Raw genomic sequence first — 288,358 nt, 5'->3', positions numbered from 1 at the left:
ATAGAGGGTTCCAATGCTTCTTCTGTTGCAGCACTTCGTTCCTTCTCTCTCTGTCTCCACCACTTTGTTCTCTCTCTCTCTTCCGCTCTCTCTCTCTTTCACTTTGTCTTAGCAAACCTCCCGCACGTGTAACAGTTAGTTTCATTAAAGCATTTGCAATAAAAAAATTTAGGTTAAAATACCTTTTTGGTCCCAATTTTCGTCAAGGATTTCCAAATAAGTCCTAATTTTGGTTTTGTGTTCAAATAGGTCCCAATTTTCGTAAATTTTGTTCAATTGGGTCCTTTCTGGCTAACATCGTTTAAATCATTAACGGCCATGAACAGTGACTGCCACGTGTCACTTCGTGGTTTTTTTTGATTTTTTATTTTTTTAAAAATTTTTTAAATGTACACGTGTCAACCCAAGAGCGTGCCACGTGTCACTTCGTGGTTTTTTTGAATTTTTTTTGAATTTTTTTTAAATTTTTTTAAAATGTCTACATGTCAACCCAGTAGTGTGTTACGTGTCAAAGTAAATGTTCTAAATTCAGTTTGGTCCCTATATTTGCTATTTTTGTTCGATTAGGTTCCAATTTTTGTTAACATTAATCAATTTGGTCCCTCTCCAAATTAAAATCAAATTTAATTTTTATATTAAAATTCACATTTTTTATTAAATATTTTTATATAATATATTAAAATTCACATCATTATAACTTTGATATAAAAATTAAATTTGGTCACATCTTTTATAGGGACCAAATTGGTTAATGTTAAAAAACATTGGGACCTAATTGAACAAAAATAACAAATATAGGGACCAAATTGAATATAGAACATTGACTTTAACACGTGGCACACTACTGGGTTGACACGTGGATATTTAAAAAAAATTCAAAAAATTCAACAAAAAATTAAATAAAAAATTCAAAAAAACCACAAAGTGACACGTGGCACGCTCCTGGGTTGACACGTGTACATTTAAAAAAAATTAAAAAAAATAATAAAAATTCAAAAAAACCACGAAGTGACATGTGGCAGTCACTATTCATGGCCGTTAATGATTTAAACGGTGTTAGGAAAAAAGGAGCCAATTGAACAAAATTGACGAAAATTGGGACCTATTTGAACACAAAATCAAAATTAGGACTTATTTGAAAAAATTTGACGAAAATTGGGATCAAAAAGGTATTTTAACCAAAAATTTAAAACTCCCTTACCACGTCAGTATTGTCAAAAACGAGTCAAAAAAATTTGTTGAAATATCATTTTCGTATTCAATATGCCGCAAGTTTTCAACACTTCAAAGCAATGCGGGTATCTCGCCCAGAAGAGATATCATGAAAGACCAGAGTGGGCCAAATTGTCATTGGACCGGACAGCTACAGGTTATCTTTTAAGATCGATTGATCTTTGTTTGTTAAATATGCTTAATTAAGGACTTGAATATCTTTCGATTTGACAATTAACATTGTTTGTTTTTTTTTAAGATATTTATCAACCTATAACTCTTTGGAAACTGCTGACATTTTTTGTTCATGTAACTTTTCTATTTGGTCAATCACCTCAGATGAGTGTTATAATTTGGTGAATATATTGAGTAATCTTCCTATTGATAGAAAGTATATTTAAAAGTTCATTATATTTTATAAACTTTAAATAAAATAATAAATTATTTATAATATAATATGAGTATTTTTTTACTTCATGTACACATTGTTTTCCTTAAAGTTATCTTTAACTATAACTATTGATTTGATATATTATATAACTTTCTTCTAATTACTCCATGTAATTCTTATTTTTTTCATATCTCTTACATAAAAACAATTAATATATATATATATATATATATATATATATATATATATATATATATATATATATATATATATATATATATGTATATGTGTGTGTGTGTGATTTTTTAACTACAATATTTAATAATGATTCAAATTATTTTTAATACTTTTTAAAAAATCGAACACAGTTTTCCCTTGTTCAAAATAACATTGTTTAGGTTACTAATGTTGGGAAAAATCACATTATTGTATTATTATCAATTTTATTTACATTTAAATTTAAATATATTATAATTTAATATTAATATTCTTAAATATAATTTTTTAATTAAAAAAATTGAGATCTATATTCACATGAAGTAAAAGAAAAAATCATTTGAGAATTTAGTTAATGAGAAAAATAACTCAAGCATGACAAAAAAATGTACAAGATATACTAATCCCACAAATGATGTTTTTATATGAATTTTAACTTTAGTAATAAAAATATTCAAATTTCATTAATTTAATTAATATAATTATCATTTTTAAACTTGGACACAAAAATATAATCAATATTAAAATTTAATTAATATATATATAGTAATAGATTTTAACATTAATACCATATTGTTTTTTTATCTTGGATCATATTTTACAATATTTTTATATCTTTTATTCTAATAACATCTTTCAATATTTCTCTGTATTTTAAGCGAGGTGCATGTGTTTTTATTTAGAAAATTTAAGATTAACTTCATTTATTTTATATATAATTATTCCTATTTCACAGCATATCTACATTTTCATTTTATTTTTATTTTTTACATACAATTTTTTTTATTCACTACATAATTATATTTTAATTACTTTCACTTCTTCGTTTTTTTATTTATCCTTACATCTTATTTTAATACCAAGTGTAGCATAAAGAAATACGACTCTTATTATTGTTATTTTGTATTATCTTTTTATTACTATTATCAGTTATTATTATTTGTATGATTTATTAATATTATTAGTATTGATATTTTTAGTTGTATTTTCTATAATCCATTACTTTAAAATAAAAAATCAATATTAAAATAATATTATTTATTTTATTATTAGTATTATTTATTGTCATTATTATAATTCATTAATATTATTAGTATCAATATTATTAGATGTATTTTCTATAATCCATTAATTTATATAAAAACAATATTGAAATATTATTATTTTTGAATTAATTTGTTTATACAAAATTACTCATGATTAATTATTTAACTTTCCTAAATTATCAAACTCCGTATTTAAGTATTATAATTTTAACTAGACATAATAATAATACTTAAATATAAATTTTTAAATAAATTATTTATTTTAAAATAATAATGTTATATGAATTTTTTTAATATATATAAAAATTATTACTATCGTTAATAGTACAATTATTATTAACATTAAAATCAATATATATTATAATAATACGCATGTAATTTGTTTTCACTAGTCTCTACTATAATATGTTGATCCATGTTTTAACAGCTCATAAGATTTAATGATATTTATAATTTCTTTGAAAATGTAAATTTTTGTATCCATTATCACCATGCGTCAGTCTCGTAGATACTTATTTTACTTTTATCTTTTACACTGTTTACTGGCATGCAGAAATAAATAATTAATTGAACTAGTTTCAGAGAGAAAATAGGTGAAAAGTAATTTAAAGAAAAAAATTAAAATGAATAAAATATTTATTACTATTGGTAACTAATTTAATTGAATTAATAAATTTGGTAGTTTATCTTCTAATATAGTGTCAAAATTGTTCTCAAGCGTAACTTTTAAAATCTAAGCATGATTTGGATTTAAAAAAGGCAAAGAAAGAAAATTAAATAATTATTTATTAAAAAGTATTATTGATTTAAAATTACTATTTATTAAAATACAATTATAATTATTAAAGAAATATGCATGCAAATATTGCTATAGAAGATGAAGTAATATTTATTTTATAATAGCAATAACCCTACTTTCAATTTCTTTTTCAAAACTTATTCCATAAATCAGCAAAACCACAGACAATCATCACAAGCATATCAAACCATTCCTCATAAATAGCCAGTCACTCCTAACAAACACAAACAAATTGTTCTAGAGGGCTACAATCTACACTCCATTAGTTTCTTTCTATATTCCAGAATGTAAAAATCCCACTCTAAAATTAGATCTAGATAAGGCATTTGGGAAGGTACAGAAAATTCTTAGTTGGTGTTGAAAGAATTTATTGAGATTGTAAGAAGCATTGCCAAGTTTAAAACTACATTAAGCTTTGAAGTTCATGGGAGTCTAAGTTATATATTTTATTTTTTTTGCACAGTAATACATAACAATTCATATATTTTTGGCCATATATCTCTAATCTCTCTTTTGAGTTTACCATTGATATAACACATACATTGGAAAAATCAACAAACAAGAGAGGAAACAACAAACTCTGCTAAATGATTAACTTCAATTGCTCTCTTTTGTGGCAACCAATTATAAGCATTTTTAAGATAAACCCTTCGCCCACCAACACACTACAGGTGCATCAAAGGTGAGAGTTAAAATATAATAATGACTACTGACATGCATGCAGCAAAGGGGAGCACAGGAAACTATAGCAATTCCCATTCAGAGCAAGGAAACAACCAGTCCTATTTGACGGATTATTTAATGATAACTTACCATGCCTAGGCATGTAAAAGCATCAATCCTAACAATACTATTCCTCACAATCCCCAATGATTCTCCAGTCAACAAGTCAACTTTACAGGTTGAAGCTCCCTCTCTCTTAAGTCAAGACAGACACAAAGACTACTTTGATGTTTAGCAGTCACAAGTAATAGCAATTGAGGCATCTAATTTTTCTCTACACTTCATCAAGAAGCAGAAACCTTACCTCGCAGACAGGAATACATGCTTCCACTAGAGACAATACCACTCACTACTTTCATAAGTCACATTCTCTCTCTTTTCTTTTTTTTTTTTATTTTCTTCTTTTTTCATTTCCTTTTTTACATAGAACAGATAAGAAAACTTAGGATTTGATCACAGTTGATCAAAAGGTGCACTTAGTTAGCAGCCCATTCAAAGTAATGGCAGCGAGCACCTCTAGTTGCAGTCCAATTTCCACATCCAAAGAAAAGGCTCCCCTGCTTGGGACCTGGCTTCCTCACCATGCCCCTGCTGCTTTTCACCCCACAGTAGCAGAAAGGACCATACTGACCCATGGGGGAGGAGACATCCTTTGCTTTGTAGGGGCAATGGGGGAAAATGATTGGTTGTTCTGGAGACTGTTTCCACACCAGTGACAGATCAGAAGGTCCCTGCCACATTATGGTATTGGTAATGGAAAATTTAAAACCACGGTGCATGAGCAATGCCAACAGGCGAGCAGTATTTTTGGCATCATCAAGGCCACAATGTTGACGGCCCTGCCAGACCAGGCCCGCTATCTCAACAGCTTCCTTTAGATTGCACCTCACCGCACCAAATACCTCACGGAAAGGAACCCTTAAGTTGATCCAGCTAACAAGCAGATAAACAAAAGTCAGATGAAATGAAATTCTGGTAAACATGTCATCATTTCTATGCTTCAGCATTTACCGGTTAAAGTAAGGAGGCTTCCGTATTTTTTTATATCGGCACTCAGATTCAAGCATCACCCTACAATCCCAGTTAGACCATGTAACCACAGCAAAGTTGGAATTCTTTATTCCCTTCTTCTCAAGCCATTTGTCATGCCTAAGTAGAGCCTCACTCAATGAAACACCCCTGTCCACCTGAACCAAATGGTAATAAATCCAATTAACAATCATTTGCAGCAATATTGAATGGGTGAATGCAAGAGTTGAGGAGCAACAGAAGTGTTACAAGGTATAAAAATTTTATAAAGCAATGGAATATACCATTCCAGTCAGTTTGGAACGCAACTTTTGTGTCTAGAAAAGTAACTTTAGGATATAAAAATCAAGTGGGCTCATCCCAAATAGAGCTGGGTCAACCTTAAAACGGATATTACTTATTGTCCAAACAGACAGGATAGACAAGCACACATGCACACAGATGAGATGCTAAATATGAACAGATGCAAAATTGTGTGAGAAGCCATAAAAGCACTGCACATCCGTACTCAAAGAAAACCTAGTGAATAAAAGGGAGGGGATCAAGAGCATCAAATAAAGACATCCTTCATAACTTTTTCCCGCATCCTTGTTCTTTTAAATCATACTTGCAAAGCACATCATAATTTAGTTCTATACTGCATAGCATATATCGTCCCTACCATAGAGGAATTCAAATTGTTAATATCAAAGTTATGTTTAAGCACATGTACTATGAATGCAATTTGCTATCATTAACTCTTAGGTCATCGGAGCTGGTTAGCTCATTAGGAAATGACTCCTATTGTAACTTACACAATACAGAATAATTACTTTAGAATAAAATACGCACGTGAACAAAGAGTAACATTACTAAGCCACTAACTCACATGCAATTCCTAATCAGTGATGATTGGCTCTAATCTAAATAATGATGCCTATGCAATTACTACTGCACATACTATAAATAGTTCTCTGCATTAACTGATTGGAGACACAGTTTTACCTCAAGCCTTCTCATTCTAGCCACTATGCAGTGTTGTCTAAATGTCATATATAGATCATGGTGGTAACATGGTGCGATTGCATAGTGGAGTTGAGCAATATGCCATTTTATGTCAATGGCGTTGCAGGTTTAGAATTTTTTTCAAGTGATGGCCATTTTTGCAAATGCTTCTGCCAGATTAAGTGGCACTTAAATATTGTCTTTAAAAAAACCTGAAGAATTCTGATTGCTTGGTGACCATTTGATGTACTTCAGAAAGGTACCAGGAATATTATAACGAATTTTAGAGAGTACATTCCACTCTCTTAGAATTTCATATTTATAATAACTTGGATAAGTCAAGATAAATAAGAGACAATATTTAAGAGTAATTGAGAGAGCTTGTATTCCTATCTTATATTTACAGTAGTTTGAGATACAACGCATGCAATGAATGCAAGAGAAAAGAAGAGAGTTCTAGAAGATGCTCCTAGAAACAAGGTATAGCACAAATCATGCTGCTAGGAACTAGGTCCAGCACAAAGCACACAACACCTAACAATAAATCCTATTAAAGATTATTTATTCTACACTTTCGCCTCCAACTGGACTAGAGCATACAATTCTATGTACCAAATTCGGAACAAATGAATTCAATCCGTGACCTCTCAAGAATTTTGTTAATACATCTACAAGTTGATCACTTGACCCAACAAGTTTTATTTCGATAACAACTTTTCTTAGATAAAGTGACAATCTATTTCAATGCGTTTAGTTCTCTCATGGAACATTGGATTAGAAGCAATGTTTGGGGCAGTTTAATTACCATCCTCATCAACTGAACGTCACAAAAACCTAAATCTTGTAGGAATTATTTTACCCATATAAGTTTACATGTGAGAGATGTTACTACTTTATACTTGGCCTCAAATGATCCTGCAACAATATTTTTCTTTTTTCTTTTCCATGAGACAATATTTCCTCAAAGTAGAACACAATATCCCGTGGTAAAGCATCTATCCGTAGAAGAACCAGCCCAATCAGCGTCACAATATCCAAAAACTTGGGTATTTCCTTTATCTTCATAAAGGTGGTCCTTGTCCTAGAGCTTTGTCAATATAAGGGTTTTCCATGAATTGACTCATAACACCAACTACAAAGGAAAGGTCTAGTAATAGTAAGATAAATAAGTTTTCCAACCAATCTGATTAATATAGATTTTTAAATATTAATTAATATATTATTCAATTTATATATTATGTCAATATAATTATTTAAAATTTCTGATTAATATAATTATTTAAATATTAATTAATATATTATTTATATTTATATATTATATAAATATAGTTATTTAAATATTAATTAATATATTATTTATATTTATATACTATTTAAATATAGTTATTTATATTTTTATTAATATAGTCATTTAAATATAGACTTTCTCTTTATAAATGTTTCTCTTGATTTTTTGTAGATTGTAAGTATAATTAGTACACTTTAATATATATATATATATATATATATATATATATATATATATATATATATATATATATATATATATATATATATATATATATATATATATATCGACGTGTCATGTTTACATTTCAACTTAACTTGGGCAAATTGACTTGGAAGCAGACTTGCTTTTGGAGCAAACTCGATAGATTCGTCGTGAACTCGGTTGAAATCATGAGTCTGCAACCGAGTTGACAAGTCAAGAGGGTTTCCTCTTTAAATCCAAAACGACCTTGTTTGTACTTGTGCTAGGGTTCGTGTTTGTGTTCTTCGTGCTTGCATGAGAGTAACATCGATACCCTTTTTGACCCAAGAAAACACTTGACAGCACAAGCAAAAAGTTTATCTAATCCTGGAGACAAATCATGAACAAAACATATATAACCAAACACACGAGGAGGAACATGAAAGAGAGGATCATTTGGAAAAAGAATGGAAAAAGGAACCCTATTACCAAGATAAGAGGATGACATCCTATTTATAAGAAAACATACAAGTAGGATGACATCCTATTTATAAGTAAATATACAGTTAGGATGACATCCTATTTATAAGAAAACATACAGTTAGGATGACATCCTATTTATAAGAAAACATACGGTTAGATGGCATCCCCCAATGATGGCCACAATATTAGTACCAAGAAGTAAGGTATGAGTTGTCTCAACCAAGAGTTTATTTTTCCTCTCTGCGATACCATTTTGTTGTGGTGTATGAGGACAAGTGCACTGATGTAATATGCCATATGAACTTAATACTGCAGAAAAATTAGAGAAGTACTTTTTGACCTTGTCACTTCTTAAAATTTTAATTGTATGTCCGAATTGATTCTTGATTTCATTTAAAAACGATGTAAAGATGGGCAATAGTTTAGATCGATCTTTCCTAAGATAAATCCAAGTACATCTAGAATATTCATAAAGGAGCGTGACAAAATATCTGAAACCAAAGAATGAGACATGACTTGGTCCTTATATATCTGAATGGATAATAGAAAAACTAGAATTACACCTTGACTCATAGCATTTAGGAAAGGCAAATCTAACATGTTTACTTAGTTGACAGGAGTCACATTCTAAATTGTGGAGACTATTATGCTCAGGAACAATTTTTTTTCCGATTTAGAGAAGTGGGGATGGCCAAACCGATCATGTAAAAGTTTGGGACTGGGAGATGCAAAACAGGACACATGCAAACTAGATCCAAAATGGTATAAACCTCCAGATTCATATACTTCTCCAATACTTCTCCAATTCGTCTCCCCGAACCACGCTACTGGTTCTGTTCTGTCAACTCAAACATTGTTAGCTTATATATTTACTAAATCTCTTAAGCTAGCAGCTCAGATTGACTTAATTTGTTGAACAGTTGGGCCATATGAGATATATGTTTCAGCTTAGAGGTAGAATGCTAAAATTAAGCCTATGTATAAGTGTGAGTTTTGCTGACATTACTATTGGGTAATTATTTATTGTTGGTTAGCTCTAATCTAACAAACCATTCTTCCTGTAATTAATAAGTAATATTACATACTGTATAGACAGTTTCCAGTGTGGGTTGATTAGACATAAGTTTAGCCTCAAGCGTTTCTCTAATTCAATACAAATAGTGAATAAATTTCTACTCCAAAAAATCTTGCTGTTTTACTACCACTCTCCAGCAGACATTACTGGTTAACAAGAGTACTATGGGCAGCTATATTGTGTCAAGGGAGTCACCATTTATGAATACCTCAGAAATCAAGACATTTGACAATCACAGAGCAATATAATTGTTAGCTACATAAGGACAAATGAAGAGGTAAAAATCACAAAAAAAAAAAAAGCTTATAATGGCTTGTAAGATTTTCCTTAACACACCTGAATTTGCTGGATACCCGTCAAATCCTTGCAGAAGTCACTCAGAAGATGATTGCAGGTAGGCCTCACATATGTTTGAAAACAAGCTTCCAGTTGGCCAGTGATGCTACTCACTATAACAGATGGAAACTCAATTATTTCTTGAGGGTGGGGATTTTTTTCCTTGTCACAGGTAGCCTCAAAGTCTATCACCACAAAATACTGGAATTCTTGATATTGCTCACGTGGATAACCTTGAGCAACCATGTTAATTGGAACATACTGAAGCTGGTTCTCAACAGGATAAGGATAAAAATGGCCATCAAAACCATTCATTTGGCATTGCTGCACCTTGTGAGCACTAAAATGGCAGGGCGTCCAGGTGCTGTAGTTTTGATGATAAGTTGGTTTGCTGTGAAATTCATTGGAAGGCTCAAGAAACTCACTGCCTAAATGGCAGTTAGGCTCGGTAACATCCCCTGCTGGGTGAGTACCAGGCTCATTTTTAAGCTCTGTAAAACCTTCCATAGAACTTCCATTACTCTGAAAATTGCAAGGAAATACCTTGCCCGGGAGGCATTTTAAAGATGCCTCACAGTTTATTTGCATATTTTCTGCACAAAAGAAAGAAAAAGGATCATGATAGGCCTAAGCATGAACATGGAAAATTTTGACAAAATTTGACATCTAAAAGACCATAGCTAAAAAGAATCTATTTGCACATATAACACTAAGATATTCAGTTTTCCCCAAAGGATTGGATAATAAACAAAACTGAAACTATGAATCTATTTCCAATGAAAGATGACAACTGACAATTTTCATTTAATTTTCAACAACCACTTAAGATGCACAACAAATAATCAAAAGATCTCTCACCACGAAAAAAATCTTATTCACACTCTGCTATCAGATGCCCATTAACCAATATGGGTCTGCTGACCAAGTATAGTCAAATAAATTGCTATCGAGAAGATTTATATATTTTATCTAATGAACTATGTTCCAAATTTGCTCCCCATGTCAGAATTCTTACACTATTCATTCTGGCATATACGCCTTTGACACTAAAGTCTAAACTGTTCGCGCATCCCTCCAACTCAAACCAGCAGACACTCTCATACTAGGTACCCACTTCCCATCCTCACTCTAACACGTCTAACAATCATAATTCTAAACACCTCAGTTGCATAAATGCAAAATCCACCTTCCTGCAGTTCAAGAAGCAAATTCAAACCCTAAAGAACTAAAAACCGCCCAATCCAAACCCAATTCACACATGCATTACTCCCAGTCGCACCAAAACACCGAACAAACCAAAATTGAACCACCACGAAGCAAGCAGCCAATGACACAGTACTCCCCACAGAAAAAAAGAATCCATAATCAAGCACTACAGACGCAAAAGAAACGCACCCGCACCATACCATAAAACCAGAAACCGAAAATTAAACCAATAGAGAATATTTACCTCGATAAAAACCAAAAAACCAAATTAAAATAAATTTTCAGAACAAAAATTAGCAATTAGAGCAATTAAAAGACGAACCTGAATTTTCAAGGGCCATCATGATCGTGAATATAGTTGAGATCCACGAGCGAGTACATCAGATCCTCCTATAAACAAAACCTCCGCTGCATCGAAAACACAAACCATCAACATCGGTAGCCAAAACCACCAAAAGGCACATCAAACGTGAAATAACGGGCTAGAAAAGGCGAGAAAACATGGAACAGCAAGAAAAATCAGAGAGAAGTTTTTAGAGAGAAGAGAACCTGATTGTAGAGAGAGAGAGGGGTTTGAGTAAAATTACCTATTGAATTTTATATACACAAAAACTCTCTTCTTTCTCTTCTCTTTCATAGGAGAGTGAGTTAAGCATTACAGGAAGAATAGTGGGACCATGACAGTAAAATAATATTTAGATTTATCTATATTGTAAATTAGATAATTATGTAATGGATATTTTCAGTTTATTACACTTCTTTTCTTGTTGTAATTAATAAGAAAAGGCTATCCATTATCTTTTACTGCTATTTTTTTTGTAATTTAAATATTTGATTATCGTAATGATTTACTTTTTACATGTCCTATTTTATTTTCAAAAGTAAATTTTAATATTTTTTTTAAAATGATGTTTAATGGGTATAATATAAAACAAAATTCATCCTCAAACAATCTAATACTATATTTGATTTTATTTGAAGTATAACATTAAACAATTTAGTGTTGTTAATATATATATATATATATATATATATATATATATATATATATATATATATTAACCATGTATACAACATGCATACTATTCAATCACAAACGTATATAAGATAGATTTATTTATTAACTTTTATAACGCTACATTAATATCACATTAATTCATTAATTGACATCATGAAAGTTTTAAGTTTTTCATTAAAAATATATTAATTAACAACGAGTATTTTAGAAGTAAAAGGGTCAATATTTGCAAAATCTACATAAAATAAAATTAATCCCTTAAATTGTAATAAATATTTTTTAAATATATAAATTATAGTTTATATTTATGATAAATAATTTATATTTAAAGTAAATTATTTAAAATAAAGATAGAGGTTAAAGAGATGATTACTTAAAAAATATCTAAATAACTCAACCGAAAGAATTACATGATCCTTTAATGTAATTATTCTGAATAACGTTACAAATAAAATTATCTTTTATTACATATTAATTAAATTTGAAATTTATTATTTATTATTATACAGTTAAAAAAAAAAAAAACTGTTTAGGTAAAAAATAACACTGAGATAGGATGAGACATATGTAAGTGAGATTGTGGGAAGCGAAAGAGATAACTTTAGTAAGATATTTTGTTTTGTGTGTGACCACCGCTTAACGGTTGTAAATGAATCTTCACCGTTCAATTTCCTGTTATAAAGATTCATCATGAACATCTCTGCATCTTGACCGTCAATTTTTGGACCAAACATTAAATTAATCTTCACCGTTGAATTTTCTGTTACAAAGATTCATCATGAACATCTCTACATCTTGACCGTCAATTTTTGGACCAAACGTTTTGGTGGATCCAGGTTGACGTTGGTGTAAATAAAACTTCTCTTATATTTTTTCTTTCTTTTCACTGTGATCAAGTGGTTGAGGTCATGCCTTATACCATCTATTTTGAATTATTCATAATTTATAATTAATGTTATTTTATAGTTTTTTTTATTACTTAGCTTTAATTATTTTTTTTAATACATAATAAATTTAGGAATTTTTAATTAAGTTTTTATTAAATTTTTATGATTTATTAATTGTTCAATAAATTAATTTAAACTTTTTAATTAAATTTCTATTAACTTTGTTCGTGTGATTATTAATAAGTTGATTATTATTTTGTTATATTATATTATATTACTTATAATACATATATTTTATTATTTTAAAAATTTATGAATTATAATTTGTAATTTATGATATTAAAATTTTAAAATTTTATGATTTTGTAAAATATTACTTATGTATGTGCGCATACAAAATTTAACCGTATAAATTTAATTATAAAATATTTAATTCAGATTTAATTTGTATAAATATATATTACGAATTGGATAAAATTAGATAATACTGATTATTAATTAATATTCTATAAAAATTTATATACATTTTTAATATCATTCTAACAACGTTATATATATATATATATATATATATATATATATATATATATATAAAATTATCTTATCTAAATGTTTTTAATACAATTTAAAAAGTATGTTTATACTTATATTAACAAATGAGAAATCATTCTTTTTAGTTCAATCTTCTAAATTACTTTCTTTTACATAAATTCTCATCTATATACTCTTTTTAGTTTTGTAATTACTTTTTTTAACTTTTTTAACTCAACTAATTGTACAATAGAAATCATTAACAATAAAATTTTAATAATTATATTTTTATAATATTTTTTATGAGATGGTTTATAATTTAACAATAATTTTTATTTCAATAAATATTATAATGTAATTTTTCTTTTACTTTTTTATGTCATAAGAAGAATGCAGAGACATGTGTTTATAAATTAATATTTTTGATATGTAAATCATATATCTTGAATTTATTTATACTTTATTCTATATCTGGTATTCACATACGTATTTTAAATTTACTTTTTAAATACAAGTTTTTTTAAAATAAAATAATTATTTTATCAATTTTATAGTTTTTCTAGAATTGATTTTTTTAATTTGACATTTTTTAAATTTAACCCATTTTCTAATTGTAAATTACTTATAAAATAAATAAAAATTACTTACAATAAAATTATAAAAATTATTTATATTTAATTTCATAGTCTTATATTTCAGTACTATTATTCAAAAAAAAAATCATCTTTTCGGTTTTATATATATTTTTTATTTTACTCTTCAAGTTATATTTTTTTAATATTAGTCTTTGCTTTAAATTTAACCATTTTTTGTTTAAACTTTTTTATTTTAAGTTTAGCCATCTATCAAAATTAAATAAATAGAAAATATCTATAAAATAAATAAATATTATTCATAACTAAATTGTAAATATTTTATTTTTATATATATTAAATATAATTTTATTATTTTCTTTTTATAAAAAAGGTAAACATATACGTGGACATGTGTTTTTTGATAATACAAAATGATTCGTATTTAAATTTGATTTTTATAATAAAATCATATATAATGCATGTATTTCCACTACTTACAGATAATTGATATTTAAATATATTTTTTAAAATAAAATTTTATGATGGTTATCGTGTCATATTATAAGGATTAAAAGGGTTAAATATATTTTTGATTTGTTAACTAAAATGGAAATTAGTTCATTTTTAGAACTTTGGACTAATTTAATTTTCATTATTTGGATTTAGTCTTTTTAACATAATTTTGTTAGGTTTATTCGATATTTCAAATGTTTTTCTAAGCTAACATTGAAGTGAGAATGAGTCAAACATATAAACAACTCCAATACTATCACAAAACATACTTGAAACGTCAAATAAACTTAACAACAATTAATTAAAAAATTAAATTTTACGCGTTTCTAAAATAAAAATTTCAATAAAAAACTAATTTTAATTTTTACTAAAAGTTAAACACTATAAATAATGTATTACTTTACTGTCTTGATACTTTTTATTTAATTTAATGATTACCTACGAAAAAGCTACCTACTTATAATAAAGTTTTTTCTTTTTCATAATATGCACATAATTAATAAAATTATAAAAACAATTCATGTTATACTTACTAGCTAAAACCCATATTCTTATCGTAATGTGTGTTTGTATTTTTTAATTATCATAAAAATTTGAGTTAAGATTAATAATATTTATTTTTAAATATATAATTAATTTTTAAAATAGTTTTCAAATAAAATAACTGGTAAAAATAAAATAGGAAATTAAAATAACGGTAAAATATTTATAAAATAATCAATTTTTAAAATAATAAATAAAATTGGAAAAATAAAATATGTACACAAGTTTTTAAAATAATTGTTAAAGACAAAAGAAATTTTTAAAATAATGATTAAAGATAAATTATTATGAAATAATTAATTTTTAAAATAATAATTGAAAGTAAAACTGAAAAAAAAAAATGTAGACAAAAGAGAAAATATTTTTATATATTGTTATAGATTTTCTATTTCTTTGTTAATATTATCATGGGATAACTGTGAACACACATAATACATATATTTCACTATTATTCAAATAATATCATGCAAATTTTACTCTTATTAATATAAATAATTTATTATTTTACGAGTTTAGAATTGTTTTTTTAAATTCAATTATTACCTCTAAAAAGAAGCTTTCTACTTATAATATTTTCTTTTTCATTATATGCACGTAATTAATAAAATTATAAAAATTGTTCATTTCATACTTATTTTCATTTTTATTTTCTGTAGAGATTATCATGGGATAAAAGTGACACACGTAATGCATATATTTCACTATTATTCAAATAACGTCATGCAAAAACTGTAATCTTTTAAATTACTTTTTATTCTAGTTTCAATCCATAACCCAGAGATAGATTTCCTCACTTTGTCTATTCATGTAAAATAGAAGAAAATCGCTTTATTACGAAGTTATGTTATAAATTGCAAATTCAGTTAAAGTTTTCTCAACATAGAACAGCTACCCTTGTAAAAAGAATCGCAGTTGCATTAATTAAAATCTTACAGTATTCACAAGGAGGAAATTTTACAAATGAACATCAGCATTTTAAGCGAAGTAAACCAAAAAAGGAAAGAAAATTCAGTTATGCCTCCTAATCATAAACAAAATGAGTATTTTTAACAATTCCAATTCCAACCAAAAATGGCACATTGGCAGCAATGAATATTCACAGAAAGCTAGCACCAAAATGAAAATTTTGCAGCTTCCCTTTTGTTGTACACATTCCTCTATACAGAAGAACTGGGGATTTTGTATTGTTTCTTCAGAAATTGAGAGGCTTCTGAGTCACTCCTGTGGCATAATATTCTTAATAGAGTTTTGGAATCAGTTCCCAGTTTGCTTTTTCCACCTTGCATTTCCATGCCACTAGCAGATTTCAAGTCATCGATCAACTCTCGAGTCTGCAGAATAACACAGATCATTGTATACTTTCTGATGAATGAAAGTTGCAAGAAAAATATTATTATCAGTAATTAACTATATCAATTTCAAAGCTTGGTAAAGGAGGGTTGTATTAGCTTTCAGCATCCAATGTATAATTTGTTGATACAAGAACTTGCCTATTGAGATATGGTTCTTATTATTGTTGTTGTAACAATCATAGGGCATGTCTACCAATGAACAACTAGTTCATGAGAAAATTTTCAATAGGTTTAAGTTTGTTTGTTCTCTAACTATATTTGGATTTTTCTTTTAGTCTTAATAAATTCTTCATAACTTCAGACCCCTGAAAAAATTAATAGCATTTCATCCGTGGAAAAATCTGAGTTTGATAATTGGTCCCTGTAAAAGTTTTTATCACATTTTTCATCTGATGATAATGTGTCTAGTGAACAAAGTCAGTGTAACAGCAAAGATGAAATGCAACTTCTTTTCTGGGATCAAAAGGCAAGATAACATTTATAAGAACTCGAAAGAAAAATAAAAACATATTTCAGAAACTAAAAATATATTTAACCTTTTAAACACTAACCTCATAGCCATGCAACTTGATCACTTGCCGAACACGTGCAACCTGATTTTCGACCACACCCCGAGGGAGGCCATCCCCTCCGGATATAAAGAATTCCTACAAGAAGCACATAATCATTCATTGAATTTGAAACATTAACCTACTCAAAACTCATTTTTATTCAAAAGAGAGTCCAAAAGATTAAAATAAAAACCTATTGCAAATAGTAGATGGCATTGAATTGACTAGAGTCAGATAATGTACCTTTAAGATCTCCAGATCTTCCTCTAATAATTTTGCATCACTGGGCAAGAAAACTCTTGATGGACCCCCATCTAAGATAACACGGAGTAAGCCATCCTGGTATGAAGGAAAATGTTAAAATCACAATGATAGTAGTGAAATGATTTTGGAAAGAAAAGCTATACCAACCAATGATGCCTGAAGAAGACTAGTCACTATGCGATCCCTCAGAGGCTCCACAACAATATCACAAAGTTGGCTAAGTTCCTACAATAAGTCAAAAGTGAACAACAATGATCAATTAAATTGGCAAAAGTTTAACACTTTATCTGCATAAAATCTGGCGAGTAAAGCTTGTTAAAACAGATATTTAAAAATATTTTCGACTGAATATTCCAAGTGGAATTTTAATTTGAACATTTAAACATTTTGAAATTAAAAATTAACGATTTTACTTTTTATTTTACTTTTAACAGTACATATTATTCACACTATGTATTTGCAATTAAATGTGATCTAACAAGTATAATATAAAACAATGGCATTTTTCTGATGAGACAAAGGTTACCATATCAAGTGGGTCCATAATTGCATCCAACCTATAGCCAGAGACACTGGGTTTGTACAAATTGTCCATAAATTGAACTCTCAGATCACAAAAGACAATTTTAGTTCCTGCAAGTGGATAATTAACCCAACAAGGTGATTAGAGAAGTTTGATTTACAAGTTAAAAAGAGACAAAGATTCATGTTCTCACCTGTGTACTCACAAATGCGGTCCATAGCAGCATTTATGATTTTTCTACTTCCCTCAAAAGTATCCTTCTGGGAAAAACTTTTGGACTTCTCATCTAAGGATTTCTCTATTGATGAAAGGATTATAGGGAAAGAGGCATAAATTATATCAGTTTCAGTACTCTCATCAATTATCATTATTATCAATTTGAGAAAAAAATAGACACAAACAGTATATAGATGGAGTACTGACAATTTCTCATGTACATAGATGGAATATTAGAGATCAAACCCGGTATTGATAACAAACTTGTTATGCATAATAATTTCATCAATGTATTGTAGAAATCACATTTTTCATTGATAAGTTGAATCATGTCTAGTATTGCAATTTATTTGAACAGAAATTTCATTGAGGACAGAAAAAAAAGTTCAAAAAGTACTTTATGACAAATCCCCCTCCAAATCCCAACAGAGCCCCATGGCTAATCCCATGACAATTGTTTTATTTAATCCAATAAAATTTTCGTTCATTAGATAAGACACCATAATTTTAATAGCAATCATACAAAACAAAATACAGATACAAAGACAACAGTTCAGCACATACTTATGAGTTTTTCATGGGACCTTTTACTTGTCCATCGCTCCCAGATGTTATCTTCCAATTTATTCAGATGATTAATCGCATACTGTAAATGCAAACAAAACTTAAATTAATATCAGAACATATTGAAAGAAGATTCAGCATAAGCAGCACAAGAATAAAAAGAGGAATTAAAACAGAAGGTTATTAAGAAAGAGTGCTGGAAATCCCAATAAGATGTTGATACTAAATTTAGGTTAATTATTAGAAACATGCATACTTTAAGAAGAGAATTTCCCAGTAATCAAGATAAAACACATTTCAAATGATACAGTATTACTTTCATATACCCAAAAATCCAGCTGGCCAGCAAAGTTTTCATTCCACCTCAATATCAGAACTTAACTAGTTATGCAATGGTATAGACCACTAACTAACTAATAACTCATGAGAGAGGAAGGGGGGAGGGGTGAGCGCACATGAAAACCCCCACCGATGCATTATTCAATTATATATATTGTGCAAGACAATATTGTTTGAAGAAAGTAGTAGAGTACTGAAAATGAGAAGGGAAGAAAAATTGTATAAACTGAAAGTGATTTATTGCATTACTTGTTTGAAGTACATATGTTGGTATTTATACAGAAGTAGCCCGGTAGCAGCCTGCACAACAAGCTTTGCTGACTAGAGTCTATGGATCTACCTAACCAACAAGTCAGCATAACTGACTTCAGTTACTTACAACAAAATGCTGACTAGGCACCCATAATACAAAGTGCTTACAACATCTAGCATAGGATATACTCTATCATTCACTTAAGCAGCAGCTGGGTCCTGTAACTAGCTCTCAGATAGTATAGGTAGTACGATTCTTTCGTAATACTGAACAGCTATAAGTAGCTAACTTATATCTCATAATAAATTTGAGTACATTTTTCACAGAATAAAATTTAAGTTAATTAGATATTCTGTAAACTCTACTACGGTATATGGAGTGAGGTTCCACGATCCCTAGAGTTTTAATTTCTAGATCAAGTCCATGGCATCCAACTTGATAAATGAATTTCTACATTCTTCTTGAGATCTTGCTTGAGAAAGAAGATTTAAGGGCTGCAACTCGCTATTTTTATTTTACTATGTCTTCGAAGGGACTTATTTGTTCTTTTGGTTCACCATTACTGCACTCTGACCAGAATTATTATCAATCATATTCAGATGTTTTTCTTTAAAGAAAAAAAAAAGATTATACTTACTTTTGTATTCCTCAATTGTTTTGCTTATTTTCTTCTTCTTCCATTCATTAGAGTAGACTATACTATTGATACATTATTGTACTGTAAATCAGTTTGCTGTTATATAACTTTTAGCTGGACTGAGTGACTCCTTTTGTTAGTATCAGTAAAGCTTGTTAGTTCAGTTAGTTTGTTTTCTTAATCAGCCATGAATAGCTGAATCCTCTTTCTTTGTAATTGGATTTTAGAAAAACAACTTACCATTTCATCTCTTAAAACTTTATCTCTATAATACTTCATCTTTTACCATTTCTTATGTTAAATTTTAGCCCATATAAAGTTCTTTACAAAACCTGGGTTTAGGGTTTAGGATTTGGGTGTTCTTTTAACAAGTTGAATTGGAATGTGTGATCATCTAGCTGATCTAACCCAGTAGAACAAGGGTTAGTTGTTGTGCTATGCAATCCTTTATGATGCACATATTAGTAATATGAACAAGACATAAGTTTAAAGAGCAAAATACCTCATTAACTTCACGATACTTTCATTAATTTTCATGTTATTGGGAACTGCTACAAAATCTGAGAAACATCTAATAACATATTTACGTATCTGAGACTATTTTAGAGTATCGTAGACAATCTGTTTGGATTCCTTTTTATTTTGTATTTAGTGATTTTTTTTCTTATTTAGTAAGGATCTTTGTAATTATAGGTCAATGGTATATTGTAAATAGGCAAATTATCTCCTACACTTATTGCATTAACTCTATATAAAGAGACTCTATTTGTTGTCAAAGTTTTGGCACCTCTGAATCAGTTTTTTCTCTTTCAACCGGAACAATTTTTATAAAATGATCTAATAGATCACAATTTATTCGGGTTTTCAGCTCAGTAACTTGTTTTTCTTTCAGTAAGAATTTGCTAACATGGAATAGAATGATACATATGCAGAAGAATCCTAAACAACTAAATAAATCAATATCAAAAGTGCAAGGAAAGAAAAAATAACAAACAAGAAACATGTAACACATCATGCTAGTCTCTTTGTGGATACCAAAAATAAAATGAAAGGGAAAAACAAAAACAGAAAAAGAAACACGCAACACAGCATGCCAATCTCTATACATCTAAGAAAGACCCTTTCTGAAGACAACATGAGCAGAATACCACGAGGAAGCAGAAAAAACTACTTAATTCCTTGTAATTTTATGTTTCTGGCACTATAGTAATTCTAGTAATTTTATAGTTAGGATTTTAGTTTTGTCCATTTATGTCATTTTGCTTGTGAATGCTCATACTATTTACTGAGCTTCATTTATTTTATTAATGGTCAGTTATTTGACTTAGACCTAAAGTTTTGACAAGGTCTATACAACTGATGTATCCAGCTCTTAGACAGCCAAAAATATTTATGTCAAAAAGAAACTAGCAGCCAAAATATTTCTCAGGTGTGTGTTAACTAAAAAACCCACATCTAAAGTTTAGGTCTTCTTCTGTCTTGCATTCTACTTTGATTTCTCTCAAAAAAGCTCCCTGTTCAATTAGCTAAGTAGTTAGCACCGATTCTCCAACTTTAGAAGGTCCAACTTTTCCCTCCTTTCAAGTCCTGCATCTCAATCCTTTCATTCACTATACCCACATTAACTATTATTTCTAGCACAGTTGTACCAGTTTCAAAGTTCTAATTATATTCATGTGTAGTTCAAAGTAAGAATGAAAGAAAAAACTTCAGTTCAAGCTATATGGATTACAGATTCAAATCATACTCCACAAACGGGTACCTAAACATATACTATTAGTTTGGCTTATCACAAATAAAAAACTATGACATTGACAGTAAACCTTCCAAAATGCTAATGACAAACTACTTTTGATATTTATAATACTGTGAAGACAGTACTAACAGTATATGCTAAATTTCTTGCACAGTTAAACAACTGTTTCATCAGGATTGAATCGCTGACTATTTTAAAAAGACAAAAATTCAATTCTGCATCATCTCTTTAACACCTAAAAGAGTAGCTTAAATGAAAAATGAAAAAAATAATATCCTCACAACCACAGAAACAAGAGTGAAAATAATACAGGTATAATCAAGTTTGCTTGAACTCACGTATAATGTATTTAATTGAACACAAAGTGTTGGAGTTGTTAGGACACTAATTTGGCTGGGCCTTAACTCATCAGGCTCAGGTACACGAGTATCAAACAGTTCCTTCTTTACAAAAGCCTTTATTCCAGCTTCCTTTTTGTACCGTGTGAGAATAGGCACTGGTGGTATTAGGTCCTCCTTGCTGGCTGTGTAATTAAAGGGACACCTTAAGATTCATAACTCATAAGAATGTAGTGTCTACAGAATATGCATAATCTTAACAGAGGATGAAAACTGAATCTTTTGGAAAACATTAGAAGAATATGCAGTATGCACTAATGACACCATCTACTCAAGAACATATTACAGTCAAGAACTTGGTAATAGTAAGGATGTAGGCAATACACTAACAAAGGTAAAATATTATAACCACCAAATTTTACAATGCATCAATAAAAAATTTGATCACATCAGCCTTATAATTATCAAGCTAAAAGGACACCACATAATCAGGTAACATGATTAGAACTTTAAATCTTGACGAGACAGCAAAATAATTAAAATGTGGTTAAATTTATTTATCAATAAGACTAAAATGAAAACGTCAAAACTTGCTTATATGGGGTTTAGGGATATTCTTGTACCATCATAGAGTTATCTTTGGAGACAGGGATGCAAAGCAGATTCTTAAAGACACCATTATATAACACGGTTGATCCAGTCAGCAAATAAAAAATATGTAGTATCTACTCACCCAAGTCGTTAACAACATTATTTGCATACACTTGAAGAGCGTTGTCAATGCCCCGAAACAAGCTATTCAATTCTGTAAACCTCATTGGAACTTTGAGACCAAAAAATTGATCAACTGTCTGCATCCAGTAAGATATAAAATGAATTATAATTTTAGTTATAGTTAAATTATAATGACAATAAAACTAATAAGTGGCTCCGTGCCAAAAAATAGAGAAATAATATTTTGGATCTGACTCCTCTAAGGTGAGTAATTATTCACTTTAAAGGTGTTAAAAATATGATTAAGCTAATCAGGAGATAATTAATAGCCTTAATTTTGGGGATTACATTTTTATCCTTTTATTATATCAATATTATTCATTAAAAATAGAGAATCATGTGTGTGCTTATAACACAATTCCTGTAAAACTTTGTATAAGGTACTGACAATACAATACATGGGCAGCTGCTGTCTACCCATCATTCAGTGGATACGATGTGCCAACAACTTAATGAACCAGGTAGTGGATATTTTTGCTGAATATTAGTAAAGTGGAAGTAATGCAAGCGAACAACCAAAAATATGTAAACATATTTCTGCAATCTTGGATGTCACTTGAGCAGGAAGGAGGCATCCATTTGATAATGACTTTAACTAAGTTTCCAATCGCAGAATCAAGGTTCCAAATGATGTAAAGAACCTATGCAAATATCCCTTTGCCAAGTAGGAAGAACTCTTGATTAGTTGAACTATTCCCATTGTTGATTAGTCTATATTTTCCAACTTTTTCTGAGGTAAAGGGAATTAGAGTTTTTTTTTTTCTTATTATGCATAATACAAAAAGGAAAATGATGCAGATATGCTAAAACACAACACAACATATACTGGAGTAAAGTTTACATTGGAAGATAACGAAAAATTATGTTGTTACCTCCTCAACAATCCTGTAAACTTCCACAATAGAACCAGCATGCCGCTGTTGAGGAGATATTGGGTCCCAATGCTGTGAAAGTTTACTGATAAGTTAATAAAGCCTTTGTTCAATGAGGAAATTTAGTACAATTATAGAAGCAGCATAAAAAATGAAGAAAACTAGTAGTTACACCATTGCAAAGAGAGGGAATAAGGTTAAAAAAACTCAACCCAACACAAACGAACTTTTCATGGTGAATCCTTATCCCTTTTACCATCAGAGGGATTAGGGGATTTAAAACCATCTCACTCATCATTAAATTATTTCATTTTTTTCTCACTTCAATCCGCAGTGCTGTGCTGCCTATATATTTTGATTATGCTATTTGACTCTACTTAATTATTCATTAAACAAATTAATAGTGATTGGGTGTACAGACTACTGGTTTTTGATTATTAATGACGGATATATATTTTTAGTAATTCTTTTTTACTATTTTTGGGAAAATGTATGCACTATAATTTATCTGCACTGAATCCTCTATTAGCCATCTCATTATCTGCTTCTTCATTATACCAAATTTGGGATCAGCCACTCCACACCACTAGCCAGGATTAAGTACTTAACACTAATTTAAATATACAACAGATATTACAAAAATAATCTTCTAAAAAGAACAATAAAACTAGACCTTGAGAAAGGTCTTTGTAATAAACATAATCAAAACGGCTGGAATTTGACAGTATAGCACTATTGATAAAGGATTTACCTCTTGTTGAAAAACCCGTTCTACCCAACCTAAAATTCTTCCAAGCTGTGAATTAACCCAACGTAACACCAATGTTCCAGATTTCGTCTCAATCTATAACAAGAAAAAAGAGCAAGGACCAAAGTATAGAATAAATAAAGATAGGACAATAGAAGGATAGATGACAAAAGACCATGGGTCTGTTTGGAGAAAATGTCTCCATAAGCACTTTTAGGAGAGAAAAACAAAAAGGGAAAATGAAATTGAGAATCAGATTATAGAGATATCAATAAGAAATAGTTTCTACGAATTAGCTTATGAATACGCTAATCTTAGCTTGTGAAAAAACTAATTTCACATTTTTCTTATTATTTGTCTCCTAGATATGCTTATGGAAAAGTTTCTCTAAACAGACACTGTATGATAAATTTATCGAAGATTGGACAAATGTAAAAATATTTGAAACACAAATGAGATGGAGCTAAATGAGAATAGAAAATAGTCCTAATTATACCCTCCAACTGTCAATTGCAACATGGTGTATGACCAAGAAATCATGATTTATCTAAACATCCTTTTATCTCTATTGATATCTTCAAATGAGTACAAGCACGTGGCACATGTGAACAGGTTCTTGGGTAAAAACAATTTTGCATATACCAACATATCATCTCATCAAAATTGATAAATACCATCCCATCAAATTGATAACACGATAATAATATATCATTTCATCAAAAACAATTTTGCATGCTCTAAAAGGAATTTGACCACCTAACCTGATAGAGATTCAATTTCTTCAACAAGATCTCAGCATTTTCTTCATGGCATACAGATGTAATAAGTGCCACTATGAACTGCTCTAGACTTTCAGCTGCAGGGAATACAGAAATGACATCCTCAGTTAAATGCTCTGCACCATCCAAAAAGGGTTTCTGAAAAAAAGAAAACAAATTTTCAGTGATTTTGAAGATATATTCCATAATGTAATCAGAATATATATATATATATATATATATATATATATATATATATATATATATAACCCATATATATACTCACCAGTCTGAGGCCATAAAGTTTGTGAACTAATGATCCAGATACAACAGTTGCTTGAGGATGCCTCTGAGATAAAACAGGCAAGAAAGTAACGGATTCTCGTTTTAGGAGCTTCTTGAGTTCTTCTGCAAGCAATGCCAAGGGGTGCTCATTTGACATATCAGCTCTTTCAACAACTTGCACTGTCTGCAGAAAGTAAACAGATTCCTTAAATATAAAAGATTGGCATAACAATGGACATGCTCTATCCAAAAGTTTGTAATTTAAAAAGATGGAAAGAAAAAAGCAGACGTTCTCACAAGCATTCAATTACATAGCAGAATCAAGAAGACATAAAACAGTTTTAGGAACACATCTGATTCCAAATTCTACAATATATATTTAAAGCTAAGGACAAAATCAATCAAAGTATAAATATATAATTAAGTCATGCTTAAAAGATATTCACTTTAGCATGTATATAACCAATAACAATGAACAGGAAGCTTTGTGAGCAGTCTATCATTTACCAGGTTGAAGATAATAATAATTATCGAATAAGGATTTCAATGAAGATAGAAATTGAAAGAAAAATGTATTCAAACATCTTTGCAAATTAATACTCACCCTTGAAAATGCATTCTTAATTGATGATGATATATATATATCTATCTGATCACGATCACTAATTGGCAGGGATTGTGAGGTCTGCAGGAAAATAGTAAAGAAACTTTTATAACTGAAACTTGTATATTATACAAAATTATCTATCCAAATGTGAAAGATATCATTGAAAAAGATTACACACAGTTTCTGGTTCTTCCAGTAGAAGCCTCCTGGTAATCATAGCAACTGCTACAATCTTTTCCATAGTTGCTGAACCCTAAAAAGTATGAGAGGTTTTGTTAAACAAAAACTAAAGGTGCAACACAAGATACCATAATTATTTGGTAAAAAATAAAAACAAGGCTTTTGAAGAGAAAATAAAAGGGGAAAAGAGTTCAAGAATATTTGTTTTAAAAGGGCAAAAACATAGAAAAACATATCCAATCATCTGATCCAGTACTACCTAACAACCTAATAAGTTGAACAAACCTCGTTGAAGTGCATATGGTAATCTCCTAGCTGTTTGTCTGTCCATCTCAAAATTGGTGTTAAGAAAGACTGTAAGAAAGATAGATCCCGTTCACCCTCAACCTTGGAACGCAAGCTTTTCAAGTGCAACCTCTCTTGTTGGCCTCGTTGCTCCATTAGTGGTATTTTATTCAATTGCTCAAGTGCGTGCAATAAAACTCCATGCTCCCTTGTGATAACATACTGTATCCCCATAATGAAAATGCAAAGTAATTCAACATTAAATAATGATTGAAGAAAGAGTAGTGTCCCATTACTCGACAAATATTAATTAGTCAAATAGTACAGTATCACAAAAATAAATTATAGAAAAAAAAGGAAAAAAGCCAAACAGCAATGGAAAATAAACTGAATGCCTAATAATCAACATATCCCAATGAGTGGAATTTTAACAACGCAACTTTAATCTTGATTACTATCAAACAAAAGACTTCTTTGTCTTGATCAAATAAAGTAAATGGAGGAGCCACATGCATATTAATAATTAAAGAGGTAAACATCCAAAAGAAAATAGATTAATAGAATGTGCTAAATGATTGGTTGAAATATAAAACAGACTATAAACATTCTGAAGTTCACTATTCTTCATGCTCATTTTAAAGCTAGCAGAGTGAAATCAAATTTGATAAACATATCTGTAAAGTGTGAAGCATGTTAGTAATTAATTAAGATAAGGATACAAGGATTCATCCATATGTCTCTAACTTTTCTCATTATTAAACAAAAATTTTTGGCACCATCCATAGAGACTACTATCAGTCATTAGTCAAGAAGAATAAGAATATATTATCAATGTCCCTATTGGTTTTCCTCTCCAGGATTAGATTAGGGTCTAGCAATATAAGCCAAACTGCTTACATTTCAGAAGAGAAAACAGGCAAAGACAAATTAGGCGAAATGAAGCATTTGCATATAAAGAGTGAAATACGAAAGAAAAAAACACGGAAAAACAGGGCCACAAAGTGGTAGTAAAATTAGTCCTACATGAGAAAGACAAGTGTGTTGTTCAAGGTCTTTTGGAACTACAAATAAGTTGACACAGTCAACAACAGTCCAGTATAGTAGTCCAACTTTAAAATTGATTGTGATTCTTAAAACTAACATGAAAAGAAAATGTGATGGCAATTACCTGACGAAATAAAACCCATGCATAGCATGTGTGATGGATTGTCTCCGTGATTCCTAAAACTTTCCATGTTGACTTCAAAAGTTCAAGAATTTCCTCCACTTCCTAGAAAATAGACAAACCACGGATCACAATTCAGAATCCACAAAAGTGATACAATCTAATTTCTACTTGACCCGGTAGCTTCTCAAATAAGAGTTTCATCACAATTATTTCTTCTTAATAAAATAGAATTCAGTCTTAACAGCAGATTTCAAGTAAATACATGTCCATAAAAACCTTCTGTTTCTTTTCCCATCAAATTTGCAAATGTTATAAATATCACTTGCACAGCCCATGTACTCAGGAACCATAGACCTTATCAAATTCACTTGTTAATAACTTAATATTCAGCAAATAAATAAAGCAAACATAGCATAGCAATAACAATTCAAAGATGTAATTCTGCTATAATAGCCTTGGAAAGTAAAAGACACCAACCTCTGTCAGTTTTCCTTCATCAAGCATGTCAAACACACTTAAAAGTAACTTCTCATATAGTCTGACATTTAAGTGATAACCATCTGACCAATGGCATATTTCACCAGTTAAGTCACCCCGAGCTGGCCGCTCAGCAAGTGGAATTGCAATCTCCCTTAGGGATCTCAAGCATTCTGTCCTTTGAAGTTCACCACTTGAAGATGGAAGAAACTTTTAAAAATATAAAATGAAAATCATGTTAGTCACAGCCAGTCAGACCTAACACAAAGGTAAGCCAATTCTTATGACCTAATGCCAACAGAGTATAGGTAAAATATGAACATCAAAATGCAAAACTACACACCTCTGCTTCTTCAATCTTGGCCAACAGAATCCTCAACTCATTTGTCTTGCGTCCAGATTCACCAAATCCAACAGCAGGGTGATTAACAAGCCCTTCCTCCAAAACTTTTAACTATACCAGCACACATTTGGAAATGTTCAACAACGACAAAAAAACTATTAGAATGGCATCCTCATCTTTTCATTGACACATTAACAAGCTAATAGAGTATATGAAGGAGAGCAGAGAAAATTCAATAATGGATCTTACTACCTGCCGCTTTTGCCAACGTATAAAAGCCTTCTTATCAGAAAATTCTGAACGTGAAATACAGCAAAGCAACTCCAAAGGAACCAATAGAGTATCCATCCTTTTCCCCACCTTACCCACAAGAGCATTTAGCAAGCCTTGTCTGGTTCTAATATCCATTGACTCGGATATCTGCAAGCAACAATTATCTATAAATATGAGTGCAGAATGTAAAAAACATAAGCAAATACAAATTTAAGATTTTCTTGATTTTCATGGTTTGTAAGTTGTTAGAAGTCTCACATCGACTAGAGATAAGGCCAATTCATAGTATATAAGTGAGGTGCAAACCTCACCTTACAAGCCGGTTTTGTGGGGTTGAGTCAGGCTTAAAGCCCACTTCTAACACAAGTATTAGCTGTCTCATTCCATGGATTAGGTGGAGGATAGCCCTATTAGTAGCACAAGAGGTAGAGACAGACCAAGTAAAACTATATGCAAAACTATTACAAAGGATTTACAGGTCAACATTTGTCCAAAGACTTGATTCAGAGAAGAACGTTATGTAGCTAACAACCCCTGGTAGGAAAAGGCTTGGTTACTATATAGTTTTGAGTATAAATTTGGAGGCAAAGATCCCATGCTTATGAGTATGAGTCCAACATCAGAAGAATTAATAGAATCCAGAATGCATATTGAACTGATCACAGATTCAATGCCCACCAAATTCAGAAGAGCCTTAGTGCAAGCAGCTCCAGGTCCCTTTAGGGATTGAATCCCAGTGTGTTCACTTTACCTCTACTTTAGCCACTAAACCTTAAGACTTTTTGTTAGGGATCAACAAATGAATTCAGAGAATAGCAATATAGATGAAACGATTCCATTATTATTATTCAGAGAAGTATCAGAAAATACAGTAGGGTTAGCGATTCCTACTGCCACAGATCTTATCACCTTATGATAATTATTTTTCTATAACAGCAGACAAGCTTCCAAGCTCGATATCGGTAAAAGCTAATTCATCCTCTAAAACACCTCCTCAGCAAAAGAGGAAGCCACAATGCTATAAAGGTTTTAAAAAATTATCATATTCAATAGAAGAAACCGGAGGCCCTTGCACATTATAAGAGTACATTTAATGTATGTTGCCAAAAAAAAAACATTAATAAGAAACAAAATGGTAGAAAAAAATCAATGGAAGGACCAAAGGATCAAAGCATAAGTAAATAGAACATATGCCACATATACCTCCATTTGAACTCGCATGGTTTCCAGCAAGCCAACTAATCCAGGAGCACTCTGAGACTGGGATACAACACTTCCACTTTTGCTGCGCCCAAGCTTCCTGATCAAGCTGGATTTTTTATCTTTCTTTTTTTCCTTTGATGGGACAATCAGACCCCTGATAAACAAGAAATACATCAAAATGTTAACACATAAATCTTTCACGATAAGATATCCTCTCAAATTAAACATATCTTAGCAGCATACCCTGTGGCTCCAGCACAAGCCAAGAGGACCTCATACGCAGTTTCACGAAGATCATCATCTGATATGCCTAGAATTGGTAACAACAGAAATTAGGAAATTCATGAGAGCTTTCATTTGAACCTTTCCATTCAAATTTGAGGCATAACACACGAAGAGGTGATATTAGTGATTTCTACAAAAGAAGAAATTATTAGGATACTATGAAGGATGAGAAGTACAAAGAATGGGGATAAAAAGTCCTGCTAGAGCTACAAAACAGAATATACAAAACCCATCATCCCAAAAGAGACCTCCATCATCTATGGATATCTGTTATAGAAACACCTCCCCTAACTCTAAAACAAAAATGGGTTGACAGCAGATCGAAGCCAAGAAATGCGACAACACAATGAGAAGGGAGAACTTTCCAGTTAACAGATGTATATGACCATGCAGAGGCACAAGGGCAACAGAGGAAAGTCAGGTTCCTTCTCTATACAGGTTTACACCTTTGCAATGACTTCAATGACTCAGCAATGAACAAATGGTGACTTCATGTATGAGATTTTACCTTACGACAATTGTTAACACTGTCAGTTCATTCAATTTTCTTAATCATATGACTCCTTAGTTCACATATTTTAAAATTGAAATACTATTTTTCTGACAATATTTACACAGCTTAGGAGTTGAGAAGATGAAAAAACATATCCAACAGATAAGTTTTCTAGAGAAATCACCTGTGGAGAAGGAAGGCAATTTCACTGCAAGATCTGAAGCATCATTAAGAGTCCTTGAAGCCCTGACGCCTTCAACAACTGAAGCAACATCATCATCTTCAAAGTCTTCAATGTCATCCACAGTTAGCTCCTTTTCTTGGGTAGTGTCAAAAGATTCAGATCTCGATACACTAGATAGAATTGGGGATGGTGGAAAAACAGAAGGAATGGAAACAGCAACAGGAGGCACTGCAGAAACAGGAACAGTTGGTGGCGGCCTTCTGGGAGGTGAACCTGAAGACTCAGGATCAGTGACCAAATAAAATTCACCGACTGAACCTGTATCACTCTGTTAAAGCCAGGAACATTTACAATCCAAACATGATCCACAAACGATTAAACAAAAGCTTTGAATGAAATGTGATGAAATCAAAACTTATAAAGCATGTCATGACAGTAAAGAAAATAGCTCAACAGTTTCAAAGCTTCACCGTATTCCTCCGCAAGTATTATATAAAAGAGCAGAGTTGGCAGACTAGTCATAGCATGTTTAAAATGGCAAAATGCAGCAGTTACACATAAATATAGTAAGAAACTAAGAATGACTTCAGTATAAAATTGTCATTAAGAAGTGCACAAGCTAAACCAGTACTTCATTTATAATATTAATACTTAAACTTGTATAAATGGGCCTAAATAAACAATTTAAAAATGAATTCAAACATCAAAAAGGTCATAGCATAACATACCATTTGTGGTAACCCAGTATGATCATGATAATCTCTAATTGCTTCTGAAAGTTCAAGCATTGTACCTGCATTGAAGGAAGTTAATATTAAGACAAGGAAAACAAAAACAAAAAAGAAAAGGATGATAACTGATAAGCAAGACAAAAGACCGAATTCAACTAACTCTTTTTTGCACAGTTGAGGACATAATCAACACTGACTTGATCTAGATCCACATCATCCAGTGTAACTGCACCAGGTGGCATTACAACTTTCTTGATTAAGCTTCCTGAAAGTATAAAATCAAGAAGAACTCTTCTGTCTCTCCTGTATCTCTGGAGAAGCTCTATGACATTTTCTCTGCAACCCATCAAATCACCACAAGTAAGGGTCCCATCACATGATGAAGTAATGAAGGAACAAAGAGACACTTACTCTTCCATTACTAATAAAGCTACAATTATATTGAACTCCAACCAACTTCAACAATTGTGCTATTTCTGCAACACAGAGCTGAAAACAATAGTAACAATGAATGTCACAAGATAATATGTAGCACACAAAATCAAAACACTAGAAAACTAAAATCGCACACTCCCACTGTAAATCAAAGCCATTCCAAAAAAAAAGTTGCAGAACAAAATTGACATTAAGCAAAACACGAGATCAGATTCGACCCAGTTCAGATTGTTCAAGCATTTCATGAAAAATAAAGTGAAAAGCTAGAACTTTCAACAAAAATACAAGAACCCAAGTTTAATTTTTGCGTGAGGCGGTGAACCACGTGACAAGAACTACGTTTTTTATGTTGAAACAGTAGATGCCCTTTCTTTCCAAGTGAAGCAAAGAGAGCGCTACCTGAATGGATCTTCAAAATGTGGAGAATGGAGAAGAGAGAAAGGAGAAAAGTCAAATGGGTACGTGAATTGGATGCAGAAATTGAAGTTTTCCGGTCACTTGAGCTGAGCTGTGAGGACTCTTGAGCGAAGTAACCTCAGCTCTTAAGAAATCGGAGCAATTCTGAGTTTCAATTTCAATTCCAATTCCAAATTTCGTACGGATCCAATCCAAGTTCTATTTTTCGTTTTCAGAAAAGTAAAAGTTTATGTCAGTATGTGCTTGTTTTTATTTTTATTACTATTATATAATTATATATTTTTAACCTCTTACAATAGTATTATTTTGTTTTATTCACATTGGTATTTTTAATCTCCTCGTAAAACCGATGGTGCAGCTTGTACTTGGAAACTTAGTTGCAGCTTGTAGTAAGGAAGAATAATAAAGGAATATGGTGAAAATGTAATAAAAGAAAAGAATAATATTTTACAAGATATACTTTTCTTGGGTTGAATCCTTTTGAAAAATATCCACTATTTTCTTTTTTGGGTTAGATATATTTTTTATCTCTCAAGTTTCAATAAATTTTGAAATTAGTTCTTCTTTGAAATTTTATATCAATTTAATCATTTATCTTTATAAATATGTGAATTTAGTCTTTCTTACCAATTTTTATTTTTATTAAATTTATTTGACATTTTAAATACATTTTATAATAATATTTAAGTTAACATTGAAGCGAAAATGTATCAAACGGTATAAACAATTTAAATACTATTATGAGATGCGCATGAAACGTTAGATAAACTTAACAAATTTGGGTAAAAAAACTAAATTTACGTATTTTTAGAAATGAATGATTAAATTGGTATAAAGTTTCAAACAGAAACTTATTTCAAATTTCACTGAAATTTGATAGAACAAAAACATATTTTACCCTTCTTTTCCTTATAAAAATGTAAAACTTAATTTTAAAAAATATGATATATTTTTGCAATAATATTTAGATAGATAGACATTAATTAATAGAGTTAATTTTCCTAATTTTTTTTCTTGGAATATTCTAATTGTTAGTTTTCTTTTTCCATTTCACTTTTCCAAAGTCTTTCATTTTCTTGATCGTTATCATCTTCTTCCTTTCATTATTTGTTTTTCGTTTTATTTTGTCATGTTGTAACACTTCACTTGGTAGTGATTCTATCGATTATGAGAAAATTGTGAGTATTTTACCTGAATGATCATAGAAATTGTAAATATTTGATTTTGACGACGATAAATTTTTTTGAATAATTTGTATGAACACAACATGAATTAAATGATTGTAGTGATGCACGTTGTGCGAAAGACTTATAAGGATACATCTATCCTAATTATATCATAGCTTTTTCCATGTTTTCCTACGATTAACATATTGATTGTCAGTTAGATGAGAAAAAAATAATATTTGATAAGTATTAAAACTGATTAGAGTGATTATTTGTATTTCTTATATGCATGATATGTGATATGCATCTTATAATAATAAAAAGTTTAATCCACTTATCTATCAGAAAATGATTTTTTGACTACTAAATTTTGACAACTTTATCTTACAATCTTAAGTGGCATTTTCTAAGTGGTTATCCACTTTTTCATTTTTTTTCATTATCAATATTGCAAAACTAATTAGAAGATGTCACCTCGTATTGTAAAAGAAAATTATTAAAATTTAGTAGTCAAAATATCATTGTCCTATCTAATTTTAGGTTGAGAAAGTTTTAAAAATGATAAAGTAAATTCATTAAGATTTTTCCTACTTAAAGAGTAAAAATCTTAAATGAGACTAATAGAAGAAGAAAAGGAAAAGAGTTATATATATTCTTTCTGAATCCGATAAATTAGCTACATTAACCGAAGACATTCGTTTAACCCCACAACAGTTTCAAATTTTATCAAAAATCTTCAAGAAATCTACCTTGAATCAACTTCCTAAGTAGAGGTGTCAATTTGACCTAGCTCACAGGGCTTGGCCCTAATCCCTGTGGACAATGGCCAAAAACGTCCACATTGAAAAAAAAATCTAATAAAAAAAGTCCACAAGACCAAAAACCACGCAAAAGCCCTGTGGATTAGGGCTAGCCCATGGCCTTTCTTCTTAAAAATGAAAAATATATTATTTTTAAAATATATTATTAAACTTTTCGTCCTTGGCTTAGGGTTGACACGTTTAGGACATTGGCCCGGGTCATCTTGTTCGTCGGCACGACCTGGACAGGTCGGGAGGGCACGACAATGTGGGAATGACAATCCGGAAGGGACGGATAGACTCGATGATCCCAGACGGAACATGAAGGCTCAACAACCTAGACGGGTCCAAGGACCCAGACGAGCTCGACGACACGGACGAGCCTGACGACTGAACGTTGAGCCCACATGTCCCGTCTGGCTCGTCGGTCCTCTACTCCTAAGATTAATTAGGTTGGCTCCTCAGATAAAAAATCTTCAAGAAATCTCATTTAGGACCTCAAAACTCACGCAAAGACTAGTTCAATTAACATTCATGTTGGTGTTTATATTATGGATTCAACTGCTGATATTCAATACTCCAATAGTGCTTTCGCTTCCAATTCACCTGTTGATAACTTCTCTCTTTGGCATGCACGTTTTGGACATCCTTCTGACATAAGAATGAGTATACTTAGGACTAAATGCAATTGCATACCCTATGGACTTGTTATTGTGTGTGATGTTTGCCACAAGGCCAAACAAAAACGCTTACCTTTCCCTTCTAGTTCCTCTTCTACAAATACTATATTTCAATTATTGCATGTTGACATTTGGGATCATGTCAGGTTTGTTAGAATAATGTCGTTGCATGTTGAACACATCATTTCTTGTTGGCTTGTTAATAAACCTAGTTTCTAAGAATAAAATCTTGTTGATTTTGTTATCCCAAAAAGATAGCCATGATCTAGTCATGGGACCCGCATTTTATCCTTTTCTGTTTCTTTGTACAAGCTATATAAAGCCATTATTTCAATTGAATAAATAAAGCTTTATAGCTACTACATCTTTTAGTTTTATCAGTGGTATCAAGAGCCAATACACGACCTGACACATAGAAAATTCAAGAGAGAGAAAGGTTAAGTGAAAACACAGAGAGAACGCAAAAGAGAAAGAAAAGCTTTTTGAACCACAAAGAGCACGTACCCAAAGGCGAGAAACCATGGCTGACGACAATAGCTTTCTTAGCATTCCAAAGTTTGATGGAGATTATGACCATTGGTCCATGCTAATGGAAAACTTACTAAGATCAAAAGAATACTGGAGCGTGGTGGAGCAAGGTTATCAAGAGCCCAAAACACTGGAGTCACTCACCGGAGCAGAACGTCGCACCTTGGAGGAGCAAAAGCTAAAGGATTTGAGGGCAAAAAATTATTTGTTTCAATCTATTGATAAGAATATTTTGAAAACAATCACCAACAAAGCCTCTTCCAAAGATCTGTGGGATTCAATGAAGACAAAATATCAAGGGAATGCTCATGTTCAACAAGCTCAACTCTAGAGGCTACGTAGAGATTTTGAAATTCTCGAAATGCAAAACGAAGAGTGCGTGAATGATTATATCTCTAGAGTCATGATCATTGCAAATGACATGAGAGCAGCAGGATAGATCATGGACGATGGACATATCGTTGAGAAAATTTTGCGCACATTGTCTGATAAATACAATTATATTGTATGCTCAATTGAAGAGTCCAAAGACATCAACACGATGACAATAGATGAGCTGCATAGTTCGTTGTTTGTCCATGAACACAAGATACAAAGGAAGGAAGTGGCTGAACAAGCGTTAAAAGTCACAGACGACAACTCTGCTCCCCCAGCCTATGAACAATCTGGTAGAGGCAGAGGGCGTGGTGGATATAGGGGAAGAGGAAGAGATAGAGGCAGAGATCAAGGGAGGGCATTTGAGAAATCCACTGCTGAGTGTTATCGATGTCACAAGTTGGGACACTTCCAATATGAATGTCCCACCTATGCTAATTATGCAGATCACACAGAGCTAGACGAATGTGAAGAAATGTTATTGATGTCATATGTGGAAACACAAGGAGCCACACAAGATGAAATATGGTTTCTAGATTCTGGATGTAGCAACCATATGAGTGGAGAAAAAAAATGGTTCGTTGACCTCAATCTATCATTTAGGCACAATGTTAAGTTGGAAAATGACTCCAAATTGAATGTCATGGGGAAAGGCAACATTTGAAGGAAAATAGATGGACGAGTTATGGTCATCATTGAGGTATTTTACGTTCCAAAACTTAAATCCAACTTCCTTAGCATTGGTCAACTTCAAGAACGTAATCTGTCTATATTGATTAAGAATGGATGTTGTAGCATCTATCATGATGATAAAGTTTTGATCATACAAACTATGATATCTGCAAATCGTATGTTTGTACTTTTGGCATCTATTTCCCCTGTCTCTACTAATGTTTCAAAAGCAGCATGTTTCAATGTAAGCTCTAAAAATGTCACAAGCTTATGGCACGAAAGGTTTGGCCATCTCAACATGAAAGGACTGCGAATGTTGCCTACAAGAAGATGGTTCAAGGCCTGCCAATATTGAAGAATACATCTCAGGTATGCACCATCTGCATGACTGGAAAGCAGCATCGTGATCCATTTAGAAGAAATAGTACTTGGAGAGCATCCAAACCTCTACAACTTATTCATTCAGACATATGTGGTGCCATTACTCCCGAATCTTATAGTAGTCATAAGAGGTATATCCTTACTTTTATAGATGATTATAGTAAAAAAATGTGGTCTTATTTTTCACATGACAAGTCCGAAGCCTTTGATACATTCAAAAGGTTCACGGTATTTGTTGAGAATGCAACAGGATATAGCATAATTTGTTTGTGCACCGATAGAGGAGGAGAGTTTACTTCATCAGAATTTAATGACTATTGCAACACGTATGGAATTGCAAGACAATTCACGGCTGCTTATTCCCCACAACAGAACGGAGTTGCCGAAAGAAGAAACTGAACCTTAATGAATATGGTGATATGCATGCTTGCAACACGAGATGTTCCAAAAAAGTACTAGCCAGAAGCAACAAACCTAGCACCTCATGTTCTGAATAGATGCCTAACCCTAGCCTTGTCCAGCATGACACCTGAACAGGCCTGGACAACAAGAAAACCATCAGTGGAACACCTCAAGGTGTTTGGATGCATAGGCCATGTTCATGTTCCTGATGTCACTAGGAAGAAACTGGATGAGAAAAGTATTAAGTGTGTATACATGGGAGTCAGTGAAGAATCCAAGGCTTCTCGAATGTATGATCCCATCACCAAGAGGATTATCATCAGCCGAGACGTAGTGTTTGATGAAATAGGAAAATGAGATTGGAAGAAGTCATGAGAGACTAATTCTTTTGATCTTGTGTATGAAGAAAGTGAGAAAAATGTCGCTTCTGACACTGATACCCAACCAGAAAATGACAGAACAAAAGAAGCCATAGGAGATGAAAAGGTCAACGTCCATACAAGGAGAAGAAGGCCGCCAATATGGATGAGAGACTATGAGTCTGGAGACGGATTGTTAGAAGAAGAAGGAGTGGAGCAACTCACCCAAGAAATGCAACAACTTGCTATGTTCATCTCAAATGATCCCACCACATTTGAGGAAGCAGCCAGAAGTTAAGTATGAGGGATGCCATGAAATCTGAGATGGTAACAATTAAGAAAAATGAAACATGGGAACTAATAGATCTACCAATTGGAGAAAAGAAGATTGGTGTTAAATGGCTATTTAAGACCAAACTAAATGAAAAAGGAGAAGTCGACAAATGTAAAGCTCGTCTCGTAGCAAAAGGGGTATACACAACAAGCTGGAATTGATTACACGGAGGTATTTGTACCAGTGGTAAGATGAGATACTATTCGACTAACCTTATCCATTGCAGCTAATTGCGGATGGAAAGTTTATCAACTTGATGTCAAGAGCGCATTTCTACACGGAGAGATAGAAAAGGAAGTGTATGTGGAACAACCAAGGGGATTTAAGGTAAAAGGTGCATAAGACAAAGTATATAAACTCAAGAAAGCTCTTATGGGCTTAAGCAAGCACCTCGAGCATGGTTCAACAAAATAGATTCATATTTTGTCAAGGAGGATTTTGAAAAAAGCACGAGTGATCACACTTTGTTTACAAAGAAGGAAGGGGAAACAAATGTTCTTATTGTGAACCTGTATGTGGATGACCTCATCTTTACAGGAAGCAGTAAGAAAATGTTTGAAGAATTCAAAAGGTCAATGAAAAGGGAATTTGAGATGACTGATCTGGGATACATCAGATATTTCCTTGGTGCAGAAGTCACACAGACTTCAAGTGGAATTTTCATTTGTCAGAAAAAGAATGCTAACGAAGTTCTGGAAAGATTTGGTTTACAAAATTGCTCACCTGTCAAAAATCCAATAGTTCCAGGATCCAACTCACAAAGGATGTTGGAGGGTTGAAGCTTGATGCTACCACCTACAAACAAATGATGGGAAGTCTTATGTATTTTGTTGGCACAAGCAAGCTTGAAGTAAAGAATTGATAAAGCCATGTGCATGAAGATCTTAAGTGTTTGATGAAGATTGAGGAAGATCCTCTTGAAGATTAAGTTTTAGTGTGTTAAATCTGTATATAACATGTTAAATGTAATGTGTTAGTGTTATACATTGTTGATAGGCTATATGACATAGGTTATTTGTCTTGTGTGCCTTAATGTGTCTCTTTTAATTTGTTAAAATAGGTTTTAACAGGTTAAAAGGCTTGTTGTATATAGTTTCTGTTATGAATACATTCAGTCAGTTGAATTATTTTTCAATCGACTGATTTCACTTAAGTCAGGTGAAATCAGCTGACTGTACGAAAAATTCAATCGACTGTTTTCACTTAAACCAAAACTATATAAGCTATATTTTCGCAAGCAGAGGTGCGAATCTGAGTTTTTCTGAACGAAATCGTGTCATTCATCTATGGGAAGCGTTCTCTCTCTGCAATACACAGCTGCAACTCGTGTTTGAAGATCTTGGTTGATCTTGGAGGCATTTTGGCTTGTGAGTAGCTTGAAGAACACATGTATGGTGTGCTAGGGACAACCACCATCAGGTTTGGACGTTCGTGTGCCTCTGGATGGTTTGCCTGGAGGTTTGAAAGTGTGATTCTTGTAGGTTGTAGTTCTAGATTTTTGTGTGAGTCAAAAATCTTGTGTGTTTTGTGTTCAAAAGTGTAATCTTGGTGTTTGATTTGTAAAACTTTTGAATATAGTGGAAACCAGGCTCAGGTTGTCCTGGAAAACTGGATGTAGTTCATTGATTGAGTGAACCAGTATAAAAACAGTTGTGCATTCTTCTTTGGTGTGATTTAATGCGTTCTTGTGTAATTTGAGGCTTTATACTTGTTATAAATACTGATTGGAACATGTCTTGTATATAAAAGATTGTTGTTTGAGTTGAATTCGCAAATTCTGCATTATGCATAATTCTCCAGTATTTTAGCCGACTGAATTGCCTTTTTAATTGACTGTTTCATAGCATCAAGAACAATTTAGTCTACTGTTTTATATTTTAACTGATTGAAAGTGTACTGGTCTGCTGCATTTACATCCAAACTTTCCAGTTCGTTACATTCAATTGAAAAGAGATTTAAGCTTTTGAAAAAGTTTTATAAAGCCAATTCAACTCCCCCTTTTTTGGCTAAACTCACCATTTCAAAACTAACATATTTAATTGCCACTAGGCCAGACTTGATGTATGTTGTAAGTTTGGTAGCTCGTTTCACGAAAACTCCAACGATTATGCATCAACAAGCTGTGAAAAGGGTCTGATGCTATTTAAAAGGAACCACTGCACTGGGACTCTTTTACAAAAGAGGAGGTAATAATTTAGTAGCTTTTTGTGATAGTGATTATGCCAAAGACCTTGAAGATCGAAAAAGCACCTCAGGATATGTTTTTATGATGTCAAATGGTTTAGTTGCTTGGAGTTCAAAAAAGCAACCTGTGGTGTCATTATCCACTACTGAGGCTGAATTTATTTCTGCATCAGCTTGAGCTGCTCAAAGTATTTGGATGATTCGCATACTTGACAAATTAGGGATTAAGCAAAATAAGTGCATTATATTTTGTGATAACAGCTCAACGATCAAACTTTCAAAGAATCTTGTTATGCATGGTAAGAGTAAGCATATTCATGTTCGATTTCATTTTTTTCGGGATTTGACAAATCAAGGAGAAGTTGAATTAGTACATTGTGGTACTAAGGATCAACTAGCTGATATCATGACTAAGGCCTTAAAACTTGAAGTATTCGTGAAATTGAGAGAAAGGCTTGGAATGTGCAGCATTGAAGCAATAAACTGACTGTATTTCTCCTCAAAAACAGTTCAGTTAAGGGAAGGTTTGGTAGAATAATGTCGTTGCGTGTGGAACACATCATTTCTTGTTAGCTTGTTAATAAACCTAGTTTCTAAGAACAGAATCTTGTTGATTTTGTTATCCCAAAAAGATAGCCATGATCTAGTCATGGGCCCCGCATTTTATGCTTTTTTGTTTCTTTGTACAGGTTATATAAAGCCATTATTTCAATAAAATAAATCAAGCTTTACAGCTACTACATCTTCTAATTTTATCGGTTCTCTCTATACATGGTTTTCGTTATATTCTTACAATAGTTGATGATTATTCTCATTTTGTTTGGACCATACCTTTATCTAATAAATTTGCTGCTCGTTCTAATCTTGCCACTTTCATAACTAAAATTAACAACCAATTTAACACATTTGTGAAAATTGTTCGTTTTGACAACGATCCTGAATTTGGTATGACTGATTTTTATTCAATCAAAGGTATCATTCACCAGACATCGTGTGTTGAAACACCTCAACATAATGGTCTTGTAGAACACAAACATCAACACTTACTCAATGTAACTCGAGCCTTACTTTCCCAAGCTCACCTTCATGCTCTTTTTTGGTGTTATGCCATTGAACATGTTGCATATTTAATCAACTATATTCCTAGACCGCTATTACACAACTTATCTCCTCATGAAAAACTTTATAATACTTTGTGTGATATTTCTAATCTTCGTGTGTTTGGTTGTCTCTGTTATGCCTCTACATTAACAGCTCAAAGAAAGAAACTTGATGTTTGTGTCTCGCCTGTTGTAACCCATCGGGTCATCAGCAAAAATAAGTCGGGCTATAACGGATTCGAAGGTTGAAAATTCTATCCCAGTCCACTCTTTTAGTGTCGGGTCGACAGACCGTCTCGTCAGGCTAGGTCCCTTTTGACAACCTTATTGTCAACCACCTAAGTCAATTCGTCTCCTCACCAACACATGCTCATCAACAAGCTGCACTCGTATCCTTTGCTACCTCAAGGGTTGTCCAGGCACCAGTCTCTTCTTTCCACAATCGAATCTTCATCAGTTAAAGGCATATAGTGATTCTGATTAGGCATCTTGCTCGACAACACGAAAATCCATCATTACTTTCTCCATTTATTTTGGCAATTCGCTGATCTCTTGGAAATCCAAGAAACCGTCTCCAGAAGCTCCTTTGCAACAAAATACCAAGCCCTTGCATCAACCACAAATGAACTACAATGGTTAACTTACATCCTTCAAGATCTTCATGCTTCGTTCACTCAACCTGTCCTGTTGTATTGTGACAATCAATCTGCCATTCTGATTGCTTCCAACCAAGTTTTTCACGAACACACTAAACACATTAAAATAGTTATTCATGTCTGTCGCAACCAAGATCGCGACGGGACGGCAAAAATAATTTAAAAAAAGCAGAGGAATCGCCACCATAGTTTATTATGGAAAACTATAGAAAAACCTTAAAAAAGAATGGTCTTCAAAACCAAATTTGGATTTAGGAGTCGGTTACGTGTGGGGAAGGTATTAGCACCCCACAACGTTTGTCTTAAGACGGTTCCTTCTTTAATTAAGTGTGTAAGATAGAATTTGATGTTTAAAATATTTGTTATTCCCCAAAAAATCAAACAAAATAAAAAACACCTAAAAAATATTAAAGATTAAAACAAAATTATTTTTTATATTTTTGGCCCGACGAGGATGGTACCTCGCTCCTACGTATTTTCCATTTGGAAAATCAGGAATAACATAGTTCTTTGTAAAAAATTTGTTGTTTCATATTATTATTTTGTTTTGTTCTAAATTTTAGATTTTTTATACAAATATCAAGAGAACCCGAGATTCTACATGATAAAAAAAAAGTTATCAAGCAAATCTGAGATTTGACATGACATTTAAAAAAATGATTTTATAACTTTTTTTTATTATTATTATTAAATAAAAAGATATATATTAAAAGCTTATGAAAGAGCGTTTTGATTATCTAGCAATTATGAGACTTGACATGACATTCAAAACTTATATAAAGGAAGTAATTTTTTTTTCTTTCTTCCCACGGTAGAATTGAAGTTTAAAAACCTACCATCAATCAAAACATATTTTTTTATTTTATTTTCTTATTTATTATTAATATTATATTATATATTATTTTTATTATTATTATTATTATTTTTAACCAAACAAGCACATTTATCCGGACGAAATTGGGTGTTGACAGCTGCCCCTCTTTACTTAGATTTGACTAGATAGTATGAAAGTGAAATTTTCATATTATCATAGTAAAAGATAAGTAAAGATAAAAACACTAATTTCGTTCGGGTTTCAAAAATGAAAAAAAAAAGAACTCGATCATTGCCTCGCAGAAGGCCAATATACCAAAAGAAAACCTGTGCTCGACCATTGCCTCGCAGAGGGCCGAGATACCAAAAGAAAACCTGGGCCCGACCATTGCCTCGCAGAGGGCCGAGATACCAAAAGAAAACCTGGGGTCGACCATTGCCTCGTAGAGGGCCGAGATACCAAAAGAAAACCTGGGCTCGACCATTGCTTCATAGAGGGCCGAGATACCAAAAGAAAACCTAGGCTCAACCATTGCCTCGCAGAGGGTCGAGATACCAAAAGAAAACATGGGCTCGACCATTACCTCGCAGAGGGCCGAGATACCAATAGAAAACCTGGGCTCGACCATTGCCTCGCAGAGGGCTGAGATACCAAAAGAAAACCTGGGCTCGACCATTGCCTCGCAGAGGACCGAGATACCAAAAGAAAACCTGGGCTCGACCATTGCCTCGTAGAGGGCCGAGATGCCAAAAGAAAGCCTGGGCTCGACCATTGCCTCGCAAAGGGCCGAGATACCAAAAGAAAACATAGGCTCGACCATTGCCTCGTAGACGGCCGAGATACCAAAAGAAAACCTGGGATCGACCATTGCCTCGCAGAGGGCCGAGATGCCAAAAGAAAGCCTGGGCTCCACCATTGCCTCGCAGTGGGACGGGATACCAAAAGAAAACATGGGCTCGACCATTGCCTCGCAGAGGGCCGAGATACCAAAAGAAAACCTAGGCTCGACCATTGCTTCGCGGAGGGCCGAGATACCAAAATAGTTTGTAAGCATTTGATAATGAAGGCCCTAATATGAAATTTACATGTGAAAGTCAAATTGAATTTTGTGAATGAAAGAGACTGATATTTGTTCTTGACAAATCATGTGATAATTGTATACTTGAATCTCTAGATGTACAAATAATATGATACCCAAAAAGTTGCCCCAAGATATATACATCAAGCAAAATAGATTACTCAAATGAATTGGTTTAGGAAATAAAAAATTGTGTATAAACAACGGTGGCAATGTGTGATAACGTTGACTAGCATAGGAACAATATGTAGAAACATTGGCAATGTGCGGAAACCCTGGCTGACTTAGAAGCAAGGTGTAGAAACCTTGACTAACGTAGATACAAGGTGTGGGAACCTTGACAAGGTGTGTAAACCTTGACTTACGTAGAAACAAGGTGTGAGAACCTTTGCAAGGTGTGGAAACCTCGACTTATATAGAAACAAGGTGTGAAAACCTTGGCAAGGTGTGGAAACCTTGACTCATAGAAACAAGGTGTGGGAACCTTGACTCATATAGAAACAAGGTGTGGGAACCTTGACTCAAATAGAAACATGGTTTGGAAAGCTTGGCAAGGTGTGGAAACCTTGACTTATATAGAAACAAGGTGTGGAAACCTTGACTTACATAGAAACAAGGTGTGGGAACCTTGGCAAGGTGTGGAAACCTTGACTCACATAGAAACAAGCTGTGGAAACATTGGCAAGGTGTGGAAACCTTGACTCATAAGAAACAAGGTGTAGAAACATTGGCAAGGTGTCAGAACCTTGACTCACATAGAAACAAGGTGTGGGAACCTTGGCAAGGTGTGGAAACCTTGACTGACACAAAAGAACCATGATGATTAAAATGATGCATATTACTATTTTTTCATTTTTGTTTTAGAAAGAAAGATTCGACAACCACTCATATGAATGAAGATGGTTTCGATTCGCAAGAGTGACAAGAATTTTTTTCATTTCATGAAAAAGGACTATGATGCATGTACGTGATGCATGATGATTAAGATATGTTATGAATTTTTCTTTTTGAGCATTTAGATTATTTATGTATGCATCAATATGCTAATATGATATATGCATGAATATGTGGGCATGTATGTGACTTTTTTCTTTTTGAACCAAATACTATATAGAACCTAATTTTTCTAACACATGTTTGGATATTTTTTGTTTGACAATTGATGTCATGTGTATGAATGCATGTTGATGCTAACACCTTGTATGAATTTTCTTTTTATGAATGCATGAGTATGTTGATGCTTATTATGACTTTTTTTTTAACATTTACATTATATGTGCATAAAAATGCTGACACATGCTATGTATGATTTTTTTTTTTAACATTGATTATGATGTGCGATAATGATGTTATGTTTATTTCGAGCATGCATGGTGAATGATAATGTTCGCATGACTTGTGGATTTTCTTTTTGAACACTAACAATATTAGTTTATGATGCACATGTTATGATGTTTTTTTTACATGAACAAAATTTGAAACTTTGATATATGAATTAATGACTGCATGATGAAAATTCCTTTGTTTGTTAATTATTTCTTTTCACAAAAATGAATGATATATGTATGACTAGATATGAATCCATGCATGAAGCATACCCTTGTGTATTTTTCACCCTTTACATTGTATCAAACTTATTTCAATTGATCCCCAATTTGTTGTTACTTTTAGATTTATGGAATCCTTGTGTTTTGATTTTTTTTTCCTTTGAACAATATTCCTTGGTTTGATCAGTTTATTGAGAAACTCTTTTTTTGTATCATTGATTTTTGAGAACACTATTTGAGTGACGTACATGAAATTGCCAAAGGTCCTAGAAGGGATTAGATGAGGTAATTGACTAAAGAGTTGCCCCAATTTGATAGTTAAAAGTTAACTTCAGGACATGGGGTGTGTTTGGACTTATCCCAATTATTGATAAAAAAAGATGGAGACTTCAAAATTTGCCCCAATTTGAGGATATAAATTGGTCTTAAGGTGCAAAATGTGTTTGAGCTTGCCATAGTTATTGATATCATGAGAATGTTGAAAATAATTGGAGATTTCATACTAGTTGCCCCCAATGTAAGCATGACAATCAAAGCTAATAATTGACCAAATTCAAGATATCTGACCATAATGTATGAACAACAAGTAAAATGTCTCCCCAATTTATTTCAATGTGAGAATAATGAGTAAAGGAAGGAGAAAGGTAGATCAAAGTTTAGGCTCAAAGCAGAAAATATGATAGGAAACAAATGAATAATAAGAGAATGAAAGGGCATGACCTTGATTTAACTTGACTACTCGTGCTAATTTTGATTTCTATGAAAACATGTCAACCAAAAATAAAATGCCCCAGTGTTTGAAAGCAAATCTTTGAACACTTTTTCAATCTTTTTTTTAACAAGCCTCTTAATATGACAAAATATTTTCCTCTAAATTAAAGTTTTGGAAAAACAACAACCAATCATTGATTTGTGTGGACTTTATTAGGCTTGTATTGTGGCCAAGGCTAAGGGATATAAAAAAAATGAATAATGAAGGCTCAAAGTAAATGATATAAAGGTTATTTAAAACAAGGGTCTTTATCTAAGGTTGCACCCAAAATTCATTTGACTACTTTGTTCACCACTTTTTTCACTTTCCAACTCTTGTTTCTCCTTTTTCTTTTTTGCATAACCAATTTTTTTTTGTCTTTCCAAACTTTTTTAATATTTTATTGGTGAATTACAAGTCAAATGAAATAGATGCAAACATCATGTTAACTTTAGTGAAAAGGCGACCGTTCTCCAGGGTAATTAAAAAGAAATTTTAATTTTTTTTCATAGGCTCAAAATGGGTAACAAAGGAATATCAATTTTTCTTGATAAAGAAACATGGCCACACATCCTTTCAACTCGATTGTTTTAATTTCAAAAGCTTTAATCAAAAGAAAAAGAAAATCAATCACATTAGAGGTTGCCCTTACTTTGACCTTACCTTTTCTTGTATTATTTTCTATTTTTTTGTTGTCTTACTTTTTGCCTAGACTACCCTTTTGGGTTTTTAGACTAGCAGACTTTTCTTCATTTTTTTTTTCCTTTTTTTTTGTGTTCAAAGACTTACTTCAATTTTAATTCATTTTAAGGCACATGCCCATTTATGATGATCCTCCATGGAATACAAAGAAAAGGTTTATTGGAGAAAGGTGGTGGGAAATTGGATGGGAAAGGAAGTGAATTTGAGCAATTCCATGTACACATATTAGAGCAATGTTTCAAAAGCATGCCATTTTTCATTAAAAAAAATTCAACTAACTGATTTGACCAAAGAAAATATTTATTTTCTCCCTTTCTTTTTTTTCACTTTTTGCAAGATTCCATGAATTTATTAACAAAAAAATGGGAAACAATTAATTTTGAATTTATTATAGTGAAACTTTTTTTCAAGATATGTAGATGCATGTTATGTGTTATGCAAAATGACATGAAAATGCAAAATACTACAAATTTGGAAGCTACCTATATACATGTATATATACTCTAACAACATATGGATGCATGTTATACATTATGCAAAGCGACATAAAGATGCAAACATGATACATGTTATGTTAAGTTTGGAAACTACCTAGATGCACATGCATGTGAGTGTATGTATGATATGTACTATGCAAGGCGGCATGAAAAAAACAATGGATGAATATTATGCATTATACATTGTGACATGAATCCAAAGTGAATCCATGCTACGTGTCAAGTGAATGTAAAAATGTTATTTACCTTAAAACGATGTGCATGGTACCATGCATGAATGAAAGCAAGATGTGGATGTAATGCACGCATGCACCTCGAGAGGCCCTTATTTATACGTTGATGCAAATATAACACAGTTGAAAATTAACTACTTAATTCTATACAAATGAAAAGATTAAAAATAAAGAAATAATGCATGCTCCCTTTGTGTCCTAGAAGGTGTAGAGAAAATCTATTTTCTGATCTATGGGCTTTTATATGATTCTTCCAAGGATAGCTCTAAATTATCTCACAGACTCTAGAGCTGAAGTCAACCTCAAGACATAATCCACAACGATAGGCGACCTAACAGATGTGGCATGTCAAGAGGAAGCAAACTCTAGATGAAGTCTTCCCAATAGTCAAGTAGATCCGAAATCTAGCATAACAATTGTTGGATCTCCACTCCTTACGGCTAACTCAGGCCCGAGTATAGGACCCCAATATTAAAATGAATGCACTAGCCTACCATGTGTAGTCTGTGAAGGGAGTAACATAAAACTACCCAAACCCACACATGTAAAATAACCAGAAAATTCCCAAACAGATATAGCAATTGTCTTCTACCATAAGGTTCAATAATTTCAACAATATAATCATATAACAACATCAAAGCAAGTAAAGATGACATCAAGACAAACAAAGATAGATAAATATATATGAAATGTAAAAAAAGATGAGGGAAAAACAAATATATATTAAAACAACATACCTTTTGCACACTTAACTAATAGGATTGACTTTCAAACATGTCCCCAGTGGAGTCGTCATCTGTAACAACCGAGATCGCGGCAGGACGGCAAAAATAATTTAAAAAAAGCAGAGGAGTCGTCACCATAGTTTATTATGGAAAACTATAGAAAAACCTTAAAAAAGAATAGTCTTCAAAACCAAATTTGGATTCAGGAGTCGGTTACGTGTGGGGAAGGTATTAGCACCCCACAACGTCCGTCTTAAGACGATTCCTTCTTTAATTGAGTGTGCAAGATAGAATTCGATGTTTAAAATATTTGTTATTCCCCAAAAAATCAAACAAAATAAAAACACCTACAAAAATATTAAAGATTAAAACAAAATTATTTTTTTATATTTTTGGCCCGACGAGGATTGTACCTCGCTCCTACGTATTTCATTTCCATTTGGAAAATCAGGGATAACGTAGTTCTTTATACAAATATTTGTTGTTTGATATTATTATTTTGTTTTTTAATTTTCTAGATTTTTATGTGTATGTATATTTTATTAATATCAAGAGAACCCGAGATTCTACATGATAAAAGATTTAGTTACCAAGTAAATCCGAGATTTGACATGATATTAAAAATAATTTTATATTTTTATATTTGTATTGTTATTAATTTCCTTTTAAGAACAAAAAAGCCAACGAAGAAATGTTTTGATTACCAAAGTCTGAGACTTGACATGGTATACAATACTTATATCAAAGAAGTAATATAATTTTTTTATTATTTTATTATTTTTTGTTTAGAGAGAATTAAAGCCTTCGAAATAAACCTTTTTATTTATCAAGATAAAAATAAAGGAAAAGAGAAAGGTTGAGCACATCAACAACAAATCCAAAATCATTTAACATGAGAACCCCGAACACATTTAATCATAAGACAATTCAAACAATCATTGATGTTATAAGAGAATCATGAAAAGCATTAAGAGCAAAGAAACTTTACCTCTTAAGATGACTCCCTTTTGTGTGTGCTCTGTGATAAAAGAAGAGGGATTTTTCGATTTTTTCTTTCTTTTTTCCCACGGTAAAATTAAAGTTTAAAAATCTACCATCAATCAAAACATATTTTTTTTATTTTATTTTATTATTTATTATTAATATTATATTATATATTATTATTATTATTATTTTTAACTAAACAAACGTATTTATCCGGATGAAATTAGGTGTTGACAATCTCGTTCATGATGAGACTGCTCTTGATTTGATCAAAACGCTCCTAATCTGTTCCACTTTTCAAATAGCTAACATCCATCCTTGCTCAAGATTCATCTTTTCAAGTGGAAATGAAAGATATCTATTCCCAGTTTAAGGGGCTGATAATCTTTCTCCATTGCGCCAAGCAATATTGGTCGCGCTTAGCGTCCTCATTTCTGTTGTCATTGATTAGTTTTTCTGATATCACAAAAATAATTTTGTGTATTTTTCCCGTTCTTTCTTTTCCTGCTTTGTTCCCTTTTGTTCTTGTTTCACATGTACCTTGACTTAGTTTCTCTACCACACCACAGTTCAGTTCTTCCAATATGGATTGCAAGCATTCCAGTAGATGCTTAGTCAATCAATAATTGCCGAGTCTTCTCCACATTCCATCTATGAATGAGTGGCTATCATTTTTCTATTAACTAAATAAACGAAAGGTTTAAATTAAGAAATGTATTGAAGAACACGTTAAAATCTTTTCTTTTATTTCTTGATATATCAGCTTTTGATGTGATTGTTTTAGCACTGTAGTGTATTTTACGCTCGGAAATTTTTTTCATGATATTAAAATAATATTTATAGTACTAAACCAACATTTAATCTTTCTAAAACAATCTAACACTATATTTACATATTTTGGAGGACATGTCTTGGAACATTGTTTTTCAACAAATAAATGGGAAATATAATCATTTGATGAAGAATAGAAATGGAAAAGTCACCTACATTTGGTTCCATAAATTGTCTTTTGCCCATCATTCAAAGGAATAATTCTACACATCAAACACACGAAAATTAAACTTCCACGAGCATTCGAGAATATAAGGTCCATATTACTATAAATGTTAATTGTATCATTCTTCATGTTAGAATGAATGTTACAATTCCCATGCACTTATTCAAAGCCATATTCACTTCATATATATATATTTTTTCTTTTGCTATCCCAAATTCTACCTTGTTCCACCTCCTCCGTAAATGATTTTTTTTTTCTCTTCTTCCATGTCTTTGTTTTTTCATACCTATATCTCAGCATTCATTGCATCCATTGTCAAGCTTCTAAATATCCATCTATAAACTATATCATTAAACTAAAAATTGTATAAACTTACTGGTAATATGCAAAATAATAATAGAAAAATGTATCTATCTTCAAGTACCAATAATCAAGACCACAACTCAAGGCTACGATAGAATTTACAATAACTATAAAATCCACGTAAGTCCTCCCACCTTCTGAATCCGTTGAACACTTTCCACATAACAATTGACAAAATGAATAACACTTCAAACCTTGTGCTCCAAAATTTTTAACTCTCCATGATGTGAGCAAAATTTCTGTTAAAAGGGTCAGCAAAATTTTTAACTCTCCCATGATGTGAGCAAGCATCTGAGCTCCATTGAAGATTCATGCTGCAATCACAAGCTTCACCACATTCAATCAGTTTAAGAGCTGCTGAGACTATACTATAATGTAAACATATTAGGCTCCAACTTCAGCTCCATCAGTGAGCTTGAGAGTCATTTTAATGTTCATTGCTGCTAACTCTGCAGCCAAATATCTGAACACATAAGGCATGGCAACAGTCTCCATGCCTCTACTCGTTTGGCAAGCATGACAGGTAACCTTCTTCGCGGTTCTTCCGGGGGGTAGCCCACCGATCTGGCGCACCGGCCTCTTCTGTGGCTCGATGAATGTTGTTGTCAGCATGCTTCCACATAGAGAACATACATCAGCAATGTGATAATCAGAACATGTGTGCAACCTATCATGCAGAAGATATGCAGCTCCGTGTGCAAGCAGAGAGTCACGTTCCATTTCGCCGAATCGAATTCCTCCACCACGCTTCCGTCCTTTTATTGGCTGCCGGGTAACCTGATCAATTGTGCCAGTAGATCGAACCTATAATATGGAAAGAACATATGGTATCAAACAACCTTTGTTGTTATTGTTTAGTTTATAGGGCATTAGGAACTTAATCCTTCGTTGAAACTCGGCCGAGTGGGGGAATATGAACAAAAGTACCGAGCAATCAATATACTTGTCAACAAGATTAAGATTGAAACTGTTATTTATTCAAAATGTCTCTGAAATTCTTGTGAGCAGAAAGCAATTCAAAAGAACGAAGATATGTTCTACTGTTCCGGTCCTGTCATTCAGGATGACAAAAATACCCTTTAAATATCCATGATAAAATCCGCTCCTAGTAATAAGTGATACTTCAAACAAATACCGCAGATAATGAATAATTTAATACCTATTTATGAACAGGTACAAATATTCGTACAGCAGGTAATCATTGTTCTTAAGAAAATAAAATAATATTTTATTTTATTTTATTAGGCTAAATTTAATTAAAATTAAAATTTAATTTATACTTAATTTAAATTATATTATATTTTTTGTAATTTTATTTAAAATTTCATTTTAAAAATCTATAAAATTTTTTTAAATATCTATAAATATCCCCGGATTTTAAAATATATTATGCTTTTTAAACAAGTATCTGCCAAGTAACACAAGTAACAGAATGGATTACGGGTCAAATTTTCTGTTGCAGTTCAGATAGTGCCTACCCAACCCATCCCTACCCGCCAGCATATAAATCTTTTGAGCTTAAATTTGATATACAGATGCAGTTTATCAAAGCCACTCTCTAAGAGAAAGCCTGACATATTTTGATGTGTTATCACAGAAAATATGGAGAAGTATCCTTTTGCTAATGATTTTATAGGAAGTAAGAGCAGTGAATTTGTTCACCTGAAATTTGTCTGAAACCATGTGTCGCAGCCGCTGATAATAAACAGGCCCAATAAATATTTCACATGTTAGCTCTGTTCCATAAACACCACTGTATAGAACCTCCAGACCGTGATAATTAAATCCCTTTTCTTTTAGTATAAGACCAAGATCATCCACAAGGGAACCAGATTTTGAATCAGACCCCTCATCATCGTCTTTCTTCACTGAACTTCGAAATGGAGTTGCATCTACAAATTCTCCACGTAAGGAACCTCCCTGCAAGAACAAATTATCATTAATCATGCATGCTTTCAGAAGTGAGACTGATACAGCACAATTAAGATACAGAACCTGAGAAACTGATATAATATCAACATAAAAATACAAATATTAATTAGAATAAACATATCAAGTTTTCTAAGTCGTTATTAGTCATTGTATGTATAATAAATACTGTAATTTATCTAAACATAGTACAATCCCACTTGTATTGGTAAAAAATTTTAATAAATAATTTAAAACACTACAATACAAATGCAAGCTACCATTTTTGTATGTACAAGTATGATGCTTCAAGTTAACAACATAATTGGTAACAAGTGAAGACAAATCTAAACAATGATCCTCGGAAAAACAATTAAGGGAACCAGATATCTTTGTCTTCAACCAACCGTAGTGATGAATTTTGGACAGTGGGAACCAGCCAACAAGGAAATTGCTCTAGCCAAATAGAAGAGTGACTACTTTTTTTAAAATTTTATAATACAAACTAAAAAGTACCTTTATTCCTATATAATAATTGTTCAAGGTTCTTTCACCCAAACCAAGAAAAACATTTAATTCTACTATTTTCAATGCAATGTTTATACCCCTTACATTTTTCATTCTCCAAACAATTTCCTCTCCAAACAATTTCCAATACATAATAAAAATAGAAATAAGGGTATAATTAGAAAAACAAAAGTTGTTTTGTCTACAAATTGTAAATTTGACATAAAAACCAACGAATTCTCCTCCAGAAAACCAAGCGGATTTATTTTTTGTCCCATAATTCCCCACTACTGTACATAAAATTACATAAAATGATATTTCTTATTTGTGTATTTTTTATCTATAGATAGATCTTTATAACTCATTATAGCTCATTGACTAAGTTCGTTGAAATTTCTATTGTGACTATCATCGACTATTGTAAAATAAACAATTCAAAAAATCGAATAAAAGAAGATATTCAACTAAAGCAAATAGAAAAAATAGAAATTCAAGTATCATAATGTTTTATTTATGTACAAATCATATTACACAGGAACAAATCCACTACACGTATAAATACTCAAAAAGAAAAACGCCCTAAACTATAGAAATTTATAATAAATAATACAAGTTCATAGTAACGAAATCAAAAAAGAAAGATGATATTGAAACTAATAAAAAAGAAGCACAAGAAATTAGATAACAATTAGGAGAATGTGAATAGGGAAGTCTAAAGGAAGAAGAAAGAACAAAAGCAGATGAAAAAAGAGTCTTATATAAACTGTGAAGTAACAGAGGTCAGAACAGAAGTAACTACTGTATTCCAGGGGTAAAAATTAGTTAATGAATGCCACTATTTTTACGGGCTAGCAATGGCCACTAGTGAAAGCTACTCCACTACGCTAGCGCACTATTGACTACTACGACATTAACTACAAATGGAAAATCCTCAGAATTTATATGATAATCTTCACTCATAAGGCTTTTGCAATATGATATTTTTCACACATTACTCTATTGTAGTACCTTAGCAGCAACTGATTCCAAAAGCATAGCAATTGTCATCCTGGAAGGAAATGCATGGGGATTGATGATGAGATCAGGGCGCATGCCAGTATTTCCAGAAAATGGCATATCAACGTCTGGCCACAACTGAGAGCAAACACCTTTCTGTCCATGTCTACTGCTAAATTTATCCCCAATAACAGGGTTCCGAGGATGTCGAAAGCGTATGTTAACCTGGTCCAAATAATTAATTACAAACACAAAACAAACTATATAAATCAGCAGATGAAAGTTAAGAATCCAACAAAGAACTACAAGATCAGTAAAAAAATACATTAATTGTTCGTATAAACAAGTTAGTCTGTATAGTTTACATAGTTATCACATGTAAGTTATCACATGTGTGTCAGTAAGCAGTGCCTATAAATACATTTCTGTACTCATGTTTTCAGTGTGATGTGATAATAAAACTTTTTAGTTCGTCTTCTCAAATTCTCTTTTGAGTTTCTTTTCACTAAGATTAACTGACTGATCAAATCAAACTACACTGAATATATAAATAAATATATATATATATATATATATATATATAGTAATCTAGCTTGAGTTTATGTTTCCATTGCCAGTAACATATCTCTTGTAACAATAATCAGATTACAAATGCAGAATTATACAGTGTAACAGAAAATATCAAAAATTTTATCAGGGATGAATAGAAATTATAAACTTAAACGGCAAATCAAATATTCTGTCGTCTCATAAACAAATCAAATTTGGGAATACAATTGTTGTCTTATGAATTATAAAAGGATAAAATTTTATTGAAGAAAGGAAATAAAAACAGACAAGAAGAAACCACAAAAGCATCCTTCACTTATATAACAATAGGGTGGCAGCAAACAAAAATAGGGGCAATCAGCACAATACAACTCTCAGTTCCTTGCACGTCCAAAATGTAAAAGAACTAAACAAAAACGTGAAAGGGACAAAATATATTGTTCTTTTTAAACAGAAACACTAGTTCACCAAATAAAGAGAAAATTATAATGAGCTTTCTTGATTCACCTTCTGAAGCTGCTTCGAGTTTTTGACATCCACAGCAACATAATCAACATAAACAGCTTCAGAACCCTTTCTTTTAAATGTGTGTGTGGAACTTGTAACTTCATTATAAATGCTACAATATGGTTCATCTGGTCGTATCATCTGAAAGTCACACAATAAGTTTTACATGACAAATTGAAGTCAAGAGAAAAGAAATAGAGGGGCAGAGGCACAATACCTGACCAACATGTGGAAGTCCATCTGAATCAATAGAGGGATGAGCTGATTTCTCTACATTACTTTTTCTGAACATTCTCGAAGATTGGTCTGACTTTCTGCTTTGTTCAGTTAAGTCAATAGTTTCCGTCTTCCAAAAACAGTCACAGAAAGAAAATTTGGTATCAGAATTTGCAGCAACACAAATTAAAAACAAAGGAAATGAATATAAGCAGACAATGAGAACATCAGAAAAGGGTAAAAAGGATGTCAAAGATAAAAACATTGCTGAATATGTAAATAATCTATTTCACTTTGCTGTCCAGGTTCATTGCACATGAGATTAAGGTTGAACGTATATCTATATATCAAACAAGGAAACTAGGATCTGTATATTCATCACTACGTTAATATATGCCTAGTTCTACATAGAGTGCATTGTGTTTTTTTGCACTCTCTGTCTAACAAATAAATGCCTCAGGCTAATAATAAATGTTATGGAAAAACAAGGAAAGATATACGACTAAGAGACATTGCTTCATAGAAAACATTGCTTCATAGAAAATTCCAACTTCCTAGAGTACAAAGGCTAGGTTTCATTTCAGTACATGGCTGCATCGAGTGTGAATGAAACATGTTGGAAAGGGAATAGTCTTGCAAATAGAAAACTTAAAGCAACAATGGAATCTGAGAGAAAACTGCTAAAACTTTAACATGAAATGAAGTCATAGTACCTCAATATGAAGTAACATAGAAAATTAATTATGATGCATTATGTCAAGTTGGATGCGGCAGTATCTAACCTGATATATTTGTCCATGAAACATTCCACGTTCCACTGAAGACTTATTTAGAATCATGGCATCCTCCATATCATATCTGTAATTAGTTAACAGAAAATATTTGTTAATAGTGCAGGAAGATTAAACTACAGTTGCTTTGCATTAAAGCACTTACCCTGTATAAGCCAGAACTGCCACAATAGCATTTGTGCCTGTCGGAAATTCATCAATGTTGTACTTACTATATGTACTTGTGCGTACAATGGGAGTCTGAGGAGTCTGAAAATACCCAAAATGTTTAAGTTATAACAATCTAGGGAGAATAAGTATAAATAATAACAATATATCACATGAAGTGGATATAATTTAGTGACCGATTGTTATGATTAGACAAAAAAAAAAAATCATATATCACACATATGCAAGTGAAATAATTATATACCACATACTACAATTTATTTCCAACTTAGTGTATCTGCAATTTTCAACATGCTGATTTGAACAAACCTGAAGATGATACAACTTCTGATCTGCACGATGTTGAATAGTTTGTGAAGAGAATGCCATTGTTTGCTTTGCCATCTACATATCATAACCCAGAGTAAAAAATTTTGTATCTCAGATAGATTTGGATACCAAGACAAAAGATTATAGAACCTGGCATTGGTACATATTTCGTGGACTCTGATTATGATCTGACCACGGGGTGAGATTTGCAACTACACTAAGCATTTCTGTTGGGTGGATTTCTTCATGAGTCGCAGGAAATGAACTTTTTCTTCCACCATCTCCTCCATCAAGACATCTAATTTCCATAAAAACCTGTTAAAAAAACACACAAAACAGTTAAAATTTGGCAAATCCTAAGTTGAAAGCATTGTTCAGTGATGATTTTTTTTAGAATAGCTCCAAACAATCATACAACACATAAGAAAAAATTATAATGACCTGCTCAAATGGCCCAATGAGCTCAATGTTTTCATTTCCATTGGAAGGAATTGATATATTTTTTACTGGTCGAACAAATCTTGAAGGGGACGTGGAAAGGTATAGACCAGGATAGGCTCCACCCATGCTCAAAGGAACATATCCCACTTCCATGTCATCAGGAATCTGTGCCACATAGTTTTAAGTCAACACCAATTAATATTTAAATAAGGAAGCACGGAGATTTTGACCAAAAACGAACCACTGAAGCAGAAGAGACTTTTAATTCTCGTATGTAAGCCACAACTTTCTCCACTTCACTGGATGCTATACAACCAATGACACAACCATCTAAGAGAACAGTAAGAGCTTCAGGTGGACCAGGAAGAGGTGTGTTTGGCACGGATGGTGTCATCCCAACCTCCTTTAAAATATCTTCAATGGACTTTTTTATTTTAAAATAATCTTTAATTTTTCCTTGAGAATCAAAGAATGATGTTATCCCTGAAATACAGAAGCGGAAAAAATAATTAACTACAATGATTGGATTGTGGATTAATGAACAATGAAATACAAATGCAATTAAAAATTCTTTCAATCCATGTTAAAGAATTCAGCATCCTCAAAAACAAATTCGTACACCCTCAGTTCATACTAAGTGCATGTTGGAAATGTATTTATAGTATTGATTTGAATTGATATGATTTAAAAGAATTCATTATAAGTAAATGAGAGTTTTTAATATCATGAGTTTTGTTTGGAAACAGAATGTTAAAAAACTGATTGATACACAAAAGTCATTTGAAAACATGCAATAAAAACTGATTTTGCATACATATAATTTTAATGTAGAAGTCTTTGAATTGTAATTCAATATACGCTTAAATAATTTTATAACCCCCATAAAATTCCCTTTATCTCTCTAAAATTTAAAATCATTGTTTTTTATCCTTAAATATTATGTTACACTCATCAAATGTTTGTGTTTAATGAAAAGTCAAGTGACTATTCCAAGTGGTAGTGGAATTGTGATATAATGCCATCAAGTAAAGTACTTTAGAAATATAAAATGTTATTTATCTATCTAAAAAGTTAGGAATTAAAATTAGTAATTCCAAATTTCTGAACAATGAAAAAAAAAATATTTTACATGTATTACAACCACAATTCATACATTTTATAACAAATAAAAACAATATTTTTCAATTTTAGAGGACTAAAACCAAAGAATAAAATTTACAACGACCAAAAATAAAAACACGGTCAATTTATCTAGATTAAAAACATATTAAGCCTTCATTATACTAATAATAACAGACCCGGTAAACTTAGTATCTAGGTTTGCAATATTTTTCTAAATAAAATTAGATACTGAGGTGTACAGAAAAAATAACAATTAACATATTTAGCCAATATATATTTGACGTTAACGTTATCATATAGGTGCATGATATAAGGACAAAAAAGCCTGTGATCAAAATCAGGAAGGTGTTATTCACACTTCTTTTCAGATCAACTGTGAAAGAAATCACATGAAAAATAGTGTACATGAGATTAAAATAAAATGAAATCATGCAACTATGAATGAAGCCCTACGAAAGCATGGTTTAATATCAGCCAATGATCGGAAAGTTACAATTAAAAGCTGCTTTATATTTTTCCCTAAAATAAACTGAAAGCTAACATGCATGTCTCGAAGAATCTAGTTTAGTTTAGGAAACCCGTGTAAGAGGCAATTACAGATTGTAAAAATGGCAATTCACAATCTCATTAAATTATTAATGACTAACAATCTACCCCGTGTAAGAGGTAGATCAAGGCAGTCACATATGGGGAAGTCACTAAGAGGTACACTTCATAATTAGTTGCAAAATACCTTGTATTTAAGAGAAAAGAAAACAGGGGAAGATAACTGAATCAGAAAAAAAAATGGGAAAATTAACTTACTACAAGTGCGAGTCAAATGATTCAACAATCCACAAGGCTCTCCATCAGGTGTGTGCACAGGGCAAAGAAATCCCCAAGATCTACATATATATTTATATAAAAAGTTACATAAAAACATATATGCAAGTAGGTTATAATAAAATCACAACATGTTTATGTAAAAAGTACTGACTCAGGTAAGAGCTTCCGGACAGTTGTGGTACGGAGTCCAGCAAATGAGGCCCCTCTATGAACGGAACGAAAATGTGATATAAAACGTAAAAAGTTTAGCCTTTCAGCCTGAACTGTATATCCTGCCCTCTGATTAAGAAGAAAATAGGCTATGAATAACTTGTTGGGGAACAAGCAAACAAAACAAGATATTTAAAGCAATTAAGAAATTAGTCTTTCTATTCATTGATATACTTTACTCGATCTCAAAATATATTTTGGCTAAATTAACGATAGGCATTTTCAAAAAACTTCTGGTTCAAAAGTCTAACCCAGATCATTGAACTAGACCGCAACATATATTGACACGAAATAGAGGGCTTCTGCAATCGACCCCGACAAAAAAGGCTAATGTTGCACTACATTTCATGATCTGCCACCACCACCAACAAGCACCAGATTTGAAGCACCTCTCAGAGTGATGCAAAACCTGATTTATCGGATAGGCTAATTCCTCCTCACATGCCGCCACAATCAACCTCTTTGTGCAGCTCACCCAAACACATATCATTCACGCATCACCTTCCCATGTTGGAGCACCATCATGGCACCCTTGTCAAATTCGTTAACCTCCTTTTTCTTCTTTCAACTATGGTTGGAGTATAGGTCATGCCTAAGGATTTCAGCAGGACAGATGTCAGCGGGACACGTAGTAGCTTCCCCACCCTACCCGCTAGATAAATATCCACCCCATACTCATCCCCATATTCGTGTGGGTATCCATAATGTGGATACCCACATATTTTTTTAATATCCACATGTATTTACAAAAAAAATCTAAAAATATTTAATAACATATTTTAACCATAAATTCAAATAAAATACAATACTGTTATTATCATAAATTTCAAACAAAGTCCAAATAAACTCAAATTCATTCAAGTCCAAATAAAATTACAAAAGTAGATATTAGATGACGTTCAACACATTAGAAGTTCTTTAATTAGTCTTGGATCGACCAGCCCACTTTAGAATTTAACAGGTACGGATATCCACGAGTACAGATAATATGATACTCGTCCCCACCATGTTAACATACAGGTGCAAAAAATATATGTACCCGCTACTCTATCTTTATGTCTTAAATGAAATCAAAAACAATTTAGACAACTTATTAAAATCATCAAAAGTGATCATACCAAAGAATATTTTTCCTCTAATAGCATTTAACATTAGTCCACTTGTCCTTGTACACCTTAGAGAAAAGGTATAGGATAAAAGAAAAATAGGCACTTAGTTGAAATTGCATGCACCTTATTGCTAGACACTAATATACTAAGTTCATACCTAGGCTTAGGCTGTTCTCTCTACTTATTTCCTAATCAATATAATGTCCCTTCTTCCCTTGAATCTAATATTTCTAATTTCATTGTAATTTCTAATATTTCTAAGTTGGTTGGAAAAGTCACTTATCATGATATAACAAGAACTAGTTTTTCTTATCAAGTGGGAGTTGTAAGTCAATTTACACAAAACCCAACATTTATCACTGGAATGTTGTGATTCACATTCTCAAATTTGTAAAAGGGAACCTACGATGGGGATTATTGTAAACAAGGGAAGTACTCAAGTCATAGGGTATTGTGGTGTAGATCTAACACAAAATATTGTGCGTTCTTTGGAGGGAACCTTGTAACTTGGAAAAGTCAAAAATAGAGTGTTGTTGTTCGATCTAGTGCAAAGGCTAAATACCGATCTATGGCCTCAGCTACATGTGAACTTGTGTGGCTTAAATAATTCCTTCTAAGAGTTGAAATTTTGTGAAAATGAGCATATGAAGTTGTATCTTGACAACAAAGCAACTCTTCATATCGTCTCCACTCCGTGTTTCTTGAGAAAACAAAACATATAGAGATTCACTTTGTTAGAGAGAACCTATTGTCCAAGGACATTCTAACTAAATCCCTAAGAGGACCTAGGATTCAATTTATCTTTCCTAGCTTGGTGCATATGATCAACATGCTCTAGGGTTCAACTTATTATTCTTGTTGAAATGCCCATGCTTCATAGGACACTATTAACAATATGCACGATAAAACTAAGAAAAGGCATTCGGGGATCAGTGCAGGTGTCATTCAGAAGGTGCATGAGAAGATCATCAAAAGAATAAAAAAGAAAGCAGAATTTTTTTTTCCTTATCAGATGGGCTGGTTCAGATCATGCTCAAGGTATACTTTGATCTGGACCAATCAATTTCAATTGCTTTGGATTTTCCTTTGTGTGTCTAGCCTGAATTAATTCGGGTTAGTTTGTATAATAAGGAGATCAAGTTTATTATTAAATAATAGGAAATTAAAAATATGTAAGCAATAATTGACAGGTTGCAAATGCAAAATTATAAACAGTCTATAATTTAACTAAACATTGGAACCTGTTGCAGATCTAGACCCGTTTGTGTAACCAATCTTCCAGTTTTCAACATGTTTTCAACAGCAGCACTGACTTGCTTTGACGAATTTTTATCCATAATTTTCTTAACTTGAGCAACTGCAATACCGTAGAAGCAAATAATAAAATGACTAGTTATATATAATTAAATAATTTGAAGACTATACATAAAGTCTCGAGATCGTTCCAGACACAGTAAACTACAACACCAATTAAGCACGCTAACCAAAAACTGAAGCAGACAGAACAATATAGGAATCCAAGAAACAGCAGGCCGAAATAACCAACAAGTATATACATACTGTCGCTGATATCAAATTTCTGGCTCTTTTTATCGATTTCATCCATAATAAGCCTTCTTCCTTTTTGCAGCCAATCTTCCAATTTTTCCTGAGATAAAAAGTATGCAAATACAAGAAATCAACATTAAGAGATGGAAAGAAACGTGAACCAGAACATAGGATAAAGTAATAGAACTAAAAGCCGAAATGATAATGAACTTCCAAGATATATTGGAACAAGAGTGTCAACAAGAGAATACAATGCCCCTTCTACATCAGTTGTAGGGTCAAGTTTAAGAGACTCAAAAGATTTTATGTAATTGGGGTTTTATATGGAATTTGACCAATTCAAAAGGGCACAAATGAACAGGCGTTTCAGAAATTGAACCCTATTCCATTCTAAGTTTGAAACTAAAGTCAATATCCAAAAGCCAAATGGGACCAAATATAAACTTTAAGTGTATGTAATTAGGCCATTAAAATGAAAAACATTTATACCTTGATATAAAGTGTAATCAGATGGCCAGGGAGTAAAACCTCGTGATTTTGCAAGGAATCCGGATTGTCTGGAACTGACGTCTGGTCTATAAGCGAGAAAAGTTTCTGCAACATGAAGCTAAAGCGGGAAAAAAGGAGGACCCCAACAAAACGAAAAATGTGAGAAAACTATACATAAATCATTTACAAAAAGTATTTCTTGTCCACAAAGAAGAACATAATCAGACTATTTAAAAGCATCACATAAATTAGAAGAGAAAGTGGCTAACATGAGAAGATTGAATTTGTCGAAATTCTCATCCAGATGAACTAATATGCAGTCCTTCAAAACAGCTTCAGCCACCTAGAAACCAAAGAACTTCATAAAATCAATGGAAAATGTCTTAATTTTTATTTTTTTAAGAACATAAAATATTTCTTTCAAGCCGAATATGGGGTGGGGCTTAAAAATAAAGTGAAAATTTTGTCGTCTGGATTATCTCTCTCTACCTTTATACAATGTGTTAGAATCCTTAAAGGCGCAAGTTTTCTTCCTCTAAGTCTGTATGACTCTTAGTTTCGCCTACAACTAATTTGAACACCTACCTATAAACTTGGAAAACTTCATAAGATGGAACAATTTTTTGAATAACCCCTTGTTGTTGGCTTAGGAATTCAAACAATTTTAATTTCAACATCCAAAATCCTCAAACTCAAGTTTACAACTTCAACACACAACCAATGAACTGACACTTGCAAGGAGAAACTAATATTAGTCGTAAGAGGCTCTGATAAAGAAAGTCATTGGTTATCCTTTAAAGTTCTCCTTGTATTTGTTTTTCCTATTTCCAAAAGAGAGATTGTTGTTTTCTCTTTGGAGCCAGAGAGAAAGGTATATAATTTCTTTCTTTTAATAAAATTACATTTTTTGTCTATTATCTGTTTTGTTCCTTTTATTTTTATCTTTTATTTTAGTTGTGAGTACTTATGCAATTATTCTGAAACCCAACGAAAGGTACTATATGTTCCATGGACTATATTTTCCGCCGGACGTGTCCAACCTTTGGTGATGCTGATTGGGCATCTAATATTGATGAAAACGTTCTACTTCAGATGCAGACATCTTTCGTGGTCCCAATTTAATATCTTGATGGTCCCACATGCAGTTAGTGCTCGTTCTAGAGCAGTAAGGCTGAGTATAGAAGTCTGGCAAAAATTTCTACTAAATTAACATGGATTTCTACTTTGCTCACTCGACTACAAGTTTCATTTACTACTTGTTATTCTTTGTCAATTTGGATTTGACAGCAGTAAATGTGACTCTTCACTTTTTGTTTACAGAAAACAATCTCAGGTTATTATTTGGTATATCTTGATGATATTATAACCAATGACATCTCTATTACTCATTCAACAAATTACAACCAACCTTCCTGCAGATTTTTCTACTAAAGAATTTGGTTATCAAGACGATTTTCATGGCCTTTGTTGAGAATAAAGAAATAGGGATTGAGATTAATCTCCCTTGTGTATAAACCACACATAGGGTAATCTATTTATAATAGAGAGAGGTAGAAGTAAAAAGAGTAACTGAAAATAAAAAGATTAAATAGAAGATATTGTTTGATATTGTGGTTATCAATATCTAATAATATCTTAATAATATCAAACAATATCTAACACTCCCCCTCAAGCTGGATCATACAAATCGTATGTCCCAAGCTTGTTACAAATATAATCAATTCTAGGCCCCCGTAAAGACCTAGTAAAAATATCTGCTAATTGATTACTTGAGTTAACGAATTCAGTCTTGATGTCTCCAAACAAAATCTTTTCTCGAATGAAATGACAATCAATCTCAATGTGTTTGGTCCTCTCATGAAAGACAGGATTAGAGCTAATATGAAGAGCAACTTGATTGTCACACACAAGTGTCATTTGAGTAACATCTTCAAATTGTAACTCTTGAAGCAATTGCTTGAGCCAAACAAGTTCACAGGCAGCTGAGGTCATAGCTCTATATTCTGCTTCTGAACTGGATCTTGCTACAACACTCTGTTTCTTACTTTTCCACGAGATCAAGTTACCACCGATGGAGACACAATACCCAGATGTAGATCTTCTATCAGAAAGAGATCCTGCCCAATCAGCATCTGAATAGCAAACAACTCTTGTATGGTTATTAGAACCATATAATAATCCTTTTCCAGGGGATCTTTTAATATACTTCAAGATACGAATGACTGCATTCCAATGATCTTCACATGGGGAATTAAGAAATTGGCTTACCACACTGACTGCAAAAGAAATGTCAGGACAAGTAACGGTAAGATAATTTAATTTTCCAACTAATCTTCTATACTGCTCAGGATCAGATATAGGCTCCCCCTGATTTGGTAGAAGTTTAGTATTGGGATCCATGGGTGTATCAACAGACTTTGAACTCACCAACCCAGTTTCCTCCAAAATATCCATGACATACTTTCTTTGAAATATAACAATACCATCATTGGACTGTGCCACCTCAATACCCAAGAAATATCTGAGTTTGCCAAGATCTTTTGTCTGAAAATAGTGACAGATATGTTGTTTCAACTGAGAGATGTCATGGTTGTTACTCCCTGTAAGAACGATGTCATCAACATATACTATCAAGTAAACACATCCAGCACTCGAGTGTTGATAAAAAACAGAATGATCTGTTTCACACCGAGTCATACCAAATTGTTGAACAACATTGCTAAACTTTCCAAACCAGGTCCTAGGAGATTGTTTTAGGCCATATAGTGATTTGCGAAGACGACATACCATCCCAGAAGACTCCCCCTGAGCAACAAACCCTGGAGGTTGCTCCATATAGATTTCTTCTTGCAAATCACCATTGAGGAAAGCATTTTTAACATCCAGTTGATAAAGAGGCCATTGTTGAAGAGCAACCATGGCGATAAATAAACGAACAGAAGCCATCTTTGCCACGGGGGAAAAAGTATCGCCATAATCCAAACCAAAAATTTGAGTATAACCTTTGGCCACAAGATGAGCTTTGAGACGATCAATAGTACCATCAGGTCCAACTTTGATAGCAAACACCCACCTGCAACCAACAACAGATTTCCCAGACGGTAACGGGACCAGATCCCAAGTTCCACTGTTATGAAGAGCATTTAGTTCTTCTGTCATGGCCTAACACCAACCAGGATGGGCTAAAGCTTCACGGACAGTTTTTGGAATGGTCACAGAAGAAAGAGAGGAAAGACATGTATAAAAAGGTAATGACAAGCGATGATAACTCAAAGCAATATAATGGGGAGAGGGATTACGGGTAGAACGCATACCTTTTCGGAGGGCAATGGGAAGGTTAGACTCAGGTGTCAGAGCCGGAGGACACAGAGCAGTTGGCACTTGAGTGGAGTCACATGGTGGTAGTTGTGATCGGTTTCGGCGACTATAAACCTGAAGAGGTGGTGGAGAAACGGACTATGGAGCAGGAACCGATGGTGACGAAGACACAATAAGAGGGTCACAAACAAGAGGAACATTAAAGGTATTAGAAGAGGTGTCAGGACTAGATGGAGGTAGAGGTGAAGTTTGACTCTTAAAATAAAAGGAGAACTCATCAAAGGTGACATCTGCAGACACAAAATAACGATTAAGAAAAGGAGAAAAACATTTGTATCCTTATTGTCATCTTGTCAACCCTAAGAAAACACACTTATGTGATCTAGGAGAAAGCTTGTCAAGACCAGGACTGAAATGATGAACAAAACATGTAGACCCGAAAACTCTTAGAGGTAAGGGATGAAGAGGGTCATGAGGAAATAAAATGGAATGAGGGATGTTATTCTTTAAAACCGAAGAAGGCATGCGATTAATAAGATAACATACAGTAAGAATAGCATCACCCCAAAAATGTTCAGGAACCGCTCCATGAATTAAAAGAGTGCGAGTGGTTTCAATAAGATGTCTATTTTTACGTTCAGCTACACCATTTTGTTGAGGGGTATAAGCACAAGAAGTTTGATGCAGAATACCGTGAGAAGCCATAAATTGTTTAAAAGAATGAGAAAGATATTCACGGCCATTATCACTGCGCAAAACTCTAATAGAAACACCGAACTGCGTTTTAATTTCATGAAAAAAGATTGAAAGATATGAAATAATTCCGAACGATGTTTCATTAAAAATAACCAAGTACATCTAGAATAATCATCAATGAAAGTAACAAAATATTGAAAACCTAAAATAGACTTAACGCGGCTAGGACCCCAAATGTCAGAGTGAACCAAGGCAAAAGGGGATGAAGCACCACGTGTGACACTAAGAGGAAAGGAAGTACGACTATGTTTGCCCAATTGGCATGACTCACACACAAAATGAGATAATTTGAACAAGGCAGGGACAAGCTACTGTAACTTAGCAAGGCTTGGATGACCTAACTGAGCATGAAGAAGAGAGGGAGATTCCATAACTACACCAACTTGTGTAGAAGGACGGAGATGATAAAGACCATGAGACTCACATCCTGTGCCAATCACCTGTTTCGAACTCCGGTCCTGTAAACACACAGAATTGTGGGTAAAAGAAACAACACAATCAAGAGAACGAGTTAGACGACTGATGGACAACAGGTTAAAAGGAGACCCAGGGACATAAAGAACATTATCAATGGTTAAAGAAGGGAAAATTTCAACAGTGCCAACACCATGAGATGAGACTCTAGAACCATCAGCCAGTGTAACAGAAGGTAAATGATTAGGAGAGGATAAAGAAGAGAACAAAGATTTGTTACCATTAATATGATCAGTAGCTCCTGAATCAAACACCCAAGGATTAGGAGAAGAAGATCGAGTCAGACCAACAAAAGATGTACCTGTGTGAGCGATAGATGCAGTGGAACTAGAAGACTCATAAGATCGAGTCAGACCAACAAAAGATGTACATGTGTGAGCGATAGATGCAGTGGAACTAGAAGAGTCATGATCCTTATACCATTTGAGAAATTTGTTGAACATAGCAGGTGTATCAGGTGAAACAGAAGGAGGATCCCCAGTAGAGGAAGGTGGGGAAAGGTTGGTCTGAACAGCTGCAGCAGAGCGAGGAGGACGTCCATGCAATGCATAACACCTGTCAATCTTGTGACCTGGCTTGCCACAATGTTCACACTCATGTAATGCATAACACTTGTCAATCTTGTGACCGAGCTTGCCACAATGGTCACACTTAGGACGCCTTTTTCCCTGTTTGCGAGGGCGAGTCCGGTCATCACGATGAGATACCAATGCAGTAGAATCATCAACAGAAACAGGTGTATCAGTGTTAGGTTGTTCTGGTACACGCAAAAGAGTAGAGCATGTTGAAGTTAAGGTGGGGACAACCGGGGATCCCAAAATTTGATCACGAATATGTGAATATTTATCAGCAAGCCTATGTAATGCTCCGAGCATGAAGAACTTTGAGCGTTGTTCGATCTCCGTGGCAGGGTCAGGGGAAGGAGGCAATAATTCATTGAATTCATGAAATAGAGCATGAATTTTGCCCATATAATCAGTCATAAAGTCTTGATGTTTAGAGGAAATAAGCGTTGCAAATTTAGAACAGACACCATAGAGACGTTGAGTATCATTGGTGAATAATAACTTGGCATGCTCCCAGATTTGAGCACACGTTTCGTAGGAACGAAAAAGTTGCTTTAACGAAGGATCAAGAGTACCCTTAAGAACCACACATAATTGAGCATCAATGGTTTCCCAACGGTCGTTCTCAGCAGGAGTGAGAGTAGATGCTTTCGGGGCAAGATGATCAAGATACCTCTGACTCTTAAGCCATAAGCGGACGTCTGATGACCATGTGGCATAATTATGGCCAATTAACTTGTCAATGGATAAGTGTACATTAACATAGTTAGTGTAGATGGACGGATCAGACACACTAGAAGAGTTTTCAGAATGGGAAGAGGCAGCGGAAGACGCCATGGAGGAGGCACGGCTTCAAGGCTGCCGGTCAGAATTGGCACTCCAGCAACAGAGGTCCGGCGGCGATGGTCCGGCGAAGGTCCGGCAAGGTCCGGCGAAGGTCCGGCGGAGGTCTGGCGAAGGTCCGGCGAAGGTCCGGCGACGACAGAGGCAGAGGCAATGGCGACGAAAAGAAAAGATACCTTAAGCTCTGATACCATGTTGAGAATAAAGAAAATAGGGATTGAGATTAATCTCCCTTGTGTATAAACCACACATAGGGTAATCTATTTATAATAGAGAGAGGTACAAGTAAAAAGAGTAACTGAAAATAAAAAGATTATATAGAAGATATTGTTTGATATTGTGGTTATCAATATCTAACAATATCTTAATAATATCAAACAATATCTAACAGCCTTGAAATTAAAATCTTCTATGAAGTATTTTCTTCTGACTCAGCAAATATTTTTGAGACCTGCCTTACAAAAGCTCATTCCATTTCTTTCCCTATGGGTTTATAATTGCATGTTTCCACGTTTGGAGTTGATCTATCTCCCTACCCTACCTTATATGTTTTAGATGCAGCCATCTTTCTTGATCCCAATTTAAAATCTTGACGGTCCCACAAGCAGTGAATTGGTGCTCGTTCTAGCACTAAGGTAAGTATAGAAGTCTGAAAAAAACTTCAACTAAATTAACATGGATTTCTTCTTTGCTGACTGGACTGCAAGTTTCATTAAATTGTTGTGTATATTGCTCACAATCCCGTGCTTCATAATCACACTAAACACATTTTCCTTGTGCGGGAAAGATTAAGGCATCAAAGCTCTTCATTTATCATATACCTGCTCTCGATTAATGGGCAGGTGTGCTAACCAATCCTCTATCTTCAACTCGTTATGCTTTTCTTAGAGACAAACTCAATGTGTAAAGTTTTTGTTATGAAAAATCTTCTCCTTGAGTTTGATGGGGGGTGATAATTGTTAAAGGAAACAACTGTTAACCTTTACTGTTACAGCTCCCAGCTTTTACAGCTGTCAGCTATTACTAACAATAGCTTTTCTTGTAAGCGGTTACCAATAAATAATCTTGTGACCTTATTTTAATGTGTGTTAGAATAATTAATAGTTCATTTTGTTTCTCTCCTTTCTCTAACAAAAATAATTTGGGACTTTTGGGCATTGGAAGATTCAACCCTTAGAAGTTTCATACATAGGAACTGTATTTCAGGGAGGAATCCTCATTTCTTTTTAAATGGATATCAGGTTTATGTCAGGCTTGTTCATGTCAAATTAGACTAAAGTGCAGTACATATTAATCTCTCCAATGATGGAAGTGTAATATTTCAATGTAGAGAAGTCGATTAAATTTGAACATTTTTCATGAGGGAAGTATAATTCAACATTAATATATAATGAAAACATAAAGACTTTTCATGTCAAATTAGACTAAAGTATAGCAAACATTAATCTGTACAAGGAAGGGAATTTAGTATTTCAAAATAAAGGGCAGTTAAATTTAAACATTCTTCAAGAGGGAAGTATAATCTACCATTATTAATATAGAATAATGAAATCAAAGACTTACAATAGAATAACTGGCTTGCTTAAGTTCAGGCATAATAGGTTGGAAGTGCTCTCCTGATATAAAACGAATAGTTAGTACAAAAATATACAAATTGTTTGGCAAAGGGACCTTGAAGAGTGCCACAATAACTACCAATATACTCTAGACATTGATCTTGGGTGAATAGAGACAAATCTCGAAGTTCATCTAAGATTATTTTTGCCCTTTCACCAACAAGCTGGGTCCCAACAACACCCTTTCCCTTTGCATACTTTTCACTATAGCAACTTGTCAATTTTACATAAATTTCACGATCAGATGTCTTAATGAGGGCCTGTTAAAGAAGACCACTAACACCATAAATAAATCCTCCAAATAATGGAGAAATAAGATGAATTCAGGAAGCTAGAGAGTAAGACAGAATATTATTGTAAATTAATAGAGTCAGCAATCGTTACCTTCAAAACAATGCCAACAGGAAGTAAGTATTCTCTTCCTCTTAACCTGAAAAATGATTATCACGAATACATATGTCTACTTACATCTCAAATCATGGTAATTCTTCTAGGAATACAAATTATAGTTTGGACTAGGTGTTCTAATCAACAAAAAGGCTGTTTACCAGAAACCAAGTCTTGCACTCCCATTACGAAGGTAATACAATCGTATTGATAATGAGGACTGATCAGCTCTTACACACCTAACCATTAAAACATAAAACTTAAAAAGAAATCATGCTAAAGTATTAAACAATGGGTTAAACACTGAAGAAATCAACATATTTCACTTTTGGCAAAAACAAAATGGCCTAATTGCTGAAAAAGATGGAAAGAAAAGATAGTGTTCCATGAATGAAGAAAATTTAAACAGTAATGAATGCATTGGACATCTAATTCCATGCATACCAAATAAAAAGCATTAGATATTAATATAATATAATTGTAGAAGGAAATTTTTTCCGATGAAAACACCATTAGAATATATGGCTGGACATACTGCCATTTAGGACTAGTTAACCAAAACTAACATTGGTCAATCAGTTATACACTATCTTTGAAAGAGACTAACCACTCTTAGCGTAATCATAAGAAATTACAAATATGTCAACCATCTTGTCCTAAATTGAATTTGCCCACTTTTTATAAAAAAGTAACTCATTGGAAGAGAAGATAGAGAACAAGGAAAAGGGAGCAAATAAAATATGATAGAATTAATTAAAGATTATCATCTTTTGACTTCTAAGTAACAAATTTAGTTAATGCATATATATTGCTACATTTTTCAGTGATGCTAAGGCTGCTTTGGGTTGGGATAGATATTAATTGTTTATAAAACCCATAGAAAACTATTTACCACAAAAGTTGTACAAAATTACTCTTTATAAAGCCCACACAACACTCTTCTCTTGATGCACATGCAAGAAAAAAAATATTAGAGTGACATGCAAGTTTTTTCAGTTACAAACCTTATTACAACTGCTTTATCAGTGTATCCTTCTCGCCTTTCACTAAATGAATTTCGCACCATACTCGTTGGCTACAACATTTAAGGAACAAGAAAAGGAATTAATAAAGCTATGACAAGGGAATGAGAAATCCACGATTAGCTTTATGCAGAAACTAGGTAAGCATACAACTTTACAGGCTTACTCAATGCAAGCGAAGAACATAACACAAAAAATTGCTTACATAATTCCGTTTTGGCATAATTAACAGTCGGATAACCCTCTCAAGGCCATTCAAGACGAAGTAGCTGGAAAAAGAAATGGTGTTTGATAAACCAATTATCAGCAAACAATCTTGAAACAAACTAAGGAATGGAATGGAACAGCATTTTTTAAGTTTTAAGTTAAAGTTTATGTTGTGAAGAACAAATATGAGCTTGCACAACTATTCAAATTTAATTAGCTTTAGCTCTCATAAGTCAGAAGCTTACAAAGCCTAAGGTAAAAAGAGGAAAGAGACCAGACCAGACCATCAATGTAATATTATAATAAAATGAACTTGAGTCATAGGAGCTCTTCTATTATAATACTACATGAAGGACCAACTCTCCTAAATGCAGGCACATAATTTATATTTCAAAAGGAAACATTGCACGTAAAAGAGTTTATACAACTAAGAAGTTCATCTTTATCATAATATTATGTATTAAGTTTCACAGACAGGGTTTAACCACTTACCCACCCATTTCCGATGCTTCTTCCTTGTAGGACACAAGTTTTTTGGGGTCAGCACCTCTTAAGTTGCATAACTTTGACTGCAGCAGTACAGGCAAAAGAAAAACATTCAACACAACTGTGGAGTTAGATAATTAAAAACTAATTTTGTAGCACAACTAATAAGGTTTGAAGCACAGTAGTACTTAAAACAACTAACCCATACATAAAAATGCACGAGAAAATATGCAAAACAAAAATTTATGTAGAAATAGAGCGGGTTTATAAACAAGAAACAACTTGTTAGCTTATAAAAGCATATGAATTAATAATGTAAAATTCAATTTATCACGTTTTCCAAAGGGTATGTTAGAATAAGTATTAAAATCTGAGTAGAAAGTAGTTGTATTGAGAACTGCTTCCTGCTGTATCTATGAGTTAAACCTAGTTGTATACCTAGGATTCTAGTGTAGTCTTTTAATCTTTCATCTTCTTATTGTATCAGATTTCTATCATTATAAATAAAAGATCATAAGATGGGCCTTTCAAGCCCTCCAAAAATATATTTTTCTCTCTTTTTTAATCTCAAGTGGGTAAAATGATAATATTACAAAGTGTTTATACCAAGGACTAAAAATAGCTTAAAATGCTGGAGGATACAGAAACAGATGGCAAGTTTTAAGTTGTTGCGGCAGTGGAAAATTCATGCTGCTCCTTCAATTTGGGACAAAAAGAATAGCTTCCAAGGATACAGAACATTTGAATCTTTATTTGGCACAGAGAATATGGGTTCTATCATGGAGCTTTTCTTGGTAGACATGTACAGGAATCAGAACAGGCTATAGCATCAATATTCAACTCTTTTTTTTTCATTTTGCCGTAAGTGGATACTGTACAATAGATGTTTTTTTTTTATTTGCTGGGATTTCATTTCTGTGAATCACAAATAAATGTAGCTACTAAATCTACGTTAAAGTATAGCCTTTAATAAAAGTGTGCATTACTGAAAAACTAAAACGTGCACAGCCACAACAAATATTAGCTTGACCTCGTTGCTTTGCATTGTCAATGCACAGAAATTAATTAGCTTTCTCTAAAACTAAACATTAAGCCAAAAACTTACCTACAACAACAAACAACCTAGCACACAAAGAATAAAATATAGTGAAATTAATAAGCTTGAACTAAAACTGAAAATTAAGAGAAACACTTGCCTACAAACAAACAAGCACGCATAGAAAAAAGTTCTACACAAAATTATTTTTTTGTAACAACTTTATAAAAAAATCACAGGTAAATAGGTCCTTAATGCTCTTTCTTTCTATAACAGAATAAAAATTATTCATACACATGCCACAATAAACAGCTTCACAAATTAAAATGGCAAACTCAAAGTGCACATTTGAAAAGTACATTGTGAATCATTACAAGTAAATCTTTCCTGCCACTTGCATCCACCCAGAACTATTTCTGCTCTCCAACCATCATAGAAGCAGAAATAAAAAATAAATACATTTCACTCTCCTCTTTATATACAGACAAACAACAAAACCTACGAAAACGGATACTTCCACACATCTATATTTATTTCATTTCATAATGTATAAAGTAAAAACTTATCATTTAATACTTTATGGGAAGTAAACAAACCTGCAACATTATGGGAAACTGTCCAAAATTTAAAGTTTCTCTAATAACAGGTCCATCATTGTATTGAAAGCAAACATCTATAGTTAGCTTTCCTGTATAAGAAATCTTTGCCTGTCTACACTGCTCACAAAAAAAAAAAAAAAAACATCACAAACTAAATCAATCACTAAATTAAAAATAACAACAACAATAATAAAATTCTGAATAATGTAAAGTACGAAATCTTAGAGATTGAAACTTGCTTCAAACGGAAGTAAAGCTTCCTTCATCGTCCTCGAAATTCGCTCCTTCTGCGGTGGATACATAACTGGATTCTCCAACGAAAGTAACAACCAAGTTAAGAGAACAAACACCAATCACATCATCATCTCTATGTGGATCCAAGTAAATGCAAGTCCCTCAACCCGACTAAACTACTCTATAATCATTTTCCAGAAAAGTGGGAAATTCCATTTTTCAAGAAGAGGAATCGAGCTAATACTCTCATAAGGTAAAACTATATAATGCAATCAATCTCCATCGAAGCTCTCACATACAACTCCTCCAGAAACTGAAGTAAGTAACTTTATTTTATCTTATAGACAAGCTTAATTCGTTTTACCTCATTATCTTTTTCCCTTTCGTGTAGATAAATATGTTCAAACAGGACTTAAGAAAGTTTAACAACTTTGCAATAACTACCATTCCAACTTTATATAGTAGTAAAAGCTAAACACGCATAAACACGAATGTTATGGAGAAAATCGATAGCGTTTTTCATCAACAAAGAAAAAGGATATTTCTAAGCTTTGTGGCAGTTAAATCGTCGAAAACCTCGACGGCTTTGATGTGGCGGATAGTGGTGTCCAATCCAGCGTCTACCATGTGATCGAAGGACTCTATATGATGCTTGAACAGCTCTCTCAGCGCCTCGAAATCCGGTACCGAACCTGGTTTAACCACCATCTTCGCTGTTATCCAAGTTGCGTTATGGCCTCGCCGGACGCGCCGAGTATGGCTGCGTAGAGGAGGTTGTGATGGCGGCGGAGTGGTGGTTCAAGGGAGGGAGAAGAAGGTGCGGCGGAAGCTTGAGAAAAAGAGGTTTGAATATGTAGCCTTTGGGAAAATAGGATACACAATATACCTAATATCACTTTCGCGCCGTTGTACTTTAATAGTGTTTGGATGAGCTAGTTTAATTAAAATAAAAATATCAAAATTATCTAATTTTCATAATATTATAATTAAAATTTATATGTTAGTAAAAAATAAGTTAAGGTGACTAAATACATCATAAAAGGAAACTTACAGGTTTATTATTACCTTATTACCTTCCATTAGCAACAAAGGGATGTTATTATCACCGACATATTATCATAATTATAAATTATTTTATTATACTAGTATATTATTTGTGTAAAATAATATAGTTTTTTTCTTATAGTTCTATTATTTAAGTTGTATTCTAAAAGTATATTGACACTTTTTATATTTTTAATTTTTATTATGTACTTCAATTTTAGTTACTTTTTTTTTATTAATATACTATTTTTTTCTTATTTAATTGATTTCCAATAATACAAATCCTTTTTATTTAATTTATTTTAGACGATAGTCCATTTAATTTTCATGATTCTACTATTTAATTTATAATGAAAATGTCTCAAAATACTAATCTAAGACTTAATTGTTTTAAAAAATGCTTGACATATATAATTTAAAAGTTCTGTTAAGGCTTTTACTTTTTGCACCCCACAATTTCTTTACATACCCTACTCAAATTTTTAAAATGATAATTTTTACCTTATGTAAAAGTGATTTCCAGATTATATAGAATTTTTTGAAATAAGTTTTTATAGTGTCTCCCATAATGTTTTAGAAAGAACTTTAAAAAAAAAATCATTTTCTTTCTTCTTCCTGTTGCTGCAGCAGAACAGTGATGACAGCAGTAATGGTAGTGACATGATGCAGTAGTGAAAGGTGTTTAAGTATTTTTCTTATATCGTGCGGTGTAATTAGTAATTATAAAAGTGCATGAAGTAATAGCTTTTTATGTTACATCTTTAAAACATGTTAAAAAATTAAAAGGTTATTTGTGTAGAACAAGAAAGGGGGCTTCTCCCTGCACCTCCAATGATTTTTCCTGTACCCCAAAATTTACTTTAATTCCATCTTTGGTCATGGTTAAAAAATGAGTTACTATTTTTTTTACTGCAGTGCACCCTAAATACCCCGCGCCTCACCGCACTGCACCCCCAAAAGCAGATTCCCTGCACTCTCTGCACCCCCTGCCCTTAGAATCTTTGACCTTAAGCTTTTTTAAGGTGCAGGGCCTCCATCCTCCACACACTATCCCCCTTCTCCCTCTTCTCCCTCTTCTCCCTCTTCTCCCACACACACAACACAACACCCACCTTCTCCCTCTTCTCCTGACGCCATGCTTTTTTTTTTTTTTGGAAACGGATTGTGTAATCCGTTTCCTTTTTTTTTTTTTTTCAAAAACGGATTGTGAAATCCGTTTGGTTTTTTTTTTTTTTTTTTGGAAACGGATTGTGTAATCCGTTTCCTTTTTTTTAATTTTTTTTTTAAAAAACGGATTGTGAAATCTGTTTGTTTTTTTTTTGGAAACGGATTATGTAATCTGTTTCCTTTAATTTTTTTTTTCAAAAACGGTTTCCTTTTTTTATTTTAGGTGAAACGGATTGTGGAAGCCGTTTCCCATACTGCTGAAACGGAACCTAGAATCCGTTTTGGCTGTGTTTTTTGGTTTTGGAGTGAAATGTGAAATCCGTTTTATCATTTGATTTACTTCTTTAATTTTTATTTAAATTGTTCTTCAATTTGTGAAATTCAACCTACACTTACTTACAGTTCTTGTTTTGTTTTTGTTTTTACGAGTACAAAAAAAATGGAAGATGAGGGCGAGTATTTCTTATTTAATAATATAATTTGTATTTTATTTTATTATAGCTATGGTTACGACACAAGGAAATTTATCTAGACGTGGTTCAAATGATACCCGAGATTTCCACACAAGGTGGTGCACGCACATTTTTCACTTTGCCTGCACATTTATAGGAAACGGATTACAGAATCCATTTCATACACTGTGAAACGGATTCTGTGATCCGTTTCTTAAAAAATTTGCAAATATTTTTAGGAAACGGATTACAGAATCCGTCTCATACACTGTGAAACGGATTCTGTAATCCGTTTCTTAAAAAATTTGCAAATATTTTTAGGAAACGGATTACAGGATCCGTCTCATACACTGTGAAACGGATTCTGTAATCCGTTTCCTAAAAAAATTTGCAAATTTTTTTAAGAAACGGATTACAGAATCCGTTTCACAGTGTATGAGACGGATTTTGTAATCCGTTTCCAGTAAATTTTGTTTTTTTCGTCAAACGGGTTTTCTAGTTTATGAAACGGAAAACACAAGCAAACAGAAAAAACTCTAAGGGACCACGAAGAAGAGAATGAGAGCAAAAGCACTGGGATGGAGAACAACGAAACGCGAGAAAAATACTAAGAGTGAAGTTTTGGGGGTGTAGGAGGTTGGTGACGCAGTAAATGAAATTTACTGCATCCCAACAAATTTCACCCACTCGCGCAAATGATAAATAAGGGTATAAAAGTCTTTTTTGGAGATACAGAAAAACTGTTGGAGGTGCAGGGAGAAGGCCCCAACAAGAAGTATGGAACCTATGGTCCATACTCGTTTTCTTTTTTAATTATTTTCGTCCTAGATTTTAACTTCTTATTCCTTATAATTTTCTCTATTTACTGTAAAAGACTTTTCAAATGTAAAAAGTATACAATATACAATTTAATTACAACTTCACTAGTAAAATTTAGGATAATTCTAGTCTTAGTTTTCTATATTTAAAAACACGTTATTTTACTTTCTTAAAATTTAAAAATATATAATTTTAAACTGTAAACCCAAAGCTTTCTCAAATTAGTTTTAAATACTAGAATCATTTTATTAAATGTCAAGAATAAGCATAATTTTTTAATTCGAAAACTTAACAGGAATTTCAAAATTTCCGAAACCAAAAACATTATGTTAAAATATATTATAAAAATTTCTTGCAAATTAAATGATAAAATGGCTTTCCAAGTGTAAAGGACATTCTTTTAAAACATCCAATAATATTTTGATTCATTTTTAACTCATCACTTCAATTATCCTTTAATTATTTATTTTTATTTATTTATGTAATGTGATGAATTAAAAATGATTAAAATAATAGATTAAAAATGAATCAAAAGAAATCCCCTACAAACTATACTAAAAGAAATTTCAGGTGTCAAAAAATACATTGTGGAATGCAAAAAGATCCCATTTCTGCTTACAGCTAAAAAATGTATAAACCTAAATTCCAATTTAACCTAAACCTTCTAAAGTAAGAATTAATACATCTTACAAAATCTCGATCCAAATTAGGTGAATTAAAATAAAAAATTTACACTCTGAAAAGGGAATTGATAGAGTTCATGAAGAAAATGTTTTCCTTTTCAAGATTAACTTTTAAGGAATTCTAGGCTGGTGAACTTCCAATCTCTTGGATTTTAGGGTTTTCATTAGACTCCATGGCAGCCTATCATCAGTACGAATTACAGCCACCATTCTATCATCAAAGAATGGTGGCCCTCGAATTTTATGGTCAACCGCCATGGCTGTCATAATTGCTTTCAGAAACCCTGGCTATTAACCTGTCAGTATTTTTTTTTGGTTTAACCTCACCTGTTCAAAAGTCTGAGTTAACATTATAGCCTAATCAGGGACCTGTCTAATTGAAAAATGATTGTAGATGAGCATAAACTATCCCTAAATAAGTTAATGTTGACAACAATGCTGAAAAACAATGAGTATTTGAACTATGAAGATCAAAACCAAGCTGAACTAGGAAAAGAAGCTATTATTGATTAGATAATCAGAGACCTAAATTCTGCATTTAATTCCTAACAACATACACAGAAGTACAAGAGGGTTGTGGCGGCATTCTACAATCTCACCGCTCATTCATTACCCCTTCTCATAAAAGCTGCTAATATTATATGGACTCGAGAGAGAGGAGACAAGCAGAATATACACAACATGGAGCTTTAAGAATCAGGTTGCTCTGATTTCACTGGTGCACCTGATGATGATGCACAACTTCCATTCTGCAGATAGAGGCTGTTTGCAACCATAGAATCACTAACCAAGCCCACATCAACATCATCAAAATTCAGGGGTCCTCTCACCTTCCTGTTGCTAATACATGGAATACATAGAATCAAACACTAATAACTTAACATTCAAGGGTCAATTTTTTTAAAAATTGTTTCTATTTATCTGAAATCTTCAAAGTTCCAAAAATAACATTAACTACCCTTTTGCCAATAATACTTTTGCTTTCAGAAAACATTTTGAGGGTAACACAAGAAATGTCATAATATTTTATTAGGATCAATTGTATTTCTTTATTTCTACATAAAAACCTTAATAGACAGATGAAAAAGAACAAAATGAATAAACAATAAGTTTCAGAAGGTGAAGGCATGGAGAAAGGCATACCCATTCAAACGGTTATTGATGGCAGTCAGGTCTTTTGAAGGGCTCTGATAAGCAATAGTGCTCTCCCCAACACAAGCATAATAGCTTTTTGAGCTATGTGATATTAGAGCATCCATCTGTACAGGTAACAAATGAATATATAAGTGTTCCAAGACTTTGCTCTCTAATGAATGGTTTCGTAGAAACGAATTTATTATGTATACTATAGATCGTATCAAATAGGAAATTAAAAAAATAGTCATCTGTGAAAATAGAGCAGATTGAACACTACAGTGCTCACTTTCACAGCATAATGTTAGATGGTTTTTATGTACTAGTAATAATGAGAACTGGGAAAACATCCAAAATAAATAAATTAGTACCTTGGACGATCGTAACGGAGAGACATATACATTGTGTGTAGCAGATACTTTTTTTGGAGACATATCGGGAAGGGTAGGGAAAGATGATATTTTAGGAGATCCTGGACATTGAGCTAAATGGCCTGTAAAGTCAAGAACACACATGTCAATAAATAGATCATAAGATTGGCATAATAAAGGAAGCCGGGTAAGCCATTGAAAATAAATTCACAAATAAGCAAGTACCATCATTTTTATTAATAACTTCAGGTATTCGGTCATTTTTTGTCGTTGCTCCAGAAGGGTCGAGTTCAACCAACAGAGGCTTCACTGAGGGAATAAATATTTCATTGTAAAAGGTGATAATGTCAACATGATCCTGTCCTGTTCTCTGTTTTCATTAAGCTCAGTTATGAGGTCATAATTATCATAAAAGTTTACATAAGCATTGAATTTTAAACATTGGTTACATACCCCATTTCGGCGTGCTAATGACCAATCAACAAATACACTGCGGAAAACTTGTGGTTTGCAATGTGGTTGCTTTCTGTAGTTGTATACTATCTCTCTAAAAGTTAGGTTTAATTGTGAAATCTGCAAAAAAGAATAGATGAGAAAAAGGTAATAATAGAAAAACACATTACACTCCAAAGTTTCTAAATGTAAAGAGAAACCTTTGCAACTCCATAGAAACAACACAAGATGATTTGGTCAATATGATGGTTGAAAAAGAGAGATGTCCGTTGATTTAGTATCCGCTGGAAAAGACAGTATACATTCTCCCTTATCTGCTGAGACAATTGTAGTCTTTCAACCATGCCACTAATTCTGACCGCTCCCAACTTAATGATCTAGCAAACAAGGGAAATGTAAATAGGCTGAAATTCTTAAAAATGATTTAGTGGAGAAACAAAAAAATAAATATTAAATAAATAGCTGAATCATAACAACTTCTCCATCAGCACGAAATAATTCAAATCAAAGTGGTGTAACAGTTAATTTCCAAAAGGCAAAGCAAATTCTCAATATCTAACACAAACATCTAGACCAAGTTATCCCTAGAAACACAATGGTCAAAACTTGAAGCTTTGAAGAAACAGATAGATGTGTGCGTTACATTGAATAAAGAGTTCATCTCAAATACATATACAGAGTCGCACACTAAGGTGGTTTCCTTAGAATTCACTAAACTAAAAGGTAAAGATAGTTATCAAATGAAGCCTAGTTAACATGGCAAATCAGTGTTATGGTGAATACCTTGCCGAAAAAGATGTTAATCCCAGTTTCTGCACACGTTTCCCCTCCACCTGCTGGATTTGGCTTTGTTGGGCTGCATTGAATAAAAATTCAACACAAAGCAGCACAAGAAAACAGTAAACTGGCTAAAAAAAATTACAGGAATACCAGACAATCTTTGTCTTACCTGGAAAACGCGGACTGCAAAGGAGGTGGGGGTAGTTTGGACTTCAGGTTGCTGAAAGGAAGAAGCCGATCTTTCACAGGAGAAGTGAACGAATTTCTTTCCATCAGCACATTTCGCTTTGGTGATCTGATATCCCCATTCTGAGCTGAAATTGATTGACAGATGTTACTCAATTTTGAAAAGCATTTATTTCACCACGGCCATATTTTAGTTAAAGTTATGCAGTAAGCACAAAGAATTATATGAAAATTCAGAAAACGTGACCCAAAGACTTTAAGTTCGAACTACAAGGACAGAACCATTACTTGGTGAACTTTCAAGCTTGGGTAAGGTAGGCACTGGTGGCAGCCCTCCACAAGAGAAGTTAATTTGCATTGCAATTTCATCCAATGATGGCATTGGTTCAGCTAACAGCCCCAGGCGGTTAATCTCTGCAGAAAGGGCAGGTCTGGCAACTGCCAAAGAATTATACATTGAAGAACCCTTTTCCCATACCATGCTCTCCAAAAGTCGCTCTTCCAATGAATTCAGATGTCGCCTCAATTCTCTTGGCAGAGATTCTTCATGTCTAATGAAACTTTCAATCACCTTGCTAAGATCAAAGGCTGTAATTCCAGTCCTCTCAAGTACTGCAGGGAACAACATTGTTACAGTCTTATGAGTTGCCAGGACTAATTCTGCAGAACATGCAAGCATACACCGATGAAACCTCTCATTGGTAAGAAGAGAGGTCAAATTAGTTGCATGAAAAACTTGAGCTTCAGCTCTGCACATTGCCTCCAAGACCCTGTAGTATAACTTCAGTGCTTCCAATCTTCGTTGTTCTGCCCATATATTGTCCATGAGGTTTGCACTTTGCAGGCTTCCAGTTACACATAGTTCTCCAAGTGGACTACTAGGAAATGTAGCCTGCAATATAATCTGTGCTCTGCGCACTACATCGCTTGTAACATCTCTATCACATGATGTCAGAAATCGCTCCAGCTCTTGCGAGGGCTTTGGTGGAAGTGGAGAAATGACAGTTCGAAGCCACTTTGCTGTAGTCATTGCTGTGCTTACAGGGGTGGCTGCCATCTTTGAGTTTGCACTACCAGGGATGCCATTAGCATGTGATGAGGGAGAGCGGTGAGGTGAGAGTGGACTTGTAATGGTCTTAGCAGGTGATGCCAGTGAATCAAATTTCCTCTATAGAATACAACAACAGAAGATTTTAGGTGTTATTTTACACATGATAGAAACAAATTTTCCATTGAACATACCTTTACACCACCTGCTGAAACAGAACCTCCAGACAAGCTTCCAGAAGCTAAAAGGCTGTCATCTTCATTAATGAATAACCTCTCATCCAGTTCACTCTTGTTGCGAATCATGTAATCATAATCTTTTTCTAATAAATTTAAACTAGAAGGTAGAGATGATTCTTCCATCAAGTCTTTAAAATAGGTCAAACCATCTATAAAAAAAGAATAATAAATGTCAGTTAGACATCAGTTATTAATGAAAATTAAAGAATAATGACAAAAAGGAAAATGAACCTTTATCAATATTTTCTAAGTTTTCAGTTTCGCATTCAGATGCCAAGCAGGGCTTCTTCTTCAATATATCTGCTATTACATTATTGGCTTTCTCCATTGTTTTCCTCAACTCATCTTCAGTAGTGTTGTATATGTTGCAAAGTGAAGCAAGGAGGTCCACAGCTTTGTTATTTTTCTTAACTGAAAGAAGATTTGAGGATATTACAGCTAATGTCCTTTAGGCTGTTGCAATTATCGTTTATTTAGATGTTATAATTGTACATAAACAAATAAGATTTTATGTCATCATAACTATTTAATTTAATAGTAACAACCACTTCAAGAACTGCTGTACATATCTTTAACATAAAAAAATTCTTTATTATAAAGGTCCTATGGCTATTTAATGAGAATGGACCCAGAAGCACAGCTAAGTTCTTCCGAAGCAATATTGCTAATTGTTTCTTATACGGTTCTTGTGATTTCTGACATGATAAAAGAGCCTTACCAGAAAAATCATAATATGACATGATAAGTTAAATTCAAAACACCTCATTTTCCTATCAATTAGAAAAAGAAATCCACTTTTAAGGCCATCACCAAAAAAACTGAGTAAATGGAAGTTTGAGAACAGGAAAGATCATACATGCAGTATTTACAGCATACATCTAAAAGTGAGGCCCCCCAAGAAAGTTAACAAGAACAATTTAAACCAAATGCATGAAAGCCAGGAGAACAAAGAGGATTACCAAAGCGTGATGAGTCATGAATGTTGAAATTCCGAAACCGAGTAGGAACATGAATAATTAAGATGGCCTGCAACAGATACAACCAGAAAATAAGAAACTATTTGCTTGATTTCCCTCACCAAAGCAGCAATTCAATTATTAAAACTCATAAGAAATTCAAGCGTTCAAAGTTTCAATAATTATCTTCACTGTGTGCAAAAAGATTAAAAAACTTTACAGGAATGTTAAAAGAAAGGAGGGCCGTGAGAATCTAACTCACCAAGATTGAAATTAGACCATTGGTGCAAGTCACCAAGTCTCTGAAGCGGCTGAAAGCATGTAGACGAAGAGCTAAGAAAAGCAACCAACCAAATCGATGGTAATCAGATGCATGAACAGTAACAGATGAGTTCTTTTCAGCATTTGAGTCAGTTGTCACAAAGAACTCTCCAAATACACGTTTATAGTACCTGCAGCATCAAACATATAAGTTGTCATGTCATCTCAGCTCGTGTAGGCATGTTGCACTGCACACATGATAATCAAAGCAATGGACCACATACACCTAAAGTAGGAATCATCAGTGTATAACATTCCGAGTGATGACTAAATGATACAAACAAACAAAAAGCATCTTATTTCTAGGATAGTTTAACAACAACAGTAGTATGAAATATTGGGACATAGCATAGTTGTAGTTCCAGATAAAAGCATCTTGTCTTCAATAGATTAACTACAAATTATTAGCTGCCCTGCCTTCCATATTTCGTTAAGTACTATTACCCCTTCACAATGAATATACCTCTTTAAGTAGACTGGCTACCCATATTATTACACATTGGCATTTAGTTTTTTTCTCTCACAAAATAGACTTCTTTGATGATCTATATAGTCAACATAGTATCATATTAACAAAATACAATAACAGCAAATAACACAAAACATAAGGCAATGTAAACTTCACTAGCAACAATGAGCAACTGCTACCTTGTAAAAGGAACACTAGATACACAGATATGGATGACTAAATAACCATCCATGGAAAAACATGATTCTTAGAATTGGCACATGTAAGGTTAGGTTTGCTTAATTATTATACAAAAGAAAATAATACAAGGGTATCGAGTTTCACTAATACCATAAATTAATGAATAACAATGAGCACCTTAGATATCAATCAAAGAAATGTATGCAAAAGGAGGGTACTCACTTGCTAAGAATCTTTAAGTGAATAGCATTGGCATGTATCTCCTTCGCCTAGTATTGACATACAACATAAACAATGGTTTAATAGAAAACTATTCCAGGGATTAATTAAAAAAGAAAAGACCACAAAGCCATAAACTTCGCAACCATGAGTCTCTACTTAGCTAATACCTCCAGCCTGTTTTCCCAATCTGTTCCATATATATTACTTAAAGTTGGACCAGCCTTAACAACGAACTGTGGAAGTTCTTTGAAAAAATCTGCAATGCTGTTTAATAGAAAATGAATATGACAGTAAGTACTAAAAAAATACAAAGTACAAACTAACATGCTAGTCAAAAGGCCAGTAAAATACTTGAGCTTAGCTGCTCTCAATATACGACACAAGCTAAGCCCGGAGTTCACATTCTCTTCCTTTCCAGCCTCCTCATTTTTGTGGATTAATTTCTTGACAGAGTACGAAATAAAAGCAAACCAATACCGCTCAGCTTCTTCAGACTGGAAAAGAATTATACAACCTCATGAATTCAAACAAAATTTCACACAACAATATTTCAAAGAATGATATCCATGATATTCATATATACCGTTCCATTCCCCATTGACGAAATATTTGTCAGAAGTATATGTTTGGTTTCTCCAAGCAAATTGATTGCCTCTTTACAGCTTTTCTCTTCCAATGCTAATTCATTCTGTCACAGAAACGGCATCAGTGTAGAATTTAACGGGTAAGGGATCCAAATTTAAATGTTACCTAAATACATAAGAAACCATATATGGACATTTCTTCTATTCTAACTCTTGCTTATTAACCCAATCTCAACTTGATATGGATTCAAGTGTTTAAAGCATAACCAACAGAAACGTTGGCAAACTATCCAAATTTGTGGAGCATACCAGCCAACTCAAAAAATGCAACAGTATTGATTTAGACTGAAAAATAAAAGTGCAACATCTAGAAAAGAAGACAGAAAGACAAAACAAAAAGTGGGTTGTAAGCAGAGTAGGCTAGTATTTCACAAAAACACAAACAATAATAAAAATTCAAAGATATTAAATTTCAAAAGAATTAGCAAATTACATACTCCAGAGGATGGAGAAGATATAAATAGAAAAACAAAAGAACAATATAAAACAAAAAGCTTCTCATGCAGAACAAAGAAAGTGCAACAGGGGGGGCCAGGCTAAAAATGTATGGCAGAAAAAAGGCTGCACAGGTTAGACAAAATGTAGTTTCAGCTGGACCATGTAGTCCAACAGGATTTGTCAAGAAAATAGAGGTGCTGAAATATGAAAGGTGATACCTTGAAGACCACTAAATTCTCCAACAATTCATCAGGATTTGCCCAGAAAATGGAGGGACTGAGATGCGCACAGGCTATACCCAGATGACTATTATATTTTCCACAACTCAGTTGCTACTAGTAGTGAATTCAGCTTTTATTCTGACTATAATCTACAAATTACTCATAACTGCCTGCAACTGCAATACTCCACTACAGTACTGCAGAGAGGCAGAGACACTTATGTCTCTATGTTGACTACTTACACACTCACAGGAACTAGCACAAACAAACACACACTTGCAGAAATCAATCATGAATAGGCATTCAACCTCACAAGCACAGGGAGTCACTTCATAAGTACTTAGTGAGATATATTCATTTCAATTATGTCCTAAACAAAAAAAAAAAACAGCATTCATTTCACTGTCCCTTATCATATACAGGAATGCACAAACATTAACAACTAACTTTTTGCTGATCAATTAAATATTTCTGGCTGCGCCTTCTCTTTCTTAACTCCAAAAAAAATAGAAACTAACTTAGAAAGGTACTAAACAAAAAAAAAATGAAATAAAACACAAACTTTTATATCCATTGTCTAAAAAACTTAAAGATCTTGACTTTCTGCATGCTGACAGCTCCCTCTGAAACCCCAGACAGGACTATAGTGACAACACAAAAACAAAACTAATTTCGCAAAAACAAATCCTAAAATTATATTATATAGCACGAAAGAAAGGATAAACCAGAACCTTGAGGAACTCGTTGAAGCGAGACACAACTTGGTCTGTGGCATTTTCTCGCGTGCCATCTTCCATCGTGTTGGATTCAGCTGGAGGACTCATGCGAAAACCCTAATTGGCCCAGATCACACGAAGGGGGACTGGATTCCAAGCGTTGGTATCAAAGAATTTGGAAGAAACTGAAGACAGTAGGAAATGAGAAACCCTAAGAGAGAATTACAATATAGAAATGAAGAGAGAGAATTGTGTATTTTTTTGTTAGGAGAGGCAACTTTGTGTTGTTGTGTTGCTTTGTCTGTTTGGTTCTGTTGTTGTGTGGATTTTTTGTTTTTATTTTTGTTTTTCTTTAAGAATAATAAATGGATATCGAAATGTTTTCCAATTAAAAATAGAAAAAGTTGTCGCATTTTGGCGCCACTTGTTATGTCCTACAGGTTTTTCCCGCCAAAATGCTGTCTCGAGAGGGTAAGGGTCAGTTTAGTAATTTCGTGAATGTATGATAAATGAGGTATTTATTTATTTATTTAATAATGAATTTTCATTCTCATCCTCTCTCTCTGCATCTTTCATTATCCTATACTTTTAAAGGAACAATAATTTCTCTGTTTTAATGATCTTTAATTTTTTTTTTTCCTTTTAAATGGTCCACAGTTTCACTAATTCTGAAAACTAAAAACCATCCACAATTATAACTGTTATTATAAAAAAAATGATTTTCTATATTTATTTGCAATAAAAAACATAAAAATAGCAAAAATAGATAGACACAAGAGTGTCTTTCTTTTAATAATACTTATAAGTAAAATGTCAAATATAAGATTAATTAAAAAAATAAAATAGTTCAATAACATTTTACAAAATTAATATAGTACAATATGACCGTTGCTTAAATAATAAAATGTTATTGTATAATATATATTATATTATATTTTGATAAATATTAATTTTATAAATACATTCATGTATGATGATACACATACAGTGTTTTCTTCTATAAGCAATTCCTAATTCTAGAGAATAAAAACTAAAGATCAATATTCTTTATGACATATATTTTGTAATTTAAATTTAATATTAAAAAGGACTAGTAAGAAATATAATTTTTTAACTGTCGTTTATATTTATAATAATAACAAATTATTTAATTTATATTAAAATATTGAAAAAATATATATATTTTTATAGACATTTCAAATATTTTGAAGGTCTAATAAGAAAAACATATAAAAGAAAAAATAGATAAAACAAAACCTAACATTTAATGCATTTCAAAATAATTAATTTGTGACTATATTGAATGTATAATTTAAAGTAAATTTAAGATAATTTGTTTAAGCATCTAAAATAAGACAAGATTAAACATGTTGCTCATTTGCATATATAGTCTTAGAATAAGTAAAGATTTACTTGTCCAAATTGAATTGTAATGTGTATGTATGTAGAAACAAATATATATATATATATATATATATATATATATATATATATATTCTAAGTTTGTATTCCTAAAACATATTGTATACAAAAAAGTCATTAAAGTTCACAACTTTCATATTTTAGTTGCAATATCATCTCCATCTTCTAACTTTATCAATTTTCAATATAAAGCATATCATGTTTATTACTATGTAGTTTGAATCATGGTAGAATATTGATGAAAGTTTTTTTTTTTTAGGAAAATATAGATTAAAAAGACAAGATTTATGTAATATCACAGTGTTTAAATTTTTTTAGGAATTTCATAAGTTTTTAAATTTTGTTAAGTTGTTTTTGCAATGTCCTATTATTTGAAACTTAAATTTAATAGACGCCGAAGAAAAAAAACAGTAGAATTAATCCATTCTGATACTTAATTATCTTTTTATTTCCTAAATTAATTGGATTTACTTGTCAATGCTAAAATGTAATGAATTCAATTATAGAGTTTTAAGTATAATTAAATACAAATTATTGCTGTATTAAATTCTCATAAAGTTCAAATAACTATTTCAAATACCAATTTCAATGATAAAAATTTCATGTACATTAATGACAGATAATTTAATTCAATGTTTTACAACTTCAACTATTAAATGTTTTTTTACCTACTAAATGCAATGGATAATATTTTTTCTGAAAATTTTGTGAGAAATGTTAGTAATTTTTTCTATAAAAACAGTCCATGCATAATTTTACTGAAAAATAAAAACCTATAAGATCTCTTGTAACATTTAAATCTGCATGTAAAACTTTAAAATTTGCAAGTAATATTTCTGCAGTTTAAGATTTGAAAAGAATTCAACATGTAACCTTTCTGCAAAATTTTAAAAATAATAGATCATTTTTAGTATTAATAATATTCTTTTACTTAATTACAACGGATAATAATATCTATTATAAATATATTATATAAAATATTTATTATATTATTTATATCTAATTGAACTTAATAAAACTTAATTTATAAGATAAAGTTTACACTCCAATTAATAATATAAGTTGATGTGGTCGGTAGTTAAAGTGGTATCTCAAACATTCTTGTCTTCAATTCACTCATTTGTTTCCTCTTTAATATCTTACAACTCCTCTTCCTTGTAAAGAGTGAGTTTATTCATGCATAGGTGGAATTGAAAAGAGATTAACAAGTTGATCCCATTGGAGATAAAAGAATTTTTCTAATAAAAACTCAAATAAAACTATCAAATTTATGACGTAATTAAAATTTAATTAAATTAAATTTTAAATAATAAATAATTTATATATATATATATATATATATGTATATATATAATTTTAAATAACAATATCTAAATTTATTTCAAATATAAACTCAAAGAAAAATTTAACATTAGAATATAGTTGCATACTAAATATATTAGTAAAAATAAGTTTAATTTTTTAAAGAATAAATTTAAAAAGTTACAAGATAAAATAAATAAAAAGTAATCTTTTTAATACCAAATTTGATAACATAAATTTCAATAAAAAATATAAATTTATAAATTTAAAATCTGAATAATTATTTAATAACTAATATTTGTTTTACCAGTAAGTTTAAAAGAAATATCTGTATGGAAATGGCTAAGAATAACTAACGTTATCCATTCATCAATACGATTGTTAAAGAACTAACCTACAATGTAATATGTTCTATTATTATTATAATAAAATAAAATCAGATATTATAGAGAATTAGTTATTTAGTGATTGCTATAGTTCTCTAAATTTTCAATGAATTTTGAAAGGTTAAATTAATTCAGATGTTCCCATTTTTTAGTGAAATCTCAAGTAGGTTTCCTATCTTTATTTGACTCATTTGAGTCTTTATTTTGAAAAATTCGTTGCAATCAGTTCATTTCCGTTAGTTGCACAGTAGGTGTTAATTATGTGTCATGTGTCAGCACGTGTTTTTTTTTTTTTTTAAATTTATAATTTTTTTAAACAATAAATAAAATGTCACGTGTCAATCAGGCATTGTGTCACGTGGCAAAGACAGTGTGATGTGGTAGTGACAGTGTCATGTGTCACCATTGGATATGAAAAGTCTCAATGTAGTCCCTGTATTTGTTATTTTGTCTCAATTTGATCCCAATATTTTTAGAACTAAATCAATTTCATCCTTATATCAAATCTAATTTTTATATCAATTTTACAATGGTATTTTTATTATAGTTGATATTTTTAACAAAATTAAGTTTATTTAATTGTATATTTTGCACTAATATTTATTTAAATTTTGTTTTAAATATTTATATATCTATAATTTACAGATAAATGTTAGAGTTGCTTTAAAAATAAAAACTTTATAAATTTAAATATAAAATTTTAGAAAATTTTTATAACAATTCTAACATTTGTCTATAAATTATTGATATATAAATATTTGAAACAATATTTAAATAAAGTTTAATACAAAATATACATTTAAATAAACTTAATTTTGTTAAAAATATCAATTATAATAAAAATACCATTGTAAATTTATATAAAAATTAAATTTGATATAGGGATGCAATTGATTCAGTTTTAAAAAAATTGGGACCAAATTGAGACAAAATAACGGACAACATTAAGGTTTTTCACATCCAATAGTGACATGTGGCACTACCACTGCCACATCATATTGTCTTTGCCACGTGGTACAATGTAAGATTGACACCTCGCAATTTTATTTTTATTTTTTAAAAATTATAAAAAAATAGAAATTGAAAAAAAAATCAAAAATAAAAAAATCATGTGCTGACACATGGCACATAATTAACATCGTTATTGTACAACTAACGGAAAGAAACTTATTGCAACGAATTTTCCAAAATAGGGACTTAATTGAGTCACATAAAAATGGGGGAACCTACTTGAGATTTCGCTACAAAAATGGGGACCTCTGAAATGATTTAACCATTTTGAAATTAGTCTATTTTAAAACTTTAGATCAATTTAATATTTCATTTTTTGAAATACGTGAATTTAGTTCTTTTAATCAAATTTTGTTAAGTTTATTTGATATTTCAAACGTGTTTCATAATAGTATTTGACTTAACATTTAAGCAAAAATGTGTCAAATAGTATAAACAACTTAAATACAATCCTGAAAAGTGTATGAAATAGAAGATCCATCAATCAAATTTCCAACAAAATTTCCAGAATAATTATTTCCTACAAAATTATAAAATTTGCAAGTATTTCCTACAAATTTTGTTGCGAAAAGTGTTTTATACAAAATATTTTGTAAAAAAATTGGTAGCAATTTTCTGCAAAATTTTTTTCATAACAAAATTTATAAGTATTTCCTAAAAAAAATTAAAACAAAATTGACAGGAAATATGAGTTTTTTTAATAGTGATTGTTATTGAAAAAATGGAGCCTACAAAAGTTATATTAATAATTGGTAGCAATTTCCTACAAAATTTGTTGCGAAAAAATTGGTAGCAATTTCCTGCAATTTTTTTTCATAACAAAATTTATAAGTATTTCCTAAAAATTAATTTAAAACAAAATTGGCAGGAAATATGAGTTTTTTTAGTAGTGATTGTTATTGAAAAAATGGAGCCTACAAGAGTTATAACAAAATTTATAAGTATTTCTTAAAAAATATTTAAAACAAAATTGGTAGGAAATATGAGTTTTTTTAGTAGTGATTGTTATCAAATCAATCCAGAGTAATTATTTCCTACAAAATTATAAAATTCGCAAGTATTTTCTACAAAATTTGTTGCGAAAAGCGTTTTATACAAAATATTTTGCAAAAATATTGGTAGCAATTTTGTGATACCCCTTTTTACAATTCCATATCTCAGTTAGAAGTAAACCACCTTACCCATCTTCCTCGTCTTCTCTGCTCCTCAATTCTCTCCCAATCTCTCTTCTCAAATTGTTGCCATCTCACAATCTCCTTGTTTCATGCTCAGATTCTGGAAGAACCAACCCAACAGGACCCTCAGCAGCTTCCTCTCTCGGCTTCCTTTCTCCTAGGTAGGTTCCATCTCTATTTTGGTTCAATTCCAACTAGAATTCACTAGTTAACCTCTTAATTATGGGTCTGATTGCGTAATTCTCCCTTCTTCATGTCGTGGTGATGGATTCTCCTAGGTTAAATTGAAAGTTCTGCTCTCTAGAAATTTACTTGACTCCACCAAACTGAATTCTTGGCAAAAAGGTAAGGGAAGCTAACCTCTCACTCTAATTTCACAAAAGAATCGTTGATTAGGGTTAGAATTGCATGAATTGTGTGTTGATTGATGAGTATGAACAATTGTGTGTGATGAATTTCGAGTGTGGTATGAACTGTGTGGTTTGCATGTGAAAACATATTGAAATTCTGATGGTTTTGCTCAGGCGATCAACTCTCGCCTGAGCAAAAATACTAGAAACTCACCCCTGATGCTGCGCGAGGTCTCGCTTAGGCGAACTGGTTTCGCCTGAGCGATAGTCAATCTCGTTTAGGCGAGACAGTTTAGCCTGAGCGAGAATTCGCTCAGATTTTGGGGTTACCCTCTGTTTGGAGTCTCGCCTAGGCGAAAGTGACACGCCTAAGCGAGACAACTCTCTAGCTTAGGCGAGATCCTCTAGCTTGAGCGAGATTCACTGCAGAATTTGAGTTCCTTCCCTGTTTTTGATTAAATGAAGCTGTGCTAATTGGATTGATGTGATAATGGCCTATCTTGTATATGAGTTTTATGCATGATAGTCAGTGTGATGGAATTGTGTGAAATTGGTCTGTATGAGAATGTGGTGGAATTAGAATTTCAAGGGAAATTCTAAAGATGATGGTTTTAGTGAATGTAAGGACATGAGGACTCAAATTGGAGGTATCCTGACGCTCTTATAACCATTAAGACTCATATAGAGTATAATGAATTATGTCGGGAGGAATAACAGTAGGTCCTAGTCTATGGACCCGATTCATCATAGACGAGAAGGGGGCTTACCCTGAGAGTGGTTGGGTGAATACCCTTTGTGCCCAAAACTCTGCAGAGTTTGGGAACCGTCACAGGTGCAAACCACCAAGAGCTCCAATGTCACTTACATAATTCGGATATCGAGTCTAGAATGGTGATGGTGTGTCATGTTTGTGGTGATCTGAACAATTCTTATAATTGTGTGATAAACTTTGATTGATGCTTAACTATTAAATTGTATGATTCCTTCTTATTTAAGTTAGCTTACCCTTCTTGCATATGTTTGTTCTGTGTGTCTTTCTATTTTTGCAATGATCGCCCTTAATGAATGGCGTGAGCAACTAAAAGTACAGGTGAGGATACACCCGCCTTGGACAGGAGTTAAGTGGTGTTTGGACGCTTTCAACAGTAGTTTCCACCTTTAGTTTTGCTTAGATATTTTAGGGCATTTTGTAACCTTTTTCCTTAAAGTGTAGGTTGTATGTATTGTTACCTTATACTGACCTATTACTATCATCTGCTTTTGAATTATCATAATTTAATGTTTTGTTTGATAGCATAAAAACTATTAAAACGGGATGTTACAAATTTCCTGCAAATTTTGTTCATAACAAATTTTTTAAGTATTTCTTAAAAAAAATTAAAACAAAATTGACAGAAAATATGAGTTTTTTTAGTAGTGATTGTTATCGAAAAAATGGAGCCTACAAGAGTTATATCAATAATGTATTATTGGATGGCTAGTTAGTTGAGGAAGTATGCATGAATGTTCCCATGGTTACAAAAAAAAAGGATTAGTTTGCAAGTTGTATAAATATGTATATGGATTAAGACAAACTTTTCGACAATGGTTATGCAAGTGCTCTCAACCTTATTGCAAAATGGTTTTACATAGTCTAAAGATGATTATCTTTTTTTACTCATGGTTTTGGTTCTTCATTGCTAATTTTGTTGGTCTATGTGAATGATATCATCCTAGAAAATCCTGATTTTTCTTGTGTTGATAAGGTATAATTAATATTAAGAATCTCGGTCATCTCAAATACATTTTAGGCCTAAAGATTGTTGAATCTAACAAAGTGTCTCCTTCAGTAAGACAAAATATGCTTTTCCTGCTTGATAATATTTATTTTAGATAACAAATCAACTACTTATCTATGGATCCAAATTTAAAGCTTAGTATTGATAACGGTGACCCTATTCAAGCCCCCACACATATATATATATATATATATATATATATATATATATATATATAAAGGATTAATTGGAAGACTTTTATACTTTGATAATTTCCAAACCATACATCAATTTTGCAATTCATAAGCTTATTCAATACATACATAATCAATTAACCACACATGTATATGGAATACATCACTTGTTATTGTACTTGAAGTCCACTTTAGTAAAGGTATTTTCTTTGTGATCGATAACAAAGTTTATCTTTCATCATATACTAATGTAGATTGGGGCAACTATTTAGATACCAAAAGATCAATCACTGATTTTTTGTTTTTGTTTTCTTTGGTGATTCTCTAATTTCCTAAAAGTTTGTCAAATAGAGTATTATATTAGGGTCTTCAACATAATTGAAATATCGTACTTTATCTTTAGTAGTTTGGCTACATACAAAGAGTTTAAAGTTTCAATTGATGCAACTATTTTTTTTACAACTAATTTGCCATGCACATTGATTCTAATCTCTCTCATCACAAGAGATACAAATATATAAATATTGACCATCATTTCATCTGTGAACTTATTAAAAAACAAATATTAACTCCCATTTATCTCATAATTGTGCATTCAACAGCTAACATAACCATAAAAGGTCTTCCTACTACCACATTCAACTATTTCATTGAAAAGTTGAGAATCATGGACATTTATTTAAATTTAAAAAATATTAAAATAAAATATAACTTAATATTATATATAATTAATTATTTAGTTTATAAATAGTTTAGATATTATATATATATATATATTATTTTATGATAAATTATTTATTTTCCTTTCACCTTATTATAATATGTTTTGCTATTATATACAAATATTAATTTTATGTAAACTATGCTGATTGAATAAATTATTTGATTTCTTTCGTCCTTAATAATTATCAACTTAAAGCATCATTCATAAAATAGAATATCACCATTCATTTCATCATAATGTTAACCCTGCACGTGGTCCAGCCCTTCAAAATTAATATATAAAAAAACCATTACAGAAAAGAATTTGAGTTATTTAAGTATTTGTTGACTGGTGAAGTTGTCTCATAATGATAGCAGTACGCATGCACTCTGTCCTCTTAAATATGTAAATACAGTATTAGACTGTTTTAGAAAGATTAAACATTAAATTATTACTATAAATATTATTTTAATGCCATGACAAAAATTCCTATAAGAAAATACACTGCAGAGCTAAAAAATCACATCAAAAGTTAATATATCAAGAAATAAAATAAAAGATTTTAACACGTTCTTTAACACATCTCTTAATTTAAACAATTCCCATAGTTGATATTATAATATTATAATTTTATCGATACCCACTCATTCGTAAATGGAACACAGCTGTTAAAGTACATGTGATGCATGGAATAATACTCTGAGTAACCATGATCAAGTAACGCATTTGAATCACTGTGTCTTAGCATGGCATTAGAACTTGTTGGTGGTGCTCTTCTTTCTGTTTTTCTTGATGTTGCATTTCAGAAGCTAGCTTCTCCTCAAATTCTCGATTTCTTTCATGCAAGAAAGCTTGATGAGAAGCTGCTGAACAAGTTGGAAACGAAGCTGCATTCCATCCATTCTCTGGCTGATGATGCAGAGGGGAAGCAGTTCACGGATCCACATGTCAGAAACTGGTTGCTTAAGGTCAAAGATGCTGTCCTTGATGCAGAGGATCTCTTGGATGATATACAAATGCTCTGCAAAAGAGGAGTGGATGCTGATTCTGAATCTCAAACCTTTACGGGTTGCACTTGCAAGGTACTCGATTTCTTCAAATCCTCTCGTATTAGTTCCCTTAACAAGGAGATTGAGTCTAGGATGGAACAAATCCTTGACGGCTTAGAATTTCTCTCAAGCCAAAAGGGTGCTCTAGGATTGAAAAAAGCTAGCGGTGTTGGATCTGGGTTGAGGAGTGAACTGCCACAGAAATCACAAACAACATCGTTGGTTGTTGGAACTGATTTTTATGGCAGAGATCACGATAAAGAACTGATCTTTGACTGGCTGATATCCGACGACAACAGTACTAACCGGCCATCAATACTTTCTATTGTGGGAATGGGTGGGGTGGGTAAGACCACTCTTGCTCAACATGTATTCAATGACGCAAGAGTGGATGAGGCCAAATTTGATTTCAAAGCTTGGGTCTGTGTTTCAGACGAATTTGATGTTTTCAAAGTATCAAGAGCAATTCTTGAGGCGGTTACTGGATCAACTGATGATAGTAGAAATTTAGAAATGGTCCACGGAAGATTGAAAGAGAAAATGACTAAGAAGAAATTTCTTCTTGTTTTGGATGACGTTTGGAATGAAAACCAATCTAAATGGGAAGACGTGCAGAAGTCCCTTGTTTTCGGAGCTAAGGGGAGTAGGATTCTTGTGACTACACGTAGTAAGGAAGTTGCTTCTACCATGGTGTCAAAAGATCACTCCCTCAAGCAATTACAGGAAGATGATTGCTGGAAGTTGTTTGCTAAACATGCATTTCGAGATGATGATACTGAGCCAAATCCAGAGTGCAGGGAGATTGGCATGAAGATCGTTGAAAAATGTAAAGGACTACCTCTTGCCTTGAAAACAATGGGAAGTCTATTATACAGAAAATCATCAATTTCAGAATGGAAATCTGTGTTCCAAAGCGAAATATGGGAATTTTCAAAAGACCGTTGTGATATTGTTCCTGCTTTAGCATTGAGTTATATCCACCTTTCTTCACACCTCAAGGTATGCTTTGCTTACTGTGCCCTATTCCCCAAGGATTACGAGTTTAGAAAGGAGGATTTGTTTCAGTTGTGGATGACTGAAAATTTCCTACACTGTTCTCAACACAGTGGGACTCCAGAAGATGTTTGCCAACAATACTTCAATGATTTACTATCAAGATCCTTCTTTCAACAATCGGATGAAAAGGAAGAAGTATTTGTGATGCATGACCTTATACATGATTTGGCAAACTATGTTGGGGGAGGCATATACTTCATGTGGGAAGTTGGTAAAACAGAGAAGATACAAAAAGTTACTCGTCATTTTTCAGTTAAACTTAGATACAATCAGTATTTTGATGGGTTTGGAAAGTTATGTAGTACAAAAAAGTTGCGTACATTTATGCCAACAGGTGGTTTACTACTCGATATGTCGATACATGAATTGTTCTCCAAGTTTAAGCTTTTACGGATGTTATCTTTGTGTTTTGTTTTGAACCTAGAAGAGTTACCTGACTCTGTTTGTAATCTTGAGCATCTCCGTTCATTAGACCTCTCCAATACTGCAATTAAGAAACTAACTGAAAAGATATGTTCACTCACCCACTTGCAAATACTGAAGTTGAACTTTTGTAGAGATTTGGAGGAGTTGCCCTCAAATTTGTATTTACTCACCGATTTGTATCGCCTTGAATTTATAGAGACTAAAGTGAGAAAGGTGCCTCCGCATTTGGAAAAACTGAAGAATCTTAAAGTAATAATGAATTTTAGTGTTGGCCATGGCAGGGAGTTCGGTATTCAACATTCTTGAAGACTTGGACATTTATTCACCTCTGGAGTCAATCAGTGATGACTCTGTCTCTCTAATGATCTTTCCACTAGATTTCTTCCCAACACTCTGGACTCTTAGTCTCAGTGGGTTTGGAAATCTACAGATGATTTAACAGGATCAGGCTCCTCATCATCTCCAAGATCTAACAATCAAAGAGTGTCCTAACTTTGAATCATTGCCGGAAAACATGCATATGTTGCTTTGTATCAACTACTCTCCTCTTTCATTGATACTCCTGCATAAAGCTTCTAACAATTCACCCCTTCCATCAGGTTTTTTAACATAATTGTACTATTGGATTAAACATTCTACTCTTGAATTTAGTTTCCCAAGTTCTTACTATAAATTGATGTCACTGATAACTGTTTTTTTGATATATTCTTTTAAAGAGTTTACTTCTGAAACACATAGTTGTTCTTCTATTGCACAGGTCTAATACTGTAGATAAAACATGTGAATTTAGCTCCTATATACTTAGCTTCATAGTGAGTAAATATGAATTTAATTTGTAACAATCAGTGCCATGTGCTCCCATGGATGAAATCATCAAATATTTTTTTCTCACTGGCATTGGGCAATTGTTGTGCTTTACTCAGGTGACTGACTGTTATCACATGAAAATAATACAACAATAAATGATTTGTAAGCAGATAGTGATAGTATAAGTATTTGCAGAAGAATAATGCATTACAGTAACAGAGTAAGTGTTTTGTTCCACTTCTTAACAGATTATATTACCCTCATTTCTCTTATGCTTTAAGGTTAACTACTGGACAAGTGCAAAATCACATGGATCAAAATATGAAGGACGTTATAAGTTGAATCAATTATTCTATATCATTTATTCAATCCTATCACTACAAACCAAATTATAATATCTGTGTATTTTAGTTGTATTTTTTAATGCATGGACAATTTTTTTCTCTGTTATGGGGTAAAAGATAATAGCTTCTTTTCAAATTGTGTTCATTACTGAAGACTATTTTCTCCAAGTGTGGATTGGTATGTTTTCATCAAACAGAAGCCTTGTTTTCTCTTTTCTATTGTATTGGTAAACCCAATAACCTTTCACTCCCCTAATCATCCTCCATTTGATTATTGTATCTCAAGTTTGAAATTTTTCTGAAGGAAAACTGATACAGAAAGTATTTTGTTTGGTTGAATGAAGTTCTTCTTTTGTCAGTTAAATGGTTTCTTTGTTTGTTTGTTTGATAACAATTCAATTTAACTGATCCTACTTATATTTGTGTTTCAGTGATGTTGAATTGTGTGCAGAAATAAAGGGTAGATATGTCTTTTACTTGTTTGCTTACTAACGATTTTTGGAAGATCAAAATAAAAGGAGTTTTTGTAAGTTAAAAGTAGTATAAAAAGTTGAAATTAAAAATTTAGATAAATTATACGGAAAAAATTAAATAAACTTATGCATAAACTAATTTTAATTTAGGATGAAGTTTGTTTTTTTTTTAATTAACTTATGCATAAAATTAAATTAACTTATGCATTACCTAATTCTCTTAATGACATATAGAAGGCCAAAATCTTGGACCCTTCTGATCATTTCACACAAGCCTAAAGTTTCCTGCATATCATTAAATTTCATCTCCCACGTATAGGAATGACAACAGGCCGGGTTAGACACCCTACTTACAACTATGACAAAAAAAAATGTCCGTTACCCATCTTACTATCCGTACATGTATAGTTTAAAAAATACTCATAGATATTTTAAAATCTATGGTATCCGTGGATACCTGCAAATATTAAAAAAAATATATAAATATTTAAAATTAAATTTAAATAAAATTACAAAAAAATGTAAAATAAAATATAAATTTAATTTAATCTAATAAAACATAAATTAAAATTTAATTTTCATTAAATTTAACTTAATAAAATATATATTTTATTTTATTTTTATTTTTTACGGTTAACGGATACTCACGGGTCCAGATAGTATTATATCCACATCCGATCCGTTTATAAACGAATATTAACACCCGCTATCTGCTACCTGCGGATAACAAATATCTACAGGTACCAATTATCCATCACGAATTTTATCTGTAAATACTTATAGATATGAATATTCTTGCCATCCCTATCCACTTTCATAAAAAGTTTTCGAAAAATATTTTACACAAAAGAAGGGGTAATTGATTTCCAGAAAAAAAAAAAATCCAAAAATGATAGGAAAAGTGATAGGGTGTATTAAGAAAACGATAAGGTGCAGGAAGTAATTGTCATTTTACACAGTAATAAAAGCAGTTAAAAGAAAGAATCTGGACTATTTCCTTTTGTAGCCTATTAGAATATGATTTAGTATATTAATTTATAATAAAATTTAAATCTAATGATTCTAGAAAAGGTTACATTAACTATTCTCTAAAATAAAATCAAGTTATAATATACTTTCATCATATGATAATAATATAGAATCACTAAATTTGTTTTCAAATTGATAACAGTCGTCTATTTTAAAATGAAAATTTGATAATTAGATCCAGTAATCATTATTTTTAAACTATATATACCTGCATGTTTGAATCCATATGTTCGAGTTCATAAAAACGTGGGAACATCACATATAATGTTCCAAAAACTAAAAACAAAAGTTGAAAAAAAAATGAATAAGAAAATAAATGTGATCGGAGAAATGGTACAAGAGAATATTTATTAACGTATACAAAATCATAATTCAGTTTATTACAATGGAAAAGTTATTAACTACAATCAAATTTATAATTTATTCATAAAAAAGTAGTTTAATTAAGCTTCAACTCCCTTTTAAATTTGAGAATTTTTAACTTAATCATCTGTTAAAAAAATTTATTCATTAAGTACTCAAAATTTTCATATTTTTTAATTGAGTTCATGTAGTTTAATTTTTTGATTAATTAGATTTTTCTTTCCTCTAACACAAACACATGTTTCTCTTCCCTCCATTTCTCCTCCACTATACTCGTGCTCGCGCATTTGAGGTAACACAAACATCGCTCTCTTTCCTTCTTTATTGGAGAGAAACAAACGCCAATGAGACCTGAGTCCAACCACATAAGGCATTGACACCACTCTCAACCCAAAATCTTAATCACGAGTACTCCTTTTCTGCCTCTTTTGTAGCGTCGTTCTTCTTAACGGACACACTTACCTGAAACTCTTGGCAGGAAGACTTTCAATACAAGGATCATACTGCACTCATCTGAGCCAGTTTTAACCATCGGCTCTGATACCACTTGTTAGGTTAACAGAGGGAGTTTTAATGGGAGAAACAAACATCAATGAGACATAAGCCCAACCACATAAGGCATTGACACCACTCTCAACCAAAAACCTTAAGACAATGAGTTTATGGGACTTTATTCTTATATAGTGCTCTACTTTCTCATTTTTAGCCAATGTGAGACTTAGATTCACACTTGGATTCCTAACAATAATGGACTGTTGAAACCAAATGAAGATGGTGATGCTAAGCAAATCCAACGGTTCTTGGGTGTTGAGATTTGAATTTATTGAGTTTAATATGTTTGAATGATAATGAAAGGGGATTTCTTCTGGCACTCCCAAATGTTCTTCTTGCCCCTCCAACTTTTTCATATTATTCTTGGTACCCTTTTAATCTTTTACTGCGTTTAATTCTGCATGTGTTTTTTTATTGAGTCTTTGAGTATGGTTTTCACCCTATTTGATGTCTCAAAGCCACTGCACAACACAACCTCTCTCTCTCTCACTCACTTTTTTTTTCAATCTTGTTTTCACTCTTCCTCACCCACTTGAGCTTTCTATATTTCTCTTCTTTCATCTTTACCTCAAAGGCACTCACGACACTTTTCATCCACAACAAGTTGGTCGTCACTTCCTCCAACACCTTTGTTGTTCGTTTTTTGTTGGAGTTGCTCACTACTATTTCATCTTCAATTTAAAAGGTAATTGGTTTATTTTGGTGATTGATTGTATTTTGGGTGATTCGCCGGGGTTGTGGGTTTTTGGAAAGACATGAAAAACATTAAGAGTCATCGGGTTTTGCATTTTTAGTCATTGATTTTCGACATCCGTTTAGGCACTCTCGGCTTTTAGAATCCAACATAATCTAGTACTCCCGGTTTGTAGAATTCGAAATTCCCAGTTTTTAGTACATGATGCACTAACACTAGCTTTCTAAATTTGGTTTGGTTTTACCAAATTTTAGGATATAGTTGTACCAGATTTTGAAATCCAATTTGTTCACGTTTATTTATTTATTTTTTGCTTTTTTGTTGGTATATTTTAAATTATAAGTTTTTTTTTTCAGATATGGTAAGAACTCGCGTTGCTCATACAATTTAAGGAGAAAGCTCTCAACGGGGTGAGAAAAGAAGACTTATTGCCTCTGCTCAAAGAATAGCCTGTGAAGGTGATGGTGATGTGGGTGGATGTTGTTGATGAACACCAACATGTGGAGTGGAGGAACATCCCCTTGTTGATGAGCCACAAGAAGTTGAAAAAGTGCAAGAGGACGACGATGAAGGAGTTGGATATCTTGGAGGTCCATATGATATCTCTTTACTAAGTACTTATTCAATTCACGCAGTATTTGTACTATTGCAAATGATTGTTAACATTGTCGTTCAAGTTTGTTATTGTTTGAATGATGTGTTTATAATTTATATGATTTGATTCAATATGTCGTTTCTTAAATTTAGATTAATAAAGAATTTCTTTTTTGCATATTATCAACTCGTAAATAATGTTAACTTAAGAAATCACGATTGTAATATAATTGTGTAAAATACTAGAAAAAGAGATTTATTATTTTGTAATAATCCAATTTCATTTATACCTAAACATTATTTACCATATAGAAACTAATTGATAAATTAGCAAAAGCTCGTCTAGCTCAGTTGGTAGAGTGCAAGGCTTTTAACCTTGTGGTTGTGGGTTCGAGCCCCATGGTGGGCATTAAGATTAATCTTTTTGATTTCTTTTGATGATTGATTGTGTTTTGGGTTATGCACACATGTATGCACAATTAGGAAACGCATGCTTTGCATATGCAAAGCAATTAGCTGTTTCCTAGTATGGGAAGGAAGGAAGTGTTGAGTAACTATGATGAGACCCGACCATGCTAATATTGTCATATTTTTCTAATAATGACAAACATGCTAATATGACATTATATCTAATGGTAGTAACATATCACATGTCAGGTATGGTCATCCATTTCTCCATTTTATGCTAAACATAATTAAGCAAATCGTTATAAAAATTAAATGCCAAAGTTATGCTAAGTAGTGTTTAAGATGTAATAGAAAATACTATTGATTGTGAATCCACCAACAAGGACTTCCTTAGTTCTTCCACTTGGTCATAACTTCCTAATAATCTGGCATAATCATTACGATATTGGATCAATTATTTAAATAAATCATGTCGGATAAGTAGCCAAGAATCTTCACCCATACCTAATAAAACAACAATGCATCTATATCCAAATTGTCTGGCGATGACATCAACCACATCAACAATGTAAGGGTGACAAATAACATGGAATTGATGTATCACAAATGTTCGTTTTTGTTGCATAGATCCATGGGTACCTCTTGCCTTTGCCTTTGCCTTAGGTTGATTGTCTTTCTTTCTCGAACAATTATAATGTTTAGAATGGAAGGCGCCGATATGCTCAAAATATGAAAGGTCACACTTAGTAGATCTTTCAAATCTACCAGTCAAGTCTTTTGGGCACCCTTATTTTTAACTTTATGAATTAGAGCAACCATTTTTGTCAGATCAGAACAAATACTTTCTCTTAGCTTGTGTTTGATTGTGACTTTTCCTACAATGTTAATTTCTTTGTATCGATTGATCAAAAGATTAAGTTGATGAAAGATCAAAGAAACTCAATCTAGTCCACAAAATGTGTATTTCACCTAGAGGTATCATTCCAGGGTCATGACTAGCCAATACACATACACATACACATGGTAAACCATATGTTCAGTGTCAAATGCAATGTTTTTAATCTGATCAAACTCATTAACAATGTGTACCAGAACAACTCTACAACTCTTGATACAACACCCAGAAAATAAATTTTCTTAGTAAGGTTTTAATGAGACACATTCTTTTATCAATGGACACCCAAAAGTGTCTTGAATTAATGATTGACCATTAATTTGATACAACTATCCATATGATTAACATGAATGAATGATTTGTTAGAATTACTCATATGATTATGAGTTAAATATTTGTATTAAGTATTTGATTTATATATCCTTTATGAGTTACATCTTGTATCTTTAAATAAGACTCTTCTACTTATAATAAGATACAAAAAAGTTACTCTCCATTATGTCTTACTTTCATTTTTCTTTATATTATTACCTTTATTTTATAATATAAAATATTTTTATTTTATTTGAAGGAGAATAAAAGTTTTTAAATTATTTAATATAATGTCATTACTTATCATATTATTTTACATTCAATTAAGGTCAATCACTACTTTGTAATTTTAATTTTAAAATAAAATACATTTCAAAAAAATATATATTTAAATTATATTGGTTTCGGTTCTTAAATAATTTAATAGAATCGAATATACCTGAAAAAAATAAATTATATTTTATTTCTTCAAACATACTGTAATTTATAGTATAAATTGTCATTGATAACGAGTTTTTATACTATCATCAAAATTTACATAAAAAAAGAATTAGTATAAGATTTGAATTCTAAATTTTAAGTATGAATTAAATTATATTCTTTTTGGCTTAAGCCTGCCATGATATATAGGTTTAATTTGTCTAAGAACATAATAAGAGTAACCATAATTTTTTAAAAATTAATAGCAAAAATAATATTATAAACTAAAAATTAGCATCATTTAAGCCTTAAATTATTTTACGTGGAAGTAGATTTTAACACTTTATACAATACAAAGTGATAAATCACAATTTGAAATATCCGCTATTGAGTTTGCTTTTCATATATATTTCACCTATTTAATTTTTTTCCTTATAATTTAATTTTATTAAAGATGGATTATTCATTTTTTGTGGAAGAGTTCTGAGAAATATATATATATATATATATATATATATATATATATATATATATATATATATATATAAAGAGGAAAAAAAAAGTGTTAAGAATTTATTATAAATTTGTTATAAACTTTAAATTAATGAGAGCATTGTCGCGGGGAGAAAAAAACACGACCACCCCAACTCAACTGAACCTCTTCTCTGTCCCGCCGCCCAAGCTGCAACACCCCACTGTCGGCGATTAGGTTTTTCATTTAACCAGTATGGGCACAAAAAATGATGCAGGTTGTGTGATTTTTTTTTTCCCTTTCGGCTTTGTTATTATTTTTTTTTTGGAATGCCTCAGTTATTGATTTTCTTTGGTTTAGCAGAGACGAATTTGGATGTAGAGAACAGTGTAAGACGAAGAAGCAGAAATAAATCCATGTCTGAGAGTGGAGCGCGAGAGCATAAGGAACAATTGCAGAAACTTTCAGAGAAGGTTGGGTTTGTCGCTTTGGTGTTTCTAAGAACATTTTATAAGTATTAGATGTGTGGTCTAGCTTTATTTATTTTCAAATGGCGCTTTGAAATTTAAATCAGGAGTAAGGTCTCTTTATTTTTTTCTTATGAGTTTTGTAGTTTTTGTATTCGTTATCTTTGGTTCTTGAAGTTTATTCGAGAGATTGGACACGTGGGCAGTCTCTTGTACCGTATTTGGATGGGATGGAATGAAAAAGAAGACAGAGACAAGAAAATGTTTACATTTGTGGAACTGGAAATAGTGTTTGATTTTGTTATTTGGCTACATTATACCGGTAATGTTATTAACAACTTTTCAATTTCAGGACCCAGAATTTTACGAGTTCTTGAAAGAGAATGACGAGGAGTTGCTTCAATTCAGTGATGATGATCTAGATGTGAGTGTGTTTTTTTAGACTTTTTTTTTTGTTCATTCTTTTTTGCTACACCATGCATAAACTACAACGGATACGACGTCGGAGAAATATTACTAGTTGTTATTTCACATGATTATCACGCATGTAATCTGTTTCAATGCCTTCCTAGATGTTGGCAATCTTTTTTTTTTTTTATCAGAATGCCGAGGTTATCTTTCTATTGTATTTTTTTTTATTATTCTATTATTGTTTTCTTTCAGGAGTGTATCTTATCCTCTATTTTGTTCTTCTCAAATTTTGGAAAAAATGATTATTTTGGGTGTTAAACAAACATGGGTTTTTATTTCAGAGACATCTTTATGGAACTGTGACACTACACAAGGAAATATAAATTTAATTTGGTTTATCTCATAGTGTGGCACTAGCCCATCAATCATTGCAAACTTAAAATTCCCCTACTCAGTTATTTTTCTCATTTAGACTAATAGATTCTTTAGATTATGGTGATGTTTCTCCTATTCGATTTTGAGAAATCACCTGGGTAGGGCAAGGTCTTCATATTTCTTTCACTAATGACTTAGTTCTGTCTAGTTTTACTAGAATCTTATGATCTATCCTCTAATCAAGGTAGGAAAGTTTGGATGGTATTTTTGTAGGTTTCTTTCTTTTAGACTATTGGGTTTGTGAGCACACTTGGTAAGGGTCTTTGATGTTTAGAGTATTTTTCACTAAAAACTTCTTATTGGGTTTTGCGAGCATATTTGGTCAGGGTCTTGATGTTTAGAGTATTTTCACTCAAAAAGCTACAATCCATTCTAGTTTTACTTGAATTTATGATTTATCCTTTAACCAAGATAGGAAACTTCTTATGAGGCTTCCTTTGTGTTTTCCGGTGAATCTGTCGTAGAAGAATGTCCATATTTTCTAGGTTATGCCTTTGCCCTGTTATATTATTGAATTTATGTTCATGATCTCTTTGATGCATAATTCTATTATTTCAACGGAATCTCTTTTACTATCCCTATTCTTTATGATGATATGCACCACCACCACCACCACTATCATTTCTTTTTCTAAAGTAACATGTATGATTTCTTTATTAGAAAGCTGCAAATTTCTGTAATCGATACTTTTCTCCCTTTCTTCCTTGAATTTCTAATATCATTGTTAAAAGAAATTCACCTTTTAGCTCTGTCTATTACGATTTTATAGCTACACCCTTTTAATGTTTTTTAACAGGTCTTAGAAGGACTCTTCGTTTAGTAAATCCTTATTTGAATGTCTTAAAAAGTATTGGTTTTGGTTTTGTGTACTTTGTTTATTTATATATAATAATACTAAATAGCTTAATCTGATATTTTCTTAGTATTAAGAACTATGTAACTGTTTTTCTTCTTTTATCCAGGATGATGTGGGTACTGACATAGAAGATGAAGATCTAAAGCTAGATGAGGAGGCTAGTGAGGAAGAGATTCAAGAGAAGGAACAAAAGTCATCTAAGGAAGTTATAACTACTTCTATGGTTGATTTGTGGTGCAAATCAATTCATGAAAATGGGAGCTTAAGTGCACTGCGTTCCCTGCTGAGGGCTTTCAGGACGGCATGCCACTATGGTGACGATGGGGGGAATGAATCTATGACAAAGCTTAGTGTAATATCTAGCACCGTGTTCAACAAAATAATGTTGACTGTACTTAATGAAATGGATGGAATACTGAGAAAATTGTTCAAGCTTCCTGCTTCTGGTGGAAAGAAAGAGAACATAACAGAGTTAATGGCCACAAAACATTGGAATAGTTATGGCCATTTAGTGAAGTCTTACCTTGGAAATGCTCTCCATGTTTTGAACCAAATGACTGACACAGAAATGATATCATTTACTTTACGTAGGCTGAAATACTCTTTATTGTTTTTGGCTGCTGTTCCTTCACTCCTAAGGAAATACATTAAGGTATCAGTAACCCATTATTTGAAATCTGTATGTTGCACTTATCTTCTGATACATATTGATCCTCTAGTCCTCTACTGTAATTTTTATTATAGCTTGGCTAGATAGCAGCAATAATCTAAAACATTCTTTCTTTATTTTCCTTTGTCTCCCTCCAAATGTTTATTTACATTCCAGGACATGTAACTTATTTTTTCCAATGATTTTGTTAACTAACTTTCATAATGATTTCACCAGGTGGTCCTTCATTTTTGGGGTACTGGCGGAGGTGCCCTTCCTGTTGTTTCATTTCTGTTTATGAGAGATCTATGTATCCGAATTGGATCTGGCTGCATAGATGAATGTTTCAAAGGAATATATAAAGCTTATGTGTTGAATTGCCACTTTGTAAATGCTGTGAAACTTAAACATATCCGTTTTCTTGGCAATTGTGTAATTGAACTTCTTGGTGTTGATCTTGCCACCGCGTATCAACATGCCTTCGTTTACATTCGACAACTGGCTATGATATTAAGGGATGCACTTAATGCAAAAACTAAGGTGCTGTTTTATTTGTCCAGTGCGTGTTATTTGCTTATTAGGCACTGTAAGAAGTGTCTGTTACCATTTTCTTAAATTTGAATTTATATTTATCCTAACAAACTGGTTATATTTGGATTTTAGATACTGTCACTTTGATAGAAATTTGAGTATTATTGAATGCCTAAGTCCCGTATTAAGTAATATGAGATATTCTGAGGCATATTTACGTGTTTGGTTCTCCCTCTTTAGCAACTATCTTTTAAAGGGTTGAGTTCCTCAAGTGTTATATGACACACAGTACAGTATTTAAGTGCTTAGTTCTCTCCTTAACAGCCAGCTCTTAAACAGTGATTCCCCTAATGCTTGGGTGTTTATCACACTTCTTTGTTCTTATAGTTGTTACAAGATTGACATTATTTCCTATTTTCTGTTCTTTTTGGCATTATCCGATTCCTTAACCTTACATGTTATACCTTTCAAATTCTATTATATGTCTTCTACAGTTACAAGGCATTCTTGATAAGTGTTGAAAAAGTAGAGTCAAGAACAAGGGTGATATATTGTTGTAGATAGGGATTGAGAAAATATAGATAGAACATAAAATTCTGTGGCTTAAGCATATTAGACTAAAGGGAAGAACATAAAATTCTGTATTTGTCTTTCATGTTTCAGCCACCCCTCAATCAAGATACAATCAATACCTAGAAACAATCACTGTTGAATTTTGGGGTAGCACTATCTTAAATCATTAGGCTTTTATTGGTATTCGTTTGATTGGAGCCTTTCATAAACTGAAACATTTGTTTGTGCTGGCACTGCTTAATTTATGGTCCTTATTTTGCTCTTTCCCTGAATGCATTGTTTAGGAATCTTTTCGCAAGGTTTATGAGTGGAAATTCATCAATTGTCTTGAACTTTGGACCGGTGCTATCTGTGCCTACAGTTCAGAATCTGACTTTAAGCAACTTGCATATCCATTGACCCAAATAATTTCTGGAGTCGCCCGTCTGGTTCCCACAGCCAGGTATTTTCCCCTTAGGTTGAGATGTGTAAGAATGTTGAACCAGATTGCAGCTTCTACCCATTCCTTTGTACCAGTGTCTATGCTCCTTTTAGACATGCTGGAAATGAAAGAATTGAATAGACCCCCAACTGGAGGTGTTGGCAAAGCTGTTGACTTACGCAGTATACTGAAGGTATTCATAACATGAATGAATTTCAATGTGAACTTTTTGAGATCCACCTAAACTTAGAGGAATTATTCTGTATTAGGTTAACAAGCTGACCCTAAAGACACGAGCATTTCAAGAGGCATGTGTTATTTCTGTGGTTGAAGAGCTAGCTGAACACTTGGCACAGTGGAGTTATTCCGTTGCATTCATGGAATTGTCTTTTATTCCACTTGTGAGACTGCGTAGCTTTTGCAAATTAACCAAAATAGAGAGGTTTCGAAAAGAAATGAGGCAGCTTATACGCCAGGTATTTCTATTAAGATAGTAAAAAAAAAATGCAAGGGTGATACTTAGATTTACTTGTGTTTTATCATTGGCTTGGCATGCAGCAGCACTCAGCATTCATTTCTAATTAATGATTGTTCTACATTCAGATTGAAGCAAGTGCTAATCATGTGAATGAGAAGCGAATGTCAATTTCCTTTTTACCAAATGACCCTGCAGCAGCATCTTTTCTCGAGGTAGAACAACTTATCTTTATTTCTGTGGAATGTGAGTTTTGTGACAGTGCATAACACTGAATTCAGATATCATATTTTCGCCAAATTTATACAGCAAGATGTATTTGTACTATTTCAAATGTTCTTTAGTTACTTTGGAAATAGATAATGAACCTAGTAATACGTACTCCACTAAATAGTCTGTAAATTGAATCTATCTGTACAGTGGGTTGATCTTATTTCATTCATTTCTTTACCTAAACTTTTCTCACTTCTCTCTTACTCTCTATTATGCACTAACGTTCACAAGAACTGGGTCTCTTTTAGCTGGTCAGCATCTTGTTTATTGCTGTTATAACTAAATTTTAGTGAAGTGACATGGCATGTTTGTCTTTTTTATGCGGTCTATGTATACGGCGATTCACATGCAAATGGAGTTATTTTCTTTTCCTTTATATTTTTATATCAAGTGTTCCTGGTTTATCTTTGCTCTTATTTCAAACCTCGGCATGACTGTACTTTATGTTAATGTTATTTTGTTTGAGGATTGAAAAGAGTGATTTTTTTTTTATCTGCTGAAAAGAGTTAAATTGATGATCATGTTAGGATGAAAAAAAGTTAGCTTCAAGTGCTCTGTCAAAGTACGTCCTAACACTCCGCCAGAGAGCAGAACAGAAAAACAATTCATTAATGGAATCCAGGTTTGATCTTTGAAGTCAAGTTCAATTGTATGCATTACTATATCGAACCGGTAATCATGGCTAGGATAGAGTTTTCTAACACAAATTGAGATTTTCCAGTGTGCTCGTGGGAGAAGAATCCTCTAAATTTGGGAATGAAATATCAGAGAGTGATGAAGAGGATGCAAGAAAGAATGAGGAGGGTGCTGCGGTCTTTAGTTCATCGTGGTTACCCGGAAATGAATCTAAGTATGACTATCCTTTCCTTTTTTTCTTTTTCAGTAAACCAAGTTGCTCATTGTTTCAGTATTGTTCATGCATTGACATTGGTGTAAGTTTCTTTGTTGTACTTCTGTCTGAGCGTGCTTCGGTTTCAGGACAAAACAACAACCTGAAGAAACAAAAAGAAAGAGGAAAAAACAGCAGAAAGAGAAAGCCATTGATGACGATGTTGTGGAGGACTTGGTACTTAGTTCTGATGAAGATATGCCTTCAAGCCACACCCCTTCTGCTGGGAAAAATGTTGATGCAGAGGATTTACCTTCAAAAAGAAAACGCAAGCAGCACAGAACAAAAAGGTTGAAAAAAAATTAGTCACATTTGGAGAGGAAATGCAGTTTAGGTAGCAAAAAAATCGGGATTCGTAGGAAAATGTTAGAAAATTTTTGATAGTCTTAAAATTTTTTCATTTGGTTGTGATTGGAAAATGATTTTGTGGACAAACTGTGACCTGGCCCTACTTGTAAAATCTTCTGGTGCCATGGTTGGAGCAAAATGGCAAAACCATTCAATATTTTTTAGTGTAATTTATAGATATCTGAGTTGGACATTGAACAAGAGTTTGAATTATTGATCTTTTTTTACTTTACTTTATTATATTTTGGGAATTAAACACATTCACAAAAATATTTTTTAAACTATTCATTTTAAAATCATAAATTATGATTTAAAATCTTCATAAATATACATATTAATCACTTTTTTCAGCTTAAGATCTTAATTAAAGGAGACGTCCTTATATATATATATATGTATATATTTATATATATATATGTATATATTTATATATATATGTAATTCTATATGTAATCCTATCTTATTCAATCTTCATTATTGTTGTTTATGTTTTCAATGTTATAATAATCTACATTGTGAGCAATGAAAATACGACTTTGTGTTTTTATGAAAAACTATAGGTGTTATAAATGGTTGGGAGGGAGTGACAACTAAATTACAGTATTAGATAAGTAAGCTTTTTTTCTTCCTGTAACTGTCAAATAGGCTTCATCGAATTTTCACGAAATCAACTTTTTTGAAATAGGCCTCATTCCAATTTGTCCACATTTATTTTATTTATAAACATTGAATAAATGTTATAAGATTATAAGAATTTAACAGAGTCCAACACTAAAATTAATTCTCAGAATAGTTTCAATGAAAAAACTACAACACAAAAATAAGGAACTTGATTAGAAAGTAACAATTTCTATTAAGTGATAATCCACGTTTATAAAAAAAAATTATGAATGTATTTACAATAGATATATAAACATATAATTAGTACAAAAAGAAGATTAAATTATTATCTACACAGATATAAAATATAAATTAAGTACATTTTCTTCTTGTAAGCACAAGTATTAAAACATATTATACTTTTATGTTTTTTTAATTATTGATATGTTTTTATTATGTTTATTTTTTTATGGTATTTTTATTATTATCTTTTTAAATAATTAAGGGGTTACTTTTTTTTATAAAAGATAAGTATTTTATCTTTTATTACATAATTAAGGTTTTATTTAATAATTTGAAAATGATAAGTATTTAGTTTATATTTTACATATAAGTAAGTCTCAAAGATTTAAGAAGTTATCAACATAATCAATTATCAATAGAGTTGATTAATTCAATTATAAATTGAATTACAAATTTCAAGCCAAGTTCAATAAAAAAAGTTGTTAAATAGAAGGCTTAACAAAATTATCCAATTCTGTTGATAATCTTATTCATATATATATATATATATATATATATATATATATATATATATATATATATATATATATATCATCTTATGCTATTCCCATTTTTCTCAAATATTCTTTAAATATTCTACTATTTTCACTTATTTGATAAAATATTTTGAAATAAAATCTAAATACTTATCTTTCTAAAATTATTTCGAAAGAAAAAATCTCAAATCTTCCAATAGCGGGTGACTACATTGACAAAACAAATAACAAATTTCATTAGGATAGGCTTTAACATATTACTATAATAATATGTTAAAAAGTGGACTTTAATTCTAACTCAAATTATCAATTTTATAATCTTGTAATTTTATAATCTCATAATTTTATAGTGTCACTGTAAGCCCCATTTTCAGCTTTATAAATGATTGGGCCTAGCCTTTCGTGGGCCTAAGGCCAACCCAGTAAGGGAACCCAATACCCTTTCCAGCCCCTAACCCCCTTCACTCTGTCTCATTTTTCAGAAACCAACTTTCAGTTCCCTTTTCTTTCTCCAGCTAGAGCTTTGCTAGGGCATGTCCAGGTTCCCCTCAAAGTGAAACGAAACCAGTTCCTAGTAAGTGGAAATCAAAACTCAAGCTCACGTTTGGTTCCTCTTTCTTTTCCTCTAAGCTTAGTCTCGTGAGGGTTCCAATCCTAACTTCATCTTTTGTTCTGTAACTTTTTCAGCTTCTTGAAGTTGCTCCTGTCCTCCGACTGCGTGACTTGTCTTCTTTAAAGTTCAGCTTTACTTAAGACAAGGGAAGCTAGGATTCTTTTTTTTTTTTTCATGTTTTTTTTTAAGTATGTGGTCAGTCTCTGCTATGTTTTATGCTTGAAATGATTTAAAAGTGCTTGTGCTCGTATATTAATGAACTGTATGGAGGTGCTTGGTTGTTTTTGGTGTTGCATGTGTGAAATAGTGGGAGAGAGCTGGTATTCTCGCCCAAGCAAGCTCGTCTCGCCTAGGCGAGAATAATAGAAGCTCACCCTGGTTCTGCTCGAGCATCTCGCTCAGGCGACCTACTCTCGTTTTGAGCAACACATCATCTCGCTCAGGCGACTAACTCTCGTTTTGAGCGACGCATCGTCTCGCTCAGGCGAGAATGGCTCGCCCAAGTGAGCACTCGAGAAAACCAGTTGTGCTTTTCTCGCGTCCTCGTCCAGGCGAGGGACTTTAGTTTTGGACGAGTGGTGATCTCGTCCAAGCGAGGGCTTGCAAAGTGCCACTGTTACAGGCCTCGCTCAGGCGAGAATGCCTAGCTTAAGCGAGACAGTTGCTGTCGCTTAGGCGAAGGCTTCTAGCCTAAGCAAGAAAAGTGCAGGTTTACAGTTTATGTTCCTGTTTACGTTGTGAGTGACTATTTATCTCGAACATACATGATTTATGTGAATTTGCATGAGTTATATAAGTTGTATGAACTGGAATTGGTATGTTGGAAGTGATTATGGCATGGAAATGTTAGTTGGTGGTGTGTTGGCATGGGAATTTGATGTTTGAAATGAAAGTGGTGGTTATGGTATGAGAACCATGAAATTTGAGTGAAATAGGCGTAATTCCATGAGTTTCATGGGGAGACCTCATGGTAGTGTGTAGCGTATATAATTAAGATAAGGATTCAAGTAAGAATCGCATCCCGAAGCTTTAAAGGATCAGTTAGTCTCACGTAGAGAAAACTGATCCAAGTGGTGAGAGTAGCGGGAGACCCTAGTCTTTGGCAGGATAATGGCCTTAGATTCTTGAAGGCTAACCTTGTGTGTGGTAGCGTGAAACCCATTGGCAATGGCTCTGCAGAGCAGTAGAGGCCACCACAAGTGCAAGCGTCCAATGAATCCGATCTTATTATATGTATCCGGATAATTGAGTCATAGTGTCGTGCTTGTTTGTCATAACATGATTTTGTGCCTACTGTGTTGTATGCTTGGAACTATTATAAGTACTTGCTTGTTATATTATGATTAAAACTATTTTACACTAGCTTACCCTTTCATTTGTGTTTGTTTCTTGTATTGCTTTCTCTTTTGCGATGATCACCTTATCAGTGGGAGCAGATGGGAGAAATGCTAAAGGTGGATCTGATGGTGGCAGCTGTGCTATTTAGTTGAACCTGTTATCTGTTGTTCTTAGGAGCAATGTTATGGCCCTAGTGCCTTTTTGTAATTCCTTATTCTAGGAGCAACCTTTTTGCAAACTTATAAACTCTCTGTATATGTTCTGTTTATGACATCCTTGGTATGCCTTAGTTATCCTGTTAAGCATATTTGTGGATGACTGTACTGGTGAATTCCTTTATATACTGTCTATCTGGTTGCTCTTTTATTTTATAATTATGCGATATTTTTATTTAGTAGATTAAATCTATTTAAATGGGATGTCACAGTCACGATCTCAAAATTTCATAATTTCATAACTTTATAATTCTATAATTCTAAAATTCTAAAATTCTTTAATTCAATAATTCTATATAAAATATTATTATGACAATATTTAAGCATAGTACAGTAAACATTTCCTTGAGTCCACACTCATTTAAGTCCGCATCCTGCCTAAATCCGCATTTGGAAAGATAAAATTCTTGGATCAATAATTTTGTGACTTTATTTTTAGAAAAAAATCATGTAAAGTCATTTAATTTTATATTTTGTTGCATTTTATTATATATATATATATATATATATATATGAATAAAATAAAATAACAACTAACATATCTCTTATATTTATCATATATATTTTATGTTTCATATTTTCATAATTCCTACGTATTTTCAACATTCATAATATCAAGTTAAGATATCAATCTAACGGTAGAACTTTAAAAGTTTTAAAATTTTAAAAAATTATCACAAAAATTTAAAAGGAACTGAATTAGAAGTTTTCAAATTTATTATAAATTTAAAATTTAATTAAACCTTTTTTTTATTATTATTAATTATCAATTATGTTGTATTTTTAATTTTTTTTCTTTTACTTCTTTCTAGCCTATTTACTCGAAGACGTGGAGGTGGTATGTTATTCATTTTCTACTCTTTTGACAAGTCTTAGAATATAAAACAAAAGTCGTGTAGCTTGACTATATCATAACCACTCATTCCTTCATGCAGATTGCGTACAACTTCTGAATGACAGAGCTGTGGGAAGACTCGACACTTATTGGTTGTTGACGACGAACCATAAATGTTCAACGTCAAGGTTAAGGATAGGACAAGTGAACAGCTAAAAGGATATAATCAATATTAGTGTCTTCAGACGATTTTTATTAAGGATTACTCAGATAACATATTATGGTTGGATTTTTCTATCTTACAATATTTAAAACTTAGACAATATCTTTGTCGATGACTTTGTTCGTTTATGATAACTATTTTATACTATGCGATGAGTTATTGATTTGAATGTGGCGTTTCAAATTGAAAGATATGTATTCAGGAATTTGTAAACAATCATATAAATATGCTATCTCTTATATATCCAAGGACTTGTGAACAAAAATTCTAACAATATTTATTATGATGATTCATGGGTTTTTCTACGAATCTATCTATATGCATGTCACTTAAAAGTCATTATATATATATATATATATATATATATATATATATATATATATATATATATATATATATATATATATGAAACTATAAATTTTAAGATATTTATAAGATAAAAAATATTTTTATTATAACGGTACAAAATTATAACATATTAAAAGGTTAAATATGTTTTTTGTCCATTAACTTTAAGTGAAAATTAGAATTGGTCTTTTTTTAAAACTTTGACTCTATGTAGTTCCCCAATCTTACAAATACATGAATTTAGTCTTTTTAACCCAATTTTGTTAGGTTTATTTGATGTTTCAAATGTGTTTCATGATAATATTTGAGTTGTTTGCACTGCTTAACACATTTCTACTTCAACATTAGCTAGAAACACGTTTGAAACGTCAATAAACTTGAAAAAAAATGGGTAAAGAAACTAAATCCACACATTTCTAAAGATAGAAGATTAAATTGGTCCAAAATTTCGAAAATGAACTAATTCTATTTCTTACTAAAATCAAAGGACCAAAACCATATTTAATCACATATTTAAGACTACTTGACTACACCAACAGTGATCGAGTAAATCGCTAGATAACATGAAAGAGTACAATAAAATAATGCATTTTGGGATAGATTTTTCTCTTAGACATCTAAAACGCCAGCTATCGTGGCACAATTAACAACAGAAACAAATCCGTGGCAACTGCAAATACTACAAGTCAAGTAATATGACATCGAAAGATACTTTAAAAATTGGAAGACAACAAGATGAATCCACTGTTATCTATCATGAAGTCAGGTAATAATGACAAAGAATTAAGCTCATCATTTAAGAATAAAATTCATATCTATTAAGGATAAGTATTATTAGAATGTGTTGCAGAAATCCTAGAAAAATAAAGGAATGTCCTAAAACTATGTATTGTAATATAGAAGAAAAGAGAAGTATTAGAAAATTATAGAATCATGAAAGTTTAAGCTACTGGTGGATAGTCGGGGTCTCATACCTGTAAATAGTCATTTGAAAACTGGATAGAAAAATATTAAAAACCTATTTTAATAAATAAATATGATGGAAACAAAATCATGGCCACTCATTAATTGATGGAAAACAGCTGAATAATTGTGATGAGGGGAAGACTTTCATTGGTTGACTGGTGACCAAAACGTAAACCATGATTCGTAAGAAATGATTACTCCATAATCACTGATATCTCTGAACTCACTCATTCAGACACTCATTTCCATTCTCTAAAATGGCAGCTGAAATGATTACCAGTGCTCTTGTGTCCACCTTCGTTCAGATGACTGTTGACAATTTGGCTCCTCGTTTTGTGGACATATGTCGTGGAAATAAAAGCAACAAGAAGCAGCTAAGCAACTTGAAGGTGAACCTCCTAGCCGTTGATGTTGTGGTTGAGGATGCAGAACGGAAACAGTTCACAGATGGACGTGTTAGAGAATGGCTTCTCCAAGCCAAAGATGCCGTGTTTGATGCAGAGGATCTCTTGGAGGAAATAGATCATTCACTCTCAAAAGCCCAAGCGGAAGCTGAATCCCAGTGTGCTGCTAGAAAGGTGTGGAATTTCCTCATATCTTGTTTTGTCCGTTCCTTAGAAAATGAAATTGAATCAAGGTTGGAAAAACTCATTGAGAACCTAGAATATCTTGCTACCAAAAGCCATGTTCTGGGTTTGAAAAGGGCTGATGGTCTTGGTGTCCGATCAGGATCGGGTAGTAAATTATCATCAACATATTTGCCAAATGAAAGTGTTATCTATGGCAGAAATGATGACAAAGAATTTATCTTAAACTGGCTCACATCTAAGACTCACAAGAAGTTATCTATACTTTCCATTGTGGGAATGGGAGGGATGGGTAAGACCACTCTTGCCCAACATGTATTCAATGACCCAAGGACGGATGAGGCTAAATTTGATATCAAAGCTTGGGTTTGTGTTTCTGATGAATTTGATATTTTCAAGGTATCAAGAGCTATTCTTGAGCATGTTACTGGATCAATTGATAATAATAGTAGAGATATCGAGATGGTTCACCAAAGTTTGAAAGAAACATTGACAGGGAAAAAATTTCTTCTTATTTTGGATGATGTTTGGAACGAAAACCCTTCTCAATGGGAAGAAGTGCAGAAGGCCCTTGTTTTCGGAGTAGAAGGAAGTAGGATTCTTGTGACCACACGTAGTAGGGAAGTTGCTTCTATCATGCGGTCAGAGGAACACTTCCTAAAGCAATTACAGGAAGATGATTGTTGGGAGTTGTTCGCTAAACATGCATTCCGAGATGTTGATATTCAAGCAAATCCAGACTGCTGGGAGATTGGCAGGAAGATTGTTAAAAAATGTAAAGGACTGCCTCTTGCCTTAAAAACAATGGGAAGTCTCTTATACAACAAATCATCTGCTTCTGAATGGGAAGATGTGTTCCAAAGCGAAATATGGGAACTTCCGGAAGAGCGTTGTGATATTATTCCCGCTTTGGCATTGAGCTATATCCACCTTCCTTCCCATCTAAAGGTCTGCTTTGCTTATTGTGCCCTGTTCCCCAAGGATTATGAGTTTAAGAAGGAGCATTTGATACACTTGTGGATGACTGAAAATCTCCTACTCTGTCGTAAAAGTAGTAAGACTCCAGAAGAAGTTTGCCAACAATACTTCAATGATTTACTATCAAGATCCTTCTTCCAACAATTAATGAGAAAGGAAGAAGATTGGCAACAATACTTAGGTTTAAGATCCTTAAGCTTCTTCGACCAATCAAGTAATAAGGAAGAAGTATTTGTCATGCATGACCTTCTAAATGATTTGGCAAAATATGTCGCCGGAGACATATATTTCAGGTGCGAACTTGGTCAAACAAATGAGATACAAAAAGTATCTCGGCATTTTTTATTTGAAATTGGTCACATCATACGCTTTCTTGGGTTTGGAACTTTATGTAAAACGCAAAGGTTGCGAACATTTCTGCCAACACCAAATAGCCTTTGGATTTGCGATATGTCCATACATGAATTGTTCACCAAGTTCAAGTTCATGCGTATCTTATCACTCTCTCATTGTGATGAAATTGAAGAGTTACCTGACTCTATCGGCAATCTTGAGCATCTCCGTTCGTTAGACCTCTCCGGGACTGACATAAAAAAACTATCTGAAAGTATATGCTCACTTTCCCACTTGCAAATACTGAAGTTGAACCGTTGTAGGCATTTGGAGGAGTTGCCCTCAAATTTGCATTTAATCACCACTTTGTGTCGTCTTGAATTTATATCCACTAAAGTGAGAAAAGTGCCACCAGGTTTGGAAGAACTAAAGAATCTTAAAGTAAGGATGGATATATTTAAAGTTGACCATAGCATGGAGTCGGGTATTCAACGGCTAGGAAAGCTCAACAACCTTCATGAAAGCCTATCAATTCAGGGGCTGCAGGACATTGAGAATCCCCGAGATGCATTAAAAGCAGATTTGAAGAATAAAACACACCTACTGTTGTTGGCGTTGGGATGGGAGAGGACTGGGAACTCTATTGATTCAAAAAAAGAAGAGGATGTAATTGAGAATCTAAAACCTCCTAAAAACTTGAAGGAGTTGTCAATCTTCAACTATGGTGGCAAACAACTTCCAAATTGGTTACTAGAGAATTCACTGTGGAATATGGTGTCCTTAAAGTTGGATGGATGTGAATCTTGCCAACTTTTACCTCCGCTTGGTCTTTTGCCATTTCTTAAGGACCTGGATATTTCAGGGTTTGATGAGATAGTGAGCATTGATGTTGTTTTTCATGGGAACAACTCTTCTTCATTTCAATCCCTTGAAAGTTTGAAGTTCTCCAATATGAGGCAATGGGAAAAATGGGAATGCCAAGCTGTGACAGGTGCTTTTCCAAATCTTCGAATTCTTTCTATAAAGGATTGTCCGAAACTGAAAGGACAGGTGCCAGAGCTACCTGCTCCTTTGGAAAAACTAAAAATCAGAGACTGCCAACAACTTGAAGGTTTCGCTCCCAGGGCTCTAGAATTAAATCTACATAAGTGTGGGAAGGTGCAATGCGATTGGGCTACAATGGAATGGTTGAGAATGGGTGGGCACCACATGAGAGCATCATTCGATGAATTTGATGGGTCCCACACTCTTCATGAGTTGAAAATTAAACCTTCAATCAATGATGACAGTGTTTTTGTAAGCATATTACCATTAGATTCCTTCCCAACACTCGAGTTCCTTTCTCTAAGTCGGTTAAATAATCTGCAGATGATTTCACTTGATCAAGCTCATCATTATCTCGAAGATCTAATAATCAGTAAGTGCCCTAAACTAGAATCATTGCCTGGAAGCATGCATATGTTGCTTCCATCTCTTACGAGCTTATGTATAAAAGACTGTCCAAGACTTGAGTCGTTCGCTGACGGAGGTTTACCATCGAATATGGAGTCTTTGGTAATCAAAGACTGTCCAAGACTTGAGTCGTTCGCTGACGGAGGTTTACCATCGAATATGGAGTCTTTGGTAATCAAAGACTGTCCAAGACTTGAGTCGTTCCCTGACGGAGGTTTACCATCGGATATGGGCTCTTTGGTAATCAAAGACTGTCCAAGACTTGAGTTGTTGTCTGGCGGAGATTTGCCATCAAATCTAAACAAGATGATACTCAAGAACTGCTCTAGACTTGTTGGCTCATTGAAAGGAGGTTTCAGAGACGGTTCGTATTTGGGAAGGTTGTCCATTAAGGAACTGGATGCAAAATGTTTTCCTGAAGAAGGTTTGCTTCCAGCCTATCTTACTGATCTAACCATCAGTGATTGTCCAAATCTAGAAGAATTAGACTATAAGGGGCTTTCTCAAATCTCAATTCTCGAATCATTGACTCTTGAGCGCTGCCCCAAACTCCAATGCTTACCAAAGGAGGGTCTTCCCCAATCAATTTCATATCTTTACATAACAGGCTGTCCTTTCCTCGAACAACGTTGCCAGAAAGGAGGGAAAGACCGGAAAAAGATTGCTCACATTCAACATATCAATTTATACTAACTACTTATTTGGTAGGCCAATTTATTTTTCTTTTAAGTGTATATCATCAACTACTTTTCTTTTTCCTTAGTTGTCCTGAAAAAATCTTTTAACAATTCACTCCTTCCATAAAATACACATTGCATATAAACCTATCGTTATTTGATTTTTCTTCTTCTCAAATCATATAACCTATTCATTTATCATTTATATTTTCTCTCTAGAAGTAACATAACTTATTAATTCTTTTTCAAAATTAAGATTAAATGTTAATACATCACTTTAGTGTATATGAATCATTTTCCTATTTTTAACATCATACTTATTAATTCTAAATTAAATTAGAAAATATAAAATGTAATAGCTGTAAAACTCAAGTAAATTTCAAGTGTCTAATATACTTTGTGTTTAATATTATACGGTTCCTTTTAACTTATACTTTAAATTTGTTTTTTAGTCCTTTGACTTATTTGTATTGTAATAATGGATGTGTGTTTTCTTTTTCATATCATAACCTATGCTGTAAATATTTGGCTAAATGTCATTTGGGCGTTTGAATCAGAAGCGGAGAGATGGATCGGTCCAACAAACGTTTGCAACTTCTCAAACAACAACTCCTGAATTCTGTGACCAATTCGACACACAGCTGTTTAAGTTTTGAATGGTATAAACGATGATTAAGAGAGAATGAAGATACTCAATTAGCATTGTGAGTTACTTTGATAATAGCATGCCTCTTGTGATATTTTTTTCTTTCATTAACTTCTCATATTCTCTGTTATTTCACAGGTCTGAGATTCATCATTTTTGACAGCACTTATCCATTCAAGAACTGTGGATGCACCTGTTAGGGAAGAAGAGAAGGGGACAGACTTACTTCACATATATGTTTGGTTACTAAAAATACAATTATTCTTCTTCTATTATTATAAAGACTTAATCTTATATAGTCAGAGCATGTTATGGAACTTAGCAAGCAGTAATAAGTTGCAAAATTTGAATGTAAGGGTGATAAAATCATTGTATCTCCAAAACTAGAAGGAACCTACATTTTACAAGCACTATAATATATTGGATGATAAAATGTATTCACATTCATGGGAAGTATTTGTTTACTTGATTAAGTTGTTTCACGATGATGGCAGTATACATGCACTCTGCCATCTTAAATATGTAAATCATACCAGAATATATAAAATTCCAAAAAAGAAATTACATATAACGTATAATTGTTATAATTCTTACGATTAAACGTTTATCACTAGATCAAAAGTTATAATCATTAGTTAGGGTATAACTCTTTTTAATTAAGAATGTAATCATTCAAACTACAAGATTCGATTATCATCGGTCCACTTGGTTTCTGGACAATTGATGTCACCTACAGCAATAATGATTAGCCACTCATTTATAATTGGAATACAGCTGTTGAAGTTTGTGATGTGGGGAAGACTAAAATTATTAGTTGACTAACCATGGAACAAGAAAAAATGCTGTCCTTGATGCAGAGGATCTCTTAGAAGATATACAAGTGCTCTCCAAAAGAGAAGTGATGCCGAAAATCAACTACTTTTCTCTTTTCGTTGGTGCTCCTAAAAAGACATGCAACAATTCACCCCTTTCATGATTTTTTTTAACATCATAATTATTAACCCTTACTCTCTTTTATAGACAATTTGGTCTAGGATAAATTCTGGTAGAACACATATATATACAATAGACTTAAAATTTCAAGTACTAAATTAAATTAGGAAATATAAAATGAAATAGTTGTAAGCTTAAGTTTCTAATATACTTAATGTATCTGATTCCTCTGTCATCTAGATTAAGAAATGGATGTTTCAACCAAACTTAGACATTAATAGTAAATTTGATACAGAAAACCCAACAAATTTCGATAAATATGGTTAATTTATTAAGTAACTAAGTTAAAAAAAATATTACATGTTTAGAGTAAACATCAATCCTAACAGGGACTAAAATTTATTTAAATGGAACTTTAATAATCAGTTTTGTTGTTATCGTAGAATGTCGATATGAAATAATTACTTATTTGGAATAATCAGTTTTCATAAAATATGACATTCCTACTTATGAAATTTTATCCGTTCTTAGCATCCAAAAGCATATATCCTATAGTACTAGTTTTATAATAAAGGAAAACACATTTTCTAGATCTTGGTTCAAGTTTAATCCTATTATTTTCTAAACTTGAAGGAAAACACAAAGAACCGAAAATCTTGAAATTTAGATAGGTATAGGAGGCTTCCTATATAATAATTCATAAGGAGATTTTCCATTAAGAGTGTGAGAGGGGAGCCTATTTATTAGATGAATAGCATGAGAAGCAGTATAAGATCAATAAATCTTTGGTAAACCAGATTGAAAATGAAGATTACAGGTAACATCATGGATATGTACTTATGTTTCCTTTTAACAACAACATTGTTCTGTGGAGTCTCAACACAAGCTTTTTTGTGTAAGAAGCCAAATTTATCATAGCAAAATAATTCTCTACCAGTTTTAGATGTAAAGGTTTTAATGTTCTTATTGAATTGATTCTTTACATACATAACAAAAGTGAATAACAAAAGATCAGTTTCACTTTTTGTTTTCATGAGATATGACCGTGAAGAGAAGTAATAGCTATAGATCCCCATATTATATCAATATGCATCAAATCAAAAGAGATTGTCCCATGCTAAAAGGGCACCTACCAGAGCTACTAGTTCCTTTAAGATGTCTAGAAGTTTTTTGTTGCAATCAACTTGAAGCTTACACTGTTAGTGCTCTACAAGTGCAACTAAGAGACTATGGAAAGTTGCAGTTGGACGGGACTACAATAAATTTTTCAATTCAAAGTAGATAACATTGTTTTCTTATTAAAATTTTTATTCCAACATCTCAAAAACAAGTTTCATTAACAATTTTCTCTAAAGCAACTAATTAAGCAATGAATGCAATCAACTAATTATTATTTTTACTTAAAGTGAAATTCAGATTCAGATTTAAATTCATAACAAATAAGATATCTTTAATACTCCGTAACTTTCTTTTTCCTTACCTCGAGGTCATCGGTTTTTTGACTTTAACTTTAGGAAAGTCATCAATATTCGTTGTGTTGGGGTGGAACTAGGATCAGGCAGTAAATTACGATCAACATATTTGCCAAACGAAAGTGTTATGTATGGTAGAGATGATGACAAGGAATTTGTCTTTAACTGGCTCACATCTAACACTGCCAAAAACCTTTCTGTGCTTTCTATTGTGGGAATGCCAGGGCTGGGTAAGACCGCTCTTGCCCAACATGTATTCAATGATCCAAGGATGTCTCAGGCTATATTTGATATCAAAGTCTGGGTTTGTGTTTCCGATGAATTTGATGTTTTCAATATATCAAGAGCAATTCTTGAGGGTGTTACTAGATCAACTGATGATAGTAGAGATACAGAGATGGTTCACAGAAGATCGAAAGAAAAATTGACAGGAAACAAATTTCTTCTTGTTTTGGATGATGTTTGGTACAAAAACCAGTATAAATGGGAAGAAGTTCAGAAGGTCCTTGTTTCGGAGCCCAAGGGAGTAGGATTCTTGTCACTACACGTAATAAGGACGTTGCTTCTACCATGCGGTCCGAAGAATACTTTCCAAAACTATTACAGGAAGATGATTGCTGGAAGTTGTTTGCTAAATATGCATTTCGTGATGATGATACTCAACCAAATCCAGAGTGCAGGGATATTGCCATGGAGATTGTTAAAAAATGTAAAGGATTACCTCTGGCCTTGAAAACAATGGGAAGTCTATTATACAACAAATCATCTGTTTCAGAGTGGGAAACTGTGTTCAGAAGCGAAATATGGGAATTGCCAAAAGTTCGTTGTGATATTGTTCCCGCTTTAGCATTGAGCTATATCCATCTTCCTTCCCATCTGAAGGCATGTTTTTCTTACTTTGCCCTGTTCCCCAAGGATTATGAGTTTAAGAAGGAACACTTGATGCACTTGTGGATGACTAAAAATCTATGTTGTCGTCAACATAGTAGGACTCCAGAAGAAGTTTGCCAACAATACTTCAATGATCTACTATCAAGATCCTTCATACAACAATCAGGTCAAGAGGAAGAAGTATTTGTCATGCATGACCTTCTAAATGATTTGGCAAAATATGTTGCTGGAGACATATACTTGAGGTGTGAAGTTGGTCAAATAGAGAAGATACAAAAAGAAACTCGTCATTTTTCAGTTGAACTTGAATATGATCAATATTTTGATGGGATTGGAACTTTATGTAATACAAAAAGGTTACGTACATTTATGCCAATAAGTAGAAGCAGGTTTTTTAATCGCTGGCATTGTGGTATCAATATGTTGATACATGAATTATTCTCCAAGTTTAAGTTCATACGGATTTTATCTCTGTCTGGTTGTTCTGACATTAAAGAGATACCTGATTCTATTGATAATCTTAAGCATCTTCGTTCCTTAGACCTCTCCCATACTGCAATAGAAAAACTAACTGGAAAGATATGTTTACTCTCCCACTTGCAAATACTGAAGTTGAACAATTGTAAAAATTTGAAGGAGTTGCCCTCAAATTTGCATTTACTCACCAATTTGTGTCGACTTGAATTTATAAGCACTACAATGACAAAGGTGCCACTAAATTTAGGAAAACTGAAGAATCTTAAAGTAATGATGGATTCCTTTAATGTTGGCCATGGCAGGGAGCTGGGTATTCAACGGCTAGGAGAGCTCAACAACATTCATGAAGACCTATCAATTGGGGGGCTACAAAATATTGATAATTCCCTGGATGCATTAGAAGCAGATTTGAAGAATAAAACACACCTTGTGAAGCTAAAGTTGCAATGGGGTTCGTGGACGTATAGGAACTCTATTGATTCAAAAAAGGAAGAGGATGTAATTGAGAATTTGCAACCTTCCAAAAACTTGAAGGAGTTGTCAATCCTTGGCTACGGTGGCACACAATTTCCAAATTGGTTGCAAAAGAATTCATTGTTGAATATGGAGTTCTTAATGTTAAGTGGATGTAAATCTTGCCAACATTTACCTCCGCTTGGTCTTTTGCCGTTTCTCAAGCACTTGCATATTTCACAGTTCGATGAGATAGTAAGTATTGATGCTGATTTTTATGGCAACAACAACTCTTCTTCATTTGAATCTCTTGAAACACTGTCGTTCTCCTACATGACACAATGGGAAAAATGGGCATGTAAAGGACTGATAGGTGTTTTTCCTTGTCTAAAACATCTTTCTATAAGTTTTTGTCCCAAGTTGAAAGGACATCTGCCAGAGCAACTTTTTCCTTTAAAAACACTAGAAATTACAGAGTGCCAACAACTTGAGGTTTCCGCTCCCAAGGCTCTAGATTTAAATCTAAAAAACGGTGGAACTGTGTTGTTTGATTGGGCTACAGTGAAAAGGCTCGAATTGGGTGGGGATAACATGGAAGCATCATTTTTGGAAATGGTTGGGCGTATCATACCTGACAATTCTATTAAGCAATTGAGCATTGATTCAAACACTTTTAGTGATTCTCCAAAGAGTGATGATTCTGTCTCCCTGTGGACCTTTCCACTACATTTCTTCCCGACACTCAAGAAGCTTACTCTCAATGGGTTTAGTAATTTACGTATGATTTCACATAATCACCCTCACAATCATCTCAAGTGTTTGAAAATCGTTAGGTGCCATAAATTTGAATCATTGCCTGAAAACATGCATATGTTGTTTCCATCTCTCGAGAAACTAATCATATGTCAATGTCCAAGACTTGAGTCGTTCCCTGAAGGAAGTTTGCCATCAAATCTGAAGCATTTGTCAATCATAGGGTGCCCTGCACTTGAATCATTACCTGGAAACATGTATATTTTGCTTCCATCTCTCAATTTGCTAATGATAATAGAATGTCCAAGATTTAAGTCATTCCCCGAGGGATTTTTGCCATAAAATCTGAAGCATTTGTCAATCATAGGGTGCCCTGCATTTGAATCATTACCTGGAAACATGCATATTTTGCTTCCATCTCTCAATTGGCTACTGATAGAAGAATGTCCAAGATTTAAGTCATTCCCCGAGGGATTTTTGCCATCAAACCTTGAGCATCTTGAAATCAAAGAGTGCCCTGAATTTGAATCATTTCCTGAAAACATGCATATGTTGTCTCTCAAGTCGCTACGCTTACAAAATTGTCCAAGACTTGTGTCATTCCCTGATGAAGGTTTACCATCAAGTCTGGAGTATCTGACAATCAGTAATTGCTCTAAATTTGAATCATTGCCGGTAGAAACATACATGTCTGTCAGATCGATACACATAAAAGATTGTCCGAGATTTGTTGTGACACTTTGACTCGTTGGCTCACTGAAAAAAGCTTTCTTTGGAATGATTGAGTATTGAAAAAGTTGAGGCACAATGTTTTCCTAATGAAGGACTGGACTACAAGGGTCTCTATCAACTCTCATCTCATAAAAGACTTTGGAGCTGCCCCAACCTCTAACGGTTACCAGAGAAGGGTTTTCCCAAATCAATTTCACATCTTAAAATAGATGATTGTTCTTTGCTGAAACAACATTGCCAGACAGAGGAGATAAAGAATGGGAAAAGATTGCTCATGTTAAAAACATGTATATATTTTAGTGATGTTGTTTGTTTTGAATATTGATGCATTTGGTCTGCTACAATTTATTTTTCTTTTGAATGTGTGTACCAACTACTTTTCTCTTTCGTTTGTAGTCCTGCAAAAAAGGCTTCAAACAATTTAACCCTTCCATGATTTGTTTTCATGTTTGTTTTAATGTTCTTTTCACGGTTGTTTGTGTTTGTTTATTCATTACTTAGACACCAAATTTGACTAGATTCATTAAACTGGCTTTAATATATATCTGAAAGCCAGAAAATCGAAGAAATATGAATGCACAATTTTTTTTTCTATATTCTGCAAACATTATCAGAACCCAACCACTTCATTATTGTCTATTTTTCTAATTTATTATTTTTATTACATGATTGTGTCACTTGGAACATTGTCATATATGAGAGATTTTAAGTGTCCTCTGGTTTATTTACTGCTATGGTAGCCACACTTCTGCATTCTATGATGAACTCTTTTGGATGGTTTCTGTTGATATACATAGTTGGACTTAAAGATCTTTGTTTAAATGCAGTTTTTCCCTTTTGTTATGTAATAACATAGTTATATTATACATAGTTACAAGACATATAGTTCAACATGGTTGAATTGATTTGCAATTTCTTATTTACCATCTATATTGTTTTGGAGCATGATCTCTATTATTTCCTGCAATACCAACAAACTTTTTTTAAGTGATTTAACTTGCTGTAGATGTCACTTATTCAAAATTCCCTCTTTTGGGCATAAAGTCCAAAAATAGGAACATTTTATGTCAAAAAAGTGAACTTTTTCGATATTAGAGTTTCCAAAATGTCTATTTTTGGATAAAAGGGTGACCTTTTGAGGTTCCAATACCACAAGAAAAACTTTACGGATAATCAATATTTTTTCTTGTTTGGTAGAGACTTCAAAACTTTTTAAAGTGTTTGTTTTGTTTGAAAACTACCGTAGACATGAGCGAAAGACAAAAATAATATTTTTTTATAAAAAATTTATTATATAAATTTATATTATTTTAATAAGTTCTGTTAACTAGTGTTATTAGGACAATGGTTAAGAATAATTAATATTTATCGAATTTTATAAAAGTTCATATAATTAATTATGATATCAAATGAATTTCGACTTAATATTTATTAATATAATTTTATTTTATTTATAGGAAAAAATATCAATAAATATTATACAACCGTGTTTAATATTTTATTTGATACACAACAATAAAAAGTTAAAAATAATAAAGTAATTATATTTAATTATTGTTAAAAATTAAAATATAATTAAATATACACAAATTTAAATTAACAAAAAAACTAACCAAAAATAGTCTTGAACATCTAAAAACTTTACAAAAAATAAAATAAAATATAAATAAAATAATAAAATAATTACGTTTTATTGTTGTTAAAAATTTGAAAGAGATTTTTTCTTTCAAAAATTAAAGGCAGTTTACTTTTTGAACGTTAAAAGTTTTTACATTTCGTACTTTCATGAATAGCTCTTAAAGTGTCAAAGAATATTTTTCAATTAAATTATGTCTTTAGTACCTATTTTTATAAGAAAATATGGATTTAATCATTTTATTCTTATATGTATCAATGAGGTCAGTGAACAATGACTAGGCAAAATGAAATTAGTGATGTGGACTATTATTTTTTAATAATTAATATTTTAAAAAAGTGTTAGAATAGGGTTTTTTAATGGACAGAGATTGACATTCATTGTGCTACAATATTAGGATTTTCGGGTTTTGTTATTCAAGGAAAATGGGGCCAACTTTGATAACAAATAACTATTTCTACGAGCAATAGAATATCAGCATATCATAACAAATAACTTCACACAACATACATAAAACTCAGGTTTTGTTTAATAAATAGGGCCAACTTTGACAACCAATATAGCACTCCACTATTTCTATTTGTATTTGTAATTAATTAATGATTATATTTGTTCATCAAACATGATAAGACTAAATATTTTTAAATAAAAAATCTTAAAATTAATCTAGACATTTTTAAATAGAATATTATCAAATATGAAACATAATCCAAAATATATGTTCTTTAAAATTATTTAAAGTCATATCAAAATGGAATTCCTATAAGCTCATTCCCACTACATAATTTAAAATAAAACAATGCTTTAATTCTCCGATCACATAATAATATCTTCTCCAAATTACAAATTTTATTCCTCAAGCACTATTAAAATATTCTATTAAATTCTTTTTTATATCTATTTCGCACTCTATTGTTTTATTTTTAAGTCATAATAATTTTACTTAAAATATTACATGATATCATATCTAATAAAATTAAATCCCAATAGACTTAAACATATATATCATTTATGGTATTCGCTAAATGTTTACACCATAAAATCACAATAACTAAGAATAAACATAGAATGTAAACAACTATAAGAATAACTTTAAAAGTATCACTATTAACTAACTATACATTAATCTAGATATCCAAATATTTATATTTATCAAAATTATATTCTTTCTTATCCAATCTCAATTTCTAAATCACTGTTTTTTATCTCCCATAAGTCCGATGTGGCTTTACTATTTTCAACCACCTTTCTCAACGAGCAATAAACTACAATTTCATTATTACTTTTCTCTAAGTGTTGATTATTCTTTTTTTCATAGTCACTTATAAAATAGTTCTATTAATTTATATTATTTTTAATTAATATTAATATGGTAAACCTATGTGCTTGCCAACTTTATTCTTTATATGAAAATACCTATTATTTTTAAATAAAAAATTATTTGTAAGTATATATTTACTTTTCATTTTTTTTCAACTAAATATAATTGACACATATGTTACACATAAAAATAAAAATTATATACATACAAACTTAATTTAATAATTGATCCATTACCGTCCCTGTACTGCACAAGAAAAGGAACTGTGTAAAGAGTTTTGTAGGGGTATAAGTTCAAGAGTGAGGTTATCAATAAAAAGATTATGTAGAACTTGCTGATAAGTCAAAATCTGGTGACGTACATAGAGAGAGACCATCTTGCATATCTCAAAGGGATGGAAGAACAATATCATCATTCACTTCATCATAAAACAATCATTCATAAAATATTATACCAGAATATATCGAATTCCAACAAAGAAAATACAGTGTAAGATTATTCTACAAAGATTAAATGTTGGATTATTACTATACATACTATTTTATATCATGAAAAAAATTTCGACAGTAAAATACACTGCAGAGCCAAAAAAATAATCACATGAAAAGTTAATATACAGACTAATAAAATAATAGATTTTAACATGTTTTTTTTAATATAGGCTTAAATACTTTTTTGTCCTCATTTTTCTAATATTTGTTGCGGATGATCCTCATTTGTACCGAATGTTTAAAATGGTCATCATTCTCGCAATTCGTGTTTAATTCGATTCTTATTTGACGCCGTTAAGGAATATAAATTCTTATATTCCTTTATATACAATTTCATATACAATTATTAAATAATGCCTTTACGTGAAAAGTGGTAGCAAAGAAGAAAAAAAGGAAAACAATTCCCGTGGTTATAACCAAACAAACATTAATGCACCAATTACTAAAATAATGCATTTTCATTTTATCACACACTAATGCACCAATCAAAGTGTGATATATAAAACCAAAGAAAAACTATTCATCACGTGAGAATAAACCCATGAGAAAAGTTAACAATTAAATCATCTCTCCTATCATCATCATTATGTGATTAAAGGTACACCTAACCATAATGGAATAAAAAGGAAAGAAAAGATTGCTATGAGAATCAATTCCCATGATCGAACCTTAATGTCTAATTAAGTTTCATTAACCATTTTGTCTGTCTGCATCCAAGTTCATAGTACTTATCTTCAGCTCTTTATCTTCTTAAATTCTTTCCTAAGGCATAAAAAAAATAAGATATTATGAATTCACTCTAACCAAGATTCAAACTCACCACCATGCAACTACCAACCCAATGCACAACCATCAAGTCAATCCATGTTTTTTGAAAATTCCTATACATCTATGAATTTATAACTATTCATCATGATCAAACATGTCATCAAAATAATAAAATCAAATTAATCACATAATTTGACATACATAAGATTCAAACTCAATTCCTCTCAATACAACTAAGTACTTTCAACCATTTGAGCAGTACTTTTCCACGTCATGAAAGTTAGCATTTAATGCTATAAAGAGTTTCACTACCCGTATTTATTAAATAATTATTTATTTAATTATTTCAATTCCTCGGGTCTCACAGGCTCATTTTGGAACAAAAGTTGGAGGCGTTTTATTCTTTTCTAGTATTGAGAATCTAATACTATATACAATTGGGAACTAACAAAAGGTAAGTTTTTCAATTGAATAATATATCCGAGCTACTTCTCATTTCAAATTTTTATCTACATAAGGAAAAAACGCTGATGTGTCAAGCTCTCAGCATTTTGAAGGTAGAAAAAAAAATTGAAAAAAAATGGAAAAACGAAAGTTTTAATTCAAACTTCATTCTCTCTCTTCCTCAGTCTTCTCACCTTCCGCCATCTCAATTCTTTCTCTCTGCTTCCGCCTTCTCACTTCTTTCTCTCTCTTTCTCATTCTCTCTACTTCCGCCTTTCTCACTTCTTTCTCTCTCTTTCTCTGTCTCTGTTGCTCCGCGTTCATCATGGTTTCTCTGCCTTTCTTAGCTTCTTCTCTAATATCTTCTTCTGTTCATCTTCTTCTTTTGATCGAGCTGTTTTTAAATCGCAAAAAACCGACTATGGAGATGCTTTACATTTTTTTCTGAGCTTTCTTCTGTTCATCATGTTTTTTTTGTTTACAGGCTTCAACTGAAGATTACAAACACATGCATGTGAGATTTGTCGTTCATAATGAGAGATTTTTTGTGTGGAGATCTTTATGTTTTTTACTGAGATCTAAGTGATTCTTGGCTTGATCTTATGTTTCAGGTGTTTAAATCCTTGAAATGAAGAGTACAACCACATCCATGTGTTTTAAACCGCAAAAACCGACTATGGAGATGCATTATTTGTCTAATTTCTTCAGATCTGTAGTTATTTTTGTGGTATCTCTGTTTTCGTCATTCTTCGCAGATGAATGAAATGAGAAGATTTGAAGATATCGTTTTTTTACCTAGATCTAAAGATGTTGTATCTCTGTTTTTGTTTGTGTTTTTACCTTTCTCAAGCAAACAACTCATATTCTTCTTATATTTTCTCAGATCTAACTTTTTTTTTTGCGTTGATGGTATTTTTCTTTTTTTACAGGTCTAATATGGGTCACTGCGACATATGATTTTTTTACCCATATTTCGTTTTTATTTTCAGCTTTCTGAAGCAAACAACTCATATTCTTCTTATATTTACTTTGATCTAACTATTTTGCGTTGATGGTATTTTTCTTTTGTTGACAGGCTTCCAATGAAGAGTTCAAACACATGCAAGAGTCTTTTTCGCTGTACAACTTAACTGGTATGTAATTTTTTGGTTTGGAGTGATGTTTTGCTCTCAGATCTACTTTGTATTGGTTTTATTTTTGGTTTGGAGTGATGTTTAGCTCTCAGAATCATGAGCATTGTCAAGAGCACCAAAAAGGTAAAAACTTTTCTACTATTTTTTGTTCTTCTACCATATTTATCTTCTTTTCTTTGTCATATTTATCTGTTAGATGGATGTATTGCTCTCAGATCTACTTTTCTTTATATATGTTTTGCTCTTAGATTCATAACCATCAAGAACATTAAAAAAGATTTTTTCTTCTTCTCCAAGATCCGAGTACTTTTTTATGTTTTTTTGTCTTTGATGGATGAATTTTTTTGGCAGATGGATGAAATGTGTTAAGAACACAATAAAGGTTAAAGGTTGAAACTTTTGTTCTTCTCGCAGATCTTTTCTTCTTCTCCCATATCTGATAATTTTTTTATGTTTGTTTTTTCTCTGAAGAATAAATATTTTCTAGCAGATGGATGAACTTTCCAATAACACAATAAAGGTCGAAGTTTTTTTATTCTTCTTACTAATCTTTTCTTCTCCAGATCTGAATATTTTTTTTATGTTCTTTTTTCTCTGATGAATAAATGTTTTCTGTAAGATGGATGAACTATTGAGGAACACAATAAAGGTAGAAGCTTTTGTTCTTCTCGCCAATCTTTTCTTCTTCCAGATTTGAATATTTTTTTGTGTTTTTTCTCTCTAATGAATATATGCTTTCTCGCAAATGGATTTGTTTCAAGAACGCAATAAAAGTATAAGTTTTTGTTCTTCTTGCGAATCTTCTCTTCTTCTCCCAGATCTAAATACTCTTTTGAAGTTTTTTTTTTCTCTGATGGATGATTTCTTTATGTCAAATGGATGAAATGTTTGAATAACACAATAAAGGTACAAACTTTTCTTCTTCTTGCGAATTTTTTCTTTTTCTCCTAGATCTGAATACTTCTTCTCCTAGATCTCAAACACATTCATATTTTTTTTAATGATTTTCACTTTCGATTTTTTATTTATGGATTTTTATATTTTTGAATTTTTAGTTCTCTTTGACTGAAGTTTTTGTTCTACCACAACGTAGGTTATCTTTTTTTCCTTTCCTCATTTTCTACATTAGAATTTGTTTTTTCCAAAGGTTCCATTTCAAATGTTTAAATTTAATTTATTTTTTTATTATGCATTCCATTTTAATAACTCTAACGTTATTATTTATATTTATGGTTGGAATAGTCATATCAACACATTTATAATTTTGTCTTTATATTTGAATTAAAATTAATTTATTTTTGTTTATTTATTTAACCATAATTTTTGCTATTTAATAAGTTGTGGAAGTGCAAGATAAGCAATCAATGTGAACCATCATGGTGTACAATTGTGACTGTTAGAATAACCATCATTATCGTATTCTCTTTATATAAACTACGAATGTTGAAATGTATTTATATCTCTCAATCTATTCTCGCATTCTATGAGTAGCAATCTTCTCCGACTTCATTCTCCATCTACAAGTAACAATCTTTTCCGTCTTCTCTTACTATTCTTCTTCATTACCAATCTATTGTTATGGTTAAATATCGGTTAAAATTAACGTTTTTTTATCACTTTTTCTATGTTGTATATTGTCTTAAAAGTCGTAAATTATGAATAAATTTATCAACACTTATCTGTATCCATTGTAATCAAAGTAATGCCAAGAAATAAATATTTAAATTTAATTAACTTAATTAAATAATACAAGTGAATAAGCAAAACAAATAATTAATAAAAATAAAGTTTGGATGAGAAATATTTATAACAAAATAAATACTTAAGAAGAAATAAAGTTTGGAGATACGTTTATTATGATGTATTCATATTTGTCAATAACGTTTAGTGGTTAATAACGTTTACAAAGTTTAGTGGTCAATAACGTTTACAAAGTTTGAACTTGAGGAACGATAATCGCTGATTTTTGAAAGTGATGAAGACAAAATCAACAAAGATATCATAGTTATTTATCTGTTTGATTAATTTTTTCTATTTCATTTATTTTTCATCACAAGTTTTTTATTCTTATTTAAAAGACCTTTTATGTTTATAATGTTTCATGTTTTCTATTTTATATTTTAAAATAATATTGTTTTGAATTCTAATTTTAACTATTATTAACTATTTTATATTACTTACTTTAAATACATTTATTTACCAAAATAAAAATTAAGACTTTTATTTTTTGTTTTACCTAGCTTATTGAAGAAGCTTTTTATACTTTTCGAAACTTAATTTTCCTCCTCCAAAAATTAAAAGATATTGAGAAGAATAAAAATAACTTTTTAGTTTCTCCAAATACTACTTCCAAGGTAAACTTTTGAGAAGAATAAAAACAACTTTTCAGTTTCTCCCAACACTATTTCCAAGGTAAACTTTTGCCTCTTCCAACGTGTTTTTATCATTAATTTGCATTAATTATGAAGAAACAAATGACTTTTCATGTGTCTCAATGCAATGTTATATTTGAATTTATTGTATTATAATTTTAAATGAAAAATGTTTTAAAAGATTTACCTACCTTTTTGAAAAAATTTTATACTGGTTTCACAAATCTTCTCACCTTCACATAAAGTAAAAGTCATTTTGAATTATCAAATCTCTAATGATATCTGATCTAATATGTAATACATAATATTGCAAAGCTAACAATATTATTCTGAGTTATAAGTTTAACCATTATTAATCGTAAATATTACAAATAAATAGTAAATAGTAGGCAATAATTAACTTATAATAAAGAAGAAAGATAGAAAGAGAAATAATAAAGAATAGATAACAAAATAAATATATATATTTATTATATATAATATATAATAAATACATATAGTTTAGACTTTATGAATTTGTTCATAAACAAATAATAAATTTAAAGAACTTGATTGCATACCTTTATCAAAAAATTTATTCTACATTAAATGAGTGTGCATCTTTTCATGCATTGAGTCTAGCACAAACATTAAACGAGTGTGGTATGCACTTTTCATTTTCTTTTTCATTTTTTCAATTGTGTGATACAATGAACTTTTATACAGAAATGTCAACTGTTTTTTGTGATTTGGTCGACAATGTCAAGTTTATTCTTTTATTATTCTTTCTTTGATTTTTTTTCTATGTGCAAAAAGTATAGTCATAAACAAGATGTACTATTTTCAAATTCACAACATTGTTAGTGATTTTTACTAACAATATTTTTGAAAATAAATTTTTTCAGTGATAAACTTATTTAAGTAAGTTATATTAGTAACCTTATTGGAAAAAATAAATTCAAAAGATGTATGAGTGAAAAAATAGAAGTAATCTTCAGTTACCAAAACATCTTATGGCAACAAGACATTCAAAAATCTTAATTGATCTTAGGTGTACAAAGTTATAACCTACAACTTTTTAGAAAATAATGTTTTTAATTATATAAATTATATATATATATATATATATATATATATATATATATTAAATAATAGGTTAAATTATACTTTTAGTCCCCATTTTCGTAGCAAAATTTGAATTTGGTCCCTCAATTATTTTTTATCTCAATCTGGTCCCTATTTTGGGAAATTTGACCCGATCAAGTCCTTTCCATTAGTGGTAGAGTAACGGTGTTAAATGGGGTGCCACGTGTCAGCTTCTGGATTTTTTGAATTTTTTTATTTTTTTTTTGAAATTTTTTTTTGAAATTTTTGTTATTTTTTATTAATTTTTTTAAAATTTTTTAAAAAATTAAAATTTTGCCACGTGTCAAGCGGACATCGTGCCACGTGGCAGTGATAGTGCCACGTGGCAGTATTTGGGAGTTGTCATTTTCTCATTCTCAATTTGGTCCCTGTATTTTATTTTTTGTCTCAATTTAGTCCCAATTGTTGTAAAAATTTTGCAATTTTGTCTCTCTCCAAATTGAAACCAAATTTAATTTTTATATAAATATGCAAAGATATCTCTATCAAAATTGATATTTCAAGTAAATATTTTTAACAAGATTAAGTTTATTTTAATTTATATTTTACGTTAAACTTTATTTAAAATTGTTTTAAAGTTGTTAATAGAAAATAATATTAATAAAAAAATTCATAAATTATATTGATATTTTATTACATTATACTTTAATATTTTTTTTTATTTGAATTTATATTTTAAATAATTGCATATTTTTAAAATGTGTAAAATTCAATAATTTCTATACAAATATTTTAGTTAGTATAAAAATAATTATATAATTTAAGAAAAATTAACTAGTTTATGTAACAATAAAAAACAAATAAATTTAAAATTTGAAAACAATTTTAAGTAAAATTTAATGTGAAACAAATTTAAAGAAACTTGGTTTTATTGAAAATATATAATAAAAATATCAATTTGAATAAAAAAATCAAATTTAATAAAAATATTTGTATAACATTTTATAATTTTTGTTTCAATTTGGAGGGGGACGAAATTGCACAATTTTTACAAAAATTGGGACTAAATTGAGACAAAAGATAAAATACAGGGACCAAATTGAGAATGAGAAAATGACACATCCCAAATAGTGACACGTGGCACTATCACTGCCACGTGGCACGATGTCATCTTGACACGTGGAAAAATTTTAATTTTTTTAAAATTTTTAAAAAAATTAATAAAAAATAAAAAAAAATTCAAAAAATCCAGAAGCTGACACGTGGCACCCCATTTAACACCGTTACTCCACCACTAACGGAAAGGACTTGATTGAGTCAAATTTCCCAAAATAGGGACCAGATTGAGATAAAAAATAATTGAGAGATCAAATTCAAATTTTACTACGAAAATGGGGACTAAAAGTATAATTTAACCTAAATAATAATAATAATAATTTAATTTAATACGAAAGTAAATACTTTCAAACATAAATATATAATTAAATATTTCACTGTATATATTTTGAAGTAAGTATTTTAAATAATAAATTTAATTTCATAACATAAAATTTACTATTTGACAATTATAAAAATAAACTAAATGCAAATCATAAAAGTAAATCATAAATTATAATTTATTTTTATAATAAGTGCAGATCATTAAGGTGAAATCCAAATTTTCAAAAAATTTAAAATTAAAATCAAGATCACACTCCAATAAATATTTATTAAAGTTTAATAAGTTAAATCTATGAAGGACTCTTTCAATATTGACTTAATTTCAATATTTTTATACACCTTTTAAAAATTTTCATTTTTCCATACCTACTTTTCATCTCCAGAAATCAATTATATTGACAAAAATATAAATAACTTAAGATACCTGTTCTCAAAGATGATAGTTTGCTTTTTTTGTTTCCATACACTTAAGATTCATATTATAAAATTTGAAATTTGAAATCCAAAATCACAAAAAACTAGAATAATATGGTGACAAAGTTTGATTAATTATTTAATTCTTATTTAATTGATTTGGTAGAACATATATCGTCAATATTAATTAATTCTGACAGTGGCATATTTTGAAAGTATGTTTTATATGAGTATGTATGCCCACTAATTGAAAATGAAAATTTCATAATTAAAATTTTAAATTACTTTAATATTGTAGTCGGTCACTCAAGTGTTATATCTTGGAAGCGTTTTGTGTTTTCAAAATGTCTTTGATTTAAGTAATGTGAAAAATTCTCTGAAACGATTTTTTCATGATTTAAGTCTTTATACTTAAGCTTTTTAATTATTTATTTTACAAACTTCATTTATTTATTTATTTCTTTATTTTTTCAATTATTATTTATATTTATTTATTATTATATTAAATGCAATATAATCATTGTTTTTGGATTGCTAAATCACTTTTTCATATTCATATTTTTAAATAAATATTAACATAATTGAAATACTGATAAATGACGCACATATATTTATTTAATTTATTTAATGATTTAGTTTGACCATCTTATTGAGTCTTTTGGATGCAGGGTTTAGGGAGTGACTATGTAATTTCAATATAATTATTTTTTTTATATTTACTATGTATTTTTTGATTCATTTATTTATTGGTTATGATAATTAAAAATAATCTTAAATAATATATAGTATTTGGGAACAAAATCTTAAAAATAAAGAGTTGAAAAACTTTGATGATTCTTAATAATAAAATAATATGTTATAATTCATAATAATATAATAACATATTTTGCATTAAATGAGTGCACATATTTTCATGTATTGATTCTAACACACACATTAAATAAATGTTGTTTTCTAATATACGCCTTCTTTCAACACACATTCTCCCATCTCTACCAACCATAAATATTTTGTATGAACATTAAATTTTATCAAAAAAAAATAGATATGCACTTTTCATTTCCTTTTTCATTTTTTAAATGTTTGATACAATGAACTTTTACACATAGATGTCCAACGTTTTTTCAAATTCCATTATTTGGTTTACAAGGTCAAGTTTCTTCTTTTATTCTTCTTTCTTTGATTTCTTTGATATGTGCAGAAAATATGGGTAAAAGCCAAAAACAATGCATACTATTTTGAAATTCAGGGCATTGTTAGTGACTTTCCTCAAGAATATTTTTCAAAATAAATTTTTTTAATACACTTAAGATGCATATTATCAAATTTGAAATTTAAAATCGCAAAAAAGTATAATAATATGATAACAAAGATTGATTAATTGTTTAATTTTAAATTAATTGATTTGGTACAACATAAAGTTAATATAAATTAATTCTGACACTGACATATTTTAAAAGTATGTTTGTAAAAGAATAGTCTCATTTTTCTATGTATAAGTGTTTGAAAATGACAATTTCATAATTAAAATTTTAATTTTTTTAATATTATAACTGATTATTCAAGTGTTTCATAATTTAAGTTTTTCATAATTTAAACCTTTATTTATTTATTTTACAACTTCGTTCATTTATTTTACAAACTTTCAAATATATACCACATTCATACATACAAATGCTAATATATGTTAAAGACATTGTAAAATGTATTTTGAAATTAAATATAAATAGTTTAATGACAACCGAGATGTTCTCTGCTTTTTAAATTAGTTTTTTGAAACAAAATATTTTTTGATATATAAAACAATAATGTTTGGATTTAAATTTTGAAATTGTAAAAAACCGTAAATAAAATTAAATTTAACATTTAAAATATAAAACATGTACAAAAATTTAAAGCTTTTCTAATAAATATTCTTAATGTTTCTCGTAAAAAATACAAAAATTCATAACGATATTATAATAATTATTATAAAATATAATAATATTTAATAAAAATATAATTATAAAATAACACAATGATATCAACCTAATAATAATAATTAAAATATAATGTAAAAATTACAACTATTTTTAACTTTAAAAATATGAAAATACTCAACATTTAAATTTTAATCTTATTTTAATATTGTGAAATTTGAAATATATATATATAGTAATAAAGTTTGAATTTGATTTTTGAAATTTCAAAAAGCTATAAAAATATTCCACTTAAACTACAAAAAAATATTTCAAAATGTAAAGTGAAAAGGCAAGGAGAGGCAAAATGGTCGGGCTGGCACGTTTTGACACCCTACAAAAAGCTGTAACATTAAAGCCTTTTTAATGAATTTTTAAATATTTTTGAACAACTTTCACATATTTTTGACATTTCACAAAAGCTTAAACAATAATTTAAAACATAATTTTTATAACATAGGCATCCGTGTATCATTGCAAAGTGAAAATTATAAATTCTTGAAACTTTTAAAGATATAAAATTCACTAATGATTTCAATTTCAATATTTTTTTTCTAAATTAAGATTCATATTGACAAATTTAAAATTCAAAATATAAAGTAATAAAGTTTGGATTTAAAATTCTAAACTGTAAAAACTATAAAAATATGGTAACAAAATTTAAATTTGAAATTCAATATTCAAAAAAAAAAAATAGAAAAATGACTCCAAAAGAATAGTCTATTCTTTATATCTTTCTACATTGGATTTACATATGTAGTTTTTGATCGTTTATATCTTGATGTTTTATTTGCATCGTCTGTCTAACATTTGTATTTTGAAAAAATCCATTATTTACATTTATATACACGACCTATCATTTATAGTTTTATATTGTCTACTCTTTACATTTTTTTATTGTCTATTTTTGTATTTTTATAGAATCTACTTAACAATTTATATATCGTTCATCATCTTTGTTATTAAAAAATCAACTATTACATTTTTCTACATTATCTATTAAATATTTTATTTAAACTTTTATTTAATTTCTTAATTTTAATTAACTCGATTTTAATATATTATTTAAAATAATTATATACAATATATTTTGTTAAAAAAATATATAAATAATTTAAATAAATTTTTATCATAAAATTAATTAAAAATTTATTTAGTTTTATAAAAAAAATTATTAAATTTAATTATATTTTTAAATTTTTAAATTCTTAAAAATCTCGTGCCCCGTGCATTGCACGGGTAAAAGTACTAGTGTATATCATTAACTAACTCCAAGATTCATTGAGGTCAGATGTAATGTATTTTCATTCTTTATGATTTTTGCTATTTAATATACTTATTTTCCATACTTTTGTATCTATTCTCATTCTTAGCCAATTGATTGATTGAATATTTATAGACATATAATTATTGGGTTGGAATCCAAACTAGGATAGAATAACTAAAAGATTTAACTCTAGACATGGAAAAGGTAATCATTTGTCATTCTAAACATCTAAACTTAATGCAAACTTTTAATAAAAAGATATAAGACATTAAGATTTTTATTAATAAGCTTAGACTTAACTCTAAAACATTATAACATGTTATGTTGTGGTGTGAATATACAGTAATATCTCTTATATATAACCATAATTAAGAATAATGTTTCACAATATACTTTTAATTGATTCTTTTAGCTTGAATTTAGGTGTGTGATGTCTGAGAAATAATTTGAGTTGAATAACAGAGGATATTGAAAATTAAATGAAATAATATATTTGTTTTCAAAGAGTAATTATTAATGCAACGAGTATGACCTATGCACAATACAAGGATTGAACTTTCAATAAATCTCCTACAGTGTAGTAAAAAAAAAAACTGGAACATAAACTTCTGTATATTATCTATATTTTGAAAATTAAACGAATAGAAAATTGCAACACAATTTAATAAATATGTGGAAACAAAATGGTGGCCACTCATTCGTTGATGGAAAACAGCTGTGAAGTTTGTGTTGACGGGAAGACTTCTGAAATGCATTATTCATTGATTAAGCTTCACTTTCAAATTACTCATTTCCATTCATATGCATATTCCCTTTTTTCTGTATCCACCTTTTATTAAATAGCTTTTCATCTATATTATAAACAGACAGGTAACTTCTATATTAAGATAATTTTGGAGTTTATTTTACTAGTTAAAAGCATTTTATTTATATTTTGAAGTAAAATTCTGACAGGGTTTTTCTTGTTTGAATAAAAAGTGTTTTTGAGGAAAACTTAGTAAATGTTAAAGTTTGTAGTGTTCGATAGACTCAACAGTTAGTGGTTGACCGGTGACCTTAAAAGTAAACCATAACTCATAATAAAACACCTTCTTAGCACATCACTGATATCTCTCCACTCACTCATTCAGATCACTCATTTCCATTCATCCACTCCATTTTCTACCATGACTGCTGAAATGTTTAAAGGTGCTCTTGTCTCCTCTTTCGTTCAGATCACAATTGACAATTTAGCTTCTCGTTTTGTGGACATATTCCGTGGAAATAAAAGCAACAAGAAGATGCTAAGCAACTTGAAAGTGAAGCTCCTAGCCATTGATGTTGTGGCTGATGATGCAGAACAGAAACAGTTCACAGATGGACGTGTTAGAGAATGGCTTCTCCAAGCCAAAGATGCCGTGTTTGATGCAGAGGATCTCTTGGAGGAAATAGATCATGCACTCTCCAAAACCCAAGTGGAAGCTCAATCTCATAGTACTGCTACAAAGGTGTGGAATTCCCTCAAATCTCCTCTTGTCAGTTTCTTTAAAACTGAAATTGAATCAAGGATGGAAAAACTCATTGAGAACCTAGAATATCTAGAAACACAAAGCCATGTTCTAGGTTTGAAAAGGAATGATGATGTTGGGGAGGGATCAAGATCCGGAAGTAAATTACGATCAACATATTTGCCAAACGATAGTGTTATCTATGGCAGAGATGATGACAAAGAATTTCTGTTTAACTGGCTTACATCTCACATTCCCAAGAACTTATCTATACTTTCTATAGTGGGAATGGGAGGGGTGGGTAAGACCACTCTTGCCCAACATGTATTCAATGACCCAGGGATTGATGAGGCTAAGTATGATGTGAAAGCTTGGGTCTGTGTCTCAGATGAATTTGATGTTTTTAAGGTGTCAAAAGCAATTCTTGAAGATGTCACTGGATCACCTGATAATAGTACAGATACAGAGATGGTTCACAAAAGATTGAAAGAAAAATTGACTGAAAAAAAATTTCTTCTTATTTTGGATGATGTTTGGAACGAAAACCAATCTAAATGGGAAGAAGTGCAGAAGCCCCTTCTCTACGGAGCACAAGGAAGTAGGATTGTTGTGACTACCCGTAGTAAGGAAGTTGCTTCTACCATGCGATCAAAAGAACGCTTTCTAGAGCAATTGTCGGAAGGTCCTAGCTTAGAGTTGTTTGCTAAACATGCATTTCCAGATGATTATGATGCTCAATCAAATCCAGAGTGCAACAAAATTGGTGAGAAGATTGTTAAAAAATGTAAAGGACTGCCTCTTGCCTTGAAAACAATAGGAAGTCTATTATACAACAAATTATCTGTTTCAGAATGGGAATTTGTGTTCCAAAGCGAGATATGGGACCTTCCAAAAGAGCGTTGTAATATTGTTCCCGCCTTAGCATTGAGTTATATCCATCTTCCTTCCCATTTGAAGGTCTGCTTTGCTTACTGTGCCCTATTTCCGAAGGATTATAAGTTTGAAAAGAAACATTTGATTGAGTTATGGATGACTGAAGATTTCTTACAATATAGTAAGAGTCCAGAAGAAACTGGCCAACAATACTTCAATGAACTACTATCAAGGTCCTTCTTTCAACGATCAGGTGATGCGAAAGAAGTATTTGTCATGCATGACCTTCTAAATGATTTGGCAAAATATGTCGCCGGAGACATATATTTCAGGTGCGAACTTGGTCAAACAAATGAGATACAAAAAGTATCTCGGCATTTTTTATTTGAACTTGGTGACGCCGGACGCTTTCATGGGTTTGGAACTTTATGTAGAACGCAAAGGTTGCGAACATTTCTGCCAACAGGATTTTGGTATTGGTTTTGCAATATGTCCATACACGAATTGTTCACCAAGTTCAAGTTCTTGCGTATCTTATCGCTCTCTTGTTGTTATAACCTTCAAGAGTTACCTGACTCTGTCGGCAATCTTGAGCATCTTCGTTCGTTAGACCTCTCCTGGACTGATATCAAAAAACTATCTGAAAGTATATGCTCACTTTCCCACTTGCAAATACTGAAGTTGAACTACTGTATGGATTTGGAGGAGTTGCCCTCAAATTTGCATTTAATCACCACTTTGTGTCTTCTTGAATTTACATCCACTAAAGTGAGAAAAGTGCCACCAGGTTTGGAAGAACTAAAGAATCTTAAAGTAAGGATGGATATATTTAAAGTTGACCATAGCATGGAGTCGGGTATTCAACGGCTAGGAAAACTCAACAACCTTGATGAAAGCCTATCAATTAAGGGGCTGCAGGACATTGAGAATCCCCGAGATGCATTAAAAGCAGATTTGGAGAATAAAACACACCTAACGAGGTTGGTGTTGGTATGGAAGAGAACTGGGAACTCTATTGATTCAAAAAGGGAAGAGGACGTAATTGAGAATCTGAAACCTCCTAAAAACTTGAAGAGGTTGTCAATCTTCAACTATGGTGGCAAACAACTTCCAAATTGGTTACTAGAGAATTCACTGTGGAATATGGTGTCCTTAAAGTTGGATGGATGTGAATCTTGCCAACGTTTACCTCCGCTTGGTCTTTTGCCATTTCTTAAGGACCTGGATATTTCAGGGTTTGATGAGATAGTGAGCATTGATGTTGATTTTCATGGGAACAACTCTTCTTCATTTCAATCCCTTGAATGGTTGGAGTTCTCCAATATGAGGCAATGGGAAAAATGGGAATGCCAAGCTGTGACAGGTGCTTTTCCAAATCTTCGAATTCTTTCTATAAAGGATTGTCCGAAACTGAAAGGACAGGTGCCAGAGCTACCTGCTCCTTTGGAAACACTAGAAATAAGAGACTGCCAACAACTTGAAGGTTTCGCTCCCAGGGCTCTAGAATTAAAGCTACATAACTGTGGAAAGGTGCAATTGGATTGGGCTACAATGGAATGGTTTAGAATGGGTGGGAACCATATGAAAGGAATTTTCTCTGAAAGGGATGGGTCCTACACTCTTGATCAGTTGGAAATTGAAGAGTCAATCAATGATGACAGTGTTTTTCTAAGCATCTTTCCATTAGATTCCTTCCCAACACTCAAGTTCCTTACTCTAAGTCGGTTAAATAATCTGCAGATGATTTCACTTGATCAAGCTCATCATCATCTCTATGTTCTAACAATCAATAAGTGCCCTAAACTAGAATCATTGCCTGGAAGCATGCATATGTTGCTTCCATCTCTTATTAGCTTATGTATAGAAGATTGTCCAAGACTTGAGTCCTTCCCTGACGGAGGTTTGCCATCAGGTCTACACGAGATGACACTCAAGAATTGCTCTAGACTTGTTGGCTCATTGAAAGGAGCTTTCAGAGACGGTTCATATTTGGGAGACTTGTCCATTAAGGAACTGGATGCAAAATGTTTTCCTGAAGAAGGTTTGCTTCCAGCCTCTCTTAATCATCTAACCATCGGTGATTGTCCAAATCTAGAAGAATTAGACTATAAGGGGCTTTCTCAACTCTCATCTCTCAAATCATTGACTCTTGAGTGCTGCCCCAAACTCCAATGCTTACCAAAGGAGGGTCTTCCCCAATCAATTTCATATCTTTTCATAACAGGCTGTCCTTTGCTCGAACAACGTTGCCAGGAAGGAGGGAAAGACCGGAAAAAGATTGCTCACATTCAACATAGCAATTTATACTAACTACTTATTTGGTAGGCCAATTTATTTTTCTTTTAAGTGTATATCATCAACTACTTTTCTTTTTCCTTAGTTGTCCTGAAAAAATCTTTTAACAATTCACTCCTTCCATAAAATACACATTGCATATAAACCTATCGTTATTTGATTTTTCTTCTTCTCAAATCATATAACCTATTCATTTATCATTTATATTTTCTCTCTAGAAGTAACATAACTTATTAACTTATCATTTTTATTCTTTTTCAAAATTAAGATTAAATGTTAATACATCACTTTAGTGTATATGAATCATTTTCCTATTTTTAACATCATACTTATTAATTCTAAATTAAATTAGAAAATATAAAATGTAATAGCTGTAAAACTCAAGTAAATTTCAAATGTCTAATATACTTTGTGTTTAATATTATACGGTTCCTTTTAACTTATACTTTAAATTTGTTTTTTAGTCCTTTGACTTATTTGTATTGTAATAATGGATGTGTGTTTTCTTTTTCATATCATAACCTATGCTGTAAATATTTGGGTAAATGTATCTAATTCCTCTGTCATTTGGGCGTTTGAATCAGAAGCGGAGAGATGGATCGGTCCAACAAACGTTTGCAACTTCTCAAACAACAACTCCTGAATTCTGTGACCAATTCGACACATAGCTGTTTAACTTTTGAATGGTATAAACGATGATTAAGAGAGAATGAAGATACTCAATTAGCATTGTGAGTTACTTTGATAATAGCATGCCTCTTGTGATAATTTTTTCTTTGATTAAGTTCTCATATTCTCTGTTATTTCACAGGTCTGAGATTCATAATTTTTGACAGCACTTATCCGTTCAAGAAGTGTGGATGCACCTGTTAGGGAAGAAGAGAAGGGGACAGACTTACTTCACATATATGTTTGCTTACTAAAAATACAATTCTTCTTCTATTATTATAAAGACTTAATCTTATATAGTCAGAGCATGTTATGGAACTTAGCAAGCAGTAATAAGGTGCAAAATTTGAATGTAAGGGTGATAAAATCATTGTATCTCCAAAACTAGAAGGAACCATTTTACAAGCACTATAATATATTGGATGATAAAATGTTTCACATTCATGGGAAGTATTTGTTACTTGATTAAGTTGTTTCACGATGATAGCAGTATACATGCACTCTGCCATCTTAAATATGTAAATTATACCAGAATATATAAAAATCCAAAAAAGAAATTACATAGAGCGTATAATTGTTATAATTACTAGGATTGAGCGTTTATCATTAAGCCAAAAGATATAACCATTAGTTAGAGTGCAACTCTTTTAATTAAGAATGTAATCGTTCAAATGACACTATTCGATTATCACCGGTCCACTTGGTCTCCGGACAATTGATGTCACCTACAGCAATAATGATAGCCACTCATTTATAATTTGAATACAGCTGTTGAAGTTTGTGATGTGGGGAAGACTAAAATTATTAGTTGACTAACCATGGAAGAAGAAATGTTGATCAAATATCTTATTTCCCGTTTCATTGCAACATTAACCCTGCATTGCACTGCTTATGGTAAAAAATGTTGTCCTTGATGCAGAGGATCTCTTAGATGATATACAAGTGCTCTCCAAAAGAGAAGTGATGCTGAAAATCAACTACTTTTCTCTTTTTGTTGGTGGTCCTAAAAAGACATGCAACAATTCACCCCTTTCATGATTTTTTTTAACATCATAATTATTAACCCTTACTCTCTTTTATAGACAATTTGGTCAAGGATAAATTCTGGTATAACACATATATTTACAATAGACTTAAAATTTCAAGTACTAATTAAATTAGGAAATATAAAATGAAACAGTTGTGAAGCTTAAGTTTCTAATATACTTAATGTATCTGATTCCTCTGTCATCTAGATTAAGAAATAGATGTTTCCACCAAACTTAGACATTAATAGTAAATTTGATAAAGAATGCACAACAAATTTCGATAAATATGTTTAATTTATTAAGTAACTAAGTCAAAAAGAAACTACATGTTTAGAGTAAATATCAATCCTACAACAGGGACTAAAATTTATTTAAATGGAACTTTAATAATCAGTTTTGTTTTTATCGTTGAACGTCGATATGAAATAATTACTTATTTGGAATTATCAGTTTTCAAAAAATATGAAATACCTACTTATGAAAATTTGTCCGTTCTTAGCATCCAAAAGCATATATCCTTTAGTACTAGTTTTATAATAAAGGAAAACACATTTTCTGGATCTTGGTTCAAGTTTAATCCTATTATTTTCTAAACTTGAAGGAAAACACAAAGAACCGAAAATCTTGAAATTTAGATAGGTATAGGAGGCTTCCTATATAATAATTCATAAGGAGATTTTCCGTAAAGAGTGTGAGAGTGGAACCTATTTATTAGATGAATAGCATGAGAAGCAGTATAAGATCAATAAATCTTTGGTAAACCAGATTGAAAATGAAGATTACAGGTAACATTAAGGATATGTACTTATGTTTCCTTTTAACAACAACATTGTCTTGTGGAGTCTCAACACAAGCTTTTTTATGTAAGATGCCAAATTTATCATAGCAAAATAATTCTCTACCAGTTTTAGATGTAAAGGTTTTAATGTTCTTATTGAATTGATTCTTTACATGCATAACAAAAGTGAATAACAAAAGATCAGTTTATTTATATCTTATGTTCCAAAGTACCATCTTCAAACATATTAAGAGCTACTTTATTTATATCATGATCAAAGCAGAGAACTGATACAAATTTATCTTTACTTATATAGCCCCGAAAAAAATTATCTCACTCATTTCAAAGATATAGCTTTTCGTAACTATAATAACATTAATATGTTAAAATTCAAAAATCGAATAAAAAACAATCATTCACTAAATAATCGATTATCAATACTCGTAACTGATTAAAGCCTAGACGCATACAAATGTTCATTCACACAATAATCAATTAAGTTTGCGTTAAACCAAATTACAATATCTGAATATTTTAGTTATATCCTAATCATGGAAAACTTTCAAAGAATCTAAAAAGACTTTGCTTCGTTTTTCTTTTGATTATAAGTTCAATAAAACTGTACACTTCACTACACAAAACTATCTTCTTCTTTTTTAAGCTGTGTATATATATATATATATATCCGAAAACCAGAAAAGCAAAGACTTACACGTATTTTCTCTGTTCTGCAAGATATTTTCATTTATCAATTATTTTAAATTAATAATTGTTGATTTTCCTGTTCAAATTTATTATTTCTACTTAAAGTGAAATTCAGATTCAGATTTAAATTCATAACAAATAAGATATCTTTAATACTCCGTAACTTTCTTTGTCTTTACCTCGAGTTCATCAGGCTTTTGACTTTAACTTTAGGAAAGTCATCAATATTCGTTGTGTTGGCGATTTGATTACTCATCTGACTTTAACTTTAGGAAAGTCATGTAGTGGAATACAGGTGTTAATGTTTTTGTAAAAAATGAATGACCTTCTGCACTGTTTCAGTCTTTGCATTATGCTTTACTTTCAAATTACTCATTTCCATTCATATTTCATTAAAAGCTTTTCATGTATATCATCTCAGCAGCCCACTAATTGCGATTCATCCACTCCATTTTCTACCATGGCAACTGAATTCATTGCCGGTGCTGTTGTTTCCACCTTCATTGAGAGGACTATTGACAATTTGGCTTCTCTTTTTGGAGACATATTTCGTGGAAATAAAAGCAAAAAGAAGCAGCTAAGCAATTTGAAGGTGAAGCTCCTAGCCATTGATGTTGTGGTTGATGATGCAGAACAGAAGCAGTTCACAAATCCACGTGTCAGAGATTGGCTTCTTGCAGCCAAAGGTGTCATGCTTGATACAGAGGATCTCCTTGAGGAAATAGATGATGCACTCTCCAAAAGCCAAGTGGAAGCTGAATCTCATAGTGCTGCTAAAAAGGTGTGGAATTTCCTCAAATCCTCTTTTGTCAGTTTCTTTGAAAATGAAATTGAATCCAGAATGGAAAAACTTATTGAAAACCTAGAAGATCTAGCAACACAAAGCCATGTTCTAGGTTTGAAAAAGGCTGATGATATTGGGGTGGAATTAGGATCAGGCAGTAAATTACGATCAACATATTTGCCAAAGGATAGTGTTATCTATGGCAGAGATGATGACAAGGAATTTGTCTTTAACTGGCTCACATCTAACACTGCCAAAAACCTTTCTGTGCTTTCTATTGTGGGAATGCCAGGGCTGGGTAAGACCGCTCTTGCCCAACATGTATTCAATGATCCAAGGATGTCTGAGGCTAAATTTGATATCAAAATCTGGGTTTGTGTTTCCGATGAATTTGATGTTTTCAATATTTCAAGAGCAATTCTTGAGGGTGTTACTAGATCAACTGATGATAGTAGAGATACAGAGATGGTTCACAGAAGATTGAAAGAAAAATTGATGGGAAAAAAATTTCTTCTTGTTTTGGATGATGTTTGGAACAAAAACCACTCTAAATGGGAAGAAGTTCAGAAGGTCCTTGTTTTCGGAGCCCAAGGGAGTAGGATTCTTGTCACTACACGTAATAAGGACGTTGCTTCTACCATGCGGTCAGAAGAATACTTTCCAAGACTATTACAGGAAGATGATTGCTGGAAGTTGTTTGCTAAATATGCATTTCGTGGTGATGATACTCAACCAAATCCAGAGTGCAGGGATATTGCTATGGAGATTGTTAAAAAATGCGATGGACTACCTCTGGCCTTGAAAACAATGGGAAGTCTATTATACAACAAATCATCTGTTTCAGAATGGGAAACTGTGTTCAGAAGCGAAATATGGGAATTGCCAAAAGATTGTTGTGATATTGTTCCCGCTTTAGCATTGAGCTATATCAATCTTCCTTCCCATCTGAAGGCATGCTTTGCTTACTTTGCCTTGTTCCCCAAGGATTATGAGTTTAAGAAGGAACACTTGATGCACTTGTGGATGAATAAAAATCTTTGTTGTCGTCAACATAGTAAGACTCCAGAAGAAGTTTGCCAACAATACTTCAATGATCTACTATCAAGATCCTTCATACAACAATTAGGTCAAGAGGAAGAAGTATTTGTCATGCATGACCTTCTAAATGATTTGGCAAAATATGTTGCTGGAGACATATACTTCAGGTGTGAAATTGGTCAAATAGAGAGTGTACAAAAAGAAACTCGTCATTTTTCGGTTGAACTTGAATATGATGATCAATATTTTGATGGGTTTGGAACTTTATGTAATACAGAAAGATTACGTACATTTATGCCAATAAGTAGAAGCAGGTATTCTTATCCCTGGCATTGTGGTATCAATACGTTGATACATGAATTGTTCTCCAAGTTTAAGTTCATACGGATTTTATCTCTGTCTGGTTGTTCTGACATTAAAGAGATACCTGATTCTATTGACAATCTTAAGCATCTTCGTTCCTTAGACCTCTCCCGTACTGCAATAGAAAAACTAACTGGAAAGATATGTTTACTCTCCCACTTGCAAATACTGAAGTTGAACAATTGTAAAAATTTGAAGGAGTTGCCCTCAAATTTGCATTTACTCACCAATTTGTGTCGACTTGAATTTATAAGCACTACATTGACAAATGTGCCACTAAATTTGGGAAAACTGAAGAATCTTAAAGTAATGATGGATTCCTTTAATGTTGGCCATGGCAGGGAGTTGGGTATTCAACGGCTAGGAGAGCTCAACAACATTCATGAAGACCTATCAATTGGGGGGCTACAAAATATTGATAATTCCCTGGATGCATTAGAAGCAGATTTGAAGAATAAAACACACATTGTGAAGCTGAAGTTGCAATGGGATTTGAGGAGGAATGGGAACTCTGTTGATTCAAAAAAGGAAGAGGATGTAATTGAGAATTTGCAACCTTCCAAAAACTTGAAGGAGTTGTCAATCCTTGGCTACGGTGGCACACAATTTCCAAATTGGTTGCAAAAGAATTCATTGTTGAATATGGAGTTCTTAATGTTAAGTGGATGTAAATCTTGCCAACATTTACCTCCGCTTGGTCTTTTGCCGTTTCTCAAGCACTTGCATATTTCACAGTTCGATGAGATAGTAAGTATTGATGCTGATTTTTATGGCAACAGCTCTTCTTCATTTGAATCTCTTGAAACACTGTCGTTCTCCTACATGGCACAATGGGAAAAATGGGCATGTAAAGTTGTGATAGGTGCTTTTCCTCGTCTAGAACATCTTTCTATAAGTTTTTGTCCCAAGTTGAAAAGACATTTACCAGAGCAACTCATTCCTTTAAAAACACTAAAAATTATACAGTGCCAACAACTTGAGGCTTCCGCTCCTAAGGCTCTAGATTTAAATCTAAAAAACACTGGAAAGGTCTTGTTTGATTGGGCTACAGTGAAAAAGCTCGCATTGGGTGGAGACAACATGGAAGCATCATTTTTGGATATGGTTGGGCATATCATACCTGACAATTCTATTGAGCAATTGAGCATTGATTCAAACACTTTTAGTGATTGTCCAAAGAGTGATGATTCTGTCTCCCTGTGGACCTTTCCACTACATTTCTTCCCGGCACTCAAGAAGCTTACTCTCGATGGGTTTAGTAATTTACATATGATTTCACATAATCACCCTCACAATCATCTCCAGTGTTTGAAAATCGTTAGGTGCCATAAATTTGAATCATTGCCTGGAAACATGCATATGTTGTTTCCATCTCTCGAGAAACTAATCATATGTCAATGTCCAAGACTTGAGTGGTTCCCTGAAGGAAGTTTGCCATCAAATCTGAAGCATTTGTCAATCATAGGGTGCCCTGCATTTGAATCATTACCTGGAAACATGCATATTTTGCTTCCATCTCTCAATTGGCTACTGATAGAAGAATGTCCAAGATTTAAGTCATTCCCTGAGGGATTTTTGCCATCAAACCTTGAGCATCTTGAAATCAAAGAGTGCCCTGAATTTGAATCATTTCCTGGAAACATGCATATGTTGTCTCTCAAGTCGCTACGCTTACAAAATTGTCCAAGACTTGTGTCATTCCCTGATGAAGGTTTGCCATCAAGTCTGGAGTATCTGACAATCAGTAATTGCTCTAAATTTGAATCATTGCCAGTAAAAAAATACACGTCTCTCAAGTCGATACACATAGAAGATTGTCCAAGATTTGTGGTGACACTTTAAAGAATACTTTGACTCGTTGGCTCAATGAAAGGAGCTTTCTAAGATTGTCCTTCTTTGGAATGATTGAAGTATTGGAAAATTTGAGGCACAATGAAGGTCTGCTTCCACTCTCTTTTACTTCTCTAACCTTCTCTTATTCTCCAAATTTGAAAGGACTGGACTACAAGGTCTCTATCAACTTTCATCTCTTAAAGACTTTGGAGCTGCCCCAACCTCTAACGGTTACCAGAGGAGGGTTTTCCCTAATCAATTCCATATCTTAAAATAGATGATTGTTCTTTGCTGAAACAACATTGCCAGACAGAGGAGATAAAGAATGGGAAAAGATTGCTCATGTTAAAAACATGTATATATTTTAGTGATGTTGTTTGTTTTGAATATTGATGCATTTGGTCTGCTACAACTTATTTTTCTTTTGAATGTGTGTACCAACTACTTTTCTCTTTCGTTTGTACTCCTGCAAAAAAGGCTTCAAACAATTTAACCCTTCCATGATTTGTTTTCATGTTTGTTTTAATGTTCTTTTCACGGTTGTTTGTGTTTGTTTATTCATTACTTAGATACCAAATTTGACTAGATTCATTAAACTGGCTTTAATATATATCTGAAAGCCAGAAAATCGAAGAAATATGAATGCACGATTTTTTTTTATATATTCTGCAAACATTATCAGAACCCAACCACTTCATTATTGTCTATTTTTCTAATTTTTTATTTTTATTACATGATTGTGTCACTTGAAACATTGTCATATATGAGAGATTTTAAGTGTCCTCTGGTTTATTTACTGCTATGGTAGCCACACTTCTGCGTTCTATGATGAACTCTTTTGGATGGTTTCTGTTGATATACATAGTTGGACTTGAAGGTCTTTGTTTAAATGTAGTTTTTCCCTTTTGTTATGTAATAACAGTTAATTTATACATAGTTACAAGACATATAGTTCAACATGGTTGAATAGATTTGCAATTTCTTATTTACCCAATCTATATTGTTTTGGAGCATGATCTCTATTATTTCCTGCAATACCAACAAACTTTCTTCAAGTGATTTAACTTGCTGTAGATGTCACTTATTCAAAATTCCCTCTTTTGGGCATAAAGTCCAAAAATTGAAACATTTTATGTCAAAAAAGTGAACTTTTTCGATATTAGAGTTTCCAAAATGTCTATTTTTGGATAAAAGGGTGACCTTTTGAGGTTCCAATACCACAAGAAAAACTTTACGGATAATCAATATTTTTTCTTGTTTGGTAGAGACTTCAAAATTTTTTAAAGTGTTTGTTTTGTTTGGAAACTACTGTAGACATGAGTGAAAGACAAAAAGAATATTTTTTTTATAGAAAATTTATTATATAAATTTATATTATTTTAATAAGTTATGCTAACTGGTATTCTTAGAACAAGGGTTAAAAATAATTAATACCTATCAAATTTTATAAAAGTTCATATAATTAATTATGATATCAAATGAATTGTGACTTAATATTTATTAATATAATTTTATTTTATTTATAGAACAAAAATGTCGATAAATATTATACAACCACGTTTAATATTTTATTTGATACACAACAATAAAAAGTTAAAAATAATAAAGTAATTATATTTAATTATTGTTAAAAATTAAAATATAATTAAACGTACACAAATTTAAATTAACAAAAAAATTAACCAAAAATAGTGTTGAACATCTAAAAAATTTACAAAAAATAAAATAAAATATAAATTAAATAATAAAATAATTACGTTTTATTGTTGTTAAAAATTTGGAAGAGATTTTTTTTTTTTCAAAAATTAAAGGCAGTTTACTTTTTGAACGTTAAAAGTTTTTACATTTCATACTTTCACGAAAGATCGGAAAAAAATTGCTCACATTCAATATATCTATTTATACTAACTACTTATTTGGTAGGCCAATTTATTTTTCTTTTAAGTGTATATCATCAACTACTTTTCTTTTTCCTTAGTTGTCCTGAAAAAATCTTTTAACAATTCACTCCTTCCATAAAATACACATTGCATATAAACCTATCGTTATTTGATTTTTCTTCTTCTCAAATCATATAACCTATTCATTTATCATTTATATTTTCTCTCTAGAAGTAACATAACTTATTAATTCTTTTTCAAAATTAAGATTAAATGTTAATACATCTTTTTGGTGTATATGAATCATTTTCCTATTTTTAACATCGTACTTATTAATTCTCAATTAAATTAGAAAATATAAAATGCAATAGCTGTAAAACTTAAGTAAATTTCAAGTGTCTAATATACTTTGTGTTTAATATTATACGGTTTCTTTTAACTTATACTTTAAATTTGTTTTTTAGTCCTTTAACTTATTTGTATCGTAATAATGGATGTGTGTTTTCTCTTTCATATCATAACCTATGCTGTAAATATTTGGCTAAATGTCATTTGGGCGTTTGAATCAGAAGCGGAGAGATGGATCGGTCCAACAAAATTGCAACTTCTCAAACAACAACTCCTGAATTCTGTGACCAATTCGACACAGCTGTTTAACATTTGAATGGTATAAACGATGATTAAGAGAGAATGAAGATACTCAATTACTTCACATATATGTTTGGTTACTAATACAATTGTTCTTCTTCTATTATTATAAAGACTTAATCTTATATAGTCAGAGCATGTTATGGAACTTAACAAGCAGTAATAAAGTGCAAAATTTGAATGTAAGGGTGATAAAATCATTGTATCTCCAAAACTAGAAGGAACCTACATTTTACAAGCACTATAATATATTGGATGATAAAATGTATTGACATTCATGGGAAGTATTTGTTTACTTGATTAAGTTGTTTCACGATGATAGCAGTATACATGCACTCTGCCATCTTAAATATCTAAATTATACCAGAATGTATAAAATTCCAAAAAAGAAATTACATAGAGTGTATAATTGTTATAATTCTTACGATCAAATGTTTATCACTAGATCAAAAGCTATAACCATTAATTAGAGTGTAATTTTTTTTAGTTAAGAATGTAACCGTCCAAACAACACGATTTGATTATCACCGGTCCACTTGGTTTCCGGACAATTGATGTCACTTACAGCAATAATGATAGTCACTCATTTAGAATTGGAATACAGTTGTTGAAGTTTGTGATGTGGGGAAGACTAAAATTATTAGTTGACTAACCATGGAAGAAGAAAATGTTGATGAAATATCTTATTTCCCGTTTCATTGCAACATTAACCCTGCATTGCACTGCTTATGGTAACAAATGCTGTCCTTGATGCAGAGGATCTCTTATAGATGATATACAAGTGCTCTCCAAAAGAGAAGTGATGCTGAAAATCAACTACTTTTCTCTTTTAGTTGGTGCTCCTAACACATATATTTACAATAGACTTAAAATTTCAAGTACTAAATTAAATTAGGAAATATAAAATGAAATAGTTGTAAAGCTTAAGTTTCTAATATACTTAGTGTATCTGATTCCTCTGTCATCTAGATTAAGAAATGGATGCTTCAACCAAACTTAGTAGACATTAATAGTAAATTTGATACAGAAAACCCAACAAATTTCGATACATATGGTTAATTTATTAAGTAACTAAGTTAAAAAAAATATTACATGTTTAGAGTAAATATCAATCCTACAACAGGGACTAAAATTTATTTAAATGGAACTTTAATAATCAGTTTCTTTTTATCGTAAATGTCGATATGAAATAATTACTTATTTGGAATAATCAGTATTCAAAAAATATGACATTCCTACTTATGAAAATTTGTCCGTTCTTAGCATCCAAAAGCATATATCCTTTAGTACTAGTTTTATAATAAAGCAAAACACATTTTCTAGATCTTGGTTTCCTATTATTTTCTAAACTTGAAGGAAAACACAAAGAACAGAAAATCTTGAAATTTAGATAGGTATTGGAGGCTTCCTATATAATATAATTCATAAGAAGTTTTCCATTAAGAGAGTTAGAAGGGAGTTTATTTATTAGATGAATAGCATGAGAAGCAGTATAAGATCAATAAATCTTTGGCAAACCAGATTGAAAATGAAGATTACAGGTAACATTAAGGATATGTACTTATGTTTTTCCTTTTAACTACAACATTGTCTTGTGGAGTCTCAACACAAGCTTTTTTATTTAAGATGCCAAATTTATCATAGCAAAATAATTCTCTACCATGTTTAGATGTAAAGGTTTTAATGTTCTTATTGAATTGATTCTTTACATCAATAACAAAAGTGAATAACAAAGATCAGTTTCACTTTTTGTTTTCATGAAAAATATCCAGAGTGTGGCTACTATAGTCATCAACAATGGTAAAGAAATATATATGACCGTGAACAGAAGTAATAGCTATAGATCCCCATATTATATCAATATGTATCAAGTCAAAAGCATCCCCATATTATTGAATAGAAAATAGAGAAGAAAAAAAAGTTAATTTTCTCTGATACAAAGTCAGTTCCTATATATAGATAAGAACCAAAAACATAAAGGAAAAAACAAGAAGCTAAACGAGAAGATTAAACTATAGTTAACAAACGTAAAAATAGAAAACTATATGCTAAGCTATATCTTAATACCGTCGGTTATTTGAAATGTTGGAAAGACAATGTGAAATCAGAAAAACTAATTATACGCTTGTTGAATTCAAAGGGTAAATAATGGATGAGTTTGAGATGAGTGGCCTTAGACTTCGCTCTTATTTCTTAGGAATTGAGCTTAAAATGACTCACAATGATGAAACAATCCAAATATGCAAAGGATCTATTGAAGAGGCTTGATATGTAGAAAACAATCCAGCAAGAACACCAACAGAGATTGGACTTGTTTTAGACAGTAAACAAATGAAGATAAGAGTAATCCTACTTACTAAAGAAAGATGGTTGGATGCATAATATACTAAAGATCATATTTGAATTTCAGTGTTGGGCTAACAAGTAGATTCATGCAAGAACCAAGGAAGTCTCACTTGTTAGTTGCAAATAAAATACTCAGATATGTGCAAAGGACAATTGATTATGAAATCCTATTTCCCAAGGGTGAAGTTAATCCAGCTAAACACAGGTCGAGCCGAATCGATTTGGTTCGGGCAAAGGACGAGATGAGTCATTCTGGGTCAAATATGAGGTGAGTTGATTTTTACCCAGGTCAAGGTTGAGGTGGGTTGGCTGTCATCAAGTCGAGCCAAATCTGTTTGGACTTAGATAGAGCCAAATCATCCTAAATCCATGTCAAGCCAATTCAGCCTATGCCGAATTGAGTAGGCCCAAGCCCAGATCGAGCCGAGTAGGTTTGACCAGCCCCACGCCAAGTTGAGTTGGATTGGTGTTGTAACAGAGAAACTCATACACCAAAATTTGGATTATTGAGGTATATGTGGTTCTGAAACATGTAGCCTTCACCAACTTCACCAAATGGAAAAACAAACTGATCAACGATTCACAATAAACAAGTAAAGGAGAAAATTACAAAAAAATAGTTATCACAGTAATATAAATATGTAATCAAAAGGATGGAAAAGAAAGAAAAAAAAAGGAGCTATTTAACTAGTTTCATCGGAGTTTATTGTCTTCTATTCAGTTGTCAAATTTATTCTTTTCGTGGTCGTTTTCAGGGTTGTTTTAATGTTCTTTTCACAGTTAGCCACCAAATGGAAGAAATGTGAATGTACAATTTCTTTTTATTCTGCAAACATTATCAGAACCCACCCACTTGATTATTGTCTTTTTTTTCTAAGTTATTATTTTTATTACATGATTATGTCATTTGGATGTCATATATGAGATATTTTATTCACAACAAAAATCACTTTAGACAACAACATAAAATTATGATATAAATTATAAAAACCGTGGTCTAAAGATTAGACCACAATTTTTTAGGCGTGGTATAGGTGAGTGTAGCTATAGGTAATAGACAACGGTTTTTAGTATGACAATATTTTTAAAACCGTTGCTTAAAATTCTCACAGTAAACAACAATTTTACATGTTGAATTTATACCTTATCTATGTTTTTAGACCACATTTTTACTAGTTTTGCCCACATAGTTTAAAGCAACAATTATATAATCATGGACTTTCATGATATTTATACATCATTTATAAAAATGTTGTTTATTATATGTTTAGGCTACATTTATTTAGCCGTTGTCTATTTTAGTGTGGTCTAAACTATAAATTGTTGTAGTAATAATTATTTTTTCACGTATTAAATTTCCTGCTATACTAACATTGTTATCTTATGCGATACCAACAATCTTCTTTTTCAAGTGACTTAACATGATGATATTTATCCTGATTAAACTTAGAGAAAATTCTAGAATTTTGGTTGTTTCATAAAATTTTATCCACTTTCCTTACTTTGATACCACAATTAAGCTTTGATTGAAAAACATTTTTGACAGAGGTTTCACTATATCTTTTCAACCTTCTTTTTTCATATGCTTCAAGAAAACCTATTAGTTTTATCATCGATGAGGAGATATATCCTTGACTTGTTCAACTGTAATAAATAATGATTGCATCATATATATGGGAGAATGAAAACTAAAATTTTCTTAAACGATTTCATTTCATGAATATGTTTTCCATATATTCTCATTTTACTAGCTCGTTTCCTTAGTTCAAGAATTGTAGCCTTTAATAATTTCATATTCTTTCATATAATTAACTAAAATTTTATATTGTCATTTAATCTTTGTACTTATTCTCATTATGGAGACCTAAAAAAGCACCTTCTTACTAATCATCTCATCATCACTCATATCTCTGCACTCACTCCACTTTCTACCATGGCAGCTGAATTGATTACTGGTGCTCTTGTGTCCACCTTCGTTGAGAAGACTATTGACAATTTGGCTTCTCGTTTTGGGGACATTTTTCGTGGAAATAAAAGCAACAAGAAGATGCTAAGCAACTTGAAAGTGAAGCTCCTAGCCATTGATGTTGTGGCTGATGATGCAGAACAGAAACAGTTCACAAATCCACGTGTCAGAGATTGGCTTCTCGCAGCCAAAGATGTTGTTTTTGATGCAGAGGATCTTCTTGAGGAAATAGATGATGCACTCTCCAAAAGCCAAGCGGAAGCTGAATCTCGGAGTGCTGCTAAAAAGGTGTGGAATTTCCTCAAATCCTCTTTTGTCAGTTTCTTTGAAAATGAAATTGAATCCAGGATGGAAAATCTCATTGAGAACCTAGAACATCTTGCGACACAAAGCCATGTTTTAGGTTTAAAAAGAGCTGATGATGTTGGGGAGGGATCAAGATCGGGAAGTAAATTACGATCAACATATTTGCCAAAGGATAGTGTTATCTATGGCAGAGATGATGACAAAGAATTTGTGTTTAACTGGCTCACATCTCACACTCACAATAACTTATCTATACTTTCTATTGTGGGAATGGGAGGGGTGGGTAAGACCACTCTTGCCCAACATGTATTCAATGATCCAAGATTGGATACTGGTGAGGATAAATTTGACTTCAAAGCTTGGGTTTGCGTCTCAGATGAATTTGATGTTTTCAAGGTATCAAAAGCAGTTCTTGATGGTGTTACTGAATCATCTAATAATAGTACAGATACAGGGATGGTTCACAAAAGATTGACAGAAAAATTGGCGGGGAAAAAGTTTATTCTTGTTCTGGATGATGTTTGGAACCAAAACCAATCCAAATGGGAAGAAGTGCAAAAGCCCCTTGTTTTCGGAAAAGGGAGTAGGATTCTTGTGACTACTCGTGATGAGAATGTTGCTGGTACCATGCGGTCAGAAGTACACCTCCTAAAGCTATTACAAGAAGAAGATTGCTGGAACGTATTTGCTAAGCATGCATTCCAAGATGATGAAACTCAACAAAATCCAGAGTGCAGGGAGATTGGCATGGAGATTGTTAAAAAATGTGAAAGACTACCTCTTGCCTTGAAAACGATGGGAAGTCTTTTATACAACAAATCTGTTTCTGAATGGAAAAGAGTGTTCGAAAGTGAAATATGGGAACTTCCGGAAGAGCGATGTGCTATTATTCCCGCTTTAGCATTGAGCTATATCCACCTTCCTCCCCATTTGAAGGTCTGCTTTGCTTATTGTGCTTTGTTTCCCAAGGATCATGAGTTTAAGAAGGAGCACTTGATGCACTTGTGGATGGCTGAAAATCTCCTACACCGTCGTTCAGAACAAGATTGCCATGACCACTTCAATGATCTACTATCAAGATCCTTCTTCCAAAAATCTGGTAAAATGCAAGAAGTATTTGTCATGCATGACCTTCTATATGAGTTGGCAAAATATGTTAGTGGAGACATATACTTCAGGTGGGAAGATGCTCAAACAGAAAGGATACAAGAAGTAACTCGTCATTTTTCAGTTGAACTTGGATACAAACAATATTTTGATGAGTTTGAAACTTTATGTAATACAAAAAGGTTACGTACATTTATGCCGACATTTAGGAGCCTGAATTTTTTATGGCATTGGGGTATCAATAAGCCGATACATGACTTCTTCTCCATGTTTAAGTCCTTACGTATCTTATCTCTATCTCACTCTAATCTTAAAGACTTACCTGACTCTGTAGGGCAATCTTGAGCATCTTTGTTCGTTAGACCTCTCCTATACTATAATACAAGAACTAACCGAAGAGATATGTTCCCTCTCCCACTTACAAATACTGAAGTTGAACAATTGTGAATATTTGGAGGAATTACCCTCAAATTTGCATTTACTCACCAATTTGTGTCGCCTTGAATTTAAAAATACTAAAGTGAGAAAGGTGCCTCTGCATTTGGAAAGAATGAGGAATCTCATGGTAATGATGACTTCCTTTAATGTTGGCAATGGCGAGGAGTTGAGTATTCAACGGCTAGAAAAGTTCAACCTTGATGGAAGTCTATCAATTAAGGAGCTGCAAAATATCGAGAATTCTCAGGATGCATTAAAAGCAGATTTGAAAGACTATACATTAGACACTGCCAACAACTTGATGCTTCCGCTCCTAAGGCCTTAGATTTATATCTACAAGATTGTGGAAAGCTGCTGTTATACGAGGCTACCATGAGAAGCCTCCGTATGGAAGTATCATTGGAAAATGTTGAGCTCGCCAATCCTGAACACTTGGAGATTTATTCATCCCTGGAGTCAACAAGTGATGACCGTTTCTCTCTAAGGACAAGTACCTTTCCACTACATTTCTTCCCAACACTCATGACCCTTGAATTCATTGGATTTGGTAATCTAGAGATGATTTCATGTGATCGCACTCATAATAACGTCATTTTAAGTATGTTACATGCAGTGTCTGATAGATTACCAACACTCATTTCTCTTGCGCTTTCATGCTAAGTAGGTAAGTACAATGCATATAACACAAAAAATTAGGAATGTAAAATAATAAACATCCTAGAAATTTCTCTTACTTTGTTTCGTCGCAACAACCTTGTTTACAGAAACAATAAGGCCTTGTTAATCTGAAGGGGCACTCCACCTTTCTTGAAGCCAACAAACATGGGAGAATGTAGTTGTTTTTGAAAGCAAACTTTTGAGCTAAGTCATGAGGACAAGGCATAATTTAAAGCAGCGGACAACAGACATTGCTAGAACCTTAGGTCCTAAATTTCTATTGCTACACACCTTCTTTTAGTCTTTTCAGAGGAAATGGCGTAGCAAGTATCATGTACTAGTATTTTCAGAAAAATAAAGCATTATATTCACATTATTAGCTGTTCATTTTCAAATTTCTAACAGGTTATCTTATTCTCATTTCTCTTGTGCTTTAAGTGGACAAGTACAGTACCATATCACTCAAATATGATGGACATTATAATTAGAATAAATATGAACTTCCAACATACATATTAAGAAGTGGACTTTAAGTCTAACTTAACTCACAAAACTGAAGTATAAAATGAGGTTTGCACCCATTTATATACTATAAGCTGACCTTATCATCAATCGATATGAGACTTCCAACAACCTTCACCATAAAAACCACATTTTGATCATCAAATAACAACAATATACAAAACTAAAAAGAAATCTTAATCTAGCTACTTTCACAACATACATAGAAACAAGAAAGTCACCTTCCCTCACAACCGATATACTCATACACCCCTATACACATGAAACTCAAAATCATGATAAAGTATTCTTTCAAAATATTCATCTTTCTAAAAAAACACCCTTTGAAACACTCTCCAAATTAATTATCAATTTCTCAAAAATCTCAATATATTTCAAATAAAAACCCTTTTAAACTTCGAAAGATAATAATCAAACAAAATATAACCACAGTTTAACCTAACTCATCATACGCACATACAAACAAGAAGACAAGAAACAAAAATATTAGATTTCATCTATTATAATTGGCATTATCATGTGTGTTTTTTGTTTTTTATTTTTTATTGATATTTTTATTATTATCTTTTTAAATAATTAAGGGATATTAAATAATTTTGGAAAGATAAGTAATCGGATTTATTTGTTAATATTTTGTACAATAATTGAAAATATCATAAGATTTGAAAAATATATCAAATATATGAAAATTTTAAAGGATCCATGAAGATTATCAACAAAATTGGATAATTTATTTACCTACAAAATCAATTATCAATAAAATTGATTACTTTAATTATAAATTCAAGTACAAATCTTATGTCTAATCTAGTTCTAAAAATCTTTAAATAGAAAGTTCTACAAACTTAAAAATTAATCCCCCATTTAGGGGATAGGGAACTTAACCCTAAGAAAGAAACAACATAGGTTCGTTCCGGAAGAGAAGCTAGAGGAGTTTTATTCTTTTCTAGTATTCAAGATGTACAGGATTAACTAACTCCAATATTCATTGAGGTCAGATATAATGTATTTTTATTTTTTATGATTTTTACTATTCAATATATTTATTTTCCATGCTTTTGTGTTCTATTTTGTTTAACTGTATGATAAATTATTAATTGAATATTTGTAGGTATCTGATTATTGAATTGGAACCTAAATTAGGATAAAAAAACTAATAGATTTAACTTTAGACATAGAGAGGTAATCATTTGTCATTCTAAATATCTAAACTTAATGCAAACTTTTAATAAAAAAATACAAGAAATTAAGATTTTCATTAATAAATTTAGACTTGTCTCTAAACGTATTATCTTGTGGTGTGAATATATAGCAATATCTCTTATATATAACCATAAGAATGTCTCACTATATTTTTAATTGATTTTTTTAGCTTGAATTTAGGTGTGTGATGTCTGAGAAATAATTTGAGTTGAATAACAGAGGATATTGAAAATTAAATGAAATAATATATTTGTTTTCAAAGAGTAATTATTAATGCAACGAGTATGACCTATGCACAATACAAAGATTGAACTTTCAATAAATCTCCTAAAGTGTAGTAAAAAAAAAAAAAAAAACTGGAACATAAACTTCTGCGTATTATCTATAGTTTGAAAATTAAACGAGTAGAAAATTGCAACACAATTTAATAAATATGTGGAAACAAAATCGTGGCCACTCATTCGTTGATGGAAAACAGCTGTGAAGTTTGTGTTGACGGGAAGACTTCTGAAATGCATTATTCATTGATTAAGCTTCACTTTCAAATTACTCATTTCCATTCATATGCATATTCCCTTTTTTCTGTATCCACCTTGTTAGTGTTATAAAGGAGGATTTTACGGGGGAGATAATACCAGTGAGACCTTAGTCTAATCACGTAAGATATTGACATCATTCTCAATCCAAAATCTTAAAGCAATGAATTTATGAGTCTTTATTCTTATATAGTACTTTATTTTCTCATTTCTAATTAATATAAGACTTAAACTCACACTTAAAATCCTAACACACATTTTATTAAATAGCTTTTCATCTATATTATAAACCGACAGATAATTTATATATTAAGATAATTTTGGAGTTTATTTACTGGTTAAAAGCATTTTATTTATATTTTGAAGTAAAATTCTGACAGGGTTCTTGTATTTTGAATAAAAAGTGTTTTTGAGGAAAACTTAATAAATGTTACAGTTTGTGTTGTTCGATAGACTCAACAGTTAGTGGTTGACAGGTGACCTTAAAAGTAAACCATAACTCATAATAAAACACCTTCTTAGCACATCACTGATATCTCTGCACTCACTCATTCAGATCACTCATTTCCATTCATCCACTCCACTTTCAACCATGGCTGCTGAATTGCTTACCGGTGCTCTTGTGTCCTCCTTCGTTCAGATGACTATTGACAATTTGGCTTCTCGTTTTGTCGACACATTTCGTGGAAATAAAAGCCACAAGAAGCAGCTAAGTAACTTGAAGGTGAAGCTCCTAGCCATTGATGTTGTGGCTGATGATGCAGAACAGAAACAGTTCACAAATCCACGTGTCAGAGATTGGCTTCTTGCAGCCAAAGGTGTCATGCTTGATACAGAGGATCTCTTGGAGGAAATAGATCATGCACTCTCCAAAACCCAGGTGGAAGCTGAATCTCAGAGTGCTGCTAAAAAGGTGTGGAATTCTCTCAAATCTTCTTTTGTCCGTTTCTTTGAAAATGAAATTGAATCAAGGATGGAAAATCTCATTGGGAACCTAGAACATCTTGCGACACAAAGCCATGTTTTAGGTTTAAAAAGAGCTGATGATGTTGGGGAGGGATCAAGATCGGGCAGTAAATTACGATCAACATATTTGCCAAACGATAGTGTTATCTATGGCAGAGATGATGACAAAGAATTTGTTTTTAACTGGCTCACATCTCACACTCCCAACAACTTATCTATACTTTCTATTGTGGGAATGGGAGGGGTGGGTAAGACCGCACTTGCCCAACATGTATTCAATGATCCAAGAGTGGATAATGCTGAATTTGATGTCAAAGCTTGGGTTTGTGTTTCAGATGAATTTGATGTTTTCAAGGTATCAAGAGAAATTCTTGAGGATTTTACTGGATCACCTGATGATAGTACTAATACAGAGATTGTTCACAGAAGATTGAAAGAAAATTTGACGGGGAAAAAATTTCTTCTTGTTTTGGATGATGTTTGGAACGAAAACCTAAGTAATTGGGAAGAAGTGCTGAAGCCCCTTGTTTTCGGAGCCCAAGGGAGTAGGATTCTTGTCACTGCACGTAATAAAGATGTTGCTTCTACCATGCGGTCACAAGAACACTCCCTAAAGCAATTACAAGAAGATCATAGCTGGAACTTGTTTGCTAAACATGCATTCCGAGATGATGATACTCAATCAAATCCAGAGTACAGGGAGTTTGGCATGCAAATTGTTAAAAAATGTAAAGGACTACCTCTTGCCTTAAAAACAATGGGAAGCCTATTATATAACAAATCATCTATTTTAGAATGGAAAACTGTGTTCCAAAGCGAAATATGGGAATTTTCAAAAGAGCGTTGTGATATCCTTCCAGCTTTAGCATTGAGCTATATCCATCTTCCTTCCCATCTTAAGGTATGCTTTTCTTATTGTGCCCTTTTCCCCAAGGATTATGAGTTTAAAAGGGAGGATTTGGCTCAGTTGTGGATGACTGAAAATTTCCAACACCGTGCTCAACACAGTGGGACTCCAGAAGAAGTTTGCCAACAATACTTCAATGATTTACTATCAAGATCCTTCTTTCAACAATCTGGTGAAAAGAAAGGAATATTTTTCATGCATGACCTTCTACATGATTTGGCAAAATATGTTGGTGGAAGCCTATACTTCAGGTGGGAAGTTGATCAAACAGAGAAAATAGAAAATGTAAGTCGTCATTTTTCATTTGAACTTGTTGGCATTAGATGTATTGATGAGTTTGAAACGTTATGTAACCCAGAAAGGTTACGTACATTTATGCCAACAGGTAGGAGTATGAATGGTTTGTGTGTTTGGGGTGTTTATATGTCGATACATGAATTGTTCGCCAAGTTTAAGTTCTTACGTATCTTATCTTTGTCTTTTTGTTTTGGCTTGAAAGAGTTACCTAACTCTGTTGGCAATCTTGAACATCTCCGTTCCTTAGACCTTTGTTGTACTGATATAATGAAACTAACTGACAAGATATGCTCACTCTCCCACTTGCAAATACTGAAGTTGAACCACTGCAAAAATTTGGAAGAGTTACCCTTAAATTTGCATCTACTCACCAATTTATGTCGTCTTGAATTTATAGAGACTAAAGTGAGAAAGTTGCCGGAACATTTGGAAAAATTGAAGAATCTTAAAGTAATAACCAATTCTTTTTATGTTGGCCATAACTGGAATTTGGGTATTAAATGGCTAGGAGAGCTCAACAACCTTGATGAAAGCTTATCCATTCTGGAGCTGCAGAATTTTGAGAATCCCTCAGATGCATTAGAAGCCGATTTGAAGAATAAAACATTCATTAAGATGCTAGAGTTGCGATGGAGTCGGGATAGGAACAATATTGATTCAAAGAAAGAAGAGGACGTAATTGAGAATCTGGAACCTCCAAAAAGCTTGAAGAAGTTGTCAATCTTCAGCTATGGTGGCAAACAATTTCCAAATTGGTTACTAGAAAATTCATTGTCGAATATGGTGTTGCTAGAGTTGGGTGAATGTGAATCTTGCCAACGTTTACCTCCGCTTGGTCTTTTGCCATTTTTGAAGGTCTTGAAGATTAGAAAACTTGATGGGATAGTGAGTATTGATGTTGATTTTTATGGGGACAACTTTTCCTCGTTTAAATCCCTTGAAACCTTGGAGTTCTCTGGTATGAGACAATGGGAAAAATGGGAATGTAAAGCTGTGGTAGGTGCTTTTCCACGTTTACAGGATCTCACTATAAGTTCTTGTCCCAAGCTGAAAGGACAGCTGCCAGAAGTTTGTAGGTCTATACACATTACAGACTGCCAACAACTTGATCTCTGGTGAGCTCTAGAAATAAAATTTGAAAACAGTGGAAATCTGCAGTTTGACTGGTCTGATGCCATCCATGAAATGCTCGAAATGAAAGCATTGGATCCACGCTTTTTACCACTTGAAAATTAAACAGTCAATCAGTGATGACTTTGTCTCTCAAAGTACCTTTCCACTACATTTCTTCCCAACACTAAAAGCACCCTTAGGCTCAGTTGGTTCGGTAATCTATAGATGAGTGATGTTGTTTGTTGTAAAGCTTAAATAATTTTCAAGTTTCTAATATACTTTTTATTTTTATTTTTAATGTTTACTAAATTATTTATGTGAATAAAATGCCTAAATTATAAAATTTTGTTTGAACTCTTTTAACTTATACCTTAAATATTTTTAAATTTGTTTTTTAGTCCTTCAACTTATTCTTATCATAATAATTGATATGTTTTTCTTTTTCGTATCATAACTAGGGATGTCAAAAAAATCCATACCCGCAAATAAAATTCGCAACGGGTAGAAAATGGATATTGTAAATGGCTATCCACCGGTATTAGGTACGAGTATTTTTTATACCCACATGTTAATGTGACAGGTACAAATATCATAGCATCCATACCCGTGGATACTTGTACTCACTATACTCTAATCTAAATTAAAAGAAATAAAAAAAACATGATTAAAATATTAACATATTGATTTTGAATGAGTTATTTTTTTATCAATTAGTTTTAAAAAAAAATTGTTTCTTTGTAAACTGTCATTCAACACTATTTAAATGAGTTATTTGACTTTGTTTGAGATGTATGAATGTTAAAGAAACTGTCATTCAACACTATTTAAATGAGTTATTTGACTTTGTTTGAGATGTATGAATGTTATGTATTGTATTTTATTTGAATTTACGATTAAAACATGTTAAATATTTATTTTTATTTTTTTGTAAATATCTGTGGGTACCCGTAGATATATGTAGATATTAAAAAATTATGCAAGTACCCCACAAATATTGATACGGGTATAAGACAAATATTTATTCAACAACGAGTAGGGTATGGGATAGCTACTACCCATACTTTACCTAGCCGTTGCCATCCCTAATAATAATAATAATAATAATAATAATAATAATAATAATAATAATAATAATAATAATAAAATGATATTATATGATCATAAATATTTTATAAAATTGCAACAAATTTTGTATTAATTATATTCTTTTCAAAAGATTTTTTTTTATTATCTCACATTATGTTAACTAGTAACTATTTGTTACAAGTATATTTTATTATTTTACAAGGAATTTTTTGTGACAAATTAAAAAATAATATATAAATAGTGAAAAATGTGTATATATTACTATTAATTACGTTATATCAAAAGTAAATAATTTTATTCCTTTTAACAATTATAATATCACAATTAAAAAATAATATTATATTATTATTAATTTATAAACAATTATTTTGTTAATTATACTCTTATAAAAAAGAAAAGTAATTCTATGCATAATATTTTATATTAATGAACAATCATTTGTGACATTATATATATTTTGTCATTTTTATTGAATTTTTAAATAAATTAAAAAATAGTTGTAAATGATATACAAATAGTGACAAAATTTATATTTATCACAACTAATTACATTTAAAAAAAAGATAAATATTGAATTATTTAATATATTTAAACTTAAATCTATAATAATATATTTAATATATTTTATCACAAATAAATATATAATACTAAAAAAATATTATTAACACAAATATTTTAGTTTTATAATAATCAATAATTTATTATTAGTAATATATAAACATTATTTTATAAATATTTAATATATGCTATGTTAATTAAATATTTTCATGAAAAGTGAAACATTTTTTTAAAATATATTTGACATATTTTTAGTTTTTGTAATATAATTATTGTGACATTTTTTTAATTTTGTCACTGTTGTTATAAATAGTAATTGTGACAAATAAAAAGTTAATCATAAATAAAATATAAATATATATAGTGATAAAATTTATATTTGTTACTATATTTTTGTCACAAAAACTCATTTGTTGTAGTGAATTGACTTAATGTAAGTGATTATTAAAATGGATGTTTCAACTGAACTTAGACATGAGTAGTAAAATTAATACAAAACACACAATGAATTCAAATGAAAATGTTTAATTTAATAAGTAACTAACTTTAAAACAAAAAAAAAAAAATTACATGTTTAAAGTAAAGATCAATTGACAAAAGGGACTACAAATTTATTTAAATGTGACATTAATCTAAATGAAATTCCAAAGTCTTTACAACGTAAAATGTATTATTGAAAGGAAAAATCTGAACTGGCTCATGTATATATTTGTTTTCACATATCCTGGACAAACAACACTGATGCAGAATGATGGGTACTTCTTCAACAATAAATCTATTAATTGAATCATATAGTTATATATCTGATTGCAAACACAATGACAACAAATGACAATGATATTTTCAAAAGTTAAGCATTCAATTTGGTGGTACAATTGAGCTAACAAAGTGAGTGACAAAAGTTGATTGGTGGTATCAGTTCATCCCATTCACATCCCTCCCTCTTCCCATGAAACATTTACTTCAATTTTTTAGATTTTAATGATTTTTTTTAATACACTAATAAAGTTATAATATATTACTTAATGACGAACAAAATATTAAACTAATAATAATAAAATTTTAAAATAGATCTTGTATCTTTTGAACTTCAATATATGTTGGATGATGATAAAAAAAATTCCATGACAATCACATTAAATTTTTATATTATAGTAAATAAAATTTGTTAATACAATTATATTGACAAAAGTACAGTATGAAGCAAAATGAGTTAAAAGATAAAAAATAATTATATCAAATATATCAAAATAGTATTTTACATAATAAAAATAAACAGCAAATAAAAATATTAAACAATGTGTGTTTTATAAATAATCTGAGAGACTATTGAATGAAATCACACAAAGAAAAATAAATATATAAATAAATGTATCAACATAGTCAATGATTAAGAAATAACGAAAATTGTTGTAGTGAAATAAAAAAGTTATTCAAATGAAAGAAAAATTAATAATAATAGAGGAAATAAGATAAATTTTATGTATTACCTAGTCATTAAAATGTTATAATACTAAACACTTAAATTGAGAGGATTAAACATTCTCATGTCACGTGATAGAAAAATATACAATAAATAAATAAATAAAGTGTAAAGAAGATTGACATGAAGATTGTTAAAATGTGTAAAGGACTACCACTTGAAACAATGGGAAGTCTATTATACAACAAATCATCCGTTTCTGAATGGGAAACCTTGTTCCAAAGCGAAATATGAGAATTTTCTAAAGAGCATTGTGATATTATCCCTGCTTTAGCATTGAGCTATATCCACCTTCCTTCTCATCTGAAGGCTTGCTTTGCTTATTGTGCCTTGTTCCCCAAGGATTATGAGTTTAAGAAGGAGCATTTGATACAATTGTGGATGATCGAAAATCTCGTACGTTTTCGTCAACATAGTAAGACTCTAGAAGAAGTTTGTCAACAATACTTCAATGATCTACTATCGAGGTCCTTCTTCCAACAATAAGGTGAAAAGGTAGAAGTATTTGTGATGCATGACCTTCTAAATGATTTGGCAAAATATGTCGGTGGAGACATATACTTTAGGTGGGAAGTTGATCAAGTCGAAAAGATACAAAATGTAACTCGTCATTTCTCCATTGAACTTGGTGACAACAAATATTTTGATGGGTTTGGAACTTTATGTAACGCAGAAAGGTTACGTACATTTATGCCAACAAGTAAAAGAGTGAACGATTTTAGCTATCGCTGGCATTGCTATATGTCAATACATGAATTGTTTTCCAAGTTTAAGTTCTTACGAATCTTATCTCTATCTTATTGTTCTGACATTATAGTGGTACCTGACTCTGTTGGCAATCTTGGACAACTCCGTTTGTTAGACCTCTCTGGTACTGCCATAAGAAAACTATCTGAAAAGATATGTTCACTATCCTACTTGCAAATCCTGAAGTTGAACTACTGTACACATTTGCAGGAGCTACCCTCAAATTTGCATTTACTAACCAATTTGTGTCGGCTTGAATTTATATATACTAAAGTGAGAAAGGTGCCACCACATTTGGGAACGCTGAAGAATCTTAAAGTAGTAATGAATTCCTTTAATGTTGGCCATAGCCGGGAGTTCGGTATTCAACAGCTAGGAGAACTCAACTTTGATGGAAGTCTATCAATTGGAGAGTTGCAGAATATTGAGAATTCTCTAGATGCATTAGAAGCAGATTTGAAGAATAAAACATGCCTTGTGAAGCTAAAGTTGCGATGGGATCGAGGAGGAATGGGAATTCTATTGATTCAAGAAAAGAAGGGGAGGTAATTGAGAATCTGCAACCTCCCAAAAACATAAAGAAGTTGTCAATCTTTAGCTATGGTGGCAAACATTTTCCAAATTGGTTCCTGGAAAATTCATTGTGGAATATGGTGTCCCTAGTGTTGGATGAATGTGAATCTTGCCAACATTTACCACCCGTTGGAATTTTGCCATTTCTCAAGGTCTTGAAGATTATAAAACTTGATGGGATAGTGAGTATTGATGCTACTTTTCATGGGAACAACTCTTGTTCATTTAAATCCCTGGAAAAGATGATTTTCTCCAATATGAGACAATGGGAAAAATGGGAATGCCAAGCTGTCATAGGTGCTTTTCCATGTCTTCAAAGTCTTTCCATAAAAAATTGTCCCAATCTGAAAGGACAACTGCCAGATCAACTTGTTGTTCCTTTGAAAACACTACAAATTACTAACTGTGAACAACTTGAAGCTTATGCTCCAAGGGGTCTACATCTTGAACTACAAGGATGTGGAAAGGTTTTGTTTGATTGGGCAACAATGAAAAGATTCAAACTGGGTGGGCACAACATGGAAGCATCATTGATGGAAATGGTTGGGCATATCATACCTCACAATTCTATTGAGCACTTGGAGATTCATTCATACAATTTGAGCGATTGTCCAATCAATGATGATTCTATCTCTCTATGGACTTTTCCACTACATTTCTTTTCAACACTTAGGATGGTTGTTCTCAGACGGTTTGGTAATCTACATATGATTTCACAAGATCACACTAATAATCATCTCCTGGATCTGACCATCAAAGAGTGCTCTAAATTTGAATCATTGCCTGCAAATATGCATATGCTGCTTCCATCTCTCACGAGGCTATGCATATATGATTGTCCAAGACTTGAGACATTCCCTGACGGAGGTTTGCAATCAAAACTAAATTTCATGAAACTCAAGAATTGCTCCAGACTTGTTGGCTCATTGAAAGGAGCTTTCGGAGACAATCCTTCTCTAAAAAGCTTGTGGATTGAAAAACTGGATGCAAAATCTTTTCCTGATGAAGATATGCTTCCACTCTCTCTTACTTCTCTAACCATATCTAATTGTCCAAATCTAGAAAAACTTGATTACAAGGGTCTCTATCAACTCTCATCTCTCAAAAGCCTGAGTCTTTGTCACTGCCCAAACCTCCAACGCTTACCAGAGGAGGGTCTTCCCAAATCAATTTCAGGTCTTGAAATAGACGATTGTCCTTTGCTCGAACAAAGTTGCCAGAGATCAGGAGGCGAAGACTGGGAAAAGATTGCTCACATTCAAAAATTGTATATAGGAGAGTGATGTTGTTTCTCTGTATGAATGTGTGTATGACGTTAGGTTATTTATTGTTGGATCAAACATTCTACGTCAGTGTTTTGGCTACCTCAACCGAAGATACTATGAACTGAACTATCTTCTTTTCAAACTGTGTTCATTACTGAAGACTATTTTCTCTAAGTGTGGATTGCTATGTTTTCATCAAACAGAAGCCTTGTTTTCTCTTTTATATTCCATTGGTAAACCCAAGAAAGGTACCTTCCTTTCACTCCCCCAACCATCCTCCATTCGATTATTGTATCACAAGGTTCATTTTTTTTTCTGAGGGCAAACTGATATAGAAACTATTGACCTGCATACCTTCCTTTTATTTGGTTGAATGATGTTCTTCTTTTGTATCAGCTAAATAGTTTGTTGAGTCAGTAAATTCTGCACATTTCAATTTGGAAAGGCTATTTGCTAGATGCCAATCTTCAAACATGTTGAACACACTACAGAATACTTGGCATAGACTGGTATTATGGTGTGTAATGTTTTCTTTTGCCAATGATAATGATGGAGATTTATTGGATGAACTTGGGAAGAAACGTGGGTAAATATACAGTAAATGATTTGTGTTTGTTATTTAAGCTAGAAGAAGTAATTTCAAAGTATGGTTTAAGTTGTTGTTTGAGGGTTTAGAGTGTAATGTAATATATTTCTCTTAATGACAGAGACGGTCAAAGTCTGGACCCTAAGCATTTCACACAATATAAAATATTATTCACATGAAATATCTAAACTGTTAATTATAATTCTTCAAACATTACATACAAAAATTGGGAAAAGATTGTTCACATTCATAGTGTGGAGGCTTCATCTCAGGTTCCTTCGTTGATGGCACCTTTTGGGTATATGCTTGTCTCATATCCTCTTTGATAGGTGGAATATAACTTGAAGGAAGGCCATAAGGTGGAAATGTTTGGATCATCTGATCTCTTGGCTGATGTGGTGGAGCTGAAGTTTCCTCATTATTTTGTAATGCTTTTAGGGCCCCCAAGATCTGACTCATTTGTTCTTTCAATTGCTCGACATCAGCTTTCACCACTTCTTGAGTCTCTCTCATATTCTCCATGATCTTAACAAGTCCTTCAAGGTGCCGCGAGTTTCATTTTATTAGGATGAACTAATGAATGCAAGAATAAATGCATGTAATGCAAGGCCTAACCATGCCTATGCAAATGGTATCAACATATGAATGCATTATGCTAGATGAAGTGAGGATGCATGCTATGGATTAAAAGACTATTTACATGCTACTATGAACAAAGATAAGTGAATGCAACGCAAGTTTGTGCCCCACGAGGCACTTATTCACTTTGGATGCCAATGTGATTAAAGAGCACCATGCATGATATGCAATTAAGTGACAAAATGAAATGCATGTTTACGCCTCAAGAGACACTTATTTTCATGAGATGTGATGTATGATATAAAAATGTTATACATGATATGCTATTAAAATAATGAGATGCATGATTGTACCTCGACATGCACTTATTCACATGTATATTATGCACACGAAAAGGTGAGGATTAAAACAAGCAATCTCCCTTTGTGCCTTAGGAAAGATTTGGCGCTTAAGGTCTAAGGTGAAGTACATGCGCTCACTAGGGTGGTTTCCTAAACTTAAGGAATAATGGTCACTAGAGCTATGGTCCACTTCATGATATTCCCCACAACAGTTGGTATACAACAAGGAGTGAGAGTACCAAGGAAGCAAGCAAACTCTAGCTGGAGTTCTCGCAATGACCACTTGGGAAGTTCATCCACTATGACACTGCTACACAAGCCCCTCTAATTCTAAGTTACACAGACCCGGGTATAGGGCCCAACTCATGATATGCAATATGTGTGTGTGAAGGGAAGATGATGCATACCCAAACCCCCACCTACAAAACAACTAGAAAATTTCCCAAGCAAATATAGAGCAATTTCAAAATATATATCAAAACAAGCAAAGTAATTCACACACAATTAATCCAAAAAGCAAATATATACAAACACATATAAAGACAAGAATACACAAATGAAAGAAAGGGGGAAAGAAAACATTAGGAAAATCACATCAAGTTTGCATATCTAATTAAATGGCTCGACTCTCTAGACTCCCCAGTGGAGTCGCCATCTGTCGTAACCGGAATCGCGACGGGACGACGAACCAAAAAAGAAAACGAGTTTGAAAAAGATATTTGGAGTCGCCACCATAGTTATTCTGGAAAACTATGGAAAACCATAAAGATAAGACAAGTCTGCGAAAAACCAGATTTTGGATCCGGGAGTCGGTTACGCGTAGGGAAGGTGTTAGCACCCTACAGCGCCCGCCCAAGGGCGGTACCTTTAATTAAAAATGCAAAGTTGATGTGGTTTTCAAAATATTAATTTTCCCCAAAAATAATAAGACAAAAATGCTAAAAAGAAACAAAAATATTTTTTTTTAATTATTTGGGCCCGACAAGGATTGACCTTGGTCCTACGTATTCTCATTCAAAATGAGAAATCAGGGTTACGTAGTTCTTTAAAAGATATTTGGAAAACTATTTGAGAAAAATGATTTGATTTTTTTGGAGGTGAACTTGACAAGGACTGGCCTTTCTCCTACATTTCTCACGGTGAAGAATCAAGGATCACGCAGTTCTTAAAAAACTTATTTGTTTGAAAATGTCAATGTTTTTATATTTTGAAATTTTATATTTTTTTTTGGTATTTTTGAATTACTTGAAAATATGTGTCACACGACGCGAGCGGTCAGACAAACACTAAAGGGGAAAGAAAATTATTTTAGTATTTTTTAAATTATTTGGAAGAAAGTGTCACACGACGCGAGCGGTCGGACAGACACAATTAAAAAGAAAGAGAACATTTTTTGATTTTTTCTATATTTGTAATTTTTATAATTTTCAAATATATTTGTTTTTTTTAAATAAATAAATCAAATGATGAAATTATTTAAGAAGGATAAAACTAGAAAACAAAATATAGGGTACATGAGTAATTAGTGGGGGTACACAAAGTAAACACAACAACAGACCCAATAACAATAGACAAAGATAGGGTGTAATTAGTAGGGGTACATGAGTAATTAGTGAGGGTACACAAAATTTTTATTTTTTACCCGGACGAAATTGAGTGTTGACAACATGGTAAACCATATGTTCAGTGTCAAATACAATGTTTTTAATCTGATCAAACTCATTAACAATGTGTACCAGAACAACTCTTGATACAACACCCACAAAATAAATTTTCTTAGTAAGGTTTTAACGAGACACATTCTTTTATCAATGGACACCTAAAAGTGTTATGAATTAATGGATTCCATTAATTTGATACAACTATCCATATGATTAATATGATTGAATGATTTGTTAGAATTACTCATATGATTATGAGTTAAATATTTATATTAAGTATCTGATTTATATCCTTTATGAGTTACATCTTGTATCTTTAAATAAGAGTCTTCTAATCATAATAAGATACACAAAAAAGTTACTCTCCATTATGTCTTACTTTCATTTTTCTTTATATTATTACCTTTATTTTATAATATAAAATATTTTTATTTTATTTGAAGGAGAATAAAAGTTTTTAAATTATTTAATATAATGTCATTACTTATCATATTATTTTACATTCAATTAAGGTCAATCACTACTTTGTAATTTTATTTTTAAAATAAAATACATTTCAAAAAAATATATATTTAAATTATATTGGTTTCGGTTCTTAAATAATTTAATAGAATTGAGTATACCTGAACAAAAATAAATTATATTTTATTTCTTCAAACATACTGTAATTTATAGTATAAATTGTCATTGATAATGAGTTTTTGATACTATTATCAAAATTTACATAAAAAAAAGACTTAGTATAAGATTTGAATTCTAAATTTTAAGTATGAATTAAATTATATTATTTTTGGCTTAAGCCTGCCATGATATATAGGTTTAATTTGTCTAAGAACATAATAAGATTAACCATAATTTTTTTAAAATTAATAGCAAAAATAATATTATAAACTAAAAATTACCATCATTTAAGCCTTAAATTATTTTACGTGGAAGTAGATTTTAACACTTTATACAATACAAAGTGATAAATCACAATTTAAAATATCCGCTATTGAGTTTGCTTTTCATATATATTTCACTTATTTAATTTTTTTCATTATAATTCATTTTTTGTGAAAGAGTTCTGAGAAATATATATATATATATATATATATATATATATATATATATATATATATATAGGATATATATATATATATAGGAAAAAAAAGTGTTAAGAATTTATTATAAATTTGTTATAAACTTTAAATTAATGAGAGCATTGTCGCGGGGAGAAAAACACACGACCACCCCAACTCAACTGAACCTCTTCTCTCTCCCGCCGCCGAAGCTGCAACACACCACTGTCGGCGATTAGGTTTTCAGTTTAACCAGCATGGGCACAAAAAATGATACAGGTTATGTGATTTTTTTTTTCCCTTTCGGCTTTATTATTATTTTTTTTAATGCCTCAGTTATTGATTTTCTTTGGTTTAGCAGAGACGAATTTGGATGTAGAGAACAGTGTAAGACGAAGAAGCAGAAATAAATCCATGCCTGAGAGTGGAGCGCGAGAGCATAAGGAACAATTGCAGAAACTTTCAGAGAAGGTTGGGTTTGTCGCTTTGGTGTTTCTAAGAACATTTTATAAGTATTAGATGTGTGGTCTAGCTTTATTTATTTTCAAATGGCGCTTTGAAATTTCAATCAGGAGTAAGGTCTCTTTATTTTTTTCTTATGAGTTTTGTAGTTTTTCTATTCGTTATCTTTGGTTCTTGAAGTTTATTCGAGAGATTGGACACGTGGGCAGTCACTTGTACCGTATTTGGATGGGATGGAATGAAAAAGAAGACAGAGACAAGAAAATGTTTACATTTGTGGAACTGGAAATAGTGTTTGATTTTGTTATTTGGCTACATTATACCGGTAATGTTATTAACAGCTTTTCAATTTCAGGACCCAGAATTTTACGAGTTCTTGAAAGAGAATGACGAGGAGTTGCTTCAATTCAGTGATGATGATCTAGATGTGAGTGTGTTTTTTTAGACTTTTTTTTTTGTTCATTCTTTTTGCTACACCATGCATAAACTACAATGGATACGACGTCGGAGAAATATTACTAGTTCTTATTTCATGTGATTATCAGCATGTAATCTGTTTCAATGCCTTCCTTGATGTTGGCAATCTTTTTTTTTTTTATCAGAATGCCGAGGTTATCTTTCTGTTGTATTTTTTTTATTATTCTATAATTGTTTTCTTTCAGGAGTTTATCTTATCCTTTATTTTGTTCTTCTCAAATTTTGAAAAAAATGATTATTTTGGGTGTTAAACAAACATGGGTTTTATTTCAGAGACATCTTTATGGAACTGTGACACTACACAAGGAAATATAAATTTAATTTGGTTTATCTCATAGTGTGGCACTAGCCCATCAATCATTGCAAACTTAAAATTCCCCTACTCAGTTATTTTTCTCATTTAGACTAATAGATTCTTTAGATTATGGTGATGTTTCTCCTATTCGATTTTGAGAAATCACCTGGCTAGGGCAAGGTCTTCATATTTCTTTCACTAATGACTTAGTTCTGTCTAGTTTTACTAGAATCTTATGATCTATCCTCTAATCAAGATAGGAAAGTTTGGATGATATTTTTGTAGGTTTCTTTCTTTTAGACTATTGGGTTTTGTGAGCACACTTGGTAAGGGTCTTTGATGTTTAGAGTATTTTTCACTAAAAACTTCTTATTGGGTTTTGCGAGCATATTTGGTCAGGGTCTTGATGTTTAGAGTATTTTCACTCAAAAAGCTACAATCCATTCTAGTTTTACTTGAATTTATGATTTATCCTTTAACCAAGATAGCAAACTTCTTATGAGGCTTCCTTTGTGTTTTCTGGTGAATCTGTCGTAGAAGAATGTCCATATTTTCTAGGTTATGCCTTTGCCCTATTATATTATTGAATTTATGTTCATGATCTCTTTGATGCATAATTCTATTATTTCAACGGAATCTCTTTTACTATCCCTATTCTTTATGATGATATGCACCACCACCACCACTGTCATATTTTTTCTAAAAGTATTGGTTTTGGTTTTGTGTACTTTGCTTATTTATATATAATAATACTAAATAGCTTAATCTGATATTTTCTTAGTATTAAGAACTATGTAACTGTTTTTCTTCTTTTATCCAGGATGATGTGGAAACTGACATAGAAGATGAAGATCTAAAGCTAGATGAGGAGGCTAGTGAGGATGAGATTCAAGAGAAGGAACAAAAGTCATCTAAGGAAGTTATAACTACTTCTATGGTTGATTTGTGGTGCAAATCAATTCATGAAAATGGGAGCTTAAGTGCACTGCGTTCCCTGCTGAGGGCTTTCAGGACGGCATGCCACTATGGTGACGATGGGGGGAATGAATCTATGACAAAGCTTAGTGTAATATCTAGCGCTGTATTCAACAAAATAATGTTGACTGTACTTAATGAAATGGATGGAATACTGAGAAAATTGTTCAAGCTTCCTGCTTCTGGTGGAAAGAAAGAGAACATAACAGAGTTAATGGCCACAAAACATTGGAATAGTTATGGCCATTTAGTGAAGTCTTACCTTGGAAATGCTCTCCATGTTTTGAACCAGATGACTGACACAGAAATGATATCATTTACTTTACGTAGGCTGAAATACTCTTTATTGTTTTTGGCTGCTGTTCCTTCACTCCTAAGGAAATACATTAAGGTATCAGTAAAGTAACCCATTGTTTGAAATCTGTATGTTGCACATATCTTCTGATACATATTGATCCTCTAGTCCTCTACTGTAATTTTTATTATAGCTTGGCTAGATAGCAGCAATAATCTAAAACATTCTTTCTTTATTTTCCTTTGTCTCCCTCCAAATGTTTATTTACTTTCTAGGACATGTAACTTAATTTTTCCAATGATTTTATTTACTAACTTTCATAATGATTTCATCAGGTGGTCCTTCATTTCTGGGGTACTGGCGGAGGTGCCCTTCCTGTTGTTTCATTTCTGTTTATGAGAGATCTATGTATCCGAATTGGATCTGGCTGCATAGATGAATGTTTCAAAGGAATATATAAAGCTTATGTGTTGAATTGCCACTTTGTAAATGCTGTGAAACTTAAACATATCCGTTTTCTTGGCAATTGTGTAATTGAACTTCTTGGTGTTGATCTTGCCACTGCGTATCAACATGCCTTCGTTTACATTCGACAGCTGGCTATGATATTAAGGGATGCACTTAATGCAAAAACTAAGGTGCTGTTTTATTTGTCCAGTGCGTGTTATTTGCTTATTAGGCACTGTAAGAAGGGCCTGTTACCATTTTCTTAAATTTGAATTTATATTTATCCTAACAAACTGGTTATATTTGGATTTTAGATACTGTCACTTTGATAGAAATTTGAGTATTATTGAATGCCTAAGTCCCATATTAAGTAATATGAGATATTATGAGGCATATTTACGTGTTTGGTTCTCCCTCTTTAGCAACTATCTTTTAAAGGGTTGAGTTTCTCAAGTGTTATATGACACACAGTACAGTATTTAAGTGCTTAGTTCTCTCCTTAACAGCCCACTCTTAAAGAGTGGATTCCCCTAATGCTTGGGTGTTTATCACACATCTTAGTTCTTATAGTTGTTACAAGATTGACATTATTTCGTATTTTCTGTTCTTTGTGGCATTATCTGGTTCCTTAACCTTACATGTTATACCTTTCAATTTCTATTATATGTCTTCTACAGTTACAAGGCATTCTTGATAAGTGTTGAAAAAGTAGAGTCAAGAACAAGGGTGATATATTGTTGTAGTTAGGGATTGAGAAAATATAGAAAGAACATAAAATTCTGTGGCTTACGCGTATTAGAGTAAAGGGAAGAACATAAAATTCTGTATTTGTCTTTCATGTTTCAGCCACCCCTCAATCAAGATACAATCAATACCTATAAACAATCACTGATTCACTGTTGAATTTTGGGGTAGCACTATCTTAAATCATTAGGCCTTTATTGGTATTCGTTTGATTGGAGCCTTTCATAAACTGCAACATTTGTTTGTGCTGGCACTGCTTAATTTATGGTCCTTATTTTGCTCTTTCCCTGAATGCATTGTTTAGGAATCTTTTCGCAAGGTTTATGAGTGGAAATTCATCAATTGTCTTGAACTTTGGACCGGTGCTATCTGTGCCTACAGTTCAGAATCTGACTTTAAGCAACTTGCATATCCATTGACCCAAATAATTTCTGGAGTCGCCCGTCTGGTTCCCACAGCCAGGTATTTTCCCCTTAGGTTGAGATGTGTAAGAATGTTGAACCAGATTGCAGCTTCTACACATTCCTTTGTACCAGTGTCTATGCTCCTTTTAGACATGCTGGAAATGAAAGAATTGAATAGACCCCCAACTGGAGGTGTTGGCAAAGCTGTTGACTTACGCAGTATATTGAAGGTATTCATAACATGAATGAATTTCAACGTGAACTTTTTGAGATCCACCTAAACTTAGAGGAATTCTTCTGTATTAGGTTAACAAGCTGACCCTAAAGACACGAGCATTTCAAGAGGCATGTGTTATTTCTGTGGTTGAAGAGCTAGCTGAACACTTGGCACAGTGGAGTTATTCCGTTGCATTCATGGAATTGTCTTTTATTCCACTTGTGAGACTGCGTAGCTTTTGCAAATTAACCAAAGTAGAGAGGTTTCGAAAAGAAATGAGGCAGCTTATACGCCAGGTATTTCTATTAAGATGGTAAAAAAATGCAAGGGTGATACTTAGATTTACTTGTATATTTTATCATTGGCTTGGCATGCAGCAGCACTCAGCATCCATTTCTAATTATGCATCGTTCTACATTCAGATTGAAGCAAGTTCTAATCATGTGAATGAGAAGCGAATGTCAATTTCCTTTTTACCAAATGACCCTGCAGCAGCATCTTTTCTCGAGGTAGAACAACTTATCTTTATTTCTGTGGAATGTGAGTTTTGTGACAGTTTGTATGTCCCTAATTTTGGATTAACGAGTCAGTGCATAACACTGAATTCAGATATCATATTTTCGCCAAATTTATACAGCAAGATGTATTTGTACTATTTCAAATGTTCTTTAGTTACTTTGGAAATAGATAATGAACCTAGTAATACGTACTCCACTAAATAGTCTGTACATTGAACCTATCTGTACAGTGGGTTGATCTTATTTCATTCATTTCTTTACTTAAACTTTTCTCACTTCTCTCTTACTCTCCCTTATGAACTAACGTTCACAAGAACTGGGTCTCTTTTAGCTGGTCAGCATCTTGTTTATTGCTGTTATAACTAAATTTTAGTGAAGTGACATGGCATGTTTGCCTTTTTTATGCAGTCTATGTATACGGCGATTCACATGCAAATGGAGTTATTTTCTTTTCCTTTATATTTTTATATCAAGTGTTCCTGGTTTATCTTTGCTCTTATTTCAAACCTCGGCATGACTGTACTTGATGTTACTGTTATTTTGTTTGAGGATTGAAAAGAGTGATTTTTTTTTTATCTGCTGAAAAGAGTTAAATTGATGATCATGTTAGGATGAAAAAAAGTTAGCTTCAAGTGCTCTGTCAAAGTACGTCCTAACACTCCGCCAGAGAGCAGAACAGAAAAACAATTCATTAATGGAATCCAGGTTTGATCTTTGAAGTCAAGTTCAATTGTATGCATTACTATATCGAACCGGTAATCATGGCTAGGATAGAGTTTTCTAACACAAATTGAGATTTTCCAGTGTGCTCGTGGGAGAAGAATCCTCTAAATTTGGGAATGAAATATCAGAGAGTGATGAAGAGGATGCAAGAAAGAATGAGGAGGGTGCTGCGGTCTTTAGTTCATCGTGGTTACCCGGAAATGAATCTAAGTATGATTATCCTTTCCTTTTTTTCTTTTTCAGTAAACCAAGTTGCTCATTGTTTCAGTATTATTTCATGCATTGACATTGGCGTAAGTTTCTTTGTTGTACTTCTGTCTGAGCGTGCTTCGCTTTCAGGACAAAACAACAACCTGAAGAAACAAAAAGAAAGAGGAAAAAACAGCAGAAAGAGAAAGCCATTGATGACGATGTTGTGGAGGACTTGGTACTTAGTTCGGATGAAGATATGCCTTCAAGCCACACCCCTTCTGCTGGGAAAAATGTTGATGCAGATAATTTACCTTCAAAAAGAAAACCCAAGCAGAAGCACAGAACAAAAAGGTTGAAAATAAATTAGTCTCACTTGGAGAGGAAGTGTAGCTTAGGTAGCAAAAGATTCGGGATTCGTAGGAAAATGTTAGAAAATTTTTGATAGTTTTAAAATTTTTTCATTTGGTTGTGATTGGAAAATGATTTTGTGGACAAACTGTGACCTGGCCCTACTTGTAAAATCTTCTGGTGCCATGGTTGGAGCAAAATGGCAAAACCATTCAATATTTTTTAGTGTAATTTATAGATATCTGAGTTGGACATTGAACAAGAGTTTGAATTATTGATCTTTTTTTACTTTACTTTATTATATTTTGGGAATTAAACACATTGACAAAAATATTTTTAAACTATTCATTTTAAAATCATAAATTATGATTTAAAATCTTCATAAATATACATATTAATCACTTTTTTCAGCTTAAGACAAGAATGTTTGAGATACCACTTTAACTGGTGACCACATCAACTTATATTTTATATATATATATATATATATATATATATATATATATATATATATATATATATATATATATATATATGTAATTCTAACTTATTCAATCTTCATTATTGGTGTTTATGTTTTCAATGTTACAATAATCTACATTGTGAGCAATGGAAATACCACTTTGTGTTTTTATGAAAAACTATAGGTGTTATAACTGGCTGGGAGGGAGTGACAACTAAATTACAGTATAAGATAAGTAAGCTTTTTTTCTTCCTGTAACTATCAAATAGGCTTCATCAAATTTTCACGATATAAACTTTTTTGAAATAGGCCTCATTACAATTTGTCCACATTTATTTTATTTATAAACATTGAATAAATGTTATAAGATTATAACAATTTAACAGAGTCCAACACTAAAATTGATTCACAGAATAGTTTCAATGAAAAAACTACAACACAAAAAATAAGGAACTTGATTAGAAAGTAACAATTTCTATTAAGTGATAATCCACGTTTATAAAAAAATAAATTATGAATGTATTTATAATAGATATATAAACATATAATTAGTACAAAAAGAATATTAAATTATTATCTACACAGATATAAAATATAAATTAAGTACATTTTCTTCTTGTAAGCACAAGTATTAAAACATATTATACTTTTATGTTTTTTTAATTATTGATATGTTTTTATTATGTTTATTTTTGATGGTATTTTTATTGTTATCTTTTTAAATAATTAAGGGGTTATTATTATTTTTTTATAAAAGATAAGTATTTTATCTTTTATAACATAATTAAGGTTTTATTTAATAATTTGAAAATATAAGTATTTGGTTTATATTTTGATAATCTTTATATATATATATATATATATATATATATATATATATATATATATATATATATATATATATATATATATATATATATATATATCATCTTATGCTATTCCCATCTTTTTCAAATATTCTTCAAATCTTTTACGATTTTCACTTATTCAACAAAATATTTTGAAATAAAATTCAAATACTTATCTTTCTATAATTATTTTGAAAGAACAAATCTCAAATCTTCCAATAGCGGGTGACTATATAGACAAAACAAATAACAAATTTTATCAGGATAGGCTTTAACATATTATTTTAATAATATATTAAAAAGTGGACTTTAATCCTAACTCAAGTTATCAATTTATAATCTTGTAATTTTATAATCTCATAATTTTATAGTGTCACGATCTCAAAATTTCATAATTTCATAGCTTTATAATTCTATAATTCTAAAATTCTTTAATTCAATAATTCTATAATTTTATAATTCTTTATAAAATATTATTATGACAATATTTAAGCATAGTACAGTAAACATTTCTTTGAGTCTGCACTCATTTAAGTTCGCATCCTGTCTAAATCCGTATTTGAAAAGATAAAATTCTTGGATCAATAATTTTGTGACTTTATTTTTAGAAAAAAATCATGTAAAGTCATTTAATTTTATATTCTGTTGCATTTTGTTATATATATATATATATATATATATATATATATATATAGATATATGAATAAAATAAAATAACAACTAACATATCTCTTATATTTATCATATATATATATATATATATATATATATATATTTTATGTTTCATATTTTTATAATTTCTACATATTTTCAACACTCATAATATCAAGTTAACATATCAATCGAACGGTAGAACTTTAAAAGTTTTAAAATTTTAAAAAATTATCACAAAAATTTAAAAGGAACTGAATTAGAAGTTTTCAAATTTATTATAAATTTAAAATTTAATTAAACCTTTTTATTATTATTATTAATTATCAATTATGTTGTATTTTTAATTTTTTTTCTTTTACTTCTTTCTAGCCTATTTACTCGAAGACGTGGAGGTGGTATGTTATTCATTTTCTACTCTTTTGACAAGTCTTAGAATATAAAACAAAAGTCGTGTAGCTTGACTATATCATAACCACTCATTCCTTCATGCAGATTGCGTACAAGTTGTGAATGACAGAGCTGTGGGAAGACTCGACACTTATTGGTTGTTGACGACGAACCATAAATGTTCAACATCAAGGTTTACAATACGACACTGAACAAGTAAAAGGATATAATCAATATTAGTGCTTCAGACGATTTCTATTAAGGATTACTCACAAAACATATTATATATGGTTTGTATTTTTCTATCTTACAATATTTAAAACTTAGACAATATATTTGTCGATGACTTTGTTCGTTTATGATAATTATTTTATACTATGCGATGAATTATTGATTTGAATGTGGCGTTTCAAATTGAAAGATATGTAGGAAATATTCAGGAATTTGTAAACAATCATATACATGTGTGCACTTTTATATATCGAAGGACTTGTGAACAAAAATTGTAAATATATTTATTATGATGACTAATGGGTCTTTCTAAAAATTTCTACGGAGGTTATTTAAAGAAGTGCACTTTAAACTTAACTCAACCTCACAAAACTAAGTTATAGGTTTACACTTATTTATATACTATAAATTTCCATTATGTTTAGTCAATGTTATATGTTATAAACTTGCCTTATGTTTAATTGATGTAAGATCTCCCTCATACCGAAGATATACATTCGAGTGTGAGACTAGATATTATATGTGTGGTTCCATTGGACTAGCTAGCACAGATAGGTTCAACGGACAATAAATCTTCTAATAGCAAGTAACATAATAACCAAATAAATAAAAAATTTCGTTAGAATAGATTTTAACCTATTATTATGATACCAGGTTAAAAAATGAATTTTAAGTCTAATTGAACCTTACAATACCAGTTTTAAGATGAAGTTTATACCTAGTTATATATTATAATTTTGTTTTATTTATAGTATATGTGAGAACTCCAAAATGTTATTAAATGCATATGTCACTCAAAAGTAATTACATGCATATATAAATGTTATCTATAGGTAATTATATACATATAAAAATAGCCATTTGAAAACCTATTTTATGTTTTATCTACGGTGTCTGTCAGCCTTCATATTTTAGCATCTATTCATGTTCTTGAGCAGTTATATATATATATATATATATATATATATATATATATATATATATATATATATATATATATATATATATATATATATATATATATCTTAAGACATTAGTTATATCAACCTATAAGAATATGAGGAAGAATTAATTAACGGTAGTCTTCTTTTTTATAAAGGATATAGTTTAACATAATCATATAATCACTTTTCAGAATAGACATTTTACATTCTGGTTACGCTATATCATAAAAAGTATAACTAAAAGAGATATTTATGGTGACGTGTAGCAATATGTTTCACAAAGAGTAGTTACACTTATGCATGGTGTATCACCTACATACAATACAAAGATCGAACTTTCAATGAATCTCTTAATGTGCAGTAAAAAAAACTGAAATATAAACTTCTGCATATTACCTATTTTTTTGAAAATTAAAGGAGTAGAAAATTGCAACACAATTTAATAAATATGATGCAAACAAAATCATGGCCACTCATTGATTAAAGGAAAACAGCTATGAATGATTTTTATTTATGACGGGAAGACTGAAGATACATTGGTTGACCGGTGACCATAAAGTAAACCATCATTCATAAGAAAACAGCTTTTTACCACTCATCATCTCATCATCACTGATATCTCTGAACTCACTCATTCAGATCACTCATTTCCATTCATCCACTCCATTTTCTACTATGGCTGCTGAAATGATTATTGGTGCTCTTGTGTCCTCCTCCGTTCAGATGGCAATTGACAATTTGGCTTCCCGTTTTGTGGACATATTTCGTGGAAATAAAAGCAACAAGAAGCAGATAAGAAACTTGAAGGTGAAGCTCCTGGCCGTTGATGTTGTGGCTGATGATGCAGAACAGAAACAGTTCACAGATGGACGTGTTAGAGAATGGCTTCTCCAAGCCAAAGATGCCGTGTTTGATGCAGAGGATCTCTTGGAGGAAATAGATCATTCACTCTCAAAAGCCCAAGCGGAAGCTGAATCCCAGTGTGCTGCTAGAAAGGTGTGGAATTTCCTCATATCTTGTTTTGTCAGTTCCTTAGAAAATGAAATTGAATCAAGGTTGGAAAAACTCATTGAGAACCTAGAATATCTTGCTACCAAAAGCCATGTTCTGGGTTTGAAAAGGGCTGATGGTCTTGGTGTCCGATCAGGATCGGGTAGTAAATTATCATCAACATATTTGCCAAATGAAAGTGTTATCTATGGCAGAAATGATGACAAAGAATTTATCTTAAACTGGCTCACATCTAAGACTCACAAGAACTTATCTATACTTTCCATTGTGGGAATGGGAGGGATGGGTAAGACCACTCTTGCCCAACATGTATTCAATGACCCAAGGACGGATGAGGCTAAATTTGATATCAAAGCTTGGGTTTGTGTTTCTGATGAATTTGATATTTTCAAGGTATCAAGAGCTATTCTTGAGCATGTTACTAGATCAATTGATAATAATAGTAGAGATATCGAGATGGTTCACCAAAGTTTGAAAGAAACATTGACAGGGAAAAAATTTCTTCTTATTTTGGATGATGTTTGGAACGAAAACCCTTCTCAATGGGAAGAAGTGCAGAAGGCCCTTGTTTTCGGAGTAGAAGGAAGTAGGATTCTTGTGACCACACGTAGTAGGGAAGTTGCTTCTATCATGCGGTCAGAGGAACACTTCCTAAAGCAATTACAGGAAGATGATTGTTGGGAGTTGTTCGCTAAACATGCATTTCCAGATGATTATGATGCTCAATCAAATCCAGAGTGCAACAAAATTGGCGAGAAGATTGTTAAAAAATGTAAAGGACTGCCTCTTGCCTTGAAAACAATAGGAAGTCTATTATACAACAAATTATCTGTTTCAGAATGGGAATTTGTGTTCCAAAGCGAGATATGGGACCTTCCAAAAGAGCGATGTAATATTGTTCCCGCCTTAGCATTGAGCTATATCCACCTTCCTCCCCATTTGAAGGTCTGCTTTGCTTACTGTGCCCTATTTCCGAAGGATTATAAGTTTGAAAAGAAACATTTGATTGAGTTATGGATGATTGAAGATTTCCTACAATATAGTAAGAGTCCAGAAGAAACTGGCCAACAATACTTCAATGAACTACTATCAAGGTCCTTCTTTCAACGATCAGGTTATGCGAAAGAAGTATTTGTCATGCATGACCTTCTAAATGATTTGGCAACATATGTCGCCGGAGACATATATTTCAGGTGCGGAGTTGGTCAAGCAAATGAGATACAAAAAGTATGTCGGCATTTATTATTTGAACTTCCTGACTACGGCAGACGCTTTCATGGGTTTGGAACTTTATGTAAAACGCAAAGGTTGCGAACATTTCTGCCAACACCAGATAGTTTTTGGATTTGCAGTATGTCCATACATGAATTGTTCACCAAGTTCAAGTTCTTGCGTATCTTATCGCTCTCTCGTTGTTCTAACCTTGAAGAGTTACCTGACTCTGTCGGCAATCTTAAGCATCTCCGTTCGTTAGACCTCTCCTGGACTAGAATAAAAAAGCTATCTGAAAGCATATGCTCACTTTCCCACTTGCAAATACTGAAGTTGAACTGTTGTATGAATTTGGAGGAGTTGCCCTCAAATTTGCATTTAATCACCACTTTGTGTCGTCTTGAATTTACATTCACTAAAGTGAGAAAAGTGCCACCAGGTTTGGAAGAACTAAAGAATCTTAAAGTAAGGATGGATATATTTAAAGTTGACCATAGCATGGAGTCGGGTATTCAACGGCTAGGAAAGCTCAACAACCTTCATCAAAGCCTAGCAATTCAGGGGCTACAGAACATTGAGAATCCCCGAGAAGCATTAAAAGCAGATTTGGAGAATAAAACACACCTAACGAGGTTGGCGTTGCTTTGGGAGAGAACTGGGAACTCTATTGATTCAAAAAGGGAAGAGGACGTAATTGAGAATCTGAAACCTCCTAAAAACTTGAAGGAGTTGTCAATCTTCAACTATGGTGGCAAACAACTTCCAAATTGGTTATTAGAGAATTCACTGTGGAATATGGTGTTATTAAAGTTGGATGGATGTGAATCTCTAGAAAATCTATGGATAGAAGACTGTCCAAGACTTGAGTCATTCCCTGACGGAGGTTTTTCATCAAATCTAAAATACATGGCAATCGTTAAGTGCTCCAAACTTGAATCATTGCCTGAAAACATGCATACACTGCTTCCATCTCTTACGAGCTTATGTATAAAAGACTGTCCAAGACTTGAGTTGTTGTCTGGCGGAGGTTTGCCATCAAATCTAAAAAAGATGACACTAATGAATTGCTCTAGACTTGTTGGCTCATTGAAAGGAGCTTTCAGAGACGGTTCGTATTTGAAAACCTTGTTCATTAATGAACTGGATGCAGAACGTTTTCCTGAAGAAGGTTTGCTTCCAGCCTCTCTTACTGATCTAACCATCAGTAATTGTCCAAATCTAGAAGAATTAGACTATAAGGGGCTTTCTCAAATCTCATCTCTCGAATCATTGACTCTTGAGTGCTGCCCCAAACTCCAATGCTTACCAAAGGAGGGTCTTCCCCAATCAATTTCACATCTTTGGATAACAGGCTGTCCTTTGCTCAAACAGCGTTGCCAGAGAGGAGGCGAAGACCGGAAAAAGATTGCTCACATTCAACATTTCGATTTATACTAACTACTTATTTGGTAGGCCAATTTATTTTTCTTTTAAGTGTATATCATCAACTACTTTTCTTTTTCCTTAGTTGTCCTGAAAAAATCTTTTAACAATTCACTCCTTCCATAAAATACGCATTGCATATAAACCTATCGTTATTTGATTTTTCTTCTTCTCAAATCATATAACCTATTCATTTATCATTTATATTTTCTCTCTAGAAGTAACATAACTTATTCATTCTTTTCAAAATTAAGATTAAATGTTAATACATCTCTTTAGTGTATATGAATCATTTTCCTATTTTTAACATCGTACTTATTAATTCTCAATTAAATTAGAAAATATAAAATGTAATAGCCGTAAAACTCAAGTAAATTTCAAGTGTCTAATATACTTTGTGTTTAATATTATACGGTTTCTTTTAACTTATACTTTAAATTTGTTTTTTAGTCCTTTAACTTATTTGTATCGTAATAATGGATGTGTGTTTTCTCTTTCATATCATAACCTATGCTGTAAATATTTGGCTAAATGTCATTTGGGCGTTTGAATCAGAAGCGGAGAGATGGATCGGTCCAACAAACGTTTGCAACTTCTCAAACAACAACTCCTGAATTCTGTGACCAATTCGACACATAGCTGTTTAACTTTTGAATGGTATAAACGATGATTAAGAGAGAATGAAGATACTCAATTAGCATTGTGAGTTACTTTGATAATAGCATGCCTCTTGTCATATTTTTTTCTTTCATTAAGTTCTCATATTCTCTGTTATTTCACAGGTCTGAGATTCATCATTTGACAACACTTATCCGTTCGAGAACTGTGGATGCACCTGTTAGGGAAGGGAAGAAGAGAAGGGGACAGACTTACTTCACATATATGTTTGGTTACTAAAAATACAATTATTCTTCTTCTATTATTATAAAGACTTAATCTTATATAGTCAGAGCATGTTATGGAACTTAACAACCAGTAATAAGGTGCAAAATTTGAATGTAAGGGTGATAAAATCATTGTATCTCCAAAACTAGAAGGAACCTACATTTTACAAGCACTATAATATATTGGATGATAAAATGTATTCACATTCATGGGAAGTATTTGTTTACTTGATTAAGTTGTTTCACGATGATGGCAGTATACATGCACTCTGCCATCTTAAATATGTAAATCATACCAGAATATATAAAATTTCAAAAAAGAAATTACATATAACGTATAATTGTTATAATTCTTACGATTAAACGTTTATCACTAGGTCAAAAATTATAATCATTAGTTAGGGTATAACTCTTTTTAATTAAGAATGTAATCATTCAAACTACACATTTATAATTGGAATACAGCTGTTGAAGTTTGTGATGTGGGGAAGACTAAAATTATTAGTTGACTAACCATGGAAGAAGAAAAATGCTGTCCTTGATGCAGAGGATCTCTTAGAAGTTATACAAGTGCTCTCCAAAAGAGAAGTGATGCCGAAAATCAACTACTTTTCTCTTTTCGTTGGTGCTCCTAAAAAGACATGCAACAATTCACCCCTTTCATTATTTTTTTTAACATCATAATTATTAACCTTTACTCTCTTTTATAGACAATTTGGTCTAGGATAAATTCTGGTATAACACATATATATACAATAGACTTAAAATTTCAAGTACTAAATTAAATTAGGAAATATAAAATGAAATAGTTGTAAGCTTAAGTTTCTAATATACTTAATGTATCTGATTCCTCTGTCATCTAGATTAAGAAATGGATGTTTCAACCAAACTTAGACATTAATAGTAAATTTGATACAGAAAACCCAACAAATTTCGATAAATATGGTTAATTTATTAAGTAACTAAGTTAAAAAAAAATTACATGTTTAGAGTAAATATCAATCCTACAACAGGGACTAAAATTTATTTAAATGGAACTTTAATAATCAGTTTTGTTTTTATCGTAGAATGTCGATATGAAATAATTACTTATTTGGAATAATCAGTTTTCACAAAATATGACATTCCTACTAATGAAAATTTGTCCGTTCTTAGGTTCCAAAAGCATATATCCTTTAGTACTAGTTTTATAATAAAGGAAAACACATTTTCTAGATCTTGGTTCAAGTCTAATCCTATTATTTTCTAAACTTGAAGGAAAACACAAAGAACCGAAAATCTTGAAATTTAGATAGGTATAGGAGGCTTCCTATGTAATAATTCATAAGGAGATTTTCCATTAAGAGTGTGAGAGTGGAACCTATTTATTAGATGAATAGCATGAGAAGCAGTATAAGATCAATAAATCTTTGGTAAACCAGATTGAAAATGAAGATTACAGGTAACATTATGGATATGTACTTATGTTTCCTTTTAACAACAACATTGTTTTGTGGAGTCTCAACACAAGTTTTTTTATGTAAGATGCCAAATTTATCATAGCAAAATAATTCTCTACCAGTTTTAGATGTAAAGGTTTTAATGTTCTTATTGAATTGATTCTTTACATGCATAACAAAAGTGAATAACAAAAGATCAGTTTATTTATATCTTATGTTCCAAAGTACCATCTTCAAACATATTAAGAGCTACTTTATTTATATCATGATCAAAGCACAGAACTGATACAAATTTATCTTTACTTATATAGCCCCGAAAAAAATTATCTCACTCATTTCAAAGATATAGCTTTTCGTAACTATAATAAATAACATTAATATGTTAAAATTCAAAAATCGAATAAAAAACAATCATTCACTAAATAATCGATTATCAATACTCGTAACTGATTAAAGCCAAGACGCATACAAATGTTCATTCACACAATAATCAATTAAATTTGCGTTAAACCAAATTACAATATCTGAATATTTTAGTTATATCCTAATCATGGAAAACTTTCAAAGAATCTAAAAAGACTTTGCTTCGTTTTTCTTTTGATTATAAGTTCAATAAAACTGTACACTTCACTACACAAAACTATCTTCTTTTTTTTTTAAGCTGTGTATATATATATATATATATATATATATATATATATATATATATATATATATATATATATATATATATATATATATATATCCGAAAACCAGAAAAGCAAAGACTTACACGTATTTTCTCTGTTCTGCAAGATATTTTCATTTATCAATTATTTTAAATTAATAATTGTTGATTTTCCTGTTCAAATTTATTATTTCTACTTAAAGTGAAATTCAGATTCAGATTTAAATTCATAACAAATAAGATATCTTTAATACTCCGTAACTTTCTTTGTCTTTACCTCGAGTTCATCAGGCTTTTGACTTTAACTTTAGGAAAGTCATCAATATTCGTTGTGTTGGCCATTTGATTACTCATGTGACTTTAACTTTAGGAAAGTCATGTAGTGGAAATACAGGTGTTAATGTTTTTGCAAAAAATGAATGACCTTCTGCATTGCTTTAGTCTTTACATTATGCTTTACTTTCAAATTACTCATTTCCATTCATATTTCATTCAAAGCTTTCCATCTATATCATCTCAGCACACACTCATTACGATTCATTCACTCCATTTTCTACCATGGCAACTGAATTCATTGCCGGTGCTGTTGTTTCCACCTTCATTGAGAGCACTATTGACAATTTGGCTTCTCTTTTTGGAGACATATTTCGTGGAAATAAAAGCAAAAAGAAGCAGCTAAGCAATTTGAAGGTGAAGCTCCTAGCCATTGATGTTGTGGTTGATGATGCAGAACAGAAGCAGTTCACAAATCCACGTGTCAGAGATTGGCTTCTTGCAGCCAAAGGTGTCATGCTTGATACAGAGGATCTCCTTGAGGAAATAGATGATGCACTCTCCAAAAGCCAAGTGGAAGCTGAATCTCATAGTGCTGCTAAAAAGGTGTGGAATTTCCTCAAATCCTCTTTTGTCAGTTTCTTTGAAAATGAAATTGAATCCAGAATGGAAAAACTTATTGAAAACCTAGAAGATCTAGCAACACAAAGCCATGTTCTAGGTTTGAAAAAGGCTGATGATATTGGGGTGGAATTAGGATCAGGCAGTAAATTTACGATCAACATATTTGCCAAAGGATAGTGTTATCTATGGCAGAGATGATGACAAGGAATTTGTCTTTAACTGGCTCACATCTAACACTGCCAAAAACCTTTCTGTGCTTTCTATTGTGGGAATGCCAGGGCTGGGTAAGACCGCTCTTGCCCAACATGTATTCAATGATCCAAGGATGTCTGAGGCTAAATTTGATATCAAAATCTGGGTTTGTGTTTCCGATGAATTTGATGTTTTCAATATTTCAAGAGCAATTCTTGAGGGTGTTACTAGATCAACTGATGATAGTAGAGATACAGAGATGGTTCACAGAAGATTGAAAGAAAAATTGATGGGAAAAAAATTTCTTCTTGTTTTGGATGATGTTTGGAACAAAAACCACTCTAAATGGGAAGAAGTTCAGAAGGTCCTTGTTTTCGGAGCCCAAGGGAGTAGGATTCTTGTCACTACACGTAATAAGGACGTTGCTTCTACCATGCGGTCAGAAGAATACTTTCCAAAACTATTACAGGAAGATGATTGCTGGAAGTTGTTTGCTAAATATGCATTTCGTGGTGATGATACTCAACCAAATCCAGAGTGCAGGGATATTGCTATGGAGATTGTTAAAAAATGCGATGGACTACCTCTGGCCTTGAAAACAATGGAAAGTCTATTATACAACAAATCATCTGTTTCAGAATGGGAACTGTGTTCAGAAGCGAAATATGGGAATTGCCAAAAGATTGTTGTGATATTGTTCCCGCTTTAGCATTGAGCTATATCAATCTTCCTTCCCATCTGAAGGCATGCTTTGCTTACTTTGCCTTGTTCCCCAAGGATTATGAGTTTAAGAAGGAACACTTGATGCACTTGTGGATGAATAAAAATCTTTGTTGTCGTCAACATAGTAAGACTCCAGAAGAAGTTTGCCAACAATACTTCAATGATCTACTATCAAGATCCTTCATACAACAATTAGGTCAAGAGGAAGAAGTATTTGTCATGCATGACCTTCTAAATGATTTGGCAAAATATGTTGCTGGAGACATATACTTCAGGTGTGAAATTGGTCAAATAGAGAGTGTACAAAAAGAAACTCGTCATTTTTCGGTTGAACTTGAATATGATGATCAATATTTTGATGGGTTTGGAACTTTATGTAATACAGAAAGATTACGTACATTTATGCCAATAAGTAGAAGAAGGTATTCTTATCCCTGGCATTGTGGTATCAATACGTTGATACATGAATTGTTCTCCAAGTTTAAGTTCATACGGATTTTATCTCTGTCTGGTTGTTCTGACATTAAAGAGATACCTGATTCTATTGACAATCTTAAGCATCTTCATTCCTTAGACCTCTCCCGTACTGCAATAGAAAAACTAACTGGAAAGATATGTTTACTCTCCCACTTGCAAATACTGAAGTTGAACAATTGTAAAAATTTGAAGGAGTTGCCCTCAAATTTGCATTTACTCACCAATTTGTGTCGACTTGAATTTATAAGCACTACATTGACAAATGTGCCACTAAATTTAGGAAAACTGAAGAATCTTAAAGTAATGATGGATTCCTTTAATGTTGGCCATGGCAGGGAGTTGGGTATTCAACGGCTAGGAGACCTCAACAACATTCATGAAGACCTATCAATTGGGGGGCTACAAAATATTGAGAATTCCCTGGATGCATTAGAAGCAGATTTGAAGAATAAAACACACATTGTGAAGCTGAAGTTGCAATGGGATTTGAGGAGGAATGGGAACTCTGTTGATTCAAAAAAGGAAGAGGATGTAATTGAGAATTTCCAACCTTCCAAAAACTTGAAGGAGTTGTCAATCTTTGGCTACGGTGGCACACAATTTCCAAATTGGTTGCAAAATAGTTCATTGTTGAATATGGTGTTCTTAATGTTAAGTGGATGTAAATCTTGCCAACATTTACCTCCGCTTGGTCTTTTGCCGTTTCTCAAGCACTTGCATATTTCACAGTTCGATGAGATAGTAACTATTGATGCTGATTTTTATGGCAACAGCTCTTCTTCATTTGAATCTCTTGAAACACTGTCGTTCTCCTACATGGCACAATGGGAAAAATGGGCATGTAAAGTTGTGATAGGTGCTTTTCCTCGTCTAGAACATCTTTCTATAAGTTTTTGTCCTAAGTTGAAAAGACATTTACCAGAGCAACTCATTCCTTTAAAAACACTAAAAATTATACAGTGCCAACAACTTGAGGCTTCCGCTCCTAAGGCTCTAGATTTAAATCTAAAAAACGCTGGAAAGGTCTTGTTTGATTGGGCTACAGTGAAAAAGCTCGCATTGGGTGGAGACAACATGGAAGCATCATTTTTGGATATGGTTGGGCATATCATACCTGACAATTCTATTGAGCAATTGAGCATTGATTCAAACACTTTTAGTGATTGTCCAAAGAGTGATGATTCTGTCTCCCTGTGGACCTTTCCACTACATTTCTTCCCGGCACTCAAGAAGCTTACTCTCGATGGGTTTAGTAATTTACATATGATTTCACATAATCACCCTCACAATCATCTCCAGTGTTTGAAAATCGTTAGGTGCCATAAATTTGAATCATTGCCTGGAAACATGCATATGTTGTTTCCATCTCTGGAGAAACTAATCATATGTCAATGTCCAAGACTTGAGTCGTTCCCTGAAGGAAGTTTGCCATCAAATCTGAAGCATTTGTCAATCATAGGGTGCCCTGCATTTGAATCATTACCTGGAAACATGCATATTTTGCTTCCATCTCTCAATTGGCTACTGATAGAAGAATGTCCAAGATTTAAGTCATTCCCTGAGGGATTTTTGCCATCAAACCTTGAGCATCTTGAAATCAAAGAGTGCCCTGAATTTGAATCATTTCCTGGAAACATGCATATGTTGTCTCTCAAGTCGCTACGCTTACAAAATTGTCCAAGACTTGTGTCATTCCCTGATGAAGGTTTGCCATCAAGTCTGGAGTATCTGACAATCAGTAATTGCTCTAAATTTGAATCATTGCCAGTAAAAAAATACACGTCTCTCAAGTCGATACACATAGAAGATTGTCCAAGATTTGTGGTGACACTTTAAAGAATACTTTGACTCGTTGGCTCAATGAAAGAAGCTTTCTAAGATTGTCCTTCTTTGGAATGATTGAAGTATTGGAAAATTTGAGGCACAATGAAGGTCTGCTTCCACTCTCTTTTACTTCTCTAACCTTCTCTTATTCTCCAAATTTGAAAGGACTGGACTACAAGGTCTCTATCAACTTTCATCTCTTAAAGACTTTGGAGCTGCCCCAACCTCTAACGGTTACCAGAGGAGGGTTTTCCCTAATCAATTTCATATCTTAAAATAGATGATTGTTCTTTGCTGAAACAACATTGCCAGACAGAGGAGACAAAGAATGGGAAAGATTGCTTATGTTAAAAACATGTATATATTTTAGTGATGTTGTTTGTTTTGAATATTGATGCATTTGGTCTGCTACAATTTATTTTTCTTTTGAATGTGTACCAACTACTTTTCTCTTTCGTTTGTACTCCTGCAAAAAAGGCTTCAAACAATTTAACCCTTCCATGATTTGTTTTCATGTTTGTTTTAATGTTCTTTTCACGGTTGTTTGTGTTTGTTTATTCATTACTTAGACACCAAATTTGACTAGATTCATTAAACTGGCTTTAATATATATCTGAAAGCCAGAAAATCGAAGAAATATGAATGCACGATTTTTTTTTCTATATTCTGCAAACATTATCAGAACCCAACCACTTCATTATTGTCTATTTTTCTAATTTTTTATTTTTATTACATGATTGTGTCACTTGGAACATTGTCATATATGAGAGATTTTAAGTGTCCTCTGGTTTATTTACTGCTATGGTAGCCACACTTCTGCATTCTATGATGAACTCTTTTTGATGGTTTCTGTTGATATACATAGTTGGACAGTGGCGGATCTTGACTAAAAATATTGGAGGTGCCAAAGTAATATAATTTTGAGATCATTATATTTCTCATTAGTATACTGCTCTAAAAAATTGCTTTTGTACTAAACAATTTGACTATAATGTTTCAAAATATGTGAAAAAGTATAATATATTTTGTTTACATCAATATTTTCCTTTTTTTTATCACTTTTTAATAATGAATTTATTCTTTTATTCTTTATCAATATATATTTTTTGTACATAATATTAAAAAATAATTTACCATAATTTAATAAAAAATTGAGGCACATAATTATTAAAAGAAAAATATATTATAGTTAAGTCACAATTAAAAATCAATTATGAAAAAATACATGATACATTTTTTTTATATTCATAAAAAATGAATAAGCAAAAAGCTGATGAGATAAAAAAAATAATGTTTTCATTATCAAGTGAGACAAGAAAGGAAGAAGATAAATGAGAAATGAAAGCAAAAATAATTTTGTGTCTAACTTTTTTTTCTTAAAATACAAAAAGAAAATATATGAGATGAGAGATTATTACAATTTGTGAAAAAATTAAAAAGAAAATAAGAAGAAAAATAAAAATTATATTAATAAATATTTGGTTTAAGTACTCTTTTGATTTATGTTTTCCTTTAACAATGTTAAGTTGGTCCTCCAATTCTTTTAGTCTCAATTTGGTCCCAAATTTTTGAAAAATTAATGCAATTTGGTCTTTTTCTTAAATTTCTTGAAACGGGTAGATGATTCTTTCATTAAAATTGGAACTCTTAATATGAATGATTTGCTTTGTTGATATGATTAATATAATCTCAATGTCAATTTTTTGACAAAAACAGGAACCAAACGAGAAATTAAGTATAAATATTTTTATTCTTTATTATCTATTAACATTAAATATTATGCTTTATAAAAGAAATAAAAAATACACCATTTAATTTTTATTAATTCCTAAAATATATTACCTAAAATTTAAAAAATTCAATAAAATTTTAATATTATATATATATATATATAATTAAAAAAATTCAAAATTTAGGGGGGGCCATGGCCCCTCCTGACCAATAAACATCCGCCCCTGGTTGGACTTAAAGATCTTTGTTTAAATGCAGTTTTTCCCTTTTGTTATGTAATAACATAGTTATATTGTACATAGTTACAAGACATATAGTTCAACATGTTGAATTGATTTGCAATTTCTTATTTACCATCTATATTGTTTTGGAGCATGATCTCTATTATTTCCTGCAATACCAACAAACTTTTTTTAAGTGATTTAACTTGCTGTAGATGTCACTTATTCAAAATTCCCTCTTTTGGGCATAAAGTCCAAAAATTGGAACATTTTATGTCAAAAAAGTGAACTTTTTCGATATTAGAGTTTCCAAAATGTCTATTTTTGGATAAAAGGGTGACCTTTTGAGGTTCCAATACCACAAGAAAAACTTTACGGATAATCAATATTTTTTCTTGTTTGGTAGTAGAGACTTCAAAATTTTTTAAAGTGTTTGTTTTGTTTGAAAACTACCGTAGACATGAGCGAAAGACAAAAAGAATATTTTTTTTATAGAAAATTTATTATATAAATTTATATTATTTTAATAAGTTATGCCAACTAATGTTCTTAGAATAATGGTTAAAAATAATTAATACTTATTGAATTTTATAAAATTTTATGTAGCTAATTATGATATCAAATGAATTCTGACTTAATATTTATTAATATAATTTTATTTTATTTATAGGACAAAAATGTCAATAAGTATTATACTACCGTGTTTAATATTTTATTTGATATACAATAATAAAAAACTAAAAATAATAAAGTAATTATATTTAATTATTGTTAAAATTAAAATATAATTAAACGTACACAAATTTAAATTAACAAAAAAACTATTAAACTAACCAAAAATAGTGTTGAACATCTAAAAAATTTACAAAAAATAAAATAAAATATAAATTAAATAATAAAATAACTACGTTTTATTGTTCCTAAAAATTTCAAAGAGATTTAAAAAAAAAAAATTAAAGACCGTTTACCTTTTGAACGTTAAAAGTCTTTACATCTCATACTTTCATGAATAGCTCTTAAAAAGAATATTTTTCAATTAAATTATGTCTTTAGTATCTATTTTTATAAGAAAATATGGATTTAATCATTTTATTCTTATATGTATCAATGAGGTCTCTATATGAGTGAGCAATGACTAGGCAAAATGAAATTAGTGATGTGGACTATTATTTTTTAATAATTAATATTTTAAGAAAGTGTTAGAATAGGGTTTTTTAATGGACAGAGATTGACATTCATTGTGCTACAATATTAGGATTTTCGGGTTTTCTTATTCAAGGAAAATGGGCCAACTTTGATAACAAATAACTATTTCTACGAGCAATAGAATATCAGCATATCACAACAAATAACTTCACACAACATACATAAAACTCAGGTTTTGTTTAATAAATAGGGCCAACTTTGACAACCAATATAGCACTCCACTATTTCTATTTGTATTTGTAATTAATTAATGATTATATTTGTTCATCAAACTTGATAAGACTAAATATTTTTAAATAAAAAATCTTAAAATTAATCGAGACATTTTTAAATAAAATATTATCAAATATGAAACATAATCCAAAATATATGTTCTTTAAAATTATTTAAAGTCATATCAAAATGGAATTCCTATAAGCTCATTCCCACTACATAATTTAAAATAAAACAATGCTTTAATTCTCCGATCACATAATAATATCTTCTCCAAATTACAAATTTTATTCCTCAAGCACTATTAAAATATACTATTAAATTCTTTTTTATATCTATTTCGCACTCTATTGTTTTATTTTTAAGTCATAATAATTTTACTTAAAATATTCCATGATATATCATATCTAATAAAATTAAATCCCAATAGACTTAAGCATATATATCATTTATGGTATTCACTAAATGTTTACACCATAAAATCACAATAACTAAGAATAAATATAGAATGTAAACAACTATAAGAATAACTTTAAAAGTATCACTATTAACTAACTATACATTAATCTAAATAACCAAATATTTATATTTATCAAAATTATATTCTTTCTTATCCAATCTCAATTTCTAAATCACTGTTTTTTATCTCCCATAAGTCCGATGTAGCTTTACTATTTTCAACCACCTTTCTCAACGAGCAATAAACTACAATTTCATTATTACTTTTCTCTAAATGTTGATTATTCTTTTTTTCATAGTCACTTATAAAATAGTTCTATTAATTTATATTATTTTTAGTTAATATTAATATGGTAAACCTATCTGCTTGCCAACTTTATTCTTTATATGAAAATACCTATTATTTTTAAATAAATAATTATTGTTAAGTATATATTTACTTTTCATTTTTTTCAACTAAATATAATTGACCCATATGTTACACATCAAAATAAAAATTATATACATACAAACTTAATTTAATAATTGACCCATTACCGTCCCTGTACTACTCAAGAGAAGGAACTGTGTAAAGAGTTTTGTAGGGGTATAAGTTCAAGAGTGAGGTTATCAATAAAAAGATTATGTAGAACTTGCTGATAAGTCAAAATCTGGTGACGTACATAGAGAGAGACCATCTTGCATATCTCAAAGGGATGGAAGAACAATATCATCATTCACTTCATCATAAAACAATCATTCATAAAATATTATACCAGAATATATCGAATTCCAACAAAGAAAATACAGTGTAAGATTATTCTACAAAGATTAAATGTTGGATTATTACTATACATACTATTTTATACCATGAAAAAAATTTCGACAGTAAAAACACCGCACAGCCAAAAAAATAATCACATGAAAAGTGTTGGTCAAATACCTTATTGCCCTTTCAATACTACACTAACCCTGCACTGCACTGAGTCATTGGCACAAGCTAGCAGCAGCACTTGAATCCATACCATGGCATTAGAATTTGTTGGTAGTGCTCTTCTTTCTGCTTTTCTTCAGGTTGCATTCGAGAAGCTAGCTTCTCCTCAAATTCTCGATTTCTTTCGTGCAAGAAAGCTTGATGAGAAGCTGCTGAACAAGTTGGAAACCAAGCTGCACTCTATCCATTCTCTTGCTGATGATGCAGAGCGAAAGCAGTTCACAGATCCACATGTCAGAAACTGGCTGCTTAAGGTCAAAGATGCTGTCCTTGATGCAGAGGATCTCTTGGATGATTTACAAAATCTCTCCAAAAGCCAAGTGGATGTTGAATCTGAATCTCAAACCTTTTCAGGCTGTTCTTGCAAGGTATTCAATTTCTTCAAATCTTCTCCTATTAGATCCTTTAACAAGGAAATTGAGTCTAGGATGGAACAAAACCTTGACAGCTTAGAATTTCTCTCAAGCCAAAAGGGTGCTCTAGGATTGAAAACAGCTAGCGGTGTTGGATATGGGATGAGCAATGAACTGCCACAGAAATCACAAACAACATCATTGGTTGTTGGAACTGATATCTATGGTCGAGATGATGATAAAGAACTGATCTTTGACTGGCTGACATCTGACATCAACAATCGTTACCAGCCATCAATACTTTCTATTGTGGGAATGGGCGGAGTGGGTAAGACCACTCTTGCATTCAATGACTGTTGACTCTCTTGGCAAGCGTACCAAAAGTCAACTGTAGTATAATGATTTGAAGTAAGAGTGTCGAACCCACGAGGAACGGATTCAGTTAAAATAACTAATTATCTCAATCAGCATATATACACAAAGATTTTAATTTGATGTGACATTACTATTGCATGATATTAATCAAGTAAAAGCGGAAAAGTTTAGAAAAATACAGTAAAAGAAACTGGGATTGAATTTCATCTATCTCCCTTGTCTGTAATCTGGATGAATATAATATATATAACATCTGGAAATACTAATATTGATGCACACTCAAAAATCATTTATACCGATCCCTCGCGTATAAAATTCATAAGATTAGTTTCCTGAATATTGATTCCTCACATATTCAACAAACTATCCAGCATTACGATCGAGTGTTAAAAGCAATTGATATATTGAGATCTATTCCTAGCATCACAGTATATCAAGTATCATTGTTCAAATCAGATTTTCAGAAATACTTTCCAGTCAGATCTAAAAATCAAAATCAAAACATCTATTAATCAGATAGAAGTAAGCATTAAGAGTAGAACAATAATACCAATACTGAGTAAAACAGAAATGCTATATATAAATATCACCAGATTACATCCAAGTTCGAGTAGATTACATTCAATCCCACGAAGAAGATTAGCCACTCATGGTAGCTATCAAAATCCTATGAGCTAAGAAGAAGAAGAAGAAAATGAGAACTGTGGTGCTCTTCTGGTATCAGCTCTGCAGCACGGACCTTTTCTCTCCCAAAATTCCAAGCTGTCTTCAGTTCTGAACCTCCAAAACATATATACCCACGAAGTCTCGCTCAAGCTACCTCAGTCTCGCTTGAGCGAGACAGCATTCTTCATCCCAAAGAAAGCCTCTCGCTTGGGCGAGATGTGCTGAAGCCAACATCTCGCTTAAGCGAGCAGAGTAGTTCAAGCTGAAGAAAGGATCTCGCTTAGGCGAGAATGGCGGCCTCTGAACTCGCTTGAGCGAGAATGGCGGCAAAGGTGAGTCTCCACTGCACGAACTCTCGCTTAAGCGAGAGTTTGCGTCGCTTAAGCGAGAATGGCGGTTGTGGCTTTGGCTTAAGCGAGAGTTCTTAAATTTTGAGCGACCTTGACAGCATATTTTTCCAATTTTCTTCCTTTCTTGCTTTCTCCTTTGCTCCTCCTAAATTCTTTCCTTTCTCTACTCTATTGTACCTGAAATTCACCAAAACAGGGATCAAGTGACTTCTTTTCAACAAAGAACTTGGAAGCTCATTCTATTCTAGGTTTAAGGAGAATTAATCATGATATAAATACAAATTGAGAACATAAGTGCCCTCATTTCATATGAAAATTACTCATTTTTGGCACTTATCAATGACCCAAGGGTGGATGAGGCTAAATTTGTTGTCAAAGCTTGGGTTTGTGTTTCAGATGAATTTGATGTTTTCAAGGTATCAAGATCAATTCTTGAGGCTATTACTAAATTCACTGATGATAGTAGAGACACAGAGATGGTTCATAGAAGATTGAAAGAAAATTTGACAGGGAAGAAATTTCTTCTAGTTTTGGACGATGTTTGGAACAAAAACCAGCTTAAATGGGAAGAAGTGCAGAAGGCCCTTGTGTTCGGAGTCCAAGGGAGTAGGATTCTTGTCACCACTCGTAGTAAGGAAGTTGCTTCTACCATGCGGTCAGGAATTCACTCTCTAAAGCATTTACATGAAGATCATTGTTGGAAGTTGTTTGCTAAACATGCATTCCAAGATGATGATACACAACTAAATCCAGAATGCAGGGAGATTGGCATGAAGATAGTAGAAAAATGTAAGGGACTACCTCTTGCCTTGAAAACAATGGGAAGCCTGTTATACAACAAATCATCACTTTCAGAATGGAACACTGTGTTCCGAAGCGAAATATGGAAACTTTCGAAAGAGCGTTGTGATATTATCCCTGCATTAGCATTGAGCTATATCCACCTTCCTTCCCATCTTAAGATATGCTTTGCATACTGTGCCCTATTTCCCAAGGATTATAAGTTTGAAAAGGAGTGTTTGATTCAGCTGTGGATGACTGAAAATTTGCTACATTGTCAACACAGCAGAACTCCGGAAGAAGTTGGCCAACAATACTTTAATGATTTACTATCAAGGTCCTTCTTCCAACAATTAGCTAGAAACGAAGAAGTATTTGTTATGCACGACCTTCTAAACGATTTGGCAAAATATGTTGGTGGAGGCATATATTTCATGTGGGAATTTGATAAAACAGAGAAGATACAAAAAGTAACACGTCATTTTTCAGTTGAACTTGGATACAAACAACATTTTGATGGGTTTGGAAAGTTATGTAATACAGAAAAGTTACGTACATTTATTATGCCAAAAGGTAGAGGTAAGTTTCGTATCAATATGTCAATACATGAATTGTTCTCCAAGTTTAAATTTTTACGGATCTTTTCTCTGTTTAATTGTTCTGCCCTTCAAGAGCTACCCGACTCTATCGGCAATCTTGAGCATCTCCGATCATTAGACCTCTCCTATACACCAATAAAAAAATTAACTGAAAAGATATGTTCACTCTCCCACTTGCAAATACTGAAGTTGAACTATTGTAGAGATTTGGAGGAGTTACCCTCAGATTTGCATTTACTCACAAATTTGTGTCGACTTGAATTTATGAAGACTAAAGTGCGAAAAGTGCCACTGCATCTGAGAAAACTGAAGAGTCTTAAAGTAATGATGAGTCCCTTTATTGTTGGCCATAGCAAGGAGTTCGGTATTCACCGACTAGGAGAGCCCAATCTTGATGGAAGTCTATCAATTGAGGAGCTGCAGAATATTGAGAACTCTCTGGATGCATTAGAGGCAGATTTGAAGAATAAAACAAACCTTGTGAAGCTAAAGTTGCGATGGGACTCGAGGAGGAATGGGAACTCTATTGATTCAAAAAAGGAAGAGAATGTAATTGAGAATCTGCAACCTTCCAAAAACTTAAAGAAGTTGTCGATCTTTAGCTATGGTGGCAAACAACTTCCAAATTGGTTACTAGAAAATTCGTTGAGGAATATGATGTCCTTAGTGTTGGAGGAATGTGAATCTTGCCAACGTTTACCTCCCCTTGGACTTTTGCCATTTCTCAAGGACTTGAGGATTGCAAGAATTGATGGGATAGTGAGTATTGATGCTGATTTTCATGGTAACAACTCCTCTTCATTTAAATCCCTTGAAACATTGGAGTTCTCCTCTATGAAACAATGGGAAAAATGGGAATGCCAAGTTGTGAAAGGTGTTTTTCCAAATCTTCAAAGACTTTATATAAATGATTGTCCCAAGCTGAAAGGAGAGCTCCCAGAGCAACTTTTTCCTTTGGAAATACTAGACATTAGAGACTGCCAACAACTTGATGCTTCCGCTCCCAGAGCTGTAGTATTACGAATAAAAGACTATGGAAAGCTGAAAATTAACGGGGCTACTTTGACAGAGCTCAGCATCGGCGGACACAACAAGGAAGTATGGTTCATGGAAATGGTTGGGCACATTGTTTCTTGCTCATTTGATTTGTGTAAGGCTTGCCAAATCAGTGATGACTCTGTCTCTCTATGGACCTTTCCATTACATTTCTTCCCGACACTCACGATGCTTAGTCTCAAAGGATTTAGTAATTTACACATGATTTCACATGATCAAGCTCATAATCATCTCCAATATCTGACAATAAGGGACTGCCCTAAATTTGAATCATTGCCTGCAAACATGCATATGCTGCTTCCATCTCTCACTATGCTTAGCATAAAAGATTGTCCAAGACTTGAGTCCTTCCCTGATGGAGGTTTTGCCACCAAATCTATGTGAAATGAGACTCATGAATTGCTCCAGACTTATTGGCTTATTGAAAGGCGCTTTGGGAGACAATCCTTCTTTGAAAAACTTGTGGATTGAAAATGTGGATGCAGAATGTTTTCCTGATGAAGGTTTGCTTCCTTTTTCTCTAACTTCTCTAATCATTACTTATAGTCCAAATCTAATACAATTGGACCACAAGGGCCTCTATCAACTCTCATCTCTCGAAACACTGACCCTTTACTCCTGCCCCAACCTCCGACGCTTACCAAAGGAGGGCCTTCCCAAATCAGTTTCATGTCTTGAAATCGATGATTGTCCTTTGCTTGAACAACGTTGCAAGGAAGGAGGCGAAGACTGGGAGAAGATTGCTCACATTCAAAAACTGTACATATTGCAGTGATGATGTTTCTTAAGACTTATGATGAAACTTCTACATATACATGCTTGCATTAGGACATTACTAAATAATTTGTATGTGTATATATGTTCTTATATATGACCTTGAGTTCTTTACTATCGGATCAAATTCTACATTGAATTTTGTTTCCTAAATTCTTACGATAAACTGTCATTGATAACTTATTTTTGATATATTGTTTGATAATTTAAAAAGTTTACCACTAAATAGATAATTGTTCATCTTCTTCTATTGTGAAGATTTAATATTATGCATGTGATTTTAGCTCCTATATGTACTGATACTTGAGAGCTTGTTGGAAATTTATTTGTTACATTCCTATGATTAGTTCAGGTTAAAGAGGAATCTATGAAAACATCAATGATATATATATATATATATATATATATATATATATATATATATATATATATATATATATATATATATTAAAACATTAAGAAATGTTAAAACAACAACTGTATAATTAAAACAACTATTAAGAAAATATAAATGATATGTCCGAAAAATCTTTCTAAGGTAGCACTTGTGTTATAGAACTTAACAAGCAGTAATAAGGTGCAAAATTTGAATCTAAGACTGATAAAATCATTGTATCTCCAAAACTAGAAGGAACCTACATTTTACAAGCAATAGAAGGAGATCATAAAGAAAAGGTTGACAATAACATTTCCATTTGTCTTGATATTTCTTGCCTCTTAGCTTCTTCAAAGTATTGCATAATAGTAAAAGCTGTTACGCATAATTCAAAGTTTTAAATTTAATACAAGATTGTATACAAACAACGCTGGGCATATTGTTTTTAAGTAATTGTAATACTCACAATCTATTAAATATATAATTCATTTTTTTTTTTTTGGTTTTCATGAGTGATTGATACCTTGATATTAAAAGCTTAAACCAGTGCATTTGATAATTGAGAAAAAGCAGCCAAGATAAATCCGTTTTGTACGAATCTTTCTGTGAGTTGTGACTTATAAGTTATAAGTGATTCTTCATTGTTTTCTCACCTTTATATTTGAGAGTGTGGTGGTTGAGTGGAATTCATGAAAGTCAAGAACATGTGTAGAAGAATCTTTCGAGGTAACAGCAGTGTAAAGAAAGTTGAAGAAGGATTAAGGTGCAATATGGCTGACTCAAGCAATTTTGTTGTAGGATCTTTACCTGTTTTCGATGAGAAATTATTTGATAATTGGAGAGGTAAAATGTTGGTGGTGTTTTGCTTCCAAGATTGTCTTAGAGTTGGTGTGGCAACTAGTTTTGCAGAACTTAGTAGGAATGCAACTGAGGAACTATTTTTCAAACAGCAACAAAAACTTGATAGTAAGGCATGGTTTCTCATTTACTAATGTGTCAATTCAAAGATGTTCAAAAAGATTTCCAAGGTGTCTACCTCAGAGAAAGCATGGGAGATTTTGATGAAACATCAATATCATAAATCTAGTGAAACTCGTGATTCTTTTAAAGGAAAGAAAAATTATCAACCATAAGAGCAAGAGAACAACTCCAACAATAGTAAGGAGAGAAATTTGACAAGAGAAAAGTGAGATGTCATAACTGTCAAAAACTTGGTCAGTAGCAATAGAGTGTTGAGAAGGAGAAGGTGACAAGAACAAGCCCATGAATCGTCCAAATTTGGCCCAAGATGAAGAATCAGATTCTAAAGTTGTGATGCTCATGGCAACCACAAGCATTAAATCCTCAAATAAAACTTCCGTTTACTTAGATCTTGGCTGTTCTATTCATATCACAGCAAAGGGGGAATGGTTCATTAGTTTGGATAATTTATCATAGAGAAGAGTTTGTCGTGTAGATGATAGCAGTCTCACTGCAGAAGGCTTTGGCAGAGTTTTTCTTAGAGATAAAGATGGCAAAGAAACAATGGCAGAGCTTGTATATGTGTCTGGCATGAAGACAAACCTGTTGAGTTTATGCCACCTGCTGCATAAAGGATTTGTCTTGACAATGGAAGATAATTGTCTTAAGATGTTTGACAAAAATCACAAACTTGTCCAACAAAGGTGATAATTGTCTTAACTTTTCATATTGCAATGAATATTCTGAAACATCAGTGTTTTGCTATAGTATAGAATTAAGGACCTCAATCTATTCACAAACCATAAAATGGTTGAAGGATTGTTTCAGGGTGTAGTTCTTGAACAGATATGCAAACAGTAAGTTTTAAAATTGTTGAATCAAAATTGGAATAATGATTCATGTTCCTTATGATTATGATCTAGGTTAATCTTAAAAACTACATATTTCTTTTATGTTTAATGAGCTTAACGTAGCGTTCATCATCGGTCTATTAAGATTAAGAGAGTGCCTGCATATGTCATAACGGGCTTCGATGTCCCACAGAACAACACATCATAAGCTCAAACTGTGAATGGTTGTGGAGATACCGTTGTAAGACTCATCAACAAAGGTTGAAACTTAAAGAGATGAATAAACAATGAAATCAACATTTCACATTTTTTCCATAATCCACGAAGAGACTCTAAAAGAAACAAACAGAAACTTACTCGATTAGGAATATTGAAGACATTGTCTCCTCCACCAGTGATTTTTCTGTCTTTCGCTACTCTTTCGTCGTCATTTTGAAGTACAGAACCACCATCAACATATATGTAGAATTGAGTTAATATTGGTGAAATTATGATTGCGAAAATGAGGAAGTGCTGTTGGTGAGTGAAAGAGAAATTTAATTGTAAAATGTGTAATTAAGTTTTATGTTTATTACAGTAATAATTGTTTAAGTGTTATATTTTCCAAAATTTAAATAATGTATAAAAATCTGTGTCCCAGAGAGTCCAGACAGAAGTTAGTATCAGTTTATTTTCTAATTAAGTCAATTTTTTTAACCTCCCAATCTTTTTTTCAAAGATGTCCAATTGATTTAAACTAAAATAGTACTTTTGAAATTAAAAAAAAAAAATTATGGAATTAGGCATTTAAAAAGTAGAGGTATGAAGTTGAATTTTATAAATAAATAAAATGATTAAAACTGTAATTTAGCCAAAGTTCATTATTCTTACAATTTTTATGAGAGAACCGACAAAAAAACAAGTAATTATATTTAAAAATAAACAGAAAAATTATACCGTTAATACTTAATAATTCTTACATAAATTGTTAATATTATTATTATTATTATTATTAGCGAACATAATGTTGTAGCCTATTTTTTAATTTTTATAAAAATTTAAATTAAGATTAATAAATAATATATAATTAATTTTTAAAATAGTTATTAGTAGATAAAAAATGTATTTAAAATAATAATTAAGAAAATATTTATAAAATAATAATAAAAAATAAATTATTTATAAAATAATTAATTTTAAAATAATAATTAAGAGTAAAAATAAAAATATAAAATATAAATTCAAAAGAAAGTATTTCTTTATACTTTTATTTTTTTATATAGATTATTATTATTATTTTCCATTTGGTTTTTGTTCCACCTTTTGTCTCTTCACTTCAATTTAAAAAGCGAGCTTGAAGTTCTTGGAATCCTTACGCAGTAGTTGTCTGAAGTGAAAATGGCTGCTTCGGTTGCAGGGAGCGCGACCACAAACACGAGCGCGGGTGTGGAGTGGCACGTGCGTCCTCCAAACCCTAAGAACCCAATCGTCTTCTTCGATGTCACCATCGGCAACATACCCGCTGGTCGAATCAAGATGGAACTCTTCGCCGACATTGCGCCCAAAACCGCCGAGAATTTCAGGTTCGTTACTCCGTTCGATTTTTGTAAAGCCTCTATTGGTACTTATTTAGAATAGATGTGGTGCAACCACTGTGCTTTATGCTCATACTTCTTCATTTGAACATTGGCTTCTGCTATCATGCTGTTAATGAACTTTCCCGAATTAGAAAAAGGAAGTTTTAATATGTTTATGTGCGAGAAAATATCTCAGGTTTTGACTTTTGTCCTTATAAAAATTTTGTTGGTTTTTAATTCCTCCCGAGGTTATATGCTGATAACTATTTATCTGTGCCTTGACTTTGAGTACTTCTGCTGCAACCACTGAGGGCTATGCTGATAACTATTTTCTGACATTTGGCTTTGAGCCTTACTTGTTAGTTAACCTTGCTGTTAAGGTTGTGAACGAATTTCCACGAATTGGAGAAAACAAAAAAAAAAAATGGTTTTAAGTACGTTTTTGGTTCCCGAAAATATTTCAAGTTTTGATGTTTCGTCTGTAACTACACGTGCTTATATAGACCCTAACAAGGGAGTGAAACCATTTCATTTTGTTTTCACTCCTTAATTATGTTTTGGACTTTTTTTGTGGATGTTTGTGTTGCATTCAGATTCTGTCTGTTGACACAATCATCTCCAGATCAATTGATGAATTTGGTTTTTGTTATTTGGCAGGCAGTTCTGCACTGGGGAGTACAGGTAGTGAAACAGTCTTCTCCAGTCTATCCAACAATCTATTGTGGTCTTCCGTCTCTCTTTGTTTTTGTTCTTATAATTTTTCATTTTGGATTCAAGATAGTTATGAAGGTTTTGATCTATTACTGTGCATTTTTTTTAGGTGTCCATGGCATCATTATCATCCCTGTAGTATACTTTGATAGTTTATGCTACTGAATTGGAATATAAGATCCATACCTTAATCCTAGATGGCAACACTTTCTTGTCATTTCCTGCTTTCAAAGTCTGAAAGTTGAATGAGGATCACTGCTAGAATAATGGTGTTGCTTTCTTGGCTTTCAGACTTTGTTTTCATGATTGCCATAATGATAGTATTTCTAAGTCAAATGTTGGTATGGGGTGATAAGGTAAGGTTGTTATCTTGTCACCTGAAGGTCATAGTTTTATATTTTGGAAATGGTCTATCCACTTATGGGGAAAGAAGGAGATGGATGCTAAAATCATCCCAATAATACTCCCCAATGTTTCACTGGGATATTTTGTTTTTTATAATTTTTCATTTAGACTCAAGATAGTTATTACGATTTCAATCTATTACTGTGCATTTTTTTGCGATGCCCACAACATCATTATCATCACCGTAGTATACTCTGGTAGTTTAAACGAGTGAATTTCAATGTAAGATTCTTAGCCTTAATCCTAGTTGGCAACACTTTATTGTTGTTTCCTGCTTTCAAAGTCTGAAAGTTGGATGAGGATCAGTGCTAGGATGTTTAGTGTTGTTTTCTTGGTTTTCAGTCTTTGTTTTCATGATTGTCATAATGTTGAATTCATAATGATAGTATTAAGTCAAATGTTGTCTCGGTGCAATAAGGTTGTTATCTTGTGACCAGACGTTTTGAATTTTGGAAATGGTCTCTCCACTTGATGGGATAAGGCTGCATACATCTATTTATTGGGAAAGGGGGTAGTTGAATTCATTATTGTACTCATAGAAGTACAATTCTGTGAATATGGAAGGCTGGAGTCAACCCAAATCTATCCCGAAACTCATTCAAACGACCAGATTGTTTGCATTTTTGGGGTTTAAGTTAAATAATACTTCTCATGATCTGATTTTATTGGCAGAAAAGCTGGACTTCCGGTTGGTTACAAGGGTTGTCAATTTCATAGAGTGATTAAGGATTTTATGATTCAAGCTGGTGATTTTGTTAAGGTACTGTTCTGGTCTGGTTTATTTGACTTTGTCTGTTAAATATGTACTATGCAATAGCTGAGGTGTTTATGTCGACATTCATGAAAATAAAATAAGGTGATGCATATGCATGGTTTGATCTTATTGTACGCATATGACATGATGCTTAACTTAGTTATAAACTCCATGTTTCTTGCCCAACATTTTTTTGGAAACTATCTTACTAGTGATGAATCCCTTATAGCTGTGTGAAGAGGTTCACTGTGAAACTGCTGTAGTGGGTTAGTGGGATGACTGCTATTTTGAAGATTTTAAATACAGTCCCTTAAAAATTTATACTACACACAAAAATATTCAAAATAAAAAATAATCCAAAATTTAAGACATTAATAATTTGAGTAAGTTATAAATGAAAGGGTGAGCAACACTCCAGAGCAGAGGCAGAACAAAAAAAGCAAGAACTTTTGAGACAAAAAGTACTTGCATGAAAATCGAGTTGTGCTATGAAGTTGTTGCAAACTTCAAGGACCAAAAGCCAATGTAGTGTGTAGTAAGGCTTTCTTCTAGAGTTTTCTTGTAATCCTTGTAAGGTCTTTTTATTTGGAATCCTACAAAAAAATACAATTTACAACCTCAAAGTTCCCTTTTGTAGATAATTAGAATTACAATTAGATGTTACTCCCACTTCTTAAAACAAGCTTCATAAGAAGAAATTGTCGTCCTTGTTTATCTCCTCAAAACCAAAACCACCATCAACTATCAGTTTTCCTTGTTTCACTACCAATATGTCCATTTTGATTCTTGCCTATAAGATTCTTTTTTATCTTATAAAATGCAGTGAACCACCACCGGCCCAAACCTTTTCTTTCAGAAGAAATCTCACTTGAGGGCACTATGATAATGATAGTCTTCCATGCAACCATTAGTTTTAAAGATAAGATATTGTCTCTAATCCTTTTTTTTACATCCACCACATTAATCTCACTTGTGGTCCTTTCTTTCCGCTAATACTCCTCATACTAAAGTTTAATTCCTGTATTGTATAGCTCCTTATCTTTTTCTTAAACCTGATCAATTTCTTGAAGACAAATGATGTTAAATCATGGTATCCACCACCAAAATACCAATAATCCAATTTCCAAACCTAATCAAACACTTCTGGACATGCTTGGGTTTAAATTCAATTTGTTTAGCATTGCTATTTTTTTTATTAGTTAGTACTGCTGTTCATGTGTATGCATTAATTGATCTATCTTTGAATTTACCTGCATGCAGTTCTGCCCCACATTTAATTTATTAGATTTGTATGGCTTGGATAAATGTTGTTAGGAGCAAAAATAGAACTAATCCTAGTTTTATAGAAAATCCTTACTATAATAAATTCTTCCTTGGCAGGGTGATGGTAGTGGATGTGTTTCAATCTATGGACTTAAGCTTGATGATGAAAACTTTATTGCCAAACACACTGGCCCTGGTCTTCTGTCGATGGTATGTATTTGTTTGTGCCTTCTGTACTGTAATGATTACAATGTTTATCAATTCCTTAAATAGCTTCGTAACTGGAAGCACTATTTGACAGTACTTACACAAATCTACACGACAGTTCCTAACAGGTTAATCTACAAAGCTTTTGCATCCTGCACACTGTGAAATCATACAATGGTTATCAATTCGTGAAAATAGCTCCTTAACTGGAGCACTAATTGACAGCCCTTATATAAGCAAATTTACATTATATTTCGTATCAGACTAACTTACAATTGTTCTACTTCCTGAACACTTTAGAATCATATTGATTTTTCTGGGCTAACTTCAACCAATTGTGGTATCAATTGATTCGATATGTATGCTAAATAATGCTATGCTTTCACTTGTTATAATGTAAAAAAGGATTAAGTCCAGTTTCTATAATCTGCAGGCAAATAGTGGACCAAATACCAATGGTTGTCAGGTAACTTTCCAATGGTCACCCCCTTTTCCTTTCCTTTTCTCAGTGGCAACGTTAAATTGGTGATGTTGTATTTCTACTGATAAATTTTCCCTTTCTTGCAGTTTTTTATAACATGCGCAAAATGCGACTGGCTTGACAACAAGCATGTCGTTTTTGGGGTATACTTCTCGCATCTTTTGTTGCTTATATTAATTTCTTCAAACAGCCACCGGAATCTGAATATAATTGCTCCTCAAGTTTTATGTCTCCATGCCTTCAAATTGAGATATCAGATACTTGGGTAACAAAGATTGCAAGATTTTATCAGATCCTAAACTTAGACTAATACCTTAAGCCTGAAAGCTGAACAAACTAAATCAACTTTCAAATTTAAGTTACCCAAGTCAAAATGTGAAGGTTTTTCGGCATGCACATATTGCTAATTGCTTACTATGCCAAATGTGATGGGAAAAAGTGATACGTTTCTCTTTGAGGAGAGGACTGCATTCCTTGCTCATTTCTCAGTTATTGTCTAAAAAGAAATTTAACCTGCCTCAAAAATTCATATGCACTCTTGTCTATTGGAAATGTTACTAGCATCTTCCTTCTCCCAAACTTTTGATGTGTTTTGCATTTACAATCTGTCTTCCCTTTGTGCAGAGAGTGCTTGGAGATGGCCTTTTGGTTGTGAGGAAGATTGAGAATGTGGCAACTGGACCCAATAACCGGCCAAAATTAGCTTGTGTCATTGCAGAATGTGGTGAAATGTAAATTTTAATGCAACTTCGCTAACAAACAATTGATTGAATCCTCTACACCAACTGCACTCACTATACAGATATGGAATTTCTGCACTACATGTATTTCTTTGTGCCCCCTTGAAACTAAAATTTTTCTTGTCATGGGATTTTTTAATGTAAGATTGGATAATTATATCAGCATACAGTTGAGTAGCACAGTTAATTGAATGGTTATGCTCGAGAATCATAGAATGATTTTCCTGTGATGCATCTTTCAGGCCCATAATCATGATAGCATAAGGGGAATAATTATTAGCATATTTTAGAATAGATTTAACTCTAGATTTTCCTATTCAATTATTATTATTATTATTATTTAAATGTTATAATTTAGTTTTTTGTTCACACATTTTGTCATTTTTTTTTTTCATTTCATGGATAAGTTAAATATTAACAGAACGGTGATATACCATGAAAACAATTTAAAAAAAAAAAAAAGAGTCGAAACTATGTTTTTCAAAAATTGGTAACAATTTCTTAAACAAAAATGGTAACACTTTTTATTACCCTGTTAAAATTTGTATAAATCAAATGAACATGTAAGAGAGAAGAAACGTTACCATTTTTCTCTAAGTTGTTGGCTGCTCTCTCTAATTTTAATGTGGACAGATCGGTGCCATGGAAGAGAAAAAAAGTGGGAAGATTACTTCCTATTTTAATTGAGCACTTAAAATTTTAAGTGTATTGTAAATACATTCGTTATACCATAATTTATTCTAAAGCTAATTTATACATATTCAAAAAGAAAATAAATTGTTGCAGACCAAATGCATCACTATTTGAAACAAATCCATCACTGGCGTATATACAAGTCTTAAGATATGTTATTAGTATAATAAATATTAAAAAATAATATTAATATAATAAAAAATTTCATGGTGGTACCAATATACAAGTGACTTCACCGTAAAAAATTAATTAAAATCAATATTATTTGTTTTTTGAATGTTAAATATCATTTAAACATATAAACGGATTTTATTATTATTTTAAATAATCATATTGAGGCCCAAATATGATGGTAAAATACGAAAAAAAATGAATTGATAATTTAAGAAATGTACATGAATGTAAATTTAAAAATATGCAAAAAAAGAAGTGGTGTACATAGTAATCCCTCAATGAGGGTGTACATGCATAAGCACAAAGCCCAAATTCGAAACGATGCCGTCGAGCGCGTGCCCATCATGTGTTTCTCACACGTTCTTTCTCCCATTCCTCTCATCGCAATAAACCAGTTGCAATTTCTAGGGAAGAATAGAAGCAAGAAACGCAAAGGCGATCGAGTTGTGACTCAGTGAGTTCCGAGTTACAGGTTAGAAATGGCGAGCGTGCTCCGGAACGTGAAGGTGCTTCCGAACTCGGCGAGTGTGGAGGAGGCGCGTCAGCGCGTGTTCGAATTCTTCAGAGTAGCGTGCCGTTCTCTACCCTCCGTCATGGAAATCTACAACCTATACGATGTCACTTCTGTCGCCCAGCTTCGTTCCACCATCGCCTCTGAGATCCGCAAGAACATCAACCTCAGCGATCCAAAAGTATTTTTCATTTCTTTTCATTATTCTTTAATTTTTTAAAATTTGGTTTTGGAACATTTTTCTAATCTTCTTCTGAGCTTCAATCAATTCCGGTCTAAGGTAGTGGTCGAAGATTAGTATTTACTTATTCATTCACCAATTCACCTTCAGTGTTAGAGATTTGATTTTGTTCAGTAAGTGCATTGCAGGGAATTAGGGTTATGTAATTACAAAAATTAATGGAAAAAATCTGAATTTGAAACAGAAATAAAATAGAGTAAATGCCCTCTTATTGATGTTGTTTCTCGGTAAGATAATAATGATGTAATGTTTTGTTGTTTGTGGTGGAAGCATTGCAATTATTGATCAATGGGGTCGCTGGTTGTTTCTTTCAAATTAGATTGGAGCCAGCTAGCTTGGTTAAGTCTAGGAATTCTATAAGAAAGACTTTTATTGAGATATTAGAATGGATATTCGATAATCTCCCTCTGTGATAATATCCTGACAATTTTGTTTTTTAACCAAGTTTAATGATGTCATTTTTGCAACGAGCCTCACCTTATGGGATAAGGTTATTGTTCAAGTATTTCAATGTATAATCTGGTTAACATTCAAATTGCCTGTTCTGTTAATGGAGTACCATGAAACATGCTGTATGAAAATTCTTGTGTTCGTCATTTAGGGTTTGTTTGGTAAAGAAAAAAAAAAATAAAGCCGGCGAAAATAGGAAAGGTAAATGGAATTAATCTAGAAATAAGGTGGAAATTATAGGTGCTTGGTTGAAGAGAAATAGAGAAAAAATCAGGAGAGAGTTGAAGACATGAATAAAAAATAGGTGAGAAATAGAGTGGAAAAGTACTAGTGGATACCACTCTATTCCATTCGATCAAACCATGAACAGTATTTCCAATCTCCCCATCTATTTTCTCCCAACAGAAAAGGGGCTTAGTGTTCCACATTGAATTAACTTGACGAGAGCAAATTGTGCTAAGTGTTTTTACTTTGTAAGTTGTGGATTCATTACTTGATTAAACTCTAAGATAACGAATGGGGAGAATTTTGTAATTGTCAACTAAGATTTTAGGATTTTCTCCTCTAATTCAAGGGGATATATTTCTATAATTGAATGAAGAGGAGGTTGCATTTCTTTGATCTGATATCTTGCAAACGTGAAGGTGGAGGTTTTAGTTTCGAATTTTTCCATGTCATAATGGGAACATATGAAAAAATACAATATATTTTGCTGATACGTGGTTTAGTTAAGGCTCCAAATTGGGTTTTCCAGTCGACGACCTATGAATAAGTAAAAGTTGATTAGACTATAATGGGTTTCTTTGTTGGCAACCTGTGAATGGTGTTTTGGCTGTCGGAAAATTTACATGTATAAATAACTTTGTTATCTCTTATTTCATGTCATGCTCAATTTTACTATACCTCTGCAAATTTTGTATAACACCACTATCTTTTTTTTTTAAATATTTTATGTCTGGATTTGTCCAAATATATGTCAGATTCTTCCTTTGATCCGTAGATATGATGAAACTTTCAAGCACGTGTTATTTTTTTGTGTGCTTGGGCTCAGTGACTCTCCCCTTCAGTGCAAAAAACATATATTCTATTTGGACATTTTTATTCAAATTCAGTATCTCACAGATGCAATGCATGGAAGACTTTGAAAAAGATGCTTCAATGAAAAACAAAAGAATCATATCTGTGAAAGCTTTTAGGATTATCATTAATGATTGTGGACGTTCAGGTGATCGATATGCTGCTTTTCAAAGGGATGGAAGAGCTGAAGAACGTTGTGAACCATTCAAAGCAGAGGCATCATATCATTGGTCAGTACGTGGTTGGTCAGCAAGGCCAAGTGCAGGATTCAGCCTCAAAAGATCCAGGCACCTCTCCCTTTCTGAAGAATTTCTACAGCAGCAACTACTTTTGAAACTTGGCCATAAGCTGTTCTGTTTCCTCAAATAAAGAGTTATCTTAAAATGTTTTTGTATATCAGTACTGGATGAGATAATGCTTTTGGTTTTGGATCAAACTACTGCATTCATTCTTCCTGGCTTAAGTTAAGAAAGTGATGTTTTTTGCTGATTGTTGTGCATTCTTGCACACTGCTGAAAATATTATGACGTGTAAGTCTATTTTACATCATTCCATATGAATACATTGGGTAGCATGTTAGAGAAATAATACTGTATTTTTGTGTAATAATTCCATGATATTGGGTCTCACCACAATACAGGTGCTAATGATTTTTTATGGAGCATCCTGTCACTGCATTCACATTAATTGTCTTTTACTGTTCGTTTGGGAATGCAGAAATACGGGGAGTAGAAGATAGTGTGCATTTGGTTGTGTAAAAATAGTTGGGTAAGGAAGTATCTTTTTTTTAAGATCTGTGATGTAGAGTTTATGACAGTTTACACATTTCGATCAACTAAGTTTAACTTCTAGTTGTGTAAGGAAGTTAAAAGACGTAAGACTAAATGTTCTAACTTTCTTTAATAACATGCATAGAAACTACACAATAATTGTGAATCTTATCATGGATGATCGAGATCTGAGAAATTAGGATATTTACTACTATATGTAGCTGTAGTAGTCTTATTCCAAACATGTTTCTCTACAAAGTTTTAGTATATCTTGGGAATGTAATAGGAGTGTTATACGTGAATTGTTATTGGAAACAAGTGGATGTAAATGATTGCTTGTTCTTTTCTGGTATCTGGCCTTGTTTAACAAATAATTAAATTAGTAGCTTTTCTTCTACTTATTATCAGAGAAATGGAAGGCAGTATTATTTACCACTCTTTTGAACAAAACTCTCATCGGTTAAAATTAGGTTTAGTCACTTTTTGATTCTTGTTTTTGTTCAAAAGTTTCAAATTGATCTCCAATTTTTTTAAGTTTTAATTTGATTCCGATTTTTAAAATTTAATGTAATTTGATTCTTTTTATTAAATTTCTAAAAATGGATCAAAAATCTTTCATCAAAATTGAAGAATGATGATCTGCTTGATAAATGTAATTAATATAATCATAGTGTCAATTTTGATAAAAAAAGAAATCATTCGTCTTAAAAAAATGAACAAAAAAAATTAAAATTTAGAAAAACTGAAATACCACTTTAAAACTTTTGGACAAAAACAATGAGCAAAAGAATAATTAAAACTTAAAATTATTTAGAGTTTACAGAATTTAATGGATCGTACGACTTATTTATGTCTTCCTCTGCAAATTTTAGTTTTGAATAAATTTTGACCAATAAAAGAAAATATGTTAAAAGACTGTTTCTAACATATTGTTTAATACTTTTGTATTATCTATTCAATCCAATTAGATAGCCAATATGACATTGATTTTAGCCAGCTGTCGCTGCTTCTCTATGAAAGACAATAAAAGAGCACCTTTAAGTTGTTTATAAATAAAAATAAAACTTTAATGTGAATCTTACTGGTATGTGTTTTTAAATTGAAAACTCTATTCAGTTTTGGGGAATACGAAATCCACATTAATAAATTTATGTTTATTTAATCAATTTTCATTGGAAATGTTAGAAAAACTAACTAAGTTGTTTATAAATAAAAATAAAACTTTAATGTGAATCTTACTGGTATGTGTTTTTAAATTGAAAACTCTATTCAGTTTTGGGGAATACGAAATCCACATTAATAAATTTATGTTTATTTAATCAATTTTCATTGGAAATGTTAGAAAAACTAACTAAATTTGAAATCACGATCGCTTTTGTAAGAGGTCCAGTTCACAAAGAGTTTTGTGATGCAATTAGATTCACAATGGGTTCATGGCAGGTTTCAGTGATTACCAGAGTTTTAATAGGTTTGTGAAAGAATAAATATTTATCCTATAAGTAAAACTATGATCACTGCAATCTTCAATAATTGTATAAATATATTGTGTGTTATGATAAGTAAGCTACTTAAATTCTTATAATTATCACTCTTAATCGTGCATTAGGTTGCTTAGGATCAAATCCCATGATATAAATCAGTCAAAAATCGAAAAATCTTTTGATTTGGTGCTATCTACTATTACAATGGTCAAAACTACTAAATAAAAGAATAAAATCTAACCAATTTGTATGGATTGGAAAAACAATGGCAACTGAAACAACTCTTAAAATATATCACAAGCAACTATATTTGTGTGGAAGAAACAAGGTCATTCAATTCAACAATTTCAATGGTGAATATTATTAGTAGAGACAACAACCATACTTCTTGTCACCAATTTCGTTTCTACACAATGTGACTCAATGAAGCACTAACATCAGTGATACAAAGACTGCAATACAACACAAGTAAACTTGTCAAAGTAAAACCTATGATGAGCAAGTATTGCTGGTTGGTGATGGATCCATTAAATTTAATTTAACATACTATTTACCACGCCGATCAGTCTCTTGGGCGAGCCAACCAGAGTGAACTGAGAGCACGCAGCCGCGAAAAATAGTCGTGTATGGCGAGGAGGGCACGTGCCGATTGGCGAGTCGTCAGAATTCGGTGCATTTGTTGCAGAGTCTGCTGGCGAAGATTATCGGCCTTATGATCATAAACACCACAAAAAAGAGTCACAACTAAGATATTTGAACAGCGTTGTTTGCTGCAAATAGTAAGACATGAAATGTTTGTTTACAAGAGCATGTTCTTAGGAGCATGTTCTTGGGGATTGTTTGCAACACATGAGAAACTTTAATGGAACCAAAATGAGTTGGTCTAGGTAAGCAAATGATTCTTGCTTTGGTGGTTGAGATGCTAAATTGTCATGAGTTCAGACAAAAAAAAATCAGTACTACATATGTCAAATCTAGTTTATATAGGGGTATAATTATTCGCAACGTACCCAGTTTCGTTCCAATATGTCTAAATGGTACCCACTTTTAACTTTGCATCTATTTAGACACATTGGAACGAAACTGGATACGTTGCGAATAATTATACCTTTATATAGGAGATGAAAATTTTAGTGTAGAACAGTTCTAACAGTTAACAACATAAAATTCTTGTCTTCCAACCAAAAATCTTTTGTTGATTAAACATATCTTGAAATTATATCATATTATTATCCTCTTGGCATGTTTCTGTTTTGACATTTTTTTGTTAATTATAACTTGAAATAATATTAGTGTAATGTTATATCTCATCTATAAACATCTTAATTATTCTTTATGGAATAATAATAATAGAGTTAAATATGTTTTTCATCCTCAAACTATTATAAAAATTGTATTTATAAAAGTCATGTAAAACATCCTTCTCAACAAACATGTGAAGTGCTTCCCATATATAAACAGAGTTCTACTATAGACTATAATCTAACTTCCACATGTCATTTGACGAGCAGGATATTTTACATGACTTTCATAAAATACAGAGACGAAATACCTCACAATTTGGTTTAGGGACAAACTTACTTTTTTATAATAGGATGTTGATTATTAATTTTAAATAAACTAGGAAATCAAGGATGCAGTGAAAGATTTGTTTCAATTATTCACCAAAACCATACCACTGTGCCAAGGTATTTGCATAGAAGCAGAAGAAGAATGTACCTGCCGAATGAAGCCTTCAAGTGTCCCTAGCTTACCCATGGCCATAGCCATTTGACCCATGTAATTTGCCACATTCCCTGATGAACCAGATGAGGCAGGTGCTCCAGTGGACAGTGTCTCTGCAAGGGACTGTTGCAATGCTTCCATACCCTGAGACAATGCATCTTCTGCCTGTTGAGAAGATTGCTGCAAGTTGGTGATACCCATCAGCTGCTGCTCTGTCAGAGGTTCCAATTGATTTGCCAGCAGCTGCAACACAACCAAATTTTCAGCACTCAATCCAAATGTAAGGAAACAAAAAACTAATTTGTCGAAACTTGGATGCAGAGGTTAGAACACATGTTAATTATTCTTCTTTTGGCACTTGGCTACCACTACCTGAGCAGATTCTCATTCTTGTATTGATATTTATATATATATTTGAAATAGTCAATGATACAGAGTCAATTGATTAAAAAGCACAAGAAAATTACATGGTGGAGGGTGTTGAACTGCAGTTATTAATATATTTAAAGAAATAGCAGATATATGGATAACAGCAAAAGATTATTATGGCTGAAAACTAACTACACAGAATTGCTGAGAGCAATGATAATGCAGGAGTATACCAATTAGGCTTGTTCATTGAACTACAGTGAGAAAAGGCAGAGCCAGATTCTAGGGGCAAAAAGAAACTATGCGTATTGTATTTCCTACAATTTAACCCTAATCATTTGTGTGTGGAGGAACAAGTAAAACTAACTCTATCCTTGATCAAGAGAAAAATCAAAACCACAGAGGCATCAACAGCAGCATTCTCACATATCGTACAAAAGAAGCCCTACATCAACACTCTCTTAGAATTTTGACCAACCAGCAATAGTGCATTACACCACAGCAACTAGAAATATATATTCAACAACTGACCTAGCATGTGAATGTCATAAGTTCTTTTACACAATATTCTGCAACTAACTTAATAATCCCAAATTCCTATGAGGGAATTTTACTACCATGACAACTGGAAAGAAAAGAATCAGTATAACCTCACCTTGAGAAGTTCAGATGACCGAAAACCACCGAGCCACAAGAAACACCTCTCAGCAGGCGTTTTCCACATACCAGACAACAAATGGAAAACATCAGCCTTGGCTGCAACACCCTTCAGCCTAAAAATCTCATCATAATGTGCCAATATACCATCAACAATCATGCGCAGTTCAGTGTCACTTGCATGAGAATTTACAGCTGCTCTTAGTTCATTTATTTGTCGATTCTGCTCTTCCAGCCACCTTGCATATTCTGCATCAAATTGCATTGCCCCTGGAAAATAATGTAATGATGGTTATGGTATGGATAACCAAACATAACTATGGATAACAATGCTTACAACAGACACATTATACTATTATGTTTTAGACACTTCAATATTCAAACAATAGCAACGAGTAACTTATTTTAGATGTGGGATACCATTTCCACTCAATGTATGTGCTTGATCACCCGAGCTTGATATGAAGATACCCTACAACAAGATATTTTGTTTAAAATTAAACATGATTGCCAAGAAATATGTCATACAACAAGCAAGAGCAGAGAAAAAGAAAGCATAGAATTATGCCGAATTTAACTGTGAGGATTAACTAAAACCTCACCTGCTGCCTAGCTCGCTGAAGCTCTTGCTCTAGTTGGGTCAGCTTCAAGCGACTGCTTTCTAACTGTTGGACATAAGCCTATGTAAAGAAGCCACAGAAGTATGAGGAAAATGAGCTTAAGCCTGATGGTCTTTTTCCTTGCATTTGAATAGAAAGTGGTCATGTAAACATAATTATTCCTTAGAACTACCATAGAGGCCAAAGAAGCTTAAACATTGTAAGCAAACCATTGAACCAACTATAAAGCAATCATCTTGACAGAAAACACAAGAAAAAATTTTTTCTGGAAGCACAATACTGAACAAGAAAGTAATACATCAATTTCCAGTTCCTTTTTGCTACGTAGCATTTTCTTTAGATTCCAACAAAAAAGAAAACAACCAAACCAATAACGAAAGAAATTGGTATTATGCTATATTATTTGCTAATATATCTACTAGTAAGATTGAATAATTTAGATATATGAATATAAGGGTAAAAAAATTGTTTTTCAACCCCCCTGGACTCAGGGCAGGCATTACAACCACTGGGCTAAGAGGCTTGGTTTATTATGTTGCATTTATTTTGGATTTTACCCTTCTCTGAAAAAAGGCTATTAAAAATATGTTTAAATTTAATCAATGAATCCAATATTGATAATTAAAAGAGATATTTTGATAATAAAACTACACATTTAACTAAAAATTCTTTTATATACATATCAGACTAATTGACATCTATTCAAGTGAAAGCAAGTTTGAATAACATGAATTTGAATTTTTAAAATTTAAATTTAGACAATAAGTAGATGAAAAAAATACTATATTAATCTTCTTTTTTTAATAAAGATATTGCTAGAAGTATATAAAAAGGAATTCAGACTCAAATATAAATATTATTTTATATCAAAAGATTATACTCTGCATTGTTTGAACGTAATACTGACCACGTAACTATTTGTATTGCTTAAAAACATTTATACTAAAATTACTCGAAGAGTATATAATGTTTATTTCAATGAATGCATTAAATGAATTTGGTATTTTATATATTAATAGTGAAACCTTCAAAATATTTAATTACAAAAATTTGATCAATAATTTTGAAATTAATTAAAAATAATAAAAATAAATTAAAGTAAAATTTGAATATAAATTTCAGGCCTCATAATTTCTAGACACAACACTCATCCTGGCAGTTGCAGTTGAAATCAGACATGTGCAAGTATCAAGTTTCATTTCATGCTTAAGATGTATAATTCTAGATATAAGGGAGGATGTTAAAGATTTTCATATCGACAAGAGATATAGTCAAATTAAAGTATAAAATTTAGGGGCAATCTATACCTTAGAAACCATCTTTTAAAGTTAAATTAGACTCAAATCCACTTTCTAAGAATATGGTCATATACACAAAAATGCATGGCAAAGGGAGAGCTACAATGGGCCATTCACTAGTTATTTCATATTTGCACAGCCAAAAAACAATATGACACAATAACCATATTAACACGGGGAAGCAAGAAAATATATGCATTTATATGAATGAATATTAACCAAAAAAGGTAATAACCAAAAAAGGTAAGTAAACACAATCCATACTTTCTTTCTCAAACGGCTTTTTCTTGCAGCTTCACGGTTCTGGGCAAGCCTGCGAAGAGTCTACAATAATATTTTAAAAAAAAATTATCATCAAGTAACAAATACTATATGGAATTCTAGATACATTCTATATAATAAAATTTATAATATACCTTCTGGTCTGATTTATCTTTTGACCTGTCACTAGAGTCAGAAACAATAGCAAGGGATTGATTTCTATCAAACTGCAAACACAGGGCACATCAAATGTTAGATTATCAAGAATATCTATCACCAAAGTTTCTTGCTGATTTAAGGAACAGATTTAAAATAACGTATATGATCCAACATTTTATTTGAACACTTTGTAGATTAAATTCAATCATGCAATTGGGCACTTGTTGAAAAGTTCATTCTGAACTGGTTGCCAAATTTAGGTTAAGAACATTAGATAGCATCAGTTGAACAGTAAGGGGAAAACAGCACATAAGGTAAAGAAACATCACCGGCTGATTCTTGTCATCAGTGTCGACATCTGTAGAAATATCAGTCCTGGGACTGGCATCAGCCATGGCAGACTCCTCCTGGTTATCTGTATTACCAACTAATATAGTGTCAGGATTTGATGATTGAACCTTCTGTAATCGCAACCTATGCAGCTCTGTTTGATTCGTCAATGGGCTTTTATCAAGTGAAGTTGGCAACTACATCAAAGAGATAATACAGAAAAGTAGAAAATGAGCCTTACTACCCAGCTAAAATTTCACCTCACTTACTAGAGCAGAAAATTCATGGATGAAAAGAACTAGAGAAACTCACCTGACCAAGGCTACTAATGGGAACAGAACCCAGAGAAATTGTTTGGCTACTTACTTTTAGTGAGTTGTAAATTGGGTCTGAATCAATGATTAGGAAAAATCATTAGCAAAGGTAAGCCTATAAAATAAACCATATTTGTAGACAAATTAAGAAAACAAATAATTTAATCTCTAGCGGGCGATTTCTGACTGGCATTCAATTTTTATTTTCACGAGACTCTTCTTCCCTAATTTATTTAATTTCTCTACTCTTCTCTTCTTCGCTTTCATCACCTCTCTCCCATCAAACCCCAACCCCACCCTCTACACCCACCTCTCCTTCAACACAATCATCGATTCGACTGCACAAGCTCTCCACAGGCCCACCCCATGGTCACCAACACAATGAAGGGGATACTAGTTCTTGCTCTTGGATTTTGGAACCTTACCCAACAAGCCCCAAAAGAACATCGTTGGGTCAAAGGGAAGCCTTTTCACAAACCCAATGTCTCCACCACCATTCAAGAGGTTCTCAAGAAGGCCAAGAGTAAGGACAATGATAGGTTTGTTTTTGATGATGATGCCAACATAGGTATGGCACTCTTAATTGCGTACACTATGGGGTTTCATGTTTTGACTTTCAAGCCTGTTGCCTAGAATTTAAAGATGCGACAGGATTTACTTTAACAGAGTTAGAGAGGAAGCTAGTTTGAAGGGGGCTTGAGGTAGTGGAATTGGAACAGCGCGCTGGTGGAGAGGTGTGAGGTAGTGGCAATATTGACTCAGATTGGGATTTCAGTAAAGAAAAGGACTGGAAGAGGGTTTTCCAGGTGACAATAACGTTTGTGGTGATAGTAGTTGGTGATAGCAAACTTTGCTAACGAAAATCACCTTCAACAGTAGCCGCACCGCACTGCTGTTCACTACTATGCTTCCATACTAAGGCTTAATCCTTGTCCACTGTTGAAAGCTTATAAAATAACTCTCCCATTTCTCTTTGATAGCTTGATCTATAACCAAATTTTTTCCACCTTCATCCTTGATACATGTTCCATAGTTCAAATCTCTTGATTTCCTTTTCCTATTTTTGGCAAGCTTTTCCATCTTTTACTCTCCATTCTTTGTCCCTGTGGTCTAAATAAAAGTCCTCAAAAGATTTGGATCAGGCCTCACTCAGTTTTCCTTTGCCTTGTTTCTAGCCTTTTGATACCTTGCTCAATTTTCAACCTTTTAAAGGCCTTCCTTTTGTTTCTTAATTTTCTCAAACTCTTATTCCAACAACAAGTTTTCTCATCTCTTGGTCCAAAACCCTTTATTTTACTCAAGATGACCTTAACAACCTTCCTAACTGTCACTACTTGTTTCATGGAGTTATAACTTCTCAGCTCTTTGTTTATTACTCTTATATTGTGTAATAAGACTCTCTTGCAATTACCATGTAATCCTTACAAAGCTACAGATCAGAACTCCTTGCCAAAAAGAAATCAATTTACAACCTCGAGACAAAGAAAGAGCAACCTTCCACAGATGCACAACTCCATTTTTTTTAGAAATGGTAATCAAAAACTAGACACAAAAAAAAAAGGTCTTTTAAAGATAATTTGATGGCATCATAACATGAGATAATACAACATATCGACAGCTACATGTAAACTTGGTTATGTTTGACTGCAGAAATCTTACTTCCACTAAGGCCAACAGCATCCTCTATGCGATACGGCTGATCAAATGCACCAAAGTCAGAAACACGAAAAGAATCAATTGTGCTCCCCTCTGCATAACTGAATATTATGCGTTGTCAGAATTACACTAAAACGTGGCAGTCTTTAAGTGTCATTGTTGGGAAAAATCGATAAAAGCAGAAGTCATCTATAAGTGGAACACAGAATGAAGTTTCCAAATCATGACAATGGCATACAGTAAACTTTGTCAAAACAAGTTCAAAGAATTATGACAGTCTTTTCTTAAATCATGACACGATGCTATAACTTAATTTAAAATATCTAACTCATTGTATCAGTTTTAACACCATAAAGAAAATCCAAGAGGAAATCAATTATTTGCAATCACTCAAATTTTGTTCTTTACAGCTGCTGAAAACATAGAACAGAAAAACAACAAGCGATTGGGCACTTCTATTCTAAATCATAACACATCCTAAATAAAAGCTGAAGGTTAAACTTAGATTCCTTAAATTTTGAGAGATATACCTAAAATCTTCCTTTTTGTTTAGCTTAAATGGATACTAACAATGTGTCTCTTCGCATGTGAACTACACATCAAAAGAGAGAACAAATCACCAACCTCTCAGCCTGGAAAATTATAATTGACCAGGCCAATAATTGACTCAACCAACAAATGTGCCTTCCTCCCACAAGAAAACAAAACAAGTCTAACTAAAGCAGTAAATTAAATTTCAATTCAAATTTAATTTCCTATAGCACAAAAAACTATTGTGACAATCTTATAACGAACTCAAATTCATTTACAAAAAAACACTGCATACTTTCTAGTAGTTTTAATTTCTCTCCCAGACCCCAACCCAATAGTTATCAATTTCAAATAGCATTGGGCAGCTAGCAACTCTTAAAATGATATAGCGGGATGTAGAGAAGTGCAATAACTACTGTTTTAAATGTTATAATCCAAACTAAATAGTATAAACTACACATGTAAATACTCAAAAAACTACCCAAAATTAAAGAAATTTAAACTATATGATAAACCACAGTTTACACAAAGTTACCTACTTAGGAGCAATAAAACATAGTAATGAATTAAACAAAAAAAAAATTGAAAGACAATGATAAAACTAATAGAGAAATAACATATCAATAAAAATTAGCAAAACGTGAACCGGGAGGTGTGTTCATTTGGGTGGATGAATTTGAGAGAGAGAGGGAGTGGATGGGTTTGAGTGGATTTGAGAGTGAATTGTGTGTTGTTTTTTAAGGGATTTAGAGTAGATTTGGAGTAAAGTTTGTGAAAATTTGTGAATAATTTGATTAATGTGATAGATTAAAAAAATGTTTTGATAGAAGTAAAAGATAGATTACTATTTTGCCCTTTATATAATAAGTAGTATAAATTGATAATTTTATGAGTTATATTTTTTTTTTTAATTTTTGTTTACCACTGCAATGGTAAAAAAAAACTTGCAAACAAGACAAAACAACAACGTTCAGCCACGAAGCGGATCAGTTCTAGCGTATGAAGATTGGATCCAGCACTAGGGATCGGATCTGCAAAGAATAGGATTGGATCCCCTCCATTTCCAACAATACATGGGATCGGATCCCTTCTCTACTGGATCAATTCCAACGTTATAGGGATTGAATCCCTTGTTAAATGGATTGGTTCCACACGTGATGGATGGATTGGATCCAGCTCTCTCTTTCATAACATAATCCTCTTAAATCTGCTCATAATAGGCGAGATTGTAAAAGTGTAACATCCCGCAAATAATCGCTTTTACTCACTCTCGAATCAAGCCAAACGAACGCATTTATTACCTCCTATTCCATCTTACTATTTCCTTTGAAATGGTAAATTATCTCAATCGAACAAAGCATGAAGGAAGAAGAAAAAACAGAACACGTGAAAATATAGTCTCAAAGGGCAAAGGAACAGAGGTTAAAACAGAGGTAACTTTTTATGCAATATTTTTCACACAAAAAGAAAAACAGCATTCTGCTTCTACATATAAAAATGGGTTATTGAAGGCTATATGCCTATATCATGGTAATGAAATGAGACCGTAGCACACAGAAATTTGCTAGTGGCTGCTACTGAAACCCACTCATTATGCCAACTGTACCAAATTATTTACTAGTCCAATATATCATAATTTAATCCTCCCACTTCTCAACCCTCTCTGTGAAATAACTTATCTAAAGATACTCATTTATAGTAATCATGCACACATTACATATTCTCCTAAGTCCTCATGAATAATTTGCAGACTACTTTCTCTTACATGATCCAGTTTCTTGTATAATTTGTTGTGTGACGTAGATTTCCAATATGGTTCCCTATGAGAGTGATATTATGACAATCATGAGTAAGGTCACGGTCTTTTCAGTTGATTATTCTTAGTTTCCCCCAAAGTCTCCAGCCACAACTACCAAGATAAGACCAACAACTCTCAACATTGTCACAAAAGTCTCCAACATCAGAGTATTATGAAGCCACGCAAGTGTGCATAGAACAAAAATCTCCCTCAACCCCAAATAACTCTCAATACAAGCACCAATTGATAGGTATTCGCACCTATCCAACGAAAAAAGGAGAATTATATTATTTGTGAAAATAGAGAAAGTACTAAGACGTAAGAACAATACTTGCTCCCAGCCAAGGATAGCACCTCTGGTCCAATGAAAATTCCAAAGGAAAACGAGAAAGTGTTATCTCTCACCTAGAATAAGCTCATTCTCAACTAACTTGTACTCCTATCTCTAGTATATTGTCTAATTAGAAATTTACAAAATGGCTGAATTAGCCCTCTTCCAACGAGTGAAAACTTACAAGGGCGTTATGGGGTCCATCTTGGAGTATATACATACCTTATAGTACCACAAACTATTATCAAGGTTCAGGCTCCCAACTGAAGCTGAAGTTTTTATGTTAAATCTTGAGCAACTGCTGCATTTGTGAGAACAGTTGCTATGTGGATCCCTACTCATATCCCTAGGATCTTGAACTGATACCTTCTTCACGAGGATTGGAGATTCAAGAAGAGACGTAATTATCCCCAATTACAAGGGCATGAGTCCATTTTGAGCACCACTGGTTTGTATAGATTTATTCTAGCAAACTGATAACTATAACAGAGCCCTTTAGTATTATTTTCTCCCTATTCAAAACAAAAGAAACGCAAGAAACCACAAAAATCACAATGTTATAGGTATTCTAAGTATCACCCAACATCATTAAAGGACAAATAAACATCTCAATACAAAACAGAAAGAAATTTCTCATGTACCACTGGTGTAAGCAAACATCGCATGAAGACCTACTACAATTAATAAGTAAAACCAAGATTCACAACAAAAAATTCAGCAGAAATAAGAGAAAATGATAGAAGAGAAAAAGAAGATTTCCCCATTTATGCAAATACTAAACCAAGAACAATTGCAAAGAGGAAATTTACCTAGAATTGGAAATGGGTAACTCAGAATTGAAGCTCGGCATTCCTCTTTCAGCTCCCTTGTCATCTTCAACACCAAAACCCCCGGTAGTTCTACTCCCCATACATCGTTTTCACCACCACATCCTCAATTCCCCAGTAGCTCAACAAAACATGAAAACCTAAAACCCCTATCCCAAAACAAAACAAAACAAACTCAATAAAAATAATGGCATCTTCAGTAAGTTAAAACCAACTACTAGGAAATTCTAAGACCCAGCACAAAACAAAACAGAATCAGAAACAAACATTAAACAAACCAATCCTAACACCCCCTACCCCAAAACAGAAATTGCTATTACATCCTTAGAAACCAGAAAGTGAATGCCAATAAGAAGAACACGGTGAATACCACAGAGAAAGAAAAACAAAATCACAAACTGTAGCAGCAAGAAAAACCCTTAAGCTGCAGAATTAACTCCCATGAGAAAAAAAATCACCAACTTGTGTTAAAAAAGTGCAAACTTTAGCACATCCGTGTGCACCCACAAGCCGCCCCAACTTACCGAGAATGAGAACACAGCCCACCAAACGAAGTGCTCCAAAGTCAAAGCAACACACTTTGAGAAGAAAAAGACCAATTTGACACCACCCCAGATGTCCCAAATGAAAAATAAAATAAGAATTTAAAATAAATAAACAAACAAACACCAAATCTAAGCTCAACTAGATCAAATTTCCAAAAATCACCTGGTCCCAGTTGCACTAAAATCCACCATGAACATCACAGTCTTTACTCATGCAACATAAAACTATAGTAAAAGATGAAGCAAACCCACCTTGGAATTCTGATGATGATGATGATGGGTATGATGATGGTACTGTTGAACTTTGTTTGTAGTTATTGGATTTTAAGCTTTTAAGTAAAGAAGGGAACCAAGAGAAGGGAGAGAGAGAGGAACAGGGATGAAACCAATCTCTAGATGTCTTCTTCTGCTAAAATCTTCCACTTTCCAAGGACTAATGATTTTTTAATGACAAATTTCATGGTAATGTTTTAGTGCTTTAACATGGATTATTATCAGTATTTTATTTGTGATAATTAATATTTTCGTTTGACATTTTTATGTTGAAACAATTTTCAATACTATGTTGGTAGCATCATTTCAATAGTTTTAAAAAAAAAAGTGATTGATGATCAATTTGTTTTCCTGCTAGATAATTTTGTTTAATGCAGTTGTATGTTTTTGTACAAGAGAATCATGTATTAGAGGTTTTTTAAAATAAAAAATATATTTTAATTTGTAATTATATTTTTTATTTAATTCATAAATTTTTTATTGTTAATTTTTATTCTAAATTTTGAAAATTAAATAGTTTTTGTTACAATTTTAGTTTTACATTTTCGTTAATTAAATTATTTCTTGAAGGTATCTTTGGTAAATATATTAAGTTCAAGATTCAATTGGATAAAGTAAAAGAAAGAAACTATATGCAAAATTAAATAAACAAAATTACATGTTTAAATTTAAAGACTACAATTATAGAGAAAAAATGACATGTTAAGAATAAAATAAGATCCCTCTAATAAATAAAATTATCTTTCTAAAAAGTCTAAATTCTCTACAGATTTTCTTTTGTGCTGTCCAACATTAGAAGAACACACAAAAATGAATCTAAATTCCTTTCTAAACCTAAAATGAAATCTTACTTAAAAAGACATGATTATTGTTAAATGCAATCCTTTATGGAAACTTGAACAAGTATTTTGAAGGAATTGAATCGGAACATATTTATTATAGTTTATTATTATTTTTTTCAATAATATCATTGCTAATTATAAATTTTAATTTACTTTTAATATCATTGGTTATTAAATTTTAATTTTAATTATTTCTTTAGTTTTTTTAATTAGAAAAGGTTTTTAATTTTAACACGTTACTTTAACCTTGTGTAGTTGTTTTTAATTCTTATGGATAATATTTTACTTGTATATGTGGCTTAAATTTTTTTTTTCGTTATAATTTTTTGAAAGTGATTTTTACTGTGTTAGAGAATCAGAGGTTGGAGCTTTACTGACATAGTTACTTTCTGTTTTGTGACAAAGATGTGATGTTCTGAAATTAGTTGTATGTTTATTATTATGCATTCATTTCGATTCCTGTTTTGTGACAAAGATGTGAAGTTCTGAAATTAGTTGTATGTCTATTATTATGCATTCACTTCGATCCCATTTGTTGATTTGACTATTCGATATAACGATATATTAGATCATGTATTTAGACATCACGATTCAATCATATCATATCTTAATTGGATATGTATCTTTTTTTGTTTTCACAATTTTTGTTTGTATATTTATAATGGTACCATGAATGCATTAGGACACCTTTAAAATATGTTTTCAAATACTGCTATATAATTAGAACCGATCTTTGCTCAATGAATACAAAATACCCACACTTTAGCACCTAAGATAACAGTCTCAGGTGTAGCAACAAGTAACAACTTGACTTGTTACTTATTCCTTTAGGAACTACCAATTTTTTTTTGTCCACACTACTCTTGTCCACATGCAAAAAAGTGTAACCTAAACATAGAAAAAACCACAATTTTATACATGTAGTTCAAGGATGGTAAAAAGTCACAGTTTTAAAACTATAGATATTTATCTCACATTTATTTAACTGTGACCTTTAAAAAGTTTAGACAAAAATTTAAAAATGTAGTATAAAACTTCAAAACATGGACTAAAATAAACTTTAAAATCTAAAAACTAAAAAAAGTAACCTAAAAGCAAAAAATGTGAACTAAACTTAAACAAATCCCACAAAAAAACTTTCTATCCCCTCCCTCTTGAAAGTAAAATGAATTTCGTCCCTCCTCATCTGCAAAAGTTCACTTTCACTCTTACGAACAAGTCGGTAGCAAACTTCTCACTCACTCTCATTCACGGTTTCAAATATGTGTAATATAAAGAATTGTGACTTATTACCTACGACCACGCCAAATTAGTCCACGGTTGGAAAAACGTGGCCTAAAGCCTAAATTTTAGACCACGGTTTTCCTACTTTAAGCTACGGTTTTGTGTTGTAGCCTAAAGTAATTTTTGTTGTAGTGATATTCATACATTTACAATTCATGTAACAGTATTGATACTCTTGAAAGGTGTTCTATTTGCTCATAGTTCACGATTACTATGATTCTAGTGCCAATCCTCTTTATTTTTTATATATAAGTGAAAAGAAAAAAAATATAGTATAGATTTTTACGAGTATATAAGATCAAAGATTTCTCATTTACCCTCTCTTATAAAAGAGAAGAATAGAGGAAAGATTTCTTTATTTGAAGATGGATTTGGGAGTGGATAAATGAGGTGAATGTGAGATTGTTTGGATTAAGATAATTGATGGTAAGAAATGAAAGGATTTGATATGAAAGTTAGTAAATGATGTGATATGATATTTTAAAAGTAATGTTTTAATAGATAAAAATAAAATATTATAATTTGTATCCTCTCATTATTACTAATATTATTATCATTAGGGTTAAATATATTTTTGATCCCTTAATTTTCACTAAAAATTGGAATTAGTCCCTCTTCAAAATTTTGACCTAATTTAGTCCCCCATCTTTAAAAATACATGAATTTAATCATTTTATCCAAATTTTATTAAGTTTATTTGATGTTGCAAAATCTTTTCATGGTAACATTTAAGTTGTTTACACTACAGAAATGAGTTAAATGGTATAAACAACTCAAATGATATCATGAACATGTTTGAAATGCCAAATAAACTTACCAAATTTTGGTTAAAATGACTAAATTCACGCATTCCTAAAGTTTAAGGACTAAATTTGGTAAAAATTTCAAAGAGGAACTAATTCTAATTTTCACTGAAAATTAAGGAACTAAAAACATATTTAAGGTTACCAAATGAAAAAAAAATGTTACATGGGAAGCGGTTGATCTTTGCCACTTGATCATTCTTGGAGAAATAAGACAAAAGCTTTTGATGGTACTAAAGAAAATCATTCAGCTTCTACATTATTATCAGGAAACGTATAATTCAAGTGTATCAACAATTTGAAAGGTTGGTATTGTTATGTGTTCCTTAAAAACATTATTTATGTTAGCAGAAAACGATAAGTGCATCAATTATACGTAACAAGTAATAAATATTGTTCTCTCCACATAGACTTGTGCAACACATGACAACTCTCACAATTCACAATTCAATTAGACAGCAAAAATTCCCAAAAAACACAAAGAAACTTTTTTTTTTAATTTTATCAAACAGTTGGTGTACAACATAAATTTATCAGAGTATATACAATTAAGACTATATTTCATTCACTTCATTCTCATGCATTCACAAACATCTCAATCCCATATTCAAGCTAAAATCAACTCACCAATATACTTAAATCATATCCCTAGTGACTTTAAGCCTATGATAAGTCATCAAGTTCCAATTCCTAAAATCTCAACAAGTGAAATCATGCATTAAGTTCAAGAGTCTTAAGATTACTAATGAATGAATCATATTTTATCCCTAGATACAACCTCCATTAGGTATTCAATTTCAATTATAGGTTCAAAAGACATTTTCCAACACTTCAAGAACCAACAATCAAGCCATGGATGATCAAGCCATGACAAGCATTAAGCATAGAAATCAAATACTAACATTGAAATGGAAAAAACATATGTATTAACATCACAAAATACGCAAGATTCAATTTATTACATCTAATCTTAACAAATATGGTTAGCTCTCCATGGTGGAAGAAATGGAAACCATATAGGAGATGCAAGCTCTCTCCTAAGGTTCTTGGTAACCGCTCCATGCTCCAATTACGCCTCTCATTCGTGTCTCCATCTCCAAATTGCAACTCATCTTCCTCTCCAATCCCAAAAGGGGGAAAATCATCATAAATGGAGGAGAAGACCCAAGGAGGAATGTGAGAGCTTCCTGACACCCCTAGCATAAAATAGAGATTAGAGGTAAAACAAACATAAAATAACTAAAACACAAAATAATACAAAAACACACAAAACTTGAGGATTAAACAAAATTAAAGCTAGGGAGAGTTGATTTTATTCACTGAAACCAACACACCAAACTATGTACAAATCAACACTATCAATTTAAAATATTGTTATTTTCTATTTTCTATTTAAATACTTTCTAAATGTAAATATTAATTTTTTCTTTTAATTAAAGATATAACTAAAGTAATATATATATATATATATATATATATATATATATATATATATATATTAAATATTTAAATTTAAGTTCCACTATTAGATGATATAATGTATTAAAATCAAATAGATTAATTCAACAAACATGATGTGTGATGGTTGGTAGCTAATTTTTTTTTATTTTAGAGCAATAAAGAAAAAAATGCAATGCTTCAAGTAAAGAAATCACCAATTTTAAAGGAGTTAAAATATATTTAAACATGTAATATTAAATATGCGTTATTTATTATTACCATTAGGGGAAAAAAAACTAAAATAAAGACAAAAAATAATCATTCTAAAATTAAATTTAAAAGAATAATTTTATTTTAGTATTAAAATTCTACATATTTTATTGGACATTTTTTTATAAATATTTAGTGAAACTTTACGAATGTCCAGAAGCTCATTATTTTTAAGATTTTATTAGGAAAATGTGAAGAAAAAGCATTACAATATGTAGAAAAAACAAAATCTAGTAGTATTTCTTCTATTAATGAATATTTAAGTTTGTTGGTCCTCCAGATATTTCAAAACGTTAGAGAATCCATAGAATTAAATTATCTATAACTTAATGTTACAGAAAATTTTTAGAAATGTCAATATAAAAGTAGTGGGTTGAAAAATGTTTATAAGTGGAAATATAACATTTTTATAAACACTAATTGTGTTTCTTTAAATCGTACATAATTCACTTTTGTAATTATTTCATTCAAAGTATATATTTGTCCTGCATCAATTAGTTGAAATTATCAAATCAATTAAAGTTGAATTGAGAGAAAGTCTTCTTGTATTGTGTATCTATGTGGTGGTCAGTGAAAGAAAATAATGAATACCAATATTTTTAATTTCTTCTTATGTTCAGACATATCAACCACACACCATCATTGCTTAGTGATAATATTGACCTGTTACATAATTACGATTTATCATCATAATATTATTTTGTTGAAAAAAAAGGTGAAACAAATAAATAAGATTGAATTGATATTTTTTCTTCTTTCAATTATAAATTAAAAAACAATCACTACTAAAAAAATTTATATTTTCTGTTAATTTTATTTTGAAATTTTTTTTGCAAGAAATACCTACAAATTTTGTTATGAAAAAAAATTAGAAAAAATTGCTATCAATTTCTTTGTAAAATATTTTGTATAAAACACTTTTAGCAACAATTTTTGTAGGAAATGATTATCCACAAAGGAATTATCTGCCAATTAAATTTTTTTAAAAAAATTGTATAAAAAAGTCTTTTCTTATAATTTTTTTTAATAAATTTACAAAAAAAATCTAATGTAATACGAAAATTTATAGTAGTGAACCTCTTCAAGATAAAAAATAGATTTTTCTAAAATGAGTTTGAACAAATATTTAATTAATGCAAATGATCTTAATCCATTCCTTGAATTAATGTTTAAGGATTAAACTGCATTTTAGCAATGGCTTAGTAATTGGACTAATTCTGCCAAACATATACTACGCAAACAGTTTTTTTTTTTTTTTCAAAACAGTTGTGTTGTAAGATTAAATCCTTTTAGTTAGCTTGTTGGATTTCTCTTTCACACCCTAATTAGCCATCGAACATAATTTTATACACTTAGTATATAAAATAATATTGGTTTTTGTGTAAAATTAAGTGTCTTCATAGTTTCATATTAATTAAGATTTTATTTTGGAGATTGGCTCAAGTAGTAAATTAATAATACACTTACTAAAAATTACACGTTTTTTTTCATATTTCTTATCTTGTCTATTTTAGTTTCACTTTACTGTTTGTTCTTTTGTTACTTATATAACTTATTTGATTAAGATTTTTAGTTCAAATACTTTTAAAAGTATGATAGATTTTTCAAACTCTAGTAAAGAACTCATCATTTAGTGGACTAAGTTAATGATTTGAAACATTGTATGTGAAACGTCGAAAGAGAAAAGATGTTTATTTGGAAGTGTCTCCATGGACAGTTAATAACAAATAAAAATGTTTCCTGAGATTTTTTTTTTGTTGCTTATAAAATTGATTTCATAGAAGAGTGGGAAATTATTTTTTTTAGTATAAAAGAGTTCCACTTTGATAAATATTTAACGTGATAAATAACTAATAAAAAATTTAAATTAATTATTTATTTCCATAAAAATTATAAAAATATTTATTATCACTCAAATATATTTTAGTAATTTTTAAACAATATGATTATTAAAGTTATGGAAACGAGTTGTCCTAAGAGGTCTTGATCTTTTCTACTATAATGTACAAGATATGCCCACACATACAGACAACAAGCTAGTTGGATGGATTGGTAGTTGAATACATACAAATACTCTGACACTTAAATCAATAAGCTGAAATATATGATATATTCAATAAGTGTAAAATTACCAAGATACATTTTACCTGGAACATTAATGATTTTTATGAATTATAATTTTATGAATCTTAATTTTGTATGAGATGATTTTGAGATTTTAGTCTTTCATGTTTCAATTGTGCCAATTAGATAGGTATCTTGTCTTGGTAAATGTGAATCTTAAAAAATAAACTTTAAATTTAATTTAACTTTACAAAATTGATCTTTAATGTGAGGTTTGCGTCTCATTTAGATACTACAAAATCGTTTTATCTCTAATTGATGTGGGATCTCCAACACACTCTCCTCATGCCAAGGTATATGTATCTCAAGCCTGAGACTAAACATTAACGGATGATCTGATAGTTGTCCAAGAACAAATGATACGATAAGTCCAACAAACAACAAATCTCGCTACAATAGACTTTAGATGACTTTAATATCATCTTATAAAGTAGACTTTAAATCCAACTCAACCTTACGAAACTGACTTATAAAGTAAGATTTACACTCGTTTACATATTATAAAAAAAATTATGTTTAGTTGATATGGGATCTTCAACAACGAAAATTTAGTCTTCTATATTCTAATTATGTTAGTTAGATCCATTAAGAATTGCAATTTATGATTATAATTCATGTTTAAATTGAAATCTTACTAGATGGATTCACACCTATTTTGAAGATTAAAATTGCATAATTGTGATAATTAGAATACCTAATTAATGGAATTGGGATCATGGGAATACAATCTTATACTTTGTAATATATAGGCTTAAATAGTCATTTGGTCCTAGTTTTGGTCGACTTTTTTCACTTTGGTCCTACTTTTAAAATTTTTTTCAATTTGGTCCTACCTTTCACAATTTTTTTTCAATCAACTCCTTTTCATTAACTCCGTCTAAATCGTTAACAGAACAATGCCAGCGTGATGATTTTGTGTGACATGGATATTGTTCAGTGATATGTCCGTTTGCACTATCATAGCCCAGATTTTAAATTGAAATTTAGGATTTGTGTTCATTGTGGTTGTCTTCCATTAAAGTTTGACTGAAAAGGAATGTCTCGTGGGGCATCTTCATCTTCTTGCAATTCCTTCCATGGTTGTTCTAGGGTTTCAGACTCACCCCCAATTTGCGATTGCGGTTCAGCTGAAAAAGCAACTACAATTTAAAATATTCCATGGAATGCATAAACAAAACCCTAATCATTAACACTAAACCCAATCAATACTTAGCAAAAATAAAACCCAAAAGCAGGACATACATCCGCGATGAACACGTTTTTTCCTCCACAACGATTGTACAAAGATGAGTGTAAACCTTGGATGCCAAAAATTGATCTCAAAGGCGAAATTCCAAAATTCCACAGCGCGACTAAAATATCCCCAATTCGACCCCCAAATCCCCAATTCGACATAAACAACCCGAAACCCAGTTTAATTCAGCTTAAACCCTAAAATGAATATGCAATTTCAATTAAATGGTCAGCACAGTGCAAACGGACACGTCACTGAACAGTATCCATGTCACACAAAATCACCACTCTGGCCACTGTTCCGTTAACGATTTAAACGGAGTTAACGAAAAGGAATTGATTGAAAAAAAATTACGAAAAGTAAGACCAAATTATAAACATTTTCAAAAGTAAGATCAAAACAAAAAAAGTCGACCAAAACTAAGACCAAATGACTATTTAAGCCATATATATATATATATATATATATATATGTATATATATATATATACATATATATATATATATACATATATATATATATATACATATATGTATACATATACATATATATGTATACATATACATATATGTATACATACATATATATATATATATACATATACATATATGTATATGTATACCTATACATATATATATATATATATATATATATATATATATATAGGTATACATATATATATATATATAGGTATATATATATATATATATATATATATATATATATATATATATATATATATATATATATATATATATATGTATATATATATATATACTTGTAATATACATTTAAAACTCATTTAATTATGTAAATGTTTTTTATTGATTAATTAATATCTCTAATTCAATATATTGAAATGATTATTACTTTTACATGTTAAATTATTTCTTTATAGTTAGTAATTGAAATTTAATTTATAAGTTTAATGATTTAAGTTACAATATTATTGTACATTATAACATAATTCAAATAATACAATATAAACAAGTTAATTTTTAAGTCTATCTTTTATTTTAACTTTTAAATAAAAAAATGGTTGGTAGTTAGTTCACCTGGTAAGTGATTCATTGGACTAAGAAATTTGAGTGTGATTTAAAGATATCAATTCGCCTCTTATATCAATGTCAACTCCGAATTACTTTATCATTTCTAAATTAAATTAAGTTCAAATGATAAGTAACGACACATTTTACTAAAAATATTTGTTTGTAATTCAAAAAGAATATGTGAAGACTTAGAAAACTAGTTCAATGTTTAAGTTAATCCTATAAAATTGATTTTTAAAGTGAAATTTACATTTAGTCCTCAAACAATGAAACAAACTTGTATTCATATTGTCACCTATTTTTATACCAAGACACTATCATTATAATCTCATAATAAAACATACAACAAAAAATAAAAATTTAGTAAAATTAGAATTAATTCAATTAATTAATGACAAATTTGTAGAAAAATGCATAATTAAATCCCTAAATATTTCAGACATTTTCTTGTACTAAAGACACTTATGATCATACTAACATCCATAAGTCTAAATGACCTATGAAAGTATTAGTGAAGTTCTTAGTAGGACAATTGCTGAGAGATAAATTATTATAGGTGACATCAATTGTCCCGTGGCACAGACCACCAAGTCACAATCAAAACGTGATGTTTGTGTTGTTACATCTTTAAGTAAAAAAAGTTGTTCTCTAATTAATAGTTATAGTTTTCGGCTTAGTAATAATCGTTCGATCCAACATTAAAACCATATAATGTTAAAAAATATAATATTCACACACGTCATATAATTTATGATATACTTGTTCTTCAAACTTTTCCACAATTTCATTCCTAATTGGTAGCTAGCATATGTCACGTTCCTCTTTATAATTATACATGTTCCTCTTTATAATTATACATTTTCCTCTTTATAATTATACATTTGTCGGGTTGCAATGACTTTTAATTCCGAAGAAGCAATGTGCACTTTAATTGAATATTTTCATTTATGTAATTTAGTTTATTATTAAAGTTTACATGTCACATTTTAAACATTTTATACCTCAATGCTTATACTATATTCAGCTAAGATAAGTTACTTCCTAGTAATCGCCTCTAACATAATCATATCAATGATTTCATCATATTCGAGTCTAAATTATTAGTTCATCTATACTCAAAATAAAAATGTACAACAAAAGATGTTAACATAAAAAGACGATTTTAAACTTTATTTAATTTTAAAAACCTGAATGATGAAATGAAATTTATATATTTTTCATGTATTAATGTTGATCGAATTTTTTAACTGGTTGAAGTGAAATAAAGGGCATTTAAGAGGTATCAAAATAAATGGTAATCAACACGAATCCGACTAAAACAAATATGTGAATACATACGATGCATCGTATATACATATCAAGTATCATTTTTTTCATTGTCTAGTTTTCTATGGTGTGTCCTTGACTTAACCATCTAAATGGAAAACTAATGTAGCATTGACGTATATATGTACGTTGTCTGCACGCAAACCCTATTCATAGGTTCATAAATCCACACTTTCTAGCTCTTCATTATTTGATGCTCACAAACGAAGGTTCTTCTCAACTTCATCAACAAAGACAACATAACCCTAACTATTCATCATAGATTTAATGAGTGGGATTAAGCTAGTTGATAGTGTCATTTTATGTTTTTAGTTTCTTAAATATATTCGTTTTTTTACAAAAAAAAAAAAACTTTTAGTTTTTATTATTTTGTTTTAGTCATCTTCAAATATATATATATATATATATATATATATATATATATATATATATATATATATAAAAACTATTATTATCTTAAGTGTGACTATAGAATGTTTTAGAACCTCATTATTGGATCTGGATGATAGAATTATTGTCAATCAATATGTATCTAATATTTGTCCATTTTGAAATGTGTGATCTGTCACAGTTTTGTCTTTAAATTTTTTTTGAGAGGATAAAACAATAAATGAATATTTAAATCACCTTAAACATCGATTTTGAAACGATGTGAAATTATTGAGCATGATAGGAATATATATATATATATATATATATATATATATATATATATATATTATAATAATTTTTACTTTCAATTAGTCCTTATAATATTTTTTTTAATTAATCCCCCTAAAATATATTTGATAAAAGCTAAAAGACAATAATCAACATAAACAAAGACAAAAACAAAAAATAAATACATATTTAGAGAATAAAATATAAAAATAAAAAGACTTAAATAAACAACATAATAGTGACTCATACAAAAATTTTCCATATTTTTGAAGAAAGGCATAATTAATTATATAAATACTTTGATAATTCAATTTTTACTTACTCTATTTATAATATTATTTTTTTAATTATTATTAATGTTTAATGAGATAACGAAATATTATAAGTATTCATGTTTAGTGAGTCAATATTTTTATTGTATTTAATATATAAAATGTAGATAACTTAGGAGAACAAAATATATTTAAATGAAACAATTCATTCAACTTCGATATGAGTTATACATTTTTTTAACTCGTAAAAGAATTGTTTCGAGTGTAGGGATCAAGTACTTACTGTCCACACTCAAATTACTCTTTAGTTTTTTTTATTCGCATTCTCTTCAATTAGCTCGTCGAATCTTCCGTTCAATATCATCTTTCCTTTCCTTCGGTCGGTGATGTGGGTGATCGGTGTACTTGTCTAAGATGCTTAAGTTAGTTAAGGCCGATCGGTTGGTAATCGTAACTGTTGTAATAAATGCGAATTAAATATCCTCACCAACCTACCTTGGACCCCTATTTATAGTTTTCGGTGTGGACTATGATTAGGGCTCCTTAATCATGGCCCAATTACTTTTTAATCTTGATTATTGACTTGTATTATCTTAATTAATTTCTAACTTACTGATCCAGGTTTTGGTTCGACCGACTGATCGAGGGTCATACGGCCTGACGGGTGTCCTTAGGTGAGGGTTTTCATAAAGATTGAGACAAAGTTCAAGAGGAGATGAAGGCGAGGGGAGTGTTTAGTCCGTTTGACCAACGAAATAACCGATTTAGTGTGTTCAGAGTTGAGACTTCGATGAGATTGTCATCTCAGCGTCTAATGTGAGGTCCGCTTGTAGCGGGCGGCCTGCGACCACTTAACCTTAGTCCGCTTGGCTGATAAGCCAATGAGCCATACAATACAAGAATAAAATAAATTAAATTGACTAAATTTAAAATTAACTTAGGCTAACTCACTTCATAGCCATCAGTGAGTAGAAATATACGCTTATTTGACAATCACTGACATATATTCAAGTAGCTTATGTAAAAAAAAAAATTAAAATCTCTACAAATAGTTTTATGATGATAATTCTTTTTAATAATTTTTGTATCTACTTCCATCATAATTAATAATGCTACAAAACTTCAAACCACTGCAATAAATACGATTCTAGTGAGAAAAACGTCCTTATCAATATTTAATAACATAGAGAAAAATAAAAATAATACCTATGAACGGAAACCAGTCACATGTCGTTGTACATAACTATCCTATTTCTACATCAAATGAGTGTCGGCATTCAATTAAGAATTCGTAACAATGATTATTCCTTCGTACTTAATGAAATCAATAATTTCATAAAATGTATTATTGAGATATGTTTTCATTATATTTTCCCTTCTATAAATAACACTCGTGTAATAGTTTAATTGTTCCTTTATTTCCATATTCCCGCGTATACTAAACTTACACACGTGGCTAATGATAAATTGGGAAAGCAGCATTCTGAATAGACACGTTGACGTTGTCCTTTTTCATTTTTATTTTAAATAAAAAATATTATTAGGATATTCAGATTTCCTCCTCCGCAAGGAAACGTAGAAACTAGGTTATATTATTCAAGCACGTCGATTTCGAATTCCGTAAACATAATTTCAAACACGTCGATTTCGAATTCCGTAAACATAATTTCAAATAGAGTTGTGTAGACAAAAATATATAATTAAGAACATAAGTCATTAAAATATTAGTTTTTTTTTATTATTTACATATAAACTTAGTCAAATTAGAAGAAGATTTGAAACACTTAAAAAAAATCTTATCAATAATCTAAGTTTTGAAAGAAAAAAACAATTTTATCGTATATGTATACTGGAAAAAAAACATATTTTTAAAAATTGATGTATATATTTATTTATTTATTCATCATTTTCCATTTCACGATTTAAATAACTACAACTGATATTGGAAGTCTATATCAACTAAAGATCAGAACAATTAACAGTATACAAATGAAATATAAATCTTATCTTACAAACTAATTTTGTAAGATTGAGTTAGATTTAAAATTTACTTCTAACTGCTGAGAATCGTATACATACACGAATCCCTTTTAATTTCTATTCACATCATCAATAATTCAACAATATTAGATCGATAAACAGATCAAAAACAAACATAGAGGTTCATATTATATATAGATATCGATGGATATGGAACAAGACCAAAACCTACGACATGTCAAAACTCATCAAATCGTATTGAAGTTGCTGTTGGTTGAATGGTTCCATGAAGGATCTCGAGAGAAACTCACTATACTCAGGTCTCATGGTCAAGTTGGTGCCCTCATCCACCCTCCATTGTTGAGCCTCACGTTGAAGAGTTTTATTGTGAACCAGTCTCTGCAAGTGTTCGTTTTCTTCTTCCATGGGCATGGAGGTTTCAGCAACATTGGAGTATTGGCCAGTGAGTTCTTGCACGAGTGCCCTAAAATTAGAGGCACTAGTCTTCACCTTCACGGGGCTCGAAATATAAGTGACTTTGATCTCCTTTTTGTCCCTTCTACTTGCCCTTTTGTTCTTCATGGTCCAATTGGGGGTGTCAATGTGCTACTACTAGACACAACACGAACAAGAACAAAACGAAAAAGTGGAGATGTGTGTTTATGATGTCTCTATGGTTCACAACACATAGCATTCGTTGAATATAAAATGCACAAGTTGATGAAGCCTCTTTTTATAGAGGTGGCTCATGGAGGGTGTTGGTCAAGGAGGGAGCTTCGAGGAAAGAGGGTAAGCTTTGAAAAAGTTGGATCATGATTTTGACTATTGAAATCATGAAAGAAATAGTATGACATCAATTTTATTAGTTTTTTTGTTAAATGCAAATTTCATCCTTTTTTTTCTCTCCATCCGTACTCTATAGAGATATTTTATCTTTTTATTTTATAATTTCTTTTAGATTTCGCAATAGATAAAATTAAATTAAAATATATGAGTGAGTACAAACCTTATTTTATAAGTCAATTTTATGAAATTAAATTTGATTTTAAATTTGATTTTAAATTTGATTTTTTAATACAATATTAAAGTCAATTAAAGTTTAGGTTTAATTAGTCAGATGCTACCCACTTTCATTTAGATGTATCAGTCTGGTATCTGCTTTTAAAAATGTGTCAATTGAATCCTAACTTTTGAAAAGATGCCTCAATTAAGTCCTTTTCAGCAAAAAAATTATTAACATCGTTAACAGTGTTGATATTTGAAATGATTTACAAAATTAAGTATTGATATTTATATTAAAATTTAGTAGTAAAAGTCATGAATTAAGTTAACGGCTTTAGTAATTTTTGTTTGAAAGATATTTGATTAAGACATTTTTTCAAAAGTTGGGACTAGATTAACACATTTTTAAAAACGGATATCAAACTCACACATATAATCTCAAAAGTGAATACCATCCAACTAATTAATCCTAAAGTTTATGACTTATTGTTTGTCGGATGTTATTATATAATTTATTATTAAATTATTATTGGACTATTAATATTTTGTTTTACATTCTCGTTAAAAATCTTAAATTAACTAAAGAAGAATTAGATTACATATTACTTTTATAGGACTAAGTTAAGATTCAAATTCATTTTTTAAAATTTAAGTTTTTTAATATGTTTTGGCATTAAGTTTAAGATTCTAATTATATTTTTGTAAGATATATATGATTAAGATTTTTATGAATTGGATATTAATATTTTGGGGACATTGATTGATCTAGAGGATGAGATCTTAGGATGCTTACGTGACCCGTAAGTGCTGTGTGTATGCCGAGACTTGTGACACCACTTTGTTAACGTTTGTTTAATGATTATTTGTTCTTGTTCAATGAATGACTCTCGCACGTGCGCAGCCTTGTATGACTGAGATTCAGATAAATTTCGGTGCATGGAAACCCTAGAAACTAAGTGACGTTTGTTTGTTTTATATTTTCTTTTGCTGAGATAAGATTTGGTGACAGGGAACTCTGCTTTTAAATTTCCATGGAATTTACTAAAGATAGAAAAGAAAACATAAAATATCCTCAACCTTGTCCCTTTGTAGGCTAACCTTCATTGAAAGAGTTTAATTTTAGATACCATTTATAGATTATTATTATTATTATTATTATTATTATTATATATTATTTAATGTCTATCTTTATAAATATGATAAGGATTAATAACATTATTTTTAATCGTTTTCTGTAACACACTTTATAGTGTAAACTTCAATTTATTAAAATTATTAGACTTCTTAGTTTCATTTCTAATTTAATATATTTTTTTTTTAGTTTTTAATAAATTTTAACACATATGGAAATTAGAATAACTATTTTTGGGGGTTATTTTTGACTAAAAAAAGTTTATAAAATTGTCTTGATCTCATATGTGTTATAATAATCTACCCCTTCTTATATTTATTTTCAAATTATTATTTTTTTAAGTCTTAAATATTTTTGTATCTATAGTACGTTATCGATTTTTGTTTTATATCACTTTGTTTTAATCCAACGATTTTGTTTAGTAACACACTTTTTATAGTTAATTAAAATTAAGAGGACTATTGGTACCAAATGGTCCAAAATTATTTTAATTCATCTTCTCAACGAAAGTATTTTATGTTCAAAGATAGGACTTTTTAGGTTTATTTATACAATTGATATATTCTTAAACTAAATTAACGATTTTTTTTTCATTCTAGAAACATGTTCTGGATAAAGAGAGACTTTGGAAGTATGCATAAATATTAATATACTTGGATAAGAAGGACAAGACAATTCTGGTAAATTAATTTTGCTAGATGGAGCAGGTTTTATATTTTTATTTTCTCAAGACATGCATATCATAAAAATTTATAGTAAATTATTTTTATTAGACAAAGAAAAAAGAACATCACATATTTTATACGCATACACCAGTCTCCATGATCGGAGAAATTCAAAGATATGCTCCTTAAGGATAAAGAAATGTACGCATAATATTTATACATAGTTTAGGATAAACTAAAGTAAAAGTGGGGTGGTGGGTAATTATAAAGTTAACTCTAGGTGCATGGTATTTCTTGTTTTAGTCAAATATATTTTAAATTTATATTTAATTTTTCATATATTTTTGTAGTAGAGTATTGTGAGGTTGAATTTTTCTTTTAGAAAGTGTGAGTGTATTTAGGGTCAAAGAACGTGGAAGGGTAGTGTATATATTGTACAAAATTTTATATAGTGTTATTCTTTGATTATCTTTAGACAACGATTGTAATTTTTGTCCAGTTTTGGGGATTATACATTATATTCTTGTATTCCTTCTGTTTACCTTATTTCTATATTAGTCGGGTGAACCTAGGGATAAAGGGGACGCGTTTTCCCAACAAATGGTATCAAAAGCTATGGTTTTGTAGGATTTTTTTCTTAGAATGCTTTGTGGTTGCATCTTAGCTTAATCTTTCACATCAGAAAAGATTAATTTCTTATTGTTGGAGAATCATCCTTGGTTGTTGAGGCTGCAATAACATTTACAAGTGTTGTCAAATGTGAGAGAGAAAATTTTAATGGAAGGATGAATTGTGGCTTGTGTCAAACTCAAGTCAAAGATGTGTTGAATCAATATGGATTACACAAGGCGTTGAAAGAAAGAACTTTTGATATGAAGGAAGAATTTCTAACATGAAGGAAGAAGAATGGGAGAAGCTAAATTTTAGAGTTATTAGTGCAAAGGGCATGAGAGGGTAGTCTATGTGTTGTACAAACTTTCATATAATGTTATTCTCTAATTGTCTTTAGACATGATCATGATTTTTCTCCAGTTTTGGGGTTTTCACATTATATTTTTTTATTTCTTGTGTTGTTCTTATTTCGCCGTTAGCAGAGTGATTTTTGGGGATGAAGGTGACGCGTTTTTCCCAACACATATTCTATTTGTATAAATAAACTATTAATATAAAATCTTTTGTTTTTATCAAAAGTTTAGGGGTTTTTTTTTTGAAGGTTTTTATGAATGATATATTTTTTCTTTATTTACTTGAGTGTAAGGTGGAGTGTTGATTACATTAAAGAAAGTGAACTTATTGATAATTACAAAATTTCATCCATAAATCAAAATTATTAATAACTTCTGAAAGAGGATTATCAGGAAGATACAATACTAATGAGACACGAGTTCAACCCCATATAAGGGATTCACATTATTCTTAAACCAAAACCTTAAGACAATGAGTTTATGGGTCTTCATCCTTATATGATGCTCAACTTTCTCATGTTCACTCAATGTTGGACTTAGACTCACATTTGAATTCCCAATAATTTTTCCTCAAGAGCGCAGTACCCCTTCACATAACGACATATGCTTATCTGACCATTCGTTAGGAAAACTTTCGATACAGGAACTCGTCTAAGCCGGTCTCCGAGACAAACTTTTGGCTTTGATACTACTATTGCGTCTTTCAAGAGAGAATCACTGGAGAGATGCAATGCCATTAAGACATGAGCCCAATATATATAAAGGATTGACATCAATTTCAACTAAAAACCTTAAGACAATAGGTCTATGGGTTTTCATCCTTATATGGTGTTCAACTTTTTTATTTTTACTCAATGTAAAACTTGGACTCACACTATTTATAACACTCAGAACTCTGAAACCGATTCTCAATGAAAATTGATTCTCACCGTCCCATTATTCTTCTCATTTCGACAAGAATAATTCGTAAGCTTCCTCCCTCAAATCCACGTTCGCAAATTCACACAAATCAATTAAAAGAAAAAAACAAAATTCATCTATCATCTTTCTTCCTCGCCACTCGTACAAACACAAAAGTAAACACACGACTAAATGATGAACGAATAGATAGTCTCCTTTCATATTTAGAAAAAAAATGTTCACATACCCAATTTTATGAAATTTCCTAGGTGACAAAATAGATTTAATCTTTGTGTGGTCCCGTGATTATAATATTCGTCAAATGCATTATAAGAAAAAAAAGGTAGGATCTTCATAATTAATTTAAAAGAAAGCAAATGTTTTTTTTTTTTTTTTTAAATTACCTTTTTGGTCCCTTTGTTTGTCATAAAATTTCAGAGTTTTTCGTTGTCTCAATTTGGTCCTCATTTCCTTAGAAATAATTCAATTTGGTCTTCACTGTTAACTTTGACACCAAGTGTCAATTTATGGTTTTTTTTTTAATTTTTTTTCTTTTTGACACGTGTCACTTCAAAGTTGTGCCACGTGTCAAAGTAACTCAATTTGATCCCTATATTTGTTTTTAATTTCAATTTAGTCCCAATTTTTGTAAAAATGAAATAATATTGTCCTTCCTCAAATTGACACTAAATTTACTTTTTTATAACTTTTATGGTGATATTTTTACTAAAATTAACGTTTTTATTAAATATTTCAATAAATATTTTAAATTAACTTTAAATTCTACACAAAACATTAGACTTTGATTTTGTTTTGAACTTGAAATTTAGTTCCTAAACTTATGTGTGACAAGTTATTTGATTTTTAATCTTTACTAAATTTATATAATATGATACACTTGATGTCTTTATATATAATGACAAAATTGTTAATTTTTGAAATTAAGTTTGGGGTTTAACTTTGTTTAATAATAAAACTAAAAAAAAAAACTTATTTAAAAATATTTCTACAAATATTTAATTAAAATATCAATTTTATTAAGAATATTATCATAAATTGTATACAAATATTGAATTGAGTCTCAATCTAAGGAGGGATAATATTGCTTCATTTTTACAAAAAAATGGGACTAAATTAAAACTAAAAACAAATATAGGGACCAAATTGAGTCACTTTGACACGTAGCACAACGGTGAAGTGACACGTGTCAAAAAAAATTAAAAAAATTCAAAAAAATTCAAAAAAGATTCAGAAAATTCAAAAAAAACCAGAAATCGACATGTGGCATTGACTTTAATACCGTCTCGTCAAAGTTAATGTGAGGACCAAATTGAGTCATTTTTAAGAAAATGAGGACCAAATTGAGACAACAAAAAACTTGAGGACCAAACTGAAATTTCATGAGAAATAGATGGACCAAAAGAGTAATTTAACCCTTTATTTTTATGGTCAAGAAAACTTTTATCAAGATCCAAAAAAAATGTCAAATGGTCTTTTAGAAATTAAACATTCTTGGGTGGAGTTTTATACGAGAGATGAGAAATGTTCTTTGTATCCGAGAGTTGAAACATTAATACAACATAATACTCAAGTCCATAAATACGAATAAAAAACTAAAATTATACATATAAATATTGAAATTTAAATCTTTCGTTTCTTATCCTTTATATAAACTCATAACCTTAATTCTTAATTGGATAATCATATTATGAATATATATATATATATATATATATATATATATAATAAATTATATTATTGAATTTGTCTTTTATGATAAAAAATAAAAAATTATTTAAATTCATTTATTTGTTTGTTGAAAGTCTCAACTAGATATAAGGTCAATTCACAATATATAAGTGTGATGTACAAATTTCACCTTACAAAACTGATTTTATGAAATTGAGTTAGACTTAAAATCAACTTCTAATATTATTTTTTATTAAAACCATGAACATGATCGATGATGCATTTGGTCTTGAATTTTGAGAAGAACAAAGTTGACTGGAAATCCTAAAAGGTTCTAGATAGACTGATAACAATGAAAAGTTACACAGTTTGTTTGAATACATTATTTCTACCATTTCTTCTATGTTGTTTAGTCACATGTGGACACTAAAATATACTTGATAGTACTATAAACTGCATAGTATTTGATTTGATAAATTAATTATTTTTTTGCAATACCTTTATTTTATTTAGTCTTTCGTTTCCTGCGTACAAAATGAATGACTCTAGGATTAACTCCATCGTGACAAATAAAATTGTTCGTATATAAATGAAGAGTAGTGATAGTATTGCTAGAAAAATAACGGAAAATTAGTGTTATTGATGGTTAGAAAATTTAAGTGGTCAGTTTAGTGTAAATATTAAAAAATTAATAACATGTATATAAAAACATTCATATATTTATTGTCTTATGTTATATTATGATTTTGGATAGAGGGTGATACCAATTTTTTTTATAATTTGACTTGGATCTTATTATTATTGAATATTTATGGTGTATTCACTTAACGAGCGATGTGGACAAATATAATAGGTTTTTATATCGAATTTTTTCATGACAAAGTTAAGTGTTTCTAAAATTGCGAAAACAAAATTTAAGGAACTCGTATACAACACAAATACCACAATAACTTTGATTTATAAAATCTTTTTATATATTTTCATTTTTATTTCGGACATAAAGCAATTTTAGTATGTGAAAAAAAGTAAATATTTTTTAGAAAGTAAGTTATGAAGAAACTCCTTTAAAAAACCTTATAATTTAATAAAAAAAAAGTGATAATATTAACAAAAAAAAAAGATAAATTTGAATTGTGCAGTTACGAGAGGAACATTTTCAAGTTGTGAATTGGTCATGGTTTACTTTCTTACTCATTAATTAATTAAGTACATCATTAGTTGAACAAGTACAATCAACTTGTCTGATTTGAAAGTACATTTTAAAGTACAAATAATTTTAAATGCTATTATTCTCTTTCATTTTAAAGAAGCATAAATAATTTCTGCTCTTATAATAATAATTTATTAATAATAGCTTTGTTCTGAAGCATTTTATTTTTAAACTTTAAATAAACTCACCTTTGATTATAGATAAAGTTAACTTTTATTAATTACTCTAAATTTTATATCTAGAACAATCAATGATTAATTGCCACTACTTGTAATATTTTTACGTCAATAGATACGAAAATTAAACTCTTTTAACTTGATGAGTACTGAATTTTTTATTTAACAATTTTTTTTATAAAACATAATTTATGAGGAATATTACATCACTTTGCAAAAGAGTGAAATTCGAAAAACCATTACTTCTGTTCTACAACTTTGACATTTTAGTTTTTGTTTTTTCAAAACTATTAGTTTTAAAAATCTAAAATCTATTCAACCACTTGGTTCAGTTTATATTAATATTTAATAGTTTTCTTACAATAGTTAATCACAGTTATTAAAATATGAAATAAAGATATTTCACTTTAAATATAATGATGTTTATATTTAATAAAAATATTTTTTGTAAGAAAAAAGTGGTGGGAGACTTAAATCAATATAGAGATGCCAAAAGATGACAAACTCACATGGCTGAATAAGATTGACTAAAAATTAGGGATATTTAAATTTGAATAAACATTTTAATGTATATTTCTTTTTTTACATTCCGAACATAATGGGCCAAATCACATTTAAATTATATATTAAAAAATAAAAAGTATATAAAAAACTGATAAAATATAAATCATAAAAAATAAAAATTTGATATAATCTCGAAACTCAAAACATGAAACTGAAAATTACAAATAAAAATATTATAGCAAATAAGAAAATTAAACATTACAATAATAATGATATAGGTTATGGCTAATTATATTTTACGTGTTTTTAATATTCAAAATGATGTCGTTTTTTTTTGGTAATTTAAAAAAAAATCATTAGCGAATTTAATATCATAAAAAATAGAGAGATTATACATTATGACGCTAAAAGTATTATTAATTTCTAGATTTTTCTATAATCACATTTCCAATTAAAATTGCTTAATAAAATTTTATTATTATTTATGAATATACTCTTTTTTTTCAATTTTAAGTAACTCAAATTTATGAAAGTTCCGTTAGAAAATTAGATAAACAACTTATATTAAAGATGTTTGAACAATTATATATATATATATATATATATATATATATATATATATATATATATATATATATATATATAATTTTGTGTCATAAGAAATATAAAATATTTTAGGACTAAACATATTTGTAATTTCTTAATTAGGACGTGAATTTTTTTTTTAAACTTTGTTGTATTTAGTATTTAAACTTTAAAAATAAATTAATAATTTTTTTAACCAATTAATATAACTTTTTTTAGTTAAATAGAATTTTAGATTAATATTTAAGTTGAAACTCATCTAACAATGTAAATAGCTCAATTGTTAATTTTTAAATAAATGTAACCTAATTGAATTAGAAGGATTATATTTATTATTTTTTAAAGTTTGGAAAAAAAATATACTAAATTTTAATTTCGTGTCAAATAAATTTTGTAAAAGAAAAAATCGACATTTCACTTTTCTCTTTGTCTTGAAGAAGGTAGTGTTAGTCAAAGGCATGACTTGGAAAGTCATCGGGATTGAAAATATAATGGGAAGTTTGACGGAGAAACAATAATAAGATGAAAAAAAATAATAAACAAAAACATAATTAGGTTTAGGTGAAGACTCACGTTAAATTTTTGAGCCACATATGTATCCTGTGACCCCACAACTGCAACCTTAATTTGGCTTTTGGATTTTGAGGTTTCCATTCAATGTAACAAACAACTTGGCGGCCACGACTAAAACTGATTCTTTTAAGCACGGTTGAAATTAAACACAAGTGAATTTAGATTTTCTTTTATATCAATTTTAATATTTTAAAATACATATTTTTAATATATTAAAAATAGTATATTTTAAAAGTATAGCAAAGATAATACAAAAAAAATTAATTCAAGAGAGAAACCGGGACTTTTTTTGTTCAATACACAAACACACGATAACTTAATGACTATAACAACTTTATTATATTATATTAAAATTAAAAAATTCTTAAAAGTGTAATTCTCTTAAGATTAATATATGGACACAATTCCTAAAGAAACATTTCTATTTTAATTTTGTTGGACAGTACTGACCATGCATTCTATGATGCATTCCATCATTCATTGCTTTGGATTTTTCGAAGTTTGTAATTTTCTTAATGTAATCCATAGTATTTTTATTTTATTAATTATTGCTATGATTTAATTTAGGGGATCACAATTATTTTTTAATTCTTCGAAGTTTTCACTACCATCTTTTATTGTTGTTGTCCTATTGTCGTCACAACGTCATTTTTGTAGCTGTAATCTTTATCTATGTGTTGTGTTATAGATTATTTTTATGTTTTGTATTATGTATTTCGAAAAACACTATCAAACTTTACAATTTGGAAATGATTCTTTACATAAAAAAAAAAAAAAACTTTTTATTACATAATCCGAAGAGTAAAACAAACTTTCAGATTCTACAATGCATAAAAGTTTTCTTCATGAAAAAAAAATAATCTATATATATTATTATACACAATATTGAAGTCGATTTTTAAGGATAAGAGGGGAATTTTAATATTTATGGGAGTGCATAAGGAAAATAAGGGGTTACAGAAGAAATCCATTAACGGACTGATCACTCCTGATAGCTTTTGGGCCGAGACAGTGGGCGGCCGGCCGGCCGGCCAGCCCATTTCAACGGCTCTCTCCAAAACCCCATAAACCCTAAAAGCAATCCCGAAAGTTACAGAGACAAGTCATCGTTTCGATCATCGGAATCAGATTATCAACGTTAGCGATTTTTCTCTCTCTTCACACCGATATCAACTTTCCATGATTTAATTTCACAATATTTGTAAGAAGGGCTCGTGAATACGGTGATGTCTGGTTACGTTAGACGCGCATTCTCGTACCGAAACATGTTGTGGGTCCGAGCCTCCCGTGTTGTTTGTGCTCGTGACGTGTCTACCATTCAAGTGTGTGATAGCAGCAGAGTGTTCACCATTCCGGCCGCGCCTAATTCTTTTGCGGAAAGTCGCAGAGCCTACGCCAAAGGGCGAAAGTCAAGTACGTCTTTGCTTCTCTTAGGAAAAGTAACGTTCTTTCTTATACTCTTTTGTTTTGAGTTTTGAGTTTTGATGATTTAGTTGAAGGAGGGGAATTGAATTTGGCCTTGTAGAGGCAGTTTGGTAGGTGATTTTAGTGTTGTTTTTCACCTAAAATTTGAGTTTTAGCTAGGTCTTATAATGATGATTTACTTTAAAAAGTCTTATAACAATGATTAAATAATATTTTTGGTTATTTATCTTAACTTTAAGATTTATTGTGGTCCTTTATATTTTAATCTAGGATTAATTTGATCCTTCCGAAATAGTAATTGACTTCAATTGTTAACCAATTTTTTTACTACTCTAAGTTGTAAACTTGTCTCGTTGAAATTCACTTGTATGAAAACTTTTAAATCCAATTGATGTTTGAACCAGAAAGGATAATAAACAATGTAAAGTTTGTGTGAAAATTGAGATTTCCAAATAATCAGAAAATGATCTGATTCTTTTAATTTTCCGGATGCTCGTTAGACTCAATTTTCACCTTGTTATTTATTATTTGGTTTGAGCACCAGTAGTGTGTTATGGTTTTCATGTGTGGGAATCTAGTGATTTTTATATATCGAATCAATAAAAAATGAGTTCAAAATTATGTACAAAAATCGAAAAGGACTACCATTTTAGAAGGTCCAAAGTCATCCAATTCTAAAAGATAAATGAGCGAAATACGTTTTTTTAGAGATAAAGGGACAAAATGAACCTTAAAAATAAGATAAAAGACTAAAAGTATATTAGCGTATAATTATCAATTAACGTCAACATTTATTGGATATCTCACATTGACTAATGATATGTAATGGCAAGTTCACCTTTGGTGCGGAAGTAGACCTAAATTCAAATATTAATGTTGTATCAAAGTCTACCATCCTACTTGTTGTTAGGCTTATTGGACCATCCATTACCAGACCACTTTCACACGTTTCTCCCACAAACTTCATGTTTGAAATTATTAGTTATCAACATGGAGGGTGTGTTAGAGATCTTAGTGATATGTCTAAATTCGTGTATATAAGTGGGGTTAATTCTCACCCCACGAGCTAGTTTTGAGGTTGAATTAAGCTCGAATCTAAATTCTAGGAACTTCTAAAGTGAATGATTCATAATGAGTTGTTTTAATTTTGACTGGAGAATAGCACCAAAGGTGCTTAAAGAATTGCACCTACATTTTCTCCATTGAGTGATATACACACTCTACTCCTTGGATTTTGATTTTCCCTTAGTGAATTTTGTTGGTGCTGATTCGTGTTTTTCATGGGAATTTAGTTTAAATTTCAAGCATGACGCATAAATTATAGGTTGCTTATAGATGAGAAATATTTTTGAAAACTGAATGAAACTATGGAAGTTCTTGAAAATGAAGAATAAGAGAAATTTGGGACAGTTTCTTAAATTTCCCAGATGTGTTTTATGAATTGGATGCACGAGTTTTCTTGGATACTTAGAGATATGGTTAATTAGGAGTTTGTTAGTAGAATATTTAGTTTGTTGCTTATATAAAGGTTCTTTGTAATCACCTTTTGTTAATCAATACACATCTTAATCTCAGTCTATCATTTTTCTCTTCTCAACATTGAGTCCTGAATTCTAACATGATATAAGAGCGATGCCACTTGCCTTGTAGATGTTTTTTTCCACTGTAGTGCACCTTTTGCTCATATTCACTCTCATTCTCTTCTCTAAAGGATTGATCTTAATTTTTTCCTCACATTTAAAACACAAGAATCATCTAGCGTTGCAATCTCTCTCCCTCTCTCTCAACCTCAATATATATTGTGAAAAGAAATTATGTGTTTTGTTACCAAGGTGTTGGTGTTGGGTTTAGCCTGTAAGAAGATTTACAGAAAAGTTTTTCTGCATCTGCTGTTGTATTGCTTTGAAGTTTGAAAAAAATGGAGTTGAGAAACCTCTTGATCTTTGCTCTAGTCAATGGTTTTCATCTCCCTGGAAGCTATACTTGTGCACACTCTGATGAAGAGATGTTGCAATTGTTTCCATTTCTTTTGACCAGCTGGTGCGAGTATTGACGTTTGTTGAATTTTCTCTTCAGAATTTGGTTGCTCTTTTTTTCTTGTTTGTTAATGTAGTGCCCACAAGGTGTTTATGAAATAACATCAGTGAAGGCGAAGTTGTATTCTTGTGATTCATAACAGTTCCATGGTGGTTAAGCATTGTCTTTAATTATCAGCGGTTTGTACATTTTAGGGGATGAAGGGGGTGTTAGTACAATTGAAGTTCCACCAAACGTTGGTCCTACCATCAAGGCAAATGCTGTCTCACAGATGGAGGCTGCAATGGCTGCGTTATCAGCAGAACTAAGCAAGCTACGAACAGGAAGGGCATCCCCAGGTATATTTGCATTAACCATAGTTCTTTATAGATCATCTGTGTCCCTTGATAGATAGTACTCAAACATGATAATTGCATGCATGCCTCTACAGGAATGCTTGATCATATTATTGTCGAAACTAGTGGTTTGAAGATGCCTTTGAATCGGCTTGCTGTTGTTTCAGTCCTAGATCCAAAAACCTTGTCTGTTAATCCATATGATCCAGAGGTACATTAGCTTGGGAGTTGGAGTTTGTTATTTCTTTTTTGTAGAATGCTTAGTACTTAACTAGTATTACTTTTTAATATGGTATTCCTAACTTCTGCAGACACTTAAACAATTAGAGAATGCCATTGTTTCGTCTCCATTGGGCTTAAATCCTAAATCAGACGGTGAAAGATTGATTGCTGTTATTCCACCGTAAGCACACATTCTAATGACATTCAGTTACCCATGCCTGCCAGAATGAATTTGGTTGGATAATATAGTACCTATTAAAAATTTGACTTTCAAGCTCATTATCAATTAACTAATTTACTTCACCGTGAAATGACCAGATTGACCAAGGAGCACATGCAGGTAAACTCGTTACACTCCATTTAGTTATTTTTTTTACACATTTATCATGCTGCTATATCCTTCTGTTTGACATTTGTTTCAGGCTATGGCTAAGGTGGTTGCTAAATCATGTGAAGATGCTCGTCAAAGTATTAGAAGAGCTCGACAAAAGGTTTGGTGTGGCTTTCGTATTTCTTGACATTTTATCGGAAGGTTTACTTTTCAGTAATATAAGGGGTTGCAAAAAAAGTAATTGTGGAAAAAACTGGGATTCTCTCTTGCTGTAAAAGTTTGCCATAACTTTCTTTAAACTGATTCAACTTTTTTATTTGTTAGGCAATGGATGCGATAAAGAAGTTGTATTCAAGTCTCCCCAAAGATGACATAAAAAGACTGGAGAAAGAAGTAACTTACATATGCTTATTGCAACTTACAAGATTACCAAGTTCCACAGATTTGGTAGTTTCGTTTCTGATATTTCCTTCTTACAGGTTGATGATTTGACCAAAAAGTTTATCAAGACTGCGGAAGATGTATGCAAGGCAAAAGAGAAGGAAGTTAGTCAAGGCTGAGATTGGTGCCATTTTTTGGGGGAGAATTCACTGTTTCATTTCTCCTTATAATTTTATAGGGCATGAAATTTATCTGGTCTATTAGAATTAAGGACTATTCTTCTAGTGTTCTGGCAATTTTCTGAATACATAAGAGATGAGTCCCCCAGTTTCAACCTATTTGGTTTGGAGTTGCAACCTTGGTGCAGGTCCCTCTGTATTGTGGTTGATCAAAATATTGTGCTTATGGTAACTCCCTTTGTTAGTCCAAATTTGTTTATTTTCTGTTCTAACCATGGAGGCTGTGTATAGATTTAAGTGGGGAATATAAGCTAATTGAAGCTGACACTCAATTACGAGTCAATGATATAGCATTTGCTGGCATCAAGTTCAGTGTTTAACTTTCACCTGTTTGGTAGACTTGGTATTGTCATTGCTTCAATGTTTTCTGGAATTTTTCACTTCTTTCATCAGTTATAACGTTTGTTACCGAGAGTTCAAATCAATTTTAATCCTAATCTTATAGCAAGAGAAATAATCCTAATCTTCTTTAATGAACCAACGCTCATCAAATCAATTTTATTTTATCTTTATTTAATTTTTATTATAACTTTATATGATAACTAATAAATCATTATACTTTATTAAATCACAATTAATTCCATTATAATATTTTTAATTAATCTTATAATTCAAACATTAAATCATTATCTATGCTAACCCTGATCACTAGGGAGGCACACTTTGCCAAGAAAAATAATTGTAATTCTGCATCCGGACAACATACAAAATTTTCAGCATCTGGACAACATACAATAAACTAAAATAAATAAGGGAACCATTAAAGAACAATAGAAAGGACAAAGGGAATGAAAGAATCTCTAACCTAGATTTGTCTTTACATAGAAAGGACAAAGAGAATGACAGAATCTCTAACCTAGATTGTCTTTACTCAATTTTAAAGACTAATTAATAATATGTATACTGTAGTAGATATTTTTATAAAACAGTAATAATCCGGAAGTTCTCATTTCCTTATTTTATAATTTTGGTGACATTGATTTTTTTTTAACTTATTTTGGATGGAAGACAGAATATCATCTTTATTTTTTCTAATATGCAATTTCTTTAAACTAGTTCTATACATTATATATATATATTTTGCATGTAAACAGCTTGATGTATCCCAAATACACTCATATTTATAATTTTTTTGGCGGATTAGAAACCAAACAACTCAAATTTGTCTATATGCATACATATATATATATATATATAGGTATAAATATAAAAGTCATATTTCTCTTTTATATATCTTTTCTTTTAAAAGTTAATATTTTAAAATATATAATATAAGAATTTATTAAAAAATGTGAAATTAAATTTAATAAAGTTGAAACAAGTTAATCTAGCACTTATTAGGTGGTAGAATTCTACTAAGTTTTCATGAAATGATGATACGTGTCTTTGTTGCTGCATGCATCCATTCCCTATGATCCACGACGACTGAACAGAGACAATTTATTTACTGTCTTAACGTGAAGAGTGATGACAAAACTTCACAGTGCCCCAGATTCTCGTAAAAATAACTATTTTACCACCATAAATCTTGTCCAAGAGAACACACTGATGCCTATAAATTGCTACATGCAACAACATATATACCATAACACATCACAAAACTCACAATAACAATATCTGCAGAATCAAAGAATGGCTTATGTGAGGCTTGCTCCTTTGGCTCTCTTCCTGCTTGCCACTTCCAGTACGTAGCATTTTATTCCATTCTTCTTCTTCTTCATATTTTTTTCATCATTTCTGTTTATATATGTTTCAGAACTACACAGCATTATTATAGATATATCGTGTTCATTTGTTCTGACATTTAAGCATGATTCTTAGTAATGTTTCCGATGAAGAAGATAGAAGCAGTTGTCTGCTCAGGTGCTTGTTCACCGTTCGAGATGCCACCGTGTGGGTCCGGTGACTGTCGCTGTATCCCTATTGGACTATTTGTTGGTTTCTGCACTAATCCAAGTGGATTTTCATCTGTGGCAAAGATGATAGAAGAACACCCCAACTTATGTCAATCTGATGATGAATGCGTGAAGAAAGGAAGTGGAAACTTCTGTGCTCGTTATCCCAATAACTACATCGATTATGGTTGGTGCTTTCACTCTGATTCTGAAGCACTTCAAGGCTTCTTGGCCATGCCTGCAACAATCACCAAGTAATATGTGTATGAAAGCTTTTGATGCATCTACTTCTGTAGAAAAAAAGAGTGGTCTTTCCAACTCGCAGTTGGTGGCTGTAGACTCCTGGAACATGAGTTAATAAACAAAAAGGTTTCTGGTGTTTTCTTTTGTTGTTGATCGATAAGAGACAAATAGTTACCATCAAGAAAAAGAAAATGGGTAACCATTTTGTTAACCTAATATAACAATTGGGTACTTAAAATTACTGAACCTTATAGCAGATAAACAAGAAGTAATCCAAAAGAAAAATTAGACTCAGTTTGAACGTTTTAATCCCAAAAGTTTGTTGTTAATTGTGCGTGACTCTGGAGGTTTTTGTTGAAAACAACTGTACGACACGCTTGTTTTATTCAGACAATGGGCCAAGCTTTGCATTTTTTCACGTACTATTGATGTAAACAAATTCGATTTAGGAAAGGACATCGTTATTAATGTGGAATTTGTCTATGACTAAAAATGTATTTAAATCTAAGTGTATCAGACTCGTTATTTTTTACATTGAATACCGATTTGTTGTGTGTATTATACACGGCTTTCTCTCTTTAATACGAGGATATTTTTAAATCAATTTTGAATTTTATCTAATAAGAACGAAAGTCTGGCATGTGGTGGAGTGGTCCATCGACAGTGACATAATTAAATAAATTTTATACATTTAATTATTATTATTAATATAATAAAAGTATATATAATTTATTATTAAAATTTTATTGAATGTTTTTTCTTAAAAAAATTATAATTTTGAATTTTATTTGATATGAAATCTATTTTAAATAAAAAAATTTAATTTCATTATTTTTACCATATATTCTCATATTTGATAATAAAGTTTTCGTATAGTAAGTTCCAACAAATTAATATCAAATTCTACGTCTATAATTTTCAAGAATTAATATGAAATTTTTTATTTATAATTCTTTAAATCTTAAGAAATGATTTTCTGACAATTAAATTTTTAGTATCATGCTTGAAAATAGGTGAAGAAGTAAATTTGTATTATTTTCATCAACACGAATATCTTTTCTTCAATTACCTTACAATAAATGAATATATTATTTTATTCTTTGTCAATATACTTATTTTAAAAAAATTAAGACTAAAAAACAATTTATCAATATCTAATAAAAAATAGAAACCTAATTATTAAAAAATAATTATGATAATCAAGTCACATTATTGACAACCAAGGTAAACAATTCCTCTGTAATCGATTTACTATTTTATTCTAATGTGTCTCTATGTAATCAATTTAATATTTTATTCTAATGTGTCTATTTTGCACTTGTGTTGAAAATAAATAAGATTAGAAAATTTTGATCTAATGTCATTTATTTTTCAATGACTATAGATTATTATGATAGCTGTTCATTTTCAAATCACTTCATACTACTTTGATTTGATAATTGTTTAGTTTTCAATAACTTCAGATTATTTGGATAACTTTAGATTATACTGGGATAGTCATTTGTTTTCAAATGAACTCATATATCATGTGATAGTCATTTATTTTCAAACAACTTTGGATTACTTCATAGTAATTTATTTTCGAACAACTTCATATTATATTAATCCAATGTAATAAAAAGATAATTTTTTAAAAAATGTGTCTTATTGAGACCTTGTTCAGAAAAACCTACTTAAGAGATGAACTAGGAAAAAAAGAATAAATGGGTCTTTTAAACAGACTATTGTCATTATTCCAACTTCTTTTTGAAGTAAGCAATAAACTAGTTTTATAGGCTTGAAATGAGCTAATTTTAATATTTTGAAAGTTATAAACCATGTTTTAAGGTGATTGAGGAGTGAATGAGAATAACTATAAAATTTATATTACAATCTAGAATATTAAGGGTAAGATGTCATCTAGACTTTAATGTCTTAATTTAGATTGTACTACTATAAATATTATATATATCGTATAAATTTTCTTGTTGATAGAAAACTTGTGTTATATTTGGAAAATAAGTCAAATATAAGATAGAGTTAAATTGCACATGTTTAAGACTTTTAAAATATTTAGCAAAGTTTCATTTAGCAAAATTTTTTACGAAATGCGTTTGAGATAACAAAAGATTAAAAACTTTTCAAAACATACTTTTGAAAAACTCTCTTTTCTTATATTAATCGCAGATTAATAATATGCAATATAAAGGATAATAAATTATGGAGATTTAATAATATGGCAAGAAACGACAAACACTACCCAAAAAAATGGGATTTATTAACGATTGAAATTCATTAGTAATTATTAAAATCTAGTAAATCAAAATTACTGACTCCATACTAACAATTAAAAATTCATCCGTAAAAATGTTCGTCAATAAATTTTACCAATAAATAAAAAATTTTATTAATAATTACTAACAACCAAAATTTATCAATAAAAGTTCATTGATAGATATTACAATTTTGCCTTCTTCTTTCTCTTTGTCCTCTTCTTTTTCTTCTTCTTCTCCTCCCTCTCCTCCTCCTGAGTTGTCACTGTTTCCTTCGCCACCTTTAGCTCATCTTCATTCTCTTCCTCCCCCACTTTCTTCTTCTCCTCCTCCGTTTTATCCTCTCTCTTCTTCAACTCCATCATCTTCCTCCTCCTCATTCCTCTTCCCTACCAAATCCTCCTTCATTGTTGTTGTCACCACCATCGCCTTTACCTCTGTAACTATTGTCATCGCCTTTGTCGCTATCAGTGCCGCATCCTCCTCCTCTTCCTCTTTCTTCTCCTCTTCCTCCTCTTTCTCCTCCTTTTTCCACTCTTCTTCCTCTTGCCTATCTTTATCTATTTTACAACAAATATTTATCATATTTTGATTGAAAATTGACATTCCTTTTACCGACGGAGTTGCCAACAAATTTTATTAAAATACATTTACTAATGGATTTATTGAAGTTTTTTAAGAAAACAAATTAATTAAAAAAAAAATTATTGATAAGTTTTTAAAAAATTCAATTTTTGATTAGATTTAAAAAAAAAAGTATTTATTATTTATTACTTTACTAATAAATTTTGAAAAAAATTACTGGCAAATTTTACATGGTTGAAGTTTAAAGTGGAAAATTTGACTATAGATATAGTAGGCTTTTCTCCGTTTGTAACCTCTAGATTTTGAGGACGCTAATTAATAATGATTAGCATAGGCTTTTCTACGTTTGCATGAATTTTTTGAGATGATGTTTATACTTTTTCTTGTAGTGTATGGTAAGCAAGTTATTTCTTGTAGTGTAAATGGCAAGGAAGTTAGATATAAAAAATCTACCTTAAAAATTTACAAAAAATAAAATAAAATTAAACCTACACCAATTACTAATATATATATATATATATATATATATATATATATATATATATATATATATATATATATATATATATATATATATATATATATATATATATATATATATATATATATATATATATATATAGGTTATACATGATGTGTGGTGTTTTGTTTGCAAATACCCATTCCTACGTGTTACTAAGATTCCTTTCAAAATTTAGTTTAATCGAAGTTAATACATTATATGTATCACTCGACAGTTACACGTGAAAGAGACTGTAATCTGGGTTCCTTTCTTTCCCGACGACGCTGCCATAATCACCCAACAAAATTTATTTAAAACAATACTTTACGGGAAATTGCTTCAAGGAAAGTTAAATAATTGTACCAAACTTTTATTTTTGGGGAAAATTCTTGCTAAAATAAAAAGAGATTTTTTTTATATAAAATAAAAAATAAAATCTTATAAAATGCTTGGAATAAAATCTAAATTTGATGGCTTACAGAAAATTCATATGGTAAAAGGAAGCGTATTCAATTGGAAGAATGTTATGAAATGAGAAAAAAATATTAAACAAAAATCATTTATTTAGAAATTTATCAAATTATTACCACCATCTATTCTCTCTTATATATTTTCTCTCTTAAAACTAATATATGTCAACATACAGTAAAGTAATTCATTATAAAATGTAAGCTCAAGTTGAATATATTAAAAAAATTAAACATAATATATGTGAGGTGTGGGAAGATTAAATTTAATAATGATCTATTACTTGCTAGGTGTTAGAATCCTACTAAGAAGTTTTCAAGAACTGATACGTGTCTCTGTTGTTGCATGCATGCATTCATATTCCCCATGATCCGCGACAAGTTAAACAGAGAAAATTAAGTAATAACTTAACGTGATGCAGCTCGAGTATCGTACAATCAATAATATTTTTATCATCATAAATCTTGTTCAAGAGAACACACTAATGCCTATAAATTGCTTCATGCATGAAGAGACTATAACACATCACAAAACTCAGAAGAACAAAATCTGCAGAATCAAAGAATGGCTTATGTGAGGCTTGCTCCTTTGGCTCTCTACTTGCTTGCCACTTCAAGTACGTAGCATTAATTCCATTCTTCTTCTTCTTCTTCTTCATATTTTTTTTTCATGATTTCTGTTTATATGTTTCAGAACTACACAAAATGATTATAGATATATCGTGTTCATTTGTTCTGACTTTGAAATATCATATTCATAGTAATGTTTCCGATGAAGAAGATAGAAGCAGTAGATTGTTCAGGTGCTTGTTCACCGTTTGAGGTGCCACCATGCGGGTCACGTGATTGTCGCTGTATCCCTGTTGGACTAGTTGTTGGTTTCTGCATTTACCCAACTGGACTTTCATCTGTGGCGAAGATGATAGAAGAACATCCCAACTTATGTCAATCTGATGATGAATGCATGAAGAAAGGAAGTGGAAATTTCTGTGCTCGTTATCCCAATAACTACATCGATTATGGTTGGTGTTTTGATTCTGATTCTCAAGCACTTAAAGGCTTCTTGGCCATGCCTGCAGCAATCACCAAGTAATATGTGAATGCCTGTGAAAAAGTGCTCATGCATGATGCATCTTCTTATACTTTATTAAATAAAAGCTTATGATGCATCTAATGCTATAAATAAAAACAGTGTTCCATCCAAATCTTAGTTTCTGAGTAATTTCTTTTGTTGGAAATACATTGGAAAAAAAGAGACATGGTTACATCAAGAAAAAAAAAATTGGTTCATTGGTGGAGAAGTTTGTTAACCTAATATAACTGTTGGTTGCTTAAAATAGCACTGAACCTTAGCAGATGATAAAAAAAAATTCTAACAGGAGAATCCCAGCTTATTCTTGCAGTGGCAACACACGATTGCAAGCAGTGAAGATCAAGAGCACAAAACTTTGGTTTCCATATACCACACAGAGTTAAAATTATAAGTAGTTTCAAGACGTTAGTATGACTTTATAACCAAAAAAAGTCGTGCCAAGTTCAAACGACTCCACTGTATAAACTGAAATCATGTCATGACAATTTCTATAAAAAGTTAACTAAATTAAAGTAGTCACAATTTTAAATGACTTCGATTTTAGAATGAAATGAATTAAAATTATATCATCTTTTAGTTAATTTTTTATAGAAATCGTCAATGCTTAACACAATTTTAGTTTACATGTAGTATAATCATGTAGTATAATCGTTTCAGTTTGGATAACAACTTAATTATTATTTGATATACTTATTTTGAAAATAATAAAATAAAATACGATACATAATATATATATATATATATATATATATATATATATATATATTAAAAAATATTAAATAATTCTTAAAATATGATAAATATATAATTGTTATTATATTAATCTAATTTAAAATCATATATATTAAAATTATAAAAATAAGATTATAAATTATTCTTATCATAAAAATATTATTACTTTATAAATTAAATATTTATAAATTAAATATTTCGTTAACAAATACAAATATCAATATAGTATTAAAAACAAATACATAACCTAAATTGTAATATTAGTTTATCATAGCTTTTCAGGTATGTCACAATTGTGATAAAAATTAACTATAATAATATAAAAATACACATAATTGAGTATTGTAGAACACGATAACTCTTTTATTACTAAATAGTTTGAGTATTAAAATTATTGAAATGTGCACGGTTAATGTAAAATTTAGATACTTAATTCAAGTTTCAAATTTAGATACTTGACTTTTTCAAAAGATAAAAATAGGTAAGTTGTTGCCGGTGACTTTTATTCTTAATATCCTAGTGCTGTGTATATATAATATTAATTTGTTAACTAATTTTTTTAATTTTTAAATGAGACTTATTATAAGCTTTTATGTAACTACGCATTCACACTTCAAAAAATTGTGTAATATATAAGATACATTTTATAAGAAAAAAGTGATGGGTAGAAGTGTTCATCCATCAACAACCATTTTATATATAAGCAATGTGCTGGGCAAATATAATATAAAATCCTTAGTCGAAGAACCTTCTTCGAAAAGACAATGGGTTTCCAATAGGATTAACAACCGTTGGATCCACATTTATGATAACAGAATGCAAAATTTAGCAATTTGAATATGAATATTTGGTGAGCAAAATGCACAATTCTATGTAATAAACTATTGAGTCCAAATAGATAGGGTTTTGCATTTCAAATTTAAACAGAGTCATGTTGCAAAAGATCGTAGCTTCCATGATTGAATACTTTGCTTCAGATCATTTATTCCAGAAAGGTCCAAAATATTGAAATGGGTATATCTACAGACCAAACATCAAAAGATTAGGGAAAAGTGTGAAAAGAAAAATAAGATGAAACAGGAAGCGAAGGCCTGTGTGGCGAGTCATCATATCATACAAAAACTTACCCTCCAGAATATCTTGCCGTAAATAAGACCATAAGGAATAGGACCAAATTTTCTAGAATCACGGCTGTCAGACTTGTTATCTCCCTCTACCCAAACGCTACCCTTTGGAACCTGTACAGGGACGGTATACTTTAACCATGGAATCTCAAAAAACACATACAGCAATGGAAAAGTGGATTAATGACCAAATTCTCTACATCAAAAAGCTATCAAATATCTAAATAGAATAGAAGTTATCAGAGATCAAGCCCATTCTTAATGTGAAAAAGCTATCATAGTATTATTGAGAGAGTAGAGAAATATCCATTCTTATTTGACAAAACTGATATGGGTTTGTGTAGCCTGTACAAGAGAGAATAACATATTGCAATCCACGTTCTATAAGTCTATACTGTCGAGGAGATAAACTAGGAAGCAAGCAACTATCTAACACCTAAAAATCAGGGATTTTTGTCAAATCACCAGAAACAAATAAATAAAACAAATTCTAATGTTAACAATTCAACAGAAGCTAGGATGCCAGTTAGCAGTCATCCCATAATCATAATGATAAAATAAAAATGGGACTTTAATTTATAAGAAGAAATTGACCATACCACAATCGTCTTAGGCATATCATTGTTCTCAGGATAGCAAATGTGTGTAAAAGTATCATCCACCAAGTCCTTGGTCTCTGGATTGGTACTGTATGTAATCCTATCACCCTCCAATCCAATCACACGTTTGGTCAGAAAGAAGCTAGGTTTTTGAGGGTCGCACAAAACTACAATATCTCCACGATCAACTTTACCAAATCGGGTTGAGATCTTTTCAGTCAAGAACAAACTTGGTGTCGAATCGATTGTAGGAAGCATGCTAGGACCAAAGGTCTGCAGCATTGGAAATGGTTACTTAAAAAAGTATAATTTAAGACGATAGACACAGAAATCAGGCTTACCCCTAAAGGGTTGATCAGATAGGTCTTGACAACATGTATATAACACAAGCCCTTAAATATAGACCCCAATGTCATCACTGCACTTTTAATCTTCTGGTACAGAACCCAAATATTGTCACCCTTTGTGCAAATGAAGAGCTCTGTTCACCATTAGTAAACCAAATAGTTGTCAGATGTGAGAGAAGGGGAAAAGCTGAAAGCATGGCGTTGAAACGGCCTGAAGCAATAAGCTCTGCAAAGATGGGACCAAACAGAAAAATATACCATTTTCTTAGCCCTTTTCAATATCTTGGATCAGTAATGCCATGTGGTTGTTGGTTTCTACTTTCTAGTTTCTAACCCTAACTTTTAGATCACGATAAATAACCACTTTTACCACTAAAAAAATATGTTGCATTTCTTTCACTATCAAAACAAATTCAAAAGGATTTAAAGAGTTCGTCGGAATGATCTTTCGGAATGCTACAGTTAACGATTCAAAAATTAACCCGAGTGATTCACAATCAACATTCTAGCACGGTATCCTTAGTTGAAAAAAACACTTCAGGTGAAATAACAGCAACAATAGCACTATCCTCTTTCAACCCCATCAAGCATAAAATATGAATTAAATTAATCAGACAACAAAAGGGGAAAGGAGTGACCTGGTGTGGGAGTGGCAAGGGTTGTGTTTCAATTTGAATGCCCAGTTCTCGGAAGCACCAGGTTAGGGTTTCAATTTGGGGAAAATCAAGACTGAAAAGAAGTTGATGGAACCACCATGCTCCTTGCTGCAATTGGAGATGTAAAAGGGGAAGAATAATACAAGAGAGACCCAATCCCTTCAAAATAAATTGTACTGGAATGGTTAAGTGAAGTACATATTTTTGAACGAGCATAATATACTTTAAAAAAAAATAGTGTGTGTATTCAAAAATTTAATTTATATTTAAGAAATTGCTTTAATTTTAGATGTAAATGTTTTATGTAAAAGTTATAATATATGTTTTTCAAAAAATATTATTATTTTAATTTTATTATTGTTTGTGTCCAATAAAAACTTATTTTAGATTAGATCAAATAGCTATTTTATTTGGAAGATAAAAATTCCCTTTACAAATTAAACGATATCTATTTTAAGAAAATACTTGAGCTTTTACAAGTTTTTCATTTCAATTTAAATTGTCATCTTTTTCTCTAAAACTAATTTATCTATTTCATCATATTCCAATAATCATGTCTTCCATATATGCAAATAGTATAATCTTGAATATTCATTAAGATCATAAAAGAGATTCTTTATAAAAAAAATACCACTCAGTTTCAAATCCAGAAAAAAATATCCATGTATATCTCTTCTAATAAAGTCTTATGAAAAAAAAAAAAGCATTTGCAACAAAAGAAAATATTTCTTGATGATCAATTTTATAAGTTTGAGTAAATCTCTGGTACCAATGTGAGTTTATATTTATCTAGTTTTTCTTATCTTACATTTCACTGTAGCACTCTTGAGTGCCACTTGACTGGAACTAGAATGTTTTCAATGACAGTTTCTAGATTGTACTAAAATTGCTGAGGATGAAGTTTTACAAATGAAACTTCACCACTCATTCTAACTCCTCATTGGTAGTGAGCCAAAGTTCAGGGGGTCGTTAGTGTGTTAGTAGCGAATCCTTTGTAGTAACATTGTAAAGTGCTTAAACTTTGGGTCTATCAACAAGAATGTTTTGTTTTGATATGTATATTTACTGCCATTTCTCTCCCTCCTTTCTTACTTTAAGCCCCATGAATTGAACAGATGTTATATGATATTCATTTTCTAACCACATTCAATTAATATGTAAAGATATTAGTAATTATATTTGATTTTAGACTTAATTAATAAATTAGTAATTTAATTTATTGATATGACTAATTTTGATTACTTTATTATTTTTTGGTTCTTAAAAAATTGAATTTAATTCTTTCTTTTAACCATATACACATTATACGAATTGAAAACCATATACACATTTCCTGATAACATATACTGATTCAAACATTATACGGTAAGAGAATACATAACATTCCTTATAAAGAAATGAGTTTCAGACAGAACCCGTCATTGAACAGTTGGATAATCCTTGAATAGAATTTGCTCCATATGCAGTGTCTTCAATTACTCACACTTAACTTTCAGTTCAACAAAAGTGGAGTGTTTGAACAATTTCTATTTCATTTCACGTGATTTCACCAATTACAAATTGATCAAGTAACGGAGTAATAATTGTAGAAATGCAACTGATATATTTAAATTATTATTTCCTGCAGCAATGAGCGAGTCTAATACGTCACAAATGCGATGCTCATGTCTTATCCTGACACCACTTTTAGTAACATATCCTTTTTTAAACACAAATTCCTTTCTAAATGTCTTCCAAGAAAAATGTTAATAACACTCGTCCAGATATCTAAAAATTGATTGTTTCTAATAAATTAATCAGAGTTTCAGAATATATATTGAGAAGTATTGCTAGCAGATTTTAGATGCATTGCTAAATAGAGAATGAAACTAAGATGTTACATGAATTTCCTGAAAATAGTGCTGAAGAAAAGTGCATAAACCTAAAGATTATATTCGTTGTTAACCATAATAGGGATGTAAGGTAAGGATGTAGGGGCTAACAATATGAACAAAGGTAAAAGAATCAAAACAAGGTGAACGAGCATCTCAAGTATCAACTAAAATCCAATTTAAGAATCTCTGAAATAAAAGAATCAGAGATAATCCACATACCCGAAATTATAACTATGCGATTCTGATTTAGAGTTATCTGTCCTAAACCCCAAGAAAAAATGTTATTATCACAAAGATGCAATCCCTTAAATGCGGTATAAGCCAATTCATCTCATCCTTTCATTTCATTCAACTTATCCTCGTGCCATTTACAGAAGAATTCCAGGGCGTCCCTCATCCATGCATGCCGGAGGCTTTCAAGTGCCTCCGACACATCTAGCCAACTCCGATTTCTAGTGCTTTGCTCGGGCCATAACTCAAGTTCCTCCTTCACAAACAATGCAAACATTGCTGCTCTACATAAACCTTCGGGACTAAACTCGTCTTGATGGGTCTTACTCCTAAACTCATAATATCCAAGAAAATCCTGACATCCAATAAACATCGGCATCAACAATCGCTTAGCAACATACATCGAAATGACAAGATCATAAGCCAATGTATAAATATTGATCAGCATTGTTTGCCGTTAAAATATTACAAACCAAGTACAAATATCAGCGGTCAATAATAAGATAATTACGGGATCAGCAGCACACCGAAACAAAAATATATGAACCAAAACCATGTAATATCTATCACTTCTGCTAAATTCTAAGAAATGAAGGCATACATAAATTAAATGCTAATAGGATATGAACACTGAGAAAACATCACAAAAGCTAACTATTGTAGTGGAGAGCCCAAGGCCCCCCACCAGGGTGAGTGACTCAAGTCCCCAACCTCGTAACTAGATCCTAACACCAACCACTTTGTCCCTCCTTTCACTAGTCCTGGGTTAACACAAAAACGCCAATATCACTACCCACACCCCTTTGATACACGGAGGACAACTCTGTAAGCAATTGATAAGATCCTTGGGAGAACCACACCACAAAACTTGGCTATATAAATTGGAGAGCACAAGGCCTTATAAACCTCACATCATCCCATACTTCAAAGTGGACTCAAGTCCATACATTTGATCTAAACATAGTTTAGAGTCATTCAACCAAATTTAAATGATATTTTGGCCTCATGCGTTCTCACTCATGCAAAAGTTGCAAACATACTTAGAGCAAACCTTCACTGCAATTATCAGCAGTGACCAAGACTCCAACTCATAGCAACATAATTAACACAAAAATGATATGATTTACACACAAGCTTCCAAGATTCCCACTATAAACAACTAAGAAGGCCATATCCAACTATGTGATCCTAGATTCCTACTATGAAACCATTAAAGCATACAGATGAAACAGTCTTTTTAAGATATTGCATACGCTCAGTAACTATACAGAACCTCAAAAATATAAATGCTACAGTAGATAAGATTTTCACCATTAGGTCTCCTCGAACTCCTGCTTCTTCTACAGCTTCCCTTGCAGCTGCCTCCTCAACAGTTTCGTCATTCTCCCAACCTCCCTTTTAATGGAAAAAGGATATCACAATAATCAGAAACTAGATGTCCATGAAGAGTTCTTTCAGAAAGCAATGCACTAATGATCTCAACCAGATTATATTACACAACAATACAAAATTAAGTAGCAGAAATCATTTTAAACAGAGGGCTAAGTTGCAGTCAATTTACTGTGAGGCAGGCAGCAATATATTTATCATATAATATCAACATGTTCAGAATATATAACAAAATTTTACAATAAGGTCTAATTTACAGAGGGGACTGAAAAATAATCATCGTATCTTCAACAAATGGTACCTAACTTTTTGTATAACTTAAATCCAGAGAAATATCGAGAAATAATTTCCCATACACAAAATGCAGGTCTTGAGAACGAAATCTTAGTGATTTTACCATCTCGTCCAAACAGATAAAAATTTATTTAAACTATTTTATTCATCAATGAACAATGTGCATAAAAGTTGGAACAGAACCTGAACCACTGAGATAAAAAAAAAGTCCCCATTATTTGTATGTATTAGAATATAGCGTCTATGGATGTTGAACTGTAAGTAGACTATATATAATCTGCATAACAATCATGCATATAATAACATTCAATTCAATTCTCTCATTCAAATTACGGCTTTTCAATATATATGTCAATATTTTCTATAAACAAATCCTTTCAGAGGAAAGATCCTAGAGTAAATGTAGGCCAAAAGATAATGCTTTTTGTCAAAACTTTGTAACCTTAACCAGGAGCCCCAAAATCCTTAATCTCCTACGATCAGTCAATTCAAAAAAAGAGATTAGTAGCAGACACTACCAAATCGACCTGCTCCGAACAATATACCTTTGGAAACAAAAGACCAGGTCCACTTGGTGAATTAATCATAAGCACTTGAACAATCTTCTCGGAACTGGAGTCACCATTAGAACTTTTATATCTAAATGGAACACACCTGAAACCCAATGAGCATCTTCAAGTCAGATGTAATACATACATACTTACATAATATATACAAGTTCATTGAATAAAAAAATAGCAATTCCTAGCCCAAAATCGTCCATTGCTGTAATCAAAGCTGCTCAATTAAAAGGCTAATTATTAGTCAGCAGATATCTTCAACATTTTCCCACATTAAGCTTCGAAGACAAAATTCATATTGTTACTACTACATTATCAGATTGCATTAAAATTTTAAATTATTTTACAGTGAGATATTTGGATTAGTCAAGCTGATATAGCCTGCATGATGCCAAACAAGAAACAATCTTAAAACCTACAACATTCATGTGAAAGAGACAAGATTAAAAATTTCAATCAAACAAAAAAAAACAAATGATTTTATGGCACAGCCGAAACTAAAAAATACTAAAATGTTAAGGAAAATATAAACATTCAATGTCAACAAAAAATTAACATCATTAAATCCTATCAAATTTCGGGGATTCCATGCATCGCTAATGTGCAAAGTTCCGTATGCATGAGATTCATGATTTAGCATTATCTCCATAATCAATTTAACTTTCCAAGCAATCACCAAAAAATGCACAAGCTAAATTATTATATGCACAAAATAAACCATTATGAAGACCAAAGTTTAATTGTTTCAAACTTAACAAAGTTGAAAAGTATCTCAAAAGTCAACCTACAGTTACCAAACAATTTTGGCGTACTACAACAGGCACATTAAGTCAAAGCACCAAAATAAAACTTGTTCATTTTTTTAAATTAGTTCAGTATCCCCTGTAGCAAAACTATACTTCTGTCTTTAAATCCACGTGCTTCATAACCAATTCCTTCAAAATCAATGTATTTTGCTACAAAAACACGCTAATCCATACCAAAACGGAATAAAAAGACCCATGTCTCAATCTATTAAAAGATCTTCCAAAATCCCATTAGTTTAACACTATTACAGAAAACACCGTCATTACCATACATTATTTAATTCTATATTAAAACCCACTTTTTTTCTACTCTATCGCACATGAATGATCAATAAAAAACAGGTTTTAAAAACGGTCAAAAGGTTTTCGAAAAAAATTGTGGCCAAACTGTGCAATTTCCTGCCATTTGAAAAAACTTCACATAACTGCGATCGTAATTTAAGTGATCAAGATCAACTCACCATACAATGTTCCTTGACATGCATGAATATCAACATCAACAAAGACAAATAATTATAAAAATCTATCCAAAACAAATAGTAAATATAAACAAAAACAGTGTTAACAAAAAAAATTAACATCAGAGCATCACGACCATCCAGTCACCATCGCAATTTCTCAACTAAACCAAACAAAAAAAAACATAACAATATTCCCTCGCGTCCGTTCGAAAACGACATTTATTATTTATTTTTTCACCAACAATTTGTTCAAAGAAACGAAACAAGAAGACGATGCAAAAGGGAAGAACGTGAAAATGCGTCGTTTTACCCAGCAACAAGACGATAACCGTTCTCGTAGCGCTGCTGATGCCGCCCCGTACGCGCCACCAATTCAGACATAATAGCGATTCCCCCAATCAATTCTGGAACAAATCCTTCGCCATTGCAATGAGAACGCACCGTTCCTTCTCTGATCGCGCCCGCACCCGCACCCGCACCCGCACCAGATCACGATCTATTCGCCAAGCATCGTTCGTGCCTCTTCCTGTTCTTCTAATCTTAGGGTTTGGTTTTCGGAGGGAGAGAGAGAGAGAAAGAGAGAGTGAAAAACGCATACGAAAAAGAAAGTGAAAACGGAAATGAAATCTAAACGCAAACGAATTGATCCAAATGAAGCGAAACGAAACGAAAAGCGCTTCGAACGGATCGATACAGAGGGTCAAAGTCACGTGGAGCGTGGTCAACATGTGGGGCCTATTTTTGTAGCCAGTGTCAGCGTATCCCCTGCTGCGGGGACCATGGGTTCTTCCAATGGAATCACGACACGTTGACATTTGTGGTTTGAGCAGCAGAAAGGAGGAACATGATAGGGTGGGTATTGCGGTGGGGTGTGGTCCGCGAGGTATCAGATTGGAATGCGGTTGAAGAAGTCAGCGGATGGAGAAGGATGTTTGTTTTGGCATTAGTGAGAGGATTTTGTAGGGTCCTCTTTTTTGTCCTTCTATTTTTTAAAAGTTAAAAAAGAAAAAAAAAATGAAAATCTTGGTGGTGGAACCATGGAATAACATTTATATGAGTTGAGTACATTTGATTGGGATTTTTGAACAAAATGATATTCTTATTTTAATTAAAATAATTGAAAATTGAGTTTGTATAGAATAAGGAAAATTTGCGACGGTCAAATAAGTAAATACATTTTTTTTAATCATATAGTTAGAAGTATTTATTAATGATATCACCGTAATTCGAATCATGCTACACTTACGAATAAATACATCATATTATTAATTAAGAGTTAAATATTTTTTATTTCTTATATCTTAGTGAAAATTAGTCGGGTCAAATGGTTCGCCACAAAAAAAAAGCACATACAAAAAATTGCAAGTCATCCCATCGTACGGTGGATGAGCAAATAACTTGCAGGTGCAAATCACATGTTGTGGGTTAGCACTTCTTTAGACAATGCTTTGCATATTATTGTGTACATTTGCAAAGCACTGCTTAAAGAAGTGTTAATCCATTGCATATGATTTGTACCTCATTATCCTAATATTTTTCTTAATTTATTTGCTAACAGTTGTCCCTGCTATCCTTTATTGTGTACATGGAAGCTTCATTTTATTAATTAAAAATGTAATTTGTAATTTTAAAATCATATAAATTAAGTGAAGAAAGCATAAGCAAATCATTGGGAAAATAAGTGCGAAGCCACACTATGGGATTTTATACATGGAAGTTTGATTGGTCAAGTAAAAAGTGATTTTTAATTCAATATGCAATCATTTTTAGTTCAGGCACACAAGATATGAAGTAGGAGTCAATGTTAGGAATCCAAGTGTGAGTCTAATTCCCACATTGACCAGAAATGAGAAAATGGAGCACTATATAAGAATAAAGACTCATAAACCCATTGCCTTAAGGTTTTGGGTTGAGAGTGGTGTCAGTGCCTTATATAGTTTGGCTCAGGTCTCATTGGTGTTGTATCACCCCCTCTGTAAAACGTAACAGTCAAGTGGTATACGTTGAGAACCAAGACATCAACTTAAGTGATAAAGACCCAACAGAAGTGCAATTTCAATAATAGGGGTTGGCAATTATTAACACATGGGTTAACATATATTGTGGTCATCGCATAACTTAAGTAAGTAATGTCACATAAACCCAATTCAAAATAAACCCAAAAAATTTAGTTTAGGTTTAGGGATTTCAAAACTTATGGGGAAATCGAGCTTCCACAAGATTTAACAACTTTTCCTCAACAGGGGTTCCAACAAAAAATGACTCATTTCCACACTAATGGTTACAAAGAACGAACTAACGACACTTTCGTCCAATGGGTATACACACACCATTAAGACCAACAACAACAACAACACACAAAAAAATAAGAAGGGAAACAAAGAATGAAACGGGTTTTCAAAGAAAAAAGGGTTCAACACTTTCTCCACAAGTTGAAAAAGACAATAACTTGAAGAAGAAGAAGAGGAGGTCAGTTGAAACTACAAAGCTTTCCGCAAAACCACATTTGCTTGAATACTTTTTTGTTTCGAACCATTCCCTTACCCAATGTGTACTTTAATTCAAAATTAAATATAATAAAAAGGTACTGCCACGTCACGATGTAAGATAAGTTATAAATAGATAAATGTTTAATTAAATTTTTGTGCAAAAAATAATATAAGTTAAAATACATGTTTTTCTGAATCTCAAATTATTTAATGGAAATAAATTATTTTTAAGTAAAATAGTATTTGGGAAAAACAAAAATACTAAATGTTAAATTATTTAATAGAAGAAATAATTTTTAACAAAACAATATAAAAAAATATTTCATATAGGAAAATTATTTACAAAATTATTACATAACAATTATTTATCTTGATTTACAAATAAGTTTACAATAAATATTACTATTGTTATATATAATTTGAGTTATATTATGTGGATTACTAACCTTGATTTGGAAGCTATATTAACTTTTAAAATTAAAACCCCATAAGCTCGACTCGGAGTCGAGAAAAACCCACAAATTGACAAAAATCTCTAAGCTCGGTTCGAGGTCGGAAAAAACCTGCAAATTGACAAAAACCCCTAAACTCAGCTCGGGAGAAACCCGTAAAATAACAAAACTCCCTAAGCTCGACTAGGGGTCGGGAAGAATTCGCACATCGACAAAAATCCTTAAGCTCGACTCAAGGTCGAGAAAAATCCATTAAACAACTAAACCCCTTAAGCTCGGTTAGGGATTGGAAAAACCCTGTTAAAGAACTAAACCCCCTAAGCTCGACTTGGGGTCGGGGAAAACCCGTTAAAACTACAAAGGACTAAGGGTTAAGAAAGCTACGACAACCCTAGCAAAATCGTTAAAGCGACAAAATCCCATAAGTTGGGCTCGGGGTCGGGAAGACCCGTTAAAGCGACTAACCTTGAGCTCGGCTCGGGGTGAGGAAGACCCATTAAAAAATGACTAACCCCGAGCTCGGCTTAAAGTCAAGACTGAGGGTTAAGGAAAGACAAACCACTATACCCACCTTGCTAGCATCAACAACGAACACATCAGTCGTGGGACACCAAGACACACACCAGGGAAAGTTGTAACGACCACCTCACCCAAACATCCTTTGGACTCGAGGTTGGAGGTTTAGTGTACCTCCCTGGTGTACCCGACATCTGGACGACCTACGTGTCCGACCTAGGGCTAGTTATCCACTACATCCTAAAAGCCCACCTAACCTTTCTTAGGCAACAACTATGAGAAACGACACTTCCTCGTGCGAAAATTCGGTCCACGTCAGCCCATGAAGACTCACTTAATTCCACAAATTTAGGGGAGGTTGAGATCAAGTCGAATGAAGGTCAGGTATAAAGAGGGAAGCATCGCCTTATTAAGGGGGCAGACGGGCTAACACTTTGGAGAGAATCTTGACCTAATCTCGGCCTCATTCTGACCTCATCTCGACCTAATCTCAGTCTCATCCTAGCCTCATCTCGACCTCATCTCGACCTAATCTCGGCCTCATTTCGACCTAACCTCGACCTTATCCCAGTCTTATCTCGACCTAATCTTAGTCTCATCTCGACCTCATCCCGAATTTTAAATTAATTGTTTCATTTAGTGTCTCCTTGACACTTTGACGAGAAATATATATATATATATATATATATTAAAATATATATATATATAATTTAAAATGAATTTTATATATTCCAAAATATATAGTTTAAAATGATTTTAACTATATAAGACAAAGTATTTCATAATAGTGTTCGGAATCATAATTCCCGAGTATGCTTTCTGGAAAAACATTCCCCACAAATTTCAGAATACTCTTTCAATGCTTTTGGATCGTAAAATTACTCTCCTGTATACATGAATTCAGAAATTCACTTTACACCTTTTCATTGGAATTCCAAAAAAAAAAAGAGAGGTGCAGATAGAAGTCGAGGGGTACAAAAACAAATGTATAACAAATAAATAAAACGGACCAAGCCGTAACAAACCAGATTTGCTTTTATCTTCTATCTTTCACGTTTTATTATTTTTGTATGAAGAAAGATTTTAAGTTGAAAGAAGAAAAATAGTTGAAATAACTATAAAGGTCAAAATAATAATATATGTACACCAACATCTTCTACACTATGTTCTCAAAGAAGAAATTGTTATTGATCATCGTATATATATATATATATATATATATATATATATATATATATATATATATATATATATATATATATATATATATATATATATGAAGTATTTCTCTTTTTAAAGCACAGTTTTATCTTTAAAAATCATTTCTAAAAGTGAAAGGAAAAAAATAATATGTAAATCATTTTAAATTTTTCCTTCTAAACGATAGGAGACTGTTTATAAATAACATTATTATTAGCTGTGTTTATGTGCAGTTACAAGAAACTGATGATTTATTTGAGATGTTAACTCCTTCCAATTCTGAGAGAAGAATCAAGAGGTTTGTTGTTGTTGACAGTAGCAAAGATCCTAGCAATCTCTAACTGTGTGTTGGCAATTATTTGAGTTCTCTTGAGATCCATTTCCCCTCTCTTGGCCTCAGCTTCAACTCTCATTCTCTCTATCTCCTTCATTGTCTCCATTCTTGCTTCTTCTGACCTTATCATAGCTTCTGCTAACCATCTTAAGCTTTCTGCTATCTCCATATACTCTTTTCTTCTTCTCCCTGTTGTTGTCTTCTCAATCACCTTCTTCTTCCTCTTGTTACATCTCATCTCTTCCTTCTTATTGCTGTAAAGTGCAGGAGTGCTGCTGTCTGTGTCCAAAGGATTCTTGCTGGATACATGTTCGCAAGACTTTGTTGCTAACACATCTTCCTGTTAATCATAGATATAATATATATCAAGAATAATTTACTTTAAATGAGTCTATATCCCGCGCATTAGATAAAAATAACAAAATTAAACATTATGTTTGAAAAATATAATTATAAACTCGATGTTTTGAAGATTTTAATTAAAAATTATGTCAATATCTTATATTAATCAAACTTATGTTATACATATATATAATTTCTTTATAATGAATTCTATTTGAACAAAGAAAAAACTCATCATACATGCAAAATCAAAAGTTTAAATTTTGTTCTTGATATATATTAAATACTTTGTTATGTATATTATAATATTTCCCTAATTAGTCTTTTCTTAAAAGAAAGAAAAATTTCATGATATACAAAATTAACAATTTAAATTTTGTTCTTAATATGTATTAAATACATTATTAACATATATCCTCAACAACCGCATCAAATTTGATAAGTTGTATTAAATTAAAACTATTTAACTATAACAATTTCATAATTATTTAAGTTAGTAGTGGTCAACAAATAAATAAGATAAAATCAAAACTAAATTGTATTCCAATAAATACAAAATTAGTTTTTAACAATTTAATTTTTATAAAAAATTTACGAAATGATTAAAAAAAAAAACAATACAAAAAATAAAAGATAAAAATAAATTCTAAACTGTGTAATACATATATCAACAACACTAAAAAAAATAATTATAATATATATATATATATATATATATATATATATATGCATATGCATAATACATAATAGTTAATAATAAAACACTTTTAGTGTTAGTCATGAGTTTACTTCAGATTAATTAAGAAAAGTGTATATAAGCCTTTATTTTTACTAAGGCATCATTTATAATAATAATAATAATAATAGTTTTATTCTATTATTTTTAAATTATACATATATAATATACATATAGTACTTATGTTTACTATTTAACTAATTATATCATTATTTTAGTATTATAATCCAAGATACTTGGGTGATTATACTAATTAATAGAATAAAACAATGATTATTATTTAAGTGTATATAGTATACGATTAAAAATTATATATATATATATATATATATATATATATATATATATATATCATAAATAAATATTATAAATAAAAATGACACAAGTTTAAAATTAATTGAAAAACTAAAAATATAAATGAACTAGAAAGGTAATTTTATCAATAAAATAAAAACGTGTATAAAATATAATATCTACATATCTATTTCTATCGTTTTATATTTATCTACCACTTTATAATGTATGATTAATTAAATGTTTATAATTTAATATGTTAATTTATTAATACTCAAATGTCAACTATGTGCCTAATTTTTGTATCTTTCAATTAATTTTTATCATTTTTACTCATCTCATAAAAATATTTAAGCCTTCATCAGTACATATAATTATGACAATAATAAAATAATAATAAAAGATAGATAGTCTACTTATTTTTTAATAAAACTTCTATTCCATAAATATTTCTGCAAAATTAAAAAATAATTTCTTATTATATAATAAACCAAAAAACATATGAATTTAAATAAATTTTAAGAAAAGCATCTTTTGTAGATTCTTTTCCTATTGGTTCATGAGACATTTATCCAAAAAAATTAAGCAAAACATAAACTAATTGTTAACCGACGATTTATTTTTACTCTATTATGATCACTATCTTATTCATCCATGTTCCACTCCGTCAAATAAAACAAAAGAAAACAGTGCGTTGAAAATTCACCTTGGCAAGCTTATCATCAACCCCATTGGATCCATGCGAGTTCTGCACAACTGCAAGTGGCTCTGACGGCGGCGAGGGTGGCGCCGGGAGTACCACCGGGAGCGTCGGCGGTGGCGGTGGCGGTGGCGGCGGCGAGGGGAGGAGCGGGCCAGTTCCCCTGAGAAGAAGATCGAGGCGCCAATAGAGAGGCCATGAGGAGGGATGTTCTGCAGTTGCAGACTCTGATCTGTACCTCTTCTTCATCGACTCCACCTTGTTCTTGCACTGCGTGGAGGTTTTCGGCGACTTGGTGCAGTTGGCACGTGCCGACACGTGCCGAGCCACGTCCTCCCAGTCATGGCCCTTGAGTTTTGCTCTGTTTCTGAGCACCCATTTGGCTTCGTAGGCCTCAAGAAGGGTCGAAACTGCTCCTTCACTCCATTCATCTCTCTTCACTCTGTCACCACCACCACCTCCGAAACCCTTTGATCTGAAACCACTCTCTTCCTTGATCGGGAGAGAGTTGTTGTGTCCTAGGTTAAGGTTTTGGTTTTGGTTTTTGTTTTGGTCTAGGTTGTGGTTGGTTGTTTCTTCTTTCTCCTCTTCCTCCTCCATCATCATCATCATCTCTTGCTGTTTCACTCCGGTCTAATAAAAGTCTAAAACTTTTTTATTTTTATTTTTATTTTTATCCCACAACATGATCATAGGGTGAGGGAAACCACTAGCATTGGAATCTAAGGATGATGATGATGATGTGGTGTTACGATGTGGCAAAGCAAAAAAATGACGGTTAGTGGGAGAATAGGCAAAGGGGGAAAAAGGGAACACTTTTGTCAAAAGAGTTAATGATGTTAACTTCTTAACCTTTGGTTTGGGTTGGGGTGTTTTTGGTTTTCTTAGTTTGTGGGTGAAGTTAGTGGGAAATGTAGGGTTTTTATTGCTTGGGTTGAGTTGTTTGGCTGTTAGCGTTGACATGAAGCCAACCAAGACATGAGAGATGGTAAGAAGAGTGGTGGTGGTGGGTCATTCACGTGCCTCTGTCACCCTTTCTCTCACAACCATCCTCTTCGTCCATTTCATAATATATAAATTATTTAATCGTAAGAGTTAAATATATTTTTGTTTTAAAATTAATCTATTTTAAAATTTTGGATCAATTTATTTTTTTATTTTTTAAAATATGTAAATTTAGTTTTTTTAATCAAATTTTGTTAGGTTTATTTGATGTTTCGTATGCATTTCATGATTGTATCTGAATTGTTTATACTATTTGACATATTTTTGTTTTGATGTTAAGTCAAATACTATTATGAAATGTGTTTGAAATGTCAAATAAATTTAATAAAATTTGATTAAAATGAATAAATTCACGTATTTCGAAAAATGAAAGACTAAATTGATCCAAAGTTTTGAAATGGATTAATTTCAAAATTCACCGAAAGGTAAGGGATCAAAAACATATTTAACCCATTAAAATATTTAACAACTAAAATTTGATAATTTTTTTTTATAATATGAGACAAGTGATTTTAAAATATAAAAAAAAAATGACAAGTTACTTTGTTGGAAGTCCCACATCAACTAGTAATAAGATCAATTCACAATATATATAAATGAGTGTAATCTTCACTTTATATATGGGTTTTTGAATTAGATTTAAAATTCAATTTTAACATACTTAGAAGATGTTACTTCAGATCATAAGTAATATAAATTTATCACAATTTAATTATTAAAAAATCATTTTTTTTATTTATATACATAAAATCTTTTCTTAGGAGAAAAATAATTGATGTTTTATTCATTTATATATTAACTCGTTTAAATGGTAATAAAGATCGTAAAAAAATCGTTTGAAAAAAACGTTAATAATATAAAGAGTATATTGGAAAGTGTTGATCCCATGATGAGCACCGGCCAATGTGCAAGGTTCACTAAAAAAATGAGTAGCTTTGGTTCTTCTCACTTTTCCTTCTCTTTGTCTCTCTCACGTATGCATATGCTTTTATGCTCCTTTAATGTGTCTTTTGAAAGGGCTTTTGGTGATGCACACACACCCACTACCCCTAAAGTTACGCCCTAATGCCTTCTTAATAACGACTCTCGTTGCCCATAGTCGTAAGGAATCATAGTAGGCCACACCAAGAGAAAATCTAAGTCATTAGATTGATTCCTTTGTGGTTAAATATGTGTTTGATTTCCTTAACTTTTATTAAAAATTGAAATTAGTTTTTTTTTAAACTTTGATTCAATTTAGTCTATTAACTTTAGAAATATATGAATTTAGTTCTTTTAATCTTTTAATCTTTTAATCATGAATTTAGTACTTTTAACAAAATTTTGTTAAGTTTATTTGACGTTTCAAATATGTTTTTCAGCTAAAATTGAAGCGGAAATATGTCGAACGATATAAACAACTCAAATGTTATCATAAAACGCGTGTGAAACATCAAATAAACTTAACAAAATTTGATTAAAATGACTAAATCTATATATTTCTAAAATTATGGACTAAATTATATAAGAGTTTCGAAGAATGACTAATTTCAATTTTTACTAAAAATTAAAGGACAAAAACATATCTAACTCATAATAACCCTCCATGTATTTTTCTATAATTTATTTACACTCATTTTTAATAGTATTCTTTACTATAATTGTTTTTCTTTATAAAGGCAAAAGTTTACCATTTTCTTTAACCTTTTCACCTAATGATTATCGAATGGTGTGTGAAACGACATTTTTTTAACGAGGGTTAAACATAGGTTTTTCTAGGGTTAAAGATGGGTATACGTCAGTCGAATACATTGACTCTGGGAGTTTGGTATCCGATCATATTCTATGCTTTTTAGCCATTGAAAAGAAAAAAAAAAAAAGGCTTTTAAAATTCTCTTTTTTAACAAAAGTTTAGAGAAAAAATAGGGGTGAAAATTCTATCTTCGAAAGAGGATCTTACACTTTCAGACTCGGTCATTTCAACCTTGCAAGTAATTATGAAATTCTTTTGAAATATATTTTTGAAAAAAAAAACAAACTTTAGATTTTCTATATGTATTTTTCTAATCGGATTATTTAAAAAATAAAATATTTTATTTATTTATTTATTTATTTCAATGCATAAATTCTACCTTGTTTTAAATTTTTTTAATCCCAATTACCAATTAAGTGGCACTAACACAAAAGAGGTCTTTTATATCCAACATTTTTTGCTTTTTTTTTATCCGGTTCAATTAGACATAATAACGGTAGTCATAAATTTATGTCCGACTAAAAATCGGACGTGAATTTACGTCTGACCTAAGAAAACATATGTAAAGTTAGGTATGGTGGACTCTAACCAAACTTAAAATTTGTTAAAACATCACGCATCAAAATTTATGTATGTTAATGCACAGTCAAACATAAATTTACGTTTGTTAATGCATAGTCAGACGTAAATTTATAATTTTTTTAATATTCATTTTATTTTAACATAAAACCAACACTTGAAATTGAGAAAAGGTTGAGAACAAATTTTATCTTTGAACTTACGAAATTAATAGTACAATTACCAAAGTCAAAGTACATGTAACTAATTACTAAAAACACATATAAAGTGAATATAAAGTGAAGGGAAAAAACTTCTAAAAACTTAAACTTCTTGCAATTGTTTGAGCAAATAAGATGAACACTCTTTCTTTATTTCTAACATGTCATCCTTTATCAATAGTGAGACATCATTGAAAGTCTAAAACATTAATTCA

General features: G+C 31.5%; 22 protein-coding genes, 1 non-coding gene and 4 pseudogenes across 44 annotated transcripts; 18 read left to right on the top strand and 9 right to left on the bottom strand.

Moving 5' to 3' along the window:
* Positions 1–4,396: 4,396 nt before the first annotated feature.
* LOC114169815 (uncharacterized) lies at positions 4,397–11,599 on the bottom strand. Of its 2 annotated transcripts, none has more exons than XM_028055132.2 (5): positions 11,521–11,599; positions 11,294–11,379; positions 9,766–10,358; positions 5,399–5,574; positions 4,397–5,320 (listed from the first exon to the last, which is right to left on the bottom strand). In XM_028055132.2, the coding sequence occupies exons 2-5, from the start codon at positions 11,313–11,315 to the stop codon at positions 4,864–4,866; spliced, it is 1,248 nt and encodes a 415-aa protein (XP_027910933.1). In that variant the 5' UTR covers positions 11,316–11,379; positions 11,521–11,599; the 3' UTR covers positions 4,397–4,863. The 2 variants fall into 2 exon arrangements, with proteins under 2 accessions (XP_027910933.1, XP_027910934.1); XM_028055133.2 differs by having other exon boundaries at positions 11,559–11,579.
* Positions 11,600–15,932: 4,333 nt separating this feature from the next.
* Positions 15,933–32,564, bottom strand: LOC114169814 (plant/protein (DUF810)). Of its 2 annotated transcripts, none has more exons than XM_028055131.2 (27): positions 32,332–32,564; positions 31,909–31,986; positions 31,658–31,833; positions 31,495–31,559; positions 30,767–31,094; positions 30,048–30,114; positions 29,805–29,958; positions 28,581–28,748; positions 28,329–28,439; positions 27,986–28,195; positions 27,509–27,610; positions 26,341–26,562; positions 26,054–26,128; positions 25,873–25,953; positions 25,270–25,452; positions 24,987–25,142; positions 24,229–24,321; positions 23,478–23,549; positions 22,565–22,682; positions 21,832–22,016; positions 18,509–18,590; positions 17,922–18,026; positions 17,732–17,838; positions 17,353–17,430; positions 17,185–17,280; positions 16,942–17,037; positions 15,933–16,369 (listed from the first exon to the last, which is right to left on the bottom strand). In XM_028055131.2, exons 2-27 carry the CDS (start codon positions 31,914–31,916, stop codon positions 16,196–16,198), a joined length of 3,312 nt encoding a protein of 1,103 aa, XP_027910932.2. In that variant the 5' UTR covers positions 31,917–31,986; positions 32,332–32,564; the 3' UTR covers positions 15,933–16,195. The 2 variants fall into 2 exon arrangements, with proteins under 2 accessions (XP_027910932.2, XP_085525167.1); XM_085669041.1 differs by having other exon boundaries at positions 31,909–31,973.
* A 3,401-nt stretch (positions 32,565–35,965) lies between these two features.
* On the top strand, positions 35,966–36,562 carry LOC146880845 (uncharacterized). Its single transcript, XM_085668892.1, has one exon. The coding sequence runs from the start codon at positions 35,966–35,968 to the stop codon at positions 36,560–36,562; it is 597 nt and encodes a 198-aa protein (XP_085525018.1).
* A 14,099-nt stretch (positions 36,563–50,661) lies between these two features.
* On the bottom strand, positions 50,662–74,788 carry NRPA2 (nuclear RNA polymerase A2). Its single transcript, XM_028055130.2, has 27 exons — positions 74,459–74,788; positions 73,922–74,004; positions 73,680–73,799; positions 72,054–72,130; positions 71,560–71,623; positions 71,337–71,407; positions 70,494–70,571; positions 70,330–70,375; positions 70,025–70,205; positions 69,893–69,945; positions 62,642–62,715; positions 62,373–62,490; positions 61,896–61,983; positions 61,577–61,692; positions 59,168–59,295; positions 58,996–59,075; positions 57,311–57,552; positions 57,070–57,234; positions 56,779–56,943; positions 56,629–56,703; positions 56,297–56,400; positions 56,143–56,218; positions 55,362–55,490; positions 55,145–55,285; positions 54,101–54,313; positions 52,340–52,597; positions 50,662–51,481 (listed from the first exon to the last, which is right to left on the bottom strand). The coding sequence occupies exons 1-27, from the start codon at positions 74,622–74,624 to the stop codon at positions 51,062–51,064; spliced, it is 3,531 nt and encodes a 1,176-aa protein (XP_027910931.2). The 5' UTR covers positions 74,625–74,788; the 3' UTR covers positions 50,662–51,061.
* Positions 74,789–78,563: 3,775 nt separating this feature from the next.
* Positions 78,564–86,750, bottom strand: RBR1 (retinoblastoma-related 1). 3 transcript variants are annotated; one of them, XM_028054740.2, is made up of 18 exons: positions 86,475–86,750; positions 85,024–85,128; positions 84,792–84,934; positions 84,608–84,704; positions 84,441–84,487; positions 83,511–83,700; positions 83,252–83,318; positions 82,524–82,703; positions 82,248–82,441; positions 81,294–82,173; positions 80,989–81,133; positions 80,823–80,895; positions 80,240–80,416; positions 80,040–80,159; positions 79,812–79,956; positions 79,587–79,708; positions 79,225–79,340; positions 78,564–78,921 (listed from the first exon to the last, which is right to left on the bottom strand). In XM_028054740.2, the coding sequence occupies exons 1-18, from the start codon at positions 86,565–86,567 to the stop codon at positions 78,771–78,773; spliced, it is 3,045 nt and encodes a 1,014-aa protein (XP_027910541.2). In that variant the 5' UTR covers positions 86,568–86,750; the 3' UTR covers positions 78,564–78,770. The 3 variants fall into 3 exon arrangements, with proteins under 3 accessions (XP_027910541.2, XP_027910539.2, XP_027910540.2); XM_028054738.2 differs by having other exon boundaries at positions 84,608–84,934; XM_028054739.2 differs by having other exon boundaries at positions 78,564–78,915; positions 84,608–84,934.
* Positions 86,751–95,455: 8,705 nt separating this feature from the next.
* On the top strand, positions 95,456–98,021 carry LOC114169758 (putative disease resistance RPP13-like protein 1). The gene has a single exon (XM_028055049.2). It carries the CDS (start codon positions 95,506–95,508, stop codon positions 97,594–97,596), a length of 2,091 nt encoding a protein of 696 aa, XP_027910850.2. The 5' UTR covers positions 95,456–95,505; the 3' UTR covers positions 97,597–98,021.
* A 4,461-nt stretch (positions 98,022–102,482) lies between these two features.
* On the top strand, positions 102,483–102,555 carry TRNAK-CUU (transfer RNA lysine (anticodon CUU)). Its single transcript has one exon. It is a non-coding gene; the product is annotated as a tRNA-Lys (tRNA).
* Positions 102,556–104,781: 2,226 nt separating this feature from the next.
* Positions 104,782–111,182, top strand: LOC114169757 (nucleolar complex-associated protein 2-like). The gene is made up of 11 exons (XM_085669459.1): positions 104,782–104,930; positions 105,017–105,126; positions 105,473–105,544; positions 106,929–107,474; positions 107,709–108,011; positions 108,860–109,189; positions 109,266–109,472; positions 109,600–109,686; positions 110,272–110,366; positions 110,466–110,594; positions 110,723–111,182. Exons 1-11 carry the CDS (start codon positions 104,909–104,911, stop codon positions 110,937–110,939), a joined length of 2,118 nt encoding a protein of 705 aa, XP_085525585.1. The 5' UTR covers positions 104,782–104,908; the 3' UTR covers positions 110,940–111,182.
* Positions 111,183–117,120: 5,938 nt separating this feature from the next.
* On the top strand, positions 117,121–192,661 carry LOC114169604 (putative disease resistance RPP13-like protein 1). The gene is made up of 4 exons (XM_085669458.1): positions 117,121–120,462; positions 191,007–191,571; positions 192,101–192,247; positions 192,328–192,661. Exons 1-2 carry the CDS (start codon positions 117,156–117,158, stop codon positions 191,558–191,560), a joined length of 3,861 nt encoding a protein of 1,286 aa, XP_085525584.1. The 5' UTR covers positions 117,121–117,155; the 3' UTR covers positions 191,561–191,571; positions 192,101–192,247; positions 192,328–192,661.
* Positions 124,044–127,702, top strand: LOC114169393 (putative disease resistance RPP13-like protein 1; annotated as a pseudogene).
* LOC114168628 (putative disease resistance RPP13-like protein 1) lies at positions 142,681–147,358 on the top strand. Of its 4 annotated transcripts, none has more exons than XR_014986115.1 (4): positions 142,681–145,434; positions 145,594–146,272; positions 146,831–146,977; positions 147,058–147,358. XR_014986115.1 is itself a non-coding variant. In XM_085668435.1 (2 exons), the coding sequence occupies exon 1, from the start codon at positions 142,758–142,760 to the stop codon at positions 146,259–146,261; it is 3,504 nt and encodes a 1,167-aa protein (XP_085524561.1). In that variant the 5' UTR covers positions 142,681–142,757; the 3' UTR covers positions 146,262–146,272; positions 147,058–147,358. The 4 variants fall into 4 exon arrangements, 1 of the variants encoding a protein (XP_085524561.1); XR_014986114.1 differs by having other exon boundaries at positions 142,681–146,272; positions 146,831–146,892; positions 146,926–146,977; XR_014986113.1 differs by having other exon boundaries at positions 142,681–146,272; positions 147,058–147,357.
* Positions 149,837–153,896, top strand: LOC146880844 (putative disease resistance RPP13-like protein 1). The gene has a single exon (XM_085668704.1). It carries the CDS (start codon positions 149,887–149,889, stop codon positions 153,451–153,453), a length of 3,567 nt encoding a protein of 1,188 aa, XP_085524830.1. The 5' UTR covers positions 149,837–149,886; the 3' UTR covers positions 153,454–153,896.
* LOC146880843 (putative disease resistance protein At3g14460) lies at positions 160,173–163,140 on the top strand (annotated as a pseudogene).
* On the top strand, positions 165,587–174,093 carry LOC146880842 (putative disease resistance RPP13-like protein 1). Of its 2 annotated transcripts, XM_085669157.1 has the most exons (3): positions 165,587–168,278; positions 172,902–173,157; positions 173,359–174,093. In XM_085669157.1, the coding sequence occupies exons 1-3, from the start codon at positions 165,646–165,648 to the stop codon at positions 174,064–174,066; spliced, it is 3,597 nt and encodes a 1,198-aa protein (XP_085525283.1). In that variant the 5' UTR covers positions 165,587–165,645; the 3' UTR covers positions 174,067–174,093. The 2 variants fall into 2 exon arrangements, with proteins under 2 accessions (XP_085525283.1, XP_085525282.1); XM_085669156.1 differs by having other exon boundaries at positions 172,902–174,093.
* LOC146880841 (nucleolar complex-associated protein 2-like) lies at positions 178,401–184,635 on the top strand. Its single transcript, XM_085669158.1, has 11 exons — positions 178,401–178,555; positions 178,638–178,747; positions 179,094–179,165; positions 180,331–180,876; positions 181,116–181,418; positions 182,276–182,605; positions 182,682–182,888; positions 183,015–183,101; positions 183,721–183,815; positions 183,915–184,043; positions 184,173–184,635. Exons 1-11 carry the CDS (start codon positions 178,534–178,536, stop codon positions 184,390–184,392), a joined length of 2,121 nt encoding a protein of 706 aa, XP_085525284.1. The 5' UTR covers positions 178,401–178,533; the 3' UTR covers positions 184,393–184,635.
* Positions 192,662–194,949: 2,288 nt separating the features above from the next.
* Positions 194,950–198,806, top strand: LOC146880840 (putative disease resistance RPP13-like protein 1; annotated as a pseudogene).
* Positions 198,807–203,483: 4,677 nt separating this feature from the next.
* On the top strand, positions 203,484–208,557 carry LOC114168558 (putative disease resistance RPP13-like protein 1; annotated as a pseudogene).
* Positions 208,558–211,884: 3,327 nt separating this feature from the next.
* LOC114168312 (Cyclophilin-like peptidyl-prolyl cis-trans isomerase family protein) lies at positions 211,885–216,942 on the top strand. Its single transcript, XM_028053076.2, has 7 exons — positions 211,885–212,153; positions 212,805–212,828; positions 213,936–214,023; positions 215,398–215,490; positions 215,921–215,953; positions 216,055–216,111; positions 216,593–216,942. Exons 1-7 carry the CDS (start codon positions 211,969–211,971, stop codon positions 216,701–216,703), a joined length of 591 nt encoding a protein of 196 aa, XP_027908877.1. The 5' UTR covers positions 211,885–211,968; the 3' UTR covers positions 216,704–216,942.
* Positions 216,943–217,937: 995 nt separating this feature from the next.
* Positions 217,938–220,511, top strand: LOC114168289 (LYR family of Fe/S cluster biogenesis protein). Its single transcript, XM_028053041.2, has 2 exons — positions 217,938–218,267; positions 220,003–220,511. Exons 1-2 carry the CDS (start codon positions 218,055–218,057, stop codon positions 220,186–220,188), a joined length of 399 nt encoding a protein of 132 aa, XP_027908842.1. The 5' UTR covers positions 217,938–218,054; the 3' UTR covers positions 220,189–220,511.
* Positions 220,512–222,442: 1,931 nt separating this feature from the next.
* Positions 222,443–233,970, bottom strand: LOC114169113 (transcription factor TGA2.2). 14 transcript variants are annotated; one of them, XM_085668940.1, is made up of 13 exons: positions 233,690–233,940; positions 233,506–233,559; positions 232,964–233,130; positions 229,498–229,595; positions 227,837–227,913; positions 227,524–227,721; positions 227,191–227,262; positions 227,039–227,098; positions 225,459–225,536; positions 225,277–225,328; positions 224,855–225,126; positions 223,825–224,073; positions 222,443–222,814 (listed from the first exon to the last, which is right to left on the bottom strand). In XM_085668940.1, exons 3-13 carry the CDS (start codon positions 233,062–233,064, stop codon positions 222,668–222,670), a joined length of 1,404 nt encoding a protein of 467 aa, XP_085525066.1. In that variant the 5' UTR covers positions 233,065–233,130; positions 233,506–233,559; positions 233,690–233,940; the 3' UTR covers positions 222,443–222,667. The 14 variants fall into 14 exon arrangements, with proteins under 14 accessions (XP_085525066.1, XP_085525068.1, XP_027909934.2 ...); XM_085668942.1 differs by having other exon boundaries at positions 233,779–233,940; XM_028054133.2 differs by lacking the exon at positions 233,506–233,559 and having other exon boundaries at positions 233,779–233,970.
* Positions 233,971–247,248: 13,278 nt separating this feature from the next.
* LOC114170036 (uncharacterized) lies at positions 247,249–247,804 on the bottom strand. The gene has a single exon (XM_028055504.2). It carries the CDS (start codon positions 247,663–247,665, stop codon positions 247,312–247,314), a length of 354 nt encoding a protein of 117 aa, XP_027911305.2. The 5' UTR covers positions 247,666–247,804; the 3' UTR covers positions 247,249–247,311.
* Positions 247,805–257,568: 9,764 nt separating this feature from the next.
* LOC114168567 (Ribosome recycling factor) lies at positions 257,569–261,626 on the top strand. The gene is made up of 8 exons (XM_028053444.2): positions 257,569–257,897; positions 260,141–260,284; positions 260,377–260,492; positions 260,593–260,684; positions 260,822–260,843; positions 260,926–260,994; positions 261,159–261,227; positions 261,314–261,626. The coding sequence occupies exons 1-8, from the start codon at positions 257,711–257,713 to the stop codon at positions 261,392–261,394; spliced, it is 780 nt and encodes a 259-aa protein (XP_027909245.2). The 5' UTR covers positions 257,569–257,710; the 3' UTR covers positions 261,395–261,626.
* A 1,377-nt stretch (positions 261,627–263,003) lies between these two features.
* Positions 263,004–263,732, top strand: LOC114168927 (albumin-1-like). Its single transcript, XM_028053907.2, has 2 exons — positions 263,004–263,138; positions 263,276–263,732. The coding sequence occupies exons 1-2, from the start codon at positions 263,087–263,089 to the stop codon at positions 263,605–263,607; spliced, it is 384 nt and encodes a 127-aa protein (XP_027909708.2). The 5' UTR covers positions 263,004–263,086; the 3' UTR covers positions 263,608–263,732.
* Positions 263,733–267,882: 4,150 nt separating this feature from the next.
* On the top strand, positions 267,883–268,603 carry LOC114168929 (albumin-1). Its single transcript, XM_028053908.2, has 2 exons — positions 267,883–268,015; positions 268,160–268,603. The coding sequence occupies exons 1-2, from the start codon at positions 267,964–267,966 to the stop codon at positions 268,489–268,491; spliced, it is 384 nt and encodes a 127-aa protein (XP_027909709.1). The 5' UTR covers positions 267,883–267,963; the 3' UTR covers positions 268,492–268,603.
* Positions 268,604–269,972: 1,369 nt separating this feature from the next.
* LOC114168776 (mitochondrial ATP-independent inner membrane protease subunit 1a-like) lies at positions 269,973–272,132 on the bottom strand. Its single transcript, XM_028053718.2, has 5 exons — positions 271,932–272,132; positions 271,288–271,427; positions 270,947–271,219; positions 270,351–270,461; positions 269,973–270,243 (listed from the first exon to the last, which is right to left on the bottom strand). The coding sequence occupies exons 2-5, from the start codon at positions 271,360–271,362 to the stop codon at positions 270,202–270,204; spliced, it is 501 nt and encodes a 166-aa protein (XP_027909519.2). The 5' UTR covers positions 271,363–271,427; positions 271,932–272,132; the 3' UTR covers positions 269,973–270,201.
* Positions 272,133–273,845: 1,713 nt separating this feature from the next.
* LOC114168980 (nudix hydrolase 16, mitochondrial) lies at positions 273,846–278,274 on the bottom strand. The gene is made up of 4 exons (XM_028053985.2): positions 277,875–278,274; positions 276,283–276,391; positions 275,366–275,449; positions 273,846–274,409 (listed from the first exon to the last, which is right to left on the bottom strand). The coding sequence occupies exons 1-4, from the start codon at positions 277,943–277,945 to the stop codon at positions 274,155–274,157; spliced, it is 519 nt and encodes a 172-aa protein (XP_027909786.2). The 5' UTR covers positions 277,946–278,274; the 3' UTR covers positions 273,846–274,154.
* A 4,093-nt stretch (positions 278,275–282,367) lies between these two features.
* LOC114168624 (uncharacterized) lies at positions 282,368–285,587 on the bottom strand. The gene is made up of 2 exons (XM_028053510.2): positions 284,634–285,587; positions 282,368–282,895 (listed from the first exon to the last, which is right to left on the bottom strand). Exons 1-2 carry the CDS (start codon positions 285,237–285,239, stop codon positions 282,485–282,487), a joined length of 1,017 nt encoding a protein of 338 aa, XP_027909311.2. The 5' UTR covers positions 285,240–285,587; the 3' UTR covers positions 282,368–282,484.
* Between the last annotated feature and the right edge of the window lie 2,771 nt (positions 285,588–288,358).

Source organism: Vigna unguiculata, chromosome 11 (genome assembly GCF_037176805.1).
Source record: "Vigna unguiculata cultivar grain cowpea cultivar isolate G323 ecotype 2 chromosome 11, ASM3717680v1, whole genome shotgun sequence".
Lineage (NCBI taxonomy): Eukaryota > Viridiplantae > Streptophyta > Magnoliopsida > Fabales > Fabaceae > Vigna > Vigna unguiculata.
The sequence above is the reverse complement of the archived record's forward strand: the minus strand, read 5'-3'. Positions and strand labels throughout refer to the sequence as shown.

What these genes read in the sequence shown, in the direction of transcription:
- LOC114169815 (XM_028055132.2), bottom strand. Translation starts at nt 11,315, where the DNA reads ATGATGGCCCTTGAAAATTCAG. An exon ending in CGGGTATCCAGCAAATTCAG is followed by an intron (nt 5,575 to 9,765) that starts GTGTGTTAAGGA and finishes CATTTGGTTCAG; the next exon opens with GTGGACAGGGGTGTTTCATT. An exon ending in AAGCCTCCTTACTTTAACCG is followed by an intron (nt 5,321 to 5,398) that starts GTAAATGCTGAA and finishes TCTGCTTGTTAG; the next exon opens with CTGGATCAACTTAAGGGTTC.
- LOC114169814 (XM_028055131.2), bottom strand. An exon ending in TACTGGAAGAACCAGAAACT is followed by an intron (nt 25,954 to 26,053) that starts GTGTGTAATCTT and finishes ATTTTCCTGCAG; the next exon opens with ACCTCACAATCCCTGCCAAT. An exon ending in TTTACAGGATTGTTGAGGAG is followed by an intron (nt 22,683 to 23,477) that starts GTAACAACATAA and finishes TACTGGATGCAG; the next exon opens with ACAGTTGATCAATTTTTTGG.
- LOC146880845 (XM_085668892.1), top strand. Translation starts at nt 35,966, where the DNA reads ATGGACGATGGACATATCGTTGAGAAAATTTTGCGCACATTGTCTGAT.
- NRPA2 (XM_028055130.2), bottom strand. Translation starts at nt 74,624, where the DNA reads ATGGTGGTTAAACCAGGTTCGGTACCGGATTTCGAGGCGCTGAGAGAG. An exon ending in AACTGCCACAAAGCTTAGAA is followed by an intron (nt 74,005 to 74,458) that starts ATATCCTTTTTC and finishes CTTGGTTGTTAC; the next exon opens with TTTCGTTGGAGAATCCAGTT. An exon ending in TCATTTGACTCGCACTTGTA is followed by an intron (nt 57,553 to 58,995) that starts GTAAGTTAATTT and finishes TCTGTATTTCAG; the next exon opens with GGATAACATCATTCTTTGAT.
- RBR1 (XM_028054738.2), bottom strand. Translation starts at nt 86,567, where the DNA reads ATGAGTCCTCCAGCTGAATCCAACACGATGGAAGATGGCACGCGAGAA. An exon ending in TTAACATCTTTTTCGGCAAG is followed by an intron (nt 80,417 to 80,822) that starts GTATTCACCATA and finishes CTTGTTTGCTAG; the next exon opens with ATCATTAAGTTGGGAGCGGT. An exon ending in CATTAGCACGCCGAAATGGG is followed by an intron (nt 79,957 to 80,039) that starts GTATGTAACCAA and finishes TAATGAAAACAG; the next exon opens with AGAACAGGACAGGATCATGT.
- LOC114169758 (XM_028055049.2), top strand. Translation starts at nt 95,506, where the DNA reads ATGGCATTAGAACTTGTTGGTGGTGCTCTTCTTTCTGTTTTTCTTGAT.
- LOC114169757 (XM_085669459.1), top strand. Translation starts at nt 104,909, where the DNA reads ATGGGCACAAAAAATGATGCAG. An exon ending in TCAGTGATGATGATCTAGAT is followed by an intron (nt 105,545 to 106,928) that starts GTGAGTGTGTTT and finishes TCTTTTATCCAG; the next exon opens with GATGATGTGGGTACTGACAT. An exon ending in CAGCAGCATCTTTTCTCGAG is followed by an intron (nt 109,687 to 110,271) that starts GTAGAACAACTT and finishes TGATCATGTTAG; the next exon opens with GATGAAAAAAAGTTAGCTTC.
- LOC114169604 (XM_085669458.1), top strand. Translation starts at nt 117,156, where the DNA reads ATGGCAGCTGAAATGATTACCAGTGCTCTTGTGTCCACCTTCGTTCAG. An exon ending in TGAGTCGTTCCCTGACGGAG is followed by an intron (nt 120,463 to 191,006) that starts GTTTACCATCGG and finishes TCCCTGACGGAG; the next exon opens with GTTTTTCATCAAATCTAAAA.
- LOC114168628 (XM_085668435.1), top strand. Translation starts at nt 142,758, where the DNA reads ATGACTGCTGAAATGTTTAAAGGTGCTCTTGTCTCCTCTTTCGTTCAG.
- LOC146880844 (XM_085668704.1), top strand. Translation starts at nt 149,887, where the DNA reads ATGGCAACTGAATTCATTGCCGGTGCTGTTGTTTCCACCTTCATTGAG.
- LOC146880842 (XM_085669156.1), top strand. Translation starts at nt 165,646, where the DNA reads ATGGCTGCTGAATTGCTTACCGGTGCTCTTGTGTCCTCCTTCGTTCAG. An exon ending in TCTTGTCCCAAGCTGAAAGG is followed by an intron (nt 168,279 to 172,901) that starts ACAGCTGCCAGA and finishes ATCTTGCCAACA; the next exon opens with TTTACCACCCGTTGGAATTT.
- LOC146880841 (XM_085669158.1), top strand. Translation starts at nt 178,534, where the DNA reads ATGGGCACAAAAAATGATACAG. An exon ending in TCAGTGATGATGATCTAGAT is followed by an intron (nt 179,166 to 180,330) that starts GTGAGTGTGTTT and finishes TCTTTTATCCAG; the next exon opens with GATGATGTGGAAACTGACAT. An exon ending in TGAGGCAGCTTATACGCCAG is followed by an intron (nt 182,889 to 183,014) that starts GTATTTCTATTA and finishes TTCTACATTCAG; the next exon opens with ATTGAAGCAAGTTCTAATCA.
- LOC114168312 (XM_028053076.2), top strand. Translation starts at nt 211,969, where the DNA reads ATGGCTGCTTCGGTTGCAGGGAGCGCGACCACAAACACGAGCGCGGGT. An exon ending in TTCTGCACTGGGGAGTACAG is followed by an intron (nt 212,829 to 213,935) that starts GTAGTGAAACAG and finishes TTTTATTGGCAG; the next exon opens with AAAAGCTGGACTTCCGGTTG. An exon ending in GCCCTGGTCTTCTGTCGATG is followed by an intron (nt 215,491 to 215,920) that starts GTATGTATTTGT and finishes TATAATCTGCAG; the next exon opens with GCAAATAGTGGACCAAATAC.
- LOC114168289 (XM_028053041.2), top strand. Translation starts at nt 218,055, where the DNA reads ATGGCGAGCGTGCTCCGGAACGTGAAGGTGCTTCCGAACTCGGCGAGT. An exon ending in TCAACCTCAGCGATCCAAAA is followed by an intron (nt 218,268 to 220,002) that starts GTATTTTTCATT and finishes GTGGACGTTCAG; the next exon opens with GTGATCGATATGCTGCTTTT.
- LOC114169113 (XM_028054133.2), bottom strand. Translation starts at nt 233,064, where the DNA reads ATGGGGAGTAGAACTACCGGGGGTTTTGGTGTTGAAGATGACAAGGGA. An exon ending in ACATACATTGAGTGGAAATG is followed by an intron (nt 225,127 to 225,276) that starts GTATCCCACATC and finishes ATTATTTTCCAG; the next exon opens with GGGCAATGCAATTTGATGCA. An exon ending in GGTCATCTGAACTTCTCAAG is followed by an intron (nt 224,074 to 224,854) that starts GTGAGGTTATAC and finishes GTTGTGTTGCAG; the next exon opens with CTGCTGGCAAATCAATTGGA.
- LOC114170036 (XM_028055504.2), bottom strand. Translation starts at nt 247,665, where the DNA reads ATGAAGAACAAAAGGGCAAGTAGAAGGGACAAAAAGGAGATCAAAGTC.
- LOC114168567 (XM_028053444.2), top strand. Translation starts at nt 257,711, where the DNA reads ATGTCTGGTTACGTTAGACGCGCATTCTCGTACCGAAACATGTTGTGG. An exon ending in AACAGGAAGGGCATCCCCAG is followed by an intron (nt 260,285 to 260,376) that starts GTATATTTGCAT and finishes ATGCCTCTACAG; the next exon opens with GAATGCTTGATCATATTATT. An exon ending in TTAATCCATATGATCCAGAG is followed by an intron (nt 260,493 to 260,592) that starts GTACATTAGCTT and finishes TAACTTCTGCAG; the next exon opens with ACACTTAAACAATTAGAGAA.
- LOC114168927 (XM_028053907.2), top strand. Translation starts at nt 263,087, where the DNA reads ATGGCTTATGTGAGGCTTGCTCCTTTGGCTCTCTTCCTGCTTGCCACT. An exon ending in CTTCCTGCTTGCCACTTCCA is followed by an intron (nt 263,139 to 263,275) that starts GTACGTAGCATT and finishes CATGATTCTTAG; the next exon opens with TAATGTTTCCGATGAAGAAG.
- LOC114168929 (XM_028053908.2), top strand. Translation starts at nt 267,964, where the DNA reads ATGGCTTATGTGAGGCTTGCTCCTTTGGCTCTCTACTTGCTTGCCACT. An exon ending in CTACTTGCTTGCCACTTCAA is followed by an intron (nt 268,016 to 268,159) that starts GTACGTAGCATT and finishes TCATATTCATAG; the next exon opens with TAATGTTTCCGATGAAGAAG.
- LOC114168776 (XM_028053718.2), bottom strand. Translation starts at nt 271,362, where the DNA reads ATGACATTGGGGTCTATATTTAAGGGCTTGTGTTATATACATGTTGTC. An exon ending in ATCTGATCAACCCTTTAGGG is followed by an intron (nt 271,220 to 271,287) that starts GTAAGCCTGATT and finishes CCAATGCTGCAG; the next exon opens with ACCTTTGGTCCTAGCATGCT. An exon ending in ACGGCAAGATATTCTGGAGG is followed by an intron (nt 270,244 to 270,350) that starts GTAAGTTTTTGT and finishes TTTGGTCTGTAG; the next exon opens with ATATACCCATTTCAATATTT.
- LOC114168980 (XM_028053985.2), bottom strand. Translation starts at nt 277,945, where the DNA reads ATGTCTGAATTGGTGGCGCGTACGGGGCGGCATCAGCAGCGCTACGAG. An exon ending in CTGGTCTTTTGTTTCCAAAG is followed by an intron (nt 275,450 to 276,282) that starts GTATATTGTTCG and finishes TTCCATTAAAAG; the next exon opens with GGAGGTTGGGAGAATGACGA. An exon ending in GAGTTCGAGGAGACCTAATG is followed by an intron (nt 274,410 to 275,365) that starts GTGAAAATCTTA and finishes ATTGGATGTCAG; the next exon opens with GATTTTCTTGGATATTATGA.
- LOC114168624 (XM_028053510.2), bottom strand. Translation starts at nt 285,239, where the DNA reads ATGATGATGATGATGGAGGAGGAAGAGGAGAAAGAAGAAACAACCAAC. An exon ending in TTGATGATAAGCTTGCCAAG is followed by an intron (nt 282,896 to 284,633) that starts GTGAATTTTCAA and finishes TATGATTAACAG; the next exon opens with GAAGATGTGTTAGCAACAAA.